This window comes from Oryx dammah, unplaced genomic scaffold, assembly GCF_014754425.2.
Source record: "Oryx dammah isolate SB20612 unplaced genomic scaffold, SCBI_Odam_1.1 HiC_scaffold_2, whole genome shotgun sequence".
Lineage (NCBI taxonomy): Eukaryota > Metazoa > Chordata > Mammalia > Artiodactyla > Bovidae > Oryx > Oryx dammah.
This window is the reverse complement of record NW_024070186.1, coordinates 93,432,232-93,720,589: the sequence shown is the minus strand read 5'-3', so window position 1 is coordinate 93,720,589 and position 288,358 is coordinate 93,432,232.

Genomic DNA, 288,358 nt, shown 5'->3' with positions numbered 1-288,358 from the left:
CTACCCTAGATAATTTAAGAACAAAATACAGTAGTGTTAACCACAGGTGCTATGTCATATCAGAGAGTTCTAGAACTTACCTTGCTAAACTTAAATCTTATACAACTGAACAACAATCAGCCATTTAGGAAGGGGATGCCTTAATGACAGAGTAAATGTTTCTGACTTCCCTGGTGGCTCAGATGGCAAAGCGTCTACCTACAATGTGGGAGACCTGGGTTCAATCCCTGGGTCAGGAAGATCTCCTGGAGAAGGAAATGGCAACCCACTCCAGTATTCTTCCCTGGAATTCCTGGAATACTCGTTCCAATGGACGGAGGAGCCTGGTAGGCTACAGTCCATGGGGTTGCAAAGAGTCCGACACAATTGAGCGACTTCACTTTCACACTTTTCTGAAATCTTGAACACAGGACATTGTAAGGTCAAGACAGTCTTTGGTCTAATTCAAATGGGGGACAGTATTTTGCCTATTTTAACAATGTGATCCATTATCGGAACATATATGAGAGTTGGACCATAAAGAAGGCTGAGCACCAAAGAATTGATGCCTTCAAATTGTGGTGCTGGAGAAGACTCTTGAGAGTCCTTTGGACTGTAAATAGATCAAACCAGTGAATCATAAAGGAAATCAACCCTAAATATTCATTGGAAGGGCTGATGCTAAAGCTCTAATACTTTGGCCACCTGATGCAAAGAGCTGACTCACTGGAAAAGACCCTGATGCTGGGAAAGATTCAAAGCAAAGAAGAAGGCAGCAGAGATTGAAATGATTAGATAGCATCACCAACTCAATGGACATGAATCTGAACAATCTCTGGGATACAGTGGAGAACACGGAAGCCTGGTATGCTGCTTCACAAAGAGGCAAACACAACTTTGCAGCTAAACAACAACAAAATATGAGCCAAATATAAATCAGAAGGAACAAGGCAACAGGCCTGAATAGAGTGACTTAGAGATAACTGACAAGAACAAAGCACCGTATACCACAGGACAACACAGGACGGTGAAGAGGCTGACAGTAGGAAGCATGCATGCAGCAGGCTCTGTGATCTCTTCCCTCTACCAGCCTCACAAACCAATCACTGAACTCTTTCTCACTGAGCCCATACTTGCCACAGAATCCTTAAGACTACAGTTCTCCTTGAGTCACAGTGATCATTCTGGAGTAGTATATAAAATGAATCTTTAAAGCCTTATCTGTTCTAAGGACTTTCATCTATGGGAGAGGGATTTGAAAGAAATGAGAGATCTCTGAAACCTGGGAATAGATAAAGAAAATACTGTTTATTATTATTATGGATACCTCTTGAAAAACCCATAAAGGGGTGACAGGTTTCATAAAACATTCATATTCTCACTCCTTTTGTGGACAGCATAACACACTGCAGCATGGTTGACTCAAATCAATACAGGTATCAGTGGCAACAGGACTAGGTTTTCCTGTAGGTACATGTATTGCTCTCCTACGATATAGATGCCATTGTTTAGATATATGATTAAGTCCACCTTACCAACTGGTAGATTCTTTTAAATTACCCTATTATGCATTACAAATTAAAATTTACCCTAATTTCAATATATATAATCATTATAGAAAGGATATAAGAGAAATCTTCTTCCTAACAGAAATTTCCAGGTTTTTTTTCAATATATAGCTTATGAATGTTTTAAATTTATTATAAATGATATGAAAATAAATGAAGATACCATATAAAAAGAAAATATATTGATAGAGTGGAGGAAGGAGAGAGTGGGATGAATGGAGAGAGTAGCATTGACATATATACCCTGAAGGGCTTCCCTGGTGGTTCAGATGGTAAAGAATCCACCTGCAGTGTGAGAGACCTGGGTTTGATGGGGAAGATCCTCGGGAGAAGAGCATGGCAATCCACTCATACTACTCCAACCTGTATATACACTGCTGCTGCTGCTAAGTTGCTTCAGTCGTGTCCGACTCTGTGCAGCCCCATAGACTCTGTGCAGCCCACCAGGCTCCCCCATCCCTGGGATTCTCCAGGCAAGAACACTGGAGTGGGTTGCCATTGCCTTCTCCAATACGCTACTTCAAATACAACTAACGAGACAGCAAAAAAAAAACTCAGATCTAATCGTATAATACATTAATATCACAGATTGTCAGGACTCCTATGTGTAAAACAGACAGCTGGTAACTTGCTCTGTAACACAGGGAAGCCAGCCTGGCAGTCTGTGATGACCTAGAGATGTGCAGCGGGGAGGTGGTGGGGGGCGACAACTTTTCAGAATTCTTGGACCCATCAGAACACAAATCTTTTGATAGAATGCAAGTGACTTAGCAGTAATACCAGGAAGCTTCTCAGAGTAAATTGTAACCCCATCACTGAGATTTAGCCATGGAAGCTGACAAGCTTTATAAACTTGGAGCTTTTGTTGGCATGGGACAGCTGCCCTTGGGTGAAAAGCTAGGAAGGGCTACTATGGCCTGTGATGATGATTATTTTTTAATGTTCTGTGCTACTTTCTAACCAAAACTGGTTTTCAGAACCACAGTGATGATGTGGTGTCACACCATTTCTGCCTGTTTGAACAAACACGTCCGTACACGTAGGTGTGTCTTCATCACGACTGATTTGTGTTGTACAGCAGAGATCTATACAACATTGCAAAGCAGTTTCCCCCCAAAATAATTAAAAAACAAAAAATCTGAAAAGCAAAAGAATAAGAATAGAAAAGAAACTATAGGCAAAGGTTTGGGTATATTCGAAATGAACTTTAAACAACTGAGTTGGAAAAAACTAGTTCAATTCCCCTCCAATTCCCTCTCAAGATGAAGTAGAGTCTGTGTGTGTGTTTGCAACTCACTCAGTTGTGTCCAACTCTTCGACCCCATGAACTATACAGTCCATGGAATTCTCCAGGCCAGAACACTGGAGTGGGTAGCCTTTCCCTCCTCCACGGGATCTCCCCCACCCAGGGATGGAACCCAGGTCTCCCACGCTGCAGGCGGATTCTTTAGCAGCTGAGCCACAGGGGAAGCCTGAAATGGAGTCTAGGTGATGTTAACCGACTTTCCTTTAAAACACATGTGGCAGAGCCAAAGCTGGCATCTTTATATTCAGTTTCTCCCTGACAGCATACTGACCAACAGGTTAGTGAAAGGACCATAAAGGTATCTCTTCTCCAAAGTAGGACATCATCTGCTAGGACCCCAGGAAAGTGAGTGTGGCAATCACTCAGAAGAGATGGCAGCAGCCTCAGCAGGAGTCACAGTGGGAATGTAGACAATTAGCCTAAAACGTTCACCAGTGCTTGAGAAGCAAAAGAACGAATGGGTCCAGCATTTGAAATAAGAGGAGAAAGTGTACTAGTGTTAAATACATAAACATATTAATTTTATTAAATGTTTTAGCTGGGAATTCTATACTTACATAATTAAAATGTTCCAACTGGGAGACACAATACTCTACCTTATTACGACAATGAAACTATAACCAAATACACATATCAACAATGATGCTTTTTGATTAATGCACACTAGGAGAAAAAAACAAGGTTTAAAAAAATCTTGTGTGTCTGATAAGCCATACAGCTGCTCTCTGGGATAGGGAGTTCTAAGATGAATAGGAAGGAGGAGGGTTGGGTGAGGGAACAGGACTCTTTACACAAAGTAGCTGCAGAAATGCAGAAATCAGTTGAGGCTAAGCCACATACAACAAAACTCAACCCCACATCCTCGTGGTAGAGGGAAATCCGAAGAAATCAATCACACTATAATTTTAGAAAAGGAAACAGGGACAAAATGACATCACTGGGCGGGGGGGAACCTACAGATAAAAATAACCCACAAGATCTCTAAAAGCTTTTTAGAAACATTTTAAAGCCTGGATTAAATGTAAATCAAGGAAAGAAGGAAGAAAGAGAACAGAAAGAGGGTAGGAAAAGTTATAGGGAAGGGGGGAGGGGGAAGAAACAAAAAGTTGTAAAGGTTCTTTACTACCAACTAATAAAGTATATTAAAAGAGGAAAAAACAAAAAATAAATATGTACAAAATACAGATATAAAAAAACAAGGAAGGCTACAAAAGGTAATACTTCAAGTGCAACTTAGGAATTATAGGAGTACAAAAAATGAACCTAAGGAAGAGTGTGCAAGAGTTTAGAGTGTTAAGTCCTTTAAATGTAGCAGAGGGAAGGGAACAGGAGGAGAATTAACCCAAACCACCTGGCCACAGCAATGAGAAACCATAGTCAGGGAAACAAAGTAAAAGCCAGGAAACTAGATCTTTTGCCTCAGTCTGTCTCCTGGTCATTACTTGTTTCATATTTTAAATGTGCGATAGGATCAAAGGATGCTGCTGCTGCTGCTGCTAAGTCGCTTCAGTCGTGTCCGACTCTGTGCGACCCCACAGACGGAAGCCCACCGGGCTCCCCCGTCCCCAGGATTCTACAGGCAAGAACACTGGAGTGGGTTGCCATTTCCTTCTCCAATGCATGAAAGTGAAAAGTGAAAGTGAAGTCGCTCAGTCGTGTCTGACCCTCAGCGACCCCCTGGACTGCAGCCTTCCAGGCTCCTCCATTCATGGGATTTTCCAGGCAAGAGTACTGGAGTGGGGTGCCATTGCCTTCTCCCAAAGGATGCTAGATAGGTGATTTTGAAAAAAAAAATAATTGAGAAGATAAATGTAGATGAGTCATCCTTGCTGGATGGTGTCCATCTACAGTTTCTAAAAGTAACTCAAAGGTGGGAACTTGAGATGGTATATCAATGCAGATGGGCTTTTAAGACTGCCACATTCTAGACCATGCATTCTAGACCATGTGAGATTTGCCAGAGGTCGGTCCCCACAGGAGCCAAGTGAAACTTCCTCTCATAATGAATTCAAATGCAGGTGAAAAGCATCAAACAATTGATGCTCTGTCCCCACTGGAGGAGAGACAGGGGAGAGGAAAGGGCACCGGGACGGGGGAAGATTGCTATACTACTGAGTAGTATTTTATCTCCTTAAGTCACTGAGCCTTCTAAGGTCTCAGTTTTCTCATCCTTAAGAGGGGTATAATAATCCCTAACCAAATGAAAAGTAATGACTCAAGGAGATAACAGGACCATGACTGCTGAATAAATAACAGCTGCAACTGTTATCCTTAAATTTTTCCCTATGTTGCCAGGCACTGGACTTGGTGTCTTGCATGCAGTTCTCACACTGCAGGTGGCCAATACTCTAAGCTTTTTTTTTTTCTTCTCCACAGGGTATTTTTGGAGCCCAATGAAGTTAATGTATGTAAAAGCATTTCATAAAATGTGAAGTACTGTGATCTCATAGGTCCTCATGAAGAGATCATGGGATCTATTAACAAGGATGTATCACTAAGTAAGCAACCAAACATAAACTGTGGGAGAAAACCAGCATGGTTTCTGAAACAACACTGGATTAATATGCTAGTCAGTTTCCTAAGTCTGCTAAAAACCACTAAGGTCACGAAGCAAGAACAAATTAATTGTGGATGGCATCATGTAATATCTCCCAAGTTTAAAAATAAAAGCACTCACCAAAAATTATATGCAATAGGGCACTGATGAATAAATTATGATATGGGACACTATGCAACCATTAATAAATATGTTGTAGGTGAAGATTTGATAATAGAGAAAAACACTGCATGACATGCTTTTAAAAGAGAAAAGTAAATTACAAAGTATATGTAAACCATGATCCTAATTTTCTAACTCATGCCTGGGGGTGGGAGGCAGTCTGGAATGATACACAACCAAAAAAATTTAATATAGATTTCTCTAGTACTGTATATATATTTACTTGTCCATTTTTTTCCAATGCTTTTCTTTTTTCTCATTTTTCTACAATGAACACATTGATTTATACTGAGAACCTTTTTAAAATACAAATGATTCTTTAAACCTCATCAGGAAAAACCGTAGCTTCACTCACTCTAAGTATATATATATATATATTTATAAAGCAAGCTTTGCTTTGGAATGCAATGGGAAGCACTTCCAAGTTCCTTCAGTGCTGCCAAGGTTTATTTAACAATATTTTCTCACCATATATTATACAAGAACAGAACTAAACAGATGGTCTACATCGGAAACCCAGCAATCTAGGAAAAGCTATCCTCACTACCTACTCATCATATATTTCATACTATACATTACACACACTACTCCTTATTGCCTCATTAATAACATACTATAGTACACACACATCTGTGTTTATGTATGTATTTGTCTTCAGAAGACAACATGATGGAGATATTCACATTCATGATATGAGCCGATCTAAAAATTTTTCTTGCCTCACAGATTTGTAGATTTTTATACAGAAAAACTAAGCTTGTGATTTGCAGTAAACAAAGGCAAGGCTTGCATTTGACTCAGTATTATGTATGCAAATGGCATCTTGGCATCAAATTAGTCTTCCAGAAGCAACATTTCCTTTATGTCACTTCCTTCCTGAACCAATCAATGGCCCTTTATTTCTTTCAGGATCAAGTACAAATGGCTAAGCCTGCCATCCAAGCTTCACACCGAGTCTCCAGGCTTCTTTGTCAATATTTTCCAACATCAACCCTTAACTCTAAGGGCTACGGTCTATACTACAACCCAAACACTGCACATCCTTTCTCTGTTCTTTGTTTGTGTTATTTTTCCCAATGGAAGTATCCTTCACCTTTTTCCTTCCCCATAGAAATCTCCCTATTCTTTAATATCACAGTTAAGGCCATGTCCACAATACATTCTCCTCCTCTGGTTTCCCTAACTTATTTTCTGAACCAATCTGTTTTTACAGCTTATCATACTTTGTCTATTACTCTTCAGGAAATTATTTCTTAACACAATACTAGACTTCCAATAAATAGTGAATTAAGCCCAAATGTCCAGTCGTCTAATGTTTTATAGAAATGTGGCATAAAATGTAACAAAAAAGAGCTAATGTTATGATTTTAGTGATTTAATTGGAAATAAATGATACTACTGCCACTTGCTAAAGGGTTTGGTTCTTTATTAATCTGGCCATAAAATTAGGTCATCAAGACCCTCTCCTTGAAAAGACTTTGCTGAGATTTTTTTTTTCCTGAATATACCTAGATGTAATAAAACTGCATTTTTTAAATATGATATTTAATTCAGTCATTTTGCTAATTAAGACTAGACTTCTCCCCAATCAGAATAAAATCAGAGTCATCTAATTTTTTGAGCTCAAAGAGACCTTAGAGATTATTTCCAGAATCAGAGAGTAACTTGCCCAAGGCCACATAGATGCTTAGTCAAAAATGATTTTTTAAATTCTAAGTCATTCCCATTGATACTACTATTTAGGGTAACACAGTGTAAGGAAAAGGACCTGAATTCGGAAACAGAAGCCCATGCTGCTAAGACAAGCCCAGTTTTACTCACTTGAAGCTTTGTTCCTGAGCTGTCGAGCAGAAATAATAGCATATGACCTCATAAGGTTATTTGTAATAGGTAGGAACAGGTGAGGAGTAATATATAATCATGAAGATGGTAAATGGTCAACTTTGTGTTTCTCTCCTAAACTGCAGTGGTTGTTTACATAAACACGTATGCGCCTGAGAACCACACTCAACCAAGCCCTAAGGATTCTGCCCTTGAACCTTTCATCAGTGCATTCTCTCTTTCCAGGGCCACAACTTTAGCCCAAACCACCAAGATCTCTATTCTTACCAAATCAAAGCCTCTGACCTGGCTTCTCACCACCACTTTTCCTTTTCCTATACTGCAGCCAGAGTCCTCTTTCAAAAACTCACACCTTCTGTGACACTGCCCTTCTTTAAAACTCTTCAAAACCTCCTCTTACAATTTTACAATTTAGACCTCCTCTTACAATTTAGTCCCCATAAGACTAAATCATACCTATTTACAAAGCTTCTCAAGGCCCTGCAGCCTTAGGCTTAGTTCACCCATTAGGTTACCTAATTTGCCCCTTTGGTCTGTGCACCCTCCTCCTCCTCCTTCTGAAAAATGCTAGTCTCCTCTGGACCTCAAACATTGGCAATACTCCTCTTTGCTGGAAAAGCTCTCTCCCCACATAGCTAACTCCTAGTCATCATTCAAACATGTGAATTCCTCAAGAAAAGCCACTCCTAGCTCCCAAGACTAAGCTAAGTCTCCCTAAAATACGTCCTCATGATACCTTAAATTCTCCTTCATTATGTATTTATTACAATGGTAATTAATTTATCTTTTAAGTGCCTGTCTCCTTTGCTATAAGGTTTATAAGAATGTGTACTTAGGCTTACTAAAGATTAATGGAAGAAAGGAAGGGAGCGGGGATAAAGGAAAGGAGGAATTTAGTTGTTTCTTGCCTATCCACCCACATTCAGATTACACTATGCCTTGTATATACCCCAATTAGCTGACATGACTGTTCTTCATTCTGCACATATGATACACATGATACAAACAAAAATAACTTTAAACAGCATGCCCACTCTTCTCCTTCCTCCTCAGCTCAAACCACATTATTGCCTAATGGGAAAGATAGGAAATTAAAATTTCAGTAACAAAACCATAGTAGTTACTAGGAGCAGTTTCAAGCTTGCATCTGATATGCCAGCAGCAGGCTGGGCCAGGTCAGTGGGACTGGTCTTATCTCTGATACATGAGACAAAAATCAGCTTCTCCCCATCGCTCTTCAGACAGAGGTCCCCAGTGGAAAGCAGACCTGACCGCAGGCTGCCTGGGCCCGAGTGACCCAGTCGGACTCTCCCTGAGCATGTGTTAGGACCAGTGAATCTGGCTTTCCTCCCAGCATCTTGCTGCTCTGGCCTCAAGAGACAGAGGCACGGATCCCCTCTCTGGGGAGTAAGATACAGCTTCTGGGGCAGGAAATCTGAAGGAAGAGATGATGAGGGTGGGGTTGCTGGGGGCGTGGGGGTGGGAGTAAGCCTCTCTTCCTGCCCACCCCAGGGAGTACACAATTGCCTTCTCAAGGAGAAAAAAGAAGGCAGGTTCCAGGAAACAGAGTTTGAAAGACATTTATATAAATTCTTGCTTCCTCATAAAACACTTAGCATTCACTCAATTCAAAAACAAAATTGTATCATTGGTTTAAATGTACCTAATTCTGCACTTAAGGCTATAAAAACCACTCTATAAATGACACCTATAGAGAATCCATTTATATCACTGCTATTTTAATGGAAGACAAATACTAATTATGCATATCAACAATACCAGCATACTTCCCTGCATAACTTCCTTTTTCTTTTTCCCCTGACTTTCTCCATAGTGAATAAGATAGGAGGAACATAACAGAAGAGAAGGGATGGAGGTTATTTGAGCAGCAGAGTTCTGGTCTGCTGACACCCTCAGCAAGATTCATTAATCTTGGAGATTCTCACTCTCATTTACTAAACAACAGTGATTCACACAGAGTTACACAGCCACAGTAGCAAAGTTAATTGGAATCTAGATCCCCTAACATTTCTTCCCTCCTTCAGCAATCTCTCAGTACTGCAAGCTAAAATATTAAGTGAGGCTGTTGTAGGCTTGGGAAGAAAGGAAACAAACAAAAGGTGGCTAGCATGGAATAAAAAATGGACACATCTTTTCTTTACATTTTAGTTTTGCTCTGCTTTGTTTCTTGGCTTAAGCCCTTTGATCAAAGGGTTGTGCAGCCCCATATCAATACTGGTATCTCCCCTTCGCATGAGATTTGCACTGGGAGCTCAATATGGCTCTCACCCAAGTCCAGAGAAATAAAGGATGGAGGCCGGCAGAGAGATAGCTATGAACACTGGCAAATTCTATTCAGTCAGTGGCAAGCAGCCAGATAATCCCTTTTAATTTAACTCTTTATCTTCTCTGGCAGAAACAAACACTGCATCTGCTTGAAGCATCGTAACTTTCAAAGCATGCAAATGACAGCAGACAGGCACCATTATCCCAATCCAGTAAATGAGAAAACTGACTTACATGAAATTATGGTCTACATTTCATCAGGAAATTATTAATAGATTTGAAATCAATACCTACAGTTTATTATGTATATCCCAAGTGTTCCCACTTGACCACCTTCCCTACTTAGTGTCCAGACCAGCTCTACTTATGTTGCAGCACTGATATTTTTAAATAGCAAAGAATGATACAGAACACAAGTAAATTCTGGTTGGCAGAGGGGCAATGGTATGAAGGAGAGGATCATGCAACGAAAATTATTTCAAGTAATTCTGCTGTATCAGGCAGTGCAGAAAGGACTATAGTGAAGACCATGTCCTATGTAGGAAAATATAAAATCTTCACAGTACAAATACTGCTATGTGCTAGAAGACAGGGTTGGCTTCAGGATCTGACCACAATTGTGGAAAATAATTTATGATCTTCTGGGGTTGGCCTGTAGACAGTTATCAACTGGAATAAGAAATCCTAAAGGCCTTCTGGTCAATTGCTTTACTTCTAGAGTGTACTATTGGAGAAGGCATATGGCACCCCACTCCAGTACTCTTGCCTGGAAAATCCCATGGATGAAGAAGCCTGGTAGGCTGCAGCCCATGGGGTCTCTAAGAATCAGACACGACTGAGTGACTTCACTTTCACGCATTGGAGAAGGAAATGGCAACCCACTCCAGCGTTCTTGCCTGGAGAGTCCCGGTGATGGCCGAGTCTGGTGGGCTGCCGTCTATGGGGTCGCACAGAGTTGGACGCAACTGAAGCAACTTAGCAGCAGCAGCAGCAGAGTGCACTATACCTCTCTAGATTGAGCAACTACTTATAAAGAACTCGCACAAAAAGATAGGATATACATTTTCAGCAATCATCATGATAATTCGAATGGGGTGAGGGATGGAGGAGGGGAGGATGGGATTGCAGCACAATACAAACTGAAAGCTGGTGGAGAGGTTTGTTCAACCACCTATGAAATTCAGAGAAGAGGAATGACACTCAGAGGGTAAAGGCTAGGTTCCTCAGGATGCTCCTGTTAGTGTTGTTTTTAAATACATGATGTCAGATACTTCCCTAGAATGCAAGTGTCTTAGAAAAAAGGAATGGTTTCTCCCATATCTCCAGCAAAGGGACCTCACTGTAGTCCATGCTCACTCAAACTGTACTTACAGATGGCGGCCGTGAGGAAGAGCAGGGCAACATTTCTACTTTGCAGAAAACCAGAATTCATGGATGGTGCCTTAACTCTTCTTAGGTTACTTGGGTAAAATTATAAACTTTATATTTTCACTTTTTAATTACCTACTGCCACCCACCTAATACTAACATAACATGCAACTTGGACTCAACAAAAAGTCATCTCCTGAAGGGTCCTGTTATCTTGTCAGAAAGTGAAAATGAAGTCGCTCAGTCGTGTCCGACTCTCTGGGAGCCCATGGCCTGTAGCCTACCAGCCTTCTTGGTCCATGGGATTTTCCAGGCAAGAATACTGGAGTGGGTTGCCATTTCCTTCTCCAGATCTTCCTGACCCAGGGGTTGAACCTGGGTCTCCCTCATTGTAGGCAAACACTTTACCATCTGAGCCACCAGGGAAGTCCTTTCTTGTCAAAGGGAGGGATCAAATCCCACTGGAGAGGTTTTACCCCACATCTGCATTGAACTGTTGGCAGGGGAGGAGGTGGCAGGGGTCCCTATGAGCAATCTAGGCTCTTCAAAGATGTTCTCTAAAGGCGGTCTCCCAACAGCGGGCCCGAGCACTCAGGTCCTCACTGAGCAGCTGCTACAGGGCTCCCCTCAAGGGCTGGAATGCTGCCTCTGATGCAGAGTAATGACACTCTTTTCATCTCTTGGCCACTGAGCAGCCCAAATCTGCTGCAGGCAGAGGCCAAGGCGACCTTCATGCCCAAATGAGCCAGAAATGGAGGTGGGGTGGGCCATGTGGGGTTCATCTCTTCTGCAATCCCCAAAGGACACACAGCTCCTGCTATCCCAGATGCCAAAGGGAGCAAACAGAGCCAACCTCAGTGGAAAGCAGCGGCTGCTCTCTGGCTCTGGAGCACGAGAAAGGAGGGAGAGACGCCAGATGACGAGGGGACCCAGCCAGAGCTGAGCCAATGGCACCAGAGCCTCAGACCACCCGGCACGAACTGGAGAGTTCTGAGCAGTTTCTGTCATTGTTTGCTTGCTAGCTTCCCTTTACCTTTAACACATTCAATTGGATCCTTTTTTCTTTGCTTGCTCAGGGTTACAAGTAAACAAAACAACAGTGAAATGATGAACTGGGTACTTCTGAGAGCCGTATACCTTTATCAACAGAGTTGTTGTTATATAAAATACATTTATCAGATATATCAAGGATAAAACCCAGTTGGGACTCTAATTATATAAACTCTGTCACCATTTTTTCATTGCTTAAGAGTTAAAAGTTGTTCCTATCACTATCACAGAGATGTGGCATGAATAAAATAATCAACTATGGAAAAGTACTCTAGGATTTTTGAAGAAAAAGCCTAAGATAAACTATAGGGTTTTTTTTTAATCCTGTGTAAATATATCTTGACTAACATATAGTGTATCATCTATTTCAAACAATGTTCATGATTCTTACATCACCTAGAAACAGATTACTGAGAACATGAGAACACACCAGTGTGTGTCTGACTTGCCCATGACCACAAAGTCATGGCTTGGACTGCACCAATTCTGTCTCACAAGGTCTCTCCAAGCTATTTAAAAAAAAATCCATCTACACAGCCCCAAATACTTGCATTAAACACTTTTAATAGTCTAATTTTTAAAATGGACACCAACAACATCTGGAGATCCATGAACAAATCTATGAACAACCCTGTGCTGCAATCTATGGGACTGATTCAAAAGGGCCACACACTGGCATAGACTATGGTATTAACACGTGTGTGTGTGTGTGTGTGTGTGTGTGTGTGTGTGTGTGTGTGTGTAGCATGTTGTGAGGCAGCCAGGCCCAGACTTGCCATAGTCATGGCAGAAGGAAAGAGCGTGTGGCAACTGCTTATAGATGACCTCCATATCTCCTAGCCACCTCTGGCCATACTGCCATCTCTTCCTACCCCATTACTCAAAGTCACTATAGCTTGCTCTATGCCAATTATCAGGGGACCCCAAAGCTAGACAACTGGGACCAATTCCCATTATTTCACTGAACTGAACTGAGCAAACACTTGAAAATCTTCTTTAGAAAGAACAATATTCTCTAGGAAGAAAAAACTAGATACTTTGTCCAGATAATACCAGATACTCTATTTCAAAGAGTTGCCATGATAGTTAACTTTGGTATTTCTGAAGAAGATTGCAGGGCTTTTTTTTTTTTTCTTAAGTGGAAGATCTTCTGAAATATAATTATCTGGCTTGCTTCTCCATTAGACACTCCTAGGCCCTTAGAAATGCCCTGAAACATCAGCACTCTGATCTGCCCTTCACTCGACTGACCCCAGGACTGAGTAATGAATATTCTACAGTTGTAGTCAAACTTAAGAGAAGTGTGTATTAGTAACTTCATTCTTAGCATTTTATCAGAAGAGCTAAGTTCCTAGAGTTAAATGGAATAGGAAGGAGAGGGATTAACCTCTGCTGCTGGCATAGTACAGTCACGATGCTAATGTCTCTATATGAAAAAGCTGAACTGCAGCAGTATCTGAAATTACAGAGAAAGTACTGAGAGCTCTAGAGGGAAAAAAAAAAAGCAAAGGAATAAAATATTAAAAGCCAAAGCTGGTTTGGGATTCTATTTTTCATGCAGGCATGTTTAGTAGAGGAATTATGTATTACAGGACCTCACAATTTAGATGGTAGAGGAATGGGTCATTGAGTTCCAAGATGAGGAAGTTTTTAGGACCTGTAACTTGTAATTGTGTTGTGGGTGAGTTTCAGCTGCTCCCCTAAGCTTATTTCAAAAAGGTAACTTCAACACAGTATCTATTCACTTGAAATGCTTCAATTAGTGAACAGCCAGGGAGTCTCTTCTCTTTTCATTTGGCAAGAGTGTTCTATAGTGACACAAAATATCCCCCAGCAATGAAAAATGAAACCCACAAATGTAACACTGGCAACCAGCTGTCAAAAGAAAATCAGGAGTAGGATCGCCAGTCTGGTAATTTCAAGTCAACGTGTTCATGAGAGAGACTGTGCATGTATGAGAATGTGAGTGTGTGTGCACATGTGTGTGTAAATGAATAGACTTGAGTGTGCAGCAGCATGAGAAACGCAAGCGGGTGCAAGTCCTAATGATGGCAGAATGCCCCAAATATGAAGCTGTAGTAGAACCGTCAGTGGTAGAGCAATAGAGCACAGACTCTCTGTGGCTAATGGTGCAAGGCTTCTCTCATGGGTGGCACAGTGTGAGACAGGTATATTAAAAATATATTTTTATGTTAAAATTACTTCGTGTTCAACATGGGATGGCAGCTTGTAAATGAAATGCACTGTGTATGTGTTTTCATTTTTAACCTTCATGAATTCATTTCACAGCCTCCCAAAACGGAAACTGAAAAACCTCTTCAAAGTAAACAGCCAACACTAGCTATTTAGTCCTCCAACCAAGAAACGTATTGACCATTTCGAGTCAGTACAGCTATTAACCCATGAATTCATTCTCTTTCTCGCCCTGCTCCCCCATCCCCTTCTCCCCTCCATCCGATTCCCTCCCCCACAGTGGAATCGAATCTGTAGGGGTTATTTTGCACGGAGGTGCAAGTACCCGGTGCCAAATGCATACCCAGCCTCCTCCTAAACTTAATGCCAATTCCCTCCTGAAAACAGGAGGAATGCAGTGGTATCAGCACCGGGGACGCGGGGACAGCGAACACCGCGGTGGCGCTTGAAGAGTTTACAGAGGAGCAACCCCAGCTCCGCCGCCGCCACTCGCAGCAGCCCCCACCCCCGCCAACACACACACACCGGTTCCAAATTTCCCCTTCAGCAGGGCTAATGCAGCAAGTCTGTCCGCACACTCCTGCACGAGGGCAGGGAGCGCACCGCAGGACTTGTAAATAAACCCCGTTCCGTCCACATTCCGAGCGCTCCTATTCCACTGACCCCCTACCGATCCCCGAGCCCGGCGGCGTGAAGGAGGGGGTGCGAGGGGCCGAGGACACCCCTTCTCCTTACCTTGCAGCGAGAAGAGGGACAGGAAGAAGCCCAGCACCCAGACGCTGTGCAGCCAGTAGGTCCTCATGTCTCCGCCGCGGTCCCCGCGATGCTCCCCGCGCGCTCCGGCTCTGCCTCTTCGCTCGCGCTCTAGAAATAACGCGCCGCTCGTTCCCTCGGTTTCCCCCTGGGTTCTCCCGGCTCTGGCTACCCGGACAGAGCAGGCTCCTGCCGCACGACGGCCGGACCCAGAATGGCTTCGCTCTCCTCCGCAAGAGCGCGAGCCCGCGGCCGGACGGACGCTCGGAGCTGTGTAGTGTAAACACAGCGAGCACCCTTCTCCCTCACGCGCTCCGCTCTCCTCCTTCTTACCCTCCTCTCCCTCACTCCCCTGCAGCTCCAACTAAATGCGACTGTACTTAAACAAGCAGCGTCTTATAGGACCGCGAACCGAGCCGAAAGGGCCCCGCTACTGCCATCTAGTGCGCACATCCGGGCATCGCCGCAGCTCCGCGGAGGCTCGTGAGTGTGCGCGCGAGGTCCAGCCAAGCCGCCAGTGCCCCTTAGCTTTAGGTATCACAGGTGAAAGTCCTGCTGTCCTGGGTCCTTGATTTGACCTTGTTATCCCGTAAGTCCTGAGTGTCTCTTTTTCACGAGGAGACTCTACATTTCTTCACTATCCAGTTGGTCCTTCTCCATCTCCTTGAAATTCCCCCCGATTCCCCAACCATCCAATGGAAATGCTCCTTAGATGTCACCATGACCTCCACCTCAGAAGTCTAATCGTTGTTTGAAGATTTGTCCCACCTGACTTCTACGCGGCATTTCACAGTGTTAGCCATTTCTTTTTATTTGATTCCGAAGTCAAACAGTTCTCCTAGTTTCTCTGACCTTCATTCTAAGAGCCCCTTGGGTCCTCTGCTCTTCTTTGTTTAGATTTTCTCTTACAGTTTTTTTGTTTGTTTCTTTTTTTCCTAAATCTTTTGGAAATCAAACACATCTCTGCTGGTTACTCCAATATGGAGGACCTCATGTCTGAACTCCTAGCCTTCAAATCAGACTTCCTAGCTGTGGGTAGATACCAAGCATTTCCAACTGAACGTTCCCCAGGCCTCTTCCAAATGAAGTGAGGGGTTAGATGGGCTCTTATTAATGAGCTCTGACTGGCGATCAGGTGAATGTGATTTCAGTTCTGACATTTTGGCTTCCATTTGTTGGGAACCTTAACCCAGTCATTTAATTCCTGAACTTCATTTTATTCATCAGTGAAACAGGAGACCTGAACGGCATGATCATGATGTCTTTGTCCCCTTCCAACTCCGTAAGGTCTATGTCAGTTTTCTCAACTTTGGCACTATGAACATGTCATACCAGGTAACATTTGCGGTAAGAGTCTCTCTCGTGCATTTTAGGATGTTTAGCAGCATCCCTGGCTTCTACCCACTAGATGACAGTAGCACTTTCACTGTCATGTAAACCGAAAATGTCTGCAGGCATTGCTGAGTGCCTTCTAGGGAGCAAAACCGCCCCCAGCTGAGTACCTCTGAGCTCTATCTACTGCCATTTTGCTTCAGTAATCGTTCCCTGTTTCCAACTTTTTTTTTTTTTTTCTGTTAGAAGGATCACTCAATTCCACAGACTCATCTCTTTAGAAGTATCTTTCATGCCTCCCTTCTCCAGTTTTAGTTGGTCATCAATCTCACCAACACAAACACGTCAAAGATGTTTCTATCTTTTATGAGCTCCACTTCACCGTTTCATGATAGAGACAACATGGATTGTGTGCATTGCACTTTATAAAATATCACAGGAACGTTAAGTGACTTTTGCCATGGCACACAATGGGCCATAACAACAAGGTCAGCAGAGCTGAGATAGGCCTCCTGGTTTCAAAGCTGTTCTAAGCCATCCCTTTAGTGTAGGGCTTTTGTTTTTTAATCTCCACATGCCTACATACCTAGAAGGGCCTCTCAGTTGATCCATCTCTTCCATCTTCCATGCTCTAATCTAGTCTATACATTACCCCAGGTTAACCTTCTTTAACACTTTCTTTAAGACTCTTATCTGTTTATGAGGTACAGCAGCTCTCTATGGGCTTCTGGGTACAGATAAGAACCACCTGCAGGCTTTTAACACCTACTGATGCATGACCCCACCCCAGACCAATTGAATCAGTTTCTTTTTTAAACGATCCCAGGTGATTCTAAGGTGTAGGGAGGCCTGAGAAACACCAGTCTACCGGACTGAATTCAGATTTCCCATTTTCTACTTCAACATCCTGTGAAACTCACATCTTACCTTTAGTAATTTATGTTCTCTTCGGCTTCCCTGGTGGCTCAGAGGTTAAAGCATCTGCCTCCAAGGCGGGAGACTCGGGTTCTATCCCTGGGTCAGGAAGATCCCCTGGAGAAGGAAATGGCAGCCCACTCCAGTATTCTTGCCTGGAGAATCCCATGGACGGAGGAGCCTGGTAGGATACAGTCCACAAGGTCTCAAAGAGTCGGACACGACTGAGCAACTTCACTTTCTTTCTTTCTTTCTTTCTTTCACTTTTTCTCTAACCACAATGGAGATCCTCTCTTCCAGACCACCCATCTTCTTTTAGTCTCTGTACTTCCTTCATGCGCTGCTTGTTTGTCCTGCCAAGATCGTACTACTCTCAGAAAGCAGTTTGCATAGTGGCTGCAGCAAGGACTTAGGAGCTAGAACTAGGTGATTCAGGTTCTTCCTAGCTGTGAGGCCTTGAATAAAAGTCTCCATGATGTAATGAATAAGTCTCTCATGATGTAATCAATAATGTCTAGCAGTATTATTTTTCAAGAATCAACCTATATTTCTTCAGTGTCAGTATATATCTTAATAAGGTTTCTCAAAATATAATCTGTGAACTCTGATGCAACAGAATTACTTAGTGCACATGCAAAAATCCAGATTGCTAACAATCTAAGAACCACAAAGTGTTAAGAGCAGTGAGAAACATTTAAGCTCAGTTTCAGTTCTGTTGGTCAGATCATTCTTTGTTGTGTGGGAATATCCTGTGCATTGTAGACTGTTTGGCAGCATCCCTGGCCTCTACTCACTAGATGACGTTAGCACTTCCATCCCCAAGTTGTGACAAACAAAAATATCACCAGACATTCTACACAACCTCTGGGGACAACAATCTCACCAGCCTACTCTGCCACTCTAGGGAAGACCACCTAGCTAGTCCAAGCACCTTTATTAGGGAAGGAAACCAAGTCTTAGGGAATGACTTGCTAAGGTCAAACAGTTTCTATTTGGATTTTTCAAAACCAAGAAATGTATTACATCAGACAATGGCCTCCTTACATTATATTTAGAATGGCTTTCAACAATTCTTTAGTAGTTATCTCAAAATTTTTCTTGATGCTGAAATTAGACATTTTCCTGAAAACGTATACTGTACCAGTCATACTATCTTTCTATTTGTTTCTGTATTGCTTTAAAAATCAATCTATAATTTCTGCATTAGTGTCAATCTCCAGATTGATTGTAAATACACCTTCCAATTACCTTGTATCCCTTACAGAGCCTAGCAGAGTGAGCAGCTCAGGGCAGACATTTCTTGAATATAGCTAGCAATTGAGTAATTACTTGTCTGTGTGGAGCCAGAGAAAGAAAGTGAAAGTGAAGTCGCTCAGTCGTGTCCAACTCTTTGCGACCCCGTGGACCCTTTGCGACCCCGTGGACTCTTTGCGACCCCGTGGACTGCAGCCTACCAGGCTCCTCCGTCCATGGGATTCTCCAGGCAAGAATCACTCATGTATTTATATATCAGCTGTCCAAATAGTTTTTATCAGTTAGAGACTTTCCCCCCCCACAAATATTCCTTTCCAGGGAAAGAAATTATCCTATTTCTGCCCATACCCTTCACTTTAGTTCAGGGACGCTGCTTACAAGATAAAAAGCTGCTTCTCTAATTGGCTGGGCAAAGTCACCTGTAGAATTTTTATAAATAGTAGATATTCAGGCCCTGTTCCCAGATGCTTTAATTCAGTTGTGGACAGGGTCACAAGTCAGTCTGATGCTTTGTCAGAGTTCAGGAATACCACTTGAAGACGTGTGTATGTGTGTGCTTTGTTGGAATTTTCTGAATGTAAACATTACCCACATCCTGTGAAGTTCACCTTATGCAACAGTGTGGAGGAGGATCTTTGCTACATGATTAAGACACACCTACATGTATGAACATGTTTGTTTAAACATGCAGAAATGATGTGACCTTGCATCATCACTATGGTTCTGAAAACCAAATTTTGGTTAGAAAGTAGCACAGAACATTAAAAAATAATAATAATAATCATAGGCATAGAAGCCCTTCCTAGCTTTCTACCTGAGGGAATGTTATTCCCTTCCTAGCAGCTGCTTTCCAACAAAATATCCAAGTTTATAAAGCCTGTCAACTTCCATGGCTAATTCTCAATGATGGGGTTGTAATTTACTCTGAGAAGTTTCCTGGTATTGCTGCTAAGTCACTTGAATTCAATCAAAAGATTTGTGTTCTGATGGGTCCAAGAATTCCTAGAAGTTGTCGCCCCCCCCGCCCCGACCTTTCAGTTGGGTTCTCTCATTCTGAATAGAAAATAATAATAATAAATCTAGTAGCACTGGATTCCTTTAGCAATTATCCTTCTTTTATTCTGAGTCCAAGTCCCCCTACAGCAGTCCTTTCCTATTCAAAAGAACCCCAGAGATATGTAAGCCGGCTTTTCATAATTTTATTTCAATAGACCCTCTCTTACCTCTCCCAAAGACTGGCTGAATATTTAAGTTATAATATTTGTGTAAACCACTCTTACCATGGAGTATTCATCCAAAATAAGAACAATCAAAAGAAAGAATTTCTTTAAGTCCTATACCAATGTCCCAAAATAAAATCAAACAAAGATGGAATACAAATGCCTGATACAGTGAATTACAAAGCCATCTCTAAATAGAATACTTTCCAACCACAATGAGGTATCACTTCACACCAGTCAGAATGGCCATCATCAAGAAGTCTACACACGATAAATGCTGGAGAGGGTGTGGAGAAAGGGGAATCCTCTTGCGCTGTTGGTAGGGATGCAAACTGATACGGCCACTTTGGAAAACAGTACGGTAATTCTTTGGGCTTCCCTGGTAGGCAGTAAAGAATATGCCTGCAGTGTGGGAGACCTGGGTTCGGTCCCTGGGTTGGGAAGATTCCTGCAATGTGGGAGACCTGGGTTCGGTCCCTGGGTTGGGAAGATTCCCCTGGAGGAGGGCATGACAACCCACTACAGTATTCTTGCCTGGGGAATTTCGTGAACAGAGGAGCCTGGTGAGCTACAGTCCATGGGGTGGCAAAGAGTCAGACACAACTGAGCAACTAAGCACAGCACATAGGGATTCTTTAAAAAACCAGGAGGAAAACTACTGTATGAACCAACAATCCCACTACTGGGCATATACCCTGAAGAAACCATAATTGAAAAAGGCACATGTACCCGTGTTCATTGCTGCAATATTTATAAGAGCTAGGGCATGGGAGCAACCTAGATGCCCATCAACACATGAATAGATAAAGAAAATGTGGTACATACATACAGTGGAATATTACTCAATTATAAAAAGGAATACATTTGAGTAGTTCTAATGAGGTGGATGAACCTAGAGCCTATTATACAGAGTGAAGTAATTTAAAAAGAGAAAAAGAGTCATCATATATTAATGCACATTAATCTAGAAATTCTAGATTTCTAGAATCTAGAAGAAAGACACTACTGATGATCCTATTTGCAGTGCAGCAAAGAAGACAGACATAAAGAACAGATTTTGGACACAGTGATGGAAGGAGAGGGTGGGATGATTTGACAGAGTAGCATTGTTTTTGTTCAGTCGCTGAGTCTTGTCCAACTCTTTGCAACTCCATGGACTGTAGACGCCAGGCTTCCCTGTCCATCACCATCTCCCAGAGCTCTCAAATTCATGTCCATTGAGTTGGTGATGCCATCCAACCATCTCATCCTATAGCATACCCTTCTCCTCCAGCTTTCCATCTTTCCCAGCATCAGGGTCTTTTCCAATGAGTCAGTTCTCCATATGAGGTGGTCAAAGTATTGGGGTTTTAGCTACGGCATCAGTCCTTTCAGTGAATATTCTGGATTTATTTCCTTTAGGATTGACTGGTTTGATATCTTTGCAGTCCAAGGGGCTCTCAAGAGTCTTCTCTAACACCACAGTTCAAAAGCATCAATTCTTCAGTGCTCAGCCTTCTTTATGGTCCAACTCTCATATCCATACATGACTAGTGGAAAAACCATAACTTTGACTATACAGAACTTTGTCACCAAAGTAATGTCTCTACTTTTTATACACTGTCTAGGTTTGTCATAGCTTTTCTTCCAAGGAGCAGGCGTCTTTAATTTCATGGATGCAGTCACCATCCACAGTGATTTTGGAGCCCAAGTCTGTCACTGTTTCCCCATCTATATGCCATGAAGTGATGCCATGATCAGGACTGGATGTGATGATCTTTGTTTTCTAAATGTTGAGTTTTAAGCCAGCTTTTTCACTATCCTCTTTCACCCTCATCAAGAGGCTCTTTAGTTCCTCTTCACTTTGTGCCATAATGGTGATCTCATCTGCATAACTGAGGTTGTTGATATTTCTCCTGACAGTCTTGATTCCAGCTTGTGATTCATCCAGCCTGGCTTTTGGCATGATGTATTCTGCATGAAAGTTAAATAAATAGGATGGTAATATACAGCCTTGATGCACTCCTTTCCCAATTTTGAACCAAGACATTGTTCCATGTCCAGTGCTAACTGTTGCTTCTTGACCTATATACAGGTTTCTCAGCAGGCAGGTAAGGTGGTCTGGTATTCCCAACTCTTGAAGAATTTTCCACAGTTTGTTGTGATCTACACAATCAAAGGTTTTAGCATAGTCAATGAAGTAGATCTTTTTCGGGGATTCTCCTGCTTTTTCTTTGATCCAACGAATGTAGAGTAGCATTGAAACTTGTACATTGCCATATGTAAAACTAGATAGCCAGTAGGAATTTTCTGTATGACACAAGGAACTCAAATCCAGTGGTCTGTGACAGCCTATAGGGGTGGAATGAGGTGGGAGGCAGGAGGGAGGTTCAAGAGGGAGGGGACATATGTATACCTATGGCTGACAGCTTCCCTGGTGGCTCAAAGGTTAAGGTGTCTGCCTCCAATGCGGGAGATCTGGGTTCGATCGCTGGGTCGGGAAGATCCCCTGGAGAAGGAAATGGTAACCCACTCCAGTACTCTTGCCTGGAGAATCCCATGGACGGAGAAGCCTGGTAGGCTACAGTCCATGGGGTCGCAAAGAGTCAGACACGACTGAGCGACTTCACTTTCACTTTCATGGCAGAAACCAGCACAACATTGAAAAGTAATTATCCTCCAATTAAAAAAATATATATATATATTTTAAAAAAACAATGCTTTTTCAAAGGTTTTTATCTTGTTCAGTTCAGTCACTCAGTCATGTCTGACTCTTTGTGACCCGATGGAGTGCATCCCACCAGGCTTCCCTCTCCATCACCAACTCTCCAAGCTTGCTCAAATGCATGTCCATTGAGTCAGTGATGCCATCCAACCATCTCATCCTCTGTTGGCCTCTTCTCCCTCTGCCTTCAATCTTTCCCAGCATCAGGGTCTTTTCCAATGAGACAGTTCTTTGCATCAGATGGCCAAAGTATTTTATCATGTTAGAAAATCCTAAACAATAAGAAAAATCAGAGGAAAAAATAAGAAGAAAACCATTTATTGCAAGTCCAATAAGGTTTAATATGTGTAGAAGCACATTTTATCTAGTCCCCTCAGGATGCTATAGTGAGACAAGTAGTCATAAAAAGACTTTGTTGTTGTTTGAACAGATGGATTACCTATTTAGAAGCTAAAGTTGAATGGTTCTATGAAGACCTACAAAACCTTTTAGAACTTACACCCAAAAAAGATGTCCTTTTCATTACAGGGGACTGGAATGTAAAAGTAGGAAGTCACAAAACACCTGGAGTAACAAGCAAATTTGGCCTTGGAATAAGGAATGAAACAGGGCAAAGACTAATAGAGTTTTGCCAAGAAAATGCACTGGTCATAGCAAACACCCTCTTTCAACAACACAAGAGAAGACTCTACACATGGACATCACCAGATGGTCAACACCAAAATCAGACTGATTATATTCTTTGCAGCCAAAGATGGAGAAGCTCTATACAGTCAACAAAAACAAGACCAGGAGCTGACTGTGGCTCAGATCATGAACTCCTTATTGCCAAATTCAGACATAAATTAAAGAAAGTAGGGGAAACCACTAGACCATTCAGATATGACCTAAATCAAATCCCTTATGATTATACAGTGGAAGTGAGAAATAGATTTAAGGGCCTAGATCTGATAGATAGAGTGCCTGATGAACTATGGAATGAGGTTCGTGACATTGTACAGTAGACAGGGATCAAGACCATCCCCATGAAAAAGAAATGCAAAAAACAAAATGGCTGTCTGGGGAGGCCTTACAAATAGCTGTAAAAAGAAGAGAGGTAAAAAGCAAAGGAGAAAAAGAAAGATATAAGCATCTGAATGCAGAGTTCCAAAGAATAGCAAGAAGAGATAAGAAAGACTTCTTCAGCGATCAATGCAAAGAAGTAGAGGAAAACAACAGAATGGGAAAGACTAGAGATCTCTTCAAGAAAATTAGAGATACCAAGGGAACATTTCATGCAAAGATGGGCTCCATAAAGGACAGAAATGGTATGGACCTAACAGAAGCAGAAGATATTAAGAAGAGGTGGCAAGAATACATGGAAGAACTGTACAAAAAAGATCTTCACAACCTGTATAATCATGATGGTATGATCACCCACCTAGAGCCAGACATCCTGGAATGTGAAGTCAAGTGGGCCTTAGAAAGCATCACTACAAACAAAGCTAGTGGAGGTGATGGCATTCCAGTTGAGCTGTTTCAAATCCTGAAAGATGATGCTGTGAAAGTGCTGCACTCAATATGCCAGCAAATTTGGAAAAGTCAGCAGTGGCCACAGGACTGGAAAAGGTCAGTTTTCATTCCAATTACAAAGAAAGGCAATGCCAAAGAATGCTCAAACTACTGCACAATTGCACTCATCTCACACACTAGTAAAGTAATGCTCAAAATTCTCCAAGCCAGGCTTCAGCAATACGTGAACCATGAACTCCCTGATGTTCAAGCTGGTTGTAGAAAAGGCAGAGGAACGAGAGATCAAATTGCCAACATCCGCTGGATCATGGAAAAAGCAAGAGAGTTCCAGAAAAACATCTATTTCTGCTTTATTGACTATGCCAAAGCCTTTGACTGTGTGGAACTCAATAAACTGTGGAAAATTCTGAAAGAGATGGGAATACCAGACCGCCTAACCTGCCTCTTGAGAAATCTGTATGCAGGTCAGGAAGCAACAGTTAGAACTGGACATGGAACAACAGACTGGTTCCAAATAGGAAAAGGAGTACGTCAAGGCTATATATTGTCACCCTGCTTATTTAACTTCTATGCAGGGTACATCATGAGAAATGCTGGATTGGAAGAAACACAATCTGGAATCAAGATTTCTGGGAGAAATATCAATAATCTCAGATATGCAGATGACACTACCCTTATGGCAGAAAGTGAAGAGGAGCTAAAAAGCCTCTTGATGAAAGTGAAAGAGGAGAGTGAAAAAGCTGGCTTAAAACTCAACATTCAGAAAATGAAGATCATGGCATCTGGTCCCATCACTTCGTGGGAAATAGATGGGGAAACAGAAACAGTGTCAGACTGTTTTGGGGGGGGCTCCAAAATCACTGCAGATGGTGACTGCATCCATGAAATTAAAAGACACTTGCTCCTTGGAAGAAAAGTTATGACCAACCTAGACAGCATATTCAAAAGCAGAGACAGTACTTTGTCGACTAAGGTCCGTCTAGTCAAGGCTATGGTTTTTCCAGTGGTCATGTATGGATGTGAGAGTTGGACTATTAAGAAGGCTGAGCACCAAAGAATTGATGCTTTTGAACTGTGGTGTTGGAGAAGACTCTTGAGAGTCCCTTGGACTGCAAGGACATCCAACCAGTCTATTCTGAAGGAGATCAACCCTGGGATTTCTTTGGAAGGCATGATGCTAAAGCTGAAACTCCAGTACTTTGACCACCTCATGCGAAGAGTTGACTCATTGGAAGACTCTGATGCTGGAAGGGATTGGGGGCAGGATGATAAGGGGACAACAGAGGATGAGACGGCTGGATGGCATTACTGACTTGATGGACGTGAGTCTGAGTGAACTCCGGGAGATTGTGTTGGACAGGGAGACCTGGTCTGCTGTGATTCATGGGGTCGCAAAGAGTTGGACACGACTGAGCAACTGAACTGAACTGAACTGAACATTAGAGCTGTTTTCCCCCTGTTTACACTAGAGAATCATCATTGTGTGGCAGCATAGAACTGTCATTCATCCCTCCCTATATTATTCTCCCACTACTTGACTTTTAGGCTTGAGAAGGTGATGTGCATATACCTTCCACAATACTTTGCAATCTGGACCAGGGGTTTCTTTTGACTGTCCCAGTACCTGGGACAGTTTTTACAGCTCTTGGAAATAGCTATATAAGTTATATAATTAGAAAATGAAGAACAAGACTGCAGTTTTTCTTGGGCATCTGAAATGAAACAAGTCCAACTCCAGACTGAAAAGTCTAGAGTAATTGTGTTCATGTACTTCATGGTGGTGGAGGTACTTTATGTGCTTGAGCTCATTAATACAGTAATGGAGAAAATTCCAGAAGGGAGGATTTATTTTCTTGACTTTGACTTGTTCCACCGTAGAAGTTATGGGCTTCCCAGGTGGCACTAGTTGTAAAGAACACACCGGCCAATGCAGGAGACTTAAGAGACACTGGTTCGATCTCTGAGTCAGGAAGATTCCCTAGAGAAAGAAATGACACCCCACTCCAGTATTCTTGCCTGAAGAATCCCATGGATACAGGTGCCTGGCAGGCTACAGTCCATAGGGTCACACAGAGTTGGACAGGACTGAAGTGACTCAGCATGCATCTACCTTAGAAATTTACAACTAAATAAGGAAAAGCTAAAACCTAATGTTTCAAGAAACCAAATGGTAGAACTTTAAGAGAAAGAGTTTCAGTACTTAAAGGGACTTTAGAAGAGGCAATGTGCTGTGGTACAGATGAAAAATCTAGCTGTAACCTCAAACATATAAGGGATTTTCTACTCACTATGTAGGCCTGGTGTTAGCTTGCAAACTGGTCCCGAAGAGGACAAGAGAGATGGAAAAAAAAGATACAGCTTATATCAGATTGGTAGGTGGCAGACTAAACAAGTAAGAGAGCTTACATGCAAAGCCTGCTTTGGGTGGTTTCAAGACAAGTACATCTCCACACCCTTTGCCAGAATCTGAAGAGTCTATGCAGAGGCCTGAACTGGGTTTAGTCAAGTATCTAGATTCTCTCAACATCACCGTGCTCTCTCAAGGCTGCTTCCTTGAAAACAGCTCCCACTGTGGGAACAATATTCCAACAACAGGAGATGGGGTGAGGAATCTCTGATTGCCTGGGTCCAGCTCTTGAGTCAACCAGGGGTTAGGTCCTTTCGATGACCCCCTCCAACACATAGAACTCTGAGCTCTAGTTCTTTCCCTAAGGATATTGTGAGTACCCATTGAAATAAGATATATAATGTTCCTGACATACATTAATTACGTGCTCAGTGAAGGCTATCCACACTACATCAAGCACCACTACTCACCTCTGTGTGTGTGCTCAGTCATGTCAGACTCTTTGTGACCCCATGGACTGTAGCCCACCAGGCTCTTCTGTCCATGGAATTTTCCAGGCATGAATACTGGAGTGTGTTGCCATTTCCTCCTCCAGAGGATCTTCCCAAACCAGGGATTGAACCCACATCTCCTGCTTTGAGGGCAGATTCTTTACCACTGAGCCATCTGGGACGCACCTATGACTTTCCCTAAACCTACTCTCCTGCCCCCAGTTTTTACAAAAGTAGACTAAGACTTCCTTCACTCAAGCAGTGTGTCCAAAAATATGCCTTAGTCCTTCTGATTACTAGCATAGTGCTCTATCTTAGCACATAACTAAAGGTAAGTTTTCCCACCAACCTTCTTACATAAAATGAAATTTTCTCTCCTGTAGATGGTATGATTTTCAAATTATTTATGTAAACCCAGAGGAAAACTCAAAAATTTATTTTATTTTATATAAGGACTAGATAATACAGCCTGGGGTCATTTGAGTCAAGACATTGATTCCTGACTGGTAAAGGACTTTTGCTGAGGCAGGAGGCTGACAGGTGTCAGAAATAAGGAGCTATAATACCCCCCTTTGAACCAAAATAACTTCTTTTCCCTTAAAATATCCCCATTTGCAACTGAAAAGAAAATAAACTATTCTGGCTGAAGAAATTGCTTTTGCCATTAGGATGCAAATGGCCAAGCAAATTTGTTGCCCAATAAATCTTTTGGGGGCATTATATAGACATAGTCTTAGAATTTGTAAAGCCTAAACTATAAAAGCAAATAACATAAAAGGAGAAGAAGCTATAAATTCCAAATCTAGATGACACTTTTGTATGTAAGACTCAGAGGGGGCAAAACACACTCTTAAGAACAAGGAATTATAGGAACCAGATCAAGTTAGAAAAGCTTCTGGCTTCTTTTTTCTTGTGCCTTCCTATTATCTTGTACCTTTAGCAATTAATGGAATGACGTAGCAGGACCTGACAACTTGCTTTGAGCAATGGGATTAGAAATTCCATTTCTTCATCCTCACTCCCTATGTTAATTCCAGCCCAAGATGAGAGTTTAGGAACAAACTAAACTTGGAGGGAAGGTTTTTTTTTTTTTGCTGTTGATTATGTTCCAAAGATCAGAAAGAGGGATCTGAATTCAAAACAGGAAAACACTAGGACCCCCTGGAGCTTGTTGAACATGCAGCCTGACCAATTCTTGTGCTTCACTGATGAGGAAACAGATTCAGAAATGAACAGTAATGATTTTCAAAGAATTGCCCTTACATGAAAAGAGGAGATGACATACATTTTCATCCTTATCTTTCACTACCCTTCCACAGATGCCTCACCCTCTGGCCAAATTATTCACTAATCCCTCAACAAATATTGAGCTTTTTCTTGCTTTTACTCAAGCCATCCACCTACCTCATCATTGATTTTCTTCAAAGCCTCCGTCTACTATGTGGCATTTAAGGAACATCTTCTTAGATAAGAATTTGATGCAAGGACTTGCCTGTCTTATTCACCATTGGGTCCTTAGAACTAAGCATATTTCCTTGTACCTAGGAGTGTGTCTAAAAATAACTACTGACAATAGAAATGCATCTTTCATTCAAGCTCCTGGAAGTAAGACCCTGTTTTGTTTATACAATTTATAAGTAACTGACTATATTTGTATATATAGGTAGCATACCTTCTCTATTCAATTGCAAGCTTACTGAGAACAAATATCACGAAACTGAATGAGGCCATAGCATCGCTAATTTTTGTTTTAAGCATATAGTTTGAATGAATGAATAATTGAATGCATTTAAAGCTGAGGTTTTTGAGAAAATCCTCTGATTATATTAATAAGAAATAAGCAGTATTTGAAATTGAAAAATTTTAAGAGCCATTAAAGGGTAGAAATCCTATATCTACTCATCTTGGAGTATATCTATTTAAAACTTTATTAAGGAGAATTATTTTTCTAAAATACATATGTACACCAGTTGAGAGCTTACAAGTGACTATCTATTTACCACAGTTTTAAAGGAAATCCAAAGCCTTGTCTAATCCTAAAGGAAATCAGTCCTGAATATTCATTGGAAGGACTGATGCTAAAGCTGAAACTCCAACACTCTGGCCACCTGATGCAAAGAACTGCCTCACTGGAAAAGACCCTGATGCTGGGAAAGATTGAAGGCAGGAGAAGGGGATGACAGAAGATGACATGGTTGGATGGCATCACTGACTCCATGGACATGAGTTTGAGCATCTCTGAGAGTTGGTGATGGACAGGGATGTCTGGCGTGTAGTCCATGGGGTCGCAAAGAGTCAGACATGATCAAATGACTGAACTGAACTGACCTGAAGGCCTTGTCTTGCATAAGTTCATCATCTTTCTTACAAGAAACCATCCGATGCCTGTAAAAAAAAATCTAATTATGGAATCTATTCCAGATTTTTTTCAGTTTTCCCTGAGTCTTTTATTTTTTTATTTTTTAAATTTATATTTATTTATTCTAATTGGAGGCTAATTACTTTACAATATTGTATTGGTTTTGCCATACATCAACATGAATCCGCCACAGGTGTACACATGTTCCCCATCCTGAACCTCCCTCCCACCTCCCTTCCCGTACCATCCCTCTGGTCATCCCAGTGCACCAGCCCCAAGTACCCTGTATCCTGCATCGAACCTGGACTGGCGATTAGTTTCTTATATGATATTATACATGTTTCAATGCCATTCTCCCAAATCATACCACCCTCTCCTTCTCCCACAGAGTCCAAAGTTGTCTTGTGCTTGTGTGCGTGCTAAGTTGCTTCGGTCCTGTCTGACTTTTTGCAACCCTATGGACTGTATAGCCTGCCAGGCTCCTCTGTCCATGGGATTCTCCAAGCAAGAATACTGGAGTGGGTTGCCATGCCCTCCTCCAGGGGATCTTCCTGACCCAGAGATGAAACCCATGTCTCTTATGTTTCCTGCACTGGCAGGCAGGTCCTTTACCACTAGCGCTACCTGGGAAGACTCCTAGAGTTGTCTCACCCCCACCTAATTCAACAGCATTTTTTCTAGCTTACCTTTAACAAATATGTCCAAAACATTCAACATAGTTTTCCCTAAAACAGCAATTTTTTTCTTTTTGCTCCTGTTATTTGTTTGTTTTAAATAGTAATTAGTTAAATTATGTAATTACCATGGCACATAAAGCTAGCATAAATATGTTTGGAAAAAATAATTCACACTTGATAAACATAATTTAGTTGATGGGAAAAGAAGAACATGGTGTGTTCATGGTGAGATCTACTAATCAGGGGGCCCAGTCAGAATAGAGGGAAGAGGGTGATGGTTAATTGAGGAAGTGGGTAAGTACAATTGCATAAGAGATTGTTTCCTGTAACACAAACAACTCTAGAGATAGTTGTCAGTCTATATGTATAGTATCAAAGTGCATTGATAATTTTGAATCTCAGAACAAAGAATGTTTGTAACAACAAAAAGAGAATCCATGTGCAGGTGTCATATGCATTCCATCCAAATTTGATAGTCTGTTAACAAGCAGGTGCCTATATTTCTCCACTTATAAAATATATTTATGCTTACTGTTGGTTTTAGAAATAATTGATTCTTACTAACATTAAGTGTCATACATATACATTTTACTTGTATTATTTCAGGAATGAAGAAAGACTATGTATGGATAAATCAAAACAAGCATCACTGATCATATATCATTCACAGAGAGACACAAAAATTGTGATAGATACACATGAGATAGAAATAGTTGACACAGAGTGACTGTCCTCATAGGGGTTTACAAACTAGTGGTAGGAAAAAGAATACAATAAATAAATAGAAGTAAAGTAAAACGAGGAGACTAAAATATCATCATCATGCCTATTAGACTAAAAAAAATACAGATTTAAATAAAATCTCAGCACATGTTGGTATTTCTTGGCCAGGTGCTCTGGTCAGGCCACTGTAGTTCTACACAGAACACAGCCATAATCCAAGGCATTATTTGTTATAGGCGTTTGTCTTCCTGCTCTTTGGCAAGGACTCCCTTGTACACCTTGCTATCAGACAGCCAAGGTTTCTCTGGGACCTTTTAGAGCAGGGCAGGCACAGGTGTTGGTATCTGTCACTATGCTGAATGCATCAAGCGCATTCACGTTATCAGTGACTTGCTGGTGGAATGAGTCTGTCACACATTCATGGGTCTTTCCATGTACATAGCTATACATTTTTATGCCTTGTACGTGTGTGTGTGTGTATTTGTGGTCAGACTGGAGTGGGAGAATTGCATTTCTCTTTGAGAAATCATCATTTATCAAGTTAGACTGACTATCAGTCCGGAACTGCTTTCAAGGTCAAGGACTGCTGAATGTCCAGAAATGAGATTTCTCATGGATGGGTGCCATAGACTATCAAGGGCTTGATGAATGTTCTCACACCTGGGCAGGCTGATAGACTGAGCAAACTGGACTGAGATTCCATACTTTCCTGTTACCTGGTGATTGGCAGATCCCATCCCAATTTTGGCTTCTGACCTTTGCATAGCAGATTTTTCTTGCAAATATTGCTTTAGGGCTGCCATTATTTTTCTGGTCCATTTCACTAGATTTTTATCTTCTCTCATGTTCTTTGCTACCCCTTGTTTAACAGCTCTCTCTGGCTTTTACTCACTTTCCTTGCCGTTTCTAGTGTGTATAGGAGCGTGATGTCTAAAGACCTAAACCCAATTTCATTTTAGCATATGTAATACAGATGGTCCAATACTTCTTTAACCCTTCTTTGGTCGGGTGAGGGTAGGTAGTCGTAATGAAAGTAAGATTTAATTCTTTTTTTATCTGATTTATAATTTTCATATCTCATACATTTACTTAGTTCCTTCCAGTTTACTTTTTTCCTTTGAATCCTTTCTTTACCTGAAGTTAAAAATTGGCAAAAATATGATGTTAGAACACATTGAAATGTAGCATCTTACTGGAAAGGATGTGCCACATGGCAGAGTCAATATTCTGCCCCAAATGTCTTTCTATTCCTTTCTCCTCATTTAGAACAATCATTAAAAGCCAAGTTCAAGTCCATAAAGATGTTTCCTTAACAGTAAATAAACTTACAGTGACCTCTCCTTCCTGCCAATGCATATTGTCTCCATCATTCATCTCCTAATCATACATTGCCTTACACTATCCCTTTTGTCATATTCTTTGCGTGGTTTTACATTTTTGGTATTTGAGTAGGATCTCTCAAATTACCAATCTGGTAACAGTGAAGATGGACAAACGGACACTTTGTACCTTGCCCACACTCCTTTTTTTTTTTTTTTTTGTTTTTTTAAACAGGTTTTTTTTTTTTTTAACCACTATTTTGGACTATAAACTCCATCATGAGCAAAAATTAAGCATTGTATGTAATAATCTTAGGGTGACTTGATACCATGTTATTCCTAACACAAGTCCTGATTTCAACAAAGCACTTATTGAAGAAACCATGAAAAGAGATCTATAGTGTATGAAACCTGAAAGAACAGAAAATACAGATAGAAGTAACACATTTCAATTCCCTCGTCTAATAAATGGAGCTGACTATATCCATCTGCCAACTTCAGGCAGTGGCATGAGAAAAAAATGAATCATTTAGCTATAAAATATTCTAATAACTTCAGCACCTCTAAAGAGGCCTCTTACTGTCACTCACCCTCATCATTTAAAAAGCTGCTTTACCAAGTTGAATTATGCATATCATAAGTAACCTATTTCCTTACTTTTATTAATCAGATAAACGTATAACATACCATGCCATAAAATAATTGAGCTACAGTATTATCATTATTTTGAAACAATGTAAACAATTCATAGTTGCTAACTTCACGAGCACCCAGTGGGTCTAGGACCTCAGATTGGACATGTGTTCTATGGAAATTTAAAGATATTATTCTTTTATTATTTATTATTTTTAACAATAATGACAATAATAAACCAAATTGCCTGTTCAAGAGATCAGTATTCAGTCACTCTGCCAGTTATCACCTGCTTTGAATTTCCCTTTTCTGGGCCCATCAATTAACAAAATACTAAGTGGATTACTAGAGAAGCAAGAAAGGACCATAAGCGTCCCAACCTATTGTACATGCCTGCGATGTGTTGTTGAGAAGTCTTCATTCTTACTTTCTCATTGCAAAATAACAAAGTGACCCAATTGCTCTTAAACTGACATAGAAAACCAGCTAAAATAGCAAAAATATTTTTTAAAACTACCTCCAATTACTACAGATTCTCCTTAATCTAAAGTAGGCCCATTCTTGTATTTCTTAGAAATGTACCCACAAGCATATGTCAGCTAAGCGTTAGAGAGCTGTGACCATCCCCTTTATAATCTTCCTTCAAATCCAGGGAACCTTGTGCTTTGCCTTTTTGATAAAAATCAGTTTGGGGGAGACACAAGTTTGGACCTAAGTGAATTCCAATATAATTCCAAAAATTGCTGACGAGGAAATGAAGAGGACTACATGACTGATTGAAAACAGTTATTTTCAAATGATAAAACATTTTCTTTGTCAGACAACCTGTAGCTTTTTGCCAGGTTAAAGTTTCTTGTCACTTCTCTACACACACATCATGGGTCAACTTGACATAACGTTGTTGCTGTTCAGTTGCTCAGTCGTGTCCACTCGTTGCAACCCCATGGACTGCAGCACACCAGGCCTCTCTGTCCCTCATTATCTCCCAGAGTTTGTCCAAGTTCGTGTCCATTGAATAGGTGATGCCATCCAACCATCTCATCCTCTGTCATCCTCTTCTCCTCCTGCCCTCAATCTTTGCCAGCATCAGTGTCTTTTCCAGTGAGTTTGCTCGTCACATCAGGTGGCCAACATACTGGAGCTTCAGCTTCAGCATCAGTCCTTCCAATGAATACTCAGGGTTGATTTTCTTTAGGATTGACTGATTTTATCTCCTTGCTCTCCAAGGGATTCTCAAGAGTCTTCTCCAGCACCACAATTCAAAAGCATCAATTCTTCTGCACTAAGCCTTCTTTATAGCCCAGCTCTCACATAACATTACAAGATAGCTATGATTTTATGGCTGTCCATTTCTACACTAATAACATTTGGGCATGGTCTTTTTGAGGGGATCCTGGCTGAAGAAAGGCAAATGGTCATAATAATGAATAAGTGTGAAGTAAATGGCTGCCTCCACACACAAAAAATAGGCCCAGCATTGTAAAAGCTGGTGGCATTTGTAAGCAAATTTTAGTACCTAATTTACCTAACAGTTTCAGAATACAATGGAGGTACATTGTTCATGTAAAAAGTAACTATAATACTGAAATACAGAGCAGGCAAGTAATCTGACTTGAAAGTAGCTTATCTAAGTTGGCATTTTAAAAAATCTTCCTTATATGAGATATAACTAGTCACAGTTTTGCTCAAGAAGGTCCTAGAAACATTAGAAGAGAGGAAGGGAGATCCAGACTGTTTTTAGAGTGTTTGTTAATGCCACATCTATTTCTGATTCATTCGTTTTCTAGTATTTACTTACATCTGTGGCAAGGATAAGGGTCAGGAAGGTATTTGTATGGCTGTGTAAGGACCAGCTATTTAAACACATCTCACTCCTACTTAATCAAAAATGCCTTAGTAGAGTTGGAATTCAAGGATAGTTTTGGAGAAAAGTAAGATGACTTGATGGATCATCCTGATAGTTGAAGTAGACTACTTAGCCATCTGTTCTCATCTGAAGGTATCTAGCTTAAGTTGGCAGGAGTGGCTGCAATTGTTGATATGAGTGCACTAGAGAGACATGTTGCTATGGAAACAATATCTCTGAGTTACATTATACATCGTAGAGGTCTTGGCATCAAGAATGACCACCTAAAGCATGAAATGAAGACAAAGAATTACTGAAAGCTGTCCAGTGATGTTTACTCTCTACCAGGGAAACTGCTAATTGCTAAGCAGACTTTTTGACATTTTCTGATGTAAAAAAGGAAGTCATCATATAGGTAAATGCATCCACATAAGGATTTAGTTCTCTACTATTACAGAAAAGAGTCTTGTGAAATATATATTCCAGTCACTTGCCTTCTTCCCAGAAATAAACTATGAGATCAAAAGGAAAGCTAATCTATTATCAGGTTTTAAAAATCCATCCTAGGACCCATTATATAAAAATTATGGAATGTATTCCTTTATATTGGAGGCAAGAAAATTCAACACGAACATCATTAAGTGCAAGACTAAGGTCTGAAAGAGATACCAGATCTTCACAGTAGGTTCTCTGACCTCTAAATGTAAAGGCTGGATTATTATACAAAATATTTTAGCTGTTCTTCACTGCAGAGAGGGAGAGATGGACAAGAGACACACACAGAGAATATCAGCAACATTCTCTTGGTTGTAGAAATTTTTAGTTAAAAATATTTTTTTAAAGAACTACAAGTTTGATAAAAATAAACCCAGAAAATACTGAGAAATAAAAAGAATAAAAAAAAGTTATCCAATAGACCCACCTCTCAAATACAACATTTATGCCATTCTGGTATATTTTTTTTTCTCTCTTTTAACTCTCTGAATCTCTTTAAGCAACACCATTTCATATTACTGAGGATCGGACTCAAACTTAATTCAACTTAGAAGAAAAGAAATCTTCAGAAGAATTGAGTCTAGGCACGATACATTTAAATCATCTTCATCTTTCCAGACCACACTTTATCAGATTCCATTCATAGGACCAGAGATTGCCACCACTTAATGGGATCCCGGAGACTGTTTATTCCAATTCACTTATTTCTTAAATGAGAAAACTGGTATCCAAAGAAGGAAAGTTACTTACAGATGTCATATGGTTATTGAGCAGTTAACTTAGATTTACACCATTTTCAAAGCAGACCAGTGCCTCTAATTTATTGTTGTGTATTAAAACAAACTTCAAAGTATTTGTGACTAATGGAACTATCTTGTATCAAGTTGTTCTTTTCCTGGTCTTTCTACTAGTTGGTTTCTCTTCCCATAAGAAAGGGATTGTAACTTGCATTGTGCCCACTGCTGCTGGGACCAGATAGAAATCCCAACTCTCTTGTTCATTTTCATATGGGTAAACAGTGCACTTCCTCATGCTCCTCTCTTCAGACAAGGTGTCCAATCCCAAGTTAGAGGGAAAAATTACATGTGTTTGCAACAGTTAAATGCAGACTGTCTAAAGCAGATGGATGAACTCAGTGGGAGACACAGGAGCCCACCCTGAAAGACATCTCAAACACAGGGTACCTACCACTCTACTCCCAGGCTCAGCATGAAAATTCTCCTTTTCCCTCTAATTCTACACACCCCAAGTTGAGTGTCTTTCACTCCCCCCATCAGCCTTGCTGCTATAAAATCTGCAGATCTTCTTCTTCTTTCCTTTCATCCAAACTCAGCATCTTAGTTTATGCAGGTTGCTATAACAAAATACCACACACTGAGTGGTTTAAAAGCACAGAAATTTATTTCTCACACTTTGGGAAGTTGTAAGTCTGAAATGAGGGTTCCAGCATCATCTGGTGAGGAACATCTTCCAGGTCATAGACTTCTGACTTCTTCGGCCCACAGAAAGCAGAAGATCCAAAGGAGCTCTCTTGGCCATTTTTAAATGGGCATCAACTCATTAGTGAGCAATCCACCCTCTTGGCCTAATCACCTCTCAGAAGCCCCACTTCCTACTACAATCACACTGAGAATCAGGTTTTCAACATACGAATTTTGGGGGCACACCAACATTCAGATCATAGCACTGTCTCACCTGTTTCTTGGAGGGGAAAGCCCAATCTGCAGACCTCCAAGAAACGTCTCTTGTAGCTCTTTCCTTTAACTTTGGCATTGGCTCAGACGGAGGAAATGGCTGTTAGAGTAAAAGAAGAGGGTAGAAACACACAGATGAAAAAAAAAATCAGTATTTGATATTTAAGCCTACCATAAGATTGTACTCAACCCAAAGACCAAAAAGCTAAAGCAGGAAAAAAAAATTCTAGATTGTTTAGTCCAGATTCTTTTTTGGATGAAGACATGGAGGCTTAGAAAAGTCAAATTTAATTATATGTGTGCATAACCACCCAAGAAAATGGTTCTAGGCTCAAGAGGAGAATCCAGATCGCCAGTGCATCTGACGCCATAGCTCCCTTCAAATAAAGGGTCTGACAGTCTCTGAGTTGTCAGATACTTCTTGCCTATGAAATGATGTGATTTAAAATAGTAACTGCATTTGGAGGCATTCTTATATGGAACTTCTTACACTTCTGAAATGCTCAGACTCATGAAAGGCCTGAGCCAACAGCACTTCCTACAGAATGTGTGGTTTCTCTCTGCGATGGTTGGCCAAAGACTTGTATCCCTTAATCTTCCAGCACATATCTGCCTGCTTTCAGAGAACACGTCCTGGGGTGCTGTAATAGTAAACAGGAGTTTGCTGAGCCCCAGTGCTTTTTAGGAATCGACAGTGCAAATACCAAAGGCTAAGCTGCAATCAAGCAAGAGAACATGTCCAAAATAGACAAAGGAAGAGAGAGATGCTGAAGATAACTATTTGAAATGTGCAAAACTTGTCTTATGGGGCTACCTCCCATTTACCCTTCCTTTCTGCCGAACTAACAGATCTCTTATGATGGATTTATGCTTATTTCAGTAAAGTTATACATTTCCCTAAGTATGTGATCTTTAAGGGACATTTGGCCATATCATCACCCTCATGCTCAGAGAAGGCAGTGGCAACCCACTCCAGTACTCTCACCTGAAAATCCCATGGTTGAAGGAGCCTGGTAGGCTGCAGTCCATGGGGTCGCTAAGAGTCAGACACGACTGAGCAACTTCACTCTCACTTTTCCTTTCATGCATTGGAGAAGGAAGAGGCAGTCCACTCCAGTGTTCTTGCCTGGAGAATCCCAGGAACAGGGGAGCCTGGTGGGCTGCCATCTACGGGGTCCCACAGAACTGGACATCACTGAAGTGACTTAGCAGCAGCAGCAGCAGCAGCAGCATGCTCAGAAGACCATCCCACAGCTGTCAGTTATTCTCAAGTATATCAAGGACCAGTTTATGGTCAGCCCTAAACCTGACTCCAACAGAACCTCTGTGAGATCAGGATGGTCTGATTTTTCAGTTGCAACTTAAGAATGCACTTTAAAAAAATCATTTCTAAAACCTCTTGGACAACATCTCCCTTGTGGATGACTGCAATAGCTTCCTGAACTCCTGTACTCCTACCCCCAACAGCTATTTTCTGTTGACAGTAGCCAGAGTGATCCTTTTAAAACATTAATCTGATCATGTTACACCCTTGCTGAAAGCACTGTAATGACTTTCCATCACTTTAGTATAAAATCAAAGCTCTTTACCTGATCTAGTCCTTTCTTACTTCTCTGAACTTACTTGCTCACACTCACCCCTGTCTCTCTCTGAACATGCGCTTATCTTAGGGCCTTTCTGATGAGGCTCCTCTCTCTGAAATGTTCTTCCCACATGGCTGATTCCTTTAACTCTTTCTAGTGTATGTTCCGGAGAAGGCGATGGCACCCCACTCTAGTACTCTTGCCTGGAAAATCCCATGGACGGAGGAGCCTGGTAGACTGCAGTCCATGGGGTCGCTAAGAGTCGGACACGACTGAGCGACTTCACTTTCACTTTTCACTTTCATGCATTGGAGAAGGAAATGGCAACCCACTCCAGTGTTCTTGCCTGGAGAATCCCAGGGACGGGGGAGCCTGGTGGGCTGCCGTCTATGGGATCGCACAGAGTCGGACACGACTGAAGTGACTTAGCAGCAGCAGCGTATGTTCAATTGTTATTCCATCACAGGGGTCCTCCTGGAATACATTCTGTAAAACAACAACACATTTGTTGGTGTGTAACCTGGCCCCCATATATGGAAGACAAAGAGGGATAGAAGAAAGAGGTAGATGACTCCATATTGTGAGGTGGCAGCAAGGAAACTTATATGTGAAGCTTGTCTTGGCAGCTGCAAGATGAATTGATCACCACATTTGCCTGCCAGAATCTTTAAAGTTCATGTAGAGGTTTCATCTGGGTTCCATCAGGTTTTCCCTCCAGGTGGTCTCAACAACACATTGCTCTCTCAAGGCTGTGTCCTTGAAATCAGCTCCAGCTGTGGGAACAGTGGACTAAAGGTATATTCCACAGACAGAGGAGGAAGTGAGGCACTTCTGGTTGTTTGGCTCCACCAGGGCTACATCTTTTCAATGACTTTCTCCACACGCTTCATACTCACTTTTTTCTATTCTTTTTTTTTTTTTCCTTAGTGAGTGAAAGTCACTCAGTTGTGTCCGACTCTTTGCAACCCCATGGACTATAGAGTCGACGGAATTCTCCAGGCCAGGATACTGGAGGAGGTAGCCTTTCCCTTCACCAGAGGATCTTCCCAACCCAAGAATCGAACCCAGGTCTCCTACATTGCAGGAGGATTCGTCTTCCGGAACATACACTAGAAAGAGTTACGAAATTTGTTACTGAGTCATAAGGTAAGCCCAAGAATACTGGAGCGGGTAGCCTATCCCTTCTCCAGGGATCTTCCTGACCCAGAATTGAACTGGGGTCTCCTGTATTGCAGGTGGATTCCTTACCAACTGAGCTATCAGGGAAGACCTATTTTTCTTAAACCAGGTTTTTACTACTCGATGTTATATTTTGTATCTGTTTGTTTACGTCTTAAAACTTCCTGTTCCACAAAGGTAGGTACTTTTCAGTTTATTCACTGATGGGCTGGATGAAGCACAAGCTGGAATCAAGATTGCCAAGAGAAATATCAATAACCTCAGATATGCAGATGACACCACCCTTATGGCAGAAAGTGAAGAACTAAAGAGCCTCTTGACGAAACTGAAAGAGGAGAGTGAAAAAGTTGGCTTAAAGCTCAACATTCAGAAAACTAAGTTCATGGCATCTGGTCCCATCTTCATGGCAAATAGATGGAGAAACAGTGGAAACAGTGGCAGACTTTATTTTGTGGGGCTCCAAAATCACTGCAGATGAAGACTGCAGCCATGAAATTAAAAGACACTCCTTGGAAGAAAAGTTGTGACCAACCTAGACAGCATATTAAAAAGCAGAGACATTACTTTGCCAGCAAAAGTCCATCTAGTCAAGGCTATGGTTTCTCCAGCAGTCATGTATGGATGTGAGACTTGGACTATAAAGAAAGCTGAGAACCAAAGAACTGATGCTTTTGAATTGTGGTGTTGGAGAAGACTCATCAGAGTCCCTTGGACAGCAAAGAGATCCAACCAGTCCATCCTAAAGGAGATCAGTCCTGAATGTTCATTGGAAGGACTGATGCTAAAGCTGAAACTTCAATACTTTGGCCACCTGATGCGGAGAGCTGACTCATTGGAAAAGACCTTGATGCTGGAAAAGATTGAAGGTGAGAGAAGAAGGGGACAACAGAGGATGAAATGGTTGGATGGCATCACTGACTCGATGAACATGAGTTTGAGTAATCTCCAGGGGTTGGTAATAGACAAGGAGGCCTGGTGTGCTTCAGTCCATGGGATTGCAAAGAGTCAGACATGACTGAGTGACTGAACTGAACTGAAAAACAACAAACAAAACTCTCAGCACTTAGTAATTGCTCAGCAAGTGTTTATGAAGTGGTTGGATAACATGAACTGTTTCTTGTGAGGTGACCTAGACCATTTAGAAGAACTTATACTGGTCACCTGATACTTACATACTTTGAAAAAATAAGTTTTGATGAAAGTAATTTATCACTAATGTGACAGAATGAATGTTTATTTTATATACACAAGAAGGGATTTAAGAACTTTCTTGTGTCTTCTTCACATTCTTATGCACTTTATTGAGGATGAGAGAAAAGGGTGAAGTTTAAGGGTGAATTTAATGGAAGGACACTGAAAATAGAATCACATTCACTACTCTGTTTATCTTTACCAAAGTCTACTTGTTAGAAGAGTTATAGAATCAGAATTAAGTGTCTTGATTTAAAAAAAAAATGTTGAGGATCTTTTGTTTTACTATGAAGTAAATAGATACAAAATATAATACCAAGTAGTAAAAAGTTGGTTTAAGAAAAAAAAAAAAGTAGAGAATAGAAAAAGGTAAGGATGAGGCTTGTGGAGGAACTCATTGAAAAGATGGGCCCATAGTTGATGCTGACAACTAGAGGTGCCTCACCTCCTCCTCTGACTCTGGAATATACATTCTTCCCACCATTCCTACAGATGAAGATGTTTTCCAAACTAGTGATTCCTTGACTTCATGCTTGGTGTGGACATTAATATGAGGATCCTTTAAAACATATCTGTAGCCCTCTCAATATTCTTTGTCTCATCCCATGAACATAGACATCACTGCACTTAACATTTCTAAAGATCTAAATTCTACTTAGTGACATAGTTATAAAAAGCACTTAATATGGCTCTTAACACACAGTAGGTATTCATAAACATTATTTCTCCTTCCCTCACCCTTACCATGATTTTCTCAGCTGTGACAAGGACAAAAGAAATGTTAGTAAGTTATAACTGTTATCAATCAACCCTCCTTCTAATGTCCTCTTTATGCAAGGTCAGGGCCTCCTTTATTGGGAAGATTCCAAGTAATAAGTAAAGTGGGAAAGGATATGAACAAAATCACTAGTGTTATTCACACAGTAAAGACCAAGGTGAAGGAGGATGAGGAGGGTCAACAGTTTACAGAGGCTGAGTGCACGGAGTATACTACGGAGTTGAAAGCTGAGGGATGACTCCTGGCAGCAATGGGAAATCGGTTGTTACCAAACAAGTGAAATAATTAGTAAGCCATGGGAAGACAGGCTTTCTAGAAGTTTGGCATAAGCATTGTAATTGGAATACCCTTTGTGGATTTTTTGGAAAGGGTTTATAGTCAAGATTCAAACTGCTCCTAATTACATCTTTGTCACCAAATTTTGGCTTCTGTTTTAACCGTAATTTTTGCTTGCTGTGTGCTCAGATGCTCAGTTATGTCCAACTCTTTGTGACCCTATGGACTGTAGCCCACCAGGCTTCTCTGTCCATGGGATTCTCCAGGCAAGAATACTGGAGTGGGTTGCTATCTCCTCCTCTAGGGGATCTTCCCAACCTAAGAATTGAACCTGTGTCTCCTGCATTGCAGGCAGATTCTTTACCACTAGTACCACCAGGGAAGTCCAATTAGGCCGTGCTTAAAGTAAGAACAAGTCATCCTGTCTTCACGTAACCCTACTCAAATTCTCTAAGTTCACAGAATTTCTAGATGAAACTTGGATGGGCAATACAAAACTGAATTTGGAAAGATGCCTGGAATTATCCTACATGAATGCCACTCAAACAAGAAGGAAATTTTTAAAAATTGGTTGGCAAAGAGTAAAAGGTTTTATAAAGACACATCTTGTCTCTGTAGAGGCTTATAAAATGCTGACAAAAATATGTCTAGTATCTTCATTTGATCTGCTGCCCAAATGAAAAAGGAAGCCAGAGTGGCTAAGATAATATGCCATAAAGAACTGAAGCTGTGAGGAAGGAGAAAGGTATTCAGAACCAGTATGTATAATGTGAATGGTCAGTTTGTTTTAAGAGTATAGAGAAAGAAAATTTGCATGACAGGTTTTGACAAGGAAAGCTGAAGAAAATAGAATTTTATAAGCTTTGTGATCTGTTTATTGGTCTTTTCAATAAAGACTATATTGCATGGTCAAACGGATTTTAATAACTTTTTTTAATGAGTCTCTACTTAGACTGGTTGCAAGGAAAGATCCAACTATCCTGATTTGATGCATGTACAAAGAAATAAGCATGCTTTACTTTTATTTATTTAATCCCCTTTTCATTTGCTTTTTCACCTACAGGTAATTTTTCAGAGAGTCAAGTTTGCTAATCTTTCCACAGAAACTATGCAACAATATGGGCACATAATACCCATTCAATGGATTAACTAATGAGTGATTGAGTTAACAATCCAATTTTTCAGAGGAAAAACACCCCAATTGATTGCTGTTGTCTATACTGACAGAACTCATTTATTCTGAATACTTAAAGACCTAGAATATTTTTATTTCAATTTGCTGATGAGAAAGCACACGTTGAAAAAGAATCAGGAATTATGAATGATGCTCATGTCAAAGAGGGGTCAACTGAGTGGCTATTCATATATTTATTAGAAATCTGGTTTCTCGCCATTTTATTTCCATCCAGCCACCAGTGGAAGTGATGCTCATAAATATTTTATTGAATAGCTTTCATTTTAACATAAGCAACAAGTTGGAGCGCAGATGCTTCCACATCTACGGGATTGTCTTTGTAATGAAGCCAAATGCCAGGGCTGCTTCAGCAAGAACTTTCATATTGGCTAGGTCTCAGGATCAACTGTCCTCATCAGGATTTATTCTTTTTTTCAAGTTATCATATAATAACTTTTTAAAATATTTTATTGACTAGTCTGAATAAAGCCCTTCCAATTCTCAACTAAAAACAGCAACATTTTGACAGCTCCCTTTCTGAACACCTGGCCTGCTACCTATCCTCTCTTCAGCCTTATTCTTCAGAAGCCACTTCTTCCCCATCACTCTGACTTGCAACACACCTTCTAGCCTTTAGTGCCTCCATGTGAGTGACATGGACATCTCTGATCCAAGTTCAATGCCACACTATCTCCTTTTTCCCTCTGCTGGATCTTTGCTTCTTCCTTTCACCCAACATAGCTCAATTAATTCCACCTGGGGCAATTTTCATTTTATACCTGTTAAAGGTATTTTATACTTGTTAAAGGCTGGCAGTGTACTATTTTGACACACAGGTTTCTGAGGGAGATACACAGGAGACAGACATTCAAGCTGAATTAAATGCTTCATATTCGATTTGAGGTTGTTGTTGTTGTGTTTTGTTTTTTTTTTTTGCCATAAATACCTGGTCTTACCCTGGAGGGATGGACTGTGTCATAAATATAGTGGCTTAAACAAATAAGTTTATTCATACCACATAAGAAATCCAGAAGTAGTTGATTGCAGGATTGTCTTAGTAACTCAGCAATAGGGGATGAATTTGCTTAGCCTTCTCATTGTTGTTGCAAGACAGTGGCAGAGGCTCTTGCCATCATGTCGTCTTTGCCCAAGAAAAATAAAGAAGAAAAAAGAAGCAGCACTAGCAGATGTCCACTTGCATCTCATTAGGCTGAAGTCAGTCACATGGCCAAGAGGGATAGGATGTGACTTGGACCAGTCTACAATGTCTGCCATACTCCTCTTTACCACTTTCCCTTAAGATCTAGGCTTAATGCTCTTGCCTTAGTATTTCGAACTGAGGACATCTCTGAAACATCTTACCAGTCTAGTGGCAGGAAAAAGAACTCAACAAAAAAGAAGGGGGGTATTTGTACCACTTCATTTCTCCCACCAAGTTCACTACTACCAAGCACCATGATGATCTCAGCTGGTTCCTCACATATTGGTGTTCATATTCTCTAAGGAAGAGAATTCACTTCTGGAAACAGGAAAGGTTCACCTCAAAACTGTATTCCGAATGTACTATTTGCAGGAATGTCAGTTCCAAGCACCAGGGCATTGGTTAGAATTGTTCATGCCATATTTGCTTTTTATCTTTATCCTGGTTCTCAGTAATATTGAAGGACCAGCAAGTCATAGAAAACAATTCACTTTTATAAGTTTCAATGGAATATTAATATTTCACCTGAATTTCACAACAAACAAAAATTTTCCAATCTAGGAGTTTGGGCTTTACTGTGTTTTTTCCTTGAACTTTTTATTTTGTTTGGAAAATTTGCTGAGAGGAAACAACAAACACCCTTATATCCTTAATTTACATTCACCAATTTTTAACATTTTACCTCCTCTAACTATTTAAGAATATAGCTCCTAAGACCCAAGATATTCTCTTATATAGTAATACAATACTCACAGTAAAGAAATATTGATTTGTTATAATTATTACATCTTATGCATATTCTAATTTCTCTTACTATTCCAATAATGTTCCATATGTCCTTTTCCCCTTTCTCCAGGGCTTAATCAATGCATTTAATTGCTACAATGCTCCAGTCTACTGTAATCAAGACTTTTTTCTCTTGTGTGACACTGATATTTTTGAGAAAAATAAACCATTTGTTTGCACAATGTCTCTCATTTGGATTTGATTGCTTCCTCATGAGTAGATTCAGATTAAGCATATTTAACATGAATACTATTGATATATAGGTGGTTTTGTATCATTCTCGGTGCATCATATCAGGAGATGGATGATGTCAGTTTGTCCTAAAACTAGTGATATTAAATTCAATCATTTGGTAAAGTTAGAGTTCACCAAATTTATCTTCTGTAACATTATCTTTTCCCTTTATAATTTATAACTAACCTCTGAGGTAATATGTTGAGACCACATAAGTCTTCTGTTGCCAGATAATCTATCCAATAGTTTTAGCATCCATTGATAATTTATTCCTGAATCAATTTCTAAAATATTGGTTGCAAAATGCTAACTTTCTAATTTTATCTTTCCTCCTATGTTTATTAGATGGCACTTTTATTAAAAAAAAATCTTCTTTCACTCTCTTCTTCCTTGGACCTTTGAAAATTAGCTAGTATTCTTATGGCTTGTGGATTAATCTCTTATTCAATTTATTTCTTTTTGTGGCTCAAATTATCCCAAATTTGGCCAATGAAACTTCTTCAAACATGTTTTTATGTCTTGACATACTCCTATCAACTTTTGAGAATTTTCTAACAAAGGGCTTTCCAGGTGGTGCTAGTAGTAAAGAACCCACCTGCCAGTAGAGGAGACATAAGAGAGGCAGGTTCAGTCCCTCGGTCAGAAAGATGCCCTGGAAGAGGGCATAGAAACCCACTCCAATATTATTGGTTGCAGAATCCTATGGAGAGAGGAGCCTGGTGGGCTACAGTCCATAGGGTGGTAAAGACTCAGAGAGGACTGATGTGACTGAGCACAGACGCATGTGCTCTAACATAACAAATACCCCAGACTCATTTCCTTTCCCCAGACACAGACCCAGAGCCAGCCATTATCCAAGAAGCTCTGACTCCTTTTAGATGAGAATGTTACTTAGAAGAATAAAGATCTAGGTGCTAAGTATGCTCACCGCTACTAAAGTACTATTGCCATTTGCTTTATTAGTGGACAGAGCTAGGAAGCATGAATCTTATTATTAACTCATATTGATGAGTCCAATTCAAATTCAACACTCGCAGTATTCTTTGTCTCCTCCCATTCCACATTTGCAACTGTTTCCTTCCACAGTGGGAAACAAATGTAGTATCATCAATATAAAAATATGTACTTTTTTGTTCAATCATAATATGTGTGAGAGTTTCAGACTTTCTCTACACATACTACTGCCACTAACAAATGTATGAGTTAAAGGTCAACATTGTCTTTTGTCCTTAGAATATAGCTCACTAGGGATATAGTCAGCTGTTACAATGTTACAATGTTACAATTCAATAGGTCAGCAAATTTGGAAAACTGGGCAGTGGCCACAGTACTGAAAAAGATCAGTTTTCATTCTGATCCCAAAGAAGGGCAATGCCAAAGAATGTTCAAACTACTGCTCAATTGCTCTCATTTTGCAGGTTAGTAAGGTTATGCTCAAGATTCTTCAAGCTAGGTTTCAGCAATACATGCACTGAGAACTTCTAAATGTGCAAGCTAGGTTTAGAAAATGCAAAAGAACCAAAGATCAAGCTGCCAGTATTCCTTGGATCATAGATAAAGCAAGGGAATTCCAGAGAATCTGCTTCATTACACTAAAACCTTTGACTGTCGATCACAACAAACTAGAAAGTTCTTTTAAGAGATAGGAATATGAGACCACCTTACCTGCCTCCTGAGAAACCTGTGTGCAGGTCAAAAGCAACGGTTAGAACCTTACATGGAACAATGGACTGGTTAAAAATTCTGAAAGGGGTATGACAAGGCTGTATATTGCCACCTTGTTTATTTAACTTATATGTAGAGTACATCATGTGAAATGCTGGGCTGGATGAATCACAAGTTGAAATCAAGATTGCTGGGAGAAATATCAACAACCTTAGGTATGCAGATGATACCACTCCAACAACAGAAAGTGAAGAGGAACTAAAGAGGTGAGGGTGAGAGAGGAGAGTGAAAAAGCTGGCTTAAAACTCAACATTCAAAAAACTAAGATCAATGGCATCCAGCCCCATCACTTTGTGGCAAAGAGAATAGGAAAAAGTGAAAGCAGTGACAGATTTTATTTTCTTGGGCTCCAAAATCACTGCTGATGGTGACTGCAGCTGTGAAATTAAAAGACACTTGTTCCTTGGAAGGAAAGCTGTGACAAATTAAGACATCATATGAAAAGAGCACAGGGATCTGTATAGTCAAGCTGTGTTTTTTTCCAGTGGTCATTTACTGACATAAGAATTGACCCAAAAGAAGGCTGAGTGCCAAAGTATGACACTTTTGAATTGTGGTGTTGCAGAAGACTCTTGAGGGTCCCTTGGATAGCAAGGAGATCAAACCAGTCAATCTTAAAGGAAATCAACCATAAATATTCATTGGAAAAACTGATACTGAAGCTCTAATACTTTGGTCATTTAATGTGAAGAGCCAACTCATTGGAAAAGATCCTGATGCTAGGTAAGAATGAGGACAGGAGGAGAAGGGGGTGACAGAGGATGATAGCATCCTCTGATGACAGAGGTTAGATAGCACCACTGACTCAATGGACATGGATTTTAACAAACTCCGGGAAATAGTGAAGGATGTTAGGTGTGCTGCAGTCCATGGTGTAGCAAAGAGTCAGTCATGGTTTAGTAGCTGAACAATAACAATGATCAATTTGATACACAATTATATATTTTCTCACGTTTGTATTCAATTTTAGAGTTTTTGCAGTTCTTTGTTGAATTTCTTAAATATGAAAATAATAACAAGAGTCAAATGTATATAAAAGTACTCAACAAAATTTTATTCCTTTTCCTACTTTTTAAAAATCTGTTTCCACATATCTTCTATAGGTAACCAAATTAATCATTCTCTGATTTATTTTTCCTGTGTTATTTTACAAAATAAGTAGATAAATGCACCACCATAAATACAAACAAACACATTTTCATTTCCCATTCTTTCTTTCCACAAATACATATACCATATTTCTACTTAAACTAGATCAGTTTGAGATTTTTAAAATTCTTTTTTTATGTATGTATTTTTTAGTTTTCTGAGTATACTTTTGTTGATTAAATTTGTTGTGGTTTAGTTGCTCAGTCATGTCTGACTCTTTGCAAAACCCCGTGGACTTGCCAGGCTTCCCTACCCTTCACTAGCTCCTGCAGGTAGCTCAAATTCAAGTCCATTCAGTTGACGACGCCACCCAACCATCTCATCTTCTGTTGCCCCCTTCTAATGATTAGAGTAATCACAAATTACTGGACATATAGGTAACCTTCCCATAATTTATTTCCCATAATTTATAAATAATGTCATAATGAGTTAGTAATGCATTTTGCAGGAGTGTGTTGGGCTTCCCAGATATTGCAGTGGTAAAGACTATGTCTGCCATACAAGAGATGCAAAGGACGCAGTTTCAATCCCTGGGCCAGGAAGATCCCCTTCAGTAGAAAACGGCAATCCATTCCAGTATACTTACCTGGAAAATGCTACGGACAGAGGGGCCTGGTGGGCTACAGCGCATGGGATCACAAAGAAGTGGACACAACTGGGTATGCGCACATGCACACATACACGTATGAGTGTGTTATTAAAGGTGTACCTTTAGGGTAAATTTCTAGAACTCATTTCTAGGTCAAAGGGTGTGTGGTTTTGTTGTATATTACCAAATTTTCCTCAGTAGGAGTTATACAATTTTTTATTTCTAGCATCAATATTGAAGAGCACCTACTTCCCCACAGTCTGAGGAACAGCCATGTCTGACTCTGTGCGACCCTATGGACAGAAACCTACCAGGCTCCTCTGTCCATGGGGGTTCTCCAGGCAAGAATACTGGAGTGAATTGTTGAGCTCTCCTCCAGGGGATTTTCCCAACCCAGGGATTGAACCCTGGTCTCTGGCATTTCAGGCAGATTCTTTACCACTAAGCCACCAGGGAAGTCCCTTTGTGTAATCTGTGAGATAAAAATGCAACATTATTCTTCCAAATGACTATGCAGATGGCCAATTGCATTTATTAAAAGCCTGTATTTTCTACAGTGACTGAGGTGTCATTATTATCCTATTGTTTTTATTTCAGAACTTCCTGTTCTGTTCTACTGTCTTTTCTATCAATTAAGATGCCAATACATAATTGTTTTGATTAAGAATATTTATATTATCTTTCAATATCTGGTAAGTATGCACTGCCATATCAGTCTGTGGTCTTCCCTAAGACTTCATCATTATTTTTGCATGTTTACTTCTCCACATGAGTTTTCTGTATACCCTTGAGATAGGAAGTTTTAAGTTAAAACTTCTACAAATTTAAATTATGTGAATTTTTATTGAAATTGAATTAGATTCATCTATTAACTTAAAGAAAATCAACATACTTGTGATATTGAACACCAAAACAAGGAATGGTTTTGCTTCCCTGGTGGTTCAAAGGTTAAAGCGTTTGCCTGCAATGAGGGAGACCTGGGTTCGATCCCTGGGTTGGGAAGATCCCCTGGAGAAGGAAACGGCAACCCACACCAGCATTCTTGCCAGGAGAATCCCATGGAAGGAGGAGCCTGGTGGGCTACAGTCCATGGGGTCACAAAGAGTTGGACACAACTGAGCAACTTCACTTTCTTTCACTTCCACTTGCTTTTGATCAAATCTACTTTTGTGTCTTTCTTGTTTTTTCTTAAGCACTTAAAAAAAATTTTTTTTGTTGCAGTTTAAAAGGGATTCTTTCCCATATCATTCTACTGGCTATTGTTTGTGCAATTGAAAGCATTGGTTTTATCTATATTAACTTTTATATCCTATTATTTAATAGAATGCTTATTATATGAATTTGTTTTATAACATTTCCTTACATTTTCAGAATACTGTCAAATCATTTGCAAGGAGATATAGTTTTCCTTCTTCGTTTCCATTTTGGGCAATATTTCTGTTCAGTGTTAAACAAGTGAGGAAATAGGCACCTATGCCTTGTTCTTGAGCTCAGTATGACTCCTTCTGTCTTCGGAATGTAGTGTGTGTGTGCATGTATGAGTTCTTATTCCATTAAATATTATCAGAAAAGTGGGTATCAATTGTGTCAAAGGCCTTCTGAGTAGCCATGATTTTTCTCCCCAGAATTAATATGAAGAAATCATGGCAAATAGATGGGGAAACAGTGGCTGACTTTATTTTTCTGATGGTGATTGCAGCCATGAAATTAAAAGACACTTACTCCTTGGAAGGAAAGTTATGACCAACCAAGACAGCATATTAAAAAGCAAAAACATTACTTTGCCAACAAAGGTCAGTCTAGTCAAGGCTATGGTTTTTCAAGTGGTCATATGGATGTGAGAGTGAGACTATAAAGAAAACTGAGTGCAGAATTGATGCTTTTGAACTGTAGTGTTGGAGAAGACTCTTGAGAGTCCCTTGGATTGCAAGGAGATCCAACCAGTCCATTCTAAAGGAGTTCACTCCTGGGTGTTCATTGGAAGGAGTGATGTTGGAGCTGAAACTCCAATACTTTGGCCACCTGATGCGAAGAGCTGACTCATTGGAAAAGACCCTGATGCTGGGAAAGATTGAGGGCAGGAGGAGAAGGGGATGACAGGATGAGATGGTTGGATGGCATCACCAACTCAATGGACATGGGTTTGGGTGGACTCCAGCAGTTGGTGATGGACAGGTAGGCCTGGCATGCTGCAATTCATGGAGTCACAAAGAGTCAGACATGACTGAGTGACTGAACTGAACTGAACTGAACTGTCTTCACTGATATAAAGATAATTGTTAATAGATTTGCAAACAATTAACCATCTTTATGTTTAAGAACAAATTTCACTTTGTCATTGATGTATTATTTTCCTATACAACTGTTCAATTTGCTAATATTTTATTTAGGATATTTGCATCAGCGCTCACAAGGAATATTTGTTTGTTTTTGTTTTGTTTTCATTAGATTCAGGAACTACTGTTATATTTGTCTCATAAGAAGTAATTTGGAAGTTTCTGTGCACTTTTGAAGCTCAAGAACAGTTTACATAGCATTAGGATCATCTAAATGTTCATCATTTCATACAATTCACCTTTAGAAACACCTAGATGGTGTACTTTTTGTTAGGAGAAACTTTGTTTCAAATTTCCACTATTCCCCTTTTAAACTAATCTATTTCACCTCTGTGTGCAATAGAATTATTTTTTATTTTTACTTAACTGCACATTCCTAGGAAAGTATATCTCTTACCTAAGTTTATAATGTTATCTGCAAAGTATTCTGCTACACAAAGTTTATTCTTTCTCTTTCTAGTTATTTTTTCTTATTATTTTTTATATATGAGATTTATTGCTTTCTTTATTAAGTTATTTATCTATTTCTGTTAATTTTTTTAAAATCAATATTTGGATTCAACATTATTTTTAAATTTTTCTTATTTCTGCCTCATTAATTATTATTTTTTTATTTCAATGTTTTTACTTAGTTATGTTCCTTTATGCTATTTTACAGTTCTGTAGGGTGCAGATAAATGACAGTAATGCAAATAATTCTCATTTTAAAATGTGCAAATAAATTTTGCCAGTTTTGACTCCATTTACAAATTGACTTTAGTATTCCTAGGGATACATACATATGTCTATTCTTTGAATTCCCCTTTGAACTTGTTTTAACATCTGCCTAATTCCTGAATTAATGAGTTAACAAAATCATTAATATGATTTATATTTATGTGAAAGCTATCATTTTACTTTTATTGGACAATTTTCTCTTGACACAAAATACAAAAATAATTCAGTGCCTGTCACATTAACAGATAATTTGTTACCCCATACTTCCTTGGAAATTCATTTTATAGAAAATTTTAAAATTGATTTAAACTTTTATTCAATGTGGTTGATGATTATATATATGTCCATAGCCACTTGGATAACCAATGAACAGTGAGTAACCAGTTTTAAAATATTTTTTAAAGGTAGCTTTGGCTGTTGGAAAATACTTTCTTATATAAGCCAAAATCTTCATGCAATTTCAAACTATTGGTTCTAGTTATATTTCTTATGCCATACAGAACAAATATAATCCCATTGCTATATAATTGTTCTTTAAATGTAGAAAATAGTCACATTCATTCTTAACCATTCTTACCTTCCAGGAAAAAATCTCCTGAGTTCTTTAGCCTTCTTGAGATGGACTCTGAGATGGATTAGAATAACTTAGTTATATTGAACACTCTGATATGACACTACTGCGCAATGTGTGTGCGTGTTAGTCGCTCAGTCATGTCTGACTCTTTGTAACCCCATGGACTATAGCCCACCAGGTTTCTCTGTCCATGGAATTCTCTAGGCAAGTATACTGAAGTGGGTTACCATTTCCTTCTCCAAGGGATCTTCCTGATCCAGCGATTGAACCTGGATCTCTTGCATTGCAAGCAGATTCTCCACCATCTGAGCCACAAATGCTATGTGAATACTGCACAATAGGCCCTATAATTTTATGACTATATACTGATGATTACATTAGCAATTTTGGCAACAGCTTCACTGATTTTTTCACACAGACATAAAATCATATGTGCTTGTGCCCATCCATATTTTCTGTACCTAATATTTTAAGATTTTGTTTTGAGAGTTACATTTACATTTTAATGATACAGTTGGTGTTTGGTTTCAATTCTATAAAATTATCTTAATTATATTTACATATACTTTATAAATTTGTTTTGAAATATTTTATATTTACAAGGATACTGTTTTGAAATGGTCTTATTTTTTACTCTCTTTAATTTTGGGAGCATTTCAGATTTTTATTTTTGTTCACATGGTTAGATTGGCATATGGGTACCTTTCATAATGACTAATGTTCTTTATTTGGCACTCAACTATTCAACTGTTACTTTTAATTATTTTCATTTGACCCCTATTACTATGGAATAATCAATAGGCTTTTTCTGCTTTCCTTTTCTCTCATTTTCCTCTTATACTTTTTTAGTTACATTACATCTGCACTGGCAGAACATTTGCTGTTTGTATAATTTCCTCTCTTGTCACCTCTTTGCTTCTAAAGAAAAAAAAAAAGAGGGGAGAACATGCTAAATAAAATTTTGCATGGTAAACATACATACAATGATGGGATAAAACTGAAACCAAAAACGAGTCATATTACAGTATTATAATGGTCAAGATCAGTGTTTTTGCCTGCTTTCCCAGATCATTTGATCTCAATAGAACTTGTTAACTGGTACATTTCTCAGGAAGGGCTTTTGAGAACAGTATCCCCTGCTTCTTTCAGGTTAAGTCTTGTTTATCATTTCATTATAGTTTTGCTGGATATAAAATCCTTTGCTCACAATTTCTTTCCTAGACTTTCTGAAAAATGGTACTCTGCTGTTGTTCTATTTTCTATATCATTGCTAATGCAGAACCAATATTAATTTGTCCCCTTAGTATATGACTTGGTCTTTTTGTCTAGAGTCCTGAAGTTTGATTTTGCTTTGTTTCCTTCAATATTATTTTCTAACAATCATTTAATGATATGTTTTGGAGTCATTGTTCCTGGCCCAATTTTTCCAGAGATAGTGGGCCCTTCTAACAAATCAATTCAGCTGTTTTGTCTCTAGAAATTCTCTTGGAAAATAGTTTTTAAAATGATTCTATTCCATTGTTATTGTTAGCAACTTTTTAGGACTCCAATTACATGTGCCCAGGTCTTATGAATCACTTTTGCTCTAATTCTTTTATGCTACTTTTTAATTTTCATTTAGCAACTTTTTATGCCATATCTCAATATTCCTAACTTAGTCTATTCCCTTTGGGGTACCTTATACTCTGTCTTTATTTTTAATTAATCTTTGTCTTTTCCTTCTATTTCATTCTTGATTACGATCCTGTTTCATAGCTTGATGATTTTTTTTCAGTTTTCTGAGTTTTAAAATCTCTGATTTAAGTTGTTCTTACATATCCACAGATACTTGTTTAATAAGATTTAATTTAGGTTGGAGTGCAGTCATTTCCTTCTGCTTCATTACTATTGTTTTGACATTTCTCATGAGCTCAAATTTTTATTGTTATTTTCTGTTTTCTTTCTAGCTTTGTGTATATATGGAGACCACTTGTTTAGTGTGAGATGTCTTATCTTTCTGGGACTAGTAAGTAGTTGCATGCAGACATGGCTGCATGTAAGTTTTAGATAGCTTAGATGCCTTACCAAGTCGTGTTGATTTCATTCTTTTCTCTTGATACAGTGATATATAGTCTTCAGGAAGGGATAGTTGTGCTTTCTGATTATATGATTCTGTTTGTTTGCTACTTTTATAAACCTTTGGCATTTTTTTCTTTTTAAGCTTGGCTAGATATACAATCCATGATACACACTTACCCTGCAAGACTTTCTTAATAATACTCTTTAATATTTACCTCTTGTTTTCTGTTTCATTGTTACTACCAAGTCTCAAAATAATTCACTTCGAGTCCCACACACAAAATTGTTTTAAATTCTTTAATAACTAGTCTCTGAGGTACTGGTAACAAACCTGACCTCAGTATTTCCTTATTAAGTACAGAGGTCGCTTTCTAGTAATAATTTTATCTGTGTTCCAACACTCTTAGTCACCTTGTTCTTCTATCTCTTTCTACTTCTATCTCTCCTCACAAGCAGGGGTTCAGGAGGTATCAGTTCAGTCACTCAGTCATGTCTGACTCTTTGAGACCCCATGGACTGCAACATGCCAGGCCTCCTGTCCATCACCAACTCCCGGAAATCACTCAAACTCATGTCCATCGAGTTGGTGATGGCATCCAACCATCTCATCCTCTGTCGTCCCTTCTCCACCCAGCTTCAATCTTTCCCAGCATCAGGATCTTTTCAAATGACTCACTTCTTCACATCAGGTGGCCAAAGTATTGGAGTTTCAGCTTCAGTGTCAGCCCTTCCATTGAATGTTTAGGACTGATCTCCTTTAGGATAGACTGGTTGGATCTCTTTGCTGTCCAAGGGACTCTTGAGGCAGGATACAGGATGCTTGGGGCTGGTGCACTGCAATGACGCAGAGGGATGGTATGGGGAGGGCGGTGGGAGGGGGGTTCAGGATTGGGAACACATGTACACCTGTGGCGGATTCATGTTGATATATGGCAGAACCTATACAATATTGTAAAATAATTAGCCTCTAATGAAAATAAATAAATTTAAATTTAAAAAAAGTCTTCTCCAACACCACAGTTCAAAAGCATCAATTCTTCAGCACTCAGCTTTCTTTATAGTCCAACTCTCACATCCATACACAACTACTGGAAAAACCATAGCCTTGACTAGACAGAACTTTGTTGGCAAATTAATGTCTCTGCTTTTTAATATGCTGCATAGGTTGGTCATAACTTTTCTTTCAGGGAGCAAGTGTCTTTTAATTTCATGGCTGCAGTCACCATCTGCAGTGATTCTGGGGCCCCCAAAATAAAGTTTGTCACTGTTTCCACTGTTTCCCCATCTATTTGCCATGAAGTGATGGGACTGGGTGCCATGATCTTAGTTTTCTGAATGTTGAGCTTTAAGCCAACTTTTTCACTCTCCTCTTGCACTTTCATCAAGAGGCTTTTTAGTTCTTCTTCACTTTCTGCCATAAGGGGGGTGTCATTTGCCTATCTGAGGTTATTGATATTTTTCCCAGCAATCTTGATTCCAGCTTGTGCTTCATCCAGCCCAGCATTTCTTATGATGTACTCTGCATATAAGTTAAATAAGCAGGGTGACAATATACAGCCTTGACGTACTCCTTTGCCTGTTTGGAACCAGTCTGTTGTTCCATGTCCAGTTCTAACTGTTGCTTCCTGACCTGCATAAGATTTCTCAGGAGGCAGGTCAGGTGGTCTGGTATTCCCATCTCTTGAAGAATTTTCCACAGTTTTTTGTGATCCACACAGTCCAAAGGCTTTGGCATAGTCAATAAAGCAGAAGTAGATGTTTTTCCAGAACTCTCTTGCTTTTTAGATGATCCAACAGATGTTGGCAATTTGATTTCTGGTTCCTCTGCCTTTTCTTTTCTTTCTTTTTTTTTTAAACATTTCTTTTTTTATTTATTATTATTTTTTTTTAATTTTATTTTTACTTTATTTTACTTTACAATACTGTAGTGGTTTTGCCATACATTGACATGAATCCACCACAGGTGTATACAAGCTCCCAATCCTGAATCCTCCTCCCACCTCCCACCCCATATCATCTCTCTGGATCATCCCCATGCACCAGCCCCAAGCATCCTGTATCCAGTATCGAACATAGACTGGCACTTCATTTCTTACATGATAGTATACATGTTTCAATGCCATTCTCCCAAATCATCCCACCCTCTCCCTCTCCCTCTGAGTCCAAAAGTCCGTTCTATACATCTGTGTCTCTTTTGCTGTCTCACATAGAGGGTCATCATTACCATCTTTCTAAATTCCGTATATATGTGTCAGTATACTGTATTGGTGTATTTCTTTCTGGCTTACTTCATTTTGTATAATCAGCTCGAGTTTCATCCACCTCATTAGAACTGATTCAAATGTATTCTTTTTAATGACTAATACTCCATTGTGTATATGTACCACAGCTTTCTTATCCATTCATCTGCTGATGGACATCTAGGTTGTTTCCATGTCCTGGCTATTATAAACAGTGCTGCAATGAACATTGGGGTACATGTGTCTCTTTCAATTCTGGTTTCCTCGGTGTGTATGTCCAGCAGTGGGATTGCTGGGTCATAAGGCAGCTCTATTTGCAATTTTTTAAGGAATCTCCACACTGTTTTCCATAGTGGCTGTACTAGTTTGCATTCCCACCAACAGTGTAAGAGGGTTCCCTTTTCTCCACATCCTCTCCAGCATTTATTGCTTGTAGACTTTTGGATTGCAGCCATTCTGACTGGTGTGAAATGGTACCTCATTGTGGTCTTGATTTGCATTTCTCTGATAATGTGTGATGTTGAGCATCTTTTCATGTGTTTGTTAGCCATCCGTATGTCTTCTTTGGAGATATGTCTATTTAGTTCTTTGGCCCATTTTTTGATTGGGTCATTTATTTTTCTGGAGTTGAGCTGCATAAGTTGCTTGTATATTTTTGAGATTAGTTGTTTGTCAGTTGCTTCATTTGCTATTGTTTTCTCCCATTCAGAAGGCTGTCTTTTCACCTTACTTATAGTTTCCTTTGTTGTGCAGAAGCTTTTAATTTTAATTAGATCCCATTTGTTTATTTTTGCTTTTATTTCCAGTATTCTAGGAGGTGGATCATAGAGGATTCTGCTGTGATTTATGTCGGAGAGTGTTTTGCCTATGTTCTCCTCTAGGAGTTTTATAGTTTCTGGTCTTACATTTAGATCTTTAATCCATTTTGAGTTTATTTTTGTGTGTGGTGTTAGAAAGTGATCTAGTTTAATTCTTTTACAAGTGGTTGACCAGTTTTCCCAGCACCACTTGTTAAAGAGATTTTCTTTTCTCCATTGTATATTCTTGCCTCCTTTGTCGAAGATAAGGTGTCCATAGGTGTGTGGATTTATCTCTGGGCTTTCTATTTTGTTCCATTGATCTATATTTCTGTCTTTGTGCCAGTACCATACTGTCTTAATGACTGTGGCTTTGTAGTAGAGCCTGAAGTCAGGCAAGTTCCATTCTTCTTTCTCAAGATTGCTTTGGCTATTCGAAGTTTTTTGTATTTCCATCCTCTGCCTTTTCTAAATCCAGCTTGAATATCTGGAAGTTCACAGTTCACATGTTGTTGAAGCCTGGCTTGGAGAATTTTGAGCATCACTTTGCTAGTGTGTGAGATGAGTGCAATTGTGCAGTAGTTTGGGCATTCTTTGGCTTTGCCTTTCTTTGGAATTGGAATGAAAATTGACCTTTTCCATTCCTGTGGCCACTGCTGAGTTTTCTCAATTTGCTGGAGGTATATATGTGTGCAATTTGGGTATTTACTGCCTTATGTATCCATGACTTAAAGATAGTGGTGTTCTCCATGCCCTATTTATGCTGCAGGAATGAGTCAGGGATGGTTTTATTTCTTCTTCTTTTGGATCTCTATGAATGTTTTGGAAGATGTACTGAAACCTTAACTTGCACTGTTGTTATCATGCTGTGAAATAATAAAACTCAACAATTGCTTTTAAATTGGTTCTGCTTAGCTCTCATTGGAAGCAGAAAAGCCAGAATCTTAGGGATATAGTAGGTCACAAAGATATATGAGAAGACTGACATGTAGAAATCTGGGTGACATTAACGTGAAAATTCAAGAATGTGCCTCTTACCAATCTCTATTTTCAATAATTTTAAATACAATTGAGCCCTGATTAATATGCATTAGGGATAAAATACTGTGATTTTAGAATTTGTCTATTGAATTCCTCTCAAAAAACAAACTGAAAAATTTGTGTATATTGAATTATAGTTTTAAATCATTCATGCCCCTCCTATCCTAGTATACATGCATATCACTGTTACTCCTCTGTGGTCAGCTGAATATAATTAGGTACTTCTTTTGAGTTCAGCTAACTGACTTACTTTGGCAAACTATTTTAATATATGTGACATAAGCAAAAACTTGAAATGTTTTAACTTATCTGGGTTTGCCTTCTTGAACTCTTATTTTTAGTCACAAGAAAATTATGCCTCAAATGACTGCCTCTCCATGGAGATTGACAGCCACATTGTGGAAACTTGGTTTCAATATGAAACTTGGAGGCAAACCCAGTCTAGATCAATGGAGTTAAAGATGACCCACAGTTGTCTGGAAAAGGAAATAAGCTTATTATTGTAAGCCACTGAGTTTTAGAGTGGTTGATTACACAGCATCATTTATACAATTGCTACCAGGGAGGGCTATGATAAAACATAAAACTAGTGGCAATGGTTTGAGAAGTGGTCATCAGGTAACAAGCATATTGTTATAGGAGGAAAGAAAAATTGTAAAAAAAATTTAGAAAAAGTGGAAAAAAATGTTAAGCTATGCATGGAGCAGCTAAATATTTGGTAAAACTGTCACTCATTATAATGGGGAGAATAGAAAATATATCTAATGAACTTGTCATGTTGATTGAGGAGAGTCTGAGTTAGACTGCTGAAATCCCAAGGTGGCTGCCACAGGCTGCATATGATGAAGTTCTATAAGACAGGAAAGAACTGGCCAGGGTAAAAATAGAGTTGAGAGGGAATATGAAGAATCCAGAACAGCTAAGATTGCAAAATTGGAAAGTTAAACTGCTTTTCACCATATTAAATATATGGTTATTAAGATATAGCCTCAGGGAAGAGAATAATTCTCTGGTACTTCCAATAAAATATAGCCTCAGAGTGTGATAAAATTAAATGTGTGGCTATAATATCCACTTTTTAAACCTCTGAAAGAATTAAATGAGCATCTAGTAGATCTTTTCAGCTGAAAAAAAAAAAAAATGAAGAGTGCCTCCTGGAAAGCTTAAGAGTGTGGTCCCAGAGATATCATACACACCCATTTCAATGAAACTATCATTGGAGTTAAATGATTGTGGTTGTGGCCATTATAATGTGAAACTGACTAGGATCAAATACAGAGAAATTTTGCAGTTTTTGAGACAGTTGTATTGGCAAGATCCAAGTTGACCAAAAGAGACAAAGCGTACAAGATATAAAAATAATGTTGAGCCTTAGAAGGCAGGTTCAAAAACTCCTCTGTCTGTCCCATCCATGCTCAGTCATGTCCGACTCTTTTGCTACCCTATGGGCTGTAGCACACCAGGCCCTTCTGTCCATGGAATTTTCTCTGCAAGAATACTGGAGAATTCCTCCTCCAGAGGATCTTCCTGACCCAGGAATCAAACCCGCATCTCCTTTGTTCCTGCATTGCAGATAGGATTCTTTCCCTCTGAACCATAAACCTTCTCTACCCTGAAGAAAAGCATATTCTCCCACATGTCTTCAGAAGTGGTCAAGGAACTTTTTTAAAAAACTAAAGGCCTCCTGAATGACAGAAAAGGAGCGATGGAGAACAACAGGTGAGGGAATCATTCCTAGAGAGCAGACATAGGGCCTAGTCAAAGAGCATCTCCTGCTTCTAGAGCGGGTGGATTTGGCATCATTGGTCCAGAAGGAGTATGAAATTTCTATAGACTATTGACTGGCATGTGCTTTCCTTTGTGACTTTTTTTCTGAAGGGGAAGTTTTCAGATGCTTTTTCCCATCCTTGTTATACCACTGTACTTTGTATTCTGCTGAAATTTCAATCAGTTTATGAATCACAAAGAACTATATCTGGACCTAATGTAGATCTTCTGATCCTGGACTTTGAGCTGCTCCTATGACTTCTAGTGAAAAATTTTGGGGGAGGGTTTTGCCTAGGAATGAGTATATTTTATATGTAATTATGACCAAAAAGGGTTTGATCCCTGTGTTGGGAAGATCCCCTGGAGGAGGGAATGCCAACCCATTCCAGGATTGTTGCCCGAAGAATCCCATGGACAGAGGAGCCTGGTGGGCTACATTCCATAGGGTCACAAAGAGTCAGACACAACTGAAGTGACTTAGCATGTATGCATGACAAATGAAGAAGCTGTGAAAGATTAAATCGTTCTCAAATCTTTACTCCACTTCATTAATAATATACATCCACAGTCGTGCCATGATGGAAGGACCAAACTAACCAACTGTAGTTTTGGGCTTGATCAAAAGAGTTGCTTTAACCATAAGATGTTAGTGGATATGTCATGAACAGAGGCTTTAAATGGTCTTTGAAGCTGAGCTTACATTCTTGTGTTCCTACCTTCACATGTGAGGAATATGCCTTTGGTAGTTTCAGGGTCCAAAAGGAATGACAGATGCAAAAAGATAATCTAAACCCAACCTTTAATTTGGATTTAGACACAGTCAAATCCATACAAGCCTAACCAAGACCAGCTGAACCTCAGATCCATAAGCACAAAATAAATACATATTTTTTTATGCAACTGAGTTCTGAAGGTTTTTTGTTTCTTTTTAACACAATACACTCTTTCACACTTAACAAAATACTTCAAAGAATCTTTGGCTATTAAGGAATGTTTATTGCATTGTCTCAAGAAGCATAAATGAAGAAAAGGTTGAATTTCTTGGTATAAAAAAGTGATATATATTTGCAAGGAAGACCAGGGGCCCAAGTCAATGTGAAGGGACATAACAAAAGAAAGTTATCAGGAGATGAACTAATGTCTGAATCTGTTACTTACAAGTCTATACTGTTTTTCTGGTAAAACACATAATCAAAAGCTCTAAGAAGTGATATCATGGTGAGTTTACTGAATGAAGTGCACAATTATTTCTTCTTCTGATTAAAATAATACTCAAATTTTAAAACTATTCTTCAATCACTTCTTGTAGGAGATTCTCCCACATAGCACCTTCAGTACTTTGTAGAAGGAAGGATCTTGGAGTTAGCACATTCAGTTTTGAAATTCAAAAGAAAAAAAAAAAAAGGCAAAACAAAAACTGGCTTTAAATACCCATCAGGGTACTTCTCACTACACTGACAGGTCCTTATGGGAGATGACCCTCATATTAGTTAGAAAGCTTAGCTATTTTTCAAGGTAGAGTTAGAATAGTTTTTCCTTTCTTCTTGCTAAGTTGAGACTCTGTCTGGAGCTGTTTAAAATCATATTCCTTATTTTCTGAAAGATATCTCCCACAAAGTCTTTAGTTGGAAATAATGAAGTAAACGCATGGTACAAAGCACTGCATGACACAAACAAGAACCTGATAGCATTTAAGTATTTACTCCAGTCATCCTTAATGGTTAGTGTGTATGAAATTTGAAACAGATTTCAAATCTCTCTTTTTCGCTCATGCCAATTCATAGTTAATTTCTGTTATTTTCATTGAAATTTTTTCTAGTTAATGTGTTTAGACTTCAATTAAAAAAAAAACAAAACTCCTTTGGCACTATGATAGAAAAAAAAAAAAAAACAGTTTACTTTTCAGAGGTGGAAAAAAAAAATCCTCAGACTTTTTCACACTTAGGACCTAAGAATAATATCTATTAGTTCTGAATTCTGATTTGATAAAGAGAAAAACTATAAATCAAGATTTTATCCTCATTTAAACCATTTTAAACATATAAAGTTAAATACTTGCATTCTTAAAACAAATCAGGAAATACAACAAATATAAATTCTTAAATATCCATTTGTTAGAAGAATCTAACCAAAAACTGAATCAAACAAAGAACGTGAGAATGAAGACACTATACTATGGAAGCATTGGGAGTAAAAACTGAACACCATGGATTGTGGAGTTATTGAGTTATGACAAAATAAATGTGTGAGTTATGTTCAAAGAAAAGAAACAAAATGATAAAATACTGGGATAAAATATACACTATTTGAAAATAACAATATAACTGCAATGGATTCGACCAAAATTCTCGTATTACAATAGAAGTCAAAGATCAAATGTGGGGAAGAAGTGGCAGTAATAACAAATTTCCTCATCATCTAAATAAAAATTTTAATATATAATGCTTCAGTTTTAAAATTAGAAGGCATGAAATAAATATATTAGTATATTATTTAAACTATAAACATACTCATCATGTAACAGGAAAAAATACCACATGAATTTTAAGTTGACAGGAGTGGAGTGGAAGGTAGGAAACACAGATCATATGGCAAAATGTAGGCAAAATACAGTAAGGTGTATAAAAATAAACTGAACAATTCAAGTGTCAATTAAGGTAAAACATAACAACCTGAATAAATCCTACTATAAAAGTCTATACTGTTTGTATTAACCAAAAGCAAAGAAAAAGCAATAGATCACATGCAGCAAATGTATGTAAAATATAAAAGAATCAAAATAGTCAAAGGATGACAAAGATAAAGCAGGCAACTGTTAATATAAGCAAAGCTGATAACATCATAGTCATATTAAACAATTTTGAGTCAAGGAATTAGTGTATAAATGTGACAAACAAGGGCATTTCAATGGTAAAGGATACAATTGATAGGTAGAATATTGCTGTCATCATTCTTTAAGCCACAAATTAACATAACTTTAAAACACAAAGCTAAGACTGCAGGAGATACAGGGAGAAATCAAAGATAGAGAATAATAATAAGATATTTTAACTCAATACAATATTGACTAATATAACACATATAAAATCTCTGATAAACAAAAGTATAATATCCTTAATGGACATTTACAAAAGTTTACTTGGACTGCAAGGAGATCCAACCAGTCCATTCTGAAGGAGATCGGCCCTGGGATTTCTTTGGAAGGAATGATGCTAAAGCTGAAACTCCAGTACTCTGGCCACCTCATGCAAAGAGTTGACTCACTGGAAAAGACTCTGATGCTGGGAGGGATTGGGGGCAGGAGGAGAAGGGGACGACAGAGGATGAGATGGCTGGATGGCATCACGGACTCAATGAACATGAACCTGAGTGAACTCCAGGAGTTGGTGATGGACAGGGAGGCCTGGCGTGCTGCAATTCATGGGGTCACAAAGAGTCGGACATGACTGAGTGACTGAACTGAACTATATATTAATCTGAAAATACTACCACAAATTCAAATTTAAAATGCTTGAATGATGCACATAACACTTTCAGACATATTACAATACGGTAAATATATATCTGAAATGCTGGACTGGATGAAGCACAAGCTGGAATCAAGATTGCTGGGAGAAATATCAATAACCTCAGATATGCAGATGACACCACCTTTATGGCAGAAAGTGAAGAAGAACTAAAGAGCTTGATGAAGGTGAAAAAGGAGAGTGAAAAAGTTGGCTTAAAGCTCAACTTTCAGAAAACAAAGATCATGGCATCTGGTCCTATCACTTCATGGCAAATAGATGGGGAAACAGTGCAAACAGTGGCAGACTTTATTTTGGGGGGCTCCATGAAATTAAAAGACACTTGCCCCTTGAAAGAAAAGTTATGACCAACCTAGACAGCATATTAAAAAGCAAAGACATTACTTTGCTAACAAAGGTCTGTCTAGTCAAGGCTATGGTTTTTCCAGTGGTCATGTATGGATGTGAGAGTTGGACTATAAAGAAAGCTGAGCACGAAAAATTGATGCTTTTGAACTGTGGTGCTGGAGAAGACTCCCGACAGTCGCTTGGACAGCAAGAAGATCAAACCAGTCAGTCCTAAGGGAAATCAGTCCTGAATATTCATTGGAAGGACTGATGATGAAGCTGAAGCTCCAATCCTTTGGCCACCTGATGTGAAGAATGACTCATTAGAAAAGACCCTGTTGCTGGGAAAGATTGAAGGTGGGAGGAAAAGGGGACAACAGAGGATGAGAAGGTTGGATGGCATCACCAACTTGATGGACATGAGTTTGAACTAGCTCAGGGCATTGGTGATGGATAGGGAAGTGTGGCATGCTGCAGCCCATGGGGTCACAAAGAGTAGGATATGACAGAGCAACTGAACTGAACTGAACTGAACACAACAGCCACAAAAACAAAATTACCCACTGCTAAAAGATGAAGTTTTAAACTCCCAGTTCAGAGAGGAAATCAAGAATGATATAATGGAACATTTAGAAAACAGCAGTAGAAAAATACTGTACATTAAAACCCCTAGGTTGAAACTCCATTTGTGTCCATAAAGTGATTTGTATCTTTAAATATGACATCAATAAAAAAGAAAAGAAATTAAGTAGTCAATGCAAGAAGGTAAAAGTCACAAGCCAGGAATGCAAAAAGCAATCATATGTTGAACACTGACAAATTAAATATATCACAGCAAAATAGGCAGACAATAAAAAGAAGAAAAGACAATTCAAGGGTCAGTTTATTTAAAGAAAAACAAATTTAAAAAGATAAACAATAGTTATCATAATTTAAAATCACCAGGCAGTTGTAAAACTGATGGTTCATATGTAACACACTTAGAGAAACCTCTTCCAAGACAAAAAGGAAGTTTTCAAATAGATTTAATAAAGCCCATATGTCACTAACTTTTCAAACCTAACAAAAACACACATCAAATAAAAAGGAAAACTAAATATTGCTTAAGAATATATATGAAGAACTGTGAAATTAAATGTTAACACAGAAAACTATGCAATATATGAAAATAATGAACTGTAACCATGTATTCTTTGAAGAGCAAGAATGCTTAAAAATAATGAAATGCTTTTATTTCAGTCCAATATTGAGTTAAATTTTTAAAACTTAAGATCATTTCACTCGCTTATGTAAAGATATTTAACAAAACTAAACATGTATTCCTGATGAAAACAATAATACCAAACTGTTAATTGTTGTTGTTTAGTCACTAAGTCATGTCTGACTCTTTGTGAACCCATGGACTATACAAGCCTACCAGTCTTCTCTGTCCATGAGATTCTCCAGGCAAGAATACCAGAGAGGACCTTCCGGACCCAGGAATTGAACCCACATCTCCTGCATTGCAGGCAGATTCTTTACTGCTGAGCTACCAGGAAGCCCAAACAGATAACTGTCATTCTAAATGTGACCAAACTAGCAGGAAGCCGTGACTAGGGTGAACTGTAAAAACACTAGAAAGATTTCCTTTAAAGTTAGGAAAACTATATGGATACCTACACTCAATACTGCTGCTGCTGCTGCTGCTAAGTCACATCAGTCATGTCCGACTCGGTGCAACCCCATAGATGGCAGCCCACCAGGCTCCTCCGTCCCTGGGATTCTCCAGGCAAGAACATTGGAGTGGGTTGCCATTTCCTTCTCCAATGCATGAAAGTGAAAAGTGAAAGGGAAGTCGCTCAGTCTGTCCAACTCTTCACGACCCCATGGACTGTAGCCTACCAGGCTCCACCATCCATGGGATTTTCCAGGCAAGAGTACTGGAGTGGGCTGCCATTGCCTTCTCCCTCAATACTGCTACTTAGCAATACTTTGTAAGTACTAGTCTATATATAGATGCTGGAGAATGAAACATAAAAAGTATGGAATAGAAAATTTTTTTCTAAAATAGAAAAATGAGAGCAGGCTACCTTTAAATTCAGTATAAATGGAAAATAAATCAATATTAGCTAAATCTTTTTCTTTCTTGTTGGGCTAGACAAATGGAATATATTACAATCCCCAGATTAAAAAAAAATTTTAAATATGGAAATTTAGTATATATTAAGGTACATTACAAATAAGTGGGAGGAAATTATATATTATTAACTTCTTCCTTGGTACTCCTGGCCAGCATTGCTACTAGCAGAGTGGGGTTCAGATGTATTCTTGGTTCAATACTTACACTAAAATAAATCTGAAATATAGTAAAGGTTTAAAATTTTAAATATAAAAATAGGATAAAATTTCTAAAGTAAAACATAGGAGACAATGTTTTTTATTATAGTGTAGGGAAAGATATTGAACATGTCTTCATGAAGATTAGAGATGTCTGTAGGAAAGAAAGAAGTAATGTAAATAAATGGGGAAATTATTTGCAACTCTATGACAAAGGCAAACTTTTTTTAATATAGGAAAAGATTTTAAATGTCAAGAAAAAAATGAAGAATCAACAGTAAGAATGTACATCAAGCACAAAGAGGTAATTTATACAGAAATGTACACATATGATGCTCTGCCTCATTCATATTTAAATAAACAATTTTAGACAATCATTGTTTTATTAGATTGAAATGATTAAAAAATTATAATAGTGTTGGCAAAAGCTTGGGCTAGAAATACTCTCCTATACTATCAGGGAGAGTGATTCGCACAGTCTTTTTGGAAGGATATTTAATAAAGTCTGTCAAAAACTTGAAGGCACGTATCTTAGCTCAGCATGTCCTCTTTCAAGAACAAAGTTTTCTGACAGATACACAGAACACTAACACCAGAATGTTCATTATTGCACTGTTTATAAGAGTGAAAAAGTGGTTAGAGAAAAGACTCCTCGAAGTTTATCAAGAAATAACTGGCTACATACAGGTGGTGATAGTGGTAAAGAACCTGCTTGTCAATGCAGGAGACATGAGACGCAGGTTCAATCCCTGGTTCAGGAAGATCCTTGAAGAAGGGAATGGCAACCCTCCCGTATCCTTGCTTGGAGAAACTGATGGACAGAGAAGCCTGGCAGGCTGTAGTCCACAGGGTCACACAGAGTTGGACACAACTGAAGTGACTTAGTTTAGCATGTATGTATGCACACATTATTGAAGGAGGTCAACAAGAGGACCTGGCCACAGGTTAACCTGAGAGCTAGATCTGATTAAGCAGAGCCTCTTGACCCCCTGCTTTCTCATTCGAAACTACATTTTGCCTACTTTCCCATAGCCAGAGTTGTTTTCAAGGATGCAGTCTTATGAGAGCAAGGTGTTGGTGAGAGCATCTGGATAGATACAAGACTGAACTCAGTTCAAGCCTTTATATAAACTTCTAAAATTCTGATGGGCAGGTGCAGAGATCTATTCCTGGTTTGGCCACCCAAGACAAGCTTGGTAACAGTAAGTTTCCTTGACTATTAAATATGACATCTACCAATGTAAGAGGTCTCCCTGGTGGCTCAGTGGGAAAGAATCCACCTGCAATGCAGGAGAAGTGGGTTCAATCCTTGGGTCAGGAAGATCCCCTGGAGAAGGAAATGACAACTCACTCCAGTATTCTTTCTGGGAAAATCTCATAGACAGAGGACCCTGTTAGGTTATACTCCTTGGTGTCGCAAAGAATTGGATATGACTTAGTGACTAAATAACAATAACAAACCAATCTAGAGTGGGCTGCCACTTTTTTTGGCCTTCTCTGCTTTTCCTGTGCAAAAGCCAGTTTCTGATTTTTGCTAGAGAGGTTAATAGTTCACACCTACAGATGGTGAGCCAGCCAGGTGACTGAGAAACTAGTCTTGGGAAAGAGGCACTCTCAGTGGAAATCCTGAGTTAGCCATGGGCTTTTGAATGGAGAAGGGTGGGCTGCATGTGGATGCTTGTGGACTAAAGAGTGTGAACAAGGATTCCTCTAAAACACTTGCTGGTTTGATGTGTTTATTGACAGCTGTACAATGGCACTGTGGCAAAGTAGAGAAAAAAAGGGCTGCCACAGTGGGCTGGCCTTTTCTGTGAGTAGTTCGGCTGGCCACCAATCCCTAACTACAGACTGAAGCTCAAGTTAGAAAATGTTAGAACTGAGATTATAGAAGGACATGTGGGTATCTTCTGCTCTTTTTGCTTCAGATCTGGCAGAAAAGTAGGAGAGCAATATAGTACATTGAAGACCTTAGCCTGCTATTTTGAAAGTTCAGTTCAGTTCAATCTCTCAGTTGTGTCTGACTCTTTGTGACCTCATGGACTGCAGCATGCCAGGCCTCCCTGTCCATCACCAACTCCCGGAGTTTACTCAAACTCATGTCCATTGAGTCGGTGATGCCATCCAACCATCTCATCCTGTCGTCCCGTTCTCCTCCCACCTTCAATCTTTCCCAGCATTAGGGTCTTTTCGAATGAATCAGTTCTTCACATCAGGTGGCCAAAATATTGAAGTTTCAGCTTCAGCATTAGTCCTTCCAATGAATATTTAGGACTGATTTCATTTAGGATGGACTGGTTGGATCTCCTTGCAGTCCAAGGAACTCTCAAGAGTCTTTGCCAGCACCACAGTTCAAAAGCATCAGTTCTTCAGTGCTCAGCTTTCTTCATAGTGCAACTCTCACATCCATACATGACCACTGGAAAAACCATAGCTTTGTCTAGGTAGACCTTTGTGGGCAAAGTAATGTCTCTGCTTTTTAATATGCTGTCTAGGTTGGTCATAACTTTTCTTCCAAAGAGCAAGCATCTCTTAATTTCATGGCTGCAGTCACCATCTGCAGTGATTTTGGAGCCCAAAAAAGTAAAGTCTGTCACTGTTTCCACGTTTCCCCACCCATTTGCCATGAAGTCATGGGACCAGATGTCATAATCTTAGTTTCGAAAATTGGGAGGATACAAGCTGCCTCAAGTTAAGGTTTGAGAGCTTGTGACAAAACCTGATTGGGATGCAGAGAGATGGAATCTCTGGGAAAGTGAGGAAGATTTGTGACTGACAGTGGAATAAATGAAACATCCCTCTGATGTTTAAAACAAAGGAAAGCAAAAGCACAGCAACCACAACCCCAGCCAGTGGTCAACCCCCCACTCAGGAAACATGATGAAAGAATATACTCCTGCTGAGCATACTGATGTAGCTGGCAATCTCCAGCAAAAGGCCAGGGAAAGTGTTTAGGCATAGTTAGTGAGGCTATAGGATGTGGGGTATGACAGTGTTTCTCCAACCAGGCAGGAGGCAGAGAAAATCACCCCACACCCTGCCCTTCAACAGTACCTGAGTGGTCCTGGGAGGTCAGGCAGGGAGATTCAGTGGACTCCTCCCTTGCAGATTGGTTAGTCTAGCCTGCAGAGAGGCTTAGCTTAATAAGGGGGCCTGAAGTACTGGGGACCCTGGAAATCTACAGAGGAGGTACCACAAATTGTCAAGGAGTCCCATTGGGAATGAGACATGCCACCCACACTCCTGTCTTTGAAATCCCTGATCCAGTCAGATTCACTGCAAAAAGGAAAGCCAAGATGGTCCAGTCTTCTCTCATACCTCACATGGGATGCTGGTATCCACTGTGAGCCCAGTCATGGGACAAGATATTCATGATGCTTGGCAATTCATTACTGGTCTGAGGAAAACTGACAAATCCTGAAATGGGTATAAGATGTGAGAAAGACCTGAGACAGAGAGGAAACTTACAGAGCCAAAGGGCTATTGCAATCTCCTGTGAAGGATTTGGTAAAAATACCCTGGAAGTAAATGTGGTTTGACCTCCATGCTCCTTTTCTGCCCTGCAGTTTTGAGCAGATTTGAGGAATGCCATCAGGGAGTCATCTAGCCAAGGTCAAGCATCAGAACAGAGCTGTTCCTTGTCTTCCAGGGCCGTGAGTGCCTTAGCTGTGCTCAGTCGTTGCTGGGAGTAACGAGTGGGAACCCTAACCTCAGCACAAATGCACTGGTATCTCTCTGAGAACAGCACTGGGACCCTCAGTGATCAGTTAAGCCCTGTGCTTGGAGGGCTTTGAGGCTTAATTCCCAGTCCATCTTCCAAATTCTTCTCTGGAAAAGGAAGGAGACTATGAATAAGAAGGAAGAGAATGTTGATACTGTTTCTCCTTTTACTGATGTCTTTGCCTAAAGCACTCGTTATTGGTCATACATGGTAGATGAATACAGGCCTAGGATTAGTAATTCACCTTATCAGGGTAATGAGATGGGATATTTTCAGAGTAAAAATAGAAAAACAAAATAAAAAATATCATCTAAAGTATCCAAAAAAGCTCCTAAAATCCTTTCAAAACCTTAATAACTTTATATCACATCTCCTCTAATTAAACCTGTCTTTTCTAAAGAACCAACATCAAGATAAATAAGAATAATTATTCATTTTTTGTGTTTTGTTTAATTATATATGTTATGAATTTAAACCCATTTTTTATTTCAGACGTGCAGTGTTTCAGATGAATTATGCTTAATATAGGCTCATATGAATAATCTGGGATCCCAATTATCATTTATGACGTACATGACATAGCTTCTATTAAGAATTAGACCTGAAGCCCCCAAGGATGAATTTATAAATGAGATTTTGGGAAACAACCTATTTGCAAGTTGGAGATGGCATATATTTTTCAATAGCACACTATGTGATCTTTGCAAAAAATTCTACCTCTGGTATTTTATTTGAGGCTTTCCCTACCATTTTGGAGTAGGAAAGTAGGCAGTAATTATTTTTGGTTCCTCTTTCTCCATCTGAGATTCATACTGGGATGCCTAGAAACCCCTGCCCTTGCCTGTCTTCATTTTTCTTAACCACCTTCTCCCAATTTACATTTGAAGACACCTGTTCTAAAGCAAAACTCACCCGTGAGAGAGTTTCCTGGGATGCTAGAAATTTTCAGTACATTTACTGCTTGGTGTTACATGGGTGCATTTAAATGTAATAATGACTTGAGCTCTCCACTTAAGATTTGTGCTGTTTAGGTGATTATAGTCGAATTAATTTTTCTGAAAACTTACCTGCTCTAAATTCATAAGTAACCCTATAAATTAATCAGAGGTAATGAACCATTGTTCACAGTGAGTTATTTATCCTTGCTATGTGATGTATCTGCATTTTAATCAACATCATCATCAACTTTACCCCAAGCCACACAAAGAGAAGAAAGCTAACATTTAAACTTTAAGTGCTAGAGGTTGGTTGAAGGATTTGCTTTAAGATGTTCATTTTTGCATGTTTCAAAACATCTTACTTTATTTCCAGAGAACAGTTCCTGACTGAGGGTGTTATAATAATGAAGTTGTTACTAGCAAAGGCACAGTGGTGAGTAAGTCTAGAGCCTGCTGGTAAGAGCCAGTTTTTGGAGAAAAAATATGTTGAAGAAAGTTTGGTCATGTTGGTTTACTTGCTAAGTTGTGTGTCCAACTCTTGCGACCCCATGGACTGTAGCCTGCCAGGCTCTTCTGTCCATGGGATTCTGCAGGCAAGAATACTGAAGTGGATTGCCATTCCCTTCTCCAGGGGACCTTCCCAACCCAGGAATTAAACCCGGGTCTCCTGCATTGCAGGCAGATTCTTTACCAACTGAGCTACAACGGAAGAAAGTTTATGTTGCCTCAAATTGGAAGGGTTAGGTAAGAGATTTTAGATAAGGTCTTACCACTTTTGAAGTTATAGGCTCATCTCAGAAGCTGACAGTGGTCTCCATATATGCATATATATACATATGTAAGCATTCAGGGTCAGTTGCTCAGTCGTGTCCAACTGTTTGTGATCCTGTGAACTAGCCCGCCAGGCTCCTCTGTCCATAGGATTCTCCAAGCAAGCATACTGGAGTGGGTTGCCATTTCCTTCTCCAGAGGATCTTCCCAACTCAGGGACTGAACCAGGTCTCCTGCATTGCAGGCAGACTCTTTACCGTCTGAGCCACCAGGGAAGAATGCCAGTGCAGGTAGTTGTAAGAGACGCGGGTTCGATCTCTAGGTTGGGAACATCCCCTGGAGGAGGGCATCAAAATCCACTCCAGTTTTTTTGCCTAGACAATCCCATGGACAGAGGAGCCTGGCATGTTACAGCAATAAGATCACAAAGCATCAGACATTACTGAAGTGAGTTCACACACACACACACACACACACACACACACACACACAAGATGAGCAGGGAGAAGAATAGAAATTCTCTTTCATTTGTATGAAGAAAAGATTTTCAACCAAATTTTATAATTTTCTGAAGTATTAAATTTAAATAAATGATAACAAACAGGGCTTTCCAGGTGGCCCTAGTGGTAAAGAACTCCTCTGCCAGTGCAGATGTAAGAGACATGGATTCGATGCCTGGGTCGGGAAGAGAGCCCGGAGGAGGGCACAGCAACCCACTCCAGCATTCTCACCTGGAGACGCCCACAGACAGCCTAGTGTGGCGCTTATAGTCCATAGGGTTGCAAAGAGTCGGGCACGACCGAAGCAACTTAGCACACACACGCACATACAAACACATGAATACCAAGGGGATGGGAGGGGGCTGAGATGAGTTGGGAGTTTCGGGTAGACATATATACACTATTGATGCTGTGTATAAAATAGATAACTAATGAGAACCTACGTATAGCGCAGGAAGCTCTCCTCAATGCTCTGTAGTGACCCAAATGGGAAGGAAATCCAAAAGAGACGGGACACAGGTATAAGGACAGCTGATTCACTTTGCTGTACAGCAGAAACTAGCACAACACTGTAAACCACCACATTCCAAAAAATGTTTTTTTTAAATAAAGCTAAAAAAATCACTTAAAAATAAATAAATGAAAATGAACATATAGAATGAACTCATATTTCAATATATATAAATAAAAACATAAACACATGTCACTTTTATCTTTAAGAAAAATAATTTTGCATCGGTCAACTTCAGAAATTACAGGAGAGGGTGTCACCAAATAGAATGAATTTGGAACTACCACCTGAAATTTAGGGTTTTTATGAATGCTGTGATCAGAGCAATATTCCACATTTTAAAACTCTGCCTGACAAGGAGAAGTTAGTGTGGCATGATCTTAGGAAATAAAAAGAGCTTTCCATTCTCTATGATGGAATATTTAAAATATGTGTATATATTTACAAAGTCAATTAAGACAGTTTAGATATAACTCAAGAAATTAATCAGATATACCATGTTTCTCAGATCAAAAAGGAAGCACAATATAAGGGCTTCCACGAGCCATCCATAAAGAACTACCACTCACGTTACTCTGTTTCAGAACTTTTTCCCTTTTCAACACTCACCAAAATAGCTGATGACATGATGCACAAACACGTGTGTATGCATATATATATATATAATCCTAAAAAAATATATATGTATGTGTGTGTGTATATATATATATAATCCTAAAAGATGATTCTGTGAAAGTGTTGCACTCAGTATGCCAGCAAATTTACAAAACTCAGCACTGGCCACAGAACTGGAAGGGTCAGTTTTCATTCCAATCCCAAAGAAAGGCAAAGCCAAAGAATGTTCAAACTACCTCACAACTGCACTCATCTCACACGCTAGCAAAGTAATGCTCAAAAGTCTTCAAACTTGAACTTCAGATGTTTAAGCTGGATTTAGAAAAGGCAGAGGAACCAGAGATCAAATTTTCAACATCCATTAGATCAGAAAAAAAGCAAGAAAGTTCCAGAAAAACATCTAATTCTGCTTTATTGACTACACCAAAGCCTTTGACTGTGTGGATCACAGTAATTATGGAAAATTCTTCAAGAGATGGGAATACCAGACCACCTTACTTGTCTCCTGAGAAAACTGTATCCAGGTCAAGAAGCAACAGTTAGAACTGGGCATGGAACAATGGACTGGTTCCAAACTGCGAAAGGAGTATGACAAGGGTATATATTGTCACCCTGCTTGTTTAACTTATAAACAGAGTACCTCATGTGAAATGCCGGGCTGGATGGAGCACAAACTGGAAATAAGATTGCCAGGAGAAATATCAACAACCTCAGATATGCAGATGACACAACCCTTATGTCAGAAAGTGAAGAAGAACTAAACAGCCTCTTGATAAAAGTGAAAGAGGAGAGTGAAAAAGCTGGCTTAAAACTCAACATTCAAAAACTAAGGTTATGGCATCCGGTCCCATCTCTTCATGGAAGATAGATGGGGAAACGATGGAAATATTGACAGACTTTGTTTCCTTGGGCTCTGAAATCACTGAAGATGGTGACTGCAGCCATGAAATTAAAAGACACTTGCTCTTTGGAAGAAAAGCTATGATCAACCTAGCAGCATATTAAAAAGCAGAGATATTACTTTACCGACAAAGGTCCATATAGTCAAACTATGGTTTTTCCAATAGTCATGTATGGATGTAAGTGTTAGATCATAAAAAAAGCTGAGCATCAAAGAGTTGATGCTTTTGAACTATGGTGCTGGAAAAGACTCCTGAGAGTCCCTTCGACAGCAAGATCAAATCAGTCAATCCTAAGGGAAATCAAACATGAACGTTCATTGGAAGGACTGATGCTGAAGCTGAAGCTCCATACTTTGGCCACCTGATGTGAAGAACTGATTCATTAATAAAAAAAAGACTCTGATGCTGGGAAAGATTGAAGGCAGGAGGAGAAGCAGATGACAAAGAATGAGATGGTTGGATGGCATCACCTACTCGATGGACATGAGTTTGAGGAAACTCGGGGAGTTGGTGATGGGCAGGGAAGCCTGGCATGCTACAGTCCATGGGATCTCAAAAAGTCAGACATGACTGAACAACTGAACTCACTGACTGATATACACACATATACACACACATGTAGCCCCACACCCTAGAATAAAAGCACAGAAAGAGCAAAGACTCTCTTCGCCTTTTGCTTTTGTCTAGCTGTTGGCACCAATTCTTGGGATAAAATAGTTGTTCAGTAAATACATTCTGCTTGTCTGCTTCATCACATTCTCTCTTGGGGCTTTAACAAATTACTATAAACAATTAAAATGACAAATTTACTATTTCACAGTTTCTCTAGGTCACGCCAGGCACATTATAGCTGCTTCAGGCTTCCTAAGGCCAAAATCAAGGTGTTCCTTTCCAGGGCTTCTGAAGATGGATCCCTTTTCAAACCCATTCGGATTTTTGGCTGAATTCAGTTCCATGCTGTTGCAGCAGGGGAGTCCCCACACTATCCTTTGGCCAGACGTCTGTTTCAGCATTTGGAGGCTGTTTACATCCCTTAGTCCATGGCCCCCTTTCTGTATACTCAAAAGTAGCAACAGTGACTAGAATCTTCATTGTGCTTTGAATCTCTGGTTTCCTGTTTTGCCTCATTTCTCCTCTGTTCTCCTATTCTGCCACATCACTCTGACTCTTCCACTTGCCTCATCTGTCTTAAGGCCCATGAGATTGCACTATCTTCGGTGGATAATCTTCCTATTTTAATGTCAACTGATTAGTAACTGTAATTCTATCTCCAAAACTGCTTCACAGGATGAGAATTTCAGAGGTACATGTTTAGTATTTTGTCTCCTATGGTCCTAAAAAATGAGACAGTAAAAGTGCGAAAGTGAAAGTGTTAGTCGCTGAGTAGTTGTCCAACTCTTTGCCACCCTATGGACTTTAGCCCACGAGGCTCCTCTGTCCATAGAATTCTCTAGGCAAGAATACTGGAGTGGGTTGTCATGCCCTTCTCCAAGAGATCTGCCTGACACCAGGATCGAACCTGGGTCTGCCACATTGCAGGCAGATTCTTTACCATCTGAGCCACGAGGGAAGCCCCCTGGCCCCCAACCCCCACAAAAAATGAGAAAGTATATGAAACACTTAAAGTGCTTGGCTTGGTGGAGAGAAGGCATGATATAAACACTACTTGTGACTACTAACACACATAAGCTTTGCCTTATTGCTCACATGAAAGTGAGAGTGGGTAGGGAGTTATTTCCACATTCATTCTTTATCCAAACACTTTAAGGTGAGTTTTTGGCAAGGTGCCATAAGTAACTTGTCTTAAATGAAACGTTATGAGAATGGTTTCCATATTTTAGAGCAGATGCAACCAAGATTCTAGTGAAAACAGACTAGTATTAAATGAAGCCAATTAAAAGTGGAAAAATATGTACTCCTGGAACTGCATTTCCACTTTTCCTTTTCATGCTCATTTTTACTAATACTTTCAAATTAAATACACATTCCCTGTTTGGGAGGGAATTTCACGAAGAAAAAAGAGGCGAAACAGAGGGACAAGAATGATTGGAGGTGGGCTGGAGAATAAGCTTCAAGAAAAAATTAAGGAGGGACTTCCCTGGTGGTTCAGTGACTAAACTCCACATTTCCAATGCAGAGGGCCCAGGTTTGATCCCTGATCAGGGAACTAGATCCCACATGCTTCAGCTGAGAGTTGACTTGCCTCAACTTAAGATCTCTCATGCAGCAATGAAGATAGAAGATGCCTCATGCCACAAGATGCCATGTGTTACAACTAATAAATAAATACATATTTTTTTAAAAAGAAAAGATTAAAGAAAACACATTTTTTAATATAGGAACAATAACTAGAGAAACGAACAGTGAGAAAAGAAAGTTGGCTGAACATAAGGATAAACTAGGCAGAGACTTCAGAGGAATTACAAAACTGAAAAGACTGAGGTTTTTCTCTCTAGTTCCTTCCCTATTTTGAAGTTTTGTCCATTAAAAATTCATAGACAAGAAAAATGACAATCATATACTGATATTAATTAATATGCTTGTTTTTATTCCAGCTTCCTATTCCTCCATGCAATTAACTCTCTCATCAATAAAAGAAACAGTGTTGATGCTTGAAACCTGAAGCTATTTGACAAATATCTGAGACTGGAACACTGTTATCAGTGCCATAGATAAGAAGCTTGATTTAGGCATTGGGATAAAGGAAATTACAAAGACTGCATCATACCAGATACAATAGATTACAGTGCCAGCCTTTAATCTCAAGACTGCATGTGTGTAGTCTCAATCCTTGGTTTACCTCCAGCAATTTCCTTCCAGGAGCTGTCTTCTAATTTCCCTTGGTACCTCCCCAAATTCTCTACATATTGCTCCATCTCTGAAGCTAATATCTTACCTATGCAACCTTAGAATTTGAATTGCTGCTCTGATGTTCTTTGGAGACATTCCTAATGAGTTTATTATCAATGTTCTTACTACATATTCCCCTTGTGGGCTTTTACTGACTTCACCCATAAATCTGATTCTCATAACAAATTCATCTTTGGGAGGATTTCCCATCTGCCCTTTCCCCAAAGATTTTGTACTGCTTTTCTCCTCTTCCTTTTCATTCCGTGACTTTGACGTGCTTCCTTCTCTGTAGTGAACTTTAGGGAGCAAAGTGAGAGCTAGCACCTGGAGTTACAGTGAACACTGCTGTCCCCCGGGCTGTCATTGAGAGAGTCAATGTCTGTGTGGATGGGCGGAGAGGACTGATGCCTGTCTAAAAGTCATCCCCACGCTGCCTCTCCTGACAGCCTCAGAACAGCCCCCGCTTACTTCATAGTCACCAGAGCAAAGGTTTAATGATGGTTTCCAACACTTGAAGACAGGAGAGTGATCACAGAACTGAAACGTGAAATTCTTGTGATTCATAGCTCTTCTAATATCTCTTTAAACAGCAAGGCTGGTTTTCAGTAGAGGAAAGAGATGTTAATTTTTGGTTGTCTAGCAGTTTCTAGACAACTTAGGACTAACCAACCTAATTTTCCTTCCTCATTTGAATGATTACATTGCCTTTTGATTTATCCATCAGTCTTGAATTTAAAGGCTATTTACACACACATGACCCAGATACAACCAAAAATATTATAAAATCCACCTTATTTTTTCCATTACCAATTTTTCACATAACAAATCTAAAAGTCATTTGAAAATTGCTTTAGAATTGTGCATTTCATTCTATTACGGTAATGTTTATTCTTTCCTTGAGTGTGTTTGTTGTTGGCATTTAAATATCATTTTTCTGCTCAAAATATTTGACACACTGATAACCAAAAAACAAACAAGCAAACAAATAATAGAGTTTTCTTCATTGGTCTAGCTTTCATGGTGTTCCAAAATTTGTACCCAATCTATGTATGCAAACTCAGAAATATTTTCCTCCAAAACCTTCCACTCTAATTGGTTTCATTCATTGAAAACCTAATTCAAGAAACATTAAAATATCTTCATAGCCAGCCAGGCAGTAACTATGTGAAGAAGTTCACCTAAGGTACAAAGGATAGCATGGGCTCAGTCTCTATCCAAGCTGGTTCTTTCTAAGGACATTCATGATTATTAACTCTTTTATTGAAATTAATGTTTATTGGAATATAGTTGTTTCACAGTGTTAATTTCTGCTGTACAGTAAATTGAATCAGCTATACATATACATATATCCTGTCTTTCTTAGATTTCCCTCCTATTTAGGTTACCACAGAGCACTGAGTAGATTTTCCTGTGCCATACAATAGGTTCTCATTAGTTATCTATTTTATACATAGTAGTGTAGTGGGTATGTGTGTGTGTGTAAATATACTTATATGCATATCATACCCAATCTCCCAGTTCATTCCACCCCCTCCATGCTCTTTTGTTTTTAATTAATGAACTTTATTTTAAGGCAGTTTTGGTTTTATAGAAAAATAAGCAGAAAATATAGAGTCATATATATATATATACACACACACACCAGATACCTGCTCTATCTGCTGACCTGAATTAGTCCCCAAGATTCCAGATTGTCATGCATGGTTTGGACCATCCTCATCACTCCTTACACTCTTCTCTTGAAAGAAACCGAGCTCACATAAACATCATATAAACACTGCCCATAAGAAGCAAGCGCTAATTTTCATAAAATAAATCACCTACTTTTTTCTTTTGGAAGTATGTATGTATCTATTTATAAGCTTACAGGGCTAATGAGAACTTGTGTTGGTTATTTCCTCCTATTTACAATGTCAGCAGTTTTGATAAACCAGGTAAAAGAGTTTCTATCAATTCTGATGCCCTGGTAGGCCTACATGCTAGGCTTTTTAAAGGTGTGGTTAACTGAGTCAAAACTTTAATCCAACTAATCTTCCAGAGGTATTGTTGTGTTCACATTTTAATTGAGAAGAGATGGGGAGTTTGTTAGTTGTGTTATTTCAGGTTTTCTAAGTGCAGAACCAAGTGGGGACTGTGAAAGCAAGAGCCTGACCGGGGAAACAATGCCGACGAGAGATTAAGCGCTTAGGAGAGAGCTCACAAATCTGATACCTGCGGGGGTGGCAGGGGTTGCAGGGAGCAAAGGATGGGTTGTGAAGAAAAGTGCAGTTCTGAGAGTTTCAGCCAAGCTGACAGGGGATCTCTGAGCCAAATGTGCTGGTTAGATGACTCTCTAACAGCAGGAATAATCTGATTCTATTCCCTTAGCCTTGCTTAGTTATTGCCTGGGAGCAGCCGAGAAGTGCCTGTGGTCCATGGTGAATCTGACAGTCCAGGAGCTAGTGGCTATCTCTCAGCTATGCAACCCACAGCAGGTTCCCTTGAAGGGATGTCTGAGCAGAGCACCACAGTTAAGTCAGCCAAGATTTCCAAATGGTACATTTATGCAAAGAACGTACAATTGTAGCAACACAAATACATACTATTATAGGTATCATCATCTATCTTCTCAGTTATCTTTACTTTTCCTTTTTATTCTTTAACCTCACCTTACATTTCTTCCAGGTGTGATTAGAACTAAATTATCTTGACTCTCCCAAGAGCCTTACAACTTAGCTTTCTTACACTCATATGTTGAAATCAAACATAACATATCCCAGTAGAAGTAGTAATATGATAAAGTAGATATTGCTTTATGCAAGGAATAACTGTATATCTGGAAAAGTTATGTGTAAAAAACAGTTTTAAATTAAAACACATTGTAAATGTCATTTTACTGAGAAAACGTTCCATTTAAATAGAACATATAAAATTCAATTTATAAAGTGAGCACTTTTTAATAACATAAACAGTTTTCCACTGTAATTTTCTTTTTTACAACCAGAAGTTGCATTTTGCTCTATTCACCTTTTCATGTGCCAGTATGGTTTACTATCTTGGAAAAGTATTAATTTAATACCTGTCATATGCAAAGTACTTAGTTTATTTAGGCTAAGGAGATAATGGTAAAAAAAAATAAACAAACAGAAACAAAACAAAACACAAACAATCCTGTCTTCAAAGGGTTTTATGATCTATGAGTGAGGAAATTGGCTTCAAAGAGGCCTGAAAAAACTTTGTGATGATGGAAATATTTATCTTGATTATGGTGCTGGCTACATAAATGCATACAGTTTTCAAAACACATAAGAGTGGAAATCAAGGTTTTAATTTTATTATATGTAAATTATACCTCTGTATATAATGATGTATTACCAGAAAAAGTAGATTAAAAACAGTAGTTATAACCTGAGATAAAGAAGGACATTTTATAGTGGTAAAAGAACCAATTCATTAAGAAATGATTAAAATCCTAAATGTATGTGTGCCAAAAAGTAGACTTCAAAATACCCAAAGAAAACCACATAAAACTAAAATAAGAAAAAAAATCTTACAATTATACTTGAAATTTCAACATACCTCTCTATATTATTTTATGTTATTAAAATAATATAGAATGTCTGAGTACCTATACTAATCAACTTATCTGACATTTAAGAATATTATACCCACACTAGTTCATGTGAAAAATTCACCAAGACAGATGATAATCTGGACAGAAAAGAAGTCTCAATATATTTCAAAGAATTTAAATGATCTAAAGTGTGATCTCTCACCAGAATCAGTCTACACTAGAAATTAATAACAAGAAGGTCTAGAAAATTCCCTAACATTTGAATATTAAATAACATGCCTCTAATAACATAGGAAAAAAGAAGAATCACAAGAGAAGTCAGAAAATCTTTGATCTGAAAAACTAAAAGTACAACTTATGAAAATGTGTGTGACTGCTAAAGCAATGATTAAAGTGAAATTTTTAGTATTCAGGGTTTATAGTAGATAAAAACAAGTGGTCTCAAATGAATGATCTATGCTCCTACTTTCAAGACTATACAGAGAAGAACAATGTAAATGCAAAGTAAGCATGTGGAAGAAAATTATAAAGATAATGACAAAATTAAATAAAATAGAAAACAAACAACAACATAAGAAAATATCTCAAAACCAAAAGCAATTTCTTCTAAAAGATCAATAAAATTAATATGTCTATAATGAGACTTGTCATGAGAAACGCTGGGCTGGAGGAAGCACAAGCTGGAATCAAGATCGCAGGGAGAAATATCAATAACCTCAGATATGCAGATGATACCACCCATATGGCAGAAAGTGAGGAAGAACTAAAGAGCCTCTTGATGAAAGTGAAAGAAGAGTGAAAAAGTTGGCTTAAAGCTCAACATTCAGAAAACTAAGATCATGGCATCCGGTCCCATCACTTCATGGCAAATAGATGGGAAACAGTGGAAACAGTGACTGACTTTATTTTGGGGGGCTCCAAAATCACTGCAGATGGTGACTGCAGCCATGAAATTAAAAGACGCTTACTCCTTGGAAGGAAAGTTATGATCAACCTAGACAGCATATTAAAAAGCAGAGATATTACTTTGTCAACAAAGTTCTGTCTAGTGAAGGGTATGGTTTTTCTAGTAGTCATGTATGGATGTGAGTTGGACTATAAAGAAAGCTGAGCATTGAAGAATTGATCTGTTTTGAACTGTGGTGTTAGAGAAGACTCTTGAGAGTCCCTTGGACTGCAAGGAGATCCAACCAGTCCATCCTAAAGGAGATCAGTCCTGGGTGTTCATTGAAAGGACTGATATTGAAGCTGAAACTCCAATACTTTGGCCACCTGATGCGAAGAGCTGACTCATTGGAAAAGACCCTGATGCCGGGAAAGATTGACGGCAGGAGGAGTAGGGGACGATAGAGGATGAGATGGTTGGATGGCATCACTGACTCAATGGACATGGGTTTGGGTAGACTCCAGCAGTTGGTGATGGACAGGGAGGCCTGGCATGCTGTGGTTCATGGGGTCACAGAATGTCGGATACTACTGAGTGACTGAACTGAACTGAACTGAACTCAATGAGACTTATCAGGGCTTCCCTGATAGCTCAGTTGGTAAAGAATCTGCCTGCAATGCAGGAGATCCCAGCTCAATCCCTGGGTAGGGAAGATCCCCTGGAGAAAGGACAGGGGATACCCACTCCAGTATTCTTGGGCTTCCCCTGTGGCTCAGCTGGTAAAGAATCCACTTGCAATGTGGGAGACCTGGGTTCAATCCCTGGGTTGGGAAGATCCCCTGGAGAAGAGAATGGCTACCCACTCTAATATTCTGGCCTGGAGAATTCCATAGACTGTATAGTCCATGAGGTTGCAAAGAGTTGGACACGACTGAGTGACTTTCACTTTCTAAGGAGCCTTATCAGTAAAAAAAGGCAAAAGACTCAAATTATGAATAGCAAGAATTAAAATGAACATAATTACAGATCCCACAGACAAAATGAGGATAATAGGAAAACACTGTGAAAAAAAGGTTGCTGATAAAACCCACAACTTACATTAAATTGATAGAATATAAATTACCAAACCCCTTCAAGAAGAAATAACTTGATTAGTCAAGTAATACTTTAAAAATTGAACTGATAGTTTAAAACCTTGCCACAAAGAAAACTCCGGGCTCAAATGCATTCACTGATGATTTTACAACACTTTGATGGTAGATGTATTACCAAATCTACACAAATGTTTCTAGAAAATAGTTACTAACTTATGTAAGAGTCAAGTATCATCCTGATATCAAAAACAATAAAGCCAAGGTACAAAACAAACAAAAAAAAGGTACAGACTAACATCCTTCATGATCCAAGATAGAAAAATCCATCTTTAGCAAGTTAAACTCAGCAATATATAAAGAAGATAATACACTATAACAAAGTGAAGTCTATCTTAAACACATCAGTTTGCCTTAATACTCAAAAATAATACAAATGTGTATTGAAAATAAAGAATAAAGAAAAATTATATACTCATTTTATGAAAAAAATCTCAGCATATTAGGAGTAGCAATCTCATAAAGAACATCTACAAAACAACTACAACAAACATCATGCTTAAAGACATAAATAGACATTTTTCCAAAGAAGACATACAGATTGCCAATAGACACATATACATGCTCAACATTGCTAATTATTAGAGAAATGCAAATCAAATCTACAATGAGTTACCACCTCACACCAGTCATAACAGCCATCATTAAAAAAAAAATCTACAGATAACATGCTGAAGAGGGTGTGGAAATATGGGAATCCTTCTATGCTGCTGGGAAAATGTAAGCTGGTACAGCCACTATGGAAAATAGCACAGAAATTCCTCAAAAAACTAAAAAGAGAATTACCATATGATAAGGAATTCCACTTCTGAGCATATATCCAAAAAAAAAACCCTGTAATTCAAAAGCATAATGTACCCTATGTTAATAGCAGAACAACTGACAATAGCCAAGACATGTTAAAAATCTAAATGTCCATCAAGGATGAATGGATAAAAAAGAAATGGTACATATATACACAGCAGAATACTACTCAGCCATGAAAAAGAATGAAATAATGCCACTTGCAGCAACATAGACACAACTATAGATTATCATAATAAGTAAACTAAGTCAGAAAGAGAAAGACAAGTACCAAATGGCGTCACTTACATGTGAAATCTAAAATATGGCACAAATGAACCTATCTACAAAACAGAAACAGACTCACAGATGTAGAAAGCAGACAGGGTTATCAGGAGTGGAGGAGGAAGAGGGAGGCACTAGGTTTGGGGTTAGGAGATGCAGCCTACTGCACGTGGGATGGGTAAGCAACAAGGTCCTGCTGTACATCAATATCCTAGTGGAAACCATGGTGGAAGGGAATATAAGAAAGAATTACATATGTGTATGGCTGTGTATTTGCTGTGCAGCACAATATTGTAAATCACTATACTTCAATTAAAAAAAAAATTTTTTTAAGGTGGAATGAGTGAACTCTAAACAAGTGACCCTAATGAGAATACCCAAATTTCTATGCAAATATAGAGATTTACAGGGCTTCCCAGGTGGCGCACAATCACAGGAGACACAGGTTCAACTCCTGGGTTAGGAAGATCCCCTGGAGTAGGAAATGGTAACTTATTCTGTTATTCTTGCCTGGGAAAATCCCATGGACAGAGGAAACTGGCAGCCTACAGTCTATAGGGGTTTCAAAGAATTGGAAACAACTCAGCAACTGAGTACATAGACATTTACATTTTATCTAAGAATTATTTGAAAAAAGCACACAATTTATTAAATTTTTACATAGCCATAAGAATTTCAAATTAATTTGTTTACATCATTTATAGTACAGCATCAAAAATATGAAATATTTGGTAAAAAAATGAACAAAATAGGTGCTATATCTATGTGCTTAAAACTACAATAATTACTGAAATAAATTAAAGGAGATCTAAATGTACAGAGAGATATACCATGCTCATGAATGAAATGATATTATACTGTAAATTCTCTCCAAATTTTTAAATTCAATACAACCTTAAACAAAATTTCATTAGATCATTTGAAGAAACTAACGGATTTCAAAATTTATGTAGAACTGCAAAGCCTCTAGAGTAGTCAAAATAACTTGAAAAGAACAAAACCAGGGAATATGTATACTTGATTTCAAGATTAGTATACAACACAGAAATCAAGGCAATGTGATATTTGCATGCATATAGACCTATAGGTGAATGGCAGAGAAGACAGAGTTCAGAACACATATATGGTCAATTGATTTTTAACAAAAATACCAAGGTGTTTCATTGTGAAAAGTTTAGCCTTTTCAAAAAATTCTGCTGGAACAATTGGATCACTATATACAACATAATTGAATAAATAAACCTTGTCTCTAGCCTCATACCTATTCAGAATGTAAGTTGAAATTAATCATAATTTCTGAGCTAAAAATTATAAAACTTACAGAAGAAAATATAGCAGCAAATTTTTGTGACCTTGGGATAGGCAAAGATTTTCTAGATAGTCTAGAGAAATGATGAACCATAAAATAAAAATCAATAAGTTGAACTTCATTAAGCTTAATGAATTTTCTTTTAAAAAGACATTGTTAAGGAAATAAAAGGCACATAACATTCTAGGAGAAATAGAGGCAAAATTCATTTTTGATGAAATATATGATTAAAAACATGTCCAGAAAATACAAAATATCTTACAACTCAATTATGGTAAGACAAAGTTAAAGAGTTGGCAAAAGGTTTGAACAGACACTTCACCAAATGTGACATATGAATTGCAATGTTTAGCATCATTCCTCATTCAATTCAGTTCAGTTCAGTTGATCAGTCGTGTCCGACTCTTTGCGACCCCGTGAATCGCAGCACGCCAGGCCTCCCTGTCCATCACCAACTCCCAGAGTTCACTCACACTCACGTCCATCGAGTCAGTGATGCCATCCAGCCATCTCATCCTCTGTTGTCCCATTTTCCTCCTGCTCCCAATCCCTCCCAGCATCAGAGTCTTTTCCAATGAGTCAACACTTCGCATGAGGTGGCCAAAATACTGGAGTTTCAGCTTCAGCATCATTCCCTCCAAAGAAATCCCAGGGCTGATCTTCAGAATGGACTGGTTGGATCTCCTTGCAGTCCAAGGGACTCTCAAGAGTCTTCTCCAACACCACAGTTCAAAAGCATCAATTCTTCGGCGGGTATATGCAAATAACAGCCATAATGAGATACCACTGCAAAGCCACGATAGGAGCTCAAATTAAAAGGATCAGTAATTCCAAACACCTCTAAGAAATTGAACTTCATCTCTCACACATTGCTGATGGGAATCCAAAATAGTATATCCATTTTGGAAACCATTTGGTAATTTCTCATAAACATATACTTCCCTATGATCTAACAAACACGTTTCTAGATAGTGACCTAAAAGAAATGAAAACACAAATCTGTAATAAAACTTGTATATGAATTTTTCTTAGGAGCTTTATCTGTAATAGTCTCAAACTGGAAACAGCACAAAAGTCCACCATCTGGTGAAGGGATAAGCATGTGATGTATCCTTACAAAAGAGTATTATGCAGTGATAAAAGAAGCTAAACGTTATAGGAAACATAATGAATAATTTCAAAACAATAAAGACTATGTATTGTATGATATCTTCTATATGAAATTCTAGAAAAGGGCAAACTACAGTGTTAGAAACATATCAGCATGGTTATCTAGGAGCCAGACATAGGAGGAGAGGACTGACTGCAGAGAGCTGTGAGTGAACTTTTTTGTAATGATAGAAATGTTCTGTTTTGTGATACTAATGGTGCTCACATGACTGTACACCTTTGATAAACACATAAAGTTGTACGTTTTAAATCAGCAAATTTTACTGTATAGAAATTATATCTCAATAAAGTTGTTTAGAAACAATATGTATCTTTTTAGCACTAAATTCACTAAATACATTTTTTGAACCTCCACCAATCAATAACATAGTAGGCATTGTTTGTAAGACAGCTGCAGCCTCTTTCTTCCATTTTATTGGGATAGAAATAAGCTTAGCACTGAATGGAGTCAGTTTTCCTTTATATTCTAGTGTTTCTGGCTAAACTCTCGCCTCTTCCTCGAAGGATGTGAACAAGACAGAACTGAAGCCATCTCTTTCTTCTTCTGTTTTTGTTTTATAGCTTTCTTGAGGTAATCTATAAGGTGATTTTTTCTTAATTTCAGAAGTTAAAATTAAGGTAAATTTTTCTTAATTTTAGTTCAAATTAAGAAAAAAACCCTGCAAGTATGTAACACATATAATTTGATAAGTTTGGACACATGCATGTTCCCATGACACCATCAACACAAAGTAAAATAAACATGTCCATCACCTGCAAAAGTCTCCTGGTGTCCCTTTGCATTATTGTTTTCCTGAACACTCAAGATCACCCAGAGCGCTGCTGACTAGTGCTACTCCCTCCGCATCACTTTACAATCTCTTTTCTTAGAGGAGCCCACCCACTCTTTGTGCCTCTTTTTTGGTATGCAAGTACACCTCTCTTTCTATTCCTATCTTTTTTTAAAAAAAAACAAAGCACCCCCATCTGGAGGTTCATCAGAGATTCTATTCTGTCTCTTGCTGATTCCAAGTCTCCAATTTACAATGACAAAAATGCTGCCGAGAACTCTAGCAGAATAAAGTTCTGGGTAGGGAAAGCTATCTGAGTCATTCTTCACCGCGTGCGCTCTGCCTTCTCTTTGCCTTTCTCCACCAAATTATCGCACGCCATTCAGTGCTCTCCCAACGAAGTCCTGTGTCAGCAACTTTCTGCAGCTGCAGGAGCAGCTGCTGATTCTACCTCCCTCTCCTCACCAGTGGCTGTCATCTTGTCCAGTCCAGAAAATCTATCCAGCGGGCCTACAGAAAAAGGAAAACTAAAGAGCTGATACTACTATACATGAAAAATTTTCTAAAGTCCCTGTGCTTGCCATAATATAATGCAGTTCCAGAAATTAAGAATGATTTCTGTTGTCTCTAAAGAGGAACACTTCCACTGGGGTATCTCCTCAATAGGGGTGATATTTCTAAAGATTGTTGCTTGCAAAACACATTTATCTATATTGAATTATTTCATCTTCCAAACACACCATGGAGCAGATGTCATTACTGCTTACACGCACATGTTTTGGGCTCAAGTATCAGTGAAGAAACCCACTAACTGGAGACTGAAAAGTTCCTTAACTCCTTTCCCTTGTTATATGAAAAGTGGTAATAAGGGAACTTTGTGAAAATTAAATGAATATATGATTATCTTTTGTTAAATGCCTAAAATTTTAAGCACCTGTGGACCTTGACTTCCTATTGAATATACATAATTTTATTGAATATACATAATTTCCTTCAAGAAGAGTTCAGGTCATTACACCTATAGATGTATCAAGTTTTAAATTTAAATTTTCAAGCTGACACATACAAAGTAAGGATTTTAACAGTTAAGAAAAAATAAAATTAGCCAATTATCCATCATTTTGTGATAAAGGCACACGAAAATACACATACTCTGGTCCCACTGGTATTTAATTTTCATTTTCTCCTATCTTGATCACCATAGCATAGGCTTGAATTTATGTAAATGATTACAATAAATTGTCTTTTCATGGTGATTTTCATATTTTAAGGATTAATTAGCTTTACTTTAGGGAAACTTTAATGTTTAATTAATAGGAGAAATTTAAGTGGTCTCAGTTGGGCAAAAAAATTCTCTTCTAAAAGTGTATCCAGAATACAGAGGCTTAAAAGAAAATGGAAATGTTATATGATACATTTGGCTGTCAAAAACTACCTGATTTTGTTGCTGTTTTGGTAAATGGCATATAGTGGACAAATCACAAGATAACTATTCTAAGTAGATGATGAATAGGTAAACACCAACATTTCCTGACATTTGCTTAAGTGTGCTTAAAAAATTCCTCCCTTAAGATTTAAATAGGTCACCAGCATCTAAATCTCATTTATCACCATCCTCCAACTCTAAGTTTTTCTTAATAACCTCCTGAACTTTTTAATCCTTTTGAAACGGTCCTTATCTGGCATAGCAGCAATGCAGGCAATTCTCTTGTTCATTATCTTGCCCTACTAGAAACAGAAAGTTCTGGCTATCTGGAATCACCAGGAGTAATCACAATTAGTATTTCATGAGTGACATTCTGTCTAATGAGTCAGGAAGAAGTTTAGCAATAAACTGGAGGTGAAAAGACATCAAGGTAAGATTTCAGGGTGCGCCCCTGGCATATTAGTTACTTTAAAGTGAAAAGATGTGCTTCGTGTCTGCAGATGAAACAAAAGGCCATTAACCACTCCTTCTTCCACATTATGTCCAGATCACTTTGGGAAGTTTAAGAGAATACTTTCATTTTGGTTGATTTGGTTGTCTGAAGGCAAGTGAAAAATAATTAAGTATGATGTAAACACATCAAATTTAGTATAAACTATTTGAAGCCCCACTTAACCTTTAATGAGAACAGAATACCTTGAGCTTCTGTGTTTTTAGAGGCATACTCAAAAGCACTCAGAACCATTCACAGGCCACAGAAAGCTCTTTGAATATTCAAAATACTAGTGTTGTTTTTAATATTACAGATAACTATACTATATCTATTCAGGATGATGATGCCTTGGAATTGTACACCTTTGTTTGAAACCACAATGACAGACTATAACAGACCAAAACTACTGTTTCCATGATAAATTTACATATACATATATAATACAAACGAAAATAACGTAATTTAAAAACAAATTTTGAACTAAGAACCAAGGGGTTTGGTGAAATGAGCCCTAGTGGGGAAGTGTTCAAGTAAAGGCTGGAAGTGGAAAGAATCACTCAGAGAAAGGAGGGAAGCATCAAAAGAGAAACCGAGAGAAGGAAGACTGCTAGGGTGCTTTCCTATCACAGGAAATTGTTGATACAGGTAAGGTCATCAGACAGCCAAATCCCCACTCTCACTCCCCACCCCCCCACCCCACCTCCCACACACACATACACACATATACACACACTTCAAATTCTGAGTACATGGGTCACTTGTATACGGTTTTAATGTCACACATATCCTAAATGTAGTCTTCTATATTTGTTGATGCATTTTATTATACTGAACAGACAGCTTATTAAAGTTTACTCATGTGCTTCAACATTAAAAATGCTGTTTTAGGTTTTTCAGTCACTATGCTCTTATATTTCGTTTTGTAATCAAAGCAACTGATTCTTTTTGCTTTCACATTTGTTTTATCGGTTGCCTATAACTACTTTTTACAGACTTACAAATATTGTCTAAACTAGACATGAAATACTATTTCTGCTGCATATTTGCACCATGCTAACATGACTAATCTGGAATTCTCAGAATTCCCTTCTTTGCATGGTTCCTGGTTAAGATTGACTACAAGGAAATTTGCATGAGATTTGGAAGCCAGGGAAGTAAAGGTTGAATGGTGTTCAGTCCCCACCACGGCTGTGCCCACCAGTGCTAATATGTGAATTCCCCTAGTTGGTGATGGGTAGCAGCTGGGCCTTCTGTTTCTCTAGTTCTCATCGTATTCCCTCTCCAAGGACTGGGCCAGTTGCGTGCATAGTTCCTTAAGGGAACTCCAGCTTCTTCTGCAGGCCAGCAACCTCATCGAAGTCAGAGGTGATAACATATAGATGTGGGTTCCAATGTGTCCACATGGGTTCCAATTGATCTCCACAAATTGCAGTCTGATCTCATTCTTCCCTCATTCATGTTGGGCTTTGCCTGTTTCTCCAAGTGGGCCTACTGAAATAGAAACGACAGGCCCACCTGCAGGCGCACTAGGCTTCCATAAACAGGCTTCCGCAGACATCTTCACAAAAAACCACAACTTTGTCCACAATTATTCTTGCTTCATATCACTCACAGTAGTGATACGCTCCCCTGACTCAAACCCATTTAACACAAGTGTATTCACTCCATGTTAGAGTGAAAGATATTTTACATCCCTCCACACTTAGGAGCTTATCAGAGAACAACTGAGTTCCATATTTGTGTATCTATAGATTCAAATTTTAAAAGTTGAATATCAACAGAAATACTAATAAACATAAACACAGTGAGTATTTGCTGAGATAAGTGAAAGTGAAAAGTCTCACGTTTTACTTTAAAAAGCTATCAACTGTATGAAAAATAGGGCTCCCTAAAATAATAGAATATTAGAGTTGGTAGGGGAGAAGGCAATGGCAACCCACTCCAGTGCTCTTGCCTGGAGAATCCCAGGGGCGATGGAGCCTGGTGGGCTGCTGTCTATGGGGTCGCACAGAGTCGGACACGACTGAAGCGACTTAGCAGCAGCAGCAGCAGCAGCAGAGTTAGTAAGGACCCTAGAAATGATTTAATCCAGACTTTCCATTTCACAGTTGAGAAACAGGGAACAGATACTCATCTAAGATTACAAAATAAAGTAGGAGCTATACTTGGAGTAAAAGTACAATCCAGTCTATTCCCCTTTCTCTTCTTACCTTCATAATCCTTGATTTAATATCAGTTTATGTGAAAAACTATAGGGGGTTTCAGTTGCCTGAAAATTTATTATGATTCAAAAGGGTAATAAATCTGTCAAAAATGCTAATGTGATAAAAGGTGTATTAATAAACTGTACTATCTAGTATAAGTAAGATAATCCCACTGTAGTCTGCCCTAGTCTGATCATATTTATGCATTTGAGCACCTAAAGGAGCCTGATGCTGCTGCTGCGGCTGCTGCTAAGTCACTTCAGTCATGTCTGACTCTGTGTGACCCCGTAGACGGCAGCCCACCAGGCTCCCCCATCCCTGGGATTCTCCGGGCAAGAACACTGGAGTGGGTTGCCATTTCCTTCTCCAATGCATGAAAGGAAAAGTGAAAGTGAAGTCGCTCAGTCATGTCCAACTCTTAGCGACCCCATGGACTGCAGCCTACCAGGCTCCTCTGTCCATGGGACCCTCCAGGCAAGGGTACTGGAGTGGGGTGCCATTGCCTTTTCTGTAAAGGAGCCTAGGTAAATGACATAGAAAGTGACCATAATTCTATGGGTGTTAATGCTATGACATATAGAAGAGAATTAGGACTACTTTAACCAGAGGATTGGGAAGACTTGGACAGATATAACTATAACCAAATATTTGAAGAGGTTCCATACAGAAGAGAAATGAAATTTGTGTGATTTTCCAGGGCATAAATGAAATAAATGGTTGGATATTAGAGAGGCTAATTAGTATTCAGAAACACTCTTTAAAAAGTAGAGAACTTCAAAGGTGAATGGATTGGCTTCTAATGCAGTGAACTTCCAATCAATAGAAGTTTTCAATCAGAGATTTTGATGACAATCTTAACAGGTAATTTTATTAATAGCAAATGATTCTTGAAGGGGTGAATGTTAGAATTAATTACTTCCAAGGCTCCTTTATATTTCTGCTGCTGAGAACCTGTTGTTTGAAGGACAACATTATTGAAATAAAGTAACAAACTCGACTATTTCAAACTTCTGCTATAAACTATGTGGAAGCTCCAATTCATCTTTAAAGTTTAGTTCTAAAGTACCTAACAACTTCCTCGACAGTTTGTTTTTTTTTTTCCTAGAATGAGCTACTTATAATCCAGATAAACATATTTGCTAGACTAAAATTCACACTGTGAGAGGTGAAGGTCAAAAATACAAGGTTCTATTGTATAATTAAGGGGAATTAAGGGGAAGATTCTCTGGACAATATTATACTAAGTACATTCTGGATTGGGCTCAAGAATCCCCTTCCACAGAAATGCTGGCTATGAGCCACGAAGATGACATTCAAGTTGCTCCCCAGAGAGTAACAGAGCTTTTACTATAGTATCTGAACAAGATGCCAGACTGAGGAATGGGAGGGGTCTTATCAGTGGCAGTCCAGCAGGCTGGGCTACTGGAATTGTTTTACCATAGCAGTTATGAACAATAGAAACAGGCCAAGACATCTCTTTTATCCAGAAGTTGACACAAAGGGTGTTGCTAAACTCACCTGTCTTAAAGAAAGAGAGTTAAAAAGAAAAGAGATTTCATGGAAACTGACAATGATGCCTTTTACAGAGAAAACTAAGTAATCTTGTTTGACTTTTTTTTTTTTTAATTAAAAAGTTGTTCTCCTAGAAATGCACCAAAAAAACCGTCAGATTCATAGGACAATCTTCGATTAAAAGGCTTCCCTTGTGCCCACAAGCAAGGCACACATCACGTTAGCCTAGGGTTTTTTCTGGGGAGAAATTACAAAGTAAAGGAAGTGTGTGTGTGTCTGACTCTTTGAGACCCCATAGACTGTAACCTGCCAAGCTCCTCTGTCCATGGGACTTCCCAGCCAAGGATACTGAAGCGGGTTGTTATTTCCTTCTCCGGGGGATCTTCCCAACCCAGGGGATGAACCCGAGTCTCCTGAATCTTCTGCACTGGCAGGTAGATTCTTTACTGCTGAGCTACCTGGGAAGCCCTAAAGTAAAGTAATCCTGAGTGTATATCTGAAAAGGGGGAAAAAAAAGAGCTCAAGTCAGAATATGATGAAAAAAATTTTAATGTAAAGTAAGAAGGGGCATCTGTTGTTATACAGGGAATTCTCTTAAATGGGGCAGGATATCATGGTCACCAGAGTAGTTCATTAGAAACACAGCTAATCACAGCTGCACCGTGGACTAAGTGTATCAGAATCTGGACAGCCTTGGAAACCTCTAATCTTGAGCATCATAAAATACTGACCATATTTCTGCCTTGATATTTACACAACCATAAATGCTTTTGACTTCTACTCTGGAGTTTCTTTGGTAATCAGATGTGGTGGATAACATTAATAATTGATAGTAAGTAGTGCAATGGCACCCCACTCCAGTACTCTTGCCTGGAAAATCCCATGGACGGAGGAGCCTGGTAGGCTGCAGTCCATGGGGTCGCTATGAGTCAGACACGACTGAGCGACTTCACATTGACTTTTCACTTTCATGCATTGGAGAAGGAAATGGCAACCCACTCCAGTGTTCTTGCCTTGAGAATCCCAGGGAAGGCGGAGCCTGGTGGGCTGCTATCTATGGGGTCACAGAGTTGGACACAAAAGAAGCGACTTAGCAGTAGCAGCAGTGATGCTTCCCAGATGGCGCTAGTGGTAAAGAATCCTCCTGCCAATGCAGGAGACATAAGAGATGCGGGTTCATTCCCTGGGTCAGGAAGATCCCCTGGAGTAGGAAAATGCAATCCACCCCAGTATTCTTGCCTAGAGAATTCAATGGACAAAGGAGCCTGGAGGGCTACGGTCCACGGGGGTCGCAGAATCAGACACGACTGAAGCAACTTAGGATACATTCACGCAACAGCAGTACTAAATACTATGCAATAGCAGTAGTAAAGCTATATCACCTCATTTAATAATCAAAGCAATCCCAAAATAAAACTGTGATTTCATTTTACAGATGATAAAACTAAAAAGAGAAGTACTTTTCTTGCAACAATGATGCTAAATGACATACCTAGAATTTGAACACAGATGCAACCCCTTAGTGCATGTTCTTTCCACTACACCAAGTAGAAACAAGTGGAACCAACCACACGAAATAACCAGTATTCAAATTTTTTACCTACAAAAATTGTGATTTTATATCAAACACATGAAGAAAGAGAAAGTACCATATAAGGGATTACTGTGAAGAGATAAAGCTATATGAACATTGTCTCACAAATAAATCTTTTTAAGTACATTTATATTTTGGTAAAACTGGAAATAAAATATTCTGCCTACTATTGATTGGCTTGATATCTGCCTGCTTGTGTTATTAAGAATGAGTCATGAATCTGTAGCCTGGACCTGAGTGAGAAAATCTGGGCGCATAGGGCACAACATTCGGTGGGGCATTCATTTTCAGGTGCTCCTCCAGCTCTTGTGTGAGCTGGAGAATGAAAACCTCTTTACATGTGCACCTTGGACGACCCCTTTGCTCATCCTCCCCTGGCTTCATAGTTTATTTCTCTTCCTCTTCTTTTTATTCCAATTTTGTTCATTCTATACCCTAACTATACAAGGCAGGCAATCAAAATCATAAGATACAAGTCCAAGGCAGCTCTATTTTCTGTGCATACTGAAAAAAATCACTTACACTGCTCTGGGGAGAAAATGAAAAGAACAGGGTGCAAGTATGTGGTTAAAAAAAGAAAAAAAAAAAACTTGTTCAAAAATGTTGCTTGCTGTACTTATTACCCACCAAGTTATTTAGAGTTGTTTTTCCCATGGCATGACAATTCTGGTTATCATCATCATGACCATCCATCATGAATTAACTTTTTGAGCCGGGAATATTTTCTGTGCCCAAAGATATACATAAACAAAAAAGCCTGACTGAACCACCACAGACAAGAAAAATGCAACTGAATGTGTTTTTAGAAAAGGGATATCAATGCTAGACTCCTACTATAACAGAATAGGTGCTGGCACAAAGCCTTGGAGGGCACTTGGGACTCAGAAAGGAGCACCTTCTATAGTGTTTTATAGAATATAATTCTGCCTCTGTCTGAACACTTTTAGAAAGGAACTAATCCTCCATGAGACATCTTTCACCAGTGCCAGAGAGTATTTCCACTATAATGCTCTTTCTTCTAAGCCAAAATCTTCCTTTTTACAAGTTTGTCCAAATCTCACCCAGTATCATGTGCCAACAGATGTTACACATTTTTGTTTCCAAAGTGAGCTCTCAAATACTGAGATAAGCTTTTAATATGTGTTAAGGTTATACACACCAAAAATATCCAGGCTCCTCCAATGAGCTGGACAAAGTCAAGTACTGTTCCTTTAAATACACCCCAGTTTTTCAGTGGGCTTTTAAAACAGATCAGCCAGTTTGCAATGTCCATTCTCACATCAACATAGAACCCAAAGCTCTAACCAGGCATGTAGGTTGGGAAGAAAGGAATAAAACTATCTCTATTTGCCATAACATAACTGTCCATATTGATCGAACTCTGGGAGATAGTGAAGGACAGGGAAGTCTGGCAAGCTGCAGTCCATGAGGGTGCAGGGGATTGGACTCAACTTAGCGACTGAACAGTGCTGCAATAATTGTCCAGAGGAAAAATCCTAGAGTTTAGAAAACTCTTACATAACTGCATTTAGTAAGGTCATAGATTATAAGTCCAACACACAAAAAACAATTCAATTTCTGTATACTAACAATGAATATATAGGAATTGAAATTAAAAATACAGTACCAATGAAAATTGCTCCAAAGAAAATCAAGTATTGGGGGATATCCTTATCAAAACACACATAGGATTTATATCCTTAAAATTATAAAATGTTGTTAAAAGAAAAGAAAAAAGGCCTAAATAAATAAATGGAGAAATATATCATGGATTAGAAGATTCAACATGGTGAAGATGTCAATTCTTTCCAAATAGAATTCTAAGTTTAATGTAAGACCTATTAAAATTCCAGCAAGTTATTTTTGTAGACATAAACAGCTTATTGTAAACTAGAAAATAGACCCAAAGAAATACATTCAAATTATTTTTTAAGGTGAAAGAAAACCAATACAGAATTGTAAAGTAAAATAAAAAATAAATTAAAAAAAAGAAAAAAAAAACTATAACATGAAAAGAAAAAAGAATGATAGCTGTTTCATAAGATGAATTGAAAGACTAGCATTGAAACATATATGTTACCATACATATGAGCTAATGGGAAGCTGGTGTATATACATAACACAGGGAGCTCGATATGGTACTCTGTGACAACCTAGAGGGGAGGATAGGAGTGGGGTGAGGGGGAGGTTCAAGAAGGAGGGCTCATACATATACTTACGGCTGATTCACACTGTTGTATGGCAGAAGCCAATACAATATTGTAGAGAAATTATCCTCCAATTAAAACGAAAATTTAGAAAATGATAGCTTTTTCAATAAAAGGTCTTGGAGCAAGTGAATGTTCACAGGGAAAAGAAAAAAAAATGAACCTCTACTTAAATCTCATACTTCACATCTTATGTAACAGTTATTTAAAGTGAATCATACACTTCAATGTAAAATATAAAACAAAAAAAATTTAGGAACAAAAAGAAAAATCTTTGGAATCTAGAATTAATCAAAGGCTGTTATACTTCACACAAATGTAGGATCCATAAAAGGAAATTTTGCAAATTGGAGCTCATCAAAATTAAATGCTTTTACTGAAAGCCCATATTATGAAGATGAAAAGACAAGCTACAAAACTAGAAGAAAATATTTGTAAATGACATATTTGACAAAAGACTAATATTGAGAATACATCAATAACTCTCTATACTGAAGAGTAAGACATAAACCAACAAATAAATAAGATCAATACAATGAGGAAATGGGCAGAAAACATGAACAGACATTTCACTGAGAAGATATGAAGATGACAAATAAAAACACAAAAAGATGTTTAACATCATCAGCCATCACAGAAACACAAAGTAAAGCCACAATGAGATATCACCACACACATATCAGTAATGGTTAAAATTAAAAAAATGTTATAACTCCAAACACTGGCAGGGATTCAGAGAGGCTGCATCACTTGGACATTACTGATGAGAATTTAAGATGCAATAGTCACTGTGGACAACAGTTTGACAGTTTCTTATAAAGCTAAAGATGAAATGACCACATAAGCCAGCAACTGCACTCTGAGGCACCTATCCCTGAAGAATGAAAACTTTCTTTTCACCTGAAATCCCCACAAAAGCAAATATTCATAACAGCTTTATTTATGATAGATGAAAACCAGAACTAGCCCATATATTCTTCAACATGTGAATGTTTAACTCATCTGTGGGACATATATACCATGGAATATTACTTATCAATAAAACAAATGAATTATTGAAGGCACCAAGTTGGATGGATCTCTATGAACTTAAGCTGAGTGAAAAAAAAGCCAGTCTCAAAAAGTTACAGACTGTATGATCCCATTTTATAACATTTTTGAAATGATAAGATTTTAGAAATGGAGGGCTTGGGGCCAGCAATTGGGGTATAATACACTGACAAAGATAAACACACATACGTACAAGATTCCAGGTAAAATGGAAATATGAATAAGTTGTGAATATATCTTGGTTGTGATATTATTATAATTTTGAAAATTGTTATCATTGAGGAAAACTCAGTTTTTTTAAAGAACCTCCTGTTGATTCAGTTTTTTTTTTTTTTTCTCAGTATCTTTTCTGATACATAGAGAATTTCAGGTAGAGACTCATTTAGTAAACATTTAAACTTCTGATAGCCTACAAGAAGGCAAGCAAATGATTTCTTATCTAATGTGCTAGCAACAGCAGCAGCATCAGATCCAAGCTAGAGCAACAATCAAACAATAGCTAGTAACTACCTTCTTATAGGCTTTAGAGACTGAAATTGAAAACATGGGCAAAAACACCCTCAAATCCACAGGTTTTCCTAAACATTATTACAAGAATCTTCAAAAGGCAAAATCAGTTTTCTCCAGTGTGAAGAAACCCTGTTTTTTGTGTGTGCATAATTATGTGGTGTGGATGTTCAGTTCAGTTCAGTTTGGTCACTCAGTCATGTCCTACTCTTTGTGACCCCATGAAGTGCAGCACGCCAGACTTCCCTGTCCATCACCAACTCCCAGAGTTTACCCAAACTCATGTCCATTGAGTCAGTGATGCCATCCAACCATCTCATCCTCTGTCGTCCCCTTCTCCTCCTGCCCTCAATCTTTCCCATCATCAGGGTCTTTTCAAACGAGTCAGCTCTTTGCATCAGGTGGCCAAAGTACTAGAGTTTCAGCTTCAACATCAGTTCTTCCAATGAATATTCAGGGCTGATTTCCTTTAGGACTGACTAGTTCAATCTCCTTGCAGTCCAAAGAACTCTCAAGAGTCTTCTCCAACAACACTGTTCAAAAGCATCAATTCTTTGATGCTCAGCTTTCTTTATAGTCCAACTCTCACATCCATACATGACTACTGGAAAAACCATAGCCTTGGCTAGACAGACTTTTGTTGACAAAGTAATATCTCTGCTTTTTAATATGCTGTCTAGGTTGATCATAACTTTCCTTCCAAGAAGTAATGTATTTTAATTTCATGGCTGCAGTCACCAAAATAAAGTCAGCCACTGTTTCCACTGTTTCCCCATCTATTTCCCATGAGGTGATGGGACCAGATGTCACAATCTTAGTTTTCTGAATGTTGAGCTAAAGCCAACTTTTTCATTCTCCTCTTTCACTTTCATCATGAGGTTCTTTAGTTCTTCTTCACTTTCTGCCATAAGGGTGGTGTTATCTTCATATCTGAGGTTATTGATATTTCTCCCAGCAATCTTGATTCCAGCTTGTGCTTCTTCCAGCCCAGTGTGTCTTATGATGTACTCTGCATATAAGTTAAATAAGCAGCATGACAATGTAACTTCATTGCAAAAATGAGATGACCTGATGCAAAAGGGTAAGCCATTCCTCATTTGTAAAACATATAGAATCTCAAGCACAAGCTATAGCAATGGCTAGTGAAAAGTTTGCTCAGTAAGAGGGTCCTGGCTGGTGGTTGGAGAGAAAAAGTTTCTCCTTTAGTCTTTATACCACCATCTGTTAAAAAGTAGCAGAGACAGAAAGGTATAATGGCAAAACAAAGCAAGATGCAGCTCTTGGGAGAAAAAGTAAAGAAATCTGCTCAGAACTGGACCAGGCTATGAACCTTGGGAAAAAGTACGCATAGCTTATGTTTTGTAAAGCAGGGAGAGGGGCAGGTTGTTTCCCAGGTATCTCAGATGGTAAAGAATCTGCCTTCTGTGCAGGAGGCCCAGGTTCTATCCCTGGGTTGGGAAGATCCTCAAGAGAACAGCATGGCAACCCACTCCAGTATTGTTGCGTGGAGAATCCCATAGACAGAGGACCCGGGCAGGCTACAGTTTCATGGGGTTACACAGAGCTGGACATGACTGAGTGATTTTCACTTTCACTTTTCACTAACTTGAGATGTCTTGCTTTTTCCTTTTTTTTTTTTTTTGTTGGTTTTAGGAAACATCTTGACATTTCCAGCTATTCTTAACAGTACTAAAGGAATTTTGTCTGCATTTGAGCCTCAACTTTTAAGGGAGAGAGTAGTGTCCTTTAGGGAAGAACCAGTGGCAATAAATTTCCAGTGAAGCTCCCAAGAGAAAGATAAACCTCACAGAAAAGAGATATGGAGGCCCCCTCGAGGGCCACAGCTCTCCTCTTGCTAAGCTATGAAGTTTGCATGCTTATGTTTAAGAAGGAACTGGGAACAGTGCTTTTATCCATAAGGCAGAATTTTTTTTTACCTCCTTCATCTTTACCCCCTAAAGTCTGTGCTAATGCTAATTACCATTTACTCTGTGACTTCATGCCAAGGCTGCTATAGTTTACAACCACATGATCTAGTTCCTGCTCTCATTCTTCTGACTGAAACACACCGTCTAGATTACTGGTGTCATAGTCTGTGGACGATTCAAAGTCATTTTCTGTCACTTGCTTTTCAGGGCATTTTATGTTCAAGGTGGTATCGATTGACAGTGTACCAGTGTGGGAGCAGGAGGCACTGGATATAAAAGAAATAGAAGATACGGTCTTGCCCTTGGAGAATTTATAAGTCACTGAAAAGGGCTTGGGAAGGCTTAGAAAGCAATTCGCAAATAGACATATTAATCGAGTGTAAACAGAGTATTATATTAAGGTCAGGCAGAATCTACAGAGCAAAGGAAGGATAATAAAAATAACAACTAGAATTATATAGTCTTTTCTAATTTACAAATACCTCTCTTGCCTTATCTCATTGGCTACAACCCTTTCAAATAAACGAATAACGTTTCACTATCCTGTCTAGCTGATGAAGGATCTGAGACTCAAAGTTTGTCAATACTGTGGCCATTCTGGAGTTCTGAGTCTTCTTTTTTTTTTTCTACAACATTCTACGTTCAGAATGTAAGAAGGTGAGATTAATCTGGGAAGTAGGTGAGTTAGGAATAGGGCTTTATGGGAAGTAAAATTATGTCTAATGGCAGGGAGAAATGAAAAGAATGCTCCAGGTGCATTGTTAATCTTAAACTGGACAAAAACAGAAAGCCTGCACACAATGCAGGAACCATTTGTTTTTAAAGAACTCCTTTTGAATAATGTAAAACCCTGTGTGTTGGGGAGACAGTTTCTGTACACTCATCCTTTCTCTCTTGTTTCAATAACAATATTTGTTAAATGTATAACCTTGAACAGTTCACACAATCAATCCACTCTCCTTGCTCCATGTTGGATATAATAACAACATTTCCATTGGTGGCAACTAGCTCAAAGGCGTTCCATCCTTCTTACAAACATAAATCTTCAATACATCTCTTTGCAGCAAGGAGAAAGCAGGTGTTAATTTTCATGAGGCTGCATAAGGAGATGGTGATACATGAATTCCTTCTGAATTAAAAAAGTAGCCTAGGCAAACTAAGAACCATTTCACAGGCATAAAGCCCATGGCCATGAATGTACACTGCAGGCATAGCATGCCCTGCAAGCTAAAGCTCCCTGCAACACAACACTTAAGAGCAACATAAATAAAACAGAGACTCAGGACAGAGTCATGAAGAGAAAGTGATAATCCTCCCATAATCAAAGGACAGCTATGTATGTTGGAGAGGAAGCGTCATGTTTTTTAACATTAGAGTCAAAGGTCAAATCAATCTGTTTCTGGGGGAAATTGTAATTTTTCCCTCCCACAGCTGGAATTTCATTTCCATCTTCCCTGAAAGAAGTCTCCAACCTAAAATGCCATACAGGTGAAAAGAGAGATGCAATACTAGCTTATCATTTATAGCATACATCACATTTCATCAGCACAGAAATGTAAAAACTCAACCAACAGGATTGCCAAAAGAGCCTTCTGCTTCACTGAGCTGCCACCCCACTCTGCTCTTTGTCTACCCAACCCCAGTGTTTTACTTTCTGCCTATGCCTTATTTGTATCATATCATCCACTATTTGTTGAGCAGTTAATTAGAATGTGCTCTCCTGGCAGCGAAGAGATGAGTAAGACATAATTCTTGACCTCAAGGTGGTGAATGGTTAAAAAAAATCTGAGTGGCAATCAACAAGACAACCATACATGTGGCAAGGAGCCACGCTGCAAGAATGAGAATCTTGAAGGACACTGTGTCGAATTGCAAGGGACTTGGCATTGAGAGTTAGGTCTTTGTTCTATTCTTCACTCTTTCCTACTAAATTATGGCCATAACATTATCTGTTTGTGCCTTAAAGATTTTATCTATACCACGTAAACAGTAACAGTTGTCCTGCCTACCAGAGGACATTATTATGAAGAACACGTGAGCTTTGACTGGAGTTACAAAATATAAAACTGAATGATGAAAGCAGTTAAGAACGAGAATTAAAGTGAACAATAACTAGAAAGGGGTCAGGTGGCCACCATGCTAACTTTGGGACAAGTTATAAGAAAAACAAAGGGATTAAGATGAGGAAAAACTGTCAGCAGAGAAAAGAATTGGACAGGCAGGCAGAATGAAGCAGAATTGCCAGGAGAGGATTCATCAGTGAAGAACAGAGTGATGGAAGAAAGAGGAGAGGGAGACAGAAAAACAGAGAGAGAGAGTGACAGAGAAAGACAGAAAGAGACATATACAGAGAGAGGAAAAAAATAAAAGTGTAAAGTTGGAGAGTGGGAGGCATGCATAATACAGTATACTAGCCTGTCGGAATGCAAGTATCTGAGGGTAGAGACCATCTTTGAATCCACCTACAATACTTAAAATACTGTGCTGTGTGTTGAATCCATAGTAGACATTAACTTCATATTTGCTGAAATTAAAAAAAAAGACTTGCCATATTAGGAAATCTTTTGATTCTTTTGCCAAAATCATCACAAGGATACATTTTAACTTCTTACAAAATTATCCTTGTCTGTCTTTTTCCTTCAGGTTCCACCCGCCTTGAGCAAATGGAATTCATTTTCTTAAGTGCAGCAAGCTGTAAACATACATATCACAAAAGTTAAAGTAATATAGACTTCAAAATAACACATATGTTACAGCTAACTTTTTAAGAAAACACAGTATAGTAAGAGCACGTGAGACCACCAGAAGCAGATTGAAGTTAGACAACAAATGACATACAGTGGGATAAATTATTGGGACATTGATTTGTGTGTGTGAATGTGTACCTGTTTTTATAATTCTTACCTCTCTGTTTCAAAGAGATAGATGTTAGTATTCTATCACTTTCAGACTAATGGCAGTGTATGGAGATTGCTACCACCACTTCAGTGTCTTCCTGGGGAAAATGACCGATGACGCCATGCCTGTGAAGCGAAAGGCAAGTCCTTGGGTGAATAAAAAAGACAGAGCAAGAGGTTCCTTTTGCTCTTGACCAGAGAAGAGAGGGGCCCCACAAAAAACAGGAGTGCTTGTAGTTCTCCTTGGCAGAGCCACAGCAGGTAGAAAATCTTGGGGATGGGGGTACTGGTTGTATGGTATACTCCCAGAGGGTAAACTGTATGAGTTCAGCTTCTAGTCGTGACAAAGAGCCTTTTTGATCAAGTGTGGCACAACAAACACAGGACCCCTTCAGGGTCTATGAGGTCTTTGAAAATGAAATCATATATGGGCCAAAAACTAGAGTAATCTCTCTGAAAGTTATACTTTGAATAAGACCCTTAGAATCATTTTATGCCCTGAAGGGAAGAATCCCAATTAATGACAGAAAATCAATTTCTCATTAGCCTTAGGAAATGTAAGGATTTGTGTCAGATTTGATTTGATATTAGAAAAATAAAGACAACCTGATTGTGAATATTTAATAGCTGTCCATGTGATTCTCCAGCCTGCTAACACTTAAGAACCATTGCTTTAAGCAGAATATTTTCCCTAAGCTACAAACAGGAGGTAAACACCAAAACTGGCAATCTCTTATAGGCACATTTCTAAAGAAAATAGTATAAAAAAAAAAAAGAGCTCTTTTGCCTCTCCTATATATGCAATGGGAGGAAGATTGAACCAGAGTAGTATTACATGTATATAATCAAGAGTAATGGAATCTTGTACTTGAATAAAGGTTTAGGGGTAAAGTTGAATTCCTGAGCCTGAGCCATAAGGATGCTTAGATTCAGGCATGAGTGTGTCTGACAGTGTGATGGCTCTGGCCTGACAGGTGTGTATTTACATGAGCATTCAAAGACTTAGGTGGAAATTTATTCTAAAGGAAGGAAGGAGTAAGCAGAATGTTTAGACTAATAACATAGCATTGTTGTAAAAGGGAGGAGTGATTCTGAGTATAACTTGTTGTCTGTAACCTGAAGATGCCTTCCTCCTGAATTTGCCTTCCACTTGAATTCCAACTAACTTATTTATATCTTATTTTAAGGAGAAAAGTAAGAACTAATAAGGTAACTTGTGTTCATTTCTTTAAAAGTATTACAACAGAGAGAAGCTCTATTTTGAAACCCAGGTGGCACAGAGAATCTTGCCCTCCTGCTAAAACAACTAGAAAACTATATAAAATATGAAACTGGACAAGACAGAAAACAACTCTTTTCAGATATTGGGCAATAGGCTAGACTTTGACTCTTGAGAAGAGGTAAACAAATGAGGGGCACCTTAGGACAGACTTGCACAGGGATGATCAATCTAAGAAGAAGACAGTGGTTTTGGAGAATTGATGTGATAGAGATCTGAGTTGAGGGGACAGGAGTGGTGGAATTTTACAGGGGAGAGTTCCAGAGAAAAAGTACTTATTCAGAGAAAGATCTTTAGAAATTGCACGAAGGTTCCTTGAGGCTTTGGCTGAGTATGAGCTAAGCCTACTAAGATGGAGCTTCATAGCACTGGACTAAGAAACACCTAGAAAAAGAATAGCTACAAAGAGTTACAATCTAAACAAGTCCCAGAGATCACACAGCCTTGGCATATCTTTGATTTCCAACCAACTGGCAGAAGACTCTTCCTTGGAGGATTCAGTTGAAATCCTAGAATGTTCCTGCTTTAGTAGTAGAGTTAAACAAGCCTTACAGTAAAGGACACTCCAGGTCTAAATAAACAAGCCTTAAGGTTAAAACAAAGCTTAAAACAATCAAATTGATTTGCAAGTAATTTTAACTGCCTGCCAAAACAAATAGCAAACACTCTAAAAAAGAAGACAGCAGAAACCAGAAACTCAGCAAGTTGTTTCATTTTTATCTGGTAGGCATTCAAAAATTACCAGGATAAGAGAAGCAAGAAAATGTATGTGTAATGAGGAGAAAATCAGTCAATGGAAACAGAAAAAAAATGAGATCTTGGAATTAGTAGACAAGCACTTTAAAAGAGCTGCTATGAATATGTTCAATGATTTGAAAGAAAACATGAGCATAATTAGGATAGAAGTAGAAGTTTCATGAAAAAAAAAATTTCTGAATTTAGACAATACAATATCTGAAATTAAAAATTGACTGAATGGGTTTATCATAAAATTAGCACAGCAGAAGAAAAAAATCAGTGAACTTGTGAGAGCTGGACTATAAAGAAAGCTTGAGTGCTGAAGAATTGATGCTTTTGAACTGTGGTGTTGTAGAAGAGTCTTGAGAGTCCTTTGGACTGCAAGGAGATCCAATCAGTCCATTCTAAAATAAATCAGCCCTAAACATTCTTTGGAAGGACTGATGTTGAGGCTGAAACTCCAATACTTGGCCACCTGATGCAAAGAACTGGTTTATTGGGAAAGATTGAAGGTGGGAGGAGAAGGGGACGACAGAGGACAAAATGGTTGGATGGCATCACCGACTAAATGGACATGAGTTTGAGTAAACTCCAGGAGTTGGTGATGGATAGGGAGGCCTGGAGTGCTGCAGTCCACGGAGTTGCAAAGAGCAGGACATAACTGAGTGACTGAACTGAACTGAACTGAAGACCTAGCAAGAACATTCCCAAACTGAATCACAATGAGAAAAGTGACTGAAGGGAAAATGAGAATATCTCCTCACGGCAAATGCAGTGCTTATAAGAATACTGATAGATCTGAATGCTTATATGATTTTTTAAAAAAGTTTAAAGTGAAAACTGAGGAAATATTTCCTTTTCAGTCTGAACTTGAACCTGTATCAGCTTATCAAAGACTCCAGAGACTTTCCTTTCTTAAGTTTATGTCTTGAAGACTCCAGAAATTTTGCATTAGTGCCCAGAAAGGGTGCAAATTACTGGAGTGAGGCAGGTGAATTCTCCCTAAAATTCAGAGGTAGGGCTGAGAAGTCCTTGACTAGCTTCACAGGTAACAGAGTGCTCAGCAGAAGATGGCTTATCAGGAGAAGGACTTGAACAGAGAGGAGGAAAAGACAGAAAGCTCATTGTAACTGATATAACTTATTCATACGTAAACATGAAAGACAAATACTCAATACCAGAAATAAATGGGGCTTCAGTGGGTGTGGGGTTAGAGATGAGGAATATCTTGCATGAAGTTTAAGGTCAGTGAAACATATGTGATGGAAAATTCTCCCTGAGTAAAACACAACCACGGGTACAGAGAAGGTCCACATAGTAGTGTTTTTAAAGTTAAATTTAGTAAGACTTTATTAGTTTTCTCTTGCAGCATAACAAGTTACTCCTTAGTAGTCTGAAATAACATTTATTTTCTCACAGTTTTTGTAGGTCAGGAATCCAGGCATGGATTTTGTTTTGTTTTGTTTTTTCCTTCAGGGACTCACGGCTACAATCCACGTACAGGCTGTACCTCTAGTATCAAAGTCTTCAATGGAGAAGAATTCACTCCAAGATCACTATGATCACTACTGACAGCATTCCATTTTCATGAGTGGTGGACAGAGGGTCTCAGTTCCCAGAGGGCTTGTGGCTGGAGGCTGCCCTCAGACCATTGCCAGGGGTGCCTCTCCAGCATGGCAGCTTGTTTCATCAAAGTGCACATGGAGAAGTCCAAGGGGAGAGAGTCCAGCAAGATGGAAGTCACAACTCTCATCATTTAATCATGAAAGTAGCATCTTGGCACTTTCGTCAGTTTCTGTCCTTTAGAAGCAAATCATAAGGCCCAACCCACACCAAAGTATAGGCTATAAAAATCACGGGGTGGGGATCTTTGAGTGCCTTCTATAGACAAGAAACCAAGTAAGAGTGGGGGAAGTATTTATCTAGGCATGATGTCCCTTCTGGAGAGTAATGGCCTAAATAAAACTCAGCGTTTGGAGTGGATCAAGTCCCTCAGCTGCTCAGACAACCAACATCCTCAGATGCCTGTGAGGCAGGAGATGAGGGAAATGTGTAAAAAGTAGTTAGTAGGGCAAAGAACAGAGAAGGCAATGGCAGCCCACTCCAGCACTCTTGCCTGGAAAATCCCATGGACGGAGGAGCCTGGTAGGCTGCAGTCCATGGGGTCGCTAAGAGTTGGACACGACTGAGCGACTTCACTTTGACTTTTCACTTTCATGCATTGGAGAAGGAAATGGCAACCCACTCCAGTTTTCTTGCCTGGAGAATCCCAGGGATGGGGGAGCCTGGTGGGCTGCCGTCTATGGGGTCGCACAGAGTTGGACACGACTGAAGTGACTTAGCAGCAGCAGCAGCAGGGGAAAAGAATGGTAATGCTAAAACATATAAGAAGTTTTACTTGGGATTTCCCTTTGGTCCAGTGGTTAAGAACCTGCCTGCCGCTGCAGGGGACATGAGTTTGATCCCTGGTCCAGGATCTCACATGCTGCAGGACAACTAAGCCCATGTGTCAATTACTGATCCTGTGCTCTAGGCTCCATGCTCCACAATAAGAGAAAAGACTACAATGAAAAATCCTCTCACGACAACTAGAGAGTAGTCTCTACTTATCAAAACTAGAGAAAAATCCACGCATAGCAACGAAGACCCAGCGAAGCCAGAAAGAAAGAAACAAAGTAAGTTCTACTTGCTTTGAAAATGTTATTTCCTTTACAATAACAATTTAGTAGACATTTTAAATGATGTTTTAACATATAATGTTTCATGTGAGTGAACAGATTTTTCTAGTTTCCAAGCCATCACTGAGCTCCTGACAAGAGAAGTTTAAGAAGTCCTCTAAGTATGATTTGTTGTACTCTTATTTAAACTTCAACCATTTAAGCACTTCCTTTGTGACTTTTTCCAGCTGTATTATTATGAATATATTTTTAAGTTTAATATGTATTTTACTCTAATAAAATATTTAAGACTATTTTTATAATCACTGCTATAACCAGAAATCTATTGTTGAGGCTTCCCTTCTGGCTCAGATGGTAAAGAGTCTGCTTGCAATGCAGGAGTCCAGGATTCAATCCCTGGGTCAGAAAGATCACCTGGAAGAGAGCATGGCAATCCACTCTGGTATTCTTGCCTGGAGAATCCCATGGACAGAGAAGCCTGGTGGGCTAGAGTCCATAATCACTGCTATAACCAGAAATATATTATTACTAGTCATAAATATTTTTCTTATATATGTCAAAATTAATGTACATCTACTAAAATTTGTAAATGTTTTTCTATGCACTACTTATAATCACCTGTCTCCAGCAAAGGCAGACTGTATTTAGAAAAATGCATATCACGGAAGGAACATGTGCTTTGGGTTTGAATAATCACTTTACTATTTTCTATTTGTTAAAATATATGTAACTCTTGGGTTTATTTGAACCTTATATTCCTTTTCTGTTAAACTAGGCAATGGCAACCCCACTCCAGTACTCTTGCCTGGAAAATCCCATGGATGAAGGAGCCTGGTAGGCTGCAGTCTGTGGGGTCGTGAAGAGTCGGACACGACTGAGCGACTTCACTTTCAGCTTTCACTTTCATGCATTGGAGAAGGAAATGGCAACCCACTCCAGTGTTCTTGCCTGGAGAATCCCAGGGATGGGGGAGCCTGGTGGGCCCCCGTCTGTGTGGTAGCACAGAGTCGGACATGACTGAAGCGACTTAGCAGTAGCAGCAGTATATACCTTGAAGTACTGTTGTTTGATTTTTAATGAGGTAGTAGTTGTGAAAAGGACCATATTTAGTATTCGATAACAACTGCAAAAATAGTAAGATTGGCAATAACTAATATTTATTGACAATTATTATGTGCCAGGCACTGTATTAAAACATGTGAATATGTTGTCAATAAAAGTTAATGCTTTGTCAGAAGCTATCATATCAAGTAATTCAAGAGTCCCATCAAGTATTGATTATCATGGGTCCTAAGTTTCTGTAGAAATGAAAAGTGTTCAAGGGTGTGCTGTTAAAATAGAACATTTACAGTAAGTCTAATATTATAGCTGGAAAAAAAGTAATATGATAAAATGGAATTAGGTCTATATTATAGATAAAATTTATGACATTTAAATGTCTCCCTTTGAAATGTGTTATAGTATATGGATTATATCTACTTAGCCCTTATAGTTCATAAACTGGTGCATAAAGCCATTGCAGTTGATTATCTCACATTTAAAGGGCAAATACATTCACACATGTGGGGTTTCCTACAAGGTATAAGAACAGAAAATATGTCAAAAGTGTGTCCTGTCGGTGGTAATGTTCTTTAGGATGTTCTTAAGTATGTAAGACATGTTCTCTACGTGCCTTGATTCCACTATACCCAGTCTGCAATGCTCTCATCAAAATGTTTAGAAGAGGAACTAAAAAGCCTGTTGATGAAAGTGAAAGAGGAGAGTGAAAAAGCTGGCTTAAAGCTCAACATTCAGAAAACTAAGATCATGACATCTGGTCCCATCACTTCATGGCAGATAGATGGGGAAGCAGTGGAAACAGTGTCAGACTTTATTTTTTGGGGGCTCCAAAATCACTGCAGATGGTGATTGCAGCCATGAAATTAAAAGATGCTTACTCCTTGGAAGGAAAGTTGTGACCAACCTAGATAGCATATTGAAAAGCAGAGATATTACTTTGGCAACAAAGATCCATCTAGTCAAGGCTATGGTTTTTCCAGTGGTCATGTATGGATGTGAGAATTGGACTATAAATAAAGCTGAGCACCGAAGAACTGATGCTTTTGAACTGTGGTGTTGGAGAAGACTCTTGAGAGTCCCTTGGACTTCAAGGAGATCCAACCAGTCCATTCTAAAGGAGATCAGTCCTGGGTGTTCACTGGAAGGACTGATGCTGAAGCTGAAACTCCAATACTTTGACCACCTCATGTGAAGAGTTGACTCATTGGAAAAAACTCTGATGCTGGGAGGGATCGGGGGCAGGAGGAGAAGGGGATGACAGAGGATGAGATGGCTGGATGGCATCACTGTCTCGATGGACATGAGTCTGAGTGAACTCCGGGAGTTGGTGATGGACAGGGAGGCCTGGCATGCTGCGATTCATGGGATCACAAAGAGTCGGACACAACTGAGCAACTGAAATGAACTGAACTGAACATATTTCGGTATTGAGTTCTACCTTCCAGTGAATTCTGATCTTGTTCTAGTCTCACCTCCTCTACCTGGTGTTTTATCTATTCAGACTTTCTCACTGAAGGGGTTTCCTGGAGCAGACTTTCCTGAAGGCTGAGGTGACAGGTTTTTGCTTCAGTCTGCTGCTTAGCATCTGAAAACTCCCTGCTTCACTCTTCTGCGGCTTCTTCCTTTAGCTTCCCTGAGAGGCATTCCCTTGTACATTATTATGCAGAGTAAATTAACCCTTCATCACCTACCCAGTTCAGAGCCTGCCACCAGAGTGGACAACACAAAGCAACAGATTCTTCCAGAAGAGCACAGATGAACAGGAAGATAATTTGAATTTCTTTACTTCCTATCATCTCAACCAGTTTCCATGAGAGAAAAGAAAAAGTACATAGAGATAATTTTATCTAAATTCTTTTAGAAAGCAGAAGAATCTATACTTATTTTGGGGTGCTAAGTAATAACTCTTCTGTTATAACTGGATAATTACAGGTACAAACAAGGACTGTTCAATGCTCCAACTCTCAATTCACCTGTTCCCTCTTCCAAGGAAAGAGTTTCTGACTCTACCTTCCAGCATGCTTCACAGTGGCTATGCACACATAAAAACAGAATGACTAGACTTTTGACATAGTCAAATCCAGTGCCCCCCATTTCATAGAACGGTAAATAGATGGCCACCAGTAACTAAATTTAAATAGCTATTCAAGATGAATAGACAACAGTGCAATTCAACATTATCGCACAACTCCATATTCTCAGTGGATCATTTAAGTATCTAGGATGAAAGACTTCCCTGGTGGCTCAGATGGTAAAGCATCTGCCTACAATGCAGGAGACCTGGGTTCAATTCCTGGGTTGGGAAGATCTCCTGGAGAAGGAAATGGCAACCCACTCCAGCGTTCTTGTCTGGAAAATCCCACGGATGGAGGAGCCTGGTAGGCTATAGTCCATGGGGTCGCAAAGAGTTGGACACGACTGAGTGAAAAGTTAAAACGAAAAAAGAGTTACTTACTAGTGTTCTGAGACCAACAGTATCCCCAAGAATTTTCTTCGGTGAAGACATAAGTAGTATTTGGAAGATTCGAACCCTAACTGCATCTGGTCCCCTCTTTACCTAGTACATTCCCTCCTCTCTGGCACATTCATCACTAATTTGCGCTCTACCTGACATTTCAGCACACAGGAGGAGAGCAGAGGCCACAGGCTTCTAGAATCCTGAGGTAACTTTTTCTTCTTGATAATAGCTATGATCCACTTTTCAGTCCCTACTGCAGTCTGTCACTAGACAGCCAAACTTTTGGCTGAAAAGCCAGGAATACCAGACTAACGATGGTAGCAAGATCCTCACTTCCTCTAAAAATATCAGAGGATTGAAGGGTGACCCCATATGGGCCGGGGCGGATGTGATAAAATGCAAATGTGCAGCTTCCAGTGGGAGAGAGAAGGATGCTGTACTAGGTCAGAAGAGTGGAGTGAATGAGGATAGTTTTTAATCCTAATGTGACTGGGGGAGGACTGCTTCCAGATGGGAGGGGCAGCTGATGGAGAAAGGTTTGTGAGAACTGGGAGTGAAAACTGAGCAAGCATATGGGGCTCCAAGGAGGCAGGAGATGTGGAGGCAGGACTCAGACTGCAGATATCTCAATAATGATGCACTGGGCTTGAAAAGAGGGAGGCAAGCTCAGGAGATAACCTTGGGCAAAGTGGGGATGCTGAAGGCTGTGGGGAGAGTAGTTTCTACCAGAGAGGAAAGGGTTTTACCAGTCCAGCAAAGAGAAATAAGGCTTTCTTAGGATTGGGAACAAAGTAATGAAATAAAGAAATGGGAGATGGTAGAGCAGAATCTCTTTTAGATTTTCAAGAAAGTCATGCAGGCATCCAAGAATATCTGAACATTCTTTATCTCTAAAGATAAAGAGATAAAGCAAACAGACCAAAATGCTAGCAGTAGGTGAATCTGGGTAATGGGTGTTCTTTGGTGTCCTTTAATGTCCTTTGATTGTTCTTATGTTTGCATGGAGGCACCCAATGGATGTGGAGTCACTCTTCAGTTATGCTCACCACTGGGACTTCATCTACAATAAATGTTAGCTTCTTACAATGTCTCAGTTGAAGGAGCAAGCAAAGGCTGATAGGACAGTGAGTTTCTCATGTAAGACAAGCCATTTCAAAAGGCACTCCTTGTTCTCAGCATCTTCTCTGCCTATTTAATTGATGACACAGTCTTATCTTAACCCCCACCCTGTCCTAAGAGTCTCCCTAACCCCCGAGCTTAACATAGATGATTTAATGCACAACAAACTCTTACTACTCTGCAACTCACTACTGAATCATACATGACTAACTGGTTTGGGCTTCCCTACTGGCTCAGTGGTGAAGAATGTGCCTGCCAATGCAGGAGAAACCAGTTCTATCCATGGGTCAGGAAGATCCCCTGGAGAAGGGCATGGCAACCCACACCTGTATTCTTGCCTGGAAAATCTTGTGGACAGAGGAGTTGCAGGCTATAGTCCATAGGATCAGAAACAGTCAGACGTGACTTAGTGACTAAACAAGAACAACATTTAATTAGTTAAGTGAGTTTACTAGGAACAAACCATCAAATTTATAAACTATAAGCCACTTTGCTCAAGCAATGTTTCATTTCCCAGGTCCTGTATTTATGCTAAATCTGCAAAAAATTCTCCAGCAAGGCTCTGCCAAACCCTGAACCAGTGACCACGTGAGCTCTAATTATTCTTTATCAATCTCTTTTGTCCTCATTTTCAGTTTTCAGTGTATAATACCCATTACCACCTTAACTCCAAGGTTAACACATTAATATTTAACTTATTCATATTTTAGTGCAAAGGATCTAATGTTGAGGTCTGCCCATATCTTCATAACACTGTATTTTCTTATCACACCACTCTCATTTCAAAATATATTATCGATTTTTAATATACACACAATTACTAACTCCTAAGTCAAGCCCTGTTTAAATCCAGGCACCTTTCCTAGAAGAAGTTGATTCACATATTATGATTAGGCAGTCTATATACCTTTAACCTATGGCTTCCCTCATAGTTCAGTTGGTAAAGAATCCACCTGCAATGTGGGAGATTTGGGTTCAATCCCTGGGTTGGGAAGATCCCCTGGTGAAGGGAAAGGCTACCCACTCCAGTATTCTAGTGTGGAAAATTCCATGGACTCGCAAAGAGTCGGACATGACTGAGGGACTTTCACTTTATACCCTTAACAAATAGTCTAGACTTTGAGGTTTGCTCACAATGCAGTGAACCAAGCTGTCTACACAGGCATGGCTTGCCAGATGCTGTCAGCAAAGGACCCTACGTGTAAGAACAACAGAAATGGCAGGAAAAGGCCATACATCTCAGTCACACTGTCTCTGTAGTAGCAACTGTGGGTCCCTTTGAAGTTGACTGCTTCAGCAGAACACAACTGGAAGTCTTCTTTTCGGGACTTCCCAGGGATTCCCAGTTCAATACATATGCCTGTACACAGCCCCTACATCACAGAAGAGCAATGTAAGAGAGGCACATTTCCTCACAACCACATCAGACTACGACTCCTCTTTGATTGCAAACTTCTAGGCAACCTGAAGTCTCCAACAAAGCTTAACTTCTACCTCAGAACCAACATCTTTCATTACACTCCAGGGTGAACAAGCCTTTCAGCTGCCTCCTTGTTGTCTGGCTTAGATTTTAACCTTCCTTTCAACCACATGTGTTTTTCTCACTCAAAAATAGAACAGAGTAGTCGGAGGACACTAGGTCTTTATGGTTCTTAAAGATGATGTACTGAGAGAACCTGGGGCGCTGGTCCCTCATAGTTTTATTTCAGACCACATCACCCGAAAGGCAAGTAGGAAGGAATACTATTGTCAGCATTTCAAAACAACATGCAGTATCACCTTTTGTTTTGACCTGTTCAGCCTTTTCTTTCAAGAAATTATCCTTTGATTCTCAGACTCCTTTGTCCTTGTCTGAGAACAGAGATCTGCCCCTCTCCCCACTTCCTTTTCAGTGAATAAATTGCTTTAGTCATTTTCAAGTTACGAAGTATGGGGGAAATTTTCATACAGAGACAATACTTACGACTTTTTATGGATAATTCAAATGTAGTTGAACCTTAGAACTTTAAGATGAAGAATGAAATTATTTTGAGTTGGGAAGAAAAAAACTGAGCAATCAAAAACTAGTGTTCATATGTGCACAATAAAATTGAGTTTTAAACTGTGTAATCATACCTTTGTGTAACATGGCAGGGATATTATTGTTTGTTTTGATATTGTGCCTACTGTAAAATGTACATAGTTATGCAAATAAAGTTAGGTAACTCAATCAAGGTACAACTTTCCTTTTTCTTAAAAAAAAATTGCCATCTTAGTTTCTTAAATCTAAGGCACAGGAAAATTAAATGCAAAAAGTCAAAAGGAAATAATTGAAATGTTGATGTTACCTCTTCAAAAAATTACATATTTAAAATTTTCATCAGGACAAGGTTAATTAACATTACAAGTAAGTGATCCCATAAGTAAAAGAAAATGTTTCCAAATTGTGTGTGTCTCTTTGACTCTCCATCATGTTCCAGCTTCCCCATCCCCATACTTCTGGCCTTGGCACAATCACTTTTCCAGCCTGGAATGCCCTTTATTCCTCTTGTCTATCTGGCTACATCATGTTTATCTTTCAAAATGCAGATCTGTTGTTTTCTTATCTCATTCCCCTTACCCTTGCTGGCCTGGAAAATTGTACTCTGTCGTCACATATTTTTATCTTGAATTAATTTTACTATATTATAATTAGCTTGTTTTTGTTCGACCCTAGATTGGGTTAAGAACTCCTGATGTTAGGAATTTTATTTTGCACATTTCTCCATCCTTAGCACCTAGTATAGTGCCTAGCCCATAAAGCATTCTCAATATGTTTCCTTGATTAAATTTATTTTGTTACTTCCCAACCTTTTTTGGAACTAATATGTTAATCTGAATAACAAAAGCCAGCTAAAATTATTTCCTTTTCAAAAGACTTTGAAAAGTAAAGAAGCTATAGGGAACACATTAGGCACACTTCCTTATCCTGGTCCTTTTAGATCTTCTCGGGACAAAACTAGCAGGTAGAGAGCTTCCTTGGTGGCTCAGTGATTGAGAGTCTGCCTGCCCATGCAGGAGACACCGGTTCTGTCTCTGTTCTAGGAGGATCCCACATGCTGCAGAGTGGTTAGGCCTGTGAACCATGTCGACTGAACCTTTGTTCTAAAGCCCAGGAGCCACAACTACTGAGCCCACATGCCACTACTACTGAAGCCCACACACCCCAGAGTCCCATGCTCCACAATAGGAGAGGCTACTGCAATGAGAAGCCCATTTACCACACCTGGAGAGTAGCCCCCGCTAGCCACAACTAGAGAAAAGTCCAAGCAGCAACGAAGACTCCACCCAGTTAAAAATAAATAAATTAAATTAAAAACTGGAAGGTATTGGGTGAATTGTATGAAACTGTCATTGGTCAAAAAGAGTCAAATAGTCATAATTTTATAAGATTCAACCTAAGAGATATCTCTCTATTCAATGCTTCATTATTACCATGAACTTCATCTGGTAAAGATGGAGTTGTGCTTCAATACCCAGACCCTTTAGCTCACCTCCATTCCAGTTTATCAGAAAGCAGGGTTGCTATTCTGTGGATAAATATTGCTATGTATTCCTCACTGTTGTGCATCAATTTAGGAATAAAGCCTCAGAGGAGGAGGAATGGACTAAGTGCATCAGAGGAAGATGTTACGCAGTCTTGGCCTTGTATGCTTACTGTCAGAGCTGACTTCTTCACTCAGCGAGATTTCTCAAAAAATATGTTCTGAGATATGTAGATTAGGCTTCAAAACCTGTCATATGTGGTACTTTATATTTCACTGGAGGAGACCTCCCCATCATGGTCATTTGCCTAACCCAAGGCAGATTTCCCCATCAGCATTCCTGATTTTTTTCTCCAGGCCATTTTGCTTGTTCTGTGGTGGGAGAGACAGAGATTTTACGGCTTCCATTTGCCTCCCCCAACATTTTCGTTGGCTGGGTCCTACCCTTTCTTGTCTGTTTTAACACCATTTCTTCCAGAAGAATGAGTTAATCTTTCCTGCTTTATGAAACTAATTACAAATGCATGAGTATGGGCTGAATGGTAATACAGTTAGATGGATTCAAATCCATGGTTGGAACTATAAACAAAAGCCTCTTTAAAATACCTAAGTTATAGTACCGCTAACTCTTTACCAATTGAGGTGTGACTTATGTTCTCTTAGCATCAAATTTCTTCATCCATAACATGAGAAAAAAAAAGGTTCCCTTTCCTACCTCCCATGATAATAGTAACAAATGAGATCATGTATATGAATATGCTTTTTGAATGCTTTAGCATCATAAAAATATAAAATATTAGTATTATGTGCATTATTATGGGAGTCTGTTCTATCCAACATTTTCATCAACAACTTGAACAAAGACATAAAAGCACAGTTATAAGTTGTGCAGATGACAGACATATGGGAGGAATAGCTAATAAAAAGAAGGGAAGACGGAATCAAAGTTCAAAGAAATCATAACAGATTGGAACGATGACTAAAACTACTAAAATTTTATTTAATAAAAACAGATGTAAAATGTACTTTGGTTAAAAAAATCATGTCAGGAAAGACCTGTTAAGACATCAGTTTATAAGAATCACAGTTATATGGCTCACATACACAGAGCTGAAGGTAATTTTAGGTTTCTTTCATTGGAATACAGTGTCTAGAACAAGAGATAATATGTTATATGTGTTAGGGTCATTGTTTATATGTGTAGTAAGTAATACCAATGGAGAAGGAAATGGCAACCCACTCTAGTATTCTTGCCTGGAGAATCCCGTGGATGGAGGAGCCTGGGGGGCTGCCGTCTATGGGGTGGGGTCACACAGAGTCGGACACGACTAAAGCGACTTAATAGCAGCAGCAGCATGTAATACCAAAATATGAGGAACTGCATACCATATTATGAAGCTGAAATATGATTTGGGGAAAGCAATTAGAATTTTGAAAATCTTAAAACCATTATCACATGAGAAGCAATTTACAGAGTTAGAGTGGTTTTGCTTGGAACATGATGATAAGTATGTCTACAAATGTTTAATGGGCTTTCACATAGTAAGAGTATAAAAATGTTACTACATAGAGTTACCAGGAGATCTAAAATAGAAAACACGGCACATACTAGATTCTCAGTAAATGATAGTTGAATCTAAATCCATTCTGCATTGCTCTATGGGGAAGAATATGAACTTAGGGCTAGTGGGTCAAAAAAATCAAAGGACCAAGTTTCCTGTAGTTGGAAATAATCAAGGAAACTAACATTTATTGTTACTTAAGATGTTTCTGGAATTTGCTAGAAGTTTATGTATAATAGTGTTGTCTAATTGGAGTGAATCACACTGATTTAGTTGCACACCTACCTTTGCTCCATGCCCAACCTGCAGCTAAGAAGAGTTAATGTAGGAAAAGCCAGTACATGAAAAAAAAGGGAGGGAGGGCAGTTAGTTTTATTACCTTTTAAAATTTAAATTACAGAGAGATTATGTAAACTAAATGTTGAATAAATCTGTGATAACACCCCCCCCCTTTTTTTCCCTAAGGCAGCAGTCTTCAAACATTACTGTGTATCAGAATCACTCAGAGGTCTTGCCAAAATACATACAGATGAAACTTACTCACAGAGTTTATGAATGAGTAGATCTGGGGTGATACACCAAAATGTACATGTAACAAATTTCCAGGTGATACCAATGAAGAATCATTGCTCAAAGTGAAAATGCCTTGTTCATACTTCTTACTGAAGAAACAACGGCAATGTGGCCATACTTTTAATGCAGTAAATAATTTCACTATCCTCAGCTGAAAACTAGAGGTCAGAACCTAATCAAGTCATAGGTTGTTCAGTGACCTATAATTTGTCTTGAAATGAAAAAACAAGAAGTGGAAATGAAGCTTCATCTCTCAAGAATCTGAAAAAGTGTGCTTTTTAGAAGAGAAGCAATAAATATAAGAAAGAAATAGAAAAACCAACAAGTAGAAAGGAGTGGACAGAGACGTGCACAGGAGTGTGGCCAGGAAGGCAGAGGAGAAAGCCACTGAGCTCACCTCCTTCCGTGGCAACACCAAAATTACAACTATTTACAGAGCAAATATGTAGCCCAGTGACCTGCAGACTAGCAGAAAAGACACAGTTTGAAAGGTGGATGGGTCAGAATCACTGCTAATCATAGAGAGCCTCTCAAGGAGACAGGAAGCAACTAGGGCTCCTTCTGGGACATAGACACTGGTGGCAGCCATTTGGGGGAGATCATTCTACCAGAAGGACACTGATGCTGTAAGAGCTATTTTGAGCTCCTCCCTCTAGCATATTAGTGCCAGGGGCTTATCCACCCACTAGCAGTCTGGCACCAGTCCTAGATCATCTGGGCTGCCATGATGATCGAGCCAGCCATGCAGGAACCAAGCCCTACCAGTACCAGCAGCTTAACACTAGATCTGGGCCTCCACACACCCTCTAGGAACCTGACTTGCCTACCAGTGGGTCAGCAGCAACCAAAGAAGACGTAGTTTGGCAGTCAGCTAGTCCAGAGGTCAGCTCCATCTACCATCATGCCCACAGTAACCAGCCCTGCCATAACAGAAAGGCCCATGCAGCCTGCTTAGGGAGTACCCCCAGAGCACACAGCCCTGGAGGCCAGAGAGCAGTGTGCAGCGGGACCCTGCAGAGCATCTCCTATATTAAATCTCTTCTTCAGGACTGTGAAACATAACTGTCTCTCCTAATACACAGAAATAAACACACAGAATTAGAAAAATGGATAGAAGAATGTGTCCCAGATGAAAACTCAGAAAATGAACTAACCAGAACAGAGGTAAGCAATCTACCTGATAAATGGTTCAAGGTAATGATCATAAAGATTCTCAACAAACGCAGAAGAATGGAAAAACAAAGTGAGAATTAGGAAATCTACCTGAAAAATAGTTCAAGGTAATGATTACAAAGATTCTCAACAAACTCAAGAGAAGAATGGATAAACAAAGTAAGAATTTTAACAAAGAGTTAGAAAACAAAGAACCACACAGGGCTGAAAAATATAATTACTGAAGTAAAAAATACAGTAGAAGGAATCAATTGTAGAGTAGATAGGTGATGCAGAGAAGTGGATCAGTAAGCTGAAAGAGTAATGGAACTCACCCAAACTGACAGAAAAAAAAAAATTCTTTTTTGTAATGATAATAGCTTAAGAGGCCTCTAAGACAACATCAAGCATACTAACATTCACATCAGAGGAGTCTCAGAAGGAGAGGAGAGAAAAAGGGGGGCAGGCAGACAATATTGTATTTGATGAAATAATAGTCGAGAAATTCTAAGTCTGAAAAAGGAAACAGAAATCTAGATCCTGAAACACAGAGAGTCCCAAATAAGATGAACTCAAAGAGTCCATTCCAAGACAAACTATAATTAAAATGGCAAAAATTAAAGATAGAGAATCTTAAGAGCAGCAAGAGAAAAGCAGCTAATCACATACAAGGGAACTCCCATAAAACTATCAATTACCTTTCACCAGAAATTTTGCAAGCCAGAAAGGACCAGAATGATATACTTTGATAAAAAAACAAAAGCTTATAATCCAAAAAATTCTACCCAGGAAGGCTATAATTCAGATTTGAAGGAGATATAACAAGTTTTACAGATAGGCAAAGGCTAAGAGTTCAGGACTCCACTGGCTTCACAGGAAATGTTAAAGGAATTTCTCTAAACAGAAAGAAAAGACCACAACTAGACATTTCAAAATTATGAAAGGAAAAATTTCACTGGTAAAGGCAAACATATAACAAAAGAGGGAAAGTTAAAAGACAAAAGCAGTAAAATCAGATATATCCACAATCAACGGTTAAGATATGCACAAAGCAAAAATATATAAAGTATGATGTCAAAACATTAAACATAGGGTGAATAAAAATACAGTGTTGTTAGAATGTGTTTGAACTTAACACATCAACCCCAAATAATCATATTTGTATGTTAGTATATGTGAACACCATGGTAATCACAAATGAAAAGAAAACATTCAAACATAATATCAAAGACAGTCATAAAATCAAAAGGAAAAACAACAAAAGAAAAAATGAACATAAAGAACTACAAAACAACCAGTAAACAACTTTAAAAATGACAATAATGGCAATAAACACATAATGTAAATAAACTTAAATACTCCAATCAAAAGACCTAGAGTGACTGAGTGGATAAAAAACAAGACCCATACATACATGCTGGGGTTCCCTGGTAGCTCAGTCAATAAAGAATTCACCTGCAATGCAGGAGACCATGTGCAATGTAAGAGACCACCTGCAATGCAGGAGACACAGGTTTGATTCCTGGGTTGGGAGGATCCCCTGGAGGAAATGGCAATCCACCCCAGGATTCTTGCCTTGAAAATCCCATGGGCAAAGGAGTCTGGAAAGCTACAGTCCATGGGGTCAGAAGAGTCAGACACAACTTAGCAACTAAACCACCACCATACATACACGCTGCCTACGAGAAATTCACTTCTGATCTAAAGACACACAGAGACTGAATGTAAGGAAATGGGAAAAGGTATTCCATGTAAATGGAAATAAAAAGAAAGTTGGAGTATAATGCATATATTAGAAAAAATAGACTTTAAAACAAAGACTATAATAAGAGACAAAGAAGAACATTATTTAAATATTGCATGATCAATCCAATAAGAAGATATAACATTTGTAAATATATGCACCTAACATAGGAACACTTAAATACATAAAGCAAAAACTAACAGGCATAAAAGGAAAAAAGAGTAATAGTAGGAAACTTTAACACCTCGCTTATATCAATAGACAGATCATCCAGACAACAAATCAGTAAGGAAATACTGGCTTCAAATGAAACATTAGAGAAAATGGACTTAATAAGTATATAAAATATTCCATCCAAAAGCAGCAGACTATACATTTTTTGTCAAGTGCACATGGAACATTCAGGATATTCTAGGATATATTACATGTTAGGCTGTAAAACAAGTCTCAATAAATTTAAGAAGATTGAAATAAAATCAAGCATTTTAACAACCACAATGCTATGAGCCAAGAAATCAACGACAAGAAAAGAACTGCAAAAAACACAAAAACATGGAGGCTAAACAACGTGCTACTAAACAACCAATAGGTCAATGAAGAAATCAAAGAATAAATAAAAAGTAGTCGGGGACATATGAAAATGGAAATAATAATTCAAAATTTATGGGATGCAGCAAAAGCAATTCTAAGAGAGAAGTTCATAGCCACACAAGCCTATCTCAGGAAAGGAAAAATCTCAAATAAAAAATCTAACATTACACATAAAGGTATTAGGAAAAAGATAACAAGCAAAGCCCCACATTAGTAGAAGGAACTAAATTTTATTTTATTTTTTTTGATGGAACATCTTTTTTTATTTTTTCTAATATTTATTTATTTTTTATTTTACTTTACAAATCTGTATTGGTTTTGCCATAGATTGACATGAATCCACCACGGGTGTACATGCGTTCCCAAACATGAACCCCCCAAAGGAGAAATAAGTTAGAAACTAAAATACAATAGAAAAGATCAATTAAACTAAGAAATAGTGCCTTGAAAAGATAAATAAACCTTTAGCCAGAATTACCAAGAAAAAAAGGGAGGGGGACCTAAATAAATAAAATTATAAATGAAGGAGAAGTTACAATCAACACTTCAATAATAAAAAGGATCTTAAAATATTAATACAAACAATTATATACCAATAAAAAGGACAGCCTAGAAGAAATGGATAAATTCCTAGAAATAATTCCCCAAGACTGAATCCAGAAGAAATAGAAAATATAAACAGGCTGATTATCAGTATTAAAATTGAATCAGTAATAAAGAAAACACCCACCAAACAAATGTCCAGAACCAGACTGCTTCACAGGTATATTCTACCAAACATTGAAATAAGAGTTAACATATATGCACCTCAAACTTTTCCAAAAAATTGAAGAGGAAGAAATCCATATCCAAATTCATCCTATGAGGCCAGCATCATCCTGATATCAAAGACAAACATACCATGAAAAAAGAAAATTATATGCCAATACCACTGATAAACGCAAATTTAAAAATCCTCAACAATATATTAGCAAACCAAATTCAACAGTACATTAAAAAGATCATATACCAAGATCAAGCACGATTTACCTCATGGATGCCAGGATGGTTCAGTATCAATCTAGGTAATTTACTACATTAACAAATTGAATAAAACCATATGATCAGTTCAACAGATGCAGGAAAAACTTTTGACAAAAGTCAATGTCCATTTATGATTAAAAAAAAAAAAAACTTCTCAACAAAATAGGTGTTGAAGGAACTTACCTCAGTGTAATAAAGGCCACACCATACTCAATGGTGACAAGCTGAAAGCAATTTCTCTAAGATCAGAAACAGGTTAAGAATGCACACTCACCATTTTTGTTCAACAAAGTACTTAAAATTCTCCAAGCCAGGCTTCAGCAATATGTGAACCGTGAACTTCCAGATATTCAAGCTGGATTTAGAAAAGGCAGAGGAACCAGAGATCAAATTGCCAACATCCGCTGATCATTGAAAAAGCAAGAGAGTTCCAGAAAAACATCTATTTCTGCTTTATTGACTATGCCAAAGCCTTTGACTGTGTGGATCACAATAAACTGTGGAAAATTCTGAAAGAGATGGGAATACCAGACCACCTGACCTGCCTCTTGAGAAACCTATATGCAGGTCAGGAAGCAACAGTTAGAACTGGACATGAAAGAATAGACTGGTTCCAAATAGGAAAAGGAGTACATCAACGCTGTATATTGTCACCCTGCTTATTTAACTTATATGCAGAGTACATCATGAGAAATGCTGGACTGGATGAAGCACAAGCTGGAATCAAGATTGCTGGGAGAAATATCAATAACCTCAGATATGCAGATGACACCATCCTTATGGCAGAAAGTGACAAAGAACTAAAGAGCCTCTTGATGAAAGTGAAAGAGGAGAGTGAAAAAGTTGGCTTAAAGCTCAACATTCAGAAAACAAAGATCATGGCATCTGGTCCCATCACTTCATGGCAAATAGATGGGGAAACAGTGGAAACAGTGGCTGACTTTACTTTTCTGGGCTCCAAAATCACTGGTGATTGCAGCCATGAAATTAAAAGACACTTGCTCCTTGGAAGGAAAGTCATGACCAACCCAGATAGCATATTGAAAAGCAGAGACATCACTTTGTCAACAAAGGTCCGTCTAGTCAAGGCTATGGTTTTTCCACTGGTCATGTATGGATGTGAGAGTTGGACTATAAAGAAAGCTGAGCGCAGAAGAACTGATGCTTTTGAACTGTGGTGTTGGAGAAGACTCTTGAGAGTCCCTTGGACAGCAAGGAGATCCAACCAGTCCATCCTAAAGCAAATCAGTCCTGAATATTCATTGGAAGGACTGATGCTGAAGCTGAAACTCCAATACTTTCACCACCTGATGTGAAGAGCTGACTCATTGGCAAAGACCCTGATGCTGGGAAAGATTGAGGGCAGGAGGAGAAGGGGACGACAGAGGATGAGATGGTTGGATGGCATCACTGACTCAATGGACATGGGTTTGGGTGAACTCCGGGAGCTGGTGATGGACAGGGAGGCCTGGTGTTCTGTGGTTCATGGGGTCACAAGGAGTTGGACACAACTAATGACTGAACTGAACTGAAAGTTCGAGTCATAGCAACTGACAAGAAAAAAAAATAATGAAAGAAATTCAAATTCAAATAAAGAAGTAAAATTGTCATTGCTTACAGATGACAGGATACTATATACAGAAAATCCTAAAAATGCCATCAAAACTACTAGAACTAATAAATGGATTCAGTAAATTTACGGGATACAAAAGCAAAATACATAAATCTATACCCTAACAGTTCTTCTGTGCATTCTTGCCACCTTTTCTTAATATCTTCTGCTTCTGTTAGGTCCATACCATTTCTGTCCCTGGGATTTCTTTGGAAGGAATGATGCTAAAGCTGAAACTCCAGTACTTTGGCCACCTCATGCGAAGAGTTGACTCATTAGAAAAGACTTTGATGCTGGGAGGGATTGTGGGCAGGAGAAGAAGGGGATGACAGAGGATGAGATGGCTGGATGGCATCACCAACTCGATGGACATGAGCCTGAGTGAACTCCGGGAGTTGGTGATGGACAGGGAGGCCTGGCATGCTGTGATTCATGGGGTCGCAAAGAGTCGGACACGACTGAGCGACTGAACTGAACTAATACCCTAACATTTCTATACACTAATCACAAACCAATGGCATATTTCATGTAACTGAAACAAATAATTGTAAAATTAGAATGGAAATAAAAAGGACCCCAGGTAGCAAAAATGATCCTGAGAAAGAAAACCAGAGCTGGAGGCATTGGGCTTCCTGATTTTAAACTATCCAACCAATATGTTACTTGCACAAAAATAGATACATAGATCAATGGAATAGAATAGATAACACAGAAATAAACTCACACTTGCATGGTCAATTAATCTAGCCCATGGGATTTGCCAAGCAAGAGTACTGGAGTGGGGTGCCATTGCCTTCTCTGAATAAAGAAGGTAAGAATATACAATTTGCAAAAGAGAATAAAGGTTGGAAAATCTGAACAACTACATGTAAAGAACCAAACTAAACTACTTTCTCACACCATCTTTAAAAATGATCTAAAAGTGGATTAAAGACTTAAATGTAAGACTTGAAACCATATATTTCCCGGAATAAATCATAGCTCTTTGACATTAATCTTAGTAATATTTTTTGCACATATCTTCTCAGGCAAGTGAAACAAAAGTAAAAATAAACAAATGTAACCACATCAAATAAAAAGCTTTTATACAGCAAATGAAATATCTAATAAGGGATTAATACTAATATATATATTAAAAAAACTCATACAACGTATCAAAAAACAAATAACTATAAGTAAATGGGCTAGGACCTGAATAGACATTTTCTGAAAGAGTATGTACAAATGCAAGCAGATACATGAAAAGCACTCACCATAGATCTTGAATGATTATACTGACAATAGCTGTAGGTTGTAATTTTTTAAGAAGAAGAGAAGCTGCTTTCTTTAATTTTTAACCAGAGGGAAAGGAAATAAAAATAAAATTTAATAAACACCTAGTGAGTAGTAAGCAATATTTCCTATGGCCTAATTAATGCCAGATATCTAACTATATTTATCAAACATCTACTGAGTATCTTCTGAAAGTCAGGCTCTGTGCTAACTGCAGATGGTAACTGCAGCCATGGAATTAAAAGATGCTTGCTCTTTAGAAGAAAAACTATGACAAACCTAGACTGCATATTAAAAAGGAGAGACATCACTTTGCCAACAAAGGTCCATATAGTCAAAGCTATGGTTTATCCAGTAGTCATGTATGGATGCAGTCATGTATGGTGCTGCAGTCCATGGGGTCACAAAGAATCAGACATGATTGAGCAACTGAACTTAATTGAACTAAACTAAACTGAACATGTATGGATGTGAGAGTTGGACTATAAAGAAAGCTGAGCACCGAAGAATTGATGCTTTTGAACTGTGGTGTTGGAGAAGACTCCTGAGAGCTCTTGGACTGCAAGGAGATCGAACCAGTCAATCCTAAAGGAAATCCTGAATATTCATTGGAGGGACTGATGTTGAAGCTGAAGCTCCAATACTTTGTCCACCTGATGTGAAGAACTGACTCATTGGAAAAGACCCTGATGCTGGGAAAGATTGAAGGCATGAGGAGAAGGGGGGGGGGTGACAGAGGATGAGATGTTGAATGGCATGACCAACTTGATGGACATGAGACTGAGCAAACTCTGGGAGCTGGTGAAGGACAGGGAAGCCTGATGTGGTGCAGTCCATGGGATCACAAAGAGTCAGACACAACTGTGACTAAATAACAACAATAAAACAATACTGCAGTCAAGTATATTTCAATAAAATAAGAGGTAAATGCATAGTCAGAAGAGGATACAAAAATATACACATTAAAATTTATTACAAATAGTTTATGGTATATAAATATATATAAATGTATTTATATATATAAAGAAAATATATATGTCACTTCCCTGGTGGCTCAGAGGTTAAAGTGTCTGCCTCCAATGTGGGAGACCTGGGTTCGATCCCTGGGTCGGGAAGATCCCCTGGAGAAGGAAATGGTAACCCACTATAATATTCTTGCCTGGAGAATCCCATGGACAGAGAAGCCTGGTAGGCTACAGTCCACAGGGTCGCAAAGAGTCGGACACAACTGAGCGACTTCACTTTCACTTTTCTACTATCATAGTTTTAAACTCCCTCTGATCTTTCTTTTTGTTTCCTTCCTTCCTCCCTTCTTTCTTTATTTCTTAAGAACCTGTTACTTCTGACTTGTGACTATAATATTTCTCTTAAAATCTTGATTATAGCCATCACAGATTTTTCAGAAATGTTTTCTTCTCATTTCTCTATTATCTCTCTGGCAGAGGCAGGGTTGGCGGCAATAAATGCAGGAGTTGGGGGCTCTGAATCACAGCCAGGACAGGCAACTTTCAAAACCAAGTGTCTAGTAGTGTGGTAAAGAACCTGCCTGGCAGTGCAAAAGATGTCAGAGATGCAAGTTTGATCCACGGGTCAGGAAGATCCTCAGGAGGAGGGCATGACAACCCACTTCAGTATTCTTGCCTGGAAAATCCCATGGACAGAGGAGCCTGGTGGACTGCAGTCACGGGACTGCAAAGAGTCGGTATGACTGGAGTGGTTTAGCATGCACGCACAGCATGATAAATACTTTGAGGGAAAACAAGCCAGGTAAAAAGACGGAGCATGATTCAGAGTGCTGTTTTTAAAAAGCTGGTCATAGAAGTCCTCTTTTGAAGAGGTGATTTTTTAAGCAGGGATAAAATTATGTAAGGGAACAGCCAATCAAAATGCTTGGAAGAAGAGCATTCCAGGCAGAAAGAACAAGAAATGCAAGAAGTCTTAGACAAATGCCTTATTTAAGCTGAGAAACCTCAAGAAAGCGAGGGTGGATGGGGCCTGATGAGAAAGAGAGGAGTCATTCAGGGAAACACACAGCAGGATTTAATTGGTCATGTAGATTTTGATTTCTGCTTTTAGTGTGATAGTAAACTATTGAAATATCTCGTGGGAGTGACTAAAATGATCAGATTCAGGTATTTTAAGCATCTGTCAGGTTGCTGTATGGAAAACTGAGTGTAGCAGGGGAAGATGAAAGAGTAGGTGGTAGTCTTTGAGGGGGTGAGAAATGAAAAATATTTGGTTGAGGTTTTTTAGGGTAGAACCAACAAATTTTGATAAATAGGGGTCAAGCATGAAAGAAAATGAGGAGTCAGATTTACAGCAAGATCTTTGACTTAAGTAGGTGGATGACAAGTGGTGCCATTTACCACATTAGGAAAATTTGCAGAGAAGCCGTTTTGGAGAGAGGGGATTTACGACTTTTTTTCAGTCATGCTGAATTTGATATTTGCCTGTTAGATGTTCAAGTTGAAATGTTGAGCAGGTGCAGATATATGAGTCTGGAATTCTTAATTTATTGGGAAATCAGTTTCTTTGAGGCATTTATATTTACTAAAATAACACAAGTGGTATGAATATACTAAGGATGAGTATTTGTGGTAAAGGAGAGGATTATTTGTCTTGCTTGACTGTTTAAACGTTGCTGTCTAATCATAAATTAAATATGATTATCATGGAAAATTAGGAAGCTATAGAGAAACATAAAGGAAAAAAACACCATAATATTATTATCCTAAGAACATCAGTATTTGTATTTCTGTATATTTCCTTCAGGTGACCTAATATTATATGATGAATATTTTCTGATTGATCAAATATTCACTGAAAACATTTTATCACTGTATAATAAAGCAACAGTAATTCAATAGTTAAGGTATTTGTACAATAATCAATAGTTAGTTCAATGAACTGGATAAAGGCCTCTGAAACAGTTATAGTTTTTAGCATGAAAATTTAATTTATGGCAAGGAATCTCACTTACCAAGAATGAACGTATTCAACAAGTGAAGCCATAATCTTATCTCACACCCTAACCCAATACTAAAGGTAAAATTATTAAACCATAGATATTTAACCATCTGTGAGTCTACTCTTGCTCTCTTTAGCTGTTTCTCAATAGAGAATACCTTTCAAATATGTCAGATGGTGTCATTCGTTTGTTCAAAATCTTCTAATGGCTTCTCCTTTGATTTAAGTTAAGGCTGAAGTTCTCCAAATGGTGTACAAGATATTTCATAATCTGAGCCCTGTTCTCTCTGTCCAACCATTTCCCCCCTCTACTCTCCTCCCTCTCTGTTAGCCTCACTGCCTCTCAGGCATGCCAGCATTCTCCCACCTAAGTCTTCACACCTACTGTTTGCTCTGCCTACAATGTTTCCCGCAGATATACCCATGGTTTGCTCATTTTGTTCAGGTCTCCCTTCACATGTCACCTTAGGAGGAGTTCTTCACTCATCATTCTATTCAAAATACTGATACCTACTTTCTCTCCCACTGCACCCTCCCTGTCAAGATTTTATCTTTAATTCTTAACTTCCTTTCTTATTCCACATCAAATTTACTGCTACCTGATCTACTATATATTTGTTTATAAACTATCTTTCCTCATTAGAATATAAGCTTCATAAGGATAGACACTTTTAATTTTATCCCAATACAATACCTGACATATATCAAGCATTCAATAATTTTTGTTGTATGAAATTAATGAGAGAGTGAATTAATTTAGGATGAAACAAAGGCCAATTAGCTGGTCTTTTTCTTGAAAAGTATTTTCTGAACACAAATGAAATTAATGAATCAAATGAAAATGTTAGACTTTCCAGAAAAGCCCAATCAGTTTTAGAAATCAAATGAGAGAAAAGTCCATTATCTATTTTCTTATTTCCCTTATAACTGCACCCCCTAAACCTCTTCATCGCACACACACATAGTAAGGAAAATGGGAAATTACATATCTGAAGAGGGTTTTGGTTTTTCTTTGTTGTAATTCAACATGATTTATCTGCTGAACTCTCAGGTAGGAAACTACAGAATCCAGAGCACCAAACCGACTGAGAAAATGAATAGTAAGTGAATGAAAGGATAGTGATGAGATCAGAGAACAAAACAAAGTAAAGCCATGCTGACCGTGCTGAACCCATGGTGGCACACTCTACAAATAGTGCTAATGGTGGAGGGGAAGAAATGGTATTTTAAACCCAACTGTAATCCCCTTCTATTTTCCGTTGCTCTGGAAAAGCAGTGCTTACAATGACTCTCTCTATGCTTCCCACGAGGGATTTAGTCACTGTTGTAACCTTTCTGTTGTTTATTGTGAGGCTAGAAAAGTACAATTCCACTACATTTAAGCCACTTTGTAAGAGGAAATACAACTGTCAGCTCAGGTGGCTTTAAGCCGCCACAGTTTGGGGAATAAAACCAACTCATCTCTCTTCAAAATCCCCACCTGATAAGAGAAGCTGACAGATAGTAGTTCCGTCTTCCTGTAATAAACTCTTCCCCTGCAATGCAGTGGTCTCACGGAAGTGCACACTGGAAGCAACTATGGGACCTTGGGAAGCCGTGCCCTCACCCAGGGCTTTGGCCTCGGGGTTGAAATTTGTAAAGGCTTTCAGGTGATTCTCCTGTGCAGCCAAAATGAGAACCATCGCTATAGTTTTTCCTTCTCCTTTCTTCCTCTCCCTTTTCCTTCTTGGTTTGCCTAACCAGAATAATTTTTCTTTTTCCTATGACATCTAAATTTGAAATTTGGGCTCAAGATTTTGCTGTTAGTCATTAAAACAACTGTGAGGAAAACTGACTCCTCCCAGCTTCAAGGCTCAGCCTCCTTGGCGTGTCTTAATCAACCCATTGTATTGCCTTGTACACAATCAGGTACAAGGCAGGGATGCATGAGGACTATAAACAGCCAATTTAAGCTGGATATAAGGACCCTTGCTTATAAGGTGTAATAAGAACATTTTCTTTCTTCCTTGGCACAATGTGGGAGATGAATGTGAAGCCAAGAACCACCACAGGCATTTTCCTCCAAAGGAAAAGTAGCACAAAGATATAATCTCTCCTTAGAAGATGACACAGTCAAGAAAATTGCAGAGAAATTGCCAGAGTCACAAGCTGGTTTATCCTCAAGTGCACCCCACTTCCAGGATTCCAGTTAGAAAAGCCAGTAAAGGATGTTTTTATTGAAGTCATTAGGATTGAGATGTAGCATAAGTATTCAGTACATCAACTAATTTACCCCCATGTTCTGTTTTTCTCCATGCCTCTCTTAAACTTGGGCCAGTTATTAAAGGAAGATGCCAATGCCCTCATTCAGTATTTACAGGGGACTGAAAACTCACTGCAGATGGTGACTGCAGCCATGAAATTAAAAGACACTTACTCCTTGGAAGGAAAGTTATGACCAACCTAGACAGCATATTCAAAAGCAGAGACATTACTTTGCCAACAAAGGTCCGTCTGGTCAAGGCTGTGGTTTTTCCAGTGGTCATGTATGGATGTGAGAGTTGGACTGTGAAGAAAGCAGAGAGCCGAATTGATGCTTTGGAACTATGGTGTTGGAGAAGACTCTTGAGAGTCCCTTGGACTGCAATGAGATCCAGCCAGTCCATCACGGACTCGATGGACGTGAGTCGGACTCCGAGAGATAGTAATGGACAGGGAGGCCTGGTTTGCTGAATTCATGGGGTCACAAAGAGTCGGACATGACTGAGCAACTGAACTGAACAGAACTGAAGCAGTCCTGCTAATCACTTTTCATGATCACCTTCCTAGAATAAAGTAAATACTAATGTAAGCAAGATATTCTTTGTCTGATTTGAAATGGAAGTCTTAGTTTCTGGCACCTATATGGGGTCAATGGCAGGAAAAAGTATTTCTATTTCATACTGTTTCTTGATCAATGGCCCCACAATAAACAAGTTGCCTCTACTGGCAAATCAGTAATCCTTGAGTGGATGGTTCATAGGAACACTATATAAGGAACTATAAATTCAGTTAGAATACTGGGATGAAAGAAAGGCATGACCCATAGCCTCAAGTGGTTCATTATTTAATGGAGCAGTTCTCCAGTCTGCTTTCCTATGAGAAGAAAGTGTAAGGAATCATGTGTATGTCTTACCCAATTTCCTATCTCTTTGGCCTTTAGAACATTGTACCAGAGCATGTTAATGCAGATAGCTTTTAGTCTCTTTGATCCATGATCCTTTCTAAACAGTAATCTTTTCACTGGACCCAATAAACTCATGACTTTGTCAGACTGAAACTGAAATTACAAACATAATGAGTATTAGAATCTTCCTTTCAGTTTCCCCCGTATTATCACTTTTTCTAATTCCAGAAACTAGTACTCTTAAAGTGACCAAACTTAGTTCTGATGGTTAGACCAGACCATTATCTAATGATGTTTCTCTAAGTTTTATCACAAACTGACCTCTTTTGGCTGGAGATCAAATTTTACCATTTATATTAGTAAGAAACTGAATTTATTTATGATTCCATGAACTAATCTGCCAAAGAAACCCTATTCTTCAAGGAATTCTGAATTTTGATTAAAAATATGGCCTTCAGATATATTCCTAGTTTCTTGTGAAATCAAATCATTTGGATTTCATAGGCTGATTTCAGTTAAATTGACAAAGAGGCAGAAATCTTAGAGATATATTGAGTTTTCCTGTAGGCAGCCACCCACGAAGGTAAAATCCAAGGGAAATCAAATTTCTTTAGTTCAGTCATTTGCCTCCAGTAATGACTTGGTTTTACACCAACCATAACATTTCTCTACCATTATAAAGATTTAAAGCATTTTTGTGTATCGGATTATTTTCACTTCAGACACAGATTTCCCTGCTTCACTGCTGAACCAATCCAGTACTCTGAGGTGCTGTCAGTTTGCATGAAGTTACCTCTGCAGAGTAGGTGAAGCGTTCCATCATGACTGGTTACACTCAAGTTAGGCATCTTTACCTTTAGCTCGAAGTAGCTCTACATTTTCTCTTAAATTGTGAGTCTAGAGACCTTAGTTTTAGACTGCAAGTATAGGTGAGTGTAAGAAGTAGAAAAAATGATTTTCATAGAGCTCATTTCTGACACATGGGTAGAACTGGAGTGGGCTTAAAAATGAATATAATACCCTCACTCTACCCCGACCCAATCCTTTTGCTGACAGGCCTAGTGATGCTTCCTCAGAGACTAATATTTGGTTTTTAACATTATGAGGTCTGTTGACCCAGAAAAAGAGCCTAAACATCTCTCACTACGTTTTTACAGACTTGTGGGTTTTTTTACTTTTAAACACTTTTATTACCAAACAGAATATATACACAACTGGTAAAGTGTATACAATGCATTTCAGTTTTGTTGTTTAGCTGCTAAGTCGTATCCAACCCTTTTGTGACCGCATGGACTGTAGCCTGCCAGGCTCCTCTGTCCATGGGATTTCCCAGGCAAGAATACTGGAGAGGGTTGCCATTTTCTTCTCCAGGGGATCTTCCTGAGCCAGGAATTGAACCCATGTCTCCTGCATTGGCAGGCAGCTTCTTTTCCACTGAGCCACAGGGGAAGCCCGCATTTCAGTTTAGTAAATAGCTATAAGCAACAATCATGTAAATATTACATAAGTCAAGAAAAAGAATATTATCAACATTCCAGAACCCCTACATATCTCTTCCTAGCATTTTCCCCCCTTGGAGGTAATCATTATTCTGACACTAATAAAAATCACTTCCTTGTTTCCTTCTGGTTCTTGTTTATGCATTCCCAAGAGAAATATTTTAGTTTTGCCTCATCTGAATACTATATAAGTGGAATCATGCCACACGTACTTTCTATAACTTGCTATTTTTCATTCACTATGAAGATTGTTTCATGATATTGATATACATAGAACTATTCATTAATTTTCACTGCTATATAATATTCATTACTGCTATTGCTATTTGTTTATCCATTTTACTCTTAAAGAACTCTGTTTTCTTTTTGGAAAATTTGAAAAATGCCACTTTGAGCAGCCTGTATCTTATTTCTTGTTGTATATAAGTATGCAGATTTGTAGAGTGTACACTTAGAAATGGAAAGACTAAGTCATGGTATATGTGTATTTTTCAGCTATATTATTTTTCTCCAAATTATAGCATTACCTGGTGGCTGCGTGGCACTGGAGCAGTGGCTGTGTGGTGCTGGAGTGACTTTGAGGAGATACCACCTGTCCAAGGGCAGAGAAGCCCAGCAAGATGGTAGGTGCTGGAGCATCAATTGTGTGGCGCTGGAATGACTTTGAGGAGATACCCCAGGTCCACGGGCAAAGGAGAAGCCCCGGCAAGATGGTAGGAGGGGCGAAATTGCATTTAGAATTGAATCCCATACCCGCCAGAAATACTCAGAGGGCTCAAACAGATCTTGCATGCACCAGGATCCAGGGACTCCACAAAGACTGAGACAGAGCTGTGTTTGAGTGTCTCCTGTGGAGGTACAGGAAGCAGTGGGCAGCGTAGGAGGGAGGGGCTCTGGGGGCAGCAGACTTGGGTATGGCATATGCCCTCCTGGAGGAGGTCAACATTAACCCCACCACAGAGCTGCCAGAACTTACACAGGACTGGGGAAATAGACTCTTGGAGGGTACAAATAGAACCTTGTGTGTACCAGGACCCAGGAGAAAGGAGCAGTGACCCCACAAGAGACTGACCCAGACTTGCCCATGAGTGTCCAGAGTCTGCAGTGGAGTGGGTTGGCAGTGGCCTGCTGCAGGGTTGGGGGCACTAAGTGTACCAGTGCATGCATGGGACCTTTCCAAGGAGGTTGCCATTATCTTCATTACCTCCACCATAGTCTGGTCCCAGGTAATAACAGGGAGGAACAAAGTTCCACCCATCAACAGAAAAATGGATTAAAGATTTAGAGAGCATGGCCCTGCCCATCAGAATAAGACCCAGTTTCCCCCTCAGTCAGTCTCTCCCATCAGGATGCTTCCATAAGCCTCTTATCCTTTTCCATCAGAGGACAGAGAGAATGAAAACCATAATCACAGAAAACTAAACAATCTGATCACATGGACCACAGCCTTGTCTAATTCAGTGAAACTATCAATCATGCCATGTAGGGCCACCTAAGACTGACGGGTCATGGTGGAGAGTTCTGACAAATGTGGTCTGCTGGAGAAGGGAATGGCAAACCACTTCAGTTTTCATGCTTTGAGAACCCCATGAACAGTATGAAAAGGCAAAAAGATAGGACACTGAAAGATGAACTCCTCAGGTCAGTAGGTGCCCAACATGCTACTGGAAAAGAGTGGAGAAATAACTCCAGAAAGAATGAAGAAATGGAGCCAAGGCTAAAACAATTCCCAGTTGTGGATGTGACTGGTGATGGAAGTAAAGTCCAATACTGTGAAGAGCAATACTGCATAGGAACCTGGAATGCTAGGTCCATGAATCAAGGCAAATTGGAAGTGGTCAAACAGGAGATGTCAAGAGTGAATGTCGACATTTTAGGAATCAGAGAACTAAAATGGACTAGACTGGGTGAATTTAACTCAGATGACCATTATATCTACTACTGTAGTCAGGCATCCCTTAGAACAAATGGAGTAGCCATTATAGTCAACAAAAGAGTCTGAAATGCAGTACTTGGATGCAATCTCAAAAATGACAGAATGGATCTCTGTTCATTTCCAAGACAAACCATTCAGTATCACAGTAACCTAAGTCTATGCCCTGACCAGTAATGATGAAGAAGCTGAAGTTGAATGGTTCTATAAAGACCTACAAGATCTTTTAGAATTAACACTCAAAAAAGATTTCCTTTTCATTATAGGGGACTAGAATGCAAAAGTAGGAAGTCAAGAAATACCTGGGGTAACAGGCAAATTTGGCCTTGGAGTACAGAGTGAACCAGGGCAAAGGCCAATAGAATTTTGCCAAGACACACTGGTCATAGCAAACAACTTCTTTCAACAACACAAGAGAATACTCTACAAAAGGATATCACCAAATGGTCAATACCAAAATCAGTTAGATTATATTCTTTGCAGCCAAAGATGGGCCAATTCAGACTTAAATTGAAGAAAGTAGGGAAAACCACTAGACCATTCAGGTATGACCTAAATCAAGTCCCTTACAATTATACAGTTGAAATGACAAATAGATTCAAGGGATTAGATCTGTTACATACAGTGTCTGAAGAACTATGGACAGAGGTTCCTGACACTGTACAGGAGACAGGGATCAAGACCATCCCGATGAAAAAGAAATGCAAAAAGGCAAAGTGGTTCTAAGGAGGCCTTACAAATACCTGTGAAAATAAAAGAAGTGAAAGGCAAAGGAGAAAAGGAAATTTATACCGATTTGAATGCAGAGTTCCAAAGAATAGCAAGAAGAGACAAGAGAGCCTTCCTCAGTGATCAATGAAAAGAAATAGAGGAAAACAATAGAATGGAAAAGACTAGAGATCTCTTCAAGAAAATTAGAGATACCAAGGGGACATTTCATGCAAAGATGGGGACAATAAAGAACAGAAATGGTATGGACCTAACAGAAGCAGAAGATATTAAGAAGAGATGGCAAGAATACACAAAAGAACTATACAAAAAGATCTTCACAACCCAGATAATCACGATGGTGTGATCACTCACCTAGAGCCAGACATCCTGGAATGCAAAGTCAAGTGGGCCTTAGAAAGCATCACTATGAACAAAGCTAGGTGATGGAATTCCACTTGAGTGATTTCAAATCCTAAAAGATGATTCTGTGAAAGTGCTACACTCAATGTGCCAGCAAATTTAGAAATCTCAGCAGTGGCCACAGGACTGGAAAAGGTCAGTTTTCATTCCAATCTCAAGCAAAGGCAATGCCAAAGAATGCTCAAACTACTGCACAAGTGCACTCATCCCACATGCTAGTAAAGTGATGCTCAAAATTCTTCAAACCAGGCTTCAACGTTACATGAACCATGAACTTCCAGATGTTCAAGCTGGATTTAGAAAGGTAGAGGAACCAGAGATCAAATTACTAACATCCATTGGATCATTGAAAAAGCAAGAAAGTTCCAGAAAAATATCTACTTCAGCTTTATTGACTATGCCAAAGCCTTTGACTGTGTGGATCACAACAAAATGTGGAAAATTCTTAAAGAGAGGGAATACCAGACCACCTGACCTGCCTCCTGAGAAATCTATATGCAGGTCAGGAAGCAACAGGTAGAACTGGACATAGCACAACAGACTGGTTCTAAATAGGGAAAGGAGTACGCCAAGGCTGTATATTGTCACCCTGATTATTTAACTTACATGCAAAGTACATAATGAGAAACGCTGGGCTGGATGAAGCACAATTGGAATCAAGATTACCAGGAGAAATATCAATAACCTCAGATATGCAGATGACATCACCCTTATGGCAGAAAGCAAAGAAGAATGGCAGAACCTCTTGATGAAAGTAAAAGAGGAGAATGAAAAAGTTGGCTTAAAACTCAACATTTGGAAAACGAAGATCATGGCATCTGGTCCCATCACTTCATGGCAAATAGATGTGGAAATAGCGGAAACAGTGGCATACATTATTTTGGTGGTGGGGGGGAGGGCTCCAATATCCCTGCAGATGGTGACTGCAGCCGTAAAATTAAAAGATGCTTGCTCCTTGGAAGAAAAGTTATGACCAACCTGGACAGTGTGTTAAAAAGCATAGACATAACTTTGCCAACAAATGTCCATCCAGTCAAAGCTATGGTTTTTCCAGTAGGCATGTATGGATGTGAGAGTTGGACCATAAAGAAAACTAAGCAGGGAAGAATTGATGCTTTGGTGTTATAGAAGACTCTTGAGAGTCCCTTGGACTGCCAGGAGATCCAACCAGTTCATCCTAAAGTAATCAGTCCTGAATATTCATTGGAAGGACTGATGCTGAATATGAAACTCCAATATTTTAGCCACCTGACGCAAAGAATGGACTCATTTGAAAAGACCCTGATGCTGAGAATGATTGAAGGTGGGAGGAGATGGGGACGACAGAGGATGAGATGGTTTGATTGCATCACTGACTCAACGGACGTGAGTTTGAGTAAACTCCAGGAGTTGGTGATGGACAGGGAGGCCTGGCGGGCTGCAGTTCATGGGGGTCACAAAGAGTCAGACTTGACTGAGGGACTGAACTGACTCATTGTATTACTAGATAATATTATATCAGTTTTCACAGTGTTATGCTAATTTCCAATCCTAATGATGCATGAGAGATTTATGTGTGCCAGCACTTGATATATTTATATGTCAACATTTGCTCCACAAGTATGCATTAGAATCTGCCAATATGGAACATGTGTATTGGAAACTCACTGTTTTATAACATGCATTTCCCTTATTACTAAGGAATATCCATGTCAATTTTATCATACTTATTGATCATTGTGATAGTCCACTTGGGCTTCTATAATAAAATATCCTAAATTGGGTGGCTTAAACAACAGAAATTTATTTCTCAGAGTTCTGGAGCCTGGGAAGTATAAGATCAATTTGATTTTTGGTGAGATCCCTCTTCCTGGTTTTCAAATGAGTGCCTTCCTGTTTTACCCCTCACATGATGAAGAGAGTTCATTTCTTCTCTTCTTCCAAGGGTACTAATCTCATTCATGAGGACTCCACCTTACTTATCTAATTATCTCCTAAAGAATTCCCCCCTCCAAACACAATCACATTGTGGACTAGGACTTCAATTAAAATTAGAAATTTTAGGGGGACATAAATATTCATTCCACTGTACTTATTTAGATGTCCTCTTTTGTGAAGTGCCTCTTAAAACGGTTAATCTCTCTGTTGTGTTATCTGTCTTCTTTAACTTTGATTTTTTGGGGAGGCTGTTATATATTTTGGATGGCACCCCACTCCAGTACTCTTGCCTGGAAAATCCCATGAACTGAGGAACCTGGTAGGCTGCAGTCCATGGGGTCGCTATGAGTCAGACACGACTGAGAGACTTCACTTTGACTTTACACTTTCATGCATTGGAGAAGGAAATGGCACCCCACTCCAGTGTTCTTGCCTGGAGAATCCCAGGGATGGGGGAGCCTGGTGGGCTGCCGTCTATGTGGTCACACAGAGTCAGACACGACTGAAGCAACTTAGCAGCAGCAGCATACATTCTGGATACTTTGTTAGTTATAAGTCTTGCAGATATGTTCTCACTGTAGCTTATCTTGTCTCTATAATGAAATGTCTTTTCATTAATGGAAATTGCTAACTTAATGCTCTCCTCTTTGTATATCTTTATCATTATGGCTCTGTAATTTGTGTCGGGTCTAAACCATTCCTACCCCAAGGTCTAAAGATATTCTTCTATTTCTCTCTTAAACACATTATAGTTTTTTACCTTTAAAAATATAGATCATGAAGATCAATTTCGATCTTCAAGAACTGGTTTCTCTTAATATGGTGCAAATCAAGAGTTAACCTTTAAACAAATACTGAGAGCAATTATGCTTGCATAGTTTATTTAAAGTCTGTGTTTTTTTACAATTATCTGCACTAATATTTCTGTAATAAGTCAAGTATCCATTTATACTTAGTGCTAATATGAAGCTCTCTATTCTGTCATTGATCTTCATTTGCTAAAACCATTCTTATTACTATAGGTTTGCAATATGTAATAATAACAGAGAAAGCTCTCCTATCCTGTTTCCTTAAAATATTTTTTTTGGATCATTTTAGCTCTTTGAAATTTCAATTAAATTCAAAATTCATTAGGTTTTAGATAATTTATATGAGGAGATAATAGATTTTTAAATTTGTGTTTGCTAAATGTTTTGATGGCATATAAATAATTTATTTCATTTTAAAATAATTATTGATTTTTTATTATATCCTTTATTTACCATACCGCTTTTAAGATTAATCCAAGATATTGATATTATATTTATCAGCAGCTTGTTCCTTTTATTGCTGAGTAGTATTCCATCATATGAATATACCACAATTTGTTTATCCATTCATCAATTGACAAGCCTTGGGTTCTTTTTCCTAGTTTGAGTATTAGGAATAACATCGTTATAAACAGTCATGTATAGATATTTCTGTAAATCTATATTATTTTTAATGCAAGAAAGTATGACTTAAAAATACTGCACAGATTTCAGAAAAATACTAGAGGAAAACCAAAGGAGCATCTTTATCTCTGTGTAGGGCCAATTATACATACTGATGTGTAAATGTCAAGCCAACTGTGTATTCCTGGGATAAATCTAAATTGGTCATTTTTTTAATATTCTGTTGAATATGATTTGCCAAAATTTTGTTGAAAATATTTCACATATGTTCATGAGGGATATCACTCTATAGTCTTCTTTTCTTGTAATGTGTTAGTCTGGTTTCGCTATCAGAGTACCACTGGTCTTATAAAGAACATTATGAAACTAGTCTCTGAAATTTTCTGGAAGACTTTGCATTTAAACATGTTTTTTTGGCATGGTATGTATTAAATATTTATAAATTATTCTATGGATGACTGAAATTAATATATATTCTGAAGTTGACAAGTTAACTTTGTTAATTACATTTTCTAATATTTTATATCCTGGTACTTTTAAGTGCTTTTCTACCAGTTTCTAAAAAAAAGTGTTGAACTTCCTGACTTTGGAGATTGTCAATTTCTCATTGCATTTTTGTCAACTTTTGCTTTAAATAATTTGAGAGTTTGCTAAAATAGGCACACAATTTTTAAATTGCTATATCAGTCTGCTCATTGAATCTTCTACCATTTCAAAGGATTCCATTTTAATTTTACTTATTCTATTTGCCTTAAGATATCTTTTGTTGCTAATTAATGTAAACTACGTCAACTCTCTCTTAATTGAGATTTAATGGCATGTCTTTTTCCATGCACTGAATTTCAACATCTTCTATACCCATGCATTTTACATTTTTTCCTCATAAACAACATAAACTTTTTCTTCCCAGTCTCATTATCTTTGTTTATATATTGAAATATAGTTGATTTACAATATTATATTAGTTTCAGGTATACAGCATAGTGATTCAATATTCTTATAGATTATAATCATCTGAAGGTATTATTAAATATTGGCTACATTCCCTGTGCTGTGCAATATATCCTTGAGACTTATTTATTTTATACATAATAGTTTATACCTCTTAATTCCCTATGTTTTTATTGCCCTTCCTCATTCCTTATCTATCCTGGTAAACACTAGTTTGTTCTCTGTATCTGTGAGTCTGTTTCTGTTTTTCACATTGTTTGTTTTCTTTTTTTAAATTCCATATATAAGTGATACCATACAGTATGTGTCTTTCTCTGCCTGACTTATTTCACTAAGTCAGATAATACCCTCCAGGTTCATTCATGTTGTTGCAAATGGCAAAATGTCGTTCTTTTTATGGTTGAGCAATATTCCATTTTTTGTGTGTATATATTAATACATGTTTATTAATATACATCACATCTTTTTTATCCATTTGTCTGTTGATGGACATATCCATCTTGAGGCAAACGGCAAAAATCTCATTCTTTTTAAGGCTGAGTAATATTCCATTTTTTGCTGTGTGTACATGTGAATAAATATATTAATATATATCACATCCTCTTTATCCATTTATCTGCTGATAGACAATGAAGGCCCGTCCATATTCCAGCTATTGTAAATAATGCTGCTATGAACATTGCAGTCCATGTATCTTTTCAAATTAGTGTTTTCATATTCTCTGGATATATACCCTGTTGGAATTACTGGATTACCTGGTAGTTCGGCTTTTAATTGGTGGGAGGGGGGTGCACTTTACAGTGTCTGCAACAATTTACATTCCCACCAAAATTATGCTCAGTTCAGTTCAGTCGCTCAGTCATGTCCGACTCTTTGCGACCCCATGAATCGCAGCACGCCAGGCCTCCCTGTTCATCACCATCTCCTGGAGTTCACTCACACTCACGTCCATCGAGCCCGTGATGCCATCCAGCCATCCCATCCTCTGTCGTCCCCTTCTCCTCCTGCCCCCAATCCCTCCCAGCATCAGAGTATTTTCCAATGAGTCAACTCTTCGCATGAGGTGGCCAAAGTACTGGAGTTTCAGCTTTAGCATCATTCCTTCCAAAGAAATCCCAGGGCTGATCTCCTTCAGAAAGGAGTGGTTGGATCTCCTTGCAGTCCAAGGGACTCTCAAGAGTCTTCTCCAACACCACACTTCAAAAGCATCAATTCTTCGGCGCTCAGCCTTCTTCACGGTCCAACTCTCACATCCATACATGGCCACAGGAAAAACCTGTGGCTAGACTTGGATAGCTTTGACTAGACGGACCTTAGTTGGCAAAATAACGTCTCTGCTTTTGAATATGCTATCTAGGTTGGTCATAACTTTTCTTCCAAGGAGTAAGCGTCTTTTAATCTCATGACTGCAATCACCATCTGCAGTGATTTTGGAGCCCCCAAAAATAAAGTCTGACACTGTTTCCACTGTTTCCCCATCTATTTCCCATAAAGTGATGGGACCAGATGCCATGATCTTTGTTTTCTGAATGTTGAGCTTTAAGCCAACTTTTTCACTCTCCTCTTTCACTTTCATCAAGAGGCTTTTTAGTTCCTCTTCACTTTCTGCCATAAAGGTGTATCATCTGCATATCTGAGGTTATTGATATTTCTCCCAGCAATCTTGATTCCAGCTTGTGTTTCTTCCAGTCCAGCATTTCTCATGATGTACTTTGCAAAAATGTTAAATAAGCAGGGTGACAATATACAGCCTTGACATACTCCTTTTCCTATTTGGAACCAGTCTGTTGTTCCATGTCCAGTTTTAACTGTTGCTTCCTGACCTGCATACAGACTTCTCAAGAGGCAGGTTAGGTGGTCTGGTATTCCCATCTCTTTCAGAATTTTCAACAGTTTATTGTGATCCACACAGTCAAAGGCTTTGCCATAGTCAATAAAGCAGAAATAGATGTTTTTCTGGAACTCTCTTGCTTTTTCCATGATCCAGCGGATGTTGGCAATTTGATCTCTGGTTCCTCTGCCTTTTCTAAAACCAGCTTGAACATCAGGGAGTTCACGGTTCACATATTGCTGAAGCCTGGCTTGGAGAATTTTGAGCATTACTTTACTAGCATGTGAGATGAGTGCAATTGTGCGGTAGTTTGAGCATTCTTTTGCATTGCCTTTCTTTGGGACTGGAATGAAAACTGACCTTTTCCAGTCCTGTGGCCACTGCTGAGTTTTCCAAATGTGCTGGCATATTGAGTGCAGCACTTTCACACCATCATCTTTCAGCTTCCCTTGTGGCTCAACTGGTAAAAATTATGCTAGGGCTTGTTTTCTTCACATCACCAACAATATTTGTTATTTGTGGTATTTTTGATGATAGACATTCTGACAAGTGTGAGGTGATATCCCATTGTGGGTTTGCTGTGAATATCCTTGATATTGAATGATTCTTAGCACCTTTTCATGTGCTTGTTGGCCATCTGTATATCTTTTTTGGAAAAATGTCTATTCAAGTCTTCTGCCCGTTTTTAATTGGGTTGTTTTTTCACACTGAGTTGTATGAGTTGTTTATATAATTTGGATATTAACCCCAAATCAATAATGTCATTTGCAAATATTTTCTCCTATTCATTACCTTGTATTTTTGTTTTTTAATGGTTTCTTTTGTTATAAAAAAAGTTTTTAAGTTTAATTAGGTCCCATTTGTTTACTTTTGCTTTTGCTTCCTCTGCCTTAGGAGACAGATCCATGAAAATATTGCTAAAATTTATGTCAAAGAATGTTGTATGTTCTCTTCTAAGATTTTTATGGTTTCTAGGATTACAGTTAGGATTTAATTCATTATGAGTGTCTTTTGGTATATGGTATGAGAAAATTTTCTAATTTTATTTTTTACATGTACCTGACCAGTTTCCCCAGGATTATATACTGAAAGCACTGCCTTTTCCTCACTGTATTCTTACTTTCTTTGTTGTAGATGAATTTATCATAAGTGCATGAGCTTATTTGAGTTTTCTGACTGTTCCATTGATCTCTCTGTCCTTTATGTGCCAGCACTATACTGTTTTGATTACTGTAGCTTTATAGTACAGTCTGAAGTCAGAAAGCATGATACTTTCATCTTTGTTCTCTTTTCTCAAAATTTCTTGGGCTATTCAAGGTCTTGTGGTTCCATATAAATTTTAGGATTATATGCTCTACTTCTGTGAAAAATATTAAGTATTTTGATAGAGATTGCAATGAATCTCTTGATTGCTTTGGGCAGTATGGACATTTGCACAATACTAATTTATCCCACCTACTAATAAGAACAGAGGACATCTTTCTATTTCTCTATCATATTTAATTTCTTTCATCAATGTCTTAAGAGTTTTGAGAGTATAAGTATTTCACCTCCTTGATTAATTCTGTTATTTTATTCTTATTGATTCAATTTTAAATAGAATTATTTTCTTGCTTTCTCTTTTTGAAAGTTCATTAATATTATATAGAAAAGATACTGGGTCATAAGGTCTAAATGGATGGGAATTATGCTCATTTTCATATCACTGGATATTTAATCCTAGTATAATACCTGGAATATGGAAGTTAAATAATATAGATTTAAATGAATGAATAAGGGAAAGAATAAATTAAGAAGCATAGTCCATATGTTTGTGGTATGTGGAGCCTGGTGCATATCTTTTGAAAACTTAAGTATCCTTCTTGGTGAACTGATAGTTCAAGATTGGTGTCTGATTCCCACCATTTAAAAAAATGACATAGATCCAGGAGTATAAAATTCAAGGTTGCTTAAGTTATTACTAAACTCTTTGTTATTCTTAATACCTGGTATCATGTCCCAAGGACATTAGGAAACCATGAAGAGATTTGAAGAATACAAGGATATATTATCCAATGCAGGGAATGTAGTAAACAATTTAGATTATAATTATAATATTATATGCATTAATATATTAACAATAACCATAAATGGAGTATAAACTTTAAAATTATGAATCACTATGTTATATACCTAAAACTTATATAATATTGTACATCAATACTTTAATACAAAAAAATAAAATAAATAATAAAGTTTGGATTCATTTCTGAAGCTGACTAATATGAAGCTACAGTAAGTTTGGTTGTTCTTAAAGTTGTACGTGAAGTTGGTCCTGAGTACTTAACGATACAGATGGAGTGTGTTGTACTTTTAACTTGGGCTTTGCTAATATATGTATATTATTTTCTCTTCCCTCACATTCCTTAGTGCATATTCCTATCTCTTAGAGCAAGAATAGAGTGTCTCTAAATTTCCCCAGCAAGAGTCTCTTCAGTCTCATGTTTACTTTTAGATGAAAGTCAAGTTTATATGCATGATCCTTTACTATATACCCACAGAGCAGATATAGATTCTAGGGCTAGCCTTGGTATTACTAGTGCCCATCAAAACTTTCATTGTATATTGTTCTGTGTTGATTTATTGGAGTATACTGATGGGTTTAGAGAGGGTGGCAAGCTCAGTATTCTAAGCATCCAGACGTTTCCATCTGGAAATGTGGTGGGTACACTTGGAGATGGTAGCTGGATTCAAAACTTTGAGGACTAATGCATTTTTCATCTTTATCATTCCAACCGTTTTCATCATTATGTCAATGCTATATTGACATAAAGCACATAACTTTCACTGGGACAACAATTATATAACAGCTATTAACTGAATCTCACGCCCAGAGTTATCTCCTTTTCTTTCTATTTAGCACACCACCGAATGCCTTTTAGTCTATGTATTTCAATAAATAGTCTTAAAATGTGCAAGACATGTTGCTATCACTTGGTGATAAAATGTGAGTAATTCATCTTCATGAAACTTAGGATAAGTTGAGGAGGCATAGAAATAAATTAGCAAATACATGACAGTGTGATAAGGAAATAGAAAAATGACAGACATCTAAGTGGAATCGGGGCTTGTCAGAAGGATCCCTTTATATTATTATACTCTGGGATACTGTCTGTGACCAACCATGTCTTGGTTAGATGTGACTTTGCTGTATTCAGTGAGAGCACCATATTGCTCAACTCCAGGAACACCATTCATATGACCAAGCAAATGATGTCCCCTGGATTTTTCTGCATAGACTCCATGCAACTCAGTTACTCTAATGGCAAAAGCAGCCGTGATTATTTTGAAAAGGCCAATTCTTAATGAGAAGACAATGAATTATCATAGCTGGTCTACATTATGGAGAGGTGTTTTATCAATAGGATGTATAAGAGTAGCCTTCCAGGTTTTGGTACATAGTTATTCTATCAATGAAGTAATAGGTGAAAGACAGGAACTTCAAGACTTTATGCAGTGCTGCCAAATCAAGACATAAGCTGGTACCAGATCATGATGATTTAGCAATTCATTGAGGAAAAGGTGATGGTAGATGGTATATCTTCTGGATATTCGTGAGGTTTTAGAAGACTGATTTCCATAAGACAATACTTCAGATCTCCAGAAGATGATCAAAACTAAGAACAGTCATAGAGGTTCACGTATTTGAGGTCAAACAGTCCTGGAAGAGGTTATTTCTAATGAAACAGGAGTCCGAGCAGTGTGAATAAAAGGTCTTACTAAATTGCTTCAATGTACTATCTGTATATTGTGTAAGATGTCTGTCCTTTGTAAGATAGGGAAAGCACATCCTCACCTAAAAGCACTGGTTTCTAGTTAGTATGGATGTCCAGAATCCAGGGCACAGGAGGGCCATGCATGGTGTAGTATACAGCAAAAGCTATAGAGATTACTGACAATCTGAGGTTTAGATTCTCCAGTCAAAGTCAAGGGAACTTTCTGAGCTGACTGGTCATGAGTCAGAGCATTTAATCAATGCAATGGTGCCTCTTTATAATGTAGTGTTGGAGGCCAAACCTCCAGTCTGAATATATCCACTGAGGACATGTGCAAGAGTGCAGTAGAACTACAGAACTTTCTTCATGTAAACCTGCAACTCTTAAATTATCAATTAGCTCTGATATTTGTAACCTACTTTTAAGATAAGGAGTGTTTGGAAAATTTAAACTAAATCAGCCATCAGTCAAGATTTTTTTTTTTAATTTAGTTTCAAAATTCCTGAAAAAAAAAATCAATATTAAGTTTTTCAGCAAGAGCTTTATAAACATGACAAAATAACTATTTATCAGCCTGTGTAGTCAGTAAACTTACCTGCAAAGAATTAAATATGAATATAAGAGTTCTCATATATAGAAATAAGCAATTTCTCTTTCAAAACCCAACATATATTGCTCTGGGTACCTGTGTTTGCCTAATCATGAATCATCTCCTTTTGATGAAGTAATTCATATCTGAATGTTTTCATCATGAAAATGAGAGCCAACTTCAAATTCTCTTTATGAGAAAGTCTGTGCTTTGGACATGAAATGATTATTCCCCTTGAGGAAACTACACTTAAAAAAAACACAAACCTTGTTTTTATCACAGAAATTGTAGCTCTAAATTTGCTTAAATGGGTTCAGTTTTCTATTTTAATTCCTGTGTCAAATGCAAGTGTGAGAAGAATTTTAGCATTGTGGACAATCTGCAAAACGATGCAACTGTACACCTGGACTACAACAAACTGAATATACAGCCAGTATATAGAAAATGCTGTGTCTTTTTAAACGCATTTTTAATGTGAGTGGAAGAAAAAGATGAGTATTTGTACTCAAAGACATAAAAAATCAATATATTCTAATATAGATTGTAATGTATAATTTAGATTATCCTAATATTAAGCCTAATCAAGATTGCCAGGAAAAATATCAATAAGCTCAGATATGCAGATGACACCACCCGTATGGCAGAAAGTGAAAAAGAACTAAGGAGCCTCTTGAGGAAAATGAAAGAGGAAAGTGAAAAAGTTGGCTTAAAACTCAACATTCAGAAAATGATGACCATGGCATCCGGTCCCATCACTTTCTGGCAAACAGATTGGGGAAACAATGGAAACAGTGACAGACTTTATTTTGGGGGCTCCAAAACAACTGCAGATGTTAACTGCAGCCATGATATTAAAAGACACTTGCTCCTTGGAAGAAAAGCTATGACCAACCTAGACAGCATATTAAAAAGCAAAGACATTACTTTGCCAACAAAGGTCTGTCTAGTCAAAGCTTTGGTTTTTCCAGTAGTCATGTATGGATGTGAGAGTTGGACTACAAAGAAAGCTGAGCGCCAAAGAATTGATGCTTTGATATTGGAGAAGACTCTTGAGAGTCCCTTGGACTGCAAGGAGATCGAACCAGTCCATCCTAAAGGAAATCAGTCCTGAATATTCATTGGAAGGGCTGATGCTGAAGCTTGAACTCCAATACTTTGGCCAACTCATGTGAAAAACTGACTCGTTGGAAAAGACGCTGATGCTGGGAAAAATTGAAGGCAGGACAAGAAGGGGACGACAGAGGATGAGATGGTTAGATGACATCACTGACTCAATGGACATGAGTCTGAACAAGCTCCAGGAGTTAGTGAAGGACAGGGAAGCCTGGTGTGCTGCAGTCCATGGGATTGCTGAGTCAGACACGACTGAGTGACTGAACTGACTGAAAATTAAGCCAATGAGTTGGAAACTTGGGAATTCAGACGAGAGTTAAAGAGGAACAGAAGGTAGAATTTATTTCCTGAGCCAACTAATATCAGGCTAGACTTGGTTAATTTTTTTCTCCTTTCTGATGGATGGACTTTACCCTTTAAAATATGACCAAACAATATATAAAATTCTGTTAACAATACTTATGTTTTGGGAAGGGACAAGAGGCAGAGGAAGAAAGCTCTGATACCCATTATAAGCGTTTTGAACAATTATTTGAATATTCTTTTTTTTTTAATTTTTTTTAATTTATTTTTTATTTTACTTTACAATTCTGTATTGGTTTTGCCATACATTGACATGAATCCACCACGGGTGTACATGCGTTCCCAAACAATGTATATGTGCTCCCTTTTTTAAAAATGTCAATAGGTATTTTTTAGGTGGAAAGATTCTGAACTACCTACGTTTTTGTTTTTATATTTTTGTGTGTACTAAAAGCACTAAAGCTATTTTTGAGCAATATTCATCACTGTAGAAAGTCAAGACATAAATGATAAACAAAAATAATAAAACATTCTCAAACCTCATAATCCATTAAATTGTTAGCTTTTAGATGTTTGCTCTTCCAGATTCTTTTCTCAAATAGAATATGCTATTAATTTAACACTAATTTAATTAATTTAACACTAATATGTAACTTTCTGGGCATCCCAGGTAGGTCTGTGGTAAAGAGTCCACTTGCCAATGCTGGAGACATGGGTCTGATCCCTGGGTTGGGAAGATCCCCTGAAGATGGAAATGGCAACCCACTCCACTATTCTTACCTGCAAAATCCCATGGACAGACAATCCTGGCAGGCTATAGTCCATGGGATCGCAAGAGTCAGTCATACCTTAGCAACTAAAACAATAACAATATATAATATCCATATCATAATATAAACTGGGATTATTGTTTTTAAGAACTATGTATAAAATGTACCATAATTTACTTAATGAGTTCATTCTTGTTGGAATACTAGGTTGTTTTATATTCTTCCTTCTTTCTTATTTGTGCACTTGTGTCATTATTTCTTAGGATAAATTCCTAGAAAAGCATTGCTGGCCCAAAAGGAAGGCATATGTTTAAGGCATTTGATATAGTTGCCAAATTGTCTTTCAGGAAAGTTGGACCAATTTAGACTACCATTAGCAGTGTATCACAATGTCTGTTTCTTCCAACCCATGCTGTCACTCAGTTTTGTCATTTAATAGTTGTCAGTATAGTAAGCTAAAAATTAAATCTCATTTTATTTGCATTTTTTGAATTTAAATATATTTTTTCCTTCCTTGGATTATCTGTTATTTCCCAGAGTATTTTTTTCAATTGAGATGTTGAACAATTACTGCTAACACTCTTTATATGATAACATATAAACATATGTTAATATATATTATAATTATCTTCCCCAGTTTGGTGTTCAGTCTCAGCCATGATCATACTGTTTTTCCCCCAGAGATAAAGAAGTTTTACATCTTATTTTTAAATTGATTGAGAGACTAAACATATAAAAGGAGAACCAGGCCATATAGAAAATAGAACTTTGATCTACAGCAACCTTCCCAGGAAACCAAATCCTTCAATAAACAGTCAGGAAACTAGCTTCCGGTAAGTAAATCAGACTTGCAGGAACAGAAATTCCTATGTCAGGTAGCAATCTAGGATGCTAAACAAGGACTTCTGTATCAGTCAGCCCCAAATGGCCAGGATTCATCACTAACTGACAGGTTCCTTAATTTGGTCCCCACTTCCAACTTGGAACAAGCAGAGAAATCCAAATTTGCGTCCCTAACCAATCACATCAGATTTGTCCCTTCTAGCTAACTTAGCCAACAGCTAAAATCAGGGCATACCAGAAGCCTTCCCTTTTTTCCAACATACAGCTTTTCCACTCATCTTGAGTCTCTACCAAAACACAAGTGGTGGTGGCCGATCCCCTTGCTACTGGAAGCTCAGTGTACATAGGCATCGCTAACCTTATTTGGCTAGTCTTTGTTTATTTTCACACCTTTTATGTATTCTGCTCTTTCTTCTTCAGTGCTATATGTAGAGCTCTTCTTTATCATGTGCATGTATTCTAAGCCACTTTCAGTCAAGTCTGCCTCTTTGCAAACGTATGGACTGTAGTCTGCCAGGCACCTCTGTCTATGGGATTCTCCAGATAAGAACACTGGAGTAGCTTGCCATGCCCTCTTCCAGGGGATCTTCCCAGCCCAGGAATCAAACCCACATCTCTTATGTCTCCTACATTGGCAGGTAGGTTCTTACCACTAGTGCCAAATGGGAAGTCCTTTCTTTATCACAAGTTTATTAATTTTTAACTATTTATTTACATTTTATTGAAGAGCCAACATAGTATGCTGGCTCAAAGTGCTTGCTCAGGAACTAGATTATTTGAATTTTGATGTCTTGGCTACAACTAATCAGGTAAATATTAGGTTGGTGCAAATGTAATCACGGTTTTGGACTGTGAAATTTAAATCATTATAACTAAGCTCAAACACATCTTTATTCATCAAAATAGGAAGCATTACAATTAACACATTTTTGCCCACAAGGAATAAATTTGTTTATTCCTGTAGTGTAAAAATCTGTGCTTCAGAATTTGATGAACTCTTGGAAAGTGTTTTCTGAATCCTGCTGGTTATGGAAGTGTTTTCCGTGCAAAGATGTTGTCAAGACACCCTAAGTATTGGTAGTCAGTTGGTGCGAGATCAGGTGAATATGGCAGATGAGGCAAAACTTCGAAGCCCAGTTCATTGAACTTTCGAAGCACTGGTTGTGTGGCTTGTGGTCCGGCATTGTCATGGAGAACTGGGCCCTTTCTGACCAATGACCAATGCTGGCTGTAGGCATTGCAGTTTTCAGTGTATCTCATTGATTTGCTGAGTGTACCTGTCAGAAACCACTACTGGTTTCACCAGGATTCAGAAAGCTGTAGCGGATCACATCAGCAGCAGACCACCAGACAGTGATCATGAGCTTTGTGTGTGTGTGTGTCCAAGTTCAGCTTTTGGAAGTGCTTTGGAGTTTCCTCTTGGTCCAACCACTGAGCCGGTCTGGTTGTCTTATAAAATGCATTTTTCATTGCATGGTACAATTGGATAAAAAGATGGTTCACTGTAGTTGCATAGAGTAAGAGAAGATGACACTTCAAAATGATTTTTTTTTTCAAATTTTTGGTCAGCTCACAAATTTTTGGTCAAGCTTTTTCACCTTTCTAATTTACTTCAATTGCCATACCACCATAGAATGGTCCATGTTGAGTTCTTCATCAACTTCTCATGTAGTTGTAAGAGGTTCAGCTTCAAATATGGCTCTCAGTTCATCATTCTCAAACATCTAATGGCCAGCCAGTATGCTCTTCATCTTCAAGGCTCTCACCTCCTTTGCAAAACTTTTTTAACCACCACTGCACTGTATAGTTCATTATCAGTTCCTGGGCCAAATGCATTCCACTCCACTGCTTTACAAACCATTTTCAACTTGCATAAGAAAATTGCTTGAATTTGCTTTTTGTCTAACATCATTTCCATAGTTTAAACTAAATACAAAATAAGCAAGTAATAAGTCAGCAAAAAAAATAAAGCAAGAAATGCACACTAAAATGATATATAACATAATCATATTTATTTAAGAATGTATTCCAATGTCAAATAGCAAATTTCAATAATGCAAAAATCACAGTCACTATTGTACCAACCTAATAACTTTGAATGAGTAATCCAACTTCTCTGGCCTCAATTTTCCCATCTGTGCAATGGGTATAATATTAGCTTCAATTGTTGATGTGAGGACTCGCAACAATGATTAAACCAGTGCCTAATATATAGTTAGAATCCAGTGTTGCTTTCAAAGTTTATATTTTTTTCAAGCATTTGATGATTATATTTCTGAATATGGGAGTGTTTTACATGTTTCTTATAGGAAGTTACCTATAAGATCCCAAAGCAAAAGAAATGTGAGAAGGCAAAATGTTCGTCTGATGAGGCCTTATAAATAGCTAAGAAAAGAAGAGAAGCAAAAGGCAAAGGAGAAAGGGAAAGATACACCTAACTAAATGCAGAATTACAGAGAATAGCAAGGAGAGATAGGAAAGCATTCTTAAGTGACCAACACAAATAAATAGAGGAAAACAATAGAATGGGAAAGACTAGAAATCTCTTCAAGAAAGTAAGAGATACCAAATGAAAAAGTCATGCAAAGATGGGCACAATAAAGGACAGAAACAGCAAGGACCTAGCAGAACTAGAGGGGATTTAGAAGACCTGCAAGAATACACAATAGAACTAAACAAAAAAGGTATTAGTGATCCAGATAATCACAATGGTGTGGTCAGACATCTACAGCCAGACGTCCTGGAATTCGAAGTCAAGTGGGCCTTAGGAAGCATCACTATGAACAAAGATAGTTGAGGTGATGCAATTCCAACTGTACTATTTCAATCCTAAAAGATGATGCTGTGAAATTGCTGCACTCAGTATGTCAGCAAATTTGGAAAACTCAGCAGTGGCCACAAGACTGAAAAGGTCAGTTTTCATTCCAATCCCAAAGAACAACAATGCTAAAAAAATGTTTAAACCACCATACAACTGAACTCATTTTACATGCTAGGAAGGTAATGGTCAAAATCCTTAAACTTATGCTTCAGCAGTGCATGAACCAAGAACTTACAGATGTACAAACTAGATTTTTTAAAAAAAGGCAGAAAATCCAGAGATCAAATTACCAACATTCGTTGGATCACAGAAAAAGCAAAGGTAATCCCAGAAAAAAAAAACATATATTTCTGTTTCATTGACTATGCTAAAGCCTTGGACTGTGTGGATCACAACAAACTGTGGAAAATTCTTAAGAGATGGGAATACCAGATCACCTTACCTGTCTCCTGAGAAACCTGTATGCAGGTCAAGAAGCAACAGTTAGAATTGGACATGGAAAAATGGACTGGCTCAAAATTGAGAAAGGCCTATGTCAAGACTGTGTATTGTCACCCTGCTTATTTCATTTATATGCAGAGTATATCATGCGAAATGCCAGGCTGGATGAAGCTCAAGCTGGATTCAAGATTGCTGGGAGAAATATCAACAACCTCAGATATGCAGATGATACCATTCAAATGGCAGAAAGCAAAGAGGAACTAAAGAGCCTCTAGATGAAGGTGAAAGAGAAGATGAAGATGAAGCTGGCTTAAAACTCAACATTCAATAAATTAGATCATGTCATCTGGCCCATCACTTCCTGGCAAACAGATGGGGAAAAAGTGGAAACAGTGACAGATTTTATTTTCTTGGGCTCTAACACTGCAGACAGTTAACGCAGCCATGAAATTAGAAGACTATCCTTGCTTCTTGGAAGGAAAGCCATCACAAACCTAGATGGCACAGTAAAAAGCAGAGACATCCCTTTGCCAGCAAAATGTCCATATAGTCAGATCCATGGCTTTTCTAGTAGTCAGGTACAGATGTGAGAATTGGACCATAAAGAAGGATGAGAACTGAAGAAATGATGCTTTCAAACTGTGGTGCTGGAGAAGGCTCTTGAGAGTCCCTTGGACTGCAAGGAGATCAAACCAGTCAATCCTAAAGGAAATCAGCCCTGAATATTTATTGGAAGGACTAATGCTGAAGCTCCAATACTTTGACCACCTAATGAAAAGCTGACACAGTGGAAACCACCCTGATGCTGGGAAAGATTGAGGGCAGGAAGAGAAGGGGGTGACAGAGGATGGGATGGTTGGATGGCATCATGACTCAATGGACATGAATTTGAGCAAACTGCAGGAGATGGTAAAGGACAGGGAAGCCATTCATGCTGAAGTCTATGGGGTTACAAAGAGTTGGATACCACTTAGCAACTGAACAAAGGAAAATAAACAGGAGGTTATAAGCACACCCTAAGAATCATTTGAGGAGTAGATTCATGACTTCAATCAATTTAGGCTCTCTGCAATTCAGGGCAAGTATGTATTCACAAAAGCAAGAAACTGAGGGAAGCTTGGGATGCTGCTTGGGTCAGCAGGTTGAGACCTGAGGGAATGTTGCCATTTACAGCCACATAGATGCTCAAGACCCTGTTCCAACCCAAAATGTCCACAGTCTGGTTATCGTTTCATCCACTAGAGTGAATCAAATTTTTCTTGATTCCATATATAAATGATATCATACAGTATTTGCCTTTCTCTGTTTGAGTTAACTTCAGTTAGCATAAAAAGCCTTGAGGGTTTTATCTTCAAGGTCCATCCATGCTGTTGCAAAAGGTAGGTTTTCCTACGTTCTCATGGCTGAATAATAGAAAATCATATTTTCTTCATCCATTTACCTATAGAGGAGCACTTAGGTTGTTTCAGTATCTTGGCTATTATGAATAATGCTCCAATGAACATAAGAGTACAGATATCCCTTTGAAATCATGTTTTCATTTCCTTTGGATATGCTCTCAGAAATGGGATTTCTCAATCATATGCTAGTTCTTCTTTTTTTTTTTTTTTTGAGAAATCTCCACACTATTTTCCATACTGGCTATACCTATTTATATCCCCACCAAGAGTGCACAAGAATTCCCTTTTCTCCACATTCTTGCCAAAGCTAGTTACCTCTTGCGTTTTTGACGATAGCCATTCTAACAGTTGTGAAGTGATCACTCATTGTGCTTTTGACTTGCATTTCCTTGATGATTCATGATGCTGAGCACCTTTTCATGAATCTGCTGGCCATCTAGAAAAAAGAACCTACATAGGCATCCTAGATGGTTTTGAAGATGATGGTATGTGGAACTGGAACACTGAAAACAATGCTACCGATTTGCTCAGGGAGTAAACTGATTTGAGTTTGAATTTATATCTGAAGTATGAACTTTAAAAAAATGACATGGCACCAGGGGAAGAATACAAAGATTCACTTGCCCTCCTCTTTCATCTTTTTCAAACAATTGTTAGAGAAAAAAAAAAAAAGCCTATTAGTATTATTTCATCCTTAAAGAAGACATTAAAATACTGGGTTTCTTTAGTGTTTCACCTCCTCTATTCTGCAGTTCAGTGCATTCCGTCACTGGCATAAATCTTAGGATGTCTGAGGAAACACTGGTCACCTTGACCCTCTCCTTTAATTACCAGTATCTTCAGTTTTAGTTAGAAACAGTGTTTTAAACTGTGTTTTTCCTGGAGCTTTTCATACAATAGTAACATTCCTTTTCAATCTTCATAAACGACATTTTGAAAAAAATATAAAGAATGAAGGAAAATATTTTACTTGTTTCACTGTCACACATACACACAGTTATATCTAGTACTTGGAAAAGATCCTGATGCTGGGAAAGATTGAAGGCAGGAGGAGAAGGGGATGACAGAGGATGAGATGGTTGGATGGCATCACCGACTCAATGGACATGAGTTTGGGCAAGCTCCGGGAGTTGGTGATGGACAGAAAGCCTGGCATGCTGCAGTCCATGGGGTAGCAAAGACTCAGACGCGACTGAGTGACTGCACTGAAATATATGATTTTATACTGTTTCCAATAATTTCATGTTTTTATCTTTTCTTTTCAGCTAGATAGGAAGATAATAGTAAATTTTATTACTCATCTGCAATATGAATTTGGAGGAAAACAAACACATAATAAATATTCTGGGTTAGCATTTTCCTTATTATGATTTGGTCATTTTTACTATTCTATTAATTTTATTCATACTGTACCTTTTATCTTCTCTTTTTTCCTTTTTCCTGCTCTTTAAAGTGGAAGTCAACTCCCCCTGCCACACACATATTATTGGAAGCTACTCCTACATTAAGATGGAATCAGTTCAGTTCAGTCGCTCAGTGGTGTCTGACTCTTTGTGACTCCACTAATCGCAGCACGCCAGGCCTCCCTGTCCATCACCAACTCTCAGAGTTCACTCAGACTCACGTCCATCAAGTCAGTGATGCCATCCAGCCATCTCATCCTCTGTCGTCCTCTTCTCCTCCTGCCCCCAGTCCCTCCCAGCATCAGGGTCTTTTCCAATGAGTCAACTCTTCACATGAGGTGGCCAAAGTACTGGAGTTTCAGCTTTAGCATCATGCCTTCCAAAGAAATCCCAGGGTTGATCTCCTTCACAATGGACTGGTTGGATCTCCTTACAGTCCAAGGGACTCTCAAGAGTCTTCTCCAACACCACAGTTCAAAAGCATCAATTCTTCGGCACTCAGCCTTCTTCATAGTCCACTTCTCACATCCATACATGACCACAGGAAAAAACATAGCCTTGACTAGTCGGACCTTAGTTGGCAAAGTAATGTCTCTGCTTTTGAATATGCTATCTAGGTTGGTCATAACTTTTCTTCCAAAAGAGTAAGCATCTTTTAATTTCATGACTGCAGTTGCCATCTGCAGTGATTTTGGAGCCCCCCAAAATAAAGTCTGACACTGTTTCCACTGTTTCCCCATCTATTTCGCATGAAGTGATGGGACCAGATGCCATGATCGCTTTCTGAATGTTGAGCTTTAAGCCAACTTTTTCACTCTCCACTTTCACTTTCATCAAGAGGCTTTTTAGTTTCTCTTCACTTTCTGCCATAAGGGTGGTGTCATCTGCATATCTGAGGTTATTGATATTTCTCCCAGCAATCTTGATTCCAGCTTGTGTTTCTTCCAGCCCAGCATTTCTCATGATGTATTCTGCATATAAGTTAAATAAGCAGGGTGACAATATACAGCCTGATGTGCTCCTTCAGATGGAATACCCAAGCTCAAATATATCCCCCATATACACTCTTGGTTCACACTCTTACTACTTTGATATTTCTGTGACTTAGTTTTCTTAATATGCAAAATTATAATATAGTCATATCTACATTATTGAGTGCTCATGCTTAGTGGCTTCAGTCATGTCTGACTCTTTGCGACCCCATGGACTGCAGCCCACCAGGCTCCTCTGTCCATGGGACTTTTCAGGCAAGAATATTGGAGTGGGTTGCCATTTCTTTCTCCAGAGGATCTTCCTGACCCAGGGATTAAACCTGTGTTTCCTGCATCTTCTGCATTCTTTACCACTGAGCCACTGGGAAAGCCTATCTATGTTACAGATCAAGTTTCAAATTCAACGAATGTATAGGTTTGTTGCAAGGATTACATAAACCAAAGTATATAAAGTATTTATAATGGTACAAAGAATATAAACAAGAGCTTGGTAAATATCTGTTATTACAAACATCATTTTTCCAACTGAGACTCTGTATCAAGGCATCTCTAGAGTTAACATAGCTGTGTTTTTCATTTATAAAATATGATAAAAATGTTATTTAATTAAAACTTGTCACATGGTTTAACAATGCTGCTGCTAAGCTGCTTAGTCACTTCAGTCGTGTCCGACTCTGTGCAACCCCATAGACGGCAGTCCACCAGGCTCCTCCATTCCTGGGGTTCTCCAGGCAAGAAAACTGGAGTGGGTTGCCATTTCCTTCTCCAGTGCATTAAAATGAAAAGTGAAAGTGAAGTTGCTCAGTCGTGTCTGACTCTTAGCGACCCCATGGACTGCAGCCTACCAGGCTCCTCCGTCCATGGGATTTTCCAGGCAAGAGTACTGGAGTGGGTTGCCATTGCCTTCTCCATTAACAATGCTACTTCAACTTTATATACATATAAACTGAATATCTGATATGTTAATGAAATTTACTGAGGTAATAGTGCTAAAAAGCTGAACATATTTTTTAAAAAAGTAATATAATATTAGCAAACATTATTTAAACATATATGGTGATCACTTTTTCACATGCATCCATATAATTTATTCTTCAAAATAACTCTAGTTTCACCATTTCTCAGATAGTAAATGGGCATAAAATACTAAGTAACTTGCCCAAAGTCACATTTCACAAGTTAAGACAGCCAAGAGTCAAGCTCAGCTATATTGCAAGCTATACTGTTTCTTTTAGAGACTATTTAATCCCAAATTCAACCCTCTTTGCACAATACCACTCTGAAATATTATTTCATATCTACTCAAGGACATGAGTGAAATGTGTACCTGTGTTACATGAAAAGATACCCTTCTGTTTGCCAAGAATGAGAGAAGTATGTTAGTTTCAATGTCCCATGGTATAAAGAGAGAAAAGAACATACAGATTTAAAGTTAAATTATCTCCAGGTGGGCATATGAGATTTGCAATGGTTAATCTTTATCTGTGGACTCGATTCGCTTACAAACACTTTGGTCAGTCAACTCACAGGCTGGAAAGATATTAATGCCACAAACTCAGGTGTCTGGGCCAACCCAACTAGAAAATACCTTCTTAAAACTTTATGCCTCTGTATTTTTAAGACTGAATTTGTTAATTTTAAAATGGGTACTGTCTAAAGAAAATAGTCTCCAAAGTTTATGAAACACAAGTAACATATAGTGATGTTAAACAAATTTAATTCAAGTCGTTTCACTTCTTTATGTTATTACAAAGTAAATAACATTTAAATTATTAATAAATAGCAAGAATACTATAAATTCTCATGACTGAAACTCTGTAACAAAAAAGAGAGTAACAGGCTATCGTATAAAAGGTCAGATTTCCCACCAACTCTTTAACTCCTTCCTATAGTCACCATCCTGTGCAATTCACTCACTGTCACCTGGATTGATTGCTGCCTCATATATAGAAAATCTAAATGTTACAAGCATGAAAATCTATGATGTTGGAAAGTGTAGCTCTTCTTGAAAAAAAAATTTTAGATAAACACTGATATCAAATTCTAGGTGCAAAAAAAAAAAACCTGATACCTTACTATGAAGCCATGGAAAATGAAAGTATGTTGTTGATGCCTGTTTGATAATTTCAGGTAATTTGACTTTTTAAAATCTTATCCGTTTGATTCACACTCTGTTACCAGGTAGCGAGCAGCATGTCTGGATTGCAATTTTCTTCAAGAACAAAGCTTCTCTTCATAAACTGCACACGGAGTGAAGTATATATGGTGATGGATGGCCAATATCTTTAAGGTGCAAATACAGCTTCTTCTCTAAAATAATCAAAATTGAGTGGTGTTTAACAAACCTTAAAATCATTTTTCTTGAAAAAATATTTCTTCATTTGTTCTGTGCCCTTAGGATGATTAAAAAAAAAAAAAACACAAACACAATTTTGCCACTTATGTTTTCACCATAATTTCCCCCCAGTTTCACCAGGGCGTATGTCTGTGGAGGTTAAAATGCTGCAGTTCCAGGAGTTTGCGGGTTATCTTCCTATAACATGGTTTTAATTTCATTTTGATGATGACTAATGATACTGTATACTTTTTTCTTAATCCAAGGATATTGTTTTACCACTAACCTAAAAAAAGAACATACACTTCATTCATCAAAATGGCTGAAATTATTTTTAACAACTTTATTGGTGATATAATTGACAAGTAACACATTGTACATGTTTAGGGTACAAAATGATGTTTTGACTTATGTACTTCAATGAAACCATTACCGTAGATAAGATAATGAAACCATACATCACTGCCCACATTTTTCTCATGTCCTTTGTAATTTATCCTCCTGTCTTTTTACCCACTCCCTGTACACTGTCCTATATAAGCATGGATCTACTTTCCATCAATATAGATTAGTTTGCATTTTATAGAATTTAACATTCATAGGACCATATAATATATAAACTTTTTATTTTTTGGTCTAGCTTCTTCCGTTAAACCCAAGTGTTCTGAGATTCATTCCTTTTGGATCATGTATCAATAGCTTCCTTCTTTTTATTGCTGGATAGTGTTATATTATATCCATTCATCTGTTGATAGAATCTTTTCTAATTTCAGGTAATTGTTGATAAAAACATTATGAATATGCATGTACAAGTCTAACTGTGGACATATTCTGTCATTCCTCTTGGATAAATATCTGGAGCAAAGGGCTAGATCATATGGTGGTTATAATCTTCCACATTCTAACCAACAATGTATGAGGGTTCCATTTTTTCCATATACTTCCCAATAAATGATATAGTCTTTTTTATTTTTATCAATTATAATAATGTAGTATTACATATACTTTTTGCTTTCATTTATTTAATAATGAAATATCTGTTTAAATAAAACTTCAACTGAGTTGTTTTTCATCCTGTTATTTAGTCTTAAAAGTTCTTTATATGTTCTGGATATAAATACTTTATAATATATATAGTTGCAAATATTTTCTTTCAGTCTATGGCTTACCTTTTCATTATTTTAATATTAACATCATGCTTCAAAAACAAAGTTTCTAATTTGCCTGAAGTTCAATTGTCCAATCTCTTCTTTTATGGATTATGCTTTTGATGTCATAGCCAAGAGATCTTTCCCTAAACACACATCCAAAAGTTTTCCTATGAATTCTTCTAAGTTTTACATTTAGGTCCAAAATATTTTGGGGGTTAGCTTTTCTAATACAGGGTGAGGTATTTATCAAAGATCTCTTTTTGTTTTTGGTTTACCTACACAAATAACCAATGCTGAAAATACTATTCTTTCCCCACTAAACTGGCTTTGCAACTTTGTAAAAAACAAAAACAGTTGTCCACATATCTGTGAGCTTCTTCCTTAATTCTTCATCTGTTTCATTTATCTGTTTATTTTGATACCAATACCACATAGCCTCCATTACTATTGCTTTAAGCTTTATATTCCTCAGAATTTTTTTTGGCTGATCAATGACTTGCATTTCCAAATGAAGTTTAGAATAGATGTTTCAATTCCTATTTTAAAAATCTAAATGGAAGAATAGGGCTTCCCCAAAGATACATTGTGAAACTGTGACTCTTCCTCCATAAAATCATTGAAAATTCTAGAAAAAAATGTCAAAATCAACTTTCTCAGGACTCTGGAAATTATTCACAGGTTTGTGACAATGAGAGGAGTATTTGTTCAAAAGCCAAACAAAACAAAACTGCTGTACCTTGGTAACAAAAGCAGAGTTTTTGACTTTTTATGCTTGGCCTATTCCCATTCCTCTCTCCAAAGATATTCATTATCAATCTAATTTAAAAACTTCATGGTAGTCTTGAAATCAAAGAAATTTCACAACCACAACAGCGGTGAAAACCAGGAGTCTTAGAACAACCACAAAGAGCAGGTGAGGACTTCAGTTCTTCAGAATACCCCTTTTCCATACTATTGTTATTATTACATTTAAATATCTAGAAAAGTCCGATTTACAGAGCAGTCATAATTAACCTAACTCAGAGCTTACTGCATTACAGAATCTCTACTTCTGTGGCCTTTGTTGGGAAAAAATCAATGGCAGTTGTTTACCTTTGCCGTTTCTCAGGTCTGTAATACCACTGAAGCAAATATGAGCCTAACAGTAACAACAAAAAGGTTAAAAGTAATATTTGAGGAACAAAATGTCCATAGGAAACTCTGGAAATCTTTAACATATTTCTCTAGCTATAAAAGTCTGTATGCTGTGCATTTTCAAGGTTGTACATACGCCCAAGGAAGACCTGGGAGCACCCTCAACCTCTCAGATGTGGCTGAAATATACATACTATCCAAACAGGAAATGAAGGATAAGGCAGAGTTGTGACCAGCCTGTGTACTGAAGGCATATATTTATCCACATACAGAGACCCTTTGTAAAGGATGAAAGATTTATCTATTGAAGGCATTTAAATTAATCTCTGATGAATCATTAGAAGATTAGTAATTTTATCAATCAGGTTTCAGAGGCAGCACACTATTAAGAATACAGACTTTATAGAAATAGTTCAGAAAAGTCACTAAATAAATAGAAACAACACCAAATTTAACAGAGAGAAAGAAATTTCTAGAGTTAACATATTATACTATTCCAAATACTCATTTGTTAACAAAAAATTAAAAGAAATGCAAAAGTACTACCCATACCCAGGAATAAATTAATTCAGTAGAAACTATTCCTGAGAGGAGCCAGATGTTAAATTTATTAGACATAGACCTAATCAACTAGCATAAGTGCATTCAAAAAATAGGATAAATATGTCTAAACAATTAAATACAATGATTCTCATCATTCACAGAGACTATCAATAAAGAGAAAGAAATCTTATAAGAATAACATTATTCTCTGAAGATCACACGACTCAAAAACTGGTGCACCACCAAGGAGTACTAAAAAATGCTTAACAAATGCCCCAGAGGAGATGAGAGAAAGAAAGAGGCAGAGATACTATTTGAAAAAAAAAAAAAGTCATAAAACATCCCCAAAACTGAAGAAAATCATTTAGAAAGAAAACATAACAGGTGAAATCATTAGCACAAAAAAGGCTACAGCAATTCTGAAATATAGCCAGGCAAATATTGGAAATTCCTGGTAGGTCTCAAAGCCTGTGAATAATTTACTTTGGCTCTCAGTTCTGCCCTCTGGGCTGTTGGTTCTGCCTACTCAGTCATCTATCCTTCATCACAAAAGGCAGTGATTGTTTGTAGCTTGGTAGTTTCTCAGTCTCCTCTCTGTCAATAGAATTTGGGAGGTCCCAAATTCTCTTTTCATTTAAGGTCCCTTTGTTCGGCCTCTAAGTCTTTCTGTCAACTGATAATGTTTTTGTATCCACAATGCTTCAAAAATTGCTGTGGATCTTCTCTGACTTACTGAGCCTATTCCATTAGAAGTTACACACATAAATTTTGTTAACATATGCCCTTTTCTATTTCTGTATTTTGAGTTTCTCATAAAAATGCTGAAAGGAGACACCCTGAAGCTTCCTAACAGCCCTTTAGAGAAGATGTATGAGGCACAACTTTGTTTCACTGAACAGCACCCTGATACATCACTGTTGATCTTCCTGAGATCTTAACAAAAGATTTTACAGTCATTCTCTTGGCTTAAATCTTAGTGCACTAGGATTCATTTTTACTTATTGTTTAATCTAAGCATTTGTTGTCTGTAGAGAAAGAATTTTCAAAACCACCAAGTTCCAGTTTCTTCATGTTTAAAAGCACTTTGTTAATATACCTCTCTTCTCTTGAATTTTATATTAAGAAGCAAGGATACAAATAAGAAGAACATTCAAAACTGTGACTGGAAATATCCTTAGCCAGATCATCCAGTTCATCAAGTATACTTCCTACTTTCAACATGATGGATGGTGTCCATGTTGAACTTTCTAGCACTATATAAGAAGGATCTCCCTTCTTCCAGTTTTCAATAACAATTAGGTCACGTTCCTGAATGTCCTCAGCAGCAGCCTTATCTAAGGCAATGAGACTTCTGTTAATAGTGTCTTAATGAACTGAACTGAAGACATTTAGGGTTTCCATAACAGACTCAGAAAAGACAGCTGCCTGGTATCAAAGACACACCAACATTTTAGGTTTTTTATTATGAAAACACTCCATTCCCAGCACCAAAAGTCTCTACTATTCACATCAGTGAGTCAGTCAGTCAGTTCAGTTGCTCAGATGAGTCTGAATCTCAGCAACCCCATGAATCGCAGCATGCCAGGCCTCCCTGTCCATCACCAACTCCCGGAGTTCACTCAGACTCACATCAATCAAGTCAGTGATACCATCCCGCCATCTCACCCTCTCTCGTCCCCTTCTCCTCCTGCCCCCAATCCCTCCCAGCATCAGGGTCTTTTCCAGTGAGTCAACTCTTCGCACGAGGTAGCCAAAGTACTGGAGTTTCAGCTTCAGCATCATTCCTTCCAAAGAAATCCCAGGGCTGATCTCCTTCACAATGGACTGGTTGGATCTCCTTGCAGTCCAACGGACTCTCAAGAGTCTTCTCCAACACCACAGTTCAAATGCATCAATTCTTTGGCACTCAGCTTTCTTCACATTCCAACTCTCACATCCATACATGACCACGGAAAAACCATAGCCTTTACTAGATGGACCTATGTTGGCAAAGTAATGTCTCTGCTTTTGAATATGCTATCTAGGTTGGTCATAACTTTTCTTCCAAGGAGTAAGCGTCTTTTAATTTCATGACTGCAGTTGCCATCTGCAGTGATTTTGGAGCCCCCAAAAATAAAGTCTGACACTGTTTCCACTGTTTCCCCATCTATTTCCCATGGAGTGATAGGACTATATGCCATGATCTTCATTTTCTGAATGTTGAGTTTTAAGCCAACTTTTTCGCTCTCCTCTTTCACTTTCATCAAGAGACTTTTTAGTTCCTCTTCACTTTCTGCCATAAGGGTGGTGTCATCTGCATATCTGAGGTTATTGATATTTCTTCCGGCAATCTTGATTCCAGCTTGTGCTTCATCCGGCCCAGTGTTTCTCATGATGTACTTTGCAAAAAAGTTAAATAAGCAGGGTGACAATATACAGCCTTGACATACTCCTTTTCCTATTTGGAACCAGTCTGTTGTTCCATGTCCAGTTCTAACTGCTGCATCCTCACCTGCATATACATTTCTCAAGAGGCAGGTCAGGTGGTCTGGTATTCCCATCTCTTTCAGAATTTTCAACAGTTTATTGTGATCCACACAGTCAAAGGCTTTGGCATAGTCAATAAAGCAGAAATAGATGTATTTCTGGAACTCTTGCTTTTTCCATGATCCAGAGGATGTTGGCAATTTGATCTCTGGTTCCTCTGCCTTTTCTAAGACCAGCTTGAACATCAGGAAGTTCATGATTCACATATTGCTGAAGCCTGGCTTGGAGAATTTTGAGCATTACTTTACTAGCGTGTGAGATGAGTGCAATTGTGCAGTAGTTTGAGCATTCTTTGGCATTGCCTTTCTTAGGGATTGGAATGAAAACTGACCTTTTCCAATCCTGTGGTCACTGCTGAGTTTTCCATATTTGCTGGCATATTGAGTGCAACACTTTCACAGCATCATCTTTCAGGATTTGAAGTAGCTCAACTGGAATTCCATCACCTCCAGTAGCTTTGTTCATAGTGATGCTTTCTAAGGCCCACTGACTTCACATTCCAGGATGTCTGGCTCTAGGTGAGTGATCATACCATCATGATTATCTTCGTCTTGAAGATCTTTTTGTACAGTTGTTCTGTGTATTCTTGCCACCTCTTCTTAATATCTTCTGCTTCTTTTAGGTCCATACCATTTCTGTCCTTTATCGAGCCCATCCTTGCATGAAATGTTCCCTTGGTATCTCTATTTTTCTTGAAGAGATCTCTAGTTTTTCCCAGTCTGTTCTTTTCCTCTATTTCTTTGCACTGACCACTGAGGAAGCCTTTCTTTTCTCTTCTTGCAATTCTTTGGAACTCTGCATTCAGATGCTTATATCTTTCCTTTTCTCCTTTGCTTTTCACCTCTCTTCTTTTCACAGCTATTTGTAAGTCCTCCCCAGACAGCCATTTTGCTTTTTTGCATTTCTTTTCCATGGGGATGGTCTTGATCCCTGTCTCCTGTACAATGTCATGAACCTCATTCCATAGTTCATCAGGCACTCTATCTATCAGATATAGTCCCTTAAATCTATTTCTCACTTCCACCGTATAATCATAAGGGATTTGATTTAGTTCATACCTGAATGGTCTAGTGGTTTTCCCCACTTTCTTCAATTTAACTCTGAATTGGCAATAAGGAGTTCATGATCTGAGCCACAGTCAGCCCCTGGTCTTGTTTTTGTTGACTCTATAGAGCTTCTCCGTCTTTGGCTGCAAAGTATATAATCAGTCTGATTTCGGTGTTGACCATCTGGTGATGTCCATGTGTAGAGTTTTCTCTTGTGTTGTTGGAAGAGGGTGTTTGCTATGACCAGTGCATTTTCTTGGCAAAACTCTATTAGTCTTTGCCTTGCTTCATTCTGCATTCCAAGGTCAAATTTGCCTGTTATTCCAGGTGTTTCTTGACTTCCTACTTTTGCATTCCAGTCCCCTATAATGAAAAGGACATCTTTTTTGGATGTTAGTTCTAAAAGGTCTTGTAGGTTTTCATAGAACCATTCAACGTCAGCTTCTTCAGCATTATTGGTTGGGGCATAGACTTGGATTACTCTGATATTGAATTGTTTGCCTTGGAGACGAACTGAGATCATTCTGTCATTTTTGAGATTGCATCCAAGTACTGCATTTTGGACTCTTTTGTTGACCATGATGGCTACTCCATTTCTTCTAAGGGATTCCTGCCCACAGTAGTAGATATAATGGTCATCTGAGTTAAATTCAACCATTCCAGTCCATTTTAGTTTGCTGATTCCTAGAATGTCGAAGTTCACTCTTGCCATCTCTTGTTTGACCACTTCCAATTTGCCTTGATTCATGGACCTGTCATTCCAGGTTCCTATGCGATATTGCTCTTTACAGCATCGGACCTTGCTTCTGTCACCAGTCACATCCACAACTGGGTATTGTTTTTGCTTTGGCTCTGTCCCTTCATTCTTTCTGGGGTTATTTCTCCACTTATCTCCAGTAGTATATTGGGCACCTACTGACGTGGGAAGTTCCTCTTTCAGTATCCTATCATTTTGCCTTTTCATACTGTTCATGGGGTTCTCAAGGCAAGAATACTGAAGTGGTTTGCCATTCCCTTCTCCAGTGGACCAGATTCTGTCAGACCTCTCCACCATGACCCACCCATCTTGTGTGGTCCCACGGGCATGGCTTAGTTTCATTGAGAGGGCATCAGAGGGCAGACACACTGAAACCATAATCACAGAAAACTAGTCAATCTAATCACACTAGGACCACAGCCTTGTCTAACTATTCACATATTGCTGCATAATAAATTACTCCCAAATTTAGAGGTTTAAAAACAAACAAACATTCTTATTTCACACTTTCAGTGGATCAGAGATCTTAGTGTGGCTTAGCCAGAGAGTTCTGACTCAAGATCTCCCATGAGTTTACAATCAAGCTGTTGGCCAGGGTTGCAGTATCCTCTGATAGCATATCTAGAAGATCATGTACTTCCAAGCTCAAGCATATATTTGCTGGCAGTCTTTGGTTCCTCTCTGGCTATCAGCAAAGGACCTGTTTCCTGCTGCATAAGCCAGTCTATAGGTTGTCTGAATGTCCTGAAATAGCTGTCTCCAGTACTAACAATTCCTTAGAGAGACGTCATCCAACATGGAAACTGAGTCTTTTATAACCTGTTTTCAGAAATAACATACTGCTACTTCTGTCTTATTCTAATAAGTGTAAGCAAGAGACTAAATGTATCCCACACTGAAAGGGAGAGTAATTAAGCTCTACATCTTTAAAAGTGTTGCCTGAAAGAAATTATGAGCATATTTTTAAAACCACCAAAACTTAAATGCTAAAAATTTCTCCCTAAGCACTGCTTTAAAAACACTATATTTCTTATTTTGTGCACTACAAATTTCTTATTTTGTGTTTTTGTTTTCATTTAGCTCAATACTTCCACACTTCTGTACTTCAATATGTTAGTTCAATACTTTCATTCAGCTTTAACTTCCCTTATGAAGTTAGGACACAGATATTTGGAAATGTGTTATTTAGTTTCCAAATATTTTGGACCTTTCTAGATATTTTTCTGTTCTTGATTTCTAATTTAATTTCATTGCTTTAAGAGAACATAACTCATAATATTGAATGTCTATACATTTTTTGCTATTTGTTTAATGATCCAGAATATGTCCTATCTTTAAAATTTTCAACGTGCACTTGAGAAAAAAATGTTTTGTGCTCTTATAGGGTCAATGTTTTTATCATGTCAGTTGCAAAAGATTGTTTGATAGTATTTTTCAACTCTTTTTTATCCTTACTGATTTTCTGACTACTTTATCAATTATTGAGAAAAGAGTGTTAAAACATCTAAATATGATCATGGATTTGTCTACCTTTTCAGTTCTACTAGTTTTTGCTTAATCTATTTTTAAGCTCAGTTATTTAAGAGTATGATCATTTAGGATTATTATGTCTACTTGATAAATTGACCCCTTTAATCATTCTGAAATAACCCTCTATTTCTAGCAATATTCTTTGGCCTGAAAAATAATTTTTTGATATTAATATAGCCACTCTAGCTTCTTTCATTAATTTTAGCATGTAATATCATTTTTCCTTTTCCTTAATCTATGTGACTATATATTGAGGGTGGAATTACTGTATTGGATTTGTACATGTATCTTGATTTTTATCTACATTTAAAATCTATTGTAAAAGTTAGAATATTTAGAAGATTTACATTTAATGTGGTTATGAATATGTTTGAATTAAGTCTATAGATTATTTTATGTCCATTCTATTAGATTTTTGTCTCCTTTTTCTACTATCTAGTTACCTTTTTAAGGATTAATTTGAAATTTTATGATTGTATTTTATCTTCTTTGTTGGAATGACAGCTGTACCTCTTTGTTGCTTTTTAAAAATGAGTGGTGGGCCATTTCCTTCTCCAATGCATGAAAGTGAAAAGTGAAAATGAAGTCGCTCAATCGTGTCCAACTCCTAGCAACCCCATGGACTGCAGCCCACCAGGCTCCTGCATCCATGGGATTTTCCAGGCAAGAGTACTGGAGTGGGGTACTCGCCTTCTACGGAAATGTAAGTAACTGAACAGGAACATGAAGAACCGACATTTCAAATGACACCCATGTTGCAAAAGATGTTTTCATCAATGGTGCTGTATAGGAGAAATCTTGAAGCTACTGTGAAAATAAGACTGAAAACCAGAAGCAGGAGGCTTAAGTCAAAACTCTGAGAACACCAGAGAATTCCTGACTTCAGGAAGCATTAATTGACAGGAGCTCATCAAACACCTCCATACCCACACTGAAACCAAGCACCAGCCAAGGGCCAATCATTCCAGAGCAAGACATACCATGAAAATTCTCCAGCAACACAGGAACACAGCCCTGAGCTCCAATATACAGGCTGCCCAAAGTTATTCCAAAACCACTGACATCTCATAACTCATTACTGGAAATGTCATTGCACTCCAGAGAGAAGAAATCCAGCTCCACCCACCAGAACACCAACAGAAGCCTCCCTAACCAAGAAACCTTGACAAGCCACTGATACAACCCCACCCACAGCGAGGAAACTCCACAATAAAGAGAACTCCACAAACTGCCAGAATACAGAAAGGCCACCCCAAACTCAGCAATATAAACAAGATGAAGAGACAGAGGAATACCCAGCAGGTAAAGGAACAGGATAAATGCCCACCAAACCAAACAAAAGAGGAAGAGATAGGGAATCTACCTGAGAAAGAATTCCAAATAATGATAGTGAAAATGATCCAAAATCTTGAAATCAAAATGGAATCACAGATAAATAGCCTGGAGACAAGGATTGAGAAGATGCAAGAAAGGTTTAACAAGGACTTAGAAGAAATAAAAGAGTCAATATATAATGGATAATGCAATAAATGAGATAAAAAACACTATGTAGGGAACAAATAGTAGACTAACAGAGGCAGAAGATAGGATTAGTGAACTAGAAGATAGAATGGTAGAAATAAATGGATCATAGAGGAAAAAAGAAAAAATAATTAAAAGAAATGAGGACAATCACAGAGACCTCCAGGACAGTGTTAAACACCCCAACATTCGAATCATAGGAGTCCCAGAATAAGAAGACCAAAAAAGAAGACCATGAAAAAATACTTGAGAAGATAATAGTTGAAAACTTCCCTAAAATGTTTAAGGAAATTATCACCCAAGTCCAAGAAACCCAGAGAGTCCCAAACAGGATAAACCCAAGGTGAAACACCCCAAGACATATATTAATCAAATTAACAAAGATCAAACACAAAGAACAAATATTAAAAGCAGCAAGGGAAAAATAACTAACACACAAGGGGATTCCCATAAGGATAACAGCTGATCTTTCAATAGAAACTCTTCAGGCCAAGAGGGAATGGTGGGACATACTTAAAATGATGAAAGAAAATAACTTACAGCCCAGATTACTGTACCCAACAAGGATCTCATTCAAATATGAAGGAGAAATCAAAAGCTTTACAGACAAGCAAAAGCTGAGAAAATTCAGCACCACCAAACCAACCCTCCAACAAATGATAAAGGATATACTCTAGACAGGAAACACAAAAAAGGGTATATAAACTCAAACCAAAAACAATAAAGTAAATGGCAGTGGGATCATACTTATCAATAATTACCTAAAACATAAATGGGTTGAATGCCCCCAACCAAAAGACAAAGACCGGCTGAACGGATACAAAAACAAGACCCTATATATGTTGTCTACAAGAGACCCACCTCAAAACAAGGGACTCATACAGACTGAAAGTGAAGGGCTGGAAAAAGATATTCCATGCAAATAGAGACCAAAAGAAAGCAGGAGTAGCAATACTCATATCAGATAAAATAGACTTTAAAACAAAGGCTGTGAAAAGAGACAAAGAAGGATACTATATAATGATCAAAGGATCAATCCAAGAAGAAGATATAACAATTATAAATATATATGCACCCAACATAGGAGCACCACAATATGTAAGACAAATGTTAACAAGTATGAAAGGGGAAATTAACAATAACACAATGATAGTGAGGGACTTTAATACCCCACTCACACCTATGGATAGATCAACTAAACAGAAAATTAACAAGGAAATGCAAACTTTAAATGATACATTAGACCAGTTAGACCTAATTGATATCTATAGGACATTTCACCCCAAAACAATGAATTTCACCTTTTTCTCAAGTGCACACGGAACCTTCTCCAGGATAGATCACATCCTGGGCCATAAGTCTAGCCTTGGTAAATTCAAAAAAATTGAAATCATTCCAAGCATCTTTTCTAACCATAATGCAGTAAGATTAGATCTCAATTACAGGAGAAAAATTATTTAAAATTCCAACATATGGAAGCTGAACAATACGCTGCTGAATAACCAACAAATCACAGAAGAAATCAAAAAAGAAATCAAAATATGCATAGAAATGAATGAAAATGAAAACACAACAACCCAAAACCTGTGGGACACTATAAAAGCAGTGCTAAGGGGAAAGTCCATAGCAATACAGGCATACCTCAAGAAACAAGAAAAAAGTCAAATAAACAACCTAACTCTACACCTAAAGCAATTAGAAAAGGAAGAAATGAAAAACCCCAGGGTTAGTAGAAGGAAAGAAGTCTTAAAACCTAGGGCAGAAATAAATGCAAAAGAAACAAAAGAGACCATAGCAAAAATCAACAAAGCCAAAAGCTGGTTCTTTGAAAGGATAAATAAAATTGGCAAACCATTAGCCAGACTCATCAAGAAACAAAGGGAGAAAAATCAAATCAATAAAATTAGAAATGAAAATGGAGAGATCACAACAGACAACACAGAAATACAAAGGATCATGAGAGACTACTATCAGCAACTATATGCCAATAAAATGGACAACTTGGAAGAAATGGACAAATTCTTAGAAAAGTACAACTTCCCAAAACTGAACCAGGAAGAAATAGAAAATCTTAACAGACCCATCACAAGCCCGGAAATTGAAACTGTCATCAGAAATCTTCCAGCAAACAAAAGCCCAGGTCCAGATGGCTTCACAGCTGAATTCTACCAAAAATTTGGAGAAGAGCTAACACCTATCCTATTCAAATTCTTCCAGAAAATTGCAGAGGAAGGTAAACTTCCAAACTCATTCTATGAGGCCACCATCACCCTAACACCAAAACCTGACAAAGATGCCACACAAAAAGAAAACTACAGGCCAATATCACTGATGAACACAGATGCAAAAATCCTTAACAAAATTCTAGCAATCAGAATCCAGCAACACATTAAAAAGATCATACACCCAGACCAAGTGGGCTTTATCCCAGGGATGCAAGGATTCTTCAATATCCACAAATCAATCAATGTAATTCACCACATTAAAAAATTGAAAAATAAAAGTCATACAATTATCTCAATAGATGCACAGAAAGTCTTTGACAGAATTTAACAACCATTTATGATAAAAACTCTCCAGAAAGCAGGAACAGAAGGAACATACCTCAACATAATAAAAGCTATATATGACAAACCCACAGCAAACATTATCCTCAATGGTGAAAAATTGAAAGCATTTCCCCTAAAGTCAGGAACAAGATAAGGGTGCCCACTTTCACTGCTACTATTCAACATAGTTCTGGAAGTTTTGGCCACAGCAATCAGAGCAGAAAAAGAAATAAAAGGAATCGAAATTGGAAAAGAAGTAAAACTCTCACTGTTTGCAGATGACATGATCCTCTACATAGAAAACCCTAAAGACTCCACCGGAAAATTACTAGAGCTAATCAATGAATATAGTAAAGTTGCAGGATATAAAGTCAACACACATAAATCCCTTACATTTCTATACACTAAAAATGAGAATATAAAAAGAGAAATTAAGGAAACAATTCCATTCACCATTGCAATGAAAAGAATAAAATACTTAGGAATATATATGCTGGGAGGGATTAGAGGCAGGAGGAGAAGGGGACGTCAGAGGATGAGATGGCTGGATGGCATCATGAACTCAATGGACGTGAGTCTGAGTGAACTCTGGGAGTTGGTGATGGACAGAGAGGCCTGGTGTGCTGCGATTCATGGGGTCGCAAAGAGTCGGACACAACAGAGCGATTGAATTGAACTGAACTGAAAGAAACTAAAGACCTATATATAGAAAACTATAAAACATGGTGAAAGAAATCAAAGAGGACACTAATAGATGGAGAAATATACCATGTAAATGGATCAGAAGAATCAATATAGTGAAGATGAGTATACTACCCAAAGCAAACTATAGATTCAATGCAATCCCTATCAAGCTACCAACGGTATTTTTCACAGAGCTAGAACAAATAATTTCACAATTCGTATGGAAATACAAAAAACCTCAAATAGCCAAAGCAATCTGGAGAAAGAAGAATGGAACGGGAAGAATCAACCTGCCTGACTTCAGGCTGTACTACAAAGCCACAGTCATCAAGACAGTATGGTACTGGCACAAAGACAGAAATATAAATCAATGGAACAAAATAGAAAGCCCAGAGATAAATCTGTGCACCTATGGACACCTTATCTTTGACAAATGAGGCAAGAATATACAATGGATTAAAGTCAATCTCTTTAACAAGTGGTGCTGGAAAAACTGGTCAACCACTTGTAAAAGAATGAAACTAGAACACCTTCTAACACCACACACAAAAATAAACTCAAAGTGGATTAAAGATCTAAATGTAAGACCAGAAACTATAAACCTCCTAGAGGAGAACATAACACTCTCCAACATAAATCACAGCAGGATCCTCTATGACCCACCTCCCAGAATATTGGAAATAAAAGCAAAAATAAACAAATGGGACCTAATTAAACTTAAAAGCTTCTGCACAACAAGGGAAACTCTAAGCAAGGAGAAAAAAGAGCCTTCAGACTGGGAGAAAATAATAGCAAATGAAGCAACTGACAAACTACTAATCTCAAAAATATACAAGCAACCCCTGCAGCTCAATTCCAGAAAAATAAACGACCCAATCAAAAAATGGGCCAAAGAACTAAAGACATTTCTCCAAAGAAGACATACAGATGGCTAACAAACACATGAAAAGATGCTCAACATCACTCATTATCAGAGAAATGCAAATCAAAACCACAATGAGGTACCATTTCATGCCAGTCAGAATGGCTGCAATCCAAAAGTCTACAGAAAAAAAAAAAAAAATAGTCTACAAGCAATAAAAGCTGGAGAAGGTGCAGAGAAAAGGAAACCCTCTTACACTGTTGGTGGGAATGTAAACTAGTATAGCCACTATGGAGAACACTGTGGAGATTCCTTAAAAAACTGGAAATAGAACTGCCTTATGACCCAACTATCCCACTGCTGGGCATACACACCGAGGAAACCAGATTTGAAGAGACACGTGTACCCCAATGTTCATCGCAGAACTGTTTATAATAGCCAGGACATGGAAGCAACCTAGATGTCCATCAGTAGATGAATGGATAAGAAAGCTGTGGTACATATACACAATGAAGTATTACTCAGCCATTAAGAATACATTTGAATCAGTTCTAATGAGGTGGATGAAACTGGAGCCTCTTATACAATGTGAAGTAAGCCAGAAAGAAAAACACCAATACAGTATACTGATGCATATATATGGAATTTAGAAAGATGGTAACAATAACCCTGTATGAGAGACAGCAAAAGAGACACAGATGTATAGAACAGTATTTTGGACTCTGTAGGAGAGGGAGAGGGTAGGATGATTTGGGAGAACAGCATTGAAACATGTATAATATCACATATGAAATGAATCGCCAGTCCAGGTTTGATGCATGATACAGGATGCTTGGGGTTGGTGCACTGGGACAACCCAGAGGGATGGTATGGGGAGGGAGGAAGGAGGGGGGTTCAGGATGGGGAACACGTGTATACCCATTGTGGATTCATGTTGATGTATGGCAAAACCAATACAATATTGTAAAGTAATTAACCTCCAATTAAAATAAATAATTTATATTAAAAAAATAAAATAAAAAAATAAAAATGAGTGGTGGTCTTAGGGCTGATTTTATTTACTGCAGTCTAATATCAAGCAATAATGCATATCTTTATACAAAATATACAACTGTATACCTTTATTGTACTTTAGTGGGACTTTGTTCTGATTCCTCTATCATTTACTTCTATATTTCCTACAATATTATGATAGTTTAGTTTATATATTTTAGATAACTATATTTTATAAGATTAAAATAAGCAAAATATATTTCATATTTTCTGATGTATTTCTGTTTGCTGATGGTGTGATCACTGACCTAGAGCCAGAAATCCTAGAAGGCGAAGTCAATTTTGCCTTAGGAAGCATCACTGTGAACAAAGCTAGTGGAAGTGATGGAATTCCAGTTGAGCTATTTCAAATCCTAAATGATAGTGCTGTGAAAGTGTTGCACTCAATATGCCTGCAAATTTGAAAAACTTAGCAGTGGCCACAGGAATGGAAAAAGTCAGTTTTCATTCGAATCTCAAGCAAAGGCAATGCCAAAGAATGCTCAAACTACTGCACAATTGCATTCCTCTCACACGCTAGTAAACTAATGTTCAAAATTCTCCAAGCCAGCTTCAACAGTATGTGAATGGTGCACTTTCAGATGTTCAAGCTGGATTTAGAAAAGTGGAGGAACCAGAAAGCAAATTGCCAACATCTGTTAGACCAACAAAAAAGCAACAGAGTTCCAGAAAAACATCTATTTCTGCTTTATTGACAATGCCAAAGCGTTTGACTGTGTGGATCCCAACAAACTGTGGAAAATTCTTAAAGAGACGGGAATATCAGACCACTTGACCTGCCTCTTGAGATATCTGTACGCAGGTCAGGAAGCAACAGTTAGAACTGGACATGGAACAACAGACTGGTTCCAAATAGGGAAAGGAGTACATCAAGACTGTACATTATCACCCTGCTTATTTAACTTGTAGGCAGAGTACATCATGAGAAATGCTGGGCTGGATGAAGCACAAGCTGGAATCAAGATTTCAGGGAGAAATATCAATAGCCTCAGATGTGCAGATGACACCACCCTTACGGCAGAAACAAGGAAGAACTAAAGAGTCTGTTGATGACAGTGAAAGAGGAGAATGAAAAAGTTGGCTTAAAACTCAACATTCAGAAAATGAAGATCATGGCTTCTGGTCCCATCACTTCCTGGCAAATAGATTGGGAAACAGTGGAAACAATGACAGACTTTATTTTGGGGGGCTCCAAAATCACTGCAGATGGTGACTGCAGCCATTAAATTAAAAGACATTTGCTCCTTGGAAGAAAAGTTATGAAACCTAGACAGCATATTAGAAAGCAGAGACATTACTTTGCCAACAAAGGTCTGTCTAGTCAAAGCTTTGGCTTTTCCAGTAGTCATGTATGGATGTGAAAGTTGGACTATAAAGAAATCTGAGTGCCGAAGAACTGATGCATTTGAACTGTGGTGTTGGAGAAGATTCTTGAGAGTCCCTTGGACTGCAAGGAGATCTAACCAGTCAATCCTAAAGGAAATCAGTCCTGAATATTCATTGGAAATACTGATGCTGAAGCTGAAACCCCAATACTTTAGCCACCTGATGTGCAGAACTGACTCATTGGAAAAGTCCCTGATGCTGGGAAAGATTGAAAGTGGGAGGAGAAAGGGATGACAGAGGATGAGATGGTTGGATGGCATCACTGACTCAGTGGACATGAGTTTGAGTAAACTCCAGGAGTTGGTGATGGACAGGGAGGCCTGGCATGCTGCAGCCTTGGGTCACAAGATTCAGACATGGCTAAGCAACTGAACTGAACTGAACTGATGTTGGGGAGAATTTGTTTTGTTGTCTGCACCAAAGCTTGTCTATGCTGGCCAGGAAAGAACACTCCTCTGGGTTGCAGGTAGATGATCAGTGGGAGTCAAGGCCAAATATTTAAAGAACAGTCAATACCTATTATTCTCAAATTATTCCACAAAATTGAAAATGAAAAGGCACTTCTGAACTCATTCTATGAGGCTAGCATCAACCTGATAGCAAAAGCAGAAAAAGACATTACCAAAAAAATAAAAGAAAATTTGACAAACTAAACATCCATTTACAATAAAAACTCTCAACAAAGTGAGTATAAACAGAATATGTCTGAACATAATAAAGGCTATATATGACATACCCACAGCTAACATCATATTAAATAGGAAAATGCTGAAAACTTTTCCTCTAAGATTAGGAATAAGACAAGGATGCTCTTCTAAGATCAGGAATAAGACAAGGATGCTCTTCTAAGATCAGGAATAAGACAAGGATGCCTGTTCTTGCCACTTCTATTCAACATAGTATTGGAAATGTTCCTGACCCAGGAATTGAACCAGGGTCTCCTGCATTGCAGGCAGATTCTTTACTAACAGAGCTATCAGGGAAGCCCCTTGGAAATCTTAGGCATAACAATAATATAAGAAAAGGAGATAAAAGTTATTCAAATTGGAAAGGAATAAATAAAATTATCACTATTTGCAGATATGACACTAATTATAGAAAACACACTAACAACTCCACCAATAAACTACTAGTGCCAGTAAACGAATTTAGTAAATTTTCAGGATATAAACCAATATACAGAAATCTATTGTATTTCTATGTATTAATATCAAACAATCAGAAAAAGAAATTGAGATGTCAATCCCATTTATAAGTGCATTAAAAAGAATAAAATAATGAGGAATGAAGTTAACCCAGGAGATGAAAGACATACACTCTGTAAACTTTAAGATTGATGACAGAAATTGAATAGGAAACAAATAAATGGAAAGATATTCCATGTTCATGAACTGGAAAAACTGATATTAATAAAATGTCCATACTACCAAAAGCAGATATGACCCACTCTTTATCAAAATAACCATGGAGTTTTTTTTTAATAGAACAAGAATGAAGAATCCTAAAATTTGTATGGAACCCAAAAGGACCCCAAATGGCAATAACAATCTTGAGAAAGTAAAACAAAGCTGGAGGTATCACTCTCTCTTATTTTATATCATATTAAAAAGCTATAGTAACCAAAACCCCCACTCCAGTACTCTTGCCTGGAAAATCCCATGGATGGAGGAGCCTGGTGGGCTGTAGTCCATGGGGTCGCTAAGAGTTGGACAGGACTGAGTGACTTCACTTTCACTTTTCACGTTCATGCATTGGAGAAGGAAATGGCAACCCACTCCAGTGTTCTTGCCTGGAGAATCCCAGGGATGGGGGAGCCTGGTGGGCTGCCGTCTATGGAGTCGCACAGAGTCGGACATGACTGAAGTAACCAAAACAGTGTGGTAGTGGCACAAAAACAGATCAATGGAACAGAAAAGAGAGCCCAGAAATAAAACCATGCTTATATGGGCAATTATTCTATGACAAAGGAGACAGGAATATACAATGGAGAAAAGAGTCTCTTCAATGAATGGGAAAACTGTACAGCTGCATGCAAAAGAATGACCTAGATCACTCTGTTACACACTATACAAATAAACTCAAAGTGGATTGAAGACTTAGATGTAAGACCTGAAGCCATAATACTTGTAGAAGAAAATAAAGGCAATACACTCTTTGATGTTGGTCTCAGCAGTTTGGGGGTTTGTTTTTCTGAAACTGTCTCCTCAGAGAAGCAAAAGCAACCTTTAGCAAGTAGGACTACATCAAACTAAAAAGGTCTTTCAACAGTGAAGGAAACCATCAACAAAACAATAGGGCAAGATACTGAATGGGAGAATATACTTGTAAATCATATGTCCAACAAGGTATTAATATCCAAAACATATAAAGAACTCACACAACTGAATATTAAAAAACCTAATAATTTTATACAAAAATATCAGAGTACCTGAATAAACACTTTTCCAAAGAAGACGCACAGATGACCAGGTGCATGAAATGATGATCAACTTCATTCATCATCAGGGAACTGCAATTAAAATCCACAAAGAAATATCACTTTACACATGTCAGAATGACTATGTTCAAAAGTACAGAAAATAAGAAGTGTTGCAAAGGATGTGGGCAAAAGGGAACCCTTATGTACAGTTGGTAGTAATATAAAATGGTAAAGCCACTACAGAAAACAAAATGGAGGTTCCTCAAAAAATTAAAAATAGAACAATCATGTGATCCAGCATTTCTACTTCCATTTATCTGAAGAAAACAAAGACACTAATTCAATAAGATACATGTACCCAGGGCATTCCCTTGTTCACTGCACATTATTTATAATACCTAAGATACAGAAGCCACATAGTATCCATCAATAGATCAATGGATAAAAGAAAATGTGGTGTCTATAAGCAATCGACAATTACTCAGTCATAAAAATGAATTAAATCTTTCCATTCGTGACAACATGGGTAGATCCAGACAGTGTTATGCTACATGAAGTAAGTTAGATAGAGAAAGACAAATACCTTATGAGTTCACTTACATGTAGAACCTAAAAAGACAAAATAAATGAACAATCTCCATAACAAAATAAAAACACCTCATAGATACAGAGAATAATCTGTTGGTTGCCAAAGATGAGAGAGGTAGGATAGGGTGATATAAGGGAAGGGAATTAAGCTATACAGACTTCCAGTTATAAAATAAATTAATGGGGATGTAATGTACAGCATTAGGGAATATAGTCAACAATCATGTAACAACTCTGTATGGTAACAGATGTGAACTAGACTTACTCTAATGATCGTTTCATAAGGTATAAAAATATTGAATCACTATGTGGTTCACCTGAAACTAATATAATTTTGTAAGTCAATTTTGATTCAATAAACAAATAAAACTTGGCAGAAGAGATCACCACAGGGTTCGTTACCTTCATTTTGGCCTTTAACCTCAAAGCAGATAGTACTTGCATTCCTATGAATAAGAGCTATAGAATGTTTAATGTTATATTTCTGGACTGGAAAAAGAGAGGACAGAAGTTGGGGCAGTCCAGCTTCTGGAACATATAATGTGTGTGGGAAACAGGAATCACAAAAAAAATATAAAGCCATGGAATCAAATTTTGTGTACAAACTTTGCACAAATCTCTACCTGAGTGCCAAACTGCAAACATTCAGGACAAAAAGGAAGGTGTAAGCAAACCAGCTAATGGAAAAAATTTTAAAACTTAACTGAGATTTGAGTTTTCACTCCAGAATTAGAGTTATCTATTTAAGTCTGACCAAGTAACTGTTTAAAAAAAAGTACATACTTTTCTCAGCTACGTAACTGAATTCCAGCCCCCATAACACAACATTCACAGTGTCCAGGGTATAGTCTAAAATTACTAGAAATACAACAAAACAACAAAATGCAACCCATTTTAGGAAGGAAAAAACTATTGATAGAGGCCAATATTGAAATTACTGAAAAATAGAGTTAGTTGTCAAGAACTTCAAAGTAGCACTCATAACTATATTCAGTGATATATAGAAAAATATGGTCATCGTTTTTTTTAAAAAAAGAACCTTAACTGAGAAATTTAAAAAAATATGAAAAATGGAAAATTCTAGAACTGAAAAATATAAGTTTTGAATGAAAAAGTCACTGAATAGACTTAGAAAAGAGTGCAAATTAAAAGAAAAAAGTCAGTGAAGTTAAAAATAGATAAAAATCAAAATAAGCAGATTACAATGTGAGAAGAAAGAGAACAAGGCAGAAAAAAATATTTGAGAATAATGCCGAATTTTCCCAGTCTGGTAAAAAATATAAACATATAGTTTTAAGAAACTTACAAAGCTTCAAGCCATCTAAAGATGAATAAAATCATACTTACACATATAACTAATCTGTTGATACCAAAGATAAAGAGAACATCTTGAAAACAGCGGGGGAATATGGCACATTTTATTCAGAATGAGACCAATTTACATAACTGTTGTCCTCTCATCAGAAACTATAGAGGTGAGAGACAATGGGATTACATTCTCAAGGTTCTGGGAAGAAAAATCAATGTACTGCAATTTCAAAAACAGAAAAATAAGGGAATTTGTCAAACATTTATTACCAAAAATGCTTATTGAAATTGTTCGACCTGAGTGAAAATAATTCCAAACAGGATTCAGATATTCAAGAAGTAATAAAGAACACTGGAAATGGCAAATAAAAATAAACACAAAAGATGTCCTTTTCTCTTAATTTGTTTAAAATATATATATATGTATGTATATATATATATGTGATTATTTAAAGCAAAAGTTATGCTTTGTTTTGTACTTCGTAATGTGTGTATGACAGATAGAGAGGGTTGGTTGACTGGGTAAATAGACGTATAGAGTACCCACAGGAAAAGTAGCCTATAAAAATTAGGGATATACATTGAATCCACAGAGCAACTGCCAGAAGATATTCACAAGTATAGCTTAAAAAGTCATAGATCATTTTAATGAATTTAAATATATTCAAATAATCCCCAAAAATGGAGGAAAAAAGAGGGAATGAACAGAAATAAATAATAAAAGAGAGCTAAATCCAAACATGTGTGTGTGCTAAGTCATTTCAGTCATGTCTGACTCTTTGCAACCCCATGGACTGTAGCCTGCCAGGCTTCTCTGTCCATGGGATTCTCCAGGCAAGAATACTGGAGTAGGTTGTCGCACCCTCCTCCAGGGGATCTTCCCAACCCAGGGATCAAACTCTTGTCTTTTATGTCTCCTACATTGGCAGGCAGGTTCTTTACCACTAGCGCCACCAATGTATATCCATCCTAATGTCTCAGACAGCAAAGAATCCACCTGCAATGCAGGAGAAGTGGGCTTGAATCCTGGATCAGGAAGATCCCCCTGAGGTGGGCATGGCTACCCATTCCAGTATTCTTGCCTGAAGAATCCCATGGACAGAGGAGCTTGGCAGGCTAAAGTCCAAAGGGTCGCAAAGAGTCAGACATGACAGAGTGACTAATATTTTTACTTCATTAAACAAACAGCACTTATAAGAAAGCTGGATAATCCTACTTATGTAAAATAAAATAGCTTTTAAGATAAAAAATATTACCAGATATAGAAAAGAATAATTATTAAGGAACTATTTCATCAGGAAGACATAACGATAAGAAATAGAGATAGGACCTAAATCGTAACTTCAAATTGTTTTAGTCGAAAGCTGACAGAATTAAAGGAAGACTAGCTAATTCCAGAATTATAAATGAAGCTTTTAACACTGTTCTCTCATTGATGGATAGACTACTAGACAAATATCAGTAAATACATAAAATATATGAGAAATGTTCTCAATCATTTTTATTGAATTTATCTCTATACAGTAATATAATCAACAGCTTCAGAAAACACAATCTGTTTAAGTGTACATGGTATATCTATCAAGATAGGTCATATCCTGGGTCATGACACCAGCCTCTCTATAAATTTAAATCAGCCAATATCATACAAAGTACCTTCTACTGCCACAATGATGGTAAATCTGAATCAAACAGATTAAGAGTCTATCTAAGATAATCCCACCAGAAATTGAAAGATACACTTCTAAATAATCTATGGGTCAAAGAATAAATCACAGGAAAATTAGAAAAACAGTCCAAACTGAATGGTAATGAAATTACAACATACCAAAACATGTGGGATGCTGATAAAGGAGTTCTTACAGGTAAATATATAATCTTTCATGATTATATTAGGAAAGAGAAAGGTAGAGAATCCATGACCTATGTTTTCACTTCCAAGGCTAGAAAAGCAGAGTAAAGTAGGAGGACAATAGTAAAGATGAAAAATTAACAAAAAAGTATGAAATATTAATGGATCTGTCTCTGCAGCTAATATCTTTATCAAATTCCTTCATTTTTTTCATATTTGTTTTCATTTGGCTACTTAGAGATCCAAACCCTGTAAGTAACTTATAGAAATCAGCCAAAGATTTGAGTATGGTTTACATCAAAATTTGGAGTGCTGTTTTTGTGGTTCCCAACTTTGTGGAATTTTATTGTCTTTCTAGCCATGTTGGCACCTATGAACTCCTCAAGTCAATAGGATTCTGGTTTTCTCATTGACCTTTACATTGTACATTTCACATTGTACTGAGTAATTCTAGAGCTGCCTTGGAGTAAAGTTGTATAAATGCAGTTCTTGTTCTGAGTGCTTCTCTTCATTTAAGAGTCTAATTGCTCCAGTATCTCCTGTTTGTGGTTGCCCTCCAAGGTCTTAAAGTTATTTTCCAAAGTTTATCATTGTTTTCAGCAGGGAATTTATTCAGATTTAAGATCCTCTGCTTGAAGTCCTCCATGTAATTGTTCTGTTCAGACAAACCAACATCCAGGGAAAGTGCTTCTCAAGTTTTAATGCACAATTAATCACCTGGGAATTAAGCTAAATGCAGGTTCTGATTCAGTAGATCTAGAGTAGGGCCTAAGAGTCTGCATTTTAAACAAGCCCACAGGGGCTTCCCTGGTGGTGATAGAGACAAAGAACATGCCTGCCAAGGCAGAAGACGTAAGAGACACGGGTTTGATCCCTGGGTCACAAAGAGCCCCTGGAGGAGGGCATGGCAGTCCACGCCAGTGTTCTTGCCTGGAGAATTCTAGTGACGGAGGAGCCTGATGGGCTACAGTCCATAGGGTTGCAAAGAGTTGGAAACGACTAAAGTGACTTCGCATGTATACATGCAGAGGCAACATGGATGCTACTGTGCACAGACCACTCTTTGAGTACAGAGGCCCTAAAGTACTAATATAAGGAAATACTGGCAGTAAATTTCACAGTGTGCTACAACAGAATTTTAGAGTTTGAAGCAATTCAGGTTAACACACTGTTGTTAATGGAGAAGCATACGTCGTGATTGTAAATTCTTACTTTCCGGGACCTAGGAATCTGAACAAGTGTCAGTATTGATAAAACCTACCTCCACCTTGTTAATGCTAATGGATTAAACAGCACCATGAGCCTGATTATCTGTTAGCCAATTAAGATAAGCATCGAACTTGTCTTTATAGTATATTTATTGTGATTGGAAATATTGATGTATTTCATGTTAAATACTGGCCAATATATCAAGTACACAAGTTTTCCCTGGGAAGATTCCAAAACCATCACTGAAAACATATTTTAAAAAAGACAGTTGCTAACTTTTCAGACACACAAAACTGGATCTGCATCTTAATGAGTGATAACAATGAAATTTCTTCCAAAGATCTGAAAGGAAGTTATCTCCTCCATTCTTATAATATCCACATTCAATCACTACCATAGGCAGCCCTCCTTACATAACCCCTCCCTTGGCTCAACAAACCCAGCCATTAAATTGTACAGATTTTATCTTCTAAATAATTAACCAATCCAACTTCTACCAGCTACATCCTTGCTATCACTTCCCTAACTTAAGTATTGAACATCTCTCTTGACTGCTATTCCTTCTTCCTTCAGGTCCATATTCAACTCTACCATCCAAGTAATATGTTTAGCCCCCTCCTTAAAACATCTACAATACAAAGGTCAAGATACTCAATGTGACATAGAAGGCACTCCATAAGCTTATCTCTGCCTATCATTATGCTTTATTTTCCCATGAGTCCTTTCAAATTATATTTCAGTGACAATAAACTGTTGTACTCACACTGGCTATGCTATTTCTCCCCTTCCTGTACTGACTCTGTTTGCAATAATTTTTCCTATCTCTATCAAATCTATCCATCTCCTTCCTCTGGACTAATCTCAATTTCCTTTTAAATGTAACTCGATTGTTAAGGAAGCCAATCAGATGCTCGCCACCAGGTTCCTCAGTGTACACATAATGCCCAGTGGCTAGTTCTACCACTGGTGTATCCACATATCAATAAACCATCTTTTACTTTTGTCTCCTTCTTAGATTTTAGCACCTAAGTCAGTTTAAATGTTGCCTTCATCTTTGTGTAAGAGTCCAGTCTGGCACCAAGCTAGAGTTCCGTAAGGCATGATAAAACATATTAATGAGAAAATCATTCTCTCAATTATCTGAACAACTGGTACTAAAGTTTCTCTGGCTTTAATTTAAGAAGCTGCCTTGTTCATCTGTATTACATGCAAGGAGTAAAATGTTAAGAGCATTGCCCAGCAAGAGAGAAAGAGATAATTAAACTAATAAGAAGAAGAATTTGGGGATATGGCAGGAGGAAGGAGGAAGGTAAAGTGGAATAAGAGAAGGCTGAATAATGTGATAGAAGGCTAGAGTCTGGAGCCTAGCATGATGGGATGGGGGTCCAAAAGGAAAACCCTAGTGGTTTGGTGGTAGAAATTTTTCATTTGGGGTTTTTTGTTTCTTTCTTTCTTTCCTTTTCTCTATACGTGTACTGTCTAAACAATACTTACCTCTTCCTTCAGACTGGTACAAGCATGTAGTTCCAGAGAAATCTACCAAGTTCAATTCACGTTATTAGGAAATACTAGACACCTTTATATGCCTAGGAACTATCCTAGCATGTAGCAATATAGCAACCAGGAAGATGCTACCAAGTTCAAAGTGAGTTCACTACCCTACAAACAGCTGAGTGGCCAAGGAAAGGAGCTGGGGGACAGGATGGCTGAAGCAAAGTGCTCTACACTGTTGGCCACATCTGAATAATCCAGTGGACAGCTGCCCCAAACTGGGTCAATTACAGCCTTTCAGTGACGTAACTGTTTATAAACTGACATGCCAAATACCCAATGGTAAGTTTTTGTGAGGTGATCATGTGAACTCACTATTGTAACTCTCTTTTATTACTCCCAACTTTTTAGGAAACACTGCCATATTGATACAGACTTGTTAAGTGATGTGAAGAAACAATTAACATAAAGCAGTAAGGAAAAATATGCTACCTCTCATTCATCCCTACTTATATCCAGAGATATAAATGGAGCATCATTCTGACAAGGAAGAGTGTAACCCAAGACCATCAGGCAGGGATCAGTTTGGAAGAGAGTGAACTTGTGAAGACAGTTCTGGGATTAACAGGGAGGAACAGTCTCTCAGTGGTGGTTCCACAAAAAAATTTTTAATACACACTCCCATAACCAAGTACATGAGAGTGAGGTTATCCTTAAATGTGTAAGTCTCGTGTCTGGGTTGCATTTGTGTCCTTTCCAAGTGCTTGGTCCCCTGGAAATCAGATAATCCTCTTCCCTACTCACTGCTACTTGGTACTCAACTCTGTCTCCTCTTTTTTTACTCAGATCAAGCAATATCTGCTACCACACAAAAGTAACTCTCAGTTGGGATCTTGGGAGCAGAGCTGAAACAAGGAGGATGAGAAGTAAGAGGGTCTAATAATGTGACCATTTCTTTCATTTTCCATAGTCCTTGCCTATGCATGCATACACACACACAGAGCACTACTTGAGCTAGGTAACACTATTTTATTTATTTCTGGGTCCTAACCTCACTTCCCACCTTCCTACTTCTATTTCTGAGCCACCAGCCCCAGTCCAGTTTTTACAATAAAATGCTCAGAAAGGCTGGTCAAGAGTTTTCCAATGAAATGCAAATGAATTTTCCATCAGTCTTTTGTGGATGGAAAGAGTCAGCATGGATATACAGAACAGTCTTGCTGTTTATAATCTAAATATAAGCTCTAAAGAATAAATGTATAGGAAGATCTAGTACTCATATATTTCCTCCTTGTTACTATTTAAAAAATCACTTCAAAAATCTCAAAAAGTCTCTGTGATTGCTTCAGGCACAGAAACTTGGCACTCTGTTCCACTGGGAGGGAAATTAGGACAAGCTGTAGAGATAAGCAGGGGTGGTCACAGAGGAGAAAAGGCGCAACCTGGAAGATAGTGAAGAACAAATTAATTCCATGGACCTTTGCAGCTCCTGAGCTTTATGAGCCTCAGTTATTGAAATTCTCCAACTTTCATGCTCAACATCCTACTTATGCTCCTCTTCATTCCTAGCTCATTGATTAACCAATATTTATTTTGCATTTCTATGTGCTAGTTATTGTTGCTGGAACTGTGGATATGGCTATGAATTGAATATAATCTTGACCTAAAATGCTCTGTACACTAGGAGAGGGAGATAAATAATCAAGCCGTTAAATACGGTATTATAAATACTACCATTGGGCTAAGCACAAACTTCTGAGTACTTCCTTTCCCCAACCCCACCCTGACCCCCAGACTAGACATTTCAAAACAAGAACCAGACTCAGGTGAATCTGTATTTGGGGAGCACCTGACAGAGCTTCCCAAGGAAAGCTGCTGATTTTCATTCTTTGTACGTTTCCTGCAGTCATAAACTCAAAACGTCTTCTGGGTGGAGCCCTGATTTTGTACGTGTGCATGTCTGCTAAGTCACTTCAGTTGTGTTTGTGACTCTCTGTAGCCTGCCAGGCTTCCCAATACAAGGGATTCTCCAGACAAGAATACTGGAGTGAGTTTCCCTGCACTCCTCCAGGGGATCTTCCTGACCCAGGGATCAAACCTGCATCCCTTACATCTCCTGCACTGGCGGGAGTGTTCTACACCACTAGCACCACCTGGGAAGCCCTACTCCAGACTATATCACCCACCAAATAGCTGATTAGCAAAAGGCAGTGAGTCATTTCCACTGCAATGTAGATGAGAAGTGCTCCTGCCATCTTCAAATGTAAGTCAGGGCTTTTTTTTTTTCCTCAGAAAACATTTTTATATATAAAGTTCAATTTTATAGTTATATGTCAGATAAATTAAAGGTTAAAGATGATTTTATATACCAGTTTTGGAATTTAAGCACCACTCTGATGTAAAGAAAAGACATTCTAGATTCCAAGCAAATGGTTTATAATGAACTTAAAACAACTTGTTAGCTAGCCAGATACTCATGCATCTCAGTTTTACATGCTGGGGAAAAGTTAGACTTAAAATTATCAAGTGACTTTAGACATTTTAATCTTCTTTTAAAAAAAAAACATAATTTTAATGGCTTATAGACATAACCAGGAAAATGAAATAAATTTTAAACTAAGGAATAAGAGAAAAAAATTGCCCATAAATTACCTAAAGCTATCTAGAGGAAGAAAGATTATTTCATAGTCCATGACTCAGTATATTCTCATGGTAAGAGCACTAAAGTCCCTGACGCTCTTGTTCATGTTGATGTACAAGACAACATGTGAATGTGAGACAGAAGAGAGCAGGATACCCTAAAAGACCAGAAAAGTTTAAAAGTGATCATAAAATCATGGACCCTTAAGGAAGATTGCTCATGTCAATTCCAATGAGAATTAACCAATTTTTCTTCAAACTATTTCTCAGACAGGGTCATAGAGAACTAGTGGCAACTGGAGAAAGGTTTGCATTTTTTTTTCTTATTTAAACTCTGACACAGAAATAGGGATTCTCCTCAAGGTGACAGAGATAACTCAATTTCCCTTGCGTGGAATCCAAAGTAAAGGCATATCTGCAAGGCTAAAATTCATGTCTCATGTATAACTACTCCTAGCAATGAGGTCATCTATCTAGTTAAGGAATCTAGATTTGCACTGACCCACCATTTCTGAGCATAAGCTTCTTTTTTTCCATATCTATTTTTCATTCTGTTTCATTTGGCTTACTCAAGAAAGAAAGAAACTTGGGGAGAACAAAGCATTGCTGTATATTTTACTGTACCCATTATTTATGCTATTAAAAAAATACCTCCCAAGACTCTGAGTTCTTTGAAAGACTGAATCATTCAGAGGTAACTAAGAAACAATCCATGAAGGAATGCTGAAAATAATGCTGTTTTTCTGGTCTTATCTACTCAGAACATTAGAATTTTCTTTGTGTATCAAGTATAGTGCAGATATTTACATACAGAAATAATAAAATTGTCTCTTTTTTTAATCATGACTTTAGAGAGACAAGAAATTTGCTGAAAATGCCTGCACCAATAATCTGAAGTGAGAATTCTGAATGTAAGAAGTGAGTTTCTTACATACACAAAAAATTGGAGTATATAATAATGCTCTCTGATAGTTGTTCCTTCACCCTGCAAATTAGAAACTGGGAATGACCTTTAAATAGCAGAGCTAAAGAATTAGTACGGTCCAGACAAAAGGTTCTCCATTGTAACAAACCAATATAGTCCATTCTTTAATTCTGAGCTCCAAATACCAGTTATCTCTTCAATACTTCAAACATAAAGTTTACAGGCAAAACATTGACTAAATTGTTTTTACAGAAGTCTTTGTTCCATTCCAATAGGTTTTGTAAAAGACAAGACAGCAAAACGCTGCCTTTTGCCAAGTACATGTTCTCTCTTGTCATAATTGTTTTATTTTTGTGTATGTGATCTGTGGTGATCTATAAAATGTATACTGTGTACACACTTTGGAGGAAAAGTCCCTTCTACTTGAAGTCATCAACCTAAAATTTCTGCTACAATATATAATCTTTAGCACCATTTGCCACCTCCTTGGCAACCAAGTTTGGGAAGGAACTTGATACCATTACTGTTTATTGTAGCAAGGCCTCCTAGATTAGGCTGTAGAAAGATGAAAAAAGTCATTCTGTAGAGATAGAGAAGAATCAAAAAGAATGTCAAATGATAGGAGATCATTAGAATAGGATGACAGTGTGAAACACAAAGACAAGAAATTTTCTGGGTCTTAAGATTCTTTTCCAAAGAGTTAAATGTAATCCTGTTAAAGAACTTACATTCTCTCATATGCTATAGAACATATGAGAGATATAGATATTACAAAATAAGTATCATAAATTCTTTCTGTAGTAAAAATCAGAGACATGTGGTGGTGGTAGTTAGTGATTTTTGTTTTTCAGTCTCAAGTCATGTCCAACTGTTTTGCAACCCCATGGATTATAGCTCACCAGGCTCCTCTGTCCATGGGATTTCCCATGCATGATTACTGGACTGGGTTGCCATTTCCTTCTCAGGGGATCTTCCCAACCTAGGGATGGAACTGCTGTCTCCTTCACTGAAGGCAGATTCTTTACCTCTGAGCCACCAAGGAAGACCAGTAGTTAGTGATGCCCTGCTTCAATAGAACAAATTTGTTTAGTAGCAATCTATTTTTATTGCTTTTTGTTTATTTGCTTCTCAGAATGCCTTCTCCTTCCTTTTGATAGTAACTGCATCTTCTCTTGGTGAACCACCCCATTCCCTCTCTTAGACTAGTAATACAAGTGGTACTGAATTTTCCCTCTGGTTCCAAGAATGCACAGACAACCTAGACATGGACAATCAGAATATGACATCTCCTGGCTACACACATCACTTCTTGGGATTTTACTAGAATTATCAGGAAAGAGGCACCCTGTCTATCTTTAAGGCATATTTTCGCCTGAAGCCCCTGGGGGTCTTACTGGCTACCAAATGCAGAGGGCTTGCTGTGGAAATCTGAAGATGGGGGTGGAGGTGAGGTTGGGGTAGGAGGTGAGGCCTAAAAACACTACTTGACCTAAAGGCAAATGTACTGCAATTTTTTTTCAATAGTAAATTTCTTTTATTATGCCTTTAACTGAAACTAGCTAAGTTGGATTAGGGACTTCCCCGGTGGCTCAGCTGGTAAAGCGTCTGCCTACAATGCGGATGACCCGGGTTCAATCCCTGGGTCGGGAAGATCTCCTGGAGAAGGAAGTGGCAACCCACTCCAGTATTCTTGCCTGGAAAATCCCATGGATGGAAGAGCCTGGTAGGCCACAGTCCATGGGGTCGCATTCTGTAATTTGAATCTGAGTCATGTCTAGAACATGTTATGAGGCAAACATAATTTTCTCCATGTAACTGCATTTTTAAAAGTTTGAGTCCTAAAAACTATGAAACTAAGAAGTGGCTTAGGCCAAACTGGAACTTTAAAAAATTCATAACTATGAATTATGCTGTCTTCAGGAACATATACCTGCTATGCTATAAGAAACTTTCCTGTATTTATTGACAGCTATCCAATTAGGCTAACATATATAGGAAATAATAAACAATGTTGACAATCTAATATTATAGCACTTTCATAAGAAAAAAAAAGTGCCACTTAGTTGTGTCTGACTCTTTGTGACCCCATGGACTGTAGCCCACCAGGCTTGTCCATGGAATTCTCCAGGCAAGAATACTGGAATGGGTTGCCATTTCCTTCTCCATAGCACTTTCATAGTCATTAACTTATTTGGGGGCTCAATTTTGCCACTTCTATTCACTATCACACTGACGGTACTTGTCAGTAAAATAAGGCAAGAAAACAAAAATGGAAGGCATAAATAAAGTAGAATAAGAAAGAAGTAAAACTGCCTTTATTCACAGATGACATAATCATGTGTGTAGAAACTGTAAGGAATTTTAAAGATAGCTATTAATACTAACAGTTGAGTTAGGCACAACTGCAGAAAATAAACTCATTTTATAGCTGTTTTCTACATACTAGCCACAAATAATCAGGAATTAAATTTCAAATGGCCACTTCCAATCACATCTAAAAACATTAAGTATTTATATAATTTTGTAAAACTTTCTTTTATTTTAAAGTTTCTGAATTTTCTATTTTGTATTTCTTTTCCATTCAGGATTATTTGGACCAAGTTTCTAGTCCTGGTGGCTCAGAGGCTAAAGCATCTGCCTGGAATGTGGGAGACCCAGGTTCGATCCCTGGGTCAGGAAGATCCCCTGGAGAAGGAAATGGCAACCCACTCCAGTACTCCTGCCTGAAGAATCCCACGGAGGGAGGAGCCTGGTAGGCTACAGTCCATGGGGACGCAAAGAGTCGGACACGACTGAGCGACTTCACTTTCATTTTCACAGTAGCTCAGTTTTTTGCCATCTTCTTATTATTCTATGTTATTGATATATATTTTTTTTATGGAAGCCTTAATCCCATGAATTCATTTTGCAAACAACTAAGTCAGGGGTTCTCAAACTTTAGTGCACATTAAAATTACCTAGAAGACTTTCTAAAACACAGATTGCTGGACCCCATTCCCAAATTTCTGTTTCAATAACTGTGTCAGGTAGACTATGAATTTTTCTAACTATTAATATTTCTCAGGTGCTGTTGGCCCTACTACTGCTCTAGGAGCCACAGTTTGAAAATTACTGCACTGTAAGATAAATACGTGAAGCTGGAAATTTGAAAACTACTGACAGAAAATTAAAATAAAATGAACTTTCAGTAAAGGCTCACACATAGATGTACAGTACCTTTTCCAAGGTCACACATTTAAAAATGACAGATCAGGATCTCCAGATTCCCAGAAAAGTAATTATCCAACCACATCATATCATTTCTTTTGGTTCAGTATAAGATTTAGGATTCTAGCAGTTATATATATTAAGAATGGAAAGGACGAAGAGTTCCATGTTCATGCAGATATTAGAGAATCAATTAGAAGAGATCATTTTGAGGAATTTTATACATTGGACTAGAGGCTAATCTGAACTATTTCTGAGATTTGAAGCCTTACAAATATTAGAACTCAAAGGAGAATAAAACTAGTGAAGATAGTTCATGAGAAAGGATAGATTAACTATTGGGCTTTGAATGCAGGAAGATGGATCGAGTAATAATAACTGCTTCAGAGTTACTAGAATTTAAAAATGTGTTAATAGCAAACTGAGCAAATCAAGATAAGATTCTAAATAAAGGGAGAAGGCTTGAGGTTAATATGACATTAAAGCTTTTTGAATGCAATAATTCAATTAGCTAGTACAAAACCCAAGAAATATGATTAATAAAAAGACATCATGACCCACAAAACTGGCATAATGCAAACTTTTGTGTTGCTGATTACAATCCGGTTTCACAAGTTAAAATTTCTGATGAATGTAATAATTAGAAATGGCAAAACTGTATAACTTACCTAATGTCAATTTATCCAGGAAGCCTCGTAGCTACTTCCTGGACTTTGTGAGACTAAAACTACTTTGTTCACTATGCCATAAATGAGTAGCTTTATCTAGATCTCAAATGACCAAATACATTTTCATGCAAAGCAGGACCTTTGGTTAGTGAAATAATCTATTATTAAAAACAATTTTGTGGGGCTTTCCTGGTGTTCCAGCGGTTATCACCTTGCAATGCCAGGAACACCAATTTGATGCCTGATCCAGGAAGATCCCACATGCCATGGAATAACTAAGTCCATGCACAACTGCAGCCAATTCGCTGCAACAGCTGAAGCCCACACACCCTAAAGCCTGTGCTCCACAGCAAGAGAAGCCACTGCAATGAGAAGAGCATGCACTGCAACTAGAGAGTGGCTCCCGCTCTCCACAGCCAGAGAAAGCCCATGTGTAGTAACGAAGACCCACCACAACCAAAGCAGTGAATAAGTCATAAACATCTATACACCTTAAAAATAATAAACCTGAGGAAACAAAGTAGGTAGCTTTTTGGCTAGGACTGTGTTCGGCATCCCATGAGACAATTCAAACGACGAGGAAGCTGCTGATGGAGAATGCAGCCACAACTGCCATCTGACTCTGTTTTGAGATCCATCCTCTAAGCTACTCAAATGTACCTGAAAGCAGCACAATCAAATTCTTATTTTTAACATTCACATCCATTTGTTCTTCCACCTCCAACACTGCATCCTTTTCCTTTCTTCATATGCCTGAAACTTACTATTTCTTCCTATGCTGTTTAGGTTATTTCCACAGGCGTTTTGAAATATTCTGCTTCACTGCCTGCCAGCTGGAACTGCCCTTCAATGTCTAACCCTTCAGATCCCTACTTCTTTATGAAACACGATGCATAGTATAATTAAAGTGGACTCTGTTCCACTGTATGTTGTCTAACATTTTGCTTTGTGCCTGAGAGAGCTATTTATTTCAGCAGCCACAGAATCTTTGGGAATTGGTAGCTCCCAACGAGGGTCAGTAGGCAGCATGAAGAACAGATGACAGCCTGCAATACCTCCTTCGCATTTCTGTAAAGAGATCTGACATTTACAAAGTACTGCATGTTGCCTTTCCTCACAAATCTCAGAAGGCTTCATAAAAATAAAAGGTTTAATGATTATTCCTTCACATTTGATATGCTTTTAAAAGTGCAAGATAAGCTATTTTTGATTAAACTGAAGGAGGCCTTGCCATCGCAAATATGGTGAAACCATCCCTATGAATATCTGAATGCAGAAATAATAAACGTCAGAAATCCCTTTCCTAGAAACTGCAGTGCTGACTCTGGAGCTGAGAATTTCTGTTCAGGGTAGGAATTTGTGTTCTGAAGAATCAATACCCCTTTTCCTATGGTACTCTTACATTTAGATCTGGTAGAATTGGGTAGCATTTAAATCGCCTAAGAGTTAATTAGTCTTCCATTTTCACTGTTCATGAAAGAAATTTGAAAGCAAACAGAAGCCCACCCTCAAATAGCAGAGATAAACTTTATTTAATGATAGAGAAGACCTTAAAGATTCAAACAAAGTCCACAAGTTAGTCTACCCCTGAATCTTTTAAATTGATTATAAAACCTGCATGCATTAATAAGAAATGACTTAACTTTATTAAAACTGCTTTATTTTTAATTCTCTGGTCTAAATACAAATTATCAAATAAGAAAATTTCTGTAATATTTCCTTCATGCAGAATTCAGAAAAGTGCTGAGATTAAATCATTTTTTCTGTAGTAAATAATTTAAGCAGAGAAAAAGTTAATCAATATTAAGTAAAAGGAGCTTTAGTGACATTTTAAAGTAAAACTCAAGGACAGTGGTGTATCAAGTACCATTTCTTCCTCAGAGTTACATGTAAAACACAGAAAATCTGGCTGAATAAATCAGTACTGGATTTGGTAGGACAGGGAAGGCATGACTACAAGCACATGAGCAGGAGAAACAGCCATTTGTCAAGGAAATTTATCCAAGTGGATTTCACAATGAAGAGTTTAATGGAAAGAAAGATGACTCCTCAGCCTTCTTCCATTCTCCTAGTCTCCATCCCAGCCAGTCTCCTACTAAATAACTACCCTCACAGTTAGGGCTCAAGAAAAAAGAACATGAACATACTTCTTTTCTTAAAAAAAAAAAAGGTTCTTGGGACTTCCTGGTGGTCCAGTGACTAAGACTCCATGCTCCCAATGCAGAGGGCCTAGGTCAGGGGTCCTGAGCAGGGGCCTGGTCAGGGAACTAGATTCCACATACTGCAACTAAAGATCCCTTGTGCTGCAACTAAAGACCCCATACAGTCAAATAAATAATTTTTTTTCAATGTGAAGTCACTCGGTCATGTCCAACTCTTTGCGACCCCATAGACTGTAGCCAGCCAGGCTCCTATGTCCTTGGGATTTTACAGGCAAGAGTACTGGAGTGGGTTGTCATTTCCTTCTCTGGGGGATCTTCCTGACCGAGGGATCGAAGCCAGGTCTCCCACGTTGCAGGCAGACGCTTTACTGTCTGAGTCACCAGGGAAGCCACCAGTGGCTCCTGATAATAAAACCTCATAAGTCACATATTGTTTAAACTGTTACATTCTCTAAAATTTTATGAAATTCCTGAATTTTGATTGGTTATTATGAACTATATCTTATCTGAAAATTGAAAGTAAAAGTTGTTCAGTCATGTCTGACTCTTTGTGACCCCCATGGACCACACTGTCCATGGAATCCTCCAGGCCAGAATACTGGAGTGGGTAGCCATTCTCTCCTCCAGGGGATATTTCTGACCCAGGCATCAAACCCAGGTATCCCTCATTGCAGGCAGATTCTTTATCAGCTGAGCCACAAGGGAAGCCTTACAAAACGTATATACAGTATAGTTTAGAACAAAAACTGCATGAACACCTACCTATACACTAACCACCGGTTTAAGAAATATCATGCTACCTGTTCCTTAGATGATTTCTATATATCCCTGTATGATTGCATTACATCCCCTCTGCTCAGCATTGCCCTGCTTTTCTTTCTCAGTCTTATCATGCAAAAGTATGGTATACAGCTTACTTAGTTTTGAGTTTTATAAGAACAGATCTTTATGTATATATTTTTATGACATTTTTTCATGTTTTTGTGGTTCATTTATATTGCTTATATCTATAATGTATACTTACTACTGTAAGGTATATCATTGACTAACAGACCACAACTCATTTATCCACTCTATTGTCAGCAAATTGTTTGGAATGCTTCCATTTTCTAAGGGTCTTCCCAGGTGGCACTAATAGTAAAGAATCCACCTGCCAGTGCAGGAGACATAAGAGACATGGGTTCAATCCCTGGGTTGGGAAGCTTCCCTGGAGGAGATTATGGCAACCCACTCCAACATTCTTGCCTGCAGAATCCCATGGACAGAGGAACCTGGCAGGCTATAGTCCAAGGGTCACAAAGAGTCAGACACAACTTAAGCGCCTTAGCACACACACGTTTTCTAAAATTAAATTATTTGCCCCCACTAATTCATTTTTTTAAAAAGTTAACATCAACTAAAGTTGCAAGAATAATGTAATGTACCTTCACCTTAATTAAGTCACTTTTTGCCATCTAACCACATTTGTGTCCACTCATTCTCTTTTCCAATACTCAAAAGTATGGGATACAGAAAAATTTTTGCTTGAAAATTCCCCAGCTTTGTTGAAGAACTTCTCAACATTTTGATTTGGCTTGATTTCTTCATGATTACATTTAGTTTAAAAACCTTTTAAGAAGCATTACATAGGTGATGCTGTGTCCTCATCTAGTGCATCACATTAATAGGCACATGATTAATCACAGGGTAGATTAATCTAGATTGACCCTGTAGATTAATAATGGGGTAGATCAGACTACCCCATTATTAGTGACAAGTTGGGTTAGTATTTGGTTAAGGTGGTAGCCACTAGACTTCTCCATTCTAAGAATACCTCCCAACTTCATAATAACAAAGTGACCAGAATTGTTGGAAACTCTAAACACCTTGTCCCCCAACAACATTTCACTCAATTATTTTAGCATCCATTGATGATTATTGATTGCTTTACCCAGTTGTTTAAAATTGATTTTTCTATTCTTATTATTTTCATTGTGTTTAGTAGTTGGCATTCTTCTGTAAAAAAGAATTGTTTCCTTTTCCCAACCCATTCCTTTAAATTTGTTTAACTGTGTAATATTCACATATGAATCAAGATAAAACTGCCATAACTTTAAAAATGTTCTATATAGTAGAACTGAAGGCAGTAATAGACAAAAAAGGCATATTTCTTATAGGCAAAAAAGTACATCCAGTAAGGATATCTAACAGTTTTAAAAGTGTATGCACCTAATAAAAGTCTCAACCATATGCAATGACAAGACTCATAGAACTAAACAGAGAAATACACAAATCCATAATCACTGTAGATAACTGATTGAATAAGAAGATAAAATATTAGCAAAGATAAACATCTGATAAAATCATAGTAAATTTGATTTAATTTAAAGCACTGGATCTAATTTGACATACACTGATCAACTGTATAAGATACATTATTCTGGAATGCACTAAAACATTTAACAAATTTGGGTGACACACTAGGCTCAACAAATCTCAAAAAAATTATAACTCAATAAATGTCACAGGATTAAAGTCATACAAACTGTATTCTCTTTTCACAATGGAATTAAATCAGATATAAGCAAAATACATATAACTGGGAAGTTCCTAAATATTCAGTTTTTTAAAAATCACTAAAATAAGACACTAGCCTAAGAAAATCATATATTAGAAAACAAGTAAAGCTAGAAAAGCAATGAGCTAAGTATCCATTTCAAGAAGTTAAAGAATATAAAAAACTTCCTAAGTAAAATTGAAAAGATGAAGATTACTGAAATGCAACAAGTAGAAATCAAAGAGAAAAGCAACAAAGTCCATTTATTTTTCAAAATGACTTAAAATTTATATAGTCCTTGAAAATCAAAAAAAGAACACAAATGGCTAATACAAAGACTGAAAAAAAGTTAACCACAAAAACATGCTTCAGATACTAGAAAGATAATTTAAATAATTTTATACCAAAATATGTTAAAATGTATGTAAAATGAATAAAATCCTTATAAATATAAATTATCAAACTTACAAAAAAATTAGAAAACTATTTCTTTATATGTTAATATATATTCATACACATATAGCTGATTTTTTTTAATTTATTTATTTATTTATTTTTAATTTTTACTTTACAATTCTGTATTGGTTTTGGCATAGATTGACATGAATCCACCACAGGTGTACATGCGTTCCCAGACATGAACCCCCCTCCCACCCCCCTCCCCACAACATCTCTCTGGGTCATCCCCGCGCGTCAGCCCCAAGCGTGTCATATCCTGCATCAGACATAGACTGGCATTTCGATTCTTACATGATATTATACATGTTTCAATGCCATTCTCCCAAATCATCACACCCTCTCCCTCTCCCTCTGAGTCCTATAGCGGACTTATAGCTGATTTTTTGTAGGGTGCTCTCAAGGAAAGTGCTTCCCTGGTGGCTCAGCTGGTAAAGAACCCACCTGCCAATGCAGGAGATGAGGATTCAATCCCTGAGTCAGCAGGCGCCTGGAGAAGGTAATGGAAACCCACTCCAGTATTCTTGCCTGGGAAATCCCATGAACAGAGGAGCCTGGTGGACTGAGGTCGCAAAGAGTCACACACAACTGAGCACGTACACACACACACACACTCTAGAAAACAGAAGTGAAAAAACTAAGAGTAAGCAAAGCTATGAAAGACAGTAGTCTCAGTTGCGAGTTGCTCCAACTTGATCCCATGGAGAAGTTCTGGCACAGAAATCACACCGTATAGTCTCACCGTTAGTTAAAGGCGGCTGACTTTTTGTACTTGTGGGATGACAGTGTACTCCACTGGGCAAGGTGGCTTACAGAGCCAAGAGTAATCCTTTGGCAAATATAAATAGTTACCAATCACAGCAGGTGAAGGATCAGTCCACCGGCCAATAAAAGGGACCTGGATGGGGCAGCTATCCATCCACTGTGGTTTACCCCTTGTACCATTCAGATTCACTTGTTTATCATGGTATGTTCACCCTATAGAGTCAGAGGTACTTCAGGATTCTAGCTGGTGACGATTTCTGGAACTACTACAAAAGGAAAATTAGGAGAACAAATTATAGCCCCACTGCTATAGTTTGGTGCTGAAGCCATAACTGTAAACATCATCTCCCTCTTCTGTTGCTCATTCTGGATTTCTCTGAAGTCTGACTACTCTTTGTTCATGTAAATAGCTTGACTGGTAGACTGACCCAGATCCGTGGGTTCCCAAGGGAATCTGGCAATCTCTGAAACACTTTCACTGTCAAAACTGAAGAAGGAGCTCTTCCTTTCTATTGGGTAGAGGCCAGAGGTGCTGCTAAACATCCTACTATGCACAGGGCAGCTCTCCTCTACAAAGCACCATCCAGTCTAAAATGCCAGTAAAGCTAAGGTTGACAAATCCTGCCTTAAAAGATTTAGAGAAAATCCTTATGAGTTTGGGGTATTTCAAGGTCTTTCTTTCTTGCAATGGGACAGTGATTTGGCTTTTTGGAGAAAGGCAACTTTAAAAGCATCTACCCAAGACAAGTCTCCCCAAATCCCCTTTAACTTCATGTAAAATCCCACTAGAGAGTGAATCCAGAGATTTAGTTTGAGCAGTGGCTTTTATGCCAACTAGTTCTGTGTCCTTAGATAAGTCTCTTCAAATCTAGGCTTATATTTTTTTCTCATTTATAAACAGAGGGGAATTATCTGATGTGTATATGGTCCTTTCAGTTTTGACCTTCAGTTCTTTGTGGTTAAATACTTCTTGGAGGAGGGAGATTAACATTGAAATTTTAGAATCATTTATTTGCATCTTAGGCTGAATTTGTTCATCAGCTCCTCTTATAAAGGACAGCTGCACAGAGAGCACATAATAATGGGTGTTGTGGGAGGGGAGGGCACAACCCTGATAAACTGGAAATTAGCTGGACAACAAAATCATGAAGGGAGGAGCAAATGATGAACAGGAAGACAAGAAGCTCCAGATGTCAAACCGATGGTTAACCTAGGGCTGATCAGCAACCACTACAAGCACAATAGATTTGCATACAGCTTTATACACATTAGATATTTTAACCCATAGAGCAGTCTCATGAGATAGAAAGTGCTGTCTTAATTATCATAATATTACAAATGAAAATTCTGAAGCTAAAGAAGACAAGTGAATGTTCAAGTTATGTGTTAAGGAAGGGTCAGGAGTTAAATTCACTTTTGCTTATGTTAAATCCTTGAGACTATGGGAAGAAAATTGGATTGAGAATCTGGAGACCTTGATCTGAGTGTAATTCAAGCCTTTTCCAGTTATGTAAAAGCTTGTTTCTTTACATCAAAATTATTTGACTCCAGTGCTAGGGGAGGTGTTTTTTTCCATCTTCTCTGCATTCATTAATTACATCCCCCTGAGCTTGAAAGGGGTGATTCACTTTCAGCATTACTAAAAAATAAATAAATAAAGTCTTGCCAAAACACAAACATTAGTTCTGCCACATTATTCTTTAGGTCCATAGGCCATGTCTCAAAACCTAAGAGAATAATGCTTATAAATTAACTCTGGCTGTGAAAGGCTTTGAAAAAAATCATGTTCTCATAAAAGCCTTAGAAAGCATGGGTTTTGTGTCAGTATATTTGTATGACCCTTACTGTGTGCTAATTATCAGTTATTTTTAAAGTTGTTTTCTATTGAGTTTCACCATACAGTCTCTTACAGAAAGATTCTTGGAAAATATCCTGAATTCTGTCTGTAAAACCTTGTAAACCTCTATTATGTATAGAGTTTAATGTGATTTAATAATTGTTATAGATTTTGTTCAAGTTCATCCCAACTAAAGAAGAACTTTGGGGTCATAAGAATTTGCAGGGGGTGGGGGTCAAATTTTTGACTCGGTTCACTACTGAGTCAAACAAGCATACGTGTGAACCCTCTATCACATACTTCTTAGACCCACCTTGTATCTTTATGGCTTCACTTCTGATCCCAGACATGGCTCTAAGATATTTTTCTAGGTAGACTTTGACTCTTTAGACACAGCATTTCACCTCCATGACGTGCTCTGCATCCTTGCCTACTGCCCCCTGATTTCTCTGGTGCCCAAGAATGGGCCTGCAGTGGGAACTTTTCAAGCATAGCTCATTTACAGCTGCATAATGAGAGGGCACCGGCTCTGTGATAATGTTCAGTCAATCTGGGATGGGAGTGGATGGATGAATATTCTTCACTGTCAGTCCTTAGATTCAAGTTCAGTGAGGCATTTCATATGACTTCAGAAGATCCCAGCAGGACAAAACTCTTTGTTTTTCATGACTCAATAATGCTCCACGATTACCTCTTACATTGACTTTTTGTTTTTCCCTATTAAACTCTGTGTAGTTACTTGCTTCTATTTCCTGAAATCACCTTCCAAATAAACTACCTGCTCATAAATCTTTGGGTAGAGCCCACACTAAGACAATTGGTACTAGAAGTAACCCTAGAAATTCTGGACCTGAATCATTCACCATCACTGGTGACCAGAGGAGTGGTAATAATACCAGGCATGCTGTAACATCAAAATTAGAAAAACTGTCACCTATGGTATGTTGGAATAATAAGTGAAGGTGAAGTATGGGGTTGATGTGGGCTATTGGACAGAATTAGGTGGCAACGGTAATTACAAGGTAAGGTTCTGTTGAGTGCATCAGAAACAGTGAAAAGAAAATGGTTTGTCTAGTAAGGCAACTATCAACTAGATGTGCATGTGTGTGTGTGCTCAGTTGCTTCCAACTCTTTGCAACCGCATGGACTGCAGCCTGCCAGGCTCCTCTGCCCATGGGGTTTCCCAGGCAAGAATCCTAGCATGGGTTACGGTTTTCTTCTCTGACAACTAAGGGTGAACTATGAAAGCCATAACGATCTCTATAGAAGGTTTTGAAGAAATCCTCTTATCCTGCAGCCACAGGGAAGCCTCCAGTTTTGCTTTGTTTGTTTGTTTGTTTTTTGGAGTGAGATAACTTCAAAGGAGACTAATGTTCAGAAACAACATGACTCCTATACCAAAGGAGTCCTGATAGAGGAGAGGTTTGGCCCTGGTACCTAGTATGGGAGTATTTGCATGGACAAGCCTAAGAAGGTTTTACTCCCCAAATTTCTTATATCCTCTAGGCCAGAAAAAGCAAATTATTCCTCCCTTTAGAGAGGAGACCAGCCTCCCCTAGCCTGCAGACCATGCAAACAACTCACTGAAGGTTCTGTTTGCCTTCCTAAAGATCAGGCATGCCTTTCCTCTTTCTCACAAATCACTAACAAGAACCAGATCTCACCAAAACCCAAACAAGTAAACAGCATCTCTGTTATGGAAGATAATAGACTATTCACTAAAAGAATTACACCTTTTGGTTAATACATACAATGAATCACGAGAGTTCCCTTTGGATCAAGGAGCAGAACATAAGACTGGAAGAGAAGTTATTCACATAGACTCACTCTCCCATGACAAAGAATTTAATATTCTGGCCTGAATACCTAAAGCCAGTCTAATTACACTACTGGAAGTGCTCCTCAAAGCTCTCATAGTACTATGGAAGTGAAAGTGAAGTCACTCAGTCATGTCTGACTCTGCAACCTCATGGACTGTAGCCTACCAGGCTCCCCCGCCCATGGGATTTTCCAAGCAAGAATACTGGAGTGGGTTGCCATTTTTCTTCTCCAGGGGATCTTCCCAATCCAGGGATTGAACCCGGGTCTCCCACATTGTAGGCAGACACTTTATCATCTGAGCCACCAGAGAAGTCCATAGTATTGATACTACTGTAGGCTACAATAATTGATGTCAGATAGGGGATTACTGTAGAAATTTTAATCAACTTTCAGTTCAGTTCAGTCGCTCAGTCATGTCTGACTCTTTGCGACCCCATGGACAACAGCATGCCAAGCCTCCCTGTCTATCACCAACTCCTGGAATTTACCCAAACTCATGTCCATTGAGTTGGTGATGCTATCCAACCATCTCGTCCTCTGTCATCCCCTTCTCCTCCTGCCCCCAATCCCTCCCAGCATCAGGGTCTTTTCAAACGAGTCAGCTCTTCACATCAGGTGGCCTATTTATTAGAGTTTCAGCTTCAACATCAGTCCTTCCAATGAATACCCAGGACTGATTTCCTTTAGGATGGACTGGTTGGATCTTATTGCAGTCCAAGGGACTCTCAAGAGTCTTCTCCAACACCAAAGCATCAATTCTTCAGTGCTGAGCTTTCTTTATAGTCCAACTCTCACATCCATACATGACCACTGGAAAAACCATAGCCTTGACTAGACAGAACTTTGTTGACAAAGTAATGTCTCTGCTTTTTAATATGCTGTCTAGGTTGGCCATAACTTTCCTTCCAAGGAGTAAGCATCTTTTAATTTTATGGCTGCAGTCACCATCTGCAGTGATTCTGGAGCCCCCCAAAATAAAGTCAGCCACTATTTTCACTGTTTCCCCATCTATTTGCCATGAAGTGACAGGACCAGATGCCATAATCTTAGTTTTCTGAACGTTGAGCTTTAAGCCAAGTTTTTCACTCTCCTCTTTCACTTTCATCAACAGGCTCTTTAGTTCTTCTTCACTTTCTGCCATAAGGGTGGTGTTATCTGCATAGCTGAGGTTATTGATATGGAGGTATAATTTACATACAATCAGTGCAGACATCTTAAGTATGTAGTTCCAAGAGTTTTGATAAATGTAAACACTCAAGTCCACCCAATTAATATAAAAAGTATTTTCATTACCACATCTCTAGACAAGGTTTCCCTGTTGTTGTTATTATTCAGTTGTTCAGTTGAGTCTGACTCTTTGCAACCCCATGGACTGAAACACACCAGGCTTCCCTGTCCTTCACTATCTCCTGGAGTTTGCTTAAACTCATGTTCATTGAGTTGATGATGCCATCCGTCTCATCCTCTGTCATCACCCACTTATCCTCCTGTCCTTAATCTTTCCCAGCATTAGGGTCTTTTCCAGTGAGTTGGTTCTTCTTCACATCAGGTGACCAAAGTATTGGAGCTTCAGCTTCAGCACCATTCTTTCCAATGCATATTCAGGGTTGATTTCCTTTAGGACTGACTCATTTGATCTCCTTGCTGTCCAAGGGAATCTCAAAAGTCTTCTCTAACATCACAGTTCAAAAGCATCAATTCTTTGGTGCTCAACCTTCTGTATGGTCCAACTCTCACATATGTACATGACTACTAGAAAAACCATAGCTTTGACTAGATGGACCTTTATCAGCAAAGTGATGTCTTTGCTTTTTAATATTCTGTCTAGCTTTGTCATAGCTTTTCTTCCAAAGAGCAAGCATCTTTAAATTTCAAGGCTGCAGTCACAGTCTGCAGTCATTTTGGAGCCCAAGAAAATAAAATCTGTCACTGTTTCCATTTTTCCCCATCTATTTTTTATGAAGTAATGGGACCAGATGTCATTCTCTATTCTAGAACTTCACATGAAAAAAAATCATACAGTGTGTATTCTCATGTGCTTTTCTCTTTTTTCAATCAGCATAGTATCTCTGAGTTTCAAACATATTGTCACAAGTCACAATAACCCATGCCTTTTATTACCTCATTTTTCAAACATACCACAATTTGTTTATATGTTTATTTGGGTTGCTTCTAATTCTGAGCTAACAAGAAGAAGTTATTAAACACATTCCTAGCAGATCTTTATGCAGAGTTATATTTTCATTTCTCTTGGGTAAAATTCTTAGGAGTGTGGGGAACGCATGTACACCTGTGGTGGATTCATGTCAATCTATGCCAAAACCAATACAGAATTGTAAAGTAAAAATTAAAAATAAATAAATTAATTAAAAAATAAATAAAAACAAACAAAAAAAAAGAATAGGTATATGATTTTTATAAGAAACTCTGTCTTCCAAGGTAATTGTATATTTTATATTCCCAACAAGAATGTGTGAGAGTTCCAGTTGCTTCTCATTCTCACCAATTTGGTGAGATCTTTTTACTTTTTAAGGTCTTAATTTTAACTATTCTGATATAGTATCCTGATTTGGTCTTAATTTGCATTTTCTCTAATAATAAGTGCTCTGGAAGATTGAAAATATTTCATGTGCTTGTTGGCCATTTGTATATCTAACTTGTGAACACCTGATTGAATCTTTTACCCCCTCTTAAAATTGTGTTTTTTATCTTCTTATCAGTAAAGTGTTCCTGGGTTTTGCTAAGGTATGTCAAATGTAGTTCTTACGCATAAGTGTAATGTTTATTCCTAAAACATCCATCTAGTATCTCAGTAGACGCTAGAATTGTTATGGAGATATTAATGAGGTTTTTTGACTTTGGCTGGGCTGAAATTCCAATATTCCCAGCACACTTCATCGTGATGTATACTATCTCTGTTCTCTACACCCAGTTGCTGCTATTCTCTGATAAGTTTCTAGTAGTCTTGACCTGTTGCCATGTGGAAAATTTTGTGCAATGGTAGCGTCTAAATGCACTACTAATTATCTCACTCAAGGGCCATGAAACACAAGTGTTCACAGAACAAACTTAAATGGTTTATTAAATTATTTTAAAATACATAATAAGAAGCAAGGGAAGTGAAGTGGGACAAATCAACATTTTTAGGATAGGTACAAATGGACAGACTGGAGTAGGAAAATGGCAACCCATTCCAGTATTCTTGCCTGCAAAATTCCATGGACAGAAGAGCCTGGCTGCCTATGATCCATGGGGTCACTGGAAACGACTGAACACACACACACACACAAATGGACAGAAGGACTGCACTTCTTGAGTTCTGAATTATATCATTTTCATCTGTCCTCTCTCTCTTTTTCAGCTACAGCAGCTTTCTTGCTGATGGTGTGATTGTAAGATCCAGAATTGAAGTTAGAGCAAGGGGTTTCATACAGAGACAGTGTCCTGGGCCAATGACTCATGCTTGCTTTATCAAAAATATGCAGGGACAAGTACACCTGGCCATTGCAGGAAGCTGGACTTTATTTGCATTTCTTACATAGAGTACACATGGGGCTTTCAGTCCAGAAGAGGCACAATCATGACTTGCTCCTTCTATCTCTGTCTCTAAGTAGTATTTGTATTTATTCCATCATCTTGGTTATTCATTCTACCTATCTTTGGAATGTCTTACAGGTTACTGCTCATTTATACTCTGTATTTATCATATCTCATAAATTTTGCTTATGCATCACAGGCTCCTTGTTTTACTATTACCCATATTTAACATATCCTATGAGATTTACCTGTATCATAATTTCCCAGCTTACTTACTATCTATGGTAGTCACTTATAGGTTTCATCAGTCTATTATCTTTTATTCCATGGCAGAGTGAATATTCTCAAAAAATACAGTATACTCACATTATATCTGTGCCCGTGACACTCAATTCTCAGCAAAGCATCCAGCAAATTTCTAGACCCTAGCCAGGGCACATTGATTGAAGGAGAGACTGGGTCCCCTTGAAGAAGGACCTTGGAATGCCATTAAGACATGTATATAATACATATTCCCTGAATCCTCCCCCATAAAGTACTTATGGTCATTCATCAGGGTAACTGCATATTAGGGAAAGGAGTCTACCACAAACACTTTGAGAGCAGTTGAAAACAAGGTCTGAGTTAACATTAATACAAGGGGAGTAATGCCAGTTAGAGGGTTAATGGAGGACAGATGATTAATGGGGTGTAACAATGGTACAAACTAGTCTTTCCCACTTATCTGAAAGTAGTTAGAGTAATAGAACATTAGAATGGCCTGTTACACACTCAGCTAAGGTATCATCTCAGAGTCAATACTTTGCAAGTTTTGATAACCCTTTCCTCCAGGAGGAAGTATATAAAGCAAACCAATACCATTATGTCGTGACTCATTCCCAGTATAAGAATAAATTCTTGGTTCTGAAAACCAAAAGACTGCTATCCATACCAGTTATCATCACCAAGTTGAATGAGCTCCTTGAGAAAAAATCACTTCTCATCCCTAAAACACTAGGGTCTGATGGAAGTCCTGGTGGCAGAGGGGAAACATCCACAAGGGGACACAATGAGTGTTTAATTAAATAAGTGCTACCTGGTATTAGAGACCAGAAGCCAAGAAAAGAGCTACTATAGTTATGACAGCTTGATCCTGATTATCACAGGGAGCAAAGTCTGCTTTTCCATAATGGGACAGGAGGAATATGTCTAGAACTAAAGAAATTCACTGGGACATTTTAAGGGACCTGCACCCAGGTCTTACAATAACAGTGAATGTACATTTGCAGTAGACACAGTGCAATAAAGCTCAGACCACTCCCCCGCCCAGCCCCCATCCGCCCCTGCCTCCAGTGATGAAGTTCTGTGTCACGCTACCGGGCAAGAAACCTAGACTAGTTAAGTGTTAACTGAGGATAGAGGAGCCTAGAAAGAACGGCGAGAGACAGAAAGATAAATCAATTATGGCGTTGGGATTAATATAATAGCAAATGGCTTGTTCCACTACAGGTTTAATATTGTCTTTTTTAAAAAGTAACCAATTTTATTAGCCACAAATGAAATATAACATTACATTAATTAAGGTGAATTCTTTTGCAAATTGCAGTTAGCCACTAGTTAGAAGTCATGATTTAGGTTTTAACATAGAGAATAAACAGTTCTTAGATGTGAACTTACTGAATGTATCCTGTGACTGACCCCATCTCCTCAAGCTTATCTCTGATTCCAGCTCAAGCTTTATAAACAAATTCTGTGTGGATTTGACCTGTTCCTCCACTTTCTTTCTTTTTGACTTGGGCTTTTTCCAATGTTAAATTATAGGAATCTGGTTGGAACTCAGTAGCATGATGCTTGTGTTGTCCAGAAGAGAGAGAGTGAGAGAATGAGTGAGAGAGAGAGAGTGTGTGTACTGCAGGAAGGGATTAAAGATACACAAACACATGAAAAGATGCTCAACATCACTCATTATCAGAGAAATGTAAATCAAAACCACAATGAGGTACCATCTCACAGAATGGCTGCTATCAAAAAGTAAATGCTGGAGAGAGTGTGAGGAAAAGGGAACACTCTTACACTGTTGGTGGGAATGCAAACTAGTACAGCCACTATGGAGAACAGTGTGGAGATTCCTTAAAAAACTTGAAATAGAACTGCCATATGAGCCAGCAATCCCATTGCTGGGCATACACATCGAGGAAACCAGAATTGAAAGAGACACATGTACCCCAATGTTCATCACAGCACTGTTTACAATAGCTAGGACATGGAAGCAACCTAGATGTCTATCGTCAGATGAATGGATAAGAAAGCTGTGGTACATATACACAATGGAATATTACTCAGCTATTAAAAAGAACACGTTTGAATCAGTTCTAATGAGGTAGATGAAACTGAAGCCTATTATACAGAGTGAAGTAAGTCAGAAAGAAAAGCACCAATACAGTATATTAACACATATATATGGAATTTAGAAAGATACCAATGTTGACCCAATATGCGTGACAGCAAAAGAGACACAGAGATGAAGAACAGACATTTGGACTCTGTGGGAGAAGGCGAGGGTGGGATGATTTGAGAGAATAGCTTTGAAACATGTATATTAACATATGTGAAAGGGATCGCCAGTCCAGGTTTGATGCATGAGACAGGGCGCTCAGGGCCAGTGCACTGGGACTACTCTGGGGGATGGGATGGGGGACACGTGTACACCCATGGCTGATTCGTGTTGATGTATAGCAAAAGCTACTACAATATTGTAAAGTAATTAGCTTCCAATTAAAATAAACAAATAAATGAAAACATACATTAAAAAAAGATACACAGGTAACCACTCAAGGAAGAGCGATGGGAGTCAAAGGGTAAATGTAAATGTTTGCCCCCATCAATTCTCTGGTGGACCACTCTGAGAACTGCTTAACTAGTTCTCTCCTATTAGAAGGTTCTGAGGTGGTTCAGTTTCACCATGGTATTAACCATCTTGATATCACACTCTTAAACTGACTTTTCATCCTTTCCAGTTTTATTTGCCCCAGTCCCTTATTCTCAATCCTTGTAATCATGACCGTGAAATCTGCTTTACCTAAAGGAGGAAATTTAGACTATGACAAAAACCAATCATATAGCCTTCTTATTGTGTGATGGTGAGAAAATTAATTTCTGTCTTGTCTTACTTACACAATGGTAATGTTAATGGTACAGAATAGTTATGAGAATTAAGTGACAAAGTATAATGACTGGCACATAATACAAAGTAAATATTGGCTGTTTTTATTACTGTTATTATTGTTATAAAGCTTTTTCCTGGAACACAAAATTAGGGTCTTATAGCTCATTTAGGAAAAATAAAGCAGTGCTGAAATAAGAACAATCTGATTTGAAAATAAGATCAAGACATCCCCACTGTTTTTTTTCCTTTAATATGTAAAGCTTCAAGAAATTCTAGGGTCATTAATGGAGTCCCACTGTTTACATACACTTTAATTTAAGAGATCTACATGAAACTGGGACTTTCAATAGTTTTAACTCTTAAAAGCACATGTGAGTGGTGAAAATCTTATGTTTTAATCTCTAAGCAGTTTGCTCAAAATGTCAGTCTCAACACAGGTTTAGCTTACAGAAGATTAATATGTAGTACATCTATATGTATATATGTATATGACATATATGTATATGATATGTACATATCCATATATGTACACACCTACTTCTAACATCAACTTGAAAATTTTAAGTAAAATTACAATATTAAGGCAATATTTATTCTTACTTCAAAGCGTAGGATTTAAAGAAATTTGGCTTTGAGTCTCCAGTGTACCACTTTCTACAAAATATTATATTACTTAACTTTTCCAAATGACATGTTATTCATTTTTTAAAGAATGAATATAGAAATAACATTACCTCCATAGATGTATTATTAGGGTTAAAGGAGATGTATATGAAAGTGACTTTTACATTACAAATATTAAGCCTTAATAATAATAATTCTACTTGCACATATACTTACACATACCTCCTATTTTGTTGGACTCACCAATGAACTCAGTTTCAGAATGGAAGAGCCTCCTTTTCCTTGCCCTCTGAAATTACTTAGTGATTTTGTCTCCTGTCCATAGGATGGGAACTGCAGCCATCTTGCCTATGTGCAAGGGCCAGTTTCTCTTCTATTCAGCCAGAACATGGCTGCCAGAGGTTGAGAGCCAGCTCTGTTTTATGCCTAATGCATATTAATCATTCCTGAAATCCTTACTCCACACCCAATGCAAGAGACCTACAGCTCTTAACAGAGTTACACGGTGCTCTTCCCTACTACCTTGATGTTTATTTTCTGGGCTTGTAGGTTTGCAGGACCCACAGTTACTCTCAATCAATAAGCTCTCACACATTAAGAACAGTCAGGAGTGATTGATTCTTTCCAGCCACGAGATCAGAGGCAGCTCCAAGGAAGAGGCAACATTTCAGCTGGACTGTATAGGTTTTCAGAAGATAAAAAATGAGATGAGGGCATTACAGACAGTAAAGAGAGCATGAGTAAAGACACAAGGACATGGAATAATAGTCAAAAAGATTGAGTTAAGTATATGTTGCACTGGGTGTTGAGGCCAGTGGAGAATAACAAACAGTATAAATAGGTTAAGATCAGATAATGAAGGTCAAATATAAGGAGCATTTTGTGACCAATATGAAGCCATTTGGACTTTAAATTGGGTTGAGATGGCATAATTAGAGCTGAATTGTAAATAATTAGGGCCTGAATAGGGCAGTATCATTGAGACAGGCAGGAAAGAAATCCTTTTGAGATACTATAAAGGAGAAAAACAGTGTTTTCATGATGATTAGGAAGAGAAATAATTTTTAAAAAATAACTAAGGAGTTGACCATTGGTGGCTAGGGGAGTGGATTATTAACCAAGGGAAAGAAGACCGGAGAGAAAACCTATTGGGTACAGAAAGGAGGAGAAACCCATTGTTGGGTTCCAATCATTGATTGATTGAGTTATTTTTTTTTATTCATATGGAGATATATATTTAGTTTAGTGCATAAAAATGCATTAATCTTAGGTGTATTTTCACATTTATATTAATATGTGAAGCCATAGTCCAGATCAATACAGATCAATTTCTAGCATACCGTAAGGTTTCCTCATGCCTGTTTCTAGTCAACAAATATCCCCCTTGGTGAATTTTCAATTAGACTCATTTTATTTTTTTATTAAGCAAACATTTACTGAGCTTACAGTAGTGCCAGGAAAATATGGGGAATAGACACAGAAAGTATAGACACAGTTGCTTTCTTGGCCCCAATGGGTTATTTTATTCATGGTCTAGTGCAGTGGTTCTTACTTACTAGACATAAAAATCACCTTAGACTACTGTTTAAAATGTGGATTTGGTAGATCTCTCCCTCAAAATCTTATTTCAGCACTTCTAGGGTTTTAGTTTAGTTTTAGTTTAGTCGCTCAGTCATGTCTGACTCTGCAACCCTGTGAATTTTAGGCTATCAGGCTCCTCCATTCACAGGATTTTCCAGGCAAGAGTACTGGAGTGGGTTGCCATTTCCTTCTCCAGAGGATCTTTCCGACCCAGGGATTGAACCCAGGTCTCCCACATTGTAGGCAGACACTTTATTGTCTGAGCCACCAGGGAAATTTTTAGGGTGGAGCCCTGCAATATTCATTTTTAGTGAATGTCCTAGTTTACTTCAAAGCAGATACCTTGAGGTCAGACTAGAGAAATGCAGACCTATAGAGCAGACTAGAAAGGACTTGTATTCTGTGCTAAGGAATTTGGACCTAGACCTGAGAGTTTTAGCGAAGCACTGAAGCACTAACAAGGAGATAACAAAGTCATGGTTTTGTATTTGGAAATGATTCTGGCAGCAGCATGGAGAAAGGATGAATTGGACAGAAGATGAGTGATGCTGGGTCAGTAGCATGAAGGTTATCACCATGATTCAGATGAGGCAAGAAAGTCTTTTTTCTGCAAAGAAGACACTTTCAAAAGATGTTCAAGAGGAACACTCTGAAGCACTCATGACCAATTAGTTGTGGGGATTGACAAGGATGATAGAGAAGATGACTAGCTACTTATAATAATGTAGATAAAAAGATTCACTCAGATATTGAAGCCATCCCGACCTCATGACTGCTAACCACATTGGAGGGCTGAATAAGTAAAGTTAGTCTATTTGTCCCAAGTCACAGAGGGCAGATTTTCAGTGCCAAGAGCTAACTGGTATTTATCCTAATACACAGGGCAGTGTCAAAACAATAGTCTGGTGGTGTCCACTTAATGAGGCCTTATCAGACTCTCAAAGACTGGTCTGGATGGCTTTCAGGAAGTCAGTTCCAAGAATGTTCCTTCTGCTGGGGAATTAACTGCTCTTTTCTCAGCTAAAAACAAAACACTTCAATTTGGGATGGGGAGGGGAGATAAAGCCAAAGAAAATCTTATATTTGGCATTGGGAAAGAAGTGTGGGTGGGGAGTGAGGTAAAGACTAATTGTCAAATATCCTTTCCAGCCTTTGTCACAAAGTCTTTAGTCATTATCAGCTGAGAGGTGACAAGGATGGGATGTGACAAACAGAAGCTGTGTCTCAGCCCCTGCTAGCCAACCCACCAACTTCTTGGATAGCCATGGAGAGTCAGAACCAACCTGCAGTTAGGAACTCCAGGCCTCTTCAACCCCACGTCCTCTTTAGAGTGACTTAGACCCATGGTGATAATACCAAGTTATTTCAGAGGCGACACGATAGACCATTATAAACTGTCTTCAAGCTACCTACTTTGAGTCTGACAACAGCCCTAGAAATAAGAAAGTCAAGATGTTTATCTTCCTTTTCAGATGACAACACTGGGGCTTAGGAAGATAGAGTGTCCTCCCCAAGGTCATGCATACATTTTCTGTTGGAATGGAACTAAAGTACCAAGTATCAAAAGACCTGGGTTATTTCTGCAAGACAGCAGTCTCCCAAGGACCAAGGACATTCTGCTAGCCTGTGCTTGATCCTTTTCTCCCTTCTCCTGAAATAGCAGCATCTCTCCACTGAGGATGTACAATGCCACAAAGACCCTTGGCCTGGAGCATATTAGAGCAAGAATACAATATAGCCAAGGGATGTACAACCATAATCCTCTCCTCCTCCTCATGTACAAGGTATGCACATCTTCCAGATGCTATGAACAGTTGTCAAAGTTGAACAATGGAAACTACCTTTTTTCTTTATGCCCATGTTATTGGAAGAGTCTAATTTTAAAAAAAAAAAAAGAAGAAGAAGAAGCAATCAAACAAAAAACAGAGATAGGAAAATCCTGGTGAGTAATGTACTATTTTTCCTAGTGAGTATTGTACTTTATTTTTCTTTTTTATCTGAGTCGTAGCACACTCTTAGCACTCAAACAGAATTGGAAAAAGAGATGACAATACTGATTCTTGAAAAATGTTTCCTGTTTCAGATATATAGCTGCCATAGCTGTCAGCATTTGGCTTTGCCATCTGTCGTTTGTCACAGAAATTCAACACTCTTCTATATAAACCTCGCTTAACTGAAATTCACTTAAAACAACTCTAAATATGAAGAATTATTTAATTCAGCAGCAACTCAGCCTATGGGCCAGAAAAATTCAAAATTAAAATGTTAGATAACTCATGTTATCATGCCTGCCATCTTGATGGTGCTTAGCTCCATTACTGTGTGAGTCTGGGTAAACTCCAGAAATGAGCAAATGTTTCAGACCAAAAAATCATCACTGAAACAGTATGCTGATATTCTAACAACTAACAATTAAGCACACCATTAGGTACAAACTTTCCTGTTGCAAATCACACCAGGTTCCCATGAATCTGGTGGGAAGGAGCAGACTCAGAGGTTTTGTCTCCTAGGATGGGATATGAACAGCTGGAGGAGATACAACTGCAGGCTCTGGGGGTCATCTCACCTGGCAATCAGAACTGAGAAATGGAAGAGGTGGCAGTGGACCTCAGGGAAACCTAAGCAGGAAGACAGTGCTGATAGAATGAGTAAAGAGATCCAGAGGAGACACAGACGCCTGGAGGAGCAGCTTTTACACAACGCCCTCTGGCAGAAAAGTAGAGCACAATGACGGGGAATCCAGAAACAGGCCACATTAGTCAACCATAAGGGCTTTCTCTGATCTTTGCTTTCTCTCTTTTTTCTTTTTGTGCATTTAAAAATAGTTTTCTTTTTCCACTTGCCTCCCACTCATTACTTGACTAATGTGTTTAGTCGCTCAGTCATATCTGATTCTTTGTGACCCCATGGACTATAGCCCACCAGGTTCCTCTGTCCATGAAAGTCTCCAGGCAGGAATACTGGAGTGGGTTGCCATTCTTCTCCAGGGTGTCTTCCCGACCCAGGGATCAAACCTGCATCTCCTGCATTTAGGTGGATTCTTGACCACTGAGATATCACGGAAGCCCTAATACTTGCATATAATCAGTTTTCAAGTCAGCAGACTACTTGAAGCTTTAGACAGTCACTTCCAGTACAAAGCTTTCTTTTCATAAAGAAAGGATGCCCTATTTGACTTCCCATTATGGACATACCCTACCTTTCTGAGAAATCAAGAGTGTAGACAGAATAAATCAGCAATAGGACTGCCTGGTCAGGGGTGAATACAAACGGATTCACCCAGGAAAATGGGAAAGCCAGTTTACAGTCTGCAGTTTTCTCTGCAAAGCAAGAACAAGGCTGACTCTGTAACTGAACTGGGCAGGCAGCTGTGTACCAGTGATGCAGTTATGTGTCTCTGTGACCATCCACTCTGAACAGGCATCCAGAGAGCATAGCAGGTTGGCAGTCTTAAGATCTCAAACTTGGATTTAGGTATTTAAACAACCTCCTCGCTTCCAAAAAGAAAAAAAAAAGTTATGATATTTCCAGTCCAGAAATCCCTGGGGCTCTCTTACCCCAGAACCATGTTAAGCAGGTACTTTTGTTTCCTTTTATTATCTTGGCCTTATAATATGGAAACTGATTTGGCATCCAAGGTTTCTTTGTTGCCTGTACAGTCTTTCCTGTTGATAACCTTAAAGCAATTTGTCTTTTTTTTTTAAGTGTGTTTAGTCTATAAAATGCTTCTGTAATCAAAATTATATTAGAGCTAGACCAATTTTTCCCATGACACTTTACTGATGTCAGCCGGTGTGTCTGTTTTTCATGGTCTTTGCATTTTGATTTTGCTTTTTGAAATATATATTTGACTTGACTTTTACATACCAATTCCTAAAATACTATTAGAATTATTTTTATATTTTTTAATATTCTTCAATAGAAATATACCCTTTAAAGCTACAAAACTAAGGCTACTGAAGCATTATTTGGGAAAAACATTTAAGCAGACTATGATTGTTAAACTTGGATTCAAGATGAATGAAGCGCTACAGCTATTCCTGACAGAGCAGAGGTACAAGCAAAATTTCTGCCTAGTGAATTTTTATAAACTAAAGCTAATTCCTGGTTTCACCTTGATAATGGTAGGCTATCTCTGTGGAAATGTATTTCAGTAATCAACTATTAACCCAAGCTAACCCTTCCCTATCTCATTCAGTATGAACAGTTAGTCTTCTATTTACCTCTGATTTTTCAAATAAATATTGAGAATCAGTCTCAGAGTCCTCCAACCATATGTCTTCCAATTTAACCTTTCAAGGCCAAAATCCACATGGGTCTTTAGAAAACAGAACTCTTTTTCCTCTTCAACATGTTATTTTCTTGCAAATATACCAAGAGTTTGCCACTTTTCTACCTTCCTGTCATTGCACTCCCTTCCCAAAACGCCTCTTCCCATATTCTCAATCAGAAATGACTTCTTGTCCACACGTCCTTTCAAACAGTCTCTGCACCCTCTTGCAACTCCGTGTCCCCTCATACATTCTGCCCCCTCATCCCTATCTAATTTTCTGTTCATCTCTTTCCAATGTGGCATTACCCACTCTGTTTAGAACTGGGTCTTCTGCAATTATAGAAGGTATGTTATTAACTCTGCCAGCTGCTTCATCACCTGCACTCACTGCAAGCCAATTTAAAAAATCTTTGTTCTTGGATACTGTGCTTATTCTAATTAGAGAGCTTATCATAGGGCTGCAGCAAAATTTGGCTTTGACAATGATCTTCCCTCCTTACTTCTATAATATAAAGTAAGGAGCAAATTGTGCTGCAGACAGCAACCTCCAGCCCTCATGTTATTAATTTTTCTTAGTACATGTTAATGTGTGGCATCCACTTACTCTACCAAGCCCTTTCTTCTGGACCTTACTAAATATATATATGAGGAAATCGTTTGAGAGGTCTAAACATTGAAGCAGCAGCTGTTTTTAAAAGGGAAAATCAGAGAAACAGGTTTTTCTAGCTACATTTTATCTACCTTTTCTCTTTTAATTAAGAAATCTTCTTTCATATTTTTCCGACTCTCTCATAATTAGACAGGAAACTGATGGAGGTAACATGTCATTGTTGACGAGGAGTTAATTTACAGTGTGACATAGAAAATAACCATGAAGGGGCACTACTGAGCAGCAGAAGTAGTGTCTTCCAGGCATTACTGAATCCAGAAGTTTGTTGACTGGTCTCTTCCTAAAGACAATGGCAACCCATTCCAGTATTCTTGCCTGGAGAACTCTATGGACAGAGTATCCTGGCAGGCTATAGTCTAGTCCTGGGTTAGCAAAGAGTTGGATACAACTGAGTAACTAACACTTTTCCTAAAATGATTTCTAAGCCTCCATTCAACTAAGCATATGTATTGGTATGCTAGCTATACTTAATATACAAATTCTTTCATGTATTCCTTTATCCATGTATAAATGTATACATACACATATATATCTATATCAATGTAGATAAAATATGTAAAGATATTTATATAAAAGATATGTGTACACATATAACCATGTATTCACTCATACATCCAATCATTCAACAATACTTAATTGGGAACACCATGTAAGGAATCATGCTAAATGCTGAAGACTCACAGCATACAAATACTAAGGGCAAGGTTTCTCTAAGAAGTCTATGTATGAGGGCAAGGTTTCTCTAAGAAGCCTCAAGCTAATTGGAGAACCAAGTAAGTAGAGACAATAAAATATGTTAGAACACTACGAATACCATCAGTGGAGCTGGGAGTAGTTGCTTTTGCAAAAGTCTTAAAAGAGGCATAATTGTGAAATATATGAGAAAGCTTTCAGTTGTATTCATTTTTACTGGGGAGATGCCAATAAAAGTATTTCAACATTGCACAAGTCTGTATAGTAACAATTTTTTTAAAGAAGTATAAGTAATTCTTGGAAGTATTGTCACAGTGAATTATTGCATGTCATTGTATGCCAGGAATACATGTCAGGCATGGTTACTAAAATAGCCACTGTGAGGCAATCACTGTAATTATCTTTCCATGGCCAGGCATATTTGTAACAGTCAAAGGAAAACCAAGTTGGTTTAAGCAGGTTACAAAACTGAAAGAAATAAGAGAAGATATTCTCACTTAATTAAGTATTGATAAAGGAGAAAGGGAGTTGAACGAATTAGCAACTTAGCCACAAAGATGAGTTTCTTTTTCTTTTCCTGGTGGAAGGTCATGAGTTAGGGAAAAAAATAAACAAACTGATGAAAGAGACATAGGATCACTTTTCTTTTCTCCATCTGAGAAAAAAAAGAACAAATCTGGAAAAGATGTTATTTCAGACTTTCCCTGAAACTAAGAAGATCTTTCTTATTTAGGAGAAGGATTGCCTATCCAGTGAGGCTGAACAAAAACTTGAAGAAGTCATGCCATCAATAACTCTTAATTAACTTTGACAGCAAGAAAAAGTACAGTAAGGGCTTCAAAGGTAGGTGGCTTTCCAAGAAGCAAAGTGTCAACTGAGATGTGAGAAATTTCTGGTGCCTGAAAACACCATGTAAAGACAGAGAATATCATGGGAATAGACAAAGACCTAAGTTTAACTTAAGAAATATGTGACAAAATAGAAATTATTAGCATATATTTTTACTTGTACTGTTTATACTTCCATCAGTCTTGCTCAATATTGAATCTAGCCATAAACATATTTATAATTCAATTACAGTGGAATTAATGAAATGGAGTCCATCGGAGTCCATCCAGGGAAGCAAACTCAGGGCTGCGTCTCCTGAATGTGCCTTTCCCCTTAACATTTCAAGATCCCAGTTTGTCTTATGTCCTCAGTTTTCTAAGGAGGCCAAGGAACATCACTGGTTTTCAATTTGTCCTGTTTTTTCTTCTTGTAGGACAAGAGTGATGACTTTCAAGCTCTTTATACATCAAGACTAAAAACCAAAATCTTTCAAAGAGCTTTTAACAAGGAAATTGCATGATTCTATTTTGCCTTTTATAAGATTACTCTGGTGTGCAGAGAAGATTGGAGGACAGCCATCATGGAAGCAAACTGACCGGGTAGGCGGCCACAGTACTCAATGACTTAAGTAAGAAATGCTGATGGTCTTGAATGATGACACAATCTGATACTATTGAAGAGATGTAAGGGACAAAGTCAGGAGATAGGAGGACATCAAAGAACTGAAACACCTTGGATGAATGAGTCTACAGCTGTGTGCTGCTGGTGGTTTAGTCACTAAGTCATGTCTGACTCTTTTGTGACCCCATGGACTGTAGCCCACCCAGCCCTTCTGTCCATGGGATTTCCCAGGCAAAAATACTGGAATGGGTTGTCATTTCCTTCTCCAGGGGATCTTCCTGACCCAGAGATCAAACCCATGTCTTCTGCATTGGATTCTTTACAGCTAAGCTACTAGGGAAGCCCCCTACTGCTATGACCTTGAAGTTATTCAGGATGAGAGAGGGACTTGGTTTGAAGAATTCAAAATGCGCAACAAGGAAAGAAATGTCTCAATAAATGAAGTAGGGAAATGAGGACTTGTTGGATGATAAGATGAAGGAAGGAAGAACATACAATATTCAAAAGGCCTGAGACTGACTATAACATAATTATATCTTTACTCTTATTTTTTAACATCGAGCTGAATGTATAATTGTCGTACAGTGAATTGAGGAGAGAATATGACACCTATTCCACATCCTTACCTTTAAGCACATGGGACATTGAAGCACTGAAGCATGAGAAAATGAGCAGTTTCTTCTTAATGTAAATGAAGAAAATGTGGCATTTACAGAACTCCAGCTTTTAGGTAAGGCTCTTCCATTATGGAAAGAATAGAAAGTTTAAAACTTTAGCAGAGTTTATTAATCCTGAAAGGGGCTTCCTAGATGGCTCAGTGGTAAAGAATCTGCCTCCCACCGTGTTGGGAACATCCCCTGGAGAAGGAAATGGCAACCCATTCCAGTACTCTTGCCTGGGAAGTCCCATGGACAGAGGAGCCCTGTGGGATATAATCCAAAGGGTAGCAAAAAGCTGGATGTGACCTAGCAACTAACAACAAAAGCAACAATAATTAATCCTGAAACAGGTTCTGACACACAAAAGATCTTTGAGAAAAGTAATAAGTGAAATATTTGGTCAGATGTAGGAATCAGAGAATACAAAAAAAATAATAAATGCAAGAGAGACTTGAATCTTCCTTATTATGTGAGAAGCAAGGGATGCAAAGTTGTGATCAAGGTGACTAGAGTCCATCAATTCTTAACATCAGTGGGTCTCTGGGCCTCACCAAATCCCACTGAGTTTTAGCAGAGTCTGCATGGTTCTGGGGGCGTCTCAGGGCAGGAAGGTGGCAGTCACACTGGGCAACACTAATAAATATTCTTGTTACAATTAGATGGCAAGAGAAACAACCACAGTGGGGAGAGACAAGAGGTTGGAAAACACCTCATGGCTGCTCACAAAAAGTGTGGACATACCACAAGGGAACCAACAATATTTGATGCATAACAGTAATTTAATAAATACCATATGCTAATTAAAAATTAAGAGTGAAATGTTGGGGGAAAAAAAGTATGGACAGTAGGAGCAGGTGGAAGACAACATCTGTTGTTGAACAGAAACCATTGACACTGAAACAGGTCATTCATTTCATGGCAGCCACCAAAAATGAACAGATAGCATCCTTTGCTCTTCTTTTCTTGTTTGTTTTTTTTTTTTAAATTTTTTTTTTTGGCTTGTCACATCCTGTCCTCAATCCTAAGGTATTTATGACTTCTTTACAAACTTCTCTCACTTAAGCTGATCTCCTTACTGTCCAAAACCTCACCAGAAGCATAGCTCTTTTGATCTCTCCTTTTGTTCATTCCTTCTCTAGCCTTTGAAAACCCTCTTTTGTATATAACCAATGCAAAGTTCTCAATGACAGAGTTTTTGGTCTTGTCAGTGAAAAAGATTTTGCCTAATTTTAACTTTGTTGGCCCAGGGAAGAACAAAGCATTGTCTGTAGAAAGATGTGTCTGATGGTAGCATAGCATTAATTATAATTTAATATGTCTATTAGAACAGAAATCTTTCTTAGGAAAAAGTCATTTTTCAAAAAAAAAAATGTTTTTTACAAGTTTTCTAGGAGGGTGTCAAGGCTGCTATTTAAGAACAGGCTCATGAGTGAATTACACCTAAATTAAGAGTTCTTAGAGGAGCCAGGATAAGAAATTACTTCCTGATAAGGTCTAAGTTCTGATTCTATTTATATAATGTTTTGCCAAAGGTAAATTGTCTTCTGAACAAGACGTTTCCATTAGTTAAGCAACGTGTAAAGGAGTAACTCATGTATTTTCAATCATTTTGCATGAAAATTCATATGGCTTCCAGGAAGAAAAGATGTGGGAAGAATATTTCCCTTAGACAATGTACTCTCCTAGAACCCATCTAAGTACCAGTGAAACAGGGATGTAAATAGAATTTTAAAAAATCATTATAGAGTCCCTTTTAACATATACTTTGAAAGTCAACTGACTAATTGATTTCATGTTATATTTATTTTAAGCACAATAATATCACTACTTAAGAATTATACAATTCATCAGAAAATATCAATCATGTTTCAGCAAAAGAGACACAGATGTATAGAACAGTCTTTTGGATTCTGGGAGAAGGTGGGGGTGGGATGATCTAAGAGAATAGCATTAAAACATGTATATTACCATATGTGAAACAAATCGCCAGTCCAGGTTTGATGCGTGAGACAGGGTGCTCAGAGCTGGTACACTGGGATGACCCTGAGGGATGGGATGGGGAGGAAGGTGGGAGGGGGTTCAGGATGGGGAACACATGTACACTCATGGCTGATTCATGTCGATGTATGGCAAAAACCACTACAATATTGTAAAGTAATTAGCCTCCAATTACTTTACAATATTACTTTATTTGAAAACAAATAAATTAAAGAAAATATCAATCAAAAGCAATTCCGTAAGAACTGGGGTAACAGTATACAATTCTTTGTCAGTTACCTCTAGCGGACTTGCATGGTGCAATTTAAGGTGCATAACTCTGGCTGAAATAACTGCAGTATAATATTTTCTTCCCATTCATTGTGTACATCAACTTAAGATCTACATTATGAAAACTTCAAAGAGCTGGTTTCAAAGATCATAATGACCCAATCTGAAAAGCTCAAAAAGCACAAATAAAATAATTTATTATTAATAATAGGAAGTATATTATAGGCCGCAATATCAGTTTGCTATTACTGCTGAAATAAATACCACAATCTTAGAACTTAAAAAATGATACTGATTTATTTTTCTCAGTTCTGTGTTCAGAAATCTGGGTTGGCTCAGCTAGTTTCTCTGCTGTAGGTTTCATAAAGCCCAAATCAAATTGCTGCCTGGCTAGTCGCTTATCAGGAGGCTGTGGGAAGCCTATGGGAGGCTCCTTGGCTGCTGGTAGAATCTAGTTCCTTGCAGGTGTGAAACTGATACCTGCCCATCTTTCCCCACTGGTTGTCAGCTGGGGGCTGCTCTTAGCTTGGAGAGCCTCTCTCTGATCCTTGTACATAGGTCCCTACTTGGCAGAGCTAGCAACAGCATGGCAAACCTTCTCTTGTTTGAAAGTAAAAGTGAAAATGCTAATTGCTCAGACTTGTCCAACTCTTTTGTGACCCCATGGACTGTAGCCTGCCAGGCTCCTCTGTCCATGAGATGCTTGGGGCTGGTGCACTGGGATGACCCAGAGGGATGGTATGGGGAGGGATGTGGGGGGGGGGGTTCAGGATGGGGAACACGTGTACACCCGTGGTGGATTCATGTTGATGTATGGCATAACCCATGCAATATTGTAAAGTAACTAGCCTCCAATTAAAATAAATAAATTTAAATTAAAAAAAAAAAAGAATACTGGTGTGGGTTGCCATTTCTTCCTGCAGAGGATCTTCCTAACCCAGGGTCTCCTCCATTGCAGGCAGATTCTTTACCATCTGAGGCTACCTCTAGCTTCTCCTTCTACCAAATTTCTTTTTTGCTTCCAGACAGGGAAAGCTCTTAGTTTTTAAGGACTCATTTGGTTACACTGTGCCCACCTGAATAATCCAAGATAACCTCCCTATTTTAAGGTTTCTTAATATTAATTACAGTTACAAATTCCCTTCTGCCAGACAGCAGAAAACATTCATGGATTCCAGGGATTAGAGCATGGATTTCTTTGGGTGGGGCTTCCCTGGTGGACCAGTGGTAAAAGAATCCTCCTGCCAGTGCAAGAGTTGTGGGTTCAATTCCTGAGATGGGAAGATCCCTTAGAGGAGGAAATGGCAACCCACTCCAGTATTCTTGCCTGGGGAATCTCATGGACAGGGATGCCTGGTGGGCTACAGTCCATGAGGTCACAAAAGAGTTGGACACAACTTAGCAACTAAACAATATCATCTTTGGGGAGGAGGCATGCTTCTGCTTCCTACACACACCAAAAATAAAAGACAGTTGCAAAATCACAAAACAGAAGCCCTATAAAAGAGATGCCATAATACTTGATTAAAAAACACACATTCTGAAAAAACAGCAAAATATATTGTGATATGTTCAAATCAGAGTATGATGTGGGTAAAAAAGAATTCTGTCTTTAAAGTATATCTAATGATATTAAAGATGTATAAAATATAATTTAAGCAAAACCATGACAAAACTATATTTACTGTATAATAACCTATATTTTACATATATGGATGTACACATATGTGCACAGATATTTATGTCTCTATTTAAATACACATGTGTATATATGTATATGCACAAACACACCCATATGTGCATGCTTTATGTTCTACATATATCTTTATATATCAGTTCAGTTCAGTTGCTCAGTCATGTCTGACTCTTTGTGACCCCATGGACTGCAGCATGCAAGGCCTCCCTGTCCATCACCAACTCCCAGAGTTTACTCAAACTCATGTCCATCGAGTCAGTGATGCCATCCAACCATCTCATTTTCTGTCATCCCCTTCTCTCGCCTTTAATCTTTCCCAGCATCAGGGTCTTTTCCAGTGAGTTAGTTCTTCCCATCATGTGGCCAAAGTATTGGAGTTTCAGGTTTAACGTCAGTCCTTCAATGAATATTCAGGACTGATTTCCTTTAGGATGACTGGTTCAAAACTCCCCTTGCAGAGAAGAAGACTCTCAAGAGTCTTCTCCAACACCACAATTCAAAAGCATCAATTCTTTGGCACTCAGCTTTCTTTATAGTCCAACTCATACATCCATACATGACTACTGGACAAACCACAGCTTTGACTAGATGGACATTTGTTGGTAAAGTAATGTCTCTGCTTTTTAATATGTATCTAGGTTGGTCATAGCTTTTGTTCCAAGGAGCAAGTGTCTTTTAATTTCATGGCTGCAGTCACCATCTGCAGTGATTTTGGAGCCCAGAAAAATAAAGTCAGCAACTCTTTCCATTGTTTCCCCATCTATTTGCCATGAAGTGATGGGACCGGATGCTATGATCTTAGGTTTCTGAATGTTGAGCTTTAAGCCAACTTTTTCACTCTCCTCTTTCACTTTCATCAAGAGGCTCTTTAGTTCTTCTTCACTTTCTGCCATAAGGATGGTGTCATCTACATATTTAAGGTTATTGATATTTCTCCTGGCAATCTTGATTCCAGCTTGTGCTTCATCCAGCCCAGCATTTCTCATGATGTACTCTGCATATAAGTTAAATAAGCAGGCTAACAATAGCCAGCCTTGATGTACTCCTTTCCCTATTTGGAACCAGTCTGTTGTTCCATGTCCAGTTCTAACTGTTGCTTCCTGACCTGCATACAGCTTTCTCAGGAGGCAGGTCAGGTTGTCTGGTATTCCCATCTCTTGAAGAATTTTCCACAGTTTGTTGTGAGCCACACAGTTAAAGGCTTTGGCATGGTCAATAAAGCTAAAGTAGATGTTTTTCTGGAACTCTCTTGCTTTTTCTATGATCCAACAGATGTTGGCAATTTGATCTCTGGTTCCTCTGCCTTTTCTAAATCCAGCTTGAATATCAAAGTGCACAGTTCATATACTGTTGAAGCCTGGCTTGGAAAATTTTGAGCATCACTTTGCTAGAGTGTGAGATGAGTGCAATTGTGTCGTAGTTTGAGCATTCTTTTGCATTGCCTTTCTTGGGGATTGGAATGAAAAGTGACGTTTTCCAGTCCTGTGGCCACTGCTGAGTATTCCAAATTTCCTGGCATATTGAGTGGAGCACTTTCATAGCATCATCTTTTAGGATTTGAAATAGCTCAACTGGAATTATATATCAAAGCATATCAAAATATTAGCATGGTAGTCTCTGAGCAATCATATTTTCTTCTTCACATGTTCTATGAAATCTTATTTTCCAAAACATTATAATCAGAAAATAAAATGCTATGTTTAAAAAAATAATGATATCATGTGCGATTTCTCACATAAAATAGAATATTCTAGCAAGTGAACCCAATGAGTGTCATACACTGAATAGATCTCTGTTTATCATGAATTTACCATAAAGGGAGATTGGGTCCCCTGACATAGGGGTGGGAGTAGGGAGGATGACTCCTACCTTATTGACAGATCAATCACAGAAATAATTGAAAGTTCCCAGAAAAGTACCTGCTAGATTAAATCTTTACTGAGTTCCCTTCCCTCCAACCTATAGCATGAAAAGTCAGTGGTATTTGTTTGTCTTCTATATCTTGACTTGATGTTTAAAAAAAAATTTTTTTTTCTCTGCAGTCTGAGAACTCAGGTTCTCTGCAGCTGTTTCAAGTCCCTGTGTAGACTTTTAAGGCCCTTATACCATGAGATCCCCTAAAGCAATACCTCTGTCCTTCTCCCTTGATGAGGAGACAATCAAAGGAAGCAATGATCCTTCTCTCACCCTGCATGTCGATTAACTCTATTCTGTGAGTGCAGGGAAAGAGGTACTGCCCTTTGACAATAAAGAACAGTTACCTATGTTCCTCGTGCATACCCAATGTCAAAAAAATGTCAAATAGATTTCTACTATCATCTTTTTCTTAGAACAGTAAATCACTGCCAAGACAGTTGAGCTCATTTCTAAGCTCTGTTCCATGCCTTCACATTTTGTTAATATCAACGAAAATGTTTTAAGTGGGGAACACTGACGTACGTCATTACATATGGTTATTACTGTCACTGCTCTATTTTTCTCAATATTACCAAGAAAGCAGTCACTCCCCTTTGGTCTCAATGGTGCTCTTCTTTACAGAAGGGAAAAGTTAGCATTCCTATAAACCCATAATTGGAGAAAAGGTTTTCCAGAGGTTGAGTGCTTTTAGACATGATAGACAGGCCACATGCCTCTGAGACTCAAAAATAGCACAATAAAGGAACAGAGGATTCAATTGCTTCCCATCTTCCCCTAGGAAATCTGATCCACAAGAATTGTGGTAATGAAAGTTTCACTTTATATGTTTACTTTTGCTCATTCAGCCTTCAAGAGAAGTAAGCACTGTGCAGAAATTACTCGCTTATTAGAAAGTATTGCAACTAACTGGAAATGCTATATCTTTGTCACATGCTACAAGTTGGAGGTTTGAGTCTCCATTGCCTGTCAATAAGTGGTAAAGTCTACAGAAACAGGCTCTGGAAACACAACTGGCTTTGAAAACAAGAGAACCAAAGCCAGACCGGAAATGATGTCTATGAAAAGTAAAGAGAAAATCACAAGAGAACAGAGTGAGTCTGATGACATAAAGGTCATATTTAGTTTTTGCAATGGGGTGCATTTGATACTTGGGAATGAAAACCCAAGGGCCTCACTTCAAAAGAAGCTGTGACACAACTGAATTATAATATGTCCATAATCATAATCCACCAGCATGACACTTTCTCAGCACCTCCACTTGCCTCTTTGATCAGTACCTGCCAGCTTTAATATCTGATATCCCTTAATAGTTTTCATGGTGGGCCATTCTCCACACAAATTTGCATCTTTTACTATTATTTTGATATCCAACTATGTCCCAAACTGACTCCAGGCTTGTTCCCCCAAAAGTAGGACTTGGCATCCTCCCTACATTGCCTTTGCTATTTCTTTACGAACTCTACCTTATTTTTGGCCTTGATGACACTGGGATATAGGCAGCCAGATGCACTCTCCTCTGAGGGTCAGGCAATATCTATCAAGGGAACACACTGCTAGAACATTTTCTAATGGATAATTTTCTAATTTCTCTGCATCACATAGTACCTGACTCTGGTTGTCCCTGGACTGCTCTAGAACAGGACCTGGAAAAAGGAGTTTCTAACATTTCTTTTTATGGAGTGATGGGTCTCATACTTTAGTGTGTATAAGAATGAACTGGAAGAATTATTTTTCAAAATTGCCCCCGAGACCCATTACCCAGATATTTTGACCTAATAAGTCTAGGATGGTACCACAAAATTGCATTTTAGTGAAGTTGGAGAAGACTCTTGAGAATCTCTTGGACTGCAAGGAGATCCAACCAATCAATCCTAAAGGAAATCAGTCATGAATATTCATTGGAAGGACTGATGCTGAAGCTGAAACTCCAATACTTTGGCTACCTCATGCAAAGAGCTGATTCATTGGAAAAGACCCTGATGCTGGGAAAGATTGAAGGCAGAAAGAGATGGGGACAGCAGAGGATAAGAGATGGTTGGATGGCATCACTGACATGATGGACATGAATTTGAGTAACCTCTGGGAGTTGGTGATGGACAGGGAGGCCTGGTGTGCTGCAGTCCATGGGGTCGCAAAGAGTCGGATATTACTGAGTGACTGAACTGAACTGAAGTGGAGAAGAGCTGCTCTATACAGTGTGAGAAATGAAAAAAATGGGGATCCTCTAAAAAACTTGAGGGAAAATGAAAACACTGTCTGGAATATAAAATATGGAAACATCACCTAATGCATCAGAGCATCAATAGGCAAAGTCCTCACTCTTTTGACCATGCTTTGATGTTCCATGTATCTGCCCTTCAGAGAAAGAACAAGCTGACTGGAGAGCAGGAATATTTGTTTCCATGACAGCTGTATTTCTTGCCAGTGTTCCCCCTTACAGTCTGTCTCTATGACGCCAAGCTATGCAAGCCTGCTGTTTGAGACAGACCTATGTGGTGGCCTGGTCAGTTGATATCAGGCCTTGAGACTACAGAGAACAGCAACTAGACTGCAGTGGATAGATCAAGACAATGAATGCCACCCACTGGCGGCTCTGGCTGAAGCAGCAGTCTGCCCGAGGGAGTTACCCACTGTATTGCTGCACAGAGGTCACTAGCCTTGATCCTCCATGGTGGCTTTTTAAAAATAGAATTAGAGGTTATTTCATCATCTGTGAGCTTTCGGGAGCATAGACCATGTCTCATCCATCCTCATGTCTTCAGAATGTAGTGTAATATTCAATAAGTGGAGAATAAGTGACTGGGTAAAGGAAGGAGATCACCAAGAAGATGAAAGATAGATAAACCTGATAACCATATACACAGATATGTATCAGTTTAGTTCAGTTGCTCAGTCGTGTCTGACTCTTTGCAACCATGTGGACTATAGCATGCCAGGCTTCCCTGTCCATCACCAACTCCAGGAGTTCTCTCAAACTCATGTCTATCGAGTCAGTGTTGCCATCCAAACATCTCATCCTCTGTCATCCCCTTCTCCTCCTGCCTTCAAACTTGCCTAGCATCGGGGTCTTTTCCAAGGGGTCAGCTCTTCAAATCAGGTGGTCAAAGGATTAGAGCTTCAGTATCAGTCCTTCCAATGAATATTGAAGACTGATTTCCTTTAGGATTGACACATTTGACCTCCTTGCTGTCCAAGGGACTCTCAAGAGTCTTCTCCACCACCACAGTTCAAAAGCATCAGTTCTTCAACACTCAGCTTTCTTTATGGTCCAGCTCTCACATCCACACATGACTGCTGGAAAAACCATAGCTTTGACTAGACGTACCTTTGTCAGCAAGGTAGTATCTCTGCTTTTTAATATGCTATCTAGGTTGGTCATAGCTTTTCTTCCAAGGAGCATGTGTCTTTTAATTTCATGGCTGCAGTCACTGTCTACAGTGATTTTGGAGCCCCCCAAAATAAAGCTTGTCACTGTTTCCATTGTTTCCCCATCTATTTGCCATGAAATGATGGGACCAGATGCCATGATCTTAGTTTTCTGAATGTTGAGGTTTAAGCCAGCTTTTTCCCTTTCCTCTTTCACTGTCATCAAGAGGCTCTTTAACTCTTCTTCGCTTTCTGCCTTTAGGGTGGTGTCATCTTTGTATCCAAGGCTATTGATATTTCTCTCAGCAATCTTGATTCCAGCTTGTGCTTCACCCAGTCTGGCATTTCACATGAAATACTCTGCATATAAGTTGAATAAACAGGATGACAATAGCCAGCCTTGACATACTCCTTTCCCTATTTGGAACCAGTCTGTTGTTCCATGTCGTTCTACCTGTTGCTTCTTGACCTGCATACAGATTTGTCAGGAGTCAGGTAAAGGGTCTGAAATTCCCATCTCTTGAAGAATTTTCCACAGTTTATTGTAATCCACACAGTCAAAGCCTTTGGAATAGTCAATAAAGCAGAAGTAGATGCTTTTCTGGAACTCTCTTGCTTTTTTGATGATGCAGCAGATGTTGGCAATTTGATCTCTGATTCCTCTGCCTTTACTAAATCCAGTTTGAATATCTGAAAGTTCTCAGTTCACATACTGTTGAAGCCTCAGTTGGAGAATTTTGAGCATTACTTTGCTAGTGTGTGAAATAAGTGTAATTTTGCAGTAGTTTGAACATTCTTTGGTATTTCCTTTCTTTGGGATTGTAATGAAAACTGACCTTTTCCATCCTGTGACCACTGCTGAATTTTCCAAATTTGCTGGCATAAAGAATGCAGCACTTTAACAGCATCATCTTTTATATGGGCTCCTGGAGACTCTTTTATTTGAGGGGCCGAGGGGGTGCTTCCTTTGTGGTTCAGCTGGTAAAGAATATGCCTGCAATGAAGGAGACCTGGGTTTGCTCCCTGGGTTGGGAAGATCCCCTGGAGAAGGGAGAGGCTACCCACTCCAATATTCTGGCCTGGAGAATTCCATGGACTGTATAGTGCCTGGGGTTGCAAAGAGTCAGACACGACTAAGCAACTATACCTGCCTGCCTGCCTGGTGACTCATCATCAGTAAAGAATCTAGCTCTAATGCAGGGGACATGGGTTCAGTCCCTTGGTCAGGAAGAAACCCTGAAGAAGGGCATGGCAACCCACTCCACTATTCTTGCATGAAAAATCCCACTGACAGAGGAGCCTGGCAGGCTACAGTCCATGGGGTTACAAAGAATCAGACATGACTGGAGTGACTTAGTACAACACACAGATTTATAAGAGAGAGAGAAGATACTAGTGCTTTATGAAGAAATTACCTCATTCTCTATTCCATCTGATTTACCCCAGACTAAATACTGTTTTTCATTACTCTTCAACTGCATTTAGTCACATAAATATAACCCTCCCCCCTCCCCCCCCTTATAACAGTCTGCAAATATAGGACACTTGGTTGACACCATGAAGAAAGCCTTCTACACATTTATATTTATTATTTTCTAAATCTATTTTATTTCTTCTTTAGAAACCCACTGGTGAGTGAGTGTTAAAGTGCTCTGAAGAGAACGGCTTTTTGAAGACTAATATATGTTCTGTTTGAAAGTACTGCTTCTGGTGTCTAAGAATAATTAACGACACACTTTAATTTATGAATGTCTGTGCTTAAAGGTCTTTCATCTGTGGGAGGGAGAGGGAGAGAAAGAGAGTCCAAGAGGCTAATGGGGAACTTTCCTGTCCTTGTCCAGCTTTGGGGGGACTGTCCAGGAGTAACACTGAAGAGACCAGAGGAATCGCTGCTGAGCTGTTTCACACATGTGCATTATCAATTGGCAGCCTCCATATTTTAGGTTTAGACAAGCCTCTCTCACCGCCAGTGGCTATGATTTAAGAATAACAAAGTGACATGAACATTGAGATGAGAGGATACGTGAATAAAGAAAAGGGATGGTGGTGAATAATTAAAAGGAGCGGGGAGAGGAGGAGGAGAAAGACAGTGACTCATGGGGAGCGAAATGTATTTCTCTTTTCTTTGTCTTTTCCATGCACTGTACCTCTCAACTGGAAAAGCAGATTTCTTGGCTCTCAAGGGAAATAAAGGTGGCAATTAAATACTGACAAGAAAAATAATAAAAATAAAATGGAGGAAAAGAACAGAGAGGAAAGACTGCCTCTTCCCTCAAGTTTAATCAGTTGTGACACAGTTTAAGTGACAATCTTCTCCCCATGTACCAACATGCGGAAAGTCAGAGGGTTCAATCTTTTGGACCTGGGAAGTGGGTTTTTGAAATAGTCAACAAATGGGTCTATTTTTTCCCACAACCTCTTTTCTTGTCCTTTCTTCCACTCCCCACCTTCCTAATGAGTCAGCTGCTTCCTAATGTGTTCACATGTCCCACTGCAGTGCCTGCATTTGGTCAGCCCTGCTCACCAGATCGGCCCCAACTTGTGACAACAGTCTCCTTTCCATCACTAGTGGTCTCAGTGATGGTCTCTGGCTATATTTGGATACTGTGATACCCAACCTTCAATCAGCCCCCAACGGATACCATTTCCACTCCTCCCTAGGTTCTGAATGCTGCTAGGGGAAAATGTCAAACTAAAAACATCTGCCTAGTCTTGAAGAACACTTCATTTCAACTTCCACTTTCCAGTAAGATGAGTATTCTAAGTAGCCTCCAATAATGCTTCAGGCAGCTCTTCTCAACAACAGTCCTCCTATGGAAACTCAAAAGATGCCCTGACCCTCTCCATGCCCTGGACCTCAAAAGATGACAATCTTTCCTCCCACCTACATGGTAAAATCAAGAACATGCTATGGGTGTTCAAAACACTGCCACTACTTCCCATCTGCCCCAATTCATACCCTGTGTCTCCAAAACAGAGGATGAAATGCCCTCTCCTCCTAATTCAACCCTCACCCACCTACCATACAGCATTCCTATGTAGCCCCACCTACCCTCTAGCTGGCTAGCCACCACTTTCACCCAGTCCACTCCCTCCCACAATCTTCTAGTTGTCATTAATTTCATTCCTTCCTACCATGAGTGGGCCTCTGAGTGACCTGAATGGCCTCTTCTCTAACTTCATCATTAGGCTGGAGCAGTCTGCCTCTTGTCCTCACTAAGGTATTGTGAAGAACCCCACTCCCATCCCTCAACTCCTGCCACTTTTTGCCAGAACTAATAGTGATCATTCTCTCTCTTATATCTGACATGGTTAAAATGCTATCTTCCCCTTGGGGCCTGGAGAAATTTTTTCTTGCTCCATTCTTCCCCACCTTCTCTTCCTTATTTGCTTCTCTTACAGCCTTTTCAAGGCTGCTAAGCAGCCTGTGCCTCAGTGCTCAGCCTGCCTTTTTCACCAACTGGATTGTAAGCACCAGGACAGTGGGGACCACATCAGAGATAAAGCACACTGCTTTCTGCAGAATAGATTTCGATATTTAAGAGAAAATTGTGCTCAAGTTTTCTTTCCTGAATTTTCCTTCTTGGCTATTCTGGTTTCTGTCTCCCTCTAATGCATTTTTTAAAATTAATTTATTTATTTTAATTGGAGGCTAATTACTTAACAATTTTGTAGTGGTTTTTGCCATACATTGACATGAATCAGCCATGGGTGTACAGGTGTTCCCCATCCTGAACCTCCCTCCCACCTTCCTTTCCATCTCATCCCTCAGGGTCATCCCAGCACACTAGCCCTGAGCACCCTGTATCATGCATTGAACCTGGACTGGTGATCTGTTTCACATATGATAATATACATGTTTCAGTGCTGTTCTTTCAAATCATCCCACCCTCGACTTCTCCCACTGAGTCCAAAAGACTGTTCTATACATCTGTGTCTCTTTGGCCATCTTGCATATAGGGTCATTGTACCATCTTTCTAAATTCCATATATATGCACCAGTATACTGTATTGGTGTTTTTCTTTCTGACTTACTTCACTCTGTATAATAGGCTCTGGTTTTATACACCTCATTAGAACTGATTCAAATGTATTCTTTTTAATAGCTGAGTAATATTCCATTATGTATATGTACAAAAATTTTCTTATCCATTCATCTGCTGATGGACATCTAGCTTGCTTCCATGTCCTGGCTATTGTAAACAGTGCTGCGATGAACATTGGGGTACATGTGTCTCTTTCAGTTCTGGTTTCCTCAGTGTGTATGCCCAGCAGTGGGATTGCTGGGTCATAAGGCAAAGCAAGAGAGTTCCAAAAAACATCTATTTCTGCTTTATTGACTATGCCAAAGCCTTTGACTTGTGGATCACAATAACCTGTGGAAAATTCTGAAAGAGATGGGAATACCAGACCATCTGACCTGCCTCTTGAGAAATCTGTATGCAGGTCAGGAAGCAACAGTTAGAACTGGACATGGAATGACAGACTGGTTCCAAATAGGAAAAGGAGTACGTCAAGGCTGTATATTGTCACCCTGCTTATTTAACTTATATGCAGAGTACATCATGAGAAACGCTGGGCTGGAAGAAACACAAGCTGGAATCAAGATTGCTGGGAGAAATATCAATAACCTCAGATATGCAGAGGACACCACCCTTATGGAAGAAAGTGAAGAGGAACTAAAAAACCTCTTGATGAAAGTGAAAGTGGAGAGTGAAAAAGTTGGCTTACAGCTCAACATTCAGAAAACGAAGATCATGGCATCCGGTCCAATCACTTCATGGGGAATAGATGGGGAAACAGTGTCAGACTTTATTTTTGGGGGCTCCAAAATCACTGCAGATGGTGACTGCAGCCATGAATTTAAAAGATGCTTACTCCTTGGAAGAAAAATTATGACCAACCTAGATAGCATATTCAGAAGCAGGGACGTTACTTTCCCAACTAAGGTCCATCTAGTCAAGGCTATGGTTTTTCCTGTGGTCATGTATGGATGTGAGAGTTGGACTGTGAAGAAGGCTGAGTGCCGAAGAATTGATGCTTTTGAACTGTGGTGTTGGAGAAGACTCTTAAGGGTCCCTTGGACTGCAAGGAGATCCAACCAGTCCATTCTGAAGGAGATCAGCCCTGGGATTTCTTTGGAAGGAATGATGCCAAAGCTGAAACTCCAGCACTTTGGCCACCTCATACAAAGAGTTGACCCATTGTAAAAGACCCTGATGCTGGGAGGGATTGGGGGCAGGAGGAGAAGGGGATACCAGAGGATGAGATAGCTGGATGGCATCACTGACTCGATGGACGTGAGTCTGAGTGAACTCTGGGAGTTGGTGACGGACAGGAAGGCCTGGCATGCTGCGATTCATGGGGTCGCAAAGAGTCAGACACGACTGAGCAACTGAACTGAACTGAACTGAAAGCAGTTCTATTTTCGGTATTTTAAGGAATCTCCACACTGTTCTCCATAGTGGCTGCACTAGTTTGCATTCCCATCAGCAGTGTACAGCCATTCTGACCACTGTGAGATGGTACCTCATTGTAGTTTTGATTTGCATTTCTCTGATAATGAGTGATGTTGAGCATCTTTTCATGTGTTTGTTAGCCATCTGTATGTCTTCTTTGGAGAAATGTCTGTTTAGTTCTTTAAGCCATTTTTTGATTGGGTCGTTTATTTTTCTGGAATTAAGCTGCAGGAGCTGCTTGTATATTTTTGAGATTAATTCTTTGTCAGTTGCTTCATTTGCCACTATATTCTCCCATTTGAAGGCTGTCTTTTCACCTTGCTTATAGTTTCCTTGGTTGTGCAAAAGCTTTTAAGTTTAGTTAGGTCCCATTTGTTTATTTTTGCTTTTATTTCCATTACTCTCGGAGGTGGGTCATAGAGGATCCTGCTGTGATTTATGTAAGAGAGTGTTTTGCCTGTTTTCCTCTAGAAGTTTTACAGTTTCTGGTCTTACATTTAGATCTTTAATCCATTTTGAGTTTATTTTTGTCTATGGTATTAGAAAGTGTTCTAGTTTCATTCTTTTACAAGTGGTTGACCAGTTTTCCCAGCACCACTGGTTAAAGAGATTATCTTTACTCCATTGTATATTCTTGCCTCTTTTGTCAAAGATAATGTGTCCATAGGTGGATGAATTTATCTCCGGGCTTTCTATTTTGTTCTATTGATTTATATTTCTTTGTGCCAGTACCATACTGTCTTGATGACTGTAGGCCTAAAGTCAGGCAGGTTGATTCCTCCAGTTCCATTCTTCTTTCTCAAGATTGCTCTGGCTATTTGAGGTTTTTTGTATTTCCATAAAAATTGTGAAATTATTTGTTCTAGCTCTGTGAAAACTACCGTTGGTAGCTTGATAGGGATTGCATTGAATCTATAGATTGCTTCGGGTAGTATACTCATTTCCACTATATTGGTTCTTCTGATCCATGGACATGGTATATTTCTTCATCTATTTGTGTCCTCTTTGATTTCTTTCATTAGTTTTTTATAGTTCTCTGTATATACAGGTCTTTTGTTTCTTTAGGTAGATATATTCCTAAGTATTTTATTCTTTTCGTTGCGATGGTGAATGGAATTGTTTCCTTAATTTCGCCTTCTGTTTTCTCATTGTTAGTGTATAGAAATGAGAGGGATTCTGTGTGTTAAATTTATATCCTGCAACTTTACTATATTCATTGTTTAGCTCTCGTAATTTTCTGGTGGAGTCTTTAGACTTTTCTATGTAGAGGATCATGTTATCTGCTAACAGTGAGGAGAGTTTTACTTCTTCTTTTCCAATCTGGATTCCTTTTATTTCTTTTTCTGCTCTGATTGCTGTGGCTAAAACTTCCAAAACTATGTTGAATAGTAGTAATGAAAGTGGGCACCCTTATCTTGTTCCTGGCTTTAGGGGAAATGCTTTCAATTTTTCACCATTGAGGATAATGTTTGCTGTGGGTTTAACATATACGGTTTTTATTATGTTGAGGTATGTTCCTTCTATGCCTGCTTTCTGGAGGGTTTTTATCATAAGTGGATGTTGAATTTTGTCAAAGCTTTCTCTGCATCTATTGAGATAACCATATAGTTTTTATCTTTCAATTTGTTAATGTGGTGTATCACATTGTTTGATTTGCGGATATTGAAGAATCCTTGCATCCCTGCGATAAAGCCCACTTAGTCATGATGTATGATCTTTTTAATATGTTGTTGGATTCTGTTTACTAGAATTTTGTTAAGGATTTTTCATCTATGTTCATCAGTGATATTGGCCTGTAGTTTTCTTTTTTGTGACATCTTTTTCAGGTTTTGGTATTAGGGTGATGGCCACATAGAATGACTTTGGAAGTTTACCTTCCTCTGCAATTTTCTGAAAGAGTTTGAGTAAGATAGGTGTTGCTGCTGCTGCTGCTGCTGCTAAGCTGCTTCAGTCCTGTCTGACTGTGTCCAACTCCATAGACGGCAGCCCAACAGGCTCCCCCATCCCTGGGATTCTCCAAGCAAGAACAGTGAAGTGGGTTGCCATTTCCTTCTCCAATGCATGAAAGTGAAAAGTGAAAGTGAAGTCACTGAGTCATGTCCAACTCTCAGTGACCCCATGGACTGCAGCCTACCAGGCTCCTCAGTCCATGGGATTTTCCAGGCAAGAGTACTGGAGTGGGGTGCCATTGCCTTCTCCAAAGATAGGTGCTAGCTCTTCTAAATTTTTGGTAGAATTCAGCTGTGAAGCGTCTGGTCCTGGGTTTTTGCTTGTTGGAAGATTTCTGATTACAGTTTCAACTTCCATGCTTGTGATGGGTCTGATAAGACTTTCTATTTCTTCCTGGTTCACTTTGGGAAGGTTATACTTTTTTAAGAGTTCATGAATTTCTTCCAAGTTGTCCATTTTATTGGCATGTAGTTGCTGACAGTAGTCTCTTATGATCCTTTGTATTTATTTGTTATCTGTTGTGATTTCTCCATTTTCATTTCTAATTTTGTTGATTTGATTGTTCTCCCTTTTTTTCTTGATGAGTCAATGGTTTGTCTACTTTATTTATCTTCTCAAAGAACCAGCTTTTAGGTTTTTTTGATTTTTGCTATGGTCTCCTTTATTTTTCATTTATTTCTGCCCTATTTATGATTTATTTCCTTCTACTAACCCTAGGTTTCTTCATTTCTTCCTTTTCTAGTTGCTTTACATGTAGAGTTAGGTTATCTATTTGATTTTTCTCTTGCTTCTTGAGATTAGCTTGTATTGCTATGAAACTTCCCATTTTACTGAGTCCCACAGGTTTTGGGTTGCTGTATTTTCATTTTCATTCATTTCTATGCATATTTTGATTTCTTTTTCAACTTCTTCTGTGATTTATTGGTTATTCAGAAGTGTTTTGTTTAGCTTCCATATGTTTGTATTTTTAATAGTTTTTTTTTTTTTTTCCTGTAGTTGACATCTAATCTTACCTCATTGTGATCAGAACAGATGCTTGAACTTATTTCAATTTTTTTGAATTTACCAAGCCTAGATTTATGGCTCAGGATGTGATCTATCCTGGAGAATGTTCCGTGTGCACTTGAGAAAAAGGTGAAATTCATTGTTTGGAGGTGAAATGTCCTATAGATATCAACTAGGTCTAACTGGTCTATAGTATCATTTAAAGCTTGTGTTTCCTTGCTAATTTTCTCTTTAGTTGATCTATCTATAGATGTGAGTGGGGTATTAAAGTCTCCCACTATTATTGTGTTACTGTTAATTTCCCCTTTCATACTTGTTAGCATTTGCCTTACATGTTGTGGTGGTCCTATGTTGGGTGCATATATATTTATAATTGTTATATCTTCTTCTTGGATTGATCCTTTGATCATTATGTAGTGTCCTTCTTTGTCTCTTTTCACAGCCTTTACTTCAAAGTCTATTTTATCTGATATGAGTATTGCTAATCCTGCTTTCTTTAGGTCTTCATTTGCATGGAACATCTTTTTCCAGCCCTTCACTTTCAGTCTGTATGTGTCCCTTGTTTTGAGGTGGTTCTCTGTAGACAGCATATATAGCGTTCTTGTTTTAGTATCCATTCAGTCAGTCTTTGTCTTCTGGTTGGGGCATTTAACCCATTTACATTTAAGGTTATTATTGATAAATATGATCCCATTGCTATTTACTTTGTTGTTTGGGGTTTGAGTTTATATACCTTTTCTGTGTTTCCTATCTAGAGAAGATCCTTTACCAGTTGTTGAAGAGCTGTTTAGTGGTGCTGAATTCTCTCAGCTTTTGCTTGTCTGTAAAGCTTTTGATTTCTCCTTCATATTTGAATGAGATCCTTGCTGGGTACAGTAATCTGGTTGTAGGTTTTTCTCTTTCATCACTTTAAGTATGCCCTGCCATTCCCTTCTGGCCTGAAGAGTTTCTATTGAAAGATAAGCTGTTATCCTATGGGGATCCCCTTGAGTGTTATTTGTTGTTTTTTTCTTGCTGCTTTTAATATTTGTTCTTTGTGTTTGATCTTTGTCAATTTGATTAATATGTGTCTTGAGGTGTTTCACCTTGGGTTTATCTTGTTTGGGACTCTCTGGGTTTCTTGGACTTGGGTAGCTATTTCCTTTCCCATTTTAGGGAAGTTTTCAACTATTACTCCTCAAATATTTTCTCACAGCCTTTCTTTTTGTCTTCTTCTTCTGGGACTTCTATGATTCGAATGTTGGGCATTTGACATTGTCCCAGAGGTCTCTGACGTTACTTTCATTTCTTTTAATTCTTTTTCTTCCTTTTTTCCTCTCTGCTTCATTTATTTCCACCATTCTATCTTCCACCTCACTTATCTTCTGCCTCAGTTATTCTACTGTTGGTTCCCTCCAGAGTGTTTTTGATCTCAGTTATTGCCTTATTCATTATTGATTGACTCTTTTTTATTTCTTCTAGTTCCTTCTCAAACATTTCTTGCATCTTCTCAATCCTTGTCTCCAGACTGTTTATCTGTAACTCCATTTTGTTTTCAAGATTTTGGATCATTTTTACTATCATTATTCTGAATTCTTTTTCAGGTAGACTCCCTATCTCCTCGTCTTTTGTTTGGTTTGGTGGGTGTTTATATTCCTTTACCTGCTGAATATTTTTCTGCCTTTTCATCTTGTTTAGATTGCTGTGTTTGGGGTGGCCTTTCTGTATGCTGGAAGTTTGTGGTTCCTCTTTATTGTGGAGGTTGCTCCCTGTGGGTGGGGTTGGACAAGTGGCTTGTCAAGGTTTCCTGGTTAAGGAAGCCTGCATCTGTGTTCTTGTGGGTGGAGCTGGATCTCTTCTCTCTGGAGTACAATGAAGTGTCCAGTAGTGAGTTTTGAGGTGTCTGTTGGTTTGGTGTGACTTTGGGCAGCCTGTATATCAATGCTCAGGGCTATGCTCCTGTGTTACTGGAAAATTAACATGCTATGTCTTGCTCTGGAACTTGTTGGCTCTTGTGTGGAGCTTGGTTTCAGTGTAGGAGGCTTTTGGATGCGCTCTTGTCAATTAATGTTCCCTGGAGTCAGGAGATTTCTGGTGTTCTCAGGTTTTGGATTTAAGCCTCCTGCCTCTGGTTTTCAGTCTTATTCTTATAGTAGCCTCAAGATCTCTCCATCCATACAGCACTGATGATAGCACATCTAAGATAGTGGAGAAAAGATTCTCCACAGTGAGGAACACCCAGAGAGATTCACACAGTTACATGGAGAAGAGAAGAGGGAGATAGGGGTGACCAGGAGAAGAGGGGGAATCAAAAGGGGAGAGAGCAATCTAGCAAGTAATCAAATCCCTATGTGCTCTCCACAGTCTGGAACACCCAGAGAGGTTCAAGGTTTTACATAGAGAAGAGAAGAGGGAGGAGATAGAGATGACCAGGAGGAGAAGATGGGGAGTCAAAAGGAGAGAGACAGATCTAGCCAGTAATCATTTCCCTAAGTGTTCTCCACAGCCCAGTATACCCACAGAGATTTACAGAGTTGGGTAGAGAAGAGAAGGGGGAGGGAGGAGATAGAGGTGGCCTGGGGGAGAAAAAGGAGAGTCCAAATGAGGAGAGGGCAATCAAGTCAATAATCACACTCATAAGTAAAAATGGGTACTGAAGATTGGATTCTTAAAGGTACAAAATTGATAACAAATAACAAAAAACAAAGATTAAATATCTAGAGTAGAGGTTAGGCTCTCAAAAATACAATATTAAAAAAGCAAAACAAAATCACAAAAGTTACAAAAAATATATAATGAAATTTGCTTTAAAAATAGAGGTTTTTGTGGCAAGGTAATAGGTTATAAAAATGAAAATCAAAGGAGTAAGAAATGACTTAAAAATAGAGTTTTTTAAATTAAAAAATGATAATAGTAAAATATATCTAGGAATTTCTCTGGAGCTGTTGTGGGCAGTATGGGGTCAGTTCAGTTTCAGATAGTTCCTTGTCCCAGCTTGTACTTCTTCTCAAGGTCCATAGGCCTCTTCCTATGTAGTCAGTGCTTACTACAGGGTTTTAAGCTGTTGCACCTGTCACTTCCAAAATGGTTCCCTCTGTTTATTTTGGTTTCCTCTGTTTGCAAGTCTCTTTAGTGTCTAGTTTCCACCCTGACACAAGGGGGCAAAGGTGGTCACTTATTTAGGCTCCCTTGTTCAGTTGTGCTGTGGGGAGGGAGGAACACTGCAAACAAATATCACTGGCATGTGTGGGGAGTGCTCACAGTGTCTGGGCCACACTGGGTTTGCCCCTGCTCATGGTGTGTGTTCTTTCCCACTCTACACTGCTCAGGCTCCAGGTTGCTCTGCAGGGGAACTGTCTAAAGCTGGCCCTGGGTTATGTGCACTTCCCAGGTCTAAGCCACTCAGGCTCAGGTTCTTGGGTACTCCACAAAGGCACAGACTTGGTTGGGCCTGCATTTTGTTCCCTTCCCAGGTCTGAGCAGCTCAGTTGACCAGGTGCTTGGTAAGCACACTCTCCCCGGGTGTGTGGTGTGTCTTATCACCTCCCTGCTCCCAGCTGCTTTGTTTCCTGGGTGCGCAATGGGAGCACCATCTCAGATGTGCCATGTGTCTCTTCTGGGGAGCTGATCACTGGCTGTGACAGTCCTGGCAGATGTCAACCATCCAGGATCCCAGGAAGATGTGGGTAGCAACTGGGAGCCTGCTTGCAGTTTGGTAGAGGATGCCATCTCTGGGGCTGAGATTGCCCCTTTCTGGCTCTGGCTGTCACCGGCCTGCCTCTCTGCCTCCAGTGGAGGGAGGGGCTGGTCCACAGCCAGCTAGCTTTCCTCTGGTATTCTCTCAGTCCTTTGTTCTGTGAGCGGGCCAGCAGTACCTTAGGTTAGAGCTTTTCAGGGAAAGTTTTCTCTCTCTTTCTCTCTCTTTTTTTCTCTCGCTGGCTATCCCACAGTTTGGGTTGCTATCTCAGGTTAGCTCCTCAGATTGTCCTCAGGGCATTCAGGCCCGGTCTTTACCATAAGCAATGCAGCCTGCGCCTCCCTGTTCAGCCCTTGACTGCTGGTGGCGGATGTAAGGGTCTGGGCTACTTCTCCACTAGGAGTTGTGGTTAGATGTGTAACCTGTGGGTTTTATTTATTTATTTTTCCCTCCCAGTTATGTTGCCCTCTGAGATTTCGAAATTCCCCACAGACCTGCTGGCGAGAGGGTTTCCTGGTATTTGGAAACTTCTCCTCTTTCATGACTCCCTCCCCGGGATGGGTCTCTGTCCCTAACTCTTTTGTCTCTCTTTTTGTCTTTTATCTTTTGTCCTACCTCCTTTCGAAGACAATTGGCTGCCTTTCTGGGTGCCTGGTGTCCTCCACCAGCATTCAGAAGTTGTTTTATTGAATTTGCTCAGCATTCAAATGATCTTTCGATGAATTTGTGGGGGAGAAAGTGGTCTCCCCATCCTATTCCTCCACCATCTTAGGACCGCCCCCCTCTAATGCATTTCTTTCTGCCTCTGATACTAGCTCTTTTTTCCCTCCTTCTCAATAGGATCATCCAGATACTCAATACTCAATGTTGATCTCCTGTTCTTTTTAATAGTTCACTTCTCTCAGAAATCATACTCTTTCTCATTATAGTACCTACTTAACATTTCTTCTGAACTGTCTCACTAACCTACCAAATGCAACAGATCTACAACTAAAGTCAGCATTCTTTCTTCCTTAGGCAAAATTCTGTCAACACAGATCTCTTTTCAACTTCCTTATACATCAGTGTCTCCACTCAATCAAGTTCCTTACATTCAAACCTAGTAGTTACCTTTGACTAAGTCCTCTCCTTCACCATACCACTCTCCCCAACTAGTCACTTGTGAATTGTGAAATGCATTTCCTTTTTCTAAATTGCCATGAATCCATGTCTTTCCTTTTTCAATCTCAAAAGATACCCTCTCCATGTCCTGGACCTCAAAAGATTGCAATCTTTCATCCTACTTGTGTGGGAAAATCAAGACCATACCATATGCATTCAAAAAGTTGCTATTATTTCCCATCTGCCCAATTTCATAGTCTTTGTCTCCAAAATAGAGGACAAAATGCCTCCCCCTCCTGGTCCAGACCCTCCCCTTTCAGTGCTAGAATACAACAGCAGTGTCCCCTACTCTAATGTTGCTTCTTCACTTCCTGCTTTTCATTGCAATAGCCATCTTTAATCATCACTTCTCATAAACTCTGCCCCAGATCTAAAACACTCCAGTGATCTCTGTTTGCTCCAAATCTAAGCTCCTTTGCCAGATTAGATGAAGACTCGGAAATAAGTAATGCTATTTCATTGCTGCCCAGTTTCTGACCTCTTCCCCCATCATCTTCTGGTCAGTCTTCTTTTCTCCTGAGTCAGACACATGCAAAACATATCCTTATCTTATGATCTTTGGAGTTACAAAGTCTTGAATTCAAATCCTGACTCTTCCGTCTACTAGCTGTGACCTTGAGCCTCAGAATGCTCCTTAGTGAAATGAAGAAAATCATGTCACAACAAATGCTTAGCTCCTCACATTCCTTCTCAAATGCTACAGCACCCAGCACAGACCTGAGCACAGCCCAGGTGTTCAGTAACCTCAGGCAGTTGTCAATTGTGTTTAGCTCACCAATGAGAAATGACCTCAACAATAAAGAGTAGGATTAAATATAGGGATGGGAGAAACATAGTTAGAAGTTTGAAGCAGACTCCTTATGGAGATTTAAAAAATAAAATAAAAGACTTGAAAAGTAAAAGACTCTCTAGTAAGCCTGGTGTGAAGGCCCCAAGTTAAAAAGGCTTACATTAAAGTAGCAGAAAATGAGTCAAAGGAAAGTTTTCAGTGTTTCGTGAGAAACTCTGAGGGAAGCCAGGCAGGCCATGCTGCCATCTATTTTCTACCTTTCAATTTTATTCTTCTGGCCCCTCTGTGGGGAGTGGGACCATTTTCTGCCTCTGTCTCTTTACTCTCAAATGAGTCAAGGATGATGCTGTGACAAAGGAGAGTGCTACCTCTCTGACTTCTGTTTTCCACAGTGTTTAAGCCTATAATTCTATTCTTGATCACTGCATAATTATCTTCATTATATTAGATCATCATATTATCCTCACTTCATAAATGAGGAAACAGGTTCAGAAAAATTAAGTGACTCACCTCCTTAAGAAGTCCTCTTAAGACATTAATGTGATTAAACCCCGTTCCTATTTTAGGCCAGTTGTAAGAAGCTCTTGCATCAAGTTTCTATGACAGATACATATAACAGAAAATCACTATGAGTAAAAACATCCAGACTTGACAGTCCTAGCCATTATCTATTTTGTCCTCTGGAAATATAAAGTTCTTTTCATCAATGTGTTTGAAATGGAAAAAGTCAGAACCATTCTTTAGGGATGATATTATCCATATTTACTAGGTGGGGAAGCTCTCCTGGAGAAGGAAATGGCAACTAACTCCAGTATTCTTACTTTGAGAATCTCATGGACAGAGGAGCCTGATGGGAGTGCAGAGTCAGACACGACTAAAGTGATTTAGCATGCATGCTACACACACACACACACACACACACACACATATTGCTGCTGTTGTTCAATTTTTAAATCATGTCCAACTCTTTGAGACCCTATGGACTGTAGTCCACAAGGCTCCTCTGTCCATGAGATTCTCCAGGCAAGAACACTGAAATGGGCTGCCATTTCCTCCTCAAGGGTATCTTCCCAACCCAGGGATCAAACCTGTGTCTCCAGTGTCTGTTACGTCTCCTGCAAAAATATTTAACTATGCTGCCTCAGCTGTAATGAATTGAAGGATCTTAATGCAGATTTCCAAGAAGAGGAATTGACAAGAAATGAGAAAGTTTAGGGCCAGAGAACTAAGCTTTTTAGGTCTGACCTCAAAGAGATTAACCAGTTGCTCAGTGTCCAAGCTTCTTGAGGGTCTGAAGTTGGTTACTAACAACAGACTTTGATCTTTATGATAAGACACAGCAATAAGAATATGCAGAAGGTGGTAATATTTGACATCAAACTTATAGAGAAACCTGAGTACCAGGGGCATCAATCACTTTAAAGTAGGACCACAGGGTGACAAGAGGAGGACCTAGATCCCAGAGTAATGGGGCTGGGAAGAACCAGAGAGGTATCCCAGGGAGAGAGCTCATGATCTGAAAGTTTATAGTAAAAGAAAAGAAACTGCAATGTGAATTAAGAAACTGAGGTATAGTAATAATACGATTTTTAGTGAGGACTATGTTCCAGGCATTGTTTTAGGCATTTTGTATGAAAATAGAAATGAATTATTCCATTCAGTCATCCTATAAAAACAGTATTATAATCCCCTTTACAAGAGACAGTAAATTTTTTTAAAGCCTGACTTCAGAGTAAAACAAAGCAAAACAAAGATAAAAATGACCTACCTCAGATTATTCTCATAAGAACCACATGAGTCCATAGAACAGAGAATTTCAAAGAATGCCTGGCAACATATTAAGCAGGGAATGAATGTTAACTCCTAATCGTTAAAAGTACATAAAAGAAATTGAAATACAAAATTCTTAAGTAACTTGCTCAAAGTTACACAATCACTAACTGGTTTGAGTCAAGATATGAACCCTTCTATCTGGTTCTAATTGTTGAGGTTGGGGCTACAGAGCAGAATCCCATGAGGCACAGTGTCAGATGGGTTGTGGCAGCAAAGCAGTGGGTGTAGCTTGGAGAACATGGAGCCTAGAAGATCATTCAGGCATACAGTAAGTAGAACTTTGCTATCTGGACTCTAATCATATTACAAGACGGTGTTCCTAACCAGGCTAGGCTCTGGGTCTGTCCATGGCAGACCTGCTGGGTGACCTATGGCAGCATTTGTAGCAAAGGGGACATAAACCACCAAAAACTGTTTGAAGGCTATATGAAGAAAAGGAAGATAGTGATTCTAAACTTCCCCTTGTAGGTAGTCTTAGGTAGGAAGTTTGGAAAATATTACCAGATACTTTAATGTATTCAAAAGTAAATTCTTTAAACCTGACTTTATAAATGATTTCCAAATGCAAGTGTTGACAGAGTTCATTTCAGTTGCTCAGTCGTGTCTGACTCTTTGTGACCCCATGGACTACAGCACACCCAGCTTCTCATCCGTCGCCAACCCCCAGAATTTGCTCAAACTCATGTCCATCTTGTAGGTGGTGCCATCCAACCATCTCATCCTCTGTCATCCCTGGTCTATTATCTGGTGTTCAGTCTTGTATTAACTAGCAGGCACACTGATGTCCTGGAAGGACTGCCCACTGCCCCTACTGAGTTTATAATTTATTATATTACATGACTTAAGTTCCATCTGTTAAATTTTGTATCTAACTTTGTAAAGTTTGACCAATGTCTATAGATATACTTAATACAGCATTGTGCCTGATCTGTCAAAGGTTGTTCAGTCATTAATTTTGAGAATAAGGTGTTATTCAGAAGGAGAAACTCCACCACTTTGTCTTAAAAAGGGACAGAGATATGAAGTGGGCATTAAATCAGGCATTTCAACAGTCCAGAAATAGGTTTAAAATATGGCTCAGTAAAGAATCTGCCTGCAATGCTGGAGACCTGGGTTCGATCCCTGGGTTCAACCCGTGGGTCAAGAAGATCCCCTGGAGAAGAGAATGGCTACTCACTCCAGTATTCTTGCCTGGAGAATTCCACAGATAGAGGAGTCTGGTGGGGTACAGTCCATGGGGTTGCAAAGAATCAGACACTAACCAGTGACTAATACTCTCAATTTAATCCTCAAATGTTAAAGGGTCTTTCTGCATATTTTACCTACCCATCCTATATGGTGGTAAACACAATACTAGGAATTCAATAAAGAAAGACAACAGGTTCAGATAATCCTGAGTGTTCTGATACACAATTTTTTTTCCCCACTGCAAGGGATCCTACAAATTCTTTTGATATGGAACTTTAAAACTTGACCATCAGTTTAGAAAAGAAAAACACTGTCCATCATCACCTATGGAACTCACCAGTCCATGAATAACTTAAATAAAAATTAAAAACTTGCAAAACTGTATTATTCTACCAAATTAGATAAAAGTTGAATTGTTTCAAAGTGTCTTTCTTTTTTTCATTTTTTAATCTTGACAAACCACTATTATATCAGGTGAGCACTGCAGCCAGTAATGATATTTAAAATTAAAGAAACTTTTCCATTTCACTGATGCCAATTTTAACATTTACAATAGGTCTTTTGGCATTCCTATTATTTTTCTAATTCTATTAATGCTTTTCATATAGGATTATATTGGTTCCTCTTCTAATGTCACTAAAAGTTCATTTGGAGTTGTAGCACTTCATTAATCGTGATTACTTACAATTAATCAAAAAATTATTTTCCTTGCATTTAGGTCTCAAATGTTTATCTATATGTAAATCTTGAATCTCAAATTGAATTTATGTTATCATTATTTTTGAAAATCTGGAAACTGAATATGCTTCCTCTTCTGAGAGATCATATAATTGAGTAGTTAAAATCTTTGACTCTGGAGTGAGACTATTTGGATTAAAAGCCAGTTCTCTCTCTTTATAGATGAATATGATGAGGAAAGTTACTTAACTTCTTTATTCCTTTTTATTTTAACCTCTAAAACTAGAATCACAATAACAATAATACTTAACTCAGAGATTAATTATAAATATTCAATAAAATACTATGTATAAAGCGTTTATAACAGGACAGGCACATAATAAATATTTATCAGGTTAGATTTATTATTTATAAAATAGAAATAATTAGTAAATTGTGGTGTGTGTTGACTTTTACAATCAGACAAGCCAGAGTTTTAATTCTTAGTCTCTGTTCCACTAGCTGCATCATATTATCCAAGTTATGTAACTCTCTTTGCTTAACTTTTCTTAGATTTAGGTACATATACATATAAATATAGTTAGGGGTATAGGTACAGATAATAACACCACCTTGCAAGTTTGGTGGGAGGGTTAAGCCAAAAAAATGATTAATAGAGTCAGCAGTTAGTGTGCATATATATATATATATATATCAATTTAAATGGAAGCATTTTTTATTCTATATGAAGATAAAAACTTACACGGTATTCTGCTCAGAAAGCATTTATAATAATTGACTTAGATACTTTTGTTGAGATATAGATAAAAAGCCTGTGACATATTCAGGACCCATCCATCTATCCACTCTTTAAAAATACTGTGCTGAGATGTGCTTAGCTGCTCAGTCGCTCACTTGTGTCCGACTGCTGCCGACCAGGCTCCTCTGTCTATGGGGATTCTCCAGGAAAGAATACTGAGTGGGTTGCCATGCCATCCCCCAAGGGATCTTCTCAGCACAGGGATCGAACCCAGGTGACTAATATACTAGCCTTGTGCTAAGAACTGTAGATAAGTATTAAAAGGCAGAGACCGCAGCTACAAGGGGGCTCCATGACCAGCAAGTGAGGCAAGATAACTAAGTAACAGGCAATGGAGCACCAGTCTATGCTGTGATAGAAGCATTTCTACAGGGTAACAGAAGAATAGAGGAGGAGCAAGGAAAGCTTGTTATATGTGTGGAATCTAAGCAGGTTCTTCTAAGAGTAGGTTTTAGCTACACAACAAATAGACAAAGAACATTCTGGTTGGGGGTACAAGTGTTTGAAAAGAACTTAGGAATCATGTGGTCAAGTCTGTAGGTGCAATGCAAGGAGGAGAGTTTATGTTGAAGGGTCAGCAGCAAGTCATTAGGAAGCACACAGAAAACAGGGATCTTTGGAAAAAGCTGATCTAGGGGACTTGTGTGAGTAGCTTAGAGTTTAAGATGGGTTCTCAGGTAGAAGTGGGAAGTGTCCACAAGGGAACAAAAAATGGAGACAGAAAGACACCCAAGTGGTAAATAATTGAGCTCAAATAAGGTGTATTTACATTTATAGTCACATTAATATATTTACTATAACAAAATTGGAGATATATTTAAATAAATTATTTCATATGCTCTGATTAGATTTTTTCAATTGTTGGCAAATATTCTTTGAAACAATTTTTAAAACTCATTTCATGTTACCGGAATCTAAGGAGTCCTAGACTGGTTGCTATGACATGCATGGTTATGGAACCGAATGCCCAACTCTGAAGGATCTAGACACGGTCCCTGCCCTCAAGGCACTCAGAGTCTGAAAGAGAACTCAGACTGGGAATAGCGATTACATTTCAGTGTCCGAGTGCTCTGTGGTGGCAGAAGCACTGCTGCGGAAGCATGTAAGAGGGTGCCCTCCCACAAGCATGGGTTACACAGAAGACTGCACAGTATTCAATTTCACAGTCAACTGAAGACTGAGAGGATCCGGCTTGAGGAGGCCAGGGAAAGAAAAGAGTTGTAGGCAAACTCAGATGTGATGGTCCAAAGGACAGAGGACTTGGCCCCTTCTAGGAAAGGGAAAGAGTTCAGTGTACTTGGAGCTTAGCATGTGAGGAGGAGGGTATACAAAACTCAAGGCCGAAGAAGAAATAAAGAGCCATGCCACTAAATATATAGACATCACAGTAAAAAAAAAAAAAAAAAAAAATTGGACGTGGGAAGATTTTGAATTGAAATAATACTATCCTGGCTACCTTGTAGAGAAATGAAATAGCAAGTCTCTGGGTATACCAGGTATCTAAGCAGAAAACTCAATTCTCAGACAATTCTCAATTCTCCTGCTCATATTTAGATAGACTACAATCCCAGAGAGGTAGACATTCTGTTTTCTGAAGGATTTGTAAGAGCCAGCATAGGGGCTGCCAATTGTAAGCACTCAAGTCAGGTTTTCAGATGACTGAATGGATGACAAATTCAATATTTAGTGGGAAGTTAATTTTCCATAATTTAATGCTCTATACCTAGAGAGTTCTAATTTATCTATTTGAAATAATGCTGAAGTGAATGTTCCTGCTTAAATTTTGAACTGTTTTATGCTTTTTTAAAACCTTAAAAAAAAAAGCTTTTTTTTAAACTGACTCAGATGGCCACACAGACATGTGGGATCTCAGTTCCCCAACCTGAGATCAAACTCATGTGCCCTACATTGGAAGCACAGAGTCCCAACCACTGGACTGTCAGGGAAGTCTCTATATTTATGTTTATTTTACTTAAAATCTTAGCAGTAGAATCACTGCAGAGTACGAATATATTTAAGACTCCCAAAGTCTGTGCTAAAGAAAGGATATCACAAATATGCTCTAATAATCAAGTATTTGAACGTGTGTTTCCTCACAACTTCAACACATTTGGATCATCCATAAATTTGATAATTTGTGATTACTGAATGAAATACTGGGGAGGAGCTTGTATCTTCATTGTCTATTTATATTTCTCTTGTTAAATGCCTGAAATCATGTCCTTTGCCCAGCAAAAAGTGTTTATTGATTTTCCTTTTCCTTTTAATTTGAAATGAATATATTCAGGCTATAGATTTACCTGTGAGTTAATTTTGGCTAAGTCTTAGAAGTTAATTTACTATTTTAGTGTCATTTCCCTTTATAAAAATAGGTAGTGCTGTATTTGGTAGTGTGAAATCAATATATTTTTCCTCAAGGTACTATAGTATTTTGGAATTATAAGCACTTTTTATAAATTAATAAAATCATCTCTTTATCTTGCATGTTCCAATTCATTTCCTTTTGACATTTACCTTTATTTTATTCACAGAAAATTTCTTGACATCCATTATTTTTGTTTTAAAATTTTATTTTTCCTTTTCCCATAGCATCTTTTATTCTGACTTCATGAGATTAACGTGCCATATATTACATTTCATTTTAACTTCATAATAAAAACAGTTACTTGGTTTCCCTATGAGTTAAATTTTACTAAACTTTTTAGGTTAATTTGCTGTTTTTTTTTTTTTTTTTTAATGGGTCTTCCCTGGTGACTCAGATGATAAACAATCTGTCTGCAGTGCAGAAGACCCTGGTTCGATCCCTGGGTCAGGAAGATCCCCTGGAGGAGGAAATGGCAACCCACTCCAGTATTCTTGCCTGGAGAATCCCATGGACAGAGGAGCCTGGTGGGCTATAGTCCATAGAGTCACAAAGAGTCAGACATGACTGAAGCAACTTAGCATGCAGCATGCATTTTTAAAAATTACAATTATGTTTCCAAAATATACGTAGTGCACTGCTTAAGAGCTAGAGTTAGCATTCAAGGCCAAGGCCAAATCGAAGAACTCAAATTCTAGTCTCTCAATAGCTGTGTGACAAACAGGTCATTTCTTAGTGCTTCTATATCTTCATTTTCTCATCAGAAAAATAATAAAATAATACTACTTATAGAACATGCAAATATTTATGAAGGGCCTTCCATGCTGAAGCACTGATCTAGATGACTGGAGCACAATGACAAAGAAACTAGGTAAATCCCTGTCATCATGGAGCTTACATTCTCCTGGGAAGTGGACAGCAAACCAATAAACACATAAATATACAATGTCAAGGAGATGATAGTGATCAGAACAAAAATTAGTTGTGGCAAGGATGTACATGGGGCCAATGAACTTCAACTTTAAATAAATTGTTGTGACTTTATAATACATCACATAACTAAAGTAGTTTTTGCCAGGACATAGCATATAATGAATGCTTAACAAATACTAGCAATTATTAATTACAATTTAACTTCGTCTTAAACTCACACATTATTCACAGGAATATTTTGTCAGTATGTTTGTTTTCATTTCAAATGACAAGATTATATGCATGGTTTATTTTTTGTTTGTTGCTTTATTTGTTTGCTTCTTTTAAGCAGAAAACATGGCCCACTTCATGCATTTTGAAATTTTTACTTACTGTGGCTTAACACAGAAATTATTTTAAATATAGACTGGAGGCTATAAGGTTTGTTTTCTGTCTAGAGATGATAAAATTAGATATCTTTTTTTTTTCTATCAAATTACCCTCGTTACATTAAGATCATCATCCTTTATTTTTCTTTTTGTTCTATAAAGAACTTACATAGATATGCAGTTGCCAACTTCTCTTTATCTAGTAGTTTTTGATTTATACATTTTGATATAATGATATTTAGGACATAAATCTTTATGACTCACATCTTTACTGTGGATTGTATCATTTATCAGAGTAAAGTGACAGCCTGTGCACACTTCACTGTCTTTGTTTCAGGTTTGATATCTAGAGAAAACTTCTTTTAGAGTGTTGTTGTTGAAAAAGTAATACAAGGCTATTAGTAAAGAAATGAATACTTTTTCTTTGTTTAAATTTTAAGATCTTCACTTTTTTCAAGTTTGTCTGACTTTGGTTTATACTTTATCTTTTCAAAGTGTCATTATGTTTTAACTGCATCCCTTTAAAGCAGCAAATAGTTTTATTTAGGTTTTAACTATAATTGCAAGTGTTTTAAAAAACAGCATTCATTTATTTTCATTTCCTGTTATAACTGATAAATTTATTTTTCATTCATTTTGTTCTATGTTTGCTGACTTCTTTTATTTATTTATTTTTTTTAATTTATTTTTTATTTTACTTTACAATTCTGTATTGGTTTTGCCATACATTGACATGAATCCACCACGGGTGTACATGCGTTCCCAAACATGAACCCCCCTTCTACCCTCCTCCCCACAACATCTCTCTGGGTCATCCCTGCATACCAGCCCCAAGCGTGCCATATCCTGCATCAGACATAGACTGGCAATTCGATTCTTATATGATATTATACATGTTTCAATGCCATTCTCCCAAATCATCTCACCCTCTCCCTCTCCCACAGAGTCCAAAAGTCCGCTATACACATCTGTGTCTTTTTTGCTGTCCTGCATACAGGGTCATCATTGCGATCTTTCTAAATTCCATATATATGTGTTAGTATACTGTATTGGTGTTTTTCTTTCTGGCTTACTTCACTCTGTATAATCGGCTCCAGTTTCATCCATCTCATCAGAACTGATTCAAATGTATTCTTTTTAACGGCTGAGTAATACTCCATTGTGTATATGTACCACAGCTTTCTTATCCATTCATCTGCTGATGGACATCTAGGTTGTTTCCATGTCCTGGCTATTATAAACAGTGCTGCGATGAACATTGGGGTACATGTGCTGACTTCTTTTAATAGAAGGTTTTCTGGTGCCATGTTGGCTCTATCTGTTGCTGTGTTTATTATAAGTCTGTGGGTTGGGATGTATTTAATCTGTTTTTAAATTCAACTAATGCTTACTTTTAAGTAAGAACACATACATGCTTGTGCACATGCACAAACATATTTTTCTATAATTGCCATCATGAAATAATCCATATTTATTCTTTACTTCTCAGGCTCTTCTTGTTCCATCTCTTGCTCCAAAAATAACCTAACGTCTGTAGCATTCTTTAGCCCAATGTGTGCTAAGTGTAGGAAGGCAGTCTAGCTTAGTCTAATAGATACCATGATAATGACCATTTCTCTATAACAAATTTGCTTTCATGTCCCAGAGTCCTGCTAATACCAGAAATTTGCTGATTAAAATGTATCAACTTGGTGCAGACATTCAATAACAGTGATTATTAAGCCCACATATACACCAAATGACTAGGAATGCAAGAAAACATATAGATATTATTTACTGTAGAGTGACAACCAATATATTATATGAGTTGTTCTAATGCGTAGCTCCCTAGCACATTTCTATACCACCTGAATGTGCTGATGGCAGACTCAGCTTAAAAAGATACATTTTACTGAATGAATAATGTCCTTAGAATGTAGTACCCTCATAACCTCTAACAATTTTATGTCCAGTTATCTACAATCCAACTTATTAGTAACTCCTATTTCATACAAGTTAACAAAAATGAGCTTAAGTCATATTGGTACACACTCATATTTCCACTCATTCTATCTCTTAATAAATCAATATTTGGGCATCTCCTAGTTAAATTTTAAGTAAATAAAACCCAAATCCAAGTCAGTAGGAATAATGTTGACCAAGACAAACATAAGATGATGATCTGAGTCAAAGCACAAGAAATCCACCTCCAGGTGGACAATAATCCATTAATCAACATGTTTCAGGCAAAACAGTTGTTCCCTGTATTTTTAGGGAAAATTAGGGAGCCTTTGGAGTCACTAAGAACTAAAATTTACTTATTATATGACTACAAGTTTTTCCAACTCTTTATCTGGATGTAAGTTTTATCATATTTAGTGTGGTATTCGGAGAAGGCAATGGCACCCCACTCCAGCACTCTTGCCTCGAAAATCCCATGGATGGAGGAGCCTGGTAGGCTGCAGTCCATGGGGTCGCTAAGAGTGAACACTACCAAGCGACTTCACTTTTACTTTTCGCTTTCATGCATTGGAGAAGGAAATGGCAACCCACTTCACTGTTCTTGCCTGGAGAATCCCAGGGACGGGGGAGCCTGGTGGGCTGCTGTCTATGGGGTCGCACAGAGTCGGACACAAATGAAGCGACTTAGCAGCAGCAGCAGCAGTGTGGTATTCAATGAGGATAATTTTTCCAGCAAATGTGCTATGGTATTTCTAGTATTTTCATAGGATGAATAACTTAGAATTTTTGGAAAAAGAACAAATGAGGCACATTGGTCTGTGATGAGGGGCAAGGATTTTCCAATAAAGAAATGTTAAACCTTAATTTCTAAAGAGGTGCTCACATGGGGGGTGGAGGAGGAACTCATTCTGAACTAAGATGGAATCAACAAATCTGAGTATAGTCTTAGAAGAGAAGTTGAATTTGTCAGGAAAAGATCACTTTTTTATGATTTTGTGTAACAGCAGTGAATCAGATACTGAGAACGTGTTCCAATATGCCCTATAGTAAAAGATGTTAAAGAAAAAAAAAAAAGCTCACAGAGTAAAGTTCAGCTGAAAAACTAATTCTGGAAGTACTGAACTAACAACCTGGCTTTCTGTTAGCCTAAGAAGGACCATAACAATGCTGCTAATGGGAATTTTGTCTATGTGACCGCAGACCATGTTGATGGAGAAAGGAGTACCCAAAGCCTCAGAAGACCTTTAATACCTGATAAGAAGAGCCACTGGGTATCCTGGGGCACATGGTTGCCAAAGCAAATACAAAACACTCAGTTAACTTTGAATTTCAGATAATAGCAAGTCATTATTAGTCAAAACGTTCTGTACATTTCACTGTTAATCTGAAATTCAAATTTAACGGGACATACTATACTTTTATTTACTCAATCTGAAAATGCTCCCAGAAAGTTTTGAGAAAGGTAGGTCTCAAATAGCAGAGTCTTTATTATTCTTCCAAATAAAAAATTATTTTTATTACCTTGCTTATTTCCTAACTATAATCATGTGTTTGATTCAATCTGGAAAAGCCAGGTACCCCCTTAAAACTGATATAATATTCTTAAATGCTTCTGAATTCCTTTTTATTATGTTGAATTACTTATTCCCCCATCAATATCTTAATATAAGGACCACTGCCAGAACTTAAATCCATTGAGTTCTCTCTGATAGCAAATTCAAGCTCCTTTAAAACATATGGTATACAAAGAAAGAAAATACTGGCTTAAATGATCAAATATCAAAGGGAAGACAAGAAGAAGGGAGAAAAACCTGGTGAGTAAAAAAAGAAAGAAACAATAAATATTTAAATCTGATCATTACACTATTTAGTTTCTCTTGTGAGCAAATTAAAATTGAGTATACTCCCTATTTCTATATTTAGCTCAATCTAAAGATTTTCATGGCTGCTTTCTTATTCTTCCAGAGACTGATTCCCCAGTATATTCCTCAAGCTTTAGGATGAATGTACCCGTTTATCTTGTCACTTGGACAATTTCAATTGAAAGGCCATTTAACTGATGTCAGTAAGAAAACTACCGCTATTTGTAAAAAGAATCGGAGTGAGGCAGTTTGAAAGTTAGAGATATGTTTCTCCTACCCACTCATGCTCCAGAAGGAAAATAGTCACTTCCATTAAAAACAAAACAAAAAATAACAGTTGAACATGTTCAAAGATTCATAATGCAATTGGTATGATGAATGATCGTGTGTGTGTGTGTGTGTGTGTGTGTGTGTGTGTAGTATAGGTCAAGGCACTGGGCTCCTCAAGGTAGTTGGAAACACAAACAAGTATCTCATGAAGTGTTCCCAAGGCAAAAATGATAGGTTACTTTTTCAAACCCCATTCAGAGGCTCTTTAAGACCTAAGTATAAGGATATAAAATGCCTGCACAGGGTCTCTTAAGCTCCAGCCAAACAATTAATTTCCAGCCCTCACACCACACAGGTCTCATTTATCTCAGAATGCTTGTCCTGTGTTGTGCTCCTGGCAAGACAAACCCACTTGCGGTCTCAAAGAGCATCTGAGGAGGGTGTGGACAGCTGGTTTGCAAGCTGCTGCTTCCGCCAACCCATGCACCCCAGAAATGGAGGGAGATTTCCTCCTACCCTGAACTACTATTTTTTATGGTTATTAGTATACATAGGAGTCTTCAAATTCCCAAGCCTGTCTCTTGGCAAGCCTGTCCACAGTGCAGCAGTCCAGGTTTGGTTATTTTTATGGAGCACAGGGAGTGTCAACACAGTTGGAGGTCAATTGATCCAGGCCTATGAAATTAGAGGTGCCCAGCATGGTAAAGGTCATATTCACATGGACAGAAACATGCTGTGAATTCAAGGCTTTGGAGCAGAAGGTAGCTGTGCTTTGAATCCTGTTCACTGGATTTGTTTTTTTAGGTTAATTCACCCATAGTTCCATGGTCTCAATCCTAGGATCAAAGTGATGAAAGGACTGTGGAAACCTCCAGCTGCCTGATCATTTTATTTTACAGTGAAGGAAACAACAGTTCTGAAAAGTAAAGGAGTTGATTGGGTGATCTCTAATGGCCTTCCAGCACTTTCTTAGCAAAGTGATGCATTTGGTAACAAATCCAACCACAGGGGTTAAACCACAGGCAGAGGTTTGTTATTCTTCACATAATGATAGATATGAAAGCTAGGTAGCACAGGCTGGTATAGAGGATGCCCAGTGCCAAGAAGTAGCAGTATTCCAGTATTTCTGTTCATTGCATGACTCTAGATTTCATGCTTTTCACCTCTAGTGACAGCATCTGGGCAGGAAGAAGGACAAGAGACAGAGCTGCTCCAGATGATCCACAGAATTGTAAGTATAAAATTTGCTTCAGTAAACATTGATATGTTAGAATTTGCTATTACACAGCAATATTATAGAAATAACTAATCCAATTGGACCATGGCTAGAATTAGTCAAAATAAAAATTTGGAGATTCCTGAGTGGTAACTGGCTTTTAAATTCTGAGGTATTTCCAAAAGAATTCTCAAGGTCGCTCTGACATCTAGGTTTTATTCTAGAAGGAAACACAAAGGACAAAGGAGAGGACTTCAGAACCACAATCAGCTACAAAAAGAGCATTGCCCAGATTTTGTTCCCACCACTAATTTGACTGGAGGAACTTCCCAGATCTATGCATCTGTTTCCTGATATACAGGACCCTGTGCTGTGTATTATGCCTAGTTGCTCAGAAGTGTCTCTTTGTGACCTCATGAGCTGCAGTCCACCAGGCTCCTCTGTCCATGGGGATTCTCTAGGCAAGAATACTGGAGTGGGTTGCCATGCCCTCTCCAGGGGATCTTCCCAACCCAGGGATCGAACCCAGCTCTCCTGCATTGGAGGTATATTCTCAGTCTTGGACCCACTGAGCCACCAGAAAAGCCCAAGAATACCAGAGTGGGTAGTCTTTCCCTTCTCCAGGGGATCTTTCAGACCCAGGGTTCTCCTGCATTGCAGGTGGGTGCTTTACCACCTGAGCTACCAGGGACCTATACAAGACCCTGTAAAATTTAAGCATACGAATGCTGTGATACTTCTCAGAAATTGTGTGAAGACCTTCAAAGAAAGGGCCTGTGAAGGTCTGAAGCATTATAATAATGAATAATTCACCACACTACTTAGCTTCCAGAAAAGGGCAGTTGAGGACTCGAAAGGAAATTAGACTTGCTCTCTTCTTTATAATTGACAAGTGCTTCTTGGAACTAACACAAGAATCTTCTCATTAGCCCAGGCCCTAGTTATACTTATAGGCACACAACAAAAACACTACCTCAGCCTCTGGACCCTTGCCACTTGCAGCCAAAGCCCCCAGGGAAACAGATAAACTACTATTTCCCGTGGCAACCAGCAGGCCCCAAATGGTAGGTTAATGTCAAGAGTCTGGATAGAGTAGAGGGAGAGGCTTTTCCTCAGGAAGCCCAAATTGGCTGCCTATGTACCATAAGGGGGTCTTGAGAGACCCTTCAATTCCTTGTCATTCCACTCTCCCTATCTGAAGTAAAACAAACTCAGCAGAAGCTACATCTGATCACCAACCAGGGTCTGGCTTCCCTCCCATAGGGCTTTGTGGTTACACAGTGTCCACTCTGGCATCTAGTCAGCTGGCCGAATTCTTCTTACAATTCTATTTTCTGTGCTCTGAACAATTGCTCTTATTTATAATCATCCAGTGAGCAGTGAAAACCATAGCCAGGAAGTATATGTGGTTCAGTAAACCCTCCACAAGCACGAGCTACCCTCAAATGAAACGTGGCTTGTGCGGATGACAGGAAGACTTCCTGAGAAATTAAGAGAGCTGGAGAGCCTATTGGGAAACTACCCTGTCCTCTGTTTTTAATATAAGAAGGAAAAACAAACATACATGGAAGAATTTTTCTTTTTGTACAAAAGAGAAGTCAAGCTTTTTTGTTCCTAAGATCTGGACTATTCTTACCCACAGGGGATAGGGAAGCAGTACCCAGCCTTGTGTTTGCAGACAAAAGAGAATTTGCTAAGTAAATCTGAGCCACTCAGATGATAAATAGACTTTTTTGTCCTGACAGTCAGGACCAGAGTTCACAAATGCAAAGCCTTTGTGGAGGAGGCAGACCATGGAAATGAGCCATGCTGACCTTGTGGGATAAATTCTAGCTGACCTCTGGCTTCCTTGGGAGACAGGAGGAGGTGGGAGAGACTGGGCAAGCTAGAGAGTTCATGTCCTGCCTGAACGGGAGTGACGCCACTCAACCGCAGCTGGCTGTGGCTATCTGCAAACACAGAGTGCATTCCCATTCCTGGAACATGGAGCAGCAGCAGCCATGCATGGAAAAGAGCAGGGCTCTCCTCCATGGGACTAAAGAAGCTTCCAGGATGCTTCTATGATAGAAACAGGGCACAGAACACCTCTGCAAAATATGTGACGTTGTATGCGACTCCTAATGTGAGGCTTCTGGGGCCTGAACTAGAAACTAATCATCACATCCAGTAAATTCTAGTGTCTTACATTACCATACTGGGGAATACTATAACAACTGTAATTGTAACAACAATTACAATGGGAATTGCTGTGCATCCTAGAATTTACAAATGGTATGAGTTTTGAGTTGGGTCTATCAAGGAGAATTGTGAAAATAGAAAACTGGGAAATGAGTATAGAAAAAGGAAATAAATAGGTGGCAGAAGAAACTGTATTGGAGGAATATCATAGGAAAAATAAGGGGAAAAGAAGAAAGCAAATCTCTGTCTCAAAGCGATACTCTGGTGTGTAAGGAGAGAAAGAATTGAAGAATGTGTAAGAACTATGATAAGTAGATGCTTACTAAGAAGAAGGATATAAGAATCAAGAATCCCAAGTCATGCAATCAGGTGACTAGTGAATATCTGGTTGGAGAACCAGATGAAGGAATAAGGTCTTGCTTAACATATTAAAAATATATGTGAATTATATCAATGTGAATCAAATCTAGAGTATGCAATCCAGAAATGTATGCATGATACAAGGGATCACAAATGGAAATTAAGAGCACTTACACATCATTCATAATTTAAGATATTTAACATCCTTGACTTAGAGAACTATATTGATTTTTTTTGTATTGGCAGCTGTGGCAAGCCACAGAAACCAAACTATATTGGTTAGATTAGAAGATAATTTATTTGAAGGATATTAGGTAGCTCACAAAATCATGAGAGCCAAGTGTAGAAAAAGAACAGGGAGTAAGGAGAAGTAAAAAGCAGCCACGATCCTACCATAGCAAAAGTATCCCTGGATACTTTTTTCACTGCCCATGAACACTCACTGCTGGGACCTGCCACTCATGATTCCAAGGCTGCCTCCACCCTTAACCTCTGGGCGTATCTTGACCTATCTCTCAGTTTAAGATTCAAAGTTTTGGAAGCACCATCTAACTGGCCAAGTTTAGGGTGAATCTTAGAGTGATCCGCATCTTAGGTGTCCCTCCACCTGTGTATTCCATAATAGGAGCCAGAATTCTCATAGGACTCCCCCTAGTAGAGGAAGGCTGCTCCAGAATGAACACACACACAAATGGCCTTTCCACTTATTAAAGTGTACTTAGATTATAATGTTTCTACTGATTTTTCTCTCAAAAAGAGTCTTCTTATATGAGCTCATTTTATCAGTTATAAATTCTTCAATTATGATGAGATTTCTATTAGCTAAGTCACATAACAAAGGAAAGATTACCATACAACTGTGTGAACCCAGATCAAATTGTAAAAATGTAGCAAAGCTGTTGTGTACCCAGTGCCTGTACTTTGTGTCCAGCTAGTCAATATTAGCGTTAATGAGTATAAATTAGTGAGCACCACTGTGGCAATGAAAAGTAGAGGAGCGAAGGAGAAGTTGAGAGATAAAGAAATGGAAAGAAACAGATACATGAAATACTTGATCTCTAACCAAAAGAATAACCAGAATGAAATGACTTAAGAGCACTTGTAATACTTATGCCTGAAACTGAGTACATAAATCGTGAGTTGTGTAGACTGTACATTGATCAGAGTCACTACCGGCATTTCAGTGAGGAATAAATCTGGAGTGGTAAATTTTGATCTAGCTCAGAACAAAGAAAACCAATTCAATAATTCATTCTTATCAAGTTAGTGATTTATTCATTCACGACTTAACAGATATATATATATATATATATACACATATATATACACACACACACACGAGTATATATATATATACACACACACACAAGTATATATATATATATATATACACGCAAGTATATATATATATATATATATACAAGCACTTACTATGAACAGAAAATCGAACAATTGAGAAAACAGCATTGATGAGCAGAACAATATGAAATAGAAAGATAACTTAGTAACAAAAATGTATTATAAAATAATATTTTAAATTGGTCTCATCCTTCAGAAAAATTCAAGAAGCAACAGTGAATGGACAAACTAATTCTCAAGTTCTTAGGGAAATTAGGAATAATGAAAACAATATTTTCCCCTTATTTTAAAAACTTTTTATTTTATTTTATATTGAAGTATAACAGATTAACAATGTTGTCTGTTGTCAAAATGGCCATCATTAAAAATTCACAAAAAATAAATGCTGGAGAGGGTGTGGAGAGAGGGGAACTCTCCTACACTGTTGGTGGGAGTGAAATATCTTAAAAGGAAACAAACAAGTTGGAGGACTTCCCAAGTTAAAAATTTGCTACAAAGCTAAAGTAACCAAGAGAGTATAGTAATGGCCCAGAATATACTTATAGATTAATGGAATAAAATTGAGAGCCCAGAATCAAACCCATATATTCATGGTCAATTCAGTTTCAAAAGGATACCAAGAAAACTAAATGGAGAAAGAATAGTCCTTGCAATAAATAGAAGCAAGAAAAACTAGATGTCCACAAGTAAATAATGACTCTGAGTCTATACCTGATGCTGTACAACAAAATTAACTCAAATAAATCAAAGATGTAAATTTAAGAGCTAAAACTATATGACTCTTAGAGGCAAATAGATGTAAATCTATATGACCTTTGATTAGATCAGTTTCTTAGATATGGCATCAAAAGCACAAGTATCCAAGGATAAAATAGATAAATGGAACTTTAACAAAATTTAAAACTTCTGCATCTAAGGACACTATGAAGAGACTGAAAAGACAACCCACAAAATTTCAAGCATATATTAGATAAGTTTCTAGTATCCAGGATATAAAGAACACTTACAACTCAATGGCAAAAAGATAAATAATTAAAAATGGGCAAAAGATGTAAATGGACATTTCTCCACAGAAGATACAAAAAAAAGACTACTGAACACAGAAAAAGATGTTCAACATCATTAGTCATTAGGGAAATGCAAGTCCAAACCACAGTGAAACACTACATGAGACCCACGAAGATGGTTGGAATTAAAATAAACAAACCAGAACATCATGTGGTGAGGAGGATGTGGAGAAACTGAATCGCTCATACTTTGCTGATGGGGATGTGAAAAGGTAATGCCACTGTGGAAAATAGTTCGACAGTTCATCAAAAAGCTAAATAGAACTAAAGTTAATTACATGAACCAGCAATTCCACTCCTAAACATACAGGCAAGAGAAACGAAAATGTATGTTCACACAAAAATTTGTACACATGTTCATAGTACCTTATTCACAACAACTCAAAATTATAAACCCAAATGTCTACCAACTAATGAACGGATCAACAAAATGTGGTATATCCATACAATGGAGTATTTTTCAGCTATGAGAAGGAAAGTAGGGCTGCTACATGATACAAAATCTGACCCAAAAGGCCACATATTCTATTTATATGAAATGCTTGAATTAAGTAAACCCACAAAGACCAAAAGTAGATTACTAATTTTCAGGAGCTGAAGGAAATAGGTATTGGGACTGATACTAATAAGTAGAGGGTTTCTTTCTGGGTAATGGAAATGTTCTAGAATTACATAATGTGATAATGACATAACATAGTGAATGTACCAGAAAAAAAACTCTGAATTGTACACTTTAAAATGGTGAATTTTGTATTATGTGAACTATATCTGAATTTAAAAGAAGGGAAACAAAGGCAGTTGTAGCCTCTGAATAAAACAAGAATATATTGCTATGATGGAGAAGGAAATGGCAACCCACTCCAGTGTTCTTGCCTGGGAGAATCCCAGGGATGCAGGAGCCTGGTGGGCTGCCATTATGAGGTCGCATAGAGTCGGACATGACTGAAGCGACTTAGCAGCAGCAGCAGAAGCATACTGCTATGAAAACATATTCAGAAAGAAACTGTCCTTACAAGTTAAAACATTACTAATAAAAAAGAAGTAAAAATTCAATGAATCAGAAAATTAATATACTGCACTCAGCTTAAGACTGATTTATTGACACAAAGATAGTTTTAAAAATGACACTTAGCAAAAAGAAATTAACTGAAAAATATGAAAGTATACTTAAGCGATGTGAAAACCAGTTCAAAATAGCACCACTGATAAAATACATTGTTTTTCAGTCTGCAGGTTTAGCCCTTCAGTGAGTAATTCTATCAAATTAGTGCTCTATGAATTGTATCTTTGAAAAAAGAAATGTGATAGATGAGAGAGATCTGAATGGTATAGATAGATATACAGTAATGTGCACATGTATACTGAATAACATGTACATGTATATAGCTCTTATTTTAGATTTTAGATTTTGGTAAAAAAGCTTGATAGTAAATGATGACCTAATGAAATATCAATCATGTAGAAATATTGACAATGTGGGAGCCAACACAAACAAGAGTAAAAGATAATTCCTGCATAATCTATTAGGTTTAAGGGACAAACACATGAGGAACAAATAAAAATACATCTAAAATTGCATACTTTTAGAGATCATTTTATATATTCAGTGACTTAGAGGGCAGAGAATAGTGCAGTGCTATCCTCAACCTTCTCAGGGAGGAAAGATTCTAAACCAAATATATATATTCAGAAAAATAACAATCAAATACAAGAGAAAAATGAAGATACTGGGTGACAGATAAAAATTCTGAAAGTTTACAACATATACTCTTTATAAATAAAAGAAATTACTCAAGAAGGTACTCCAGCAAAATGAACAAAAAGGAACTAAGAAAAAGAATTACCTAGGATATATGCTCAAGTATAACTCAGAAGAAAGGGAAAAAGCTTAAAAGCATTGAAAAAGTAATTTACTAAAATGAGATGATGAGAAAATTTCTCTGCTACAGAGTTTAAATGACACTGGGAGCAATCAATTCATTTTTTGAGTTAATTACACTTCTTAGTTTTACAGGGAATGGTATGTATACACAAATATAATATTGTGAACTATGTGGATAAGTTTCAAATTTTAGAAATCAACTGATGAAGCTGAAATGTGTATAGGCATAACAATCATCAATGGTAAGGTTATTCATGTAAATATGATAACAAATGATAAAAATTGACTTATAGGAAAAGAATGAGGAGGGCAATTGCTCTAGTTCTTTCATTTTAATATCAGGAAATAATAGAATATACCTTAAGTCAATAAATCAAGAATTTGAAGTTTTAAAGTCAACAACTAGATAAACTAAAAATAATAAGATAACACAAAAATTAGAGTATAAGCATTTTAGAATCATTCCCTGGTGCATCCTCCCACTTATTAGAGATAACAGAAGAAAGTATTAATATTTCTCAAATCTTATAATGAAAGTCTACTTTGAATGTTGCATTTCTTATGATACCTTCCACGGGGATCATATCATCTCCATGATGTTTATAAAAACTGAATTCTGGTCTTAATATGAAATATTCAGCAGTGATACCACAAAGCAAAACTATTTGCTAAAAGCCTACCATATTTCAAGAATACGAAAATCCTTTTAAGTCAATAAAATACCATTCTACAACCATCAGATGTGCAAATCTTCAAACTATTGACAATGTTAAGTACTGGAACAACTACTGAGAAAAAACAATCTCATTGGCAGAAAGTAAGCTGGTACATTTTGGAGAACGTTTTAAAAATATCTACTATATTTGAAAATAAACATGTTCTTTGACTCTGTACTTTTACTTTGAGAAATATTTCCGAGAAACTTTGCAGATATTCACAAGGAGACATGACAAACCAATTTATTACACCCTCGATAGAGAAACACTGGGTATTGATTTTATATCCTGAAACTTTACTATATTCATTGATTAGCTCTAGTAATTTTCCAGTGGAGTCTTTAGGGTTTTCTATGTAGAGGATCATGTCATCTGCCATCAGTGAGAGTTTTACTTCTTCTTTTCCAATTTGGATTCCTTTTATTTCTTTTTCTTCTCTGATTGCTGTGGCCAAAACTTCCAGAACTATGTTGAATAGCGGTGGTGAAAGTGGGCACCCTTGTCTTGTTCCTGACTGTAGGGGAAATGCTTTCAATTTTTCACCATTGAGGATAATGTTTGCTGTGGGTTTGTCATATATAGCTTTTATTATGTCGAGGTGTGTTCCTTCTATTCCTGCTTTCTGGAGAGTTTTTAGCATAAATGGATGTTGAATTTTGTCAAAGGCTTTCGTTGCATCTATTGAGATAATCATATGGCTTTAATTTTTCAATTTGTTAATGTGGTGTATTACATTGATTGATTTGCAGATATTGAAGAATCCTTGCATCCCTGGGATAAAGCCCACTTGGTCTGGGTGTATGACCTTTTTAATATGTTGTTGGATTCTGATTGCTAGAATTTTGTTAAGGATTTTTGCATCTATGTTCATCAGTGATATTGGTCTGTAGTTTTCTTTTTGTGTGGCTTCTTTGTCAGATTTTGGTATTAGGGTGACGGTGGCCTCATAGAATGAGTTTGGAAGTTTACCTTCCTCTGCAATTTTCTGGAAGAATTTGAATAGGATAGGTGTTAGCTCTTCTCTAAATTTTTAGTAGAATTCAGCTGTGAAGCCGTCTGGACCTGGGCTTTTGTTTGCTGGAAGAATTCTGATTACAGTTTCAATTTCCATGCTTGTGATGGGTCTGTTAAGATTTTCTATTTCTTCCTTTCATTTTTGGAAAGTCGTACTTTTCTAAGAATTTGTCCATTTCTTCCAAGTTGTCCATTTTATTGGCATATAGTTTCTGATAGTAGTCTCTCATGATCCTTTGTATTTCTGTGTTGTCTGTTGTGATCTCTCCATTTTCATTTCTAATTTTATTGATTTGATTTTTCTCTCTTTGTTTCTTGATGAGTCTAGCTAATGGTTTGTCAATTTTATTTATCCTTTCAAAGAATCAGCTTTCTGCTTTGTTGATTTTTGCTATGGTCTCTTTTGTTTCTTTTGCATTTATTTCTGCCCTAGGTTTTAAGATTTCTTTCCTTCTACTAACCCTGGGGTTCTTCATTTCTTACTTTTCTAGTTGCTTTAGGTGTAGAGTTAGGTTATTTGACTTTTTTCTTGTTTTTTGAGGTATGCCTGTATTGCTATGAACTTTCCCTTTAGCACTGCTTTTACAGTGTCCCACAGGTTTTGGGTTGTTGTGTTTTCATTTTCATTCATTTCTATGCATATTTTGATTTCTTTTTTGATTTCTTCTGTGATTTGTTGGTTATTCAGCAGCGTGTTGTTCAGCCTCCATATGTTGGAATTTTTAATAGTTTTTCTCCTGTAATTAAGATCTAATCTTAATGCATTATGGTCAGAAAAGATGCTTGGAATGATTTCAATTTTTTTGAATTTACTAAGGCTAGCTTTATGGCCCAGGATATGATCCATCCTGGAGGAGGTTCCGTGTGCACTTGAGAAAAAGGTGAAATTCATTGTTTTGGGGTGAAATGTCCTATAGATATCAATTAGGTCTAACTGGTCTATTGTGTCATTTAAAGTTTATGTTTCTTTGTTAATTTTCTGTTTAGTTGATCTATCCATAGGTGTGAGTGAGTATTAAAGTCCCTCACTATTATTGTGTTATTGTTAATTTCCCCTTTCATACTTGTTAGCATTTGTCTTACATATTGCGGTGCTCCTATGTTGGGTACATATATAATTGTTATATCTTCTTCTTGGATTGATCCTTTGATCATTATGTAGTATCCTTCTTTGTCTCTTTTCATAGCCTTTGTTTTAAAGTCTATTTTATCTGATATGATATTGCTACTCCTGCTTTCTTTTGGTCTCTATTTGTGTGGAATATCTTTTTCCAGCCCTTCACTTTCAGTCTGTATGTGTCCCTTGTTTTGAGGTGGGTCTCTTGTAGACAACATATATAGGGTCTTATTTTTGTATCCATTCAGCCAGTCTTTGTCTTTTGGTTGGAGCATTCAACCCATTTACGTTTAAGGTAATTATTGATAATTGATCCCATTGCCATTTACTTTGGGGTTCAGGTTTATACCCTCTTTTTGTGTTTCCTGTCTAGAGAGTATCCTTTGGCATCTGTTGGAGAGCTGGTTTGGTGGTGCTAAATTCTCTCAGTTTTTACTTGTCTGGAAAGCTTTTGATTTCTCCTTCATATTTGAATGAGATCCTTGCTGGGTACAGTAATCTGGGCTGTAGGTTATTTTCTTTCATCACTTTAAGTATGTCCCACCATTCCCTCCTGGCCTGAAGAGTTTCTATTGAAAGATCAGCTGTTATCCTTATGGGAATCCCCTTGTGTGTTATTTGTTATTTTTCCCTTGCTGCTTTTAATATTTGTTTTTTGTGTTTGATCTTTGTTAATTTGACTAATATGTGTCTTGGGGTGTTTTGCCTTGGATTTATCCTGTTTGGGACTCTGGGTTTCTTGGACTTGGGTGATTATTTCCTTCCCCATTTTAGGGAAGTTTTCAACTATTATCTCCTCAAGTATTTTCTCATGGTCTTTCTTTTTGTCTTCTTCTTCTGGGACTCCTATGATTCAAATGTTGAAGCATTTAATATTGTCCTGGAGGTCTCTGAGATTGTCCTCATTTCTTTTAATTAATTTTTCTTTTTTCCTCTATGATTCATTTATTTCTACCATTCTATCTTCTACTTCACTAATCCTATCTTCTGCCTCCATTATTCTACTATTTGTTGCCGCCAGAGTTTTTTTTTTAATCTCATTTATTGCATTATTCATTATATATTGACTCTTTTTTATTTCTTCTAGGTCCTTGTTAAACCTTTCTTGCATCTTCTCAATCCTTGTCTCCAGGCTATTTATCTGTGATTCCATTTTGATTTCAAGATTTTGGATCATTTTCACTATCATTATTTGGAATTCTTTCTCAGGTAGATTCCCTATCTCTTCATCTTTTGTTTGGTTTGGTGGGCATTTATCCTGTTCCTTTACCTGCTGGGTATCCCTCTGCCTTTTCATCTTGTTTATATTGCTGAGTTTGGGGTGGCCTTTCTGTATTCTGGCAGTTTGTAGAGTTCTCGTTATTGTGGAGTTTCCTCACTGTGGGTGGGGTTGTACAGGTGACTTGTCGAGGTTTCTTGATTAGGGAAGCTTGTGTTGGTGTTCTGGTGGGTGGAGCTGGATTTCTTCTCTCTGGAGTGCAATGAAGTGTCCAGCAATGAATTATGAGATGTCAATGGTTTGGGGGTAACTTTGGGCAGCCTGTATATTGAAGCTCAGGGCTATATTCTTGTGTTGCTGGAGAATTTGCATGGTATGTCTTGCTCTGGAACTTGTTGGCCCTTGGGTGGTGCTTGGTTTCAGTGTAGGTATGGAGGCATTTGATGAGCTCCCATCGATTAATGTTCCCTGGAGTCAGGAGTTCTCTGGTGTTCTCAGGATTTGGACTTAGGCCTCCTGCTTCTGGTTTTCAGTCTTATTTTTACAGTAGTCTCAAGACTTCTCCTTCTACACAGCACTGTTGATAAAACATCTAGGTTAAAGATGAAAAGTTTCTCCACAATGAGGGACACCCAGAGAAGTTCACAGAGTTACATGGAGAAGAGAAGAGGGAGGAGGGAGTTAGAGGTGACCCGAATGAGATGAGGTGGGATCAAAAGAGGAGAGAACAAGCTAGCCAGTAATCATTTCCTTATGTGTGCTCCACAGTCTGGACCGCTCAGAGATGTTCATGGAGTTATGACCCAGCAATCCCACTGCTGAGCATACACACCGAGGAAACCAGAATTGAAAGAGACACGTGTACTCCAATGTTCATCGCAGCACTGTTTATAATATCCAGGACATGGAAGCAACCCAGATGTCCATCAGCAGATGAATGGATAAGAAAGCTGTGGTACATATACACAATGGAGTATTACTTAGCCATTAAAAAGAATACATTTGAATCAGTTCTAATGAGGTGGATGAAACTGGAGCCTATTATACAGAGTGAAGTAAGCCATAAAGAAAAACACCAATACAGAATACTAACACATATATATGGAATTTAGAAAGATGGTAACAATAACCCTGTATGCGAGACAGCAAAAGAGACACAGATGTATTGAACAGTCTTTAGGGCTCTGTGGGAGAGGGAGAGGGTGGGATGATTTGAGAGAATGGCATTGAAACATGTATAATATCATATAAGAAATGAATCGCCAGTCTAGGTTCAATGCAGGATACAGGATGCTTGGGGCTAGTACACTGGGATGACCCAGAGGGATAGTATGGGGAGGGAGGTGGGATGGGGGTTCAGGATTGGGAACATGTGTACACCCATGGAGGATTCATGTTTATGTATGGCAAAACCAATACAATATTGTAAAGTAAAAAATAATAATAATAAAATAAAATTTTTTTAAAAAAGAGAAACACTAGGAATGACCCAAATGCCCATCAGCAGGAAAATAAATAAATGCAGTGTATTTCTCAAACTTTACACCATATATCAGTGAAAAAGAATAAACTAGAACTACCAATATCAACATGGCTAAACATCTAAAACATAATTTACATAAAAACAAAAAAATGTAAAGAATATTGTAGATGATATATGTATTTGTATGTTCAGTTGCTCAGTCATGTCCAACTCTCTGAGACCCTATGGACTGTAGCCCACCAGGCTCCTCTGGCCAAAGGATTTTCCAGGCAAGAATATTGGATTGGGTTGCCATTTCCTCCTCCAGGAGATTTTTCCAACCCAGGGATTAACTTGCATCTCCTGAATTGGCAGGTGGATTCTTTACCACTATACACTTGGAAGTCCCAATGTGTGATATCTACAGCGTGGTAAATCCTTTGCTTGAAGTTTATAAATGAGCTAAACAATGATGTTTGCAATATATTCACCTGTGATAACAATATAAAAATGTGCATGGGGTTATCAAATTCAACACAATATCTCTAGGTAAAGAAAGTTGCTGTATCTGAACTTTTTTATAATTAAAACTACCCACTCCAGTGTTCTTGTCTGGAGAATCCCAGGGATGGTGGAGCCTGGTGGGCTACCATCTATGGGGTTGCACAGAGTCAGACACGACTGAAGTGATTTAGCAGTAGAAAAATAAACAAGGTTAAAATTGATAATGCTTTGCAATAATTATATTATCCATAAAATTTTCTTTTTGCTTATAGTACCTATAATAGAAATTCTCTCAGTTTCTCTTTCTCTCATACATTCACACACACACACACACACACACACACCCTTCAGGGAGGTTCAGACTCATTGGAATAAAAGAATTTCTGAGAAAGGATGCCTATAAACAAGTAAGATTCTTTCTGTAATGTGCACAGTGTTGTACAAATCAGAGGTAGTCTCTACTCTTATAATAAAATTACCAGCATATTGGGAGAGGCAGATACTAAGCCAATAAACATAAATAACATACTTGTGGTAAGTGCCATAAACTATAAATATTTATTGGAGATGGGGAGGCTAAGGGGGTGGTATAAGCGTAAATGTCTTTCCTGAGATGAAATATGTGAATATGTGAGCTGAGGCCTAAAAGATGAGTAAGAACCAAGAGAAAACATGGCAGAAAGCTTCTTCCAGGCACAGGAAACCTCAGGTGTAAAATCCCTGATACCATGAACAGATTCCCAAGTTTAAGGAATTGAAGGGATGGCTGCATTGCTGAACAGGGTGTGTCTGAAAGTGCAAGTCTTCAGACACAGGGCAGAGGCCAGGATCAGGAATTTGGATCTTATCCTAGGGGCAATGGAAAGCCATTGAATGTAGTTTAGGAAAATATGTGTTATGATTTGATTTATTTAGAATATTATGTTGACTGCTAGGTAGAAAATTGACTGGATAAAGAAAATAACTTCAAGATAACAGTTTCAAATCACCATATGCATACATGTACTATATGTAATTGCTTCAAAATCATTTTAGGCTGATGACTCCTCTGGATGCAAGTAGGGGAGAGAAAAATCCTTTCCTCTGCCCTGTTATATTCAGCAACTGGAGCCTTGAAAATTCAGGTGACAAAGACATATTAAGATGAGTAAAAGCATATATAACTTTGTAAATGTTAATCTTTTTAGATAGCATGGGGGAGGGGCTTCACAGAACATGAAGTGAAAATCCCCCCAAAGCATTTAGGCCTGAAAGCTTATGTATCATTTTAACAAACAGTGGTAAATTGTGGATTTATCTCCATAAGACAAAGGAAAGGGAGTTGGACTTCTACGGTTTTTAAATTGTAGGAAATTAATATATGGAGGAAATTAATGGAAGACAGGGCTATGTTAGTAGGTTTGTTTATGAGGATTTAAGTTGCTGTCATCTCCAACGATAAGAGTCCTCTTCAGGGTACAGGAAAAGGAAGAGAGTCATGTTCACAAAGGGGAATGTATACCCCACTTTTAACAGAAAGGGGACAAGTAGAGTATTTACTGCATCTATTGTTTCTCAATTACTTTCAGTTCAAAATAATCCATATGCCAAAATGGCGTATTTTGGGGAAGCATATTCTGATCCCCGTCAGTACACTGGTAAGAGTATGGACTTTTGAGACAAAACCGATTTCAACTTTCAGTTTCATTATATACTAGCTCTGCAATCCTGGGCAATGATCATACACAACATTTACTGATTTCTTATTAATAGGCTAGGGTCTGGTGTATAATAAGTTTTACATTCATTATCTCATTGAATCCCCAGAACAAATCTATGGAGTTAGGTTGTATCTTATATTCACTCCAGTACATATAAGAAAAACTTAGACTACAATGTTTATTAACACATTCCCAATGCCTAACCACTTTAAGTGGGTGACGTCAGGTTTTGAACTCAGGCAGTGTCGAGCCCTCGTGTTAGGCTGAGTCACCTTGGTATCACAGTATCTTCATTTCATAGATAAACGAAGGATGAGGGTACCAATTCATGGGATTAATACCAGATTAAATGAAATAACCTAGTCAGTCCAATATTACCACAAAATTGCTGTTTTCACATTTATTTTAAAAGAATAATATAACTTTTCTCTTTTAAAAAAAAAAAGTCTTAAAAATTTCAAAGTGCTTTAGTGGCTCATGAATTTCATAGTCCAGTAAGTAAAGAGAAATTGAGAACATTAATGTCATGCACCAATGCATCATTTCCACCTGGCTAAAGTCATAACTTTTCATTGACATCAGTGCTCAGAAATCAGTCATCAACAACCGTATCTGGAAAACACAGCAGAAATGAAGGACTGGTAATCATTTTGGCAATCTTTAACCTGAGAGCCATGATGTTAGAACTGGCAGACTGTGGACCAACTTGGCATCTGAGGCCAAGAAAGGTAAAACTGAGGCCTGAAGAGGTAAATACAGCGAACGAAAAGCTATTCCTTAATCCAGTGCTCTGAGTGTTTGAAAATAGATTCACAAACATACACAAATATCATAAACTAATTTTCTGATGAAATAGAGGTGGTAGAGTCAACCTTTCCCAGCCAAAATATGGGCAGAGCACATCATGGTGTGGGTCTCCACAGTCTTTCTACTTGACATCACTGAAGCAGCCAGGATGTGCCACTTCTAAAAAGAGGCCACCTCCTCTCATATGCAAGCAATGTTTTACAAATGGTGGAGCTCCTCAGAAAACATGTTGCAACATAACAGCGATAAAACAGTAAGTATCATTATTTCATGAGCGTGAAAAGCGTATTAAATTATGACTACATCTTGGTGTACTATATTCTTTCTACACAACAGAAATTAAAAGTCAAATAATAAATCAGTCAGTCAAGTACTAACTGCCACTCTCCTTCCTGCACCACCCATTCCCAGCTGCCAATCTTGAAGTCTCGAGGCAGCCAGACAATTTAGATAAGTCCATCCTCTATTCTGCAGTTTCACAAATGCCTTAGTTCTACATTTTACTTCATATGGGAAAAGACAAGTATGTGAAAAGTTAAACTGACCCTAATTAGCAAAATTCTTGCAACATAGATTTTAAAGTGATATAGAGAAAAGTTCTCCTAAGGCTTAGATAGGAAAGGCAATAGTTACTCCAAACCCCACCCTTTCCTGCTCCAAGCCAGATGGGGCAAGTAATCAAAGGTGTGTTTGCTGCTGCTGCTGCTAAGTCACTTCAGTCATGTCTGACTCTGTGTGATCCCATAGATGGCAGCCCATCAGGCTCCCCTGTCCCTGGGATTTTCCAGGCAAGAACACTGGAGTGGGTTGCCAATTCCTTCTTCAATGCATGAAAGGGAAAAGTGAAAGTGAAGTCGCTTAGTCATGTCCAACTCTTAGTGACCCCATGGACTGCAGCTTACCAGGCTCCTCCGCCCCTGGGATTTTCCAGGCAAGAGTACTGGAGTGGGGTGCCATTGCCTTCTCCGAAAGGTGGGGTTAGGAAGGAGGGAATAGAGAAAGGACATTTCTCCTTCATTTGTCCTAATTCTACATCGTGTGTGTGCCTGTTCAGGGTGTCCAACTCTTTGTGACCCCATAGACTATAGCCCACCAGTTTCCTCTGTTCATGGAATTTTCCAGGTAAGAATACTGGAGTGGGTTGCCATTTCCTTCTCCAGGTGATCTTCCCAAGCCTAGACTGAACACGCATCTCCTGCATTGGCTGGTGGATTCTTTACCAGATGAGCCACCAGGGAAGCCCAATATGCACTGCTTAAGAAAAGAGTAAAGTCGAGATGAAAGATGAAGCTTAATAGAAAAAGAGTCACATAAAAAAGAAGGGGAATGGGACTGGGGCGACATGGGCTTTTACCCCGGATACAACTGCCTTTGTATCTCATTATTTCTGCCTAGTGACTTAGTCAAGTTACTTAACCTCTTGAACTCCCATTACCAAGACCAAAAATATTATGTTCTTCATGGAGGTTTTCTGGGAAGATGACACGTACATAAAACATGCCGGACATCAGACTAAAGACTCATAGTTTATCTCATTTACTTCTCATGAGAACCCTGTGAGATGAGTGCTATTACCAACCTAATTTTATAGACGTGAAAACTGAGGTTCAGAGAATTAAAGTAACTTGCTCCAGGTTATAGAGCTACTAAGTTTTCTAGCCAAGATCAGGCCAGTAGATTCCAAAACCCAGACTCTGAACCACTACTTTACCTGTGCTCCTTCTCTTTGGGGTAACGGGTTGCCCTTTCCATGGGGCTCTGCCCATTGAAGTTGTGTCCTCCTCTGTTATTGCAATAATCACCTTCCATGCATTTCCTCAGAGCACTCATCCTAATTTGAAATTATATATTGATTTATGTACTTATTTGTTTGCTATCCCCCATTGGACTGTAATCCTCCCCAATGTAGGATCAAATCTTTTTTTTTTTTTTGCTAACCTTCATACTGCAGCTCATAAGGCATTTGACGCATAGTAATACTCAAAAATTAAGTCAAAAAAGATGGAAAAATAAATGCAAGTGTAAGTGAGAAAAGGTCAGTGGAATTTTAAGTTCCCTAAGAACAAGGACTGTGATTATGCATCCCACTTTCTCCAGCATCTGCCACAGTGCCTGATACAATGAGAACTCAATAAATGTTGACGAAATGAATGACTATGACTGGTTATATATAAATAGATTTGTTTTCCTGAATTTAAGTCACTAAACTTGTCCTTTCATTTACTCAGCTGATAACAAGAAAAGCACGAATTGTGACCTCACTGAGCTGCCTTCTAAAAAGATTTTAAACCGATTTAAAAGTAATTGAAAGCATTTTTAGCTTTTACCATAAAGTGGCTCTTACCTTCTAGTTGTATGTTTTAAACTCACTCTCTCTTCTTTTCCAGTTATGTTCATTCCAAGACTCTTTTAAAGCTATGATCACTCCTCTTTTTTCCATGATCTCCTATATCTAGACCTGGTGCCTCAGAGTAAGGTCTCTTGTCCCAGCGAAGACCTGCTAGATTGAGGACTTGGAAAAATGACCAGCCATCTGTTTTAACAACCCCCCTAAAAGAACCCTGTTTATCCTGCATCTGAATCACCTGAAGAGCTCATTAACACAAGATTCCTGGGCTCCACCCTCAGAGTTTCTGATTCCCAGGTATGGGGAGGGGCTTGAGAATTTGCATTTCTAACAACTTCCAGGTGATGTTACTGTTGTGGGCACAGGAACCACACACTGAGAAACTCAGTCCAGAGCTAGACATAAGCCTGGAGTTCTCAGTCCCAGCCGTATATATGAGCAATCAGGGGATTCAATGCCCAGGCTGCACTCCAAAACAATTGAATCAGAATGTCCAGGTGTGGATCCGTAGTTTGTAAAGATCTCCAGGTGATTCCAATGTACAGCCCAAGTTCGAGTATCACTTTAGATCAGTTCAGTTCAGTTCAGTCACTCACTCCTGTCTGAGTCTTTGCAACCCCATGAATTGCAGCACATCAGGCCTCCCTATCCATCACCAACTCCCGGAGTTCACTCAAACTAACGTCCATCGAGTTGATGATGCCATCCAGGCATCTCATTCTCTGTCATCCCCTTCTTCTCCTGCCCCCAATCTGTCCCAGGATCAGGGTCTTTTCCAATGAGTCAGCTCTTCACATGAAATGGCCAAAATATTGGAGTTTCAACTTTAGCATCAGCCCTTCCAAAGAACACTCAGAACTGATCTCCTTTAGAATAGACTGATTGGATCTCCTTGAAGTCCAAGGGACTCTCAAGAGTCTTCTCCAACACCACACTTCAAAAGCATCAATTCTTCGGCACTCAGCTTTCTTCACAGTCCAACTCTCACATCCTCACATGACCACTGGAAAAACCATAACCTTGACTAGACGCACCTTTGTTGGCAAAGTAATGTCTCTGCTTTTCAGTATGCTATCTAGGTTGGTCATAACTTTTCTTCCAAGGGGTAAGTGTCTTTTAATTTCATGGCTGCAGTCACCATCTGCAGTGATTTTGGAGCCCAAAAAAATAAAGTCTGACACTGTTTCCAATGTTTCCCCATTTATTTCCCATGAAGTGATGGGCCCAGATGCCATGATGTTCGTTTTCTGAATGTTGAGCTTTAAGCCAACTTTTTCACTCTCCACTTTCACTTTCATCAAGAGGCTTTTTAGTTCCTCTTCATTTTCTGCCATAAGGATGGTGTCATCTGCATATCTGAGGTTATTGATATTTCTCCCGGCAATCTTGATTCCAGCTAGTGCTTCTTCCACCCCATCATTTCTCATGATGTACTCTGCATATAAGTTAAATAAGCAGGGTGACAATATACAGCCTTGATGTACTCCTTTTCCTATTTGGAACCAGTCTGTTGTTCCATGTCCAGTTCTAACTGTTGCTCCCTGACCTGCATACAGATTTCTCAAGAGGCAGGTCAAGTGGTCTGGTATTCCCATCTCTTGAAGAATTTTCCACAGTTTATTGTGATCCACACAGTCAAAGGCTTTGGCATAGTCAATAAAGCAGAAGTAGATGTTTTTCTGGAACTCTCTTGCTTTTTCCATGATCCAGCGGATGTTGGCAATTTGATCTCTGGTTCCTCTGCCTTTTCTAAAACCAGCTTGAACATTAGGAAGTTCACGGTTCACGTATTGCTGAAGCCTGCCTTGGAGAATTTTGAGCATTACTTTACTAGCATGTGAGATTAGTGCAATTGTGCGGTAGTTTGAACATACTTTGGCATTGCCTTTCTTTGGGATTGGAATGAAAACTGACCTTTTCCAGTCCTGTGGCCACTGCTGAGTATTCCAAATTTGCTGGCATATTGAGTGCAGCACCTTCACAGCATCATCTTTCAGGATTTGAAATAACTCAACTGGAATTCTATCACCTCCACTAGCTTTGTTCATAGTGGTGCTTTCTAAGGCCCACTTCACTTCACATTCCAGGATGTCTGGCTCTAGGTGAGTGATCACACCATTGTAATTATCTTGGTCGTGATGATCTTTTTTGTACAGTTCTTCTGTGTATTCTTGCCACCTCTTCTTAATATCTTCTGCTTCTGTTACGTCCATATAATTTCTGTCCTTTTTCGAGCCCATCTTTACATGAAATGTTCCCTTGGTATCTCTAATTTTCTTGAAGAGATCTCTAGGCTTTCCCATTCTTTGTTTTCCTCTATTTCTTTGCATTGATCACTGAGGAAGCCTTTCTTATCTCTTCTTGTTGTTCTTTGGAACTCTGCATTCAGATGCTTATATCTTTCCTTTTCTCCTTTGCTTTTCGCCTCTCTTCTTTTCACAGCTATTTGTAAGGCCTCCCCAGACAGCCATTTTGCTTTTTTACATTTCTTTTCCATGGACATGGTCTTGATCCCTGTCTCCTGTACAATGTCATGAAACTCATTCCATAGTTCATCAGGCACTCTATCTATCAGATATAGTCCCTTAAATCTATTTCTCACTTCCACCGTATAATCATAAGGGAATTGACTTAGGTTATACCTGAATGGTCTAGTGGTTTTCCCTACTTTCTTCAATTTAAGTCTGATTTTGGCAATAAGGAGTTCATGATCTGAGCCACAGTCAGCTCCTGGTCTTGTTTTTGCTGACTGTATAGAGCTTCTCCATCTTTGGCTGCAAAGAATATAATCAATCTGATTTCGATGTTGACCATCTGGTGATGTCCATGTGCAGAGTCTTCTCTTATGTTGTTTGAAGAGGGTGTTTACTATGACCAGTGCATTCTCTTGGCAAAACTCTATGAGCCTTTGCCATGTTTTATTCCATATTCCAAGGCCAAATTTGCCTGTTACTCCAGGTGTTTCTTGACTTCCTACTTTTGCATTCCAGTCCCCTATAATGAAAAGGACATCTTTTTTGAGGTGTTAGTTCTAAAAGGTCTTGTAGGTCTTCATGGAACCGTTCAACTTCAGTTTCTTCAGCATTACTGGTTGGGGCATAGACTTGGATTACTGTGATATTGAATGGTTTGCCTTGGAAATGAACAGAGATCATTCTGTCGTTTTTGAGATTGCATCCAAGTACTGCATTTTGGACTCTTTTGTTGACCATGATGGCTACTCCGATCAATGCTTCTCAAACTTAATGTGCATATCATGGCCTGAAGTCTGGGACCGGCCCTTTGTTCATAAAATATGGTCTGCAGAGCAGCAACTTGAACATCTTCTGAGACTTATCAGAAATATAGGTTTCTGGCCCTCCTTCAAAATTCTCCTTTAGAATCTGCATTTTAACAAGATCCTGAGGTAATTCTTAAGCACATTGGAGTTCAGGTATCCAGGTACACAAAAGTGTGTACTTCCTCCTAGTCCTCCCATCCTTGTGCTGTTACTGTCCACAGTGTGCACTAGATTGTTACGATAAACTATTCTCCTCTCCATCCACTCAAGGTCTTTAGACTTCCTGAAGAGGAGAACATTTGCAGTCTGTTTGTGACTACATCAGAGAATGCTGTGATTTCCATACTTTTAGAGGAGCAAGGCATCCCAGGGGACAAGCAAGTGGGTGGAGGCACCCGTAGGGGAGGCAGCTGTTTTAAGATGGGGTGGGTATTCCTTCCTAATTCTACTAATGACTGAAGCACAAGAAGCACTAGGCTCTTTATGCTTTTAGAGCAGATGGAGGAAAATTTTAAACTGCCACTGATGACTCAGAAATCCAAGTTCTATTCTAGGTTCTGTGACTTTGGAAAGCTTGTTTATCTCAGTTCCAACTAGTCAAGTGGTGGAATAACTTTGCCTTAAAAAAAATAAAAGTCATAGAAAGCAGCAGTGCCAACAGCCAACTTCACATTTCCCCTGTTACTCTGGGGGATAAAAATGGCTGAGTTGGCATCAGATCAACCTTCAGCTTTGGAGAAGAGGCTGGGATGAAGTAAAGAATCTCTAAGCATTCCCCTGTGATTAAAAAAAAAAAAAAAAAGACAAAAACATAGAAAGAATAAAAGAGAGAATAAAGTCTGTACAGCACCTATGAAAAACCCTATAGCTATGTCATTGAAATGGCAACAAAGAAAGAAAATAATTGAAGATTAAAGGCAAAATCATCCCTGGATATCTGAAGCCCCAGTAAAGGAATGACAGTAATAATAACTGACATTTACGTAATACTTTGTTCTTTGTCTCAGTTGGCCTCACAATTTTATGAAAGACCTATTACAAGATTATTCCCATTTTGTAGGTGGAAAAACCTGAGGTATAAAAGGTTAATGTCCTAAACAAAATTGCATAGATAATAAATATCAGTGCTAAGGGGTAACCATACTTTATGACTTTAAATTCTACAGGTTTTCTTAGAAATATTCTTTGCCTCAAAGAACCCAAATGCTCCCCATTGTTACTTGGCCTTTCATGATGTTTACTCATAGCCTTCCATTAGCCGTGGCATGATGATTCTCCTAATCTAAGAAAAATTCTATGAGAAGTCACATAGAGAGAAAAAGGAGGTAGGTCAATTGCCAAGCTATCATCCAATTTAATTTTCTCCAAACATTGGTAAAAAATAAAACTCACATGGGTGCCTGTTAAACACTTTTTTCACCAGGCACTCTGAAGACTCTGATGTAAAATGTCTTGGATGGGGCCTGGAAAATTTTTAAGTAGGTATAGGCATTTTTCTCTTTCATTAGAGAAGATTGGGGTGGACTGATCTTAATTCATGAATCTACAATTGAGATTAGAATTATAATTAAATGAAAATGCATGCCATTTTAATATTTCTAATATCAGCCTTTTTAATCCAAGGTGAATCCAGGCATCCCCTCCAAAGATCTAGATCAATCCTATTCTGTTGTTTGTGTTTTAATAAAACACCTGGCAATTAAAGGGATGTTTTGATATCATGATATCATATGATCTAAGAGTCCTTGCTCACTCTAGCTTCTGAGGTTTCTACCCTATGCTCACATATCACCTGGATATAAATATGTGAGCCTAAAGCTCTGGTGGGTTTCCCAGGTGGCTCAGACGGTAGAGTCTGTCTGCAATGCAGGAGACCTGGGTTCAATCCTGGGTCAGGGAGATTCCCTGGAGAAGAGCATGGCAACCTACTTCTGGATTCTTGCCTGGAGAATCCCATGGACAGAGGAAATTTGTGGTATAAAATCCATGGGGTCATGAAGAGTCAGACATGACTGAGTGACTAATACACACACAAAGCTCTGGTATCTTGGTTGAAACAATCTGGAAACCCTCTCTAGCATTCAGCAACTCATGCTCTCAGGAAAAAAATTTTGCATACAATCTAAACCTTTAACATTTCAATTTAGCTCCTTTTGAAAGTGTTACTAGCTTTCTGATACTGATGTTAACTGCCTCAAATCCTTTTTTTTTTAATAGATTGGTTATAAATTCCAGTAGATAAATAAGCAAAAAGATAGGATGGAAAGACTGTATGGAAAACCAGATGGCCAAAGCATAGAAATCTATGTTGTTGATAGGTCTGTTCAGTGATGAGGATTTATGGAGCTAAGATGGAATTGATCCAATGTATAGGCATAGAGTGAGAACATATGAAATGTTAAATTGCAACATATGTAGATTATGAAAGTTGTCAGAGAAGGAATTGGTGGTAAAACAATTTATAAATAATATAAAAAAGCTGGGGCCAAATAAATCAAGATAAAATTTCGTTAAGTTGACTTCAGTAAGGAGAGGTAACAAGAACAAAATGCCAATAATGATAGTAAAAAAATGCTAATAATAGCTCATAATTCAGCATTTACTATGTGCCACAAACTATTCCTAGCACTGTACATGAAATACTTCAATCAATCTTGAATAATTGCTATTGCTATCTCTGTTTTACATATCAGTTTCCCTGGTAGCTCAGATGGGAAAGTATCCTGCAATGCAGGAGACCTGGGTTCAGTCCCTTAGGTGGTAAGATCCCCTGGAGGAGGTCATGGCAACCCACTCCAGTATTTGTTTTGAGAGAACCCCCATGGACAGAGGAGACTGGAGGGCTGCAGTCCATGGGGGTGCAGAGTAGGACATGACTGAGCAACTAAGCACAGACGTATAAAGAACCTAAGGCAAAGGTTACTAAATTGGAGTAAAGTCAAACAGCTTACAAGGGACTGAGGTGACTGGATTCATAGGCAAATATCACATGATTAGAAAGTGTACCTCGAAGCAGCTCCATTCACATGCAACACACTTTTGTGCCTTATCCCACACCCTCCAGCCTTAATCACTGCTATTGTCTTAGAGAATCTTTCTTACTGAAATGCGCACTTTCCGTATGATTGCTAACTTGTGACTCCCCGACAAATCTTCTTCAGGTTATCTTCAGCCTACAACATTGAAGGGGAATTCACTTAAGAATAGGATGGGATGGTGAAAAAGTCACACAAACACACCTGAAATGAAGTAGTAGTGTGATGCCAATTAGCATCATATTCATAAAACATAAACAACCAGAACCAAATGACTCCATGCTCTTCATAAATTAGAGTGATTAAATTTAATTAAGGGTAATGAATACATAATCCCAGGCATGGTTCATCTACATTTTTTTTAATGTGTTTAACTCTTGTTGAGAGGAAGGCTCTTGTGCCCTCGAAGGATTATTGTCTATGTCCAAGACCAGAATACAGTCCTCATCTTACACAAGTACTAATCACCTACAATTTGTAGCATCTATTTTGACTTTCCTGTTCACCTCCCCCATCTAGTTTGAGAAGAAGGCAGAGAATTCTGGTAAATAAGTTAGCCTCTTTACTTAGTACAGAAACTCTTGCAACCAAAAAGAAATCCCTGTGGAAATAGTTTGTAATGGGATTTGAGCTATGTTAAGATATGTACATTTATGTGGAGGAGTAAAGATTGATTGACTCTTTTACTCTATGAAAAGAACAAGGTTATTTATCGATTAGGTGTTTTATAGCATCTTTCCTCTGAAAGGTTCAACTTATGCACCGTTGGGGGAAAGTTTGTCCAAGGGCTATAATTTATGGAGGGTAAGGGAAGCAGGTGAGGGAAATAGTAAAAAAATCATTAGGAAATATACAACCCCCTGAAAGAGCAGGTAGAGGAAAATACACGCAACGCGCTTGGAGAAAAAGCTGAACACTAGTTTATCAAGAAGCAAAAAATGGATCAAGATGCACACACAAGCATGCAAATGTGCACAGGTACATAGGATTTTAGAAATGATTAACAGAAATATTTTTAATTAAAGTGATAAAAGCACCTGGAGTCTTGTAATCTCCAAAAAATATTGTCAAGGAGCAGGGCCTCGATCTCTGGAGCTCTGTAAGCCCACATTCCCATTTTCTTCTCCTCCCAACACAGAGAAATCTCTTTCTAGATGAAAAGGGGATTAGCAGGGGCTTGATCCATTTCTCCCTTGTGCTTTTCTGAGACACAGGGCTCTATTCAAAAATGTTCTCCCCTTGTGAGCCTTGGGCACCATGAAATAAAAGCTAGGAGATCTTTTCAGTCTGCATCTGATATCCTCTCTTGCACAAAACTCTCTGAGAAAATGGACATAATATCAGTGACCTATTTGGATGGAAAATGGGAACTAAGGAAAGAATAGGGAGCAAGAAATAAAATTAATAGGTCAACATATTAGCCATCTACCCTCATGTACCACCACAGCATAAGGTACAATGAAAAACAAAATTGCTGGATAGAGAGATGTGCAACCAAATAGGTTAAGGGCTGAAGAAGAAAATATCTTTAACTCAGGGATTTTTTTTTTTTTCTTTTCAACGATACACTGGAAAACACCTTAGAATAGCCAAAAGCTCTCAAGTCTTTATTCATCTCTACAAGGAAAGAAAGAATAAATCATCTGTGGCAAAAATGCCACTCAGTGCCCAGCAATGTATTTAAAGTACTGTAATATCTTTCCTCAATTAATTAATTGGCAACAACACAAAATAATAAGCCATTTTTGAGGGGTGCTTAACTAGGGAGACCATAGACTTAACTTGACCCTTTGATAATAATAGACTAGATCTCTCTCAAAGATAAAATAAGCAAGATAAACCCAGTCATCAATAGACTTAGATGAGAAACTATATACCAAGTGTTAGTCACCCAGTCATGCCTGACTCTTTGTGACCCGATGGACTGCAGCCTGCCAGGCTCCTCTGTCCATGGGATTTTTCAGACAAGGATACTAGAGTGGTTTGCCATTTCCTTCTCCAGGGGCTCTTTTTGACCCAGGGATCTCAGTTCCCCAAGCAGGAATTGAATCTTTGCCCCATGCATTGTAAGCAGAGTCTTAACCACTGGACCACCAGGGAAGTCCTATATACCAAGTTACCTTGTAAATTGTAAACCATTATGAAATATGTCTTTGTTCTTTTGCAACATCCTAATGTGCACCTATTAGGTACCAACCTAATTTTTTTCCCGTACTCTCTGCCCCTGTACACTCTTCTTACCCGCTTGAAATTCCCATTTTGTCTACTGTCATCAGGTGAGTTGTTTCTCCTTGATGCAAGCCTATCATCGCCATTGCCTCCCTCTGCCCACCTGATAGCTCCAACCTTTTGCTGCTGATTGGCTGCTGTTACAGGTGACAGAGGCTGATGCAGATGGATTTCAGCAGTTCTCATGAGTATTTTATGTGCTATTGCTGATTTACAGCCAGTTCAGCATTCCTTTAAACGGCCATAAATTGGATTGATGTCATAAATCATATCTGGAGAAAGTGCCTGAGTCCCAGCTCAGGCAGCTATGCTAATGTCTGTGAAAATAACAAAGAAACATCCTCATTCAGGCCCAACTCTACTGCATTAAAGGCCAAATTGTTAAGAAGCTGTCAGTTACTGAAAGGGAAAAGGTAAAAGGGATAGAAAGGTCTTTGTGGGGATTATTAATAACACAGCCAAGTAGGATGTATAGATGTGTGCCAGTGAGAATAAACAGGGGTGGGGAGGGGAGAAGAGGGCCTACTGAGTGATAAAAGAGAGTGCTGCATACGGAAAAGATAAATGCAAATGAAATATACTGTATGGCAATGGATTATATCAGTGGTTGATATATGGGATTGAGCATCAAATTGTTGAGCGGGCAGCCATTAATAAGATATAGTGGATGTGATATGCTGGGTGACGGCAGTCCTGGTGCAGGGAAAATAAAGAACACACTGCAGTCTTTCAAAACAATGGTTCAAAGAAAAGACAAAAAATTATGGCACTACAAGTTTATAAAACTAAAATTGTGTGAGATAATTATGGATTCTGATAGGGTTCATTATTCTTTATCTATCAGCTCACCAATCTTGTAAGGAAGGAAGAGGTTCCTAAGGCCAGGCGTGTTCTGCTCCACCCAGGGCATCAGGACAGGAGATGTTCCATTCCATCCAGTGGAGCCAGAGTGATCTTGGGGGCTTTCTCTAATGAATGCACTTCTCCTTGACATTTTAGCCAAAAAGGTTGGCATGCCCAGGCTTCCTCAATAGAATTGTTTTAGCTGGCACTTACCTTTAGGATTCCTTGGACTTCACTCTCAAAAACTGCCTGCTACTCCAATTCATTCACTAATCCCTTCATCAGACTGTTTACTGAGAACCTTTTATGCATCAAGCACAGTACCAAGGCTTCAGAAATTAATGCAAGGAAGGTTTTGAAACAGCCACCATTTTTTTATTTTCATCTATTCCTTGACCCTTGCATTTGGTTAGTTTGCCATTACCACATGCTGTAGCTGGTCTGTATTTAAAAAGTCACAGAATACACTGTTTACCGAGATGTCTCCAAATCCAGTGATTCCAGGTCCACTGTTGGCGCTCAGCCTGCTGGCTCCTGGGTTCTGACTCTGCTCTGGCATTTAGCATCTGCTATTGGCACTGAGGTTTACACAACTGGTTACTCTCCTCTCTCTGGCTTACTGGACCTTGCTCAGTGCAGTAGTTGTGGCATCCTTACTCAAAGGATAGTGCCAGAGGAATCTTTATCTGAGCTCTCCTATTCTCTTCTACCCATCTTGAACATCACCACATACAAACCCCCATGTCAAGCATTATGATAACCATCCAGCCCCCATGCTAGCAAGAAAGGAATCTTTTTCCTTTTGATGACTCCTTGACAATGCTTCTCTCTTTTCCCAAGTGCCTCTGATTCCATCCCTGGGTTTTCCTCCCATTTTGTGCACTCCCTCCAAGCCATTTTAGCCACCCTCCCAAGGATTCAATTATCAACCCCTCACCCCACCCCCTCATCACTGGCCAATCTGAGTCCTCTATCTCCTCTTAAATGCCAGTCCCAATCACCTTGCTGAACTCTGCACCCTACAGGCTCAACTCCATGCCCCACATGTGTTTCAAGTTTAGGAGGCAAAAGCTTATTCGTCTTAATATATTTTCTGTCTCTGTTTAGAGTATAATTGTTTTCCTAGTCACACAAATTAAAACATCTGAATCATCCTGAATTTCTGTCGCCCTTCTCTCTGATTAGTCTCCCTACCTAGTCAGTTAGAAAAGTTCTGCCTGTCCTACCTAGGAAACAACTTTGAAATCTACTCCTCATTCTATATTTTGACAGCCACTGGCTGAGTTCAAGCCCTTTTTACCATGACACTGGCTACTAACTAAACTCCGCACTTCCAATTTTTTCCATTCCTATTGATCCCATCCTGCTCACTGCTAACTGGAAATCATTCTAAAACAAATACTCATGATACCCCTTCCTTGCTTGAAAATTCCACGTTTATTGCATTATAAAGAATAATATTTTATAGATATATGTACAAATATATATATTACTTGTTCAAAATTGAAAAATCATGGTGTTTAGCAGGCATTCAATATGGTGCTCTCATACTTTCTAACTTTATCTCAAAAGCATACCCAACACATCATATATTGTTCTCACCAGCACAGAATACTTGCCAGTCTTGAACGCATTTTATGGTGTTCACTGGGTCAGTGAAAACAGCTCACAAAAGAAATGGACTTCCCCAATGGAGTCCAGAATAAATCTATTACTCTCCATATCTGCACCTCCATTCATAACCCATGTGTGGGTGTGCTCAGTTGTGTCCAGCTCTTTGCAAACCCATGAACTGCAGCACACCAGACTTCTCTGTCCGTGAGATTTTCCTCAGCAAGAATACTAGAATGGGTTGTTACTTCCTCCTCCAGGGGATCTCCTTGACCCAAGGATCCAAAACAAGTCTCCTGAGTCTCCTGCGTTGGCAGGTGAATTCTTCATCACTGAGCCACTCGGGAGGCCCATGGCCCCCATAAGAGCCTGAAATTTCCCTAGCATCGGCAGGAGGTTCATGCTTTTGCCATGATCCTATGGCATTCTTTGACCTGCTGACAAACAGAATTATCAATAGGAACACCCTTCAGTTTAGACACTGATCAGACCAGGAAGTTACATGTTTCAATAGTTCCCAAACACAAGGAATCATTACATAGGAATAATTACAACTTAATAAGATATAGTTTCTATACCACACTCCTAGAAATTATAATTTGGAGATCTGGAGTGTGGTCCAAGAATCTGTATTTCAAACAAGAACACCTAGATAATTATTAAGCACAGACAAGTGTGGAAATCAATGGTTTAAATTAGCTGGATGGCTGATAGAACCAGGATCAGTAATAGGACCAGGTTAATTAACCTGGCTTTCCCATTGGAACCGAGCAATTCAGAATAATAACACAAAGTTGGCTGGGGAGAGGAGTAGTAGTGATGAAGAGGTGAAGAAGAAACTGGAAGCCACCAAAATCCTTTTCAAGTCCCAGAGATCATAACATTTTATTTGAGGCTGATAAATAAAAAATGACCTCTCCCATCTGGCTTTATGATATGGAAACATTGTTAATGAGACATTTGTAAAAGTGCCACAGAGTTGTTAAAGGACCATGACTATGGTACTTAAATTCTAAAATATGAGCACCGAGTTTCTCTATGCTCTGTCTTATACAAACACAAGAGTCACGAATGTGGACACCTGACATTTCCAAAGGGTCTTATTTACATTTCTCACAAATTAAGTGAATGCTGTTTAAAACAAGTGCAAATCTCACTATATATTTTACTGTTTGCCTGCTTTTAAGTAGTATCAGTTCTAACTATCTATGAAGCCACACTATTTATGCTAACTTGGCAGCGGGCTGAATTAGCAGTAGAACTTGCCATGATGATGGCTCTTCATGGCCGCTTACAGTGCTGCTCTGGGACCAGGCTGTCAGGAAAGTTGGAAGAGCACAAGTTGCCTGGGTGTCCTGTGGCCACGTGGACTCATATTTCACCTTCTTTCACTGGTTGATTGGATAAGCACCCACTCCTGAAATTGGATGCCACTGAAAACTCCCAGCCTTGGTGATTTTTAACACATATACACAGACTTCGTTGTAATTGATTTAATGTTTGTGATTCTGTCATTTATGGCTGACTGGTTTTCATCAAGACCTTTCTAGACTTCAGTTTCTTTACTGGTAAAATAATAATAACCCTTTATCTTGGCTCCTTGTTAAGGATGGCCAGAGAAACCAAGGATGTGTATCTGAGTGAGTTATTGAGGTGTGCTGAGAAGTGGCTGATGTGGTCTTGGAGCAAGGAGGGGAGACTGAGCTCTGTAAGATGTCACAGTGGCTCAAGCAAGAGAAAAAGGATAAAGCAAGACAAGTCCTGTGAGAATACAGCCACCCAGAAACTGGGCAAGTCACAGAACCCACAAAAGCCATGGCGGAAAGAAGATAAAAGGCAGGTGCAGAGTATGTTCAATGTTCAGCCTGGACATTTTCTTTCTTCACAACAGTTCAGAGCCACCAATCAGTATCATTAAATGCAAATAAGAAAACAAACAAAGAAACAAAAAATGGGGATACTGCAAAAGATTGATGAATTGTGATGGGAAAAGGGTAAAGGAACAAAAACAGGGAAGGTAATTTGAGAAAAGTATGACCACTTTTTGGACATCGTTGGCCATTTTGGCAACAGGAAGAAGTAAGGCAAAAGAAATGAAAAACTCTTCCATTTCTGGGACTTAAACATATGCCTTCAAAAGAATTTTTTTTCAACCCAGATGTCTTAGCCTCACCAGCCTGAAGCTATAAAATTAAATATTCAGTTTTGATGGTTGAACCCTCAGACTACATGACTTTGCAAAGTCCTCCATTTTACGAGGTTTTCCTTTCAAAATGTTTCTGGGGAATGTGAGAATGAACCACAGTCAGGCATCTCTGCAGCTCACCATGGCAGCGGCCCAGTGCATTCCATGGCTCCTCTCAACCCCAGGCCTCTGCTTATTCTGCTGCCAGTTACCACCTTCCTCTCCAGAGGGGTGTCTCATCAGCACCTACTGCTGGTTCAGCACTCCTGCAACCCCAGGATCTTCTCTCCCAGCTTTTGCCCTATATTTGTGCAGTGGAAGCAGAGAAAATGTGTCATTTTTCAGAAAATCTGACAAACGGTTTGGAGGTAATGAAAGAAACACATCGTGAAGAATAACTCCGATCTACCACTAGCTGCGTGTATGCTCTGGGTGCAGAGACCCACACCTACCCTTACGGTTCTTAAAAGTTCACAGCCCTGATTTAACTCCTCACCTGCTTCTCAAAGCAGAAGCCTTTACCCTAATCCCTTACCCTAATGCAGAGCTTCAAGCATCTCGGTGCCCTAACACCCACCATCAAAGATCACACGAAAGTGGAAAAGGTTTCCACCAATTTCAATGTCAGGCCCTCCTCCTGAGTGCTCACATTTTGCCCCAGGATGGATCTTGCAATCAGAAGATTCCCTGAAGGGGAAACTCTGTCCTCACCATTGGCTGTTCTCTTACCTATTTGCCCCAACTGACATCACATTTCACAAGCCTTCAATAACTCCAAGGGTAGGTAACAACTACAAAGCAGATCAGGCCAAACACATACACATTTGTCTCATTGGGTCTGGTCTTTTCCAGCCTTTGCCTGTTCCCAAGCAGGGCCCTGACTTCTCTGCAATACCACTGCTGAGTACTGACAATGTATGGGCTTGAGATACATCCCCCTATTATCTGGTTTTCATCTGTTAACTCCAGAATAACTTTAAATGCATCTTTTTATTGTCAAAACTTTCCTGATTTGGATGATAACTTGAATGGTCACCACCCTAACTTGATGGGGATTGACCACTGTAGTGAAACAAGGCATATTAATGAAGGCCCTTATCATCGCTTCCCTGGGTTATGGTACAGACTTCTTATCTGTAATATCTGCCTCCATATTAGCTGCCATTCATTTATCTAGTAAATATTACTAAGCACTTGCCTACTACATGCTGGGATTGTCCTTAACTACTGGGTATATAATAATAAACAAGCTCGCTTTTTTCACAAAGCATACATTCTGATGGATGAAAAACACTTCTTAAGACAAAAAAACAAAAAACAAAAAACTGGCCACAAGTCTACCCTAAATCTTTGAAAAGCCCTGTTGTTTACATACTAAGGTTCAAACAACTTAGTGTGACTCCAAAGCATACCCCACCTCCAATCCTTCTCTTTTATTCTCTCAATTTGTCTCTTAACTTGGCTCCCATTTCACCAACAGTATCTGATAATACCCATATCCTTTCATACTTCAGCCATATGTGTGTGCTCAGAACATCCCTGCTCACTTTTTCTCTTATAGAATCCCCTACTTATCTATCAAGTGTCAACCTGATGTCATTAAATTTCTATGGTTCCCCTCAGCCTTGAAGGCAGAATTAATCACTCCCTTATCTGTGAGCTCAAAGTACTTTATAAACACATTTGTCTTAGCACATACCACATCATGGCTTGGTTAATATGTTTATGGGTCTTTCTCTCCCACTAGACTGTGAATTCCTCAAAGGCAGGTAAACACAACTTATTCATTGCTGGGTTACCGATGGCAAGAATATCTAAGTCTCTCAGTAAATATTTGTTGAATTTCAATAGAAACGTAGGATATCAGTATGTTTAAATACAATGTTTTTGTAAGAATTTGTTATAAAATGCTGTTAAGAATATCAGAGGACATGTTCAGTGGTTTTCACAGAGGGCTGGAAAAACCTGAAAGTTTAGCCAAAAGACATAGGCGAAAAGAATATTTATTCTGTTTGTATCAAAAATAAATGTTTAAGTTATGAAACAAATAAATGTTTTCCTATTCCCTCAATGCCCTACCTTGGGGTGGAATCACGTAAATTCTGAAATATGCTGGGACATTACATGTCAATGTGAACATGCATCTTCCCTCTAAGAATGAGTAAGGAAAATAAAAATCCAAGGGAAACAATGCAAAGTTACTCATGCAGTCACCTCCAACAAGCAAAAATGGATAAAAGTAATGATACAACATGGAAGTCTCCTCATGGGTGATGGACTGAGCACATAATTTTACATCTCTCCCTGGAAAAATCCTATCAAATAGGAATAAAGAAGTATACATGAAAAAGAAGAAAAATTCCTAACATTGATAGAAAAAAAGAAAGAGTATACTTGATGAATTTGAAAGTTCAAAGACTAAAAGATTTCAGGTGGTTGCATCTAAGGGCCAAAGAAAGAATAGTAGTAGAGGTAGGTGTTATTCTTCTAGGAGCCCAGAGGAACTCTGCAGAAGAACCACCCACAGGCTGGGAAAAGCATTCTTCTTCACTAATCTTGGCTTAGCTACAGCCTTAGAAACCCAGCTTTAAATATAATATATATTTTTAATAGTGGAAGGAGGGTGTAGAATCTAGCAAGAGAAGAGAAACAGAGTTCAAAATAACTTTGTAACTCCCAGATAGATAGATAGATAGATAGATAGATAGATAGACAGATATATATAAAATAAAGAGGACAAAAGACATGAAAAGGGGCTTTCCATGGTGGCTCAGATGGTAACGAATCTGCCTGCAAATGTGGGAGACCTGGGTTTGATCCCTGGGTTGGGACT